Source organism: Nasonia vitripennis (assembly GCF_009193385.2).
Source record: "Nasonia vitripennis strain AsymCx chromosome 1 unlocalized genomic scaffold, Nvit_psr_1.1 chr1_random0014, whole genome shotgun sequence".
Lineage (NCBI taxonomy): Eukaryota > Metazoa > Arthropoda > Insecta > Hymenoptera > Pteromalidae > Nasonia > Nasonia vitripennis.
In genome coordinates, this window is record NW_022279602.1 from 89,179 (window position 1) to 377,536 (window position 288,358).

Sequence of the window (288,358 nt, forward strand, 5' to 3'; positions counted from 1 at the left end):
ATTTAAAAACTTTTGGTACGAAGGTTAGGTGGGTTAATGCATTTTTTTAGCAAGAATGCGCGCCTCGCTTCGATGTGCCATCATACTATATAAATGAATCTTTTTATTTAAAAACTTCTGGCACGAAGCGCTGGTGGGGTAGGTTATAGCGTTCTTGTTTTTGCTTTAATACTCGACTACGCTTGTTTTGGCAAGAATGTTCGCTCTCGCTTGCCTCCCTTCGATGTGCCGTCGTACTATATAAATGAATCTTTTTATTTATAAACTTCTGGTACGAAGGGTAGTTATGTTAAAGCGTTTTTGTGTTTGCTGTAATACTCTCCTACGCTCGCCTCCGTTCGATGTGCCATCGTAACATTTAAATGAATCTTTTTTTTTGAACATTTTTGGCACGTCGAGTAGGTAGGTTAAGGCGTTTTTGTTTTTGCTGTTAAGTCGCCTACGCTTCTTTTTGCATGAATGTTCGCTCTCACTCGCCTCCCTTCAATGTAAGGTCGTAATATTTAATGAATCATTTTTTTGAAAACCTCTTGCACGTAGGGCAGTTAGGTTAAAGCATTTTTGTTTTTGCTTTAATACTAGCCTACGCTCGCTTCCCTTCAAAGTACCGTCGTACTATTTAAATGAATCTTTATTTTGAAAACTTCTGGCACGTAGGGTAGGTAGGTTGAAGTATTTTTTTTTCTTTAATACTCGCCTACGCTCGCCGCCGTCCAATGTACCGTCGTACCATTTAAATGAATCTTTATTTTGAAAATTTTTGGCACGTCGGGTAGGTAGGTTAGGGCGTTTTTGTTTTTGCTGTTAAGTCGCCTACGCTTGTTTTAGCATGAATGTTCACTCTCGCTCGCCTCCCTTCGATGAGCCGTCGTACTATTTAATGAATCTTTTTTATTGAAAACCTCTGGCACGAGGGGTAGGTAGGTTGAAGCATTTTTGTTTTTGCTTTAATACTCGCCTACGTTCGCTTCCCTTCAAAGTACCGTCGTACTATTTAAATGAATCTTTATTTTGAAAACTTCTGGCACGTGGGGTAGATAGGTCGACTACGCTTGTTTTGGCAAGAATGTTCGCTCTCGCTTGCCTCCCTTCGATGTGCCGTCGTACTATATAAATGAATCTTTTTGTTTAAAAACTTCTGGCACGAAGGGCTGGTAGGGTAGGTTATAGCGTTCTTGTTTTTGCTTTAATACTCGCCTATGCTTGTTTTGGCAAGAATGTTCGCTCTCGCTCGCCTCCATTCGATGTGCCATCATACTATTTAAATGAATCTTTTCATTTAAAAACTTCTGGCACGATGGTTAGGTGGATTAGAGCGTTTTTGTTTTTGCTGTAATACTCGCCTACGCTTGCCTCCCATCGATGTGCCATCGTACTATATAAATGAATCTTTTTGTTTAAAAACTTCTGGCACGAAGGGCTGGTAGGGTAGGTTATAGCGTTCTTGTTTTTGGTGTAATACTCGCCTACGCTTGTTTCGGCAAGAATGTTCACACTCGCTCGCCTCCCTTCGATGTGCCGTCGTACTATATAAATGAAGCTTTTTATTTATAAACTTCTGGTACGAAGGGTAGATAGGTTAAAGCGTTTTTGTTTTTGCTGTAATACTCTCCTACGCTCGCTTCCGTTCGATGTGCCGTCGTACTATTTAAATGAATCTTTTTATTTTTTAATATTTTTGGACGTGGGGTAGGTAGGTTGAAGAATTTTTGTTTTTGCTTTAATACTCGCCTACGCTCACTTCCTCTCGATGTGCCGTCGTTCTATCTAAATGAATATTTTTATTTAAAAACTTTTGGTACGAAGGTTAGGTGGGTTAATGCATTTTTTTAGCAAGAATGCGCGCCTCGCTTCGATGTGCCATCATACTATATAAATGAATCTTTTTATTTAAAAACTTCTGGCACGAAGCGCTGGTGGGGTAGGTTATAGCGTTCTTGTTTTTGCTTTAATACTCGACTACGCTTGTTTTGGCAAGAATGTTCGCTCTCGCTTGCCTCCCTTCGATGTGCCGTCGTACTATATAAATGAATCTTTTTATTTATAAACTTCTGGTACGAAGGGTAGTTATGTTAAAGCGTTTTTGTGTTTGCTGTAATACTCTCCTACGCTCGCCTCCGTTCGATGTGCCATCGTACTATTTAAATGAATCTTTTTATTTTTTAATATTTTTGGACGTGGGGTAGGTAGGTTGAAGAATTTTTGTTTTTGCTTTAATACTCGCTTACGCTCACTTCCTCTCGATGTGCCGTCGTTCTATCTAAATGAATATTTTTATTTAAAAACTTTTGGTACGAAGGTTAGGTGGGTTAATGCATTTTTTTAGCAAGAATGCGCGCCTCGCTTCGATCTGCCATCATACTATATAAATGAATCTTTTTATTTAAAAACTTCTGGCACGAAGCGCTGGTGGGGTAGGTTATAGCGTTCTTGTTTTTGGTTTAATACTCGCCTACGCTTGTTTCGGCAAGAATGTTCACACTCGCTCGCCTCCCTTCGATGTGCCGTCGTACTATATAAATGAATCTTTTTATTTATAAACTTCTGGTACGAAGGGTAGATAGGTTAAAGCGTTTTTGTTTTTGCTGTAATACTCTCCTACGCTCGCTTCCGTTCGATGTGCCGTCGTACTATTTAAATGAATCTTTTTATTTTTTAATATTTTTGGACGTGGGGTAGGTAGGTTGAAGAATTTTTGTTTTTGCTTTAATACTCGCCTACGCTCACTTCCTCTCGATGTGCCGTCGTTCTATCTAAATGAATATTTTTATTTAAAAACTTTTGGTACGAAGGTTAGGTGGGTTAATGCATTTTTTTAGCAAGAATGCGCGCCTCGCTTCGATGTGCCATCATACTATATAAATGAATCTTTTTATTTAAAAACTTCTGGCACGAAGCGCTGGTGGGGTAGGTTATAGCGTTCTTGTTTTTGCTTTAATACTCGACTACGCTTGTTTTGGCAAGAATGTTCGCTCTCGCTTGCCTCCCTTCGATGTGCCGTCGTACTATATAAATGAATCTTTTTATTTATAAACTTCTGGTACGAAGGGTAGGTATGTTAAAGCGTTTTTGTGTTTGCTGTAATACTCTCCTACGCTCGCCTCCGTTCGATGTGCCATCGTACTATTTAAATGAATCTTTTTATTTTTTAATATTTTTGGACGTGGGGTAGGTAGGTTGAAGCATTTTTTTTTGCTGTATTAATGCTAATCTTTATTTTGAAAATTTTTGGCACCTGGGGTAGGTAGGTTGAAGTATTTTTTTTTCTTTAATACTCGCCTACGCTCGCCGCCCTCCAATGTACCGTCGTAACATTTAAATGAATCTTTTTTTTTGAAAATTTTTGGCACGTCGGATAGGTAGGTTAAGGCGTTTTTGTTTTTGCTGTTAAGTCGGCTACGCTTGTTTTAGCAAGAATATTCGCTCTCGCTCGCCTCCTTTCGATGTAAGGTCGTACTATTTAATGAATCATTTTTTTGAAAACCTCTTGCACGTAGGGCAGTTAGGTTGAAGCATTTTTGTTTTTGCTTTAATAATCGCCTACGCTCGCTTTCCTTCGATGTGCCGTCGTTATATCTAAATGAATATTTTTATTTAAAAACTTCTGGCATGAAGATTAGGTGGGTTAATGCATTTTTTTAGCAAGAATGCGCGCCTACGCTCGCCTCCCTTCGATGTAAGGTCGTACTATTTAATGAATCATTTTTTTTGAAAACTTCTGGCACGAAGGGTAGGCAGGTTAAAGCGTTTTTGTTTTTGCATTAATACTTGCCAACGCTCGCCGCCGTCCAATGTACCGTCGTAACATTTAAACGAATCTTTTTTTTTGAAAACTTCTGGCACGAAGGGTAGGTAGGTTAAAGTATTTTTTTTTCTTTAATACTCGCCTACGCTCGCCGCCCTCCAATGTACCGTAGTAACATTTAAATGAATCTTTTTTTTTGAAAACTTCTGGCACGAAGGGTAGGTAGGTTAAAGCGTTTTTGTTTTTGCATTAATACTTTCCAACGCTCGCCGCCGTCCAATGTACCGTCGTACCATTTAAATGAATCTTTTTTTTTGAAAATTTTTGGCACGTCGGGTAGGTAGGTTAAGGCGTTTTTGTTTTTGCTGTTAAGTCGGCTACGCTTGTTTTAGCAAGAATGTTCGCTCTCGCTCTCCTCCCTTCGATGTAAGGTCGTACTATTTAATGACTCTTTTTTATTGAAAACCTCTGGCACGTAGGGCAGTTAGGTTGAAGCATTTTTGTTTTTGCTTTAATACTCGCCTACGCTCGCTTCCCATCAAAGTACCGTCGTACTATTTAAATGAATCTTTATTTTGAAAACTTCTGGCACGTGGGGTAGGTAGGTTGAAGTATTTTTTTTTCTTTAATACTCGCCTACGCTCGCCGCCCTCCAATGTACCGTCGTAACATTTAAATGAATCTTTTTTTTTGAAAATTTTTGGCACGTCCGATAGGTAGTTTAAGGCGTTTTTGTTTTTGCTGTTAAGTCGGCTACGCTTGTTTTAGCAAGAATGTTCGCTCTCGCTCGCCTCCCTTCGATGTAAGGTCGTACTATTTAATGAATCTTTTTTATTGAAAACCTCTGGCACGAGTAGGTAGGTTGAAGCATTTTTGTTTTTGCTTTAATACTCGCCTACGTTCGCTTCCCTTCAAAGCACCGTCGTACTATTTAAATGAATCTTTATTTTGATAACTTCTGGCACGTGGGGTAGATAGGTTGAAGTATTTTTTTTTCTTTAATACTCGCCTACGCTCGCCGCCGTCCAATGTACCGTCGTAACATTTAAATGAATCTTTTTTTTTGAAAATTTTTGGCACGTCGAGTAGGTAGGTTAAGGCGTTTTTGTTTTTGCTGTTAAGTCGCCTACGCTTCTTTTTGCATGAATGTTCGCTCTCACTAGACTCCCTTCAATGTAAGGTCGTACTATTTAATGAATCATTTTTTTGAAAACCTCTTGCACGTAGGGCAGTTAGGTTAAAGCATTTTTGTTTTTGCTTTAATACTAGCCTACGCTCGCTTCCCTTCAAAGTACCGTCGTACTATTTAAATGAATCTTTATTTTGAAAACTTCTGGCACGTGGGGTAGGTAGGTTGAAGTATTTTTTTTTCTTTAATACTCGCCTACGCTCGCCGCCCTCCAATGTACCGTCGTAACATTTAAATGAATCTTTTTTTTGAACATTTTTGGCACGTCGAGTAGGTAGGTTAAGGCGTTTTTGTTTTTGCTGTTAAGTCGCCTACGCTTCTTTTTGCATGAATGTTCGCTCTCACTCGCCTCCCTTCAATGTAAGGTCGTACTATTTAATGAATCATTTTTTTGAAAACCTCTTGCACGTAGGGCAGTTAGGTTAAAGCATTTTTGTTTTTGCTTTAATACTAGCCTACGCTCGCTTTCCTTCGATGTGCCGTCGTTATATCTAAATGAATATTTTTATTTAAAAACTTCTGGCATGAAGATTAGGTGGGTTAATGCATTTTTTTAGCAAGAATGCGCGCCTACGCTCGCCTCCCTTCGATGTAAGGTCGTACTATTTAATGAATCATTTTTTTGAAAACCTCTTGCACGTAGGGCAGTTAGGTTGAAGCATTTTGTTTTTGCTTTAATACTAGCCTACGTTCGCTTCCCTTCAAAGTACCGTCGTACTATTTAAATGAATCTTTATTTTGATAACTTCTGGCACGTGGGGTAGGTAGGTTGAAGTATTTTTTTTTCTTTAATACTCGCCTACGCTCGCTGCCCTCCAATGTACCGTCGTAACATTTAAATGAATCTTTTTTTTTGAAAACTTCTGGCACGAAGGGTAGGTAGGTTACAGCGTTTTTGTTTTTGCATTAATACTTGCCAACGCTCGCCGCCGTCCAATGTACCGTCGTACCATTTAAATGAATCTTTATTTTGAAAACTTCTGGCACGTGGGGTAGGTAGGTTGAAGTATTTTTTTTTCTTTAATACTCGCCTACGCTCGCCGCCCTCCAATGTACCGTCGTAACATTTAAATGAATCTTTTTTTTGAAAATTTTTGGCACGTCGGATAGGTAGGTTAAGGCGTTTTTGTTTTTACTGTTAAGTCGGCTACGCTTGTTTTAGCAAGAATGTTCGCTCTCGCTCGCCTCCTTTCGATGTAAGGTCGTACTATTTAATGAATCATTTTTTTGAAAACCTCTTGCACGTAGGGCAGTTAGGTTGAAGCATTTTTGTTTTTGCTTTAATACTCGCCTACGCTCGCTTTCCTTCGATGTGCCGTCGTTATATCTAAATGAATATTTTTATTTAAAAACTTCTGGCATGAAGATTAGGTGGGTTAATGCATTTTTTTAGCAAGAATGCGCGCCTACGCTCGCCTCCCTTCGATGTAAGGTCGTACTATTTAATGAATCATTTTTTTTGAAAACTTCTGGCACGAAGGGTAGGTAGGTTAAAGTGTTTTTGTTTTTGCATTAATACTTGCCAACGCTCGCCGCCGTCCAATGTACCGTCGTAACATTTAAACGAATCTTTTTTTTTGAAAACTTCTGGCACGAAGGGTAGGTAGGTTAAAGCGTTTTTGTTTTTGCTGTTAAGTCGCCTACGCTTGTTTTAGCATGAATGTTCACTCTCGCTCGCCTCCCTTCGATGTAAGGTCGTACTATTTAATGAATCTTTTTTTTTGAAAACCTCTAGCACGTAGGGCAGTTAGGTTGAAGCATTTTTGTTTTTGCTTTAATACTAGCCTACGCTCGCTTCCTTTCAAAGTACCGTCGTACTATTTAAATGAATCTTTATTTTGAAAACTTCTGGCACGTGGGGTAGGTAGGTTGAAGTATTTTTTTTTCTTTAATACTCGCCTACGCTCGCCGCCCTCCAATGTACCGTAGTAACATTTAAATGAATCTTTTTTTTTGAAAACTTCTGGCACGAAGGGTAGGTAGGTTAAAGCGTTTTTGTTTTTGCATTAATACTTTCCAACGCTCGCCGCCGTCCAATGTACCGTCGTACCATTTAAATAAATCTTTATTTTGAAAATTTTTGGCACGTCGGGTAGGTAGGTTAGGGCGTTTTTGTTTTTGCTGTTAAGTCGCCTACGCTTGTTTTAGCATGAATGTTCACTCTCGCTCGCCTCCCTTCGATGTAAGGTCGTACTATTTAATGAATCTTTTTTATTGAAAACCTCTGGCACGAGTAGGTAGGTTGAAGCATTTTTGTTTTTGCTTTAATACTCGCCTACGTTCGCTTCCCTTCAAAGCACCGTCGTACTATTTAAATGAATCTTTATTTTGATAACTTCTGGCACGTGGGGTAGATAGGTTGAAGTATTTTTTTTTCTTTAATACTCGCCTACGCTCGCCGCCGTCCAATGTACCGTCGTAACATTTAAATGAATCTTTTTTTTTGAAAATTTTTGGCACGTCGAGTAGGTAGGTTAAGGCGTTTTTGTTTTTGCTGTTAAGTCGCCTACGCTTCTTTTTGCATGAATGTTCGCTCTCACTAGACTCCCTTCAATGTAAGGTCGTACTATTTAATGAATCATTTTTTTGAAAACCTCTTGCACGTAGGGCAGTTAGGTTAAAGCATTTTTGTTTTTGCTTTAATACTAGCCTACGCTCGCTTCCCTTCAAAGTACCGTCGTACTATTTAAATGAATCTTTATTTTGAAAACTTCTGGCACGTGGGGTAGGTAGGTTGAAGTATTTTTTTTTCTTTAATACTCGCCTACGCTCGCCGCCCTCCAATGTACCGTCGTAACATTTAAATGAATCTTTTTTTTTGAACATTTTTGGCACGTCGAGTAGGTAGGTTAAGGCGTTTTTGTTTTTGCTGTTAAGTCGCCTACGCTTCTTTTTGCATGAATGTTCGCTCTCACTCGCCTCCCTTCAATGTAAGGTCGTACTATTTAATGAATCATTTTTTTGAAAACCTCTTGCACGTAGGGCAGTTAGGTTAAAGCATTTTTGTTTTTGCTTTAATACTAGCCTACGCTCGCTTCCCTTCAAAGTACCGTCGTACTATTTAAATGAATCTTTATTTTGAAAACTTCTGGCACGTAGGGTAGGTAGGTTGAAGTATTTTTTTTTTCTTTAATACTCGCCTACGCTCGCCGCCGTCCAATGTACCGTCGTACCATTTAAATGAATCTTTATTTTGAAAATTTTTGGCACGTCGGGTAGGTAGGTTAGGGCGTTTTTGTTTTTGCTGTTAAGTCGCCTACGCTTGTTTTAGCATGAATGTTCACTCTCGCTCGCCTCCCTTCGATGAGCCGTCGTACTATTTAATGAATCTTTTTTATTGAAAACCTCTGGCACGAGGGGTAGGTAGGTTGAAGCATTTTTGTTTTTGCTTTAATACTCGCCTACGTTCGCTTCCCTTCAAAGTACCGTCGTACTATTTAAATGAATCTTTATTTTGAAAACTTCTGGCACGTGGGGTAGGTAGGTTGAAGTATTTTTTTTCTTTAATACTCGCCTACGCTCGCCGCCCTCCAATGTACCGTCGTAACATTTAAATGAATCTTTTTTTTTGAAAACTTCTGGCACGAAGGGTAGGTAGGTTAAAGCGTTTTTGTTTTTGCATTAATACTTGCCAACGCTCGCCGCCGTCCAATGTACCGTCGTACCATTTAAATGAATCGTTATTTTGAAAATTTTTGGCACATCGGGTAGGTAGGTTAAGGCGTTTTTGTTTTCGCTGTTAAGTCGCCTACGCTTGTTTTAGCATGAATGTTCACTCTCGCTCGCCTCCCTTCGATGTAAGGTCGTACTATTTAATGAATCTTTTTTATTGAAAACCTCTGGCACGTAGGGTAGTTACGTTAAAGCAATTTTGTTTTTGCTTTAATACTCGCCTACGTTCGCTTCCCTTCAAAGTACCGTCGTACTATTTAAATGAATCTTTTTTTTTGAAAACTTCTGGCACGAAGGGTAGGTAGGTTAAAGCGTTTTTGTTTTTGCATTAATACTTGCCAACGCTCGCCGCCGTCCCATGTACCGTCGTACCATTTAAATGAATCTTTATTTTGAAAACTTCTGGCACGTGGGGTAGGTAGGTTGAAGTATTTTTTTTTCTTTAATACTCGCCTACTCTCGCCACCCTCCAATGTACCGTCGTAACATTTAAATGAATCTTTTTTTTTTGAAAACTTCTGGCACGAAGGGTAGGTAGGTTAAAGCGTTTTTGTTTTTGCATTAATACTTGCCAACGCTCGCCGCCGTCCCATGTACCGTCGTACCATTTAAATGAATCTTTATTTTGAAAACTTCTGGCACGTGGGGTAGGTAGGTTGAAGTATTTTTTTTTTCTTTAATACTCGCCTACTCTTGCCGCCCTCCAATGTACCGTCGTAACATTTAAATGAATCTTTTTTTTTGAAAATTTTTGGCACGTCGGATAGGTAGGTTAAGGCGTTTTTGTTTTTGCTGTTAAGTCGGCTACGCTTGTTTTAGCAAGAATGTTCGCTCTCGCTCTCCTCCCTTCGATGTAAGGTCGTACTATTTAATGAATCTTTTTTATTGAAAACCTCTGGCACGTAGGGTAGTTACGTTAAAGCATTTTTGTTTTTGCTTTAATACTCGCCTACGCTCGCTTCCCATCAAAGTACCATCGTACTATTTAAATGAATCTTTATTTTGAAAACTTCTGGCACGTGGGGTAGGTAGGTTGAAGTATTTTTTTTTCTTTAATACTCGCCTACGCTCGCCGCCCTCCAATGTACCGTCGTAACATTTAAATGAATCTTTATTTTGAAAATTTTTGGCACGTCGGGTAGGTAGGTTAGGGCGTTTTTGTTTTTGCATTAATACTCGCCTACGCTCGAAGGTTAGGTGGGTTAAAGCATTTTTGTTTTAGCAAGAATGCGCGCCTAGGATCGCACCCCTCGAATGTACCGTCGTACTATATAAATGAATATTTTTTTTTAAATCTCTTGCACTTAGGGTAGGTGGATTAAAGCGTTTTTGTTTTTGCTGTAATACTCGCCTACACTCCCACCCTCCGATGTGCCGACGTACTATATAAATGAATCTTTTTTTTAACTTCTGGCACGTAGGGTAGATAGGTTAAAGCAATTTTGTTTTTGCATTAATACTCGCCTCCCTTCGATGTACCGTCGTACTATTTGAATGAATCATTTTTTTGAAAACCTCTGGCACGTAGGGTAGGTAGGTTAAAGCAATTTTGTTTTTGCAAGAATGTTCGCTCTCGCTCTCCTCCGTTCGATGTGCCGTAGAACTATTTAAATGAATCATTTTTTTGAAAACCTCTGGCACGAAGGTTATGTAGGTTATAGCGTTCTTGTTTTTGCTTTAATACTCGCCTACGCTTGTTTTAGCAAGAATATTCGCTCTCGCCCCCCTCCGTTCGATGTGCCGTAGAACTATTTAAATGAATCTTTATTTTTAAGTACTTCTGGCACGTATGGTAGGAGGGTTAAAGCATTTTTGTTTTTGCTTGAATACTCGCCTACGCTCGCCTCCCTTCGTTGTGCCGTCGTTCTATCTAAATGAATCTTTTTATTTTAAAACTTCTGGCACGAAGGTTAGGTGGGTTAAAGCATTTTTCTTTAGCAAGAATGCGCGCCTACACATGCCACCCTCCGATGTGCCGTCGTACTATTTAAATGAATCTTTTTATTTAAAAACTTCTGGCACGAAGGGTAGGCGGGTTAAAGCGTTTTTGTTTTTGCATTTATACTCCCCTAGGATCGCCTCCCTCGAATGGACCGTCGTACCATTTAAATTAATCTTTTTTTTTTAAAACCTCTGGCACGTAGGGTAGTTACGTTAAAGCAATTTTGTTTTTGCAAGAATGCGCGCCCTCGATCGCCTCCCTTCGATGTGCCGTCGTACTATTTAAATGAATCATTTTTTTGAAAACCTCTGGCACGAAGGTTAGGTAGGTTATAGCGTTCTTGTTTTTGCTTTAATACTCGCCTACGCTTGTTTTAGCAAGAATATTCGCTCTCGCTCTCCTCCGTTCGATGTGCCGTAGAACTATTTAAATGAATCTTTATTTTTAAGTACTTCTGGCATGTATGGTAGGAGGGTTAAAGCATTTTTGTTTTTGCTTGAATACTCGCCTCCCTTCGTTGTGCCGTCGTTCTATCTAAATGAATCTTTTTATTTTAAAACTTCTGGCACGAAGGTTAGTTGGGTTAAAGCATTTTTGCTTTAGCAAGAATGCGCGCCTACTCATGCCACCCTCCGATGTGCCGTCGTACTATTTAAATGAATCTTTATTTTTAATACTTCTGGCACGTGGGGTAGATGGGTTAAAGCAATTTTATTTTGCATTAATACTCGCCTACGCTCGCCTTCCTCCAATGTACCGTCGTACCGTTTATATGATTCTTTTTTTTGAAAACTACTGGCACGAAAGTTAGGTGGGTTACAGCATTTTTGCTTTAGCAAGAATGCGCGCCTACGCTCGCCTCCCCTCGATGTGCCGACGTACTATTTAAATGAATCTTTTTATTTAAAAACTTCTGGCACGAAGGGTAGGCAGGTTAAAGCGTTTTTGTTTTTGCATTTATACTCCCCTAGGATCGCCTCCCTCGAATGTACCGTCGTACCATTTAAATGAATCTTTTTTTTTGAAAACCTCTGGCACGTAGGGTAGGTAGGTTAAAGCATTTTTGTTTTTGCAATAATGCGCGCCTACGCTCGCCTCCCTTCGATGTGCCATCGTACTATATAAATGAATATTTTTTTTTAAATCTCTTGCACGTAGGGTAGCTGGATTAAAGCGTTTTTGATTTTGCTGTAATACTCGCCTACGCTCGCCGCCCTCCAATGTACCGTCGTAACATTTAAATGAATCTTTATTTTGAAAATTTTTGGCACGTCGGGTAGGTAGGTTAGGGCGTTTTTGTTTTTGCATTAATACTCGCCTACGCTCGAAGGTTAGGTGGGTTAAAGCATTTTTGTTTTAGCAAGAATGCGCGCCTAGGATCGCACCCCTCGAATGTACCGTCGTACTATATAAATGAATATTTTTTTTTAAATCTCTTGCACTTAGGGTAGGTGGATTAAAGCGTTTTTGTTTTTGCTGTAATACTCGCCTACACTCCCACCCTCCGATGTGCCGACGTACTATATAAATGAATCTTTTTTTTAACTTCTGGCACGTAGGGTAGATAGGTTAAAGCAATTTTGTTTTTGCATTTATACTCGCCTCCCTTCGATGTACCGTCGTACTATTTGAATGAATCATTTTTTTGAAAACCTCTGGCACGTAGGGTAGGTAGGTTAAAGCAATTTTGTTTTTGCAAGAATGTTCGCTCTCGCTCTCCTCCGTTCGATGTGCCGTAGAACTATTTAAATGAATCATTTTTTTGAAAACCTCTGGCACGAAGGTTAGGTAGGTTATAGCGTTCTTGTTTTTGCTTTAATACTCGCCTACGCTTGTTTTAGCAAGAATATTCGCTCTCGCCCCCCTCCGTTCGATGTGCTGTAGAACTATTTAAATGAATCTTTATTTTTAAGTACTTCTGGCACGTATGGTAGGAGGGTTAAAGCATTTTTGTTTTTGCTTGAATACTCGCCTACGCTCGCCTCCCTTCGTTGTGCCGTCGTTCTATCTAAATGAATCTTTTTATTTTAAAACTTCTGGCACGAAGGTTAGGTGGGTTAAAGCATTTTTCTTTAGCAAGAATGCGCGCCTACACATGCCACCCTCCGATGTGCCGTCGTACTATTTAAATGAATCTTTTTATTTAAAAACTTCTGGCACGAAGGGTAGGCGGGTTAAAGCGTTTTTGTTTTTGCATTTATACTCCCCTAGGATCGCCTCCCTCGAATGGACCGTCGTACCATTTAAATTAATCTTTTTTTTTTAAAACCTCTGGCACGTAGGGTAGTTACGTTAAAGCAATTTTGTTTTTGCAAGAATGCGCGCCCTCGATCGCCTCCCTTCGATGTGCCGTCGTACTATTTAAATGAATCATTTTTTTGAAAACCTCTGGCACGAAGGTTAGGTAGGTTATAGCGTTCTTGTTTTTGCTTTAATACTCGCCTACGCTTGTTTTAGCAAGAATATTCGCTCTCGCTCTCCTCCGTTCGATGTGCCGTAGAACTATTTAAATGAATCTTTATTTTTAAGTACTTCTGGCATGTATGGTAGGAGGGTTAAAGCATTTTTGTTTTTGCTTGAATACTCGCCTCCCTTCGTTGTGCCGTCGTTCTATCTAAATGAATCTTTTTATTTTAAAACTTCTGGCACGAAGGTTAGTTGGGTTAAAGCATTTTTGCTTTAGCAAGAATGCGCGCCTACTCATGCCACCCTCCGATGTGCCGTCGTACTATTTAAATGAATCTTTATTTTTAATACTTCTGGCACGTGGGGTAGATGGGTTAAAGCAATTTTATTTTGCATTAATACTCGCCTACGCTCGCCTTCCTCCAATGTACCGTCGTACCGTTTATATGATTCTTTTTTTTGAAAACTACTGGCACGAAAGTTAGGTGGGTTACAGCATTTTTGCTTTAGCAAGAATGCGCGCCTACGCTCGCCTCCCCTCGATGTGCCGACGTACTATTTAAATGAATCTTTTTATTTAAAAACTTCTGGCACGAAGGGTAGGCAGGTTAAAGCGTTTTTGTTTTTGCATTTATACTCCCCTAGGATCGCCTCCCTCGAATGTACCGTCGTACCATTTAAATGAATCTTTTTTTTTGAAAACCTCTGGCACGTAGGGTAGGTAGGTTAAAGCATTTTTGTTTTTGCAATAATGCGCGCCTACGCTCGCCTCCCTTCGATGTGCCATCGTACTATATAAATGAATATTTTTTTTTAAATCTCTTGCACGTAGGGTAGCTGGATTAAAGCGTTTTTGATTTTGCTGTAATACTCGCCTACACTCCCACCCTGCGATGTGCCGACGTACTATATAAATGAATCTTTTTTTTTTATCTTCTGGCACGTAGGGTAGGTAGGTTAAAGCAATTTTGTTTTTGCATTAATACTCGCCTACGCTCGCCTCCCTTCGATGTACCGTCGTACTATTTAAATGAATAATTTTTTGGAAAACCTTTGGCACGTGGGGTAGGTAGGTTGAACAATATTTGTGTTTTCTTTAATACTCGCCTACGCTTGTTTTAGCAAGAATGTTCGCTCTCGCTCGCCTCCCTCCGATGTGCCGTCGTACTGTTTAAATGAATCTTTTTTTTTTAACGTCTTGCACGTGGTGTCGGTAGGTTAAAGCATTTTTGTTTTTGCTTTAATATCCGCCTACGCTCGCTTCCCTCCAATGTGCCGCCGTACCATTTAAATGAATCTTTTTTTTAAACCTCGGGCACGCTGGTTAGGTAGGGTAACGTGTTTTTGTTTTTGTTGTTAACTCGCCTATGCTCGTCTTCCTCCAACGTGCCGAGATATTATTTAAAAAAAGCTTCTTTTATAAAACCTTGCTGCGGGTCAGGTAGGTGGGTTAAAGCATTTTTGTTTTTGCAAGAATGCGCGCCTTCGCTCGCCTCCCTTCGATGTGCCATCGTACTATATAAATGAACGGTATGGCACAGCATGGCACACTTTATTACACTTTGGCACACTATGGCACATTTTGGCACACTATGGCACACTTTGGCACACAATCCATTTCCACTAAGGAACATTTTATTTTACGACTCTGACATCAGATTCGTGTTTAGCGACCTTAAAAACCATGTATACCCTGCTAAAAATAGTCAATAGGAATCGATCGGGATCGATTAAATTATCAACAGATTCTATGCTAATTCTAAATACCTTTTTTTGTACAAGGACTCTCTTAAAATCGATTAGAATCAACTGGAGTCAATAGATTTTAATACGCAAAACAACAATTGAAGTACATAGTTAATACCAAACGTTGGTATCTATTAACTTTACTAGCCCTTTTTTGTATAGAATTTTATCGATTCCTATTGATTCCTATCGATTCTATCTATTTTAATCGATTTCTTATGCAATAAACGGGATTCAGATATAGCTTAGAATTCAATTAATAATTTAATTGATCTCTATAGACTATTTTTAACAGGGTACTATACAGTTCCGGGATGAAATTTTCAAAATGGCTAATTTCACAATAATTTATTCAAACAAATTTTTTAAATGAGTTTATTATACGATTCTGATGTCAGATTCGTGTTCAGCAACCCCTAAAACCCTATATTTCATATAGTTTCGGGATTTAAATTTTAAAAATGTTAATTTTACAATAATTTATTTAAATAAATCCGTTCAAACATTTTATTCTACGAATGTGATGTCTGATTTGTGACCAGCGACCTTTAAAATTCCCAGAATAACACTAGTGTTTGTTAAATCTTCAATTTTTCAATTTTTTTCATAAACAGTATTGTTTAAATAATTAATTTTGCACATCTGACATCAGATTCGTGTTCAGCGATCCCAAAAACCTTAGGACTGATGTCCTTTGTCGTTTATTTATGCGTTAACTTTCCCATTTGCTAATCCTTGAAGATAGCGTAAAAGGTGCGACCTTGTGATTAATTAATAAAAAATTATTCTACTACAGTAACTTTTCATCTTTTGATTTATAGTGAATTACTCAATAGCGAAAAACAATTTTCCGAACATTTTTTGGAATCAATATTTAAATTTCCCGCACGGTGGGTGCCACATCTGGCATCCCTGGCCTACGCCGGAACGCGAAATCAGAGATTAGAAGAGAGATTGCCGATGCCGTGTTAAAAATGCGTGGCGAATTCGATTATGACGCCACTTGCGGCCTGCGATCTAACTATACGCATCTAGAAAAGGAGCGTAGGGGAAATATACGCATCCAGCAGCAGCGGAGGAGAAGGGAGAGGCGCTATATATTCTTAGGTTCTCCACGCCTGACGCGGCGGAAAAAAACGGCGACTATCGAATTTGTGCATCCACACCTCGCGGTAGTTTCAACCAACACCAAATTCGGGCATATTATTGGACTAAAAAGAATGTTTAAACAACAACATAAGTGTAAAAAAATTAGAATCTAAAACTTTTGAAAACTCATGATTAAAAACTTTAATTTTTTAGAGGGATTATGGTTAAACCGACACAAACAAGTTAAGCTTAAGCTTAATCAAAGCTAAATTAAACTAATAAGCCACCCCAGCCTCCCGATAAACATATGCTACTTTCAGTTTTCATATGCCAACGACGATCGTGGCGACGCGGTCTACGTTGTAGCTGGGTATTCTTATGCACTCGGGTTCGAGTCCAAGTCTCAGCAAATTTGTTTTTTCTACTTGCTGATAAAATATATAGTATATAATAATAACGCAATATGCCATTCTACTTCTGCAATTATATTTCAATTTAGGTAAGTATACGGTACAGAGGGGACCTGCAATGTATAACTACCATTATTTATAGTTTTTTACGTAAAGAAAAAATACAATTTTAAATAAATTTAAATTATCTTATTAGTACGATAACGTTTTATTAATTACATTGATATTAAAAAATAAAAATATTAATTTGTATTCCTAAAATTCAATAAGTTTCATTGTATACTTTTTTTTCATAAACGATTAAGAAGTAAATTATACCTATATTTATTGCAGGCCCACCGTATACTTACCTAAATTGAAATATAATTGCAGAAGCAGAATGGCATATTGCGTTATTATTGTATACTGTATATTTTATCAGCAAGTAGAAAAAAAAAGATTTGCTGAGACTCGGACTCGAACCCGAGTGCATAAGAATACCAAGCAACAACGTAGACCGCGCCGCCACAATCATCGTTGATGGAGAAAAACTGAATGTAGCATATGTTTATCGGGATGCTGGGGTGGCTTGTTAGTTTAATTTAGCTTTGTTTAAGCTTAAGCTTAACGTGTTTATGTCGGTTTAACCATAATCCGTCTAAAAAATTAAAGTTTTTAATTATGAGGGTTGATTTCATAAAGACGATTATGGCCACTGACATTAAGGGCTTAGAGTTTAGTCTGTAATAGAGTTTTTCGGTGATTGTTTATAAATATATCATTGTTTATGAATCATATTCACCGCGTAAGCCCGAATCCTTGACAGTTACCGCCGCTTATGTTATTTCTCCTCTATGCTCTGCCGCGCCGTGATGTGATTGTGTACTCTCTACTTCCTTAATCGCCCTGCGGTAGAAATGGCTGCATTTTGAATATTTGGTAAATCGGAAAAGCCGATTCTGAAATTTGCAGCTTCCTAGAACGAGGGGTTCTATGCGAAAACAGCGTACGAAAGTTATTTTTGCTTATATCTCGAGATCGGCTTGACCTATGAAAAAATAGCTGGCATCAATGGAAAGAGCGTTAAATTTTGCATTGGAAACGATTTTTACTCGATTCCGATGAGCGCAAAGTTCCGAGATAATTAATGAAAAAGAAATTTGCTTGGTGTAGAGGCAGGGGAGGGGAGCGCGCAGACGACATGGCCACCACCGCTCTCTCCGCGCGCAGCGGCGGGACGGCAGGAACCGATCCGCGCTTGAATGCGTCCTGCAAAAATATCATTTTTGATTTCGCGGCGACATCCGGAAAACTTATTGTATGAACTTTTTATTAATATTATCGAAATTAGCTATATAATTATTAAGTATGTATAGTTAATTATGAATTAAATAAGTAATAAATGTTCTCAACAATATAGCTATCCAATGAGCGGAAAAATGGCATTACCTTGCATCACAAATTTGATTTAACCGGTGCACCAATGACGCTGAAAAAATGAAATAGTCATATTTCATATACTTTTGTATGCGCGGAAGCGATTTCTTTAGTTTCAGTGACCATTACGATACAAGTGTCGTATGAGGCACATTCTGGCACGGCGAGGTTAAGCGCCCGAGCGTAGCGAGTGCACGTTACGCCGTGCTGGAAAGTGAACATACGACTCGAGTATCGTACAATATTTTATAGCACTGCTTGATTAAATCCGCCAAGTCACGCAAATCCGTGTCGTAAGTAGCCCTTTCTGGCAGCGTGAGGTTAGCGCACGAGCGTAGCGATAGCATTTTTTAATGTTATTATGAAGCAACATCAATAATACAAGGATAAAACTGTCAAAATATAAATAAATATGATTATTGTAAAAATTTAATATATAATAAAATGGTTATATTATTCTAGTAAATAGAATTAACAGAATTTTTCAGCAAAATTTTTTAATTTCCGTTTGTGATTCATCAACTTCTTCTTCTTGTAAATCATTTATTTCATCATTCCACAGATTTTCATTATCTTCTATATCATCTATGTCATCTTGTCGCTCTTCTGTATCACTCTCAAGTATGACCTTATGCGAATTTGAAGCATTTTCACAGCTTTGGCCATTGCAATTTTTACAACTGTAACTACATTTTATTCCAGCCTTTTTGCATGAACATCGGGACGTGTTACAGTTTGTTTTACATCCACAGAATATCTGAAAATCAAGTTAATTATTTTTTCTTATCACAGTAAATATTACAATAGAAAATATCGAATAGTTCACTAAAATAAATATTAAATACGTCATTTGGAAATTATTTTCAAAGAAAAATTAGATAATTTCATATAATATATTTTAGGATAACATATACCCACACAGCATGAAAGATTTCAATGAAATATTTCGAAATATTTCAGTGAAATATATCCACGGAATATTTCTGAAACCTTCCAGTAATATTCCATAGAAGAGCTATCAACCGACTCAATGGAAATATTCCATAAATATTTTGTTGGAATCTATGAAATTCCTTTTTAAATATTTCAATATGTTGTGACGGTCGAGTGCACGTCAAATGTCTAACGGCTAATCATGTACTAATTGTAATAAGATTATTGTTTCAGCAAGCTGCCAACGAGCGCCGAAACGAGTGAGAACGAGAGACGAGGCAAGATAGAGACAGATTAACAGTATTAACCGAGTGTTATAATGTTCTTTAGAAAATCTTACATAAATATTTCATAAAATATTGCTCAGAATTATTTACTTAATAATACACTGAAATATTTTGCGGAAGATTTTTGGAATCTTTTTTAAACATTTCTTTGGAACTTATGTAACGAATTTTTAAACATTTATCAAAAAATTTATGAAATATTCCATACACATGTCTCGCAATCTTTTATATGATTATTTCTGCAATATTCCAATAGAATATTTCTTGAAATATTTATGAAATAATTCTTTAATATTTTATTGGAACTTTTCAAATAAATTTTGGATATTTCTTGAAATATTTCAGAATTATTCCATACACATGTCTCGGAATCTTTTATATGATTATTTCTACAATATTCCAATGGAATATTTCTTGAAATATTTATGAAATAATTCCTTAATATTTTATTGGAACTTTTAAATCAAAGTTTGAATATTTCTTGAAATATTTCAGAATTATTCCATACATATGTCTCGGAAATAAAAAGAAGAAGAAGAAGAAGGTTAGGACGGTCATGACGTCAGATATCGCTTTCCTGACAGTCATGAACGATCTAAGGAGTCCAATTAACAAGAGACCCGCCGCCAAGTTGTGGCGCGTAAAGCAAAGTTATTGTGTCCGGCGACTGTACCTTCAAGCAATTCGGGAACATTTGAAGAATATTTCACGGAAGATATGTGGAATATTTCTGAATTATTTCAGGTGAAATATTTTATTAAATTTTCAGAAATATTTCTGAATCATCATTTCACTAGTAACTTATAGTGATTATTAAACTTAGAAACATTTCAGAAGTGTTTCTCAAATCTAGGAAAGAAATATTTTATGAAAGCTTTCTTGAATGTTCCGGAATTATTTTACTGCAAATTTTCCAGTAAATATTAAACACAGAAATAATTCTGAAAGAAATCAGAATTATTTTAAAGAAATATATTTTGGAAGCTTGCTTAAATATTCCAGAATTATTTCAAATACAAATCCCAGGAGACTGCGCGCCACAAAATAATTTAGAAACATTTCAGAAATATTTCCTTGAAATATTTCATGAGAGATTTGCAAGGCGGGGCATTTTATGAAATGATATTGCAGTAATATTTCTGAAATAATTCGTGAAAAATTTCAGAAATATTTCTGAATTCTTTCAAAAAATATTTCAATATAGGAATTCGAGGGACATAACATTATTTCAGAAATATTTCGTCGAAAGATTCCTGGAAGATTTCAAATATTTCTTTCCAATATTTCCGAAATATTTCGGAAATATTTCATGCTGTGTGGGTAATAACTCACCATCTATAGTAATTCGATAGGTGCAACTGGTTTAGGATTCATAATAGGTAGTAGCATATTACTCGTAGGGTGAATTTTCATCTCCACGTAAATGTAATAGAAAAGCTAGTGCAAATATCAAGCGAAACATCTGAAACAATGAAATTTCAAGTTTTTTACAGATTTTCATTCGTCGCAAATTTTTACTTGTTTTGCAAATATAAAATTTTTAACATATCCTACATTAAAAACATTTGAGAATGTTCTACGGTTTTTACACATTTTAATTCAAATTTATATACGAATTTTCTTTTACACATAAGCTTTTTTATTGAACATAAATAGATAATTAGTACTGAACATTTAATACAATAATATTGTACATAATGTTATTGTGTAGAAAATGTAATATTAATCATTTCTTTGTGTTCAATGTAAAAACATACGTGTAAAAAGAATTCATATAAAAATTCGTGTTAAATTTTTGTGTATAAAACGAACCCTACCAACGAATGTTAAGAGTATGCAATGTGAAACTTTGAAGATATATTCGTCTAGTGTATACAAAATTCTCGTTTTTCCCAATATTGGTTACCGAACATATTTCCGTAATTTTCGATTTCAAAGTTGGCAGGTTAATATGAAGCGAGGTCAAAAATAGTCGATGAACATGTAAGATACTGCCATGTTTTTAAAGTTTAGAGAATAAAATAAAAAACTAGAATATACTCGTTATAATATTAAGAAGACCCTGGTAAAAATAACTTATTAAATCCGATTCGAAAGATAATAGGGTTTAATTGGATTTCTTAATCGGAAATTATCGAATTAAAACCTATTTAATTGATTAAAATCTATTTAATCTGATTATAAGTTTTAGTCGGTCTTAATCCGATTTAAACAGTTGTGTTTTTAAATAAAATGTTATATTTGTTGAAAAATACAACTGATTGAATCCGATTAAAACCGACTAAAAGTTATAATCAGATTAAATAGATTTTAATCGATTAAATTGGTTTTAATTGAATAATTTCCGATTAAGAAATCCAATTACAACCTATTACCTTTTGAATCGGATTTAATAAGTTATTTTTACCAGGGGACCTACGCAAAATTTCAGCTTTCACGTAAAAATTTCTAAGAAAACAAGCGTAATATAAATATAATCCAAATCGCGTAGGCTGCTATAAATAAAAGTATTACAAATCAAAATAAAAAGAATCAAGTACTTGTACGTGGTGCAATTGAACTCGCTAACCATGCATTAATATAAAGTATAAAATGTACTACATTTTGCCGCGGGAGTGCGAAATGTATGTACACTCGACGCGTAAAATATCTGATTCGAGCTATTTAAATTTAACATCGTGTAATATGGACATTTTTAAAAATGAGCTTGATTTTACCTCTTATCACTCAATCTCGACTTTGATTTCGGCAAAGCCCATATTACACGATGCAAAATTCAAATAGTTCGAATCAGATATCTTGCGCAAAAGAGCGTAATAATGTACTAGTTTTCGTTGCGAAAATGCAAATAATATTTTCATATCTAACGCATACACTAACTTAACACTTTTACTTGTACTATTTAAAAAGAAAAAGTATTTGACATAAATCTACTGCAGTGCATTATTTGAATAATGTCATTATGTAGCGCGGACACTATTTTATTGCATTACAAACCTAGCATGTTTTTTCAATAAATATTTATTTTCATTGCTATAAAGTTTTTAAATGTCAATCGTATTCAAATATTTAATCTAAATTTCTAGCATTTATATGAATAAATAAAATATGTGTACATACCGTAATTCTGAATAAATTCTTCGAAAATAATAAAATATTCTTCTAGGATTCAGAAACCAATCAATAAGCTGGTATCACAAATTTAAAAAACTGTCAAGGCACACACTCAAAAAACAATAATTTTGTGATTTCCAATAGATTTTTAGTTAAAAATGACTCTGGAATACACTCTTTAGAGCACGATGTTACTTCGATGAGATACCAAGTGTTCTGACGTATGATTAACCAGCTCGAGTAATGAATTGAGAATGTGGCGTTGACTTTCATAATTTATAAACATTTAGTATGTGGTGACAGGATGTTGGGATGAGTTCAGTTATATGATATGTCGCGAATGATTTTTTCCAGAGTGCATTTGAGACACTGGTATTTATATATCGCACTAAATAATCTGAATTAAAAAATTTTTCTCGAAATTCTATTTCGAGATTACCAAAAATTGAGTAGTAATTACGTTTCATATTTTTCATACTTTCATAAAATAAAGAACATCAAATAGTATAGTATATATAGAAAAATCAAGAACCATAAAAGGAGTTATAAAAATAATTATATTTCAAAACGGAGTTGTTAATAAATACAGAGAAAAAAATTAAATAAGTTGCGATAGTCAGGATCATTTATAACTTTGTATAAAAAGGTCAACTTTAAATTAACATTTTTATCTTTCTATTATTTACCCGTTGTGTTGTGTAATAGCCACATTTAAAAATGGTATCTCAATATTTTCATAAATTATTCACAAGATTAATTTTAATAAGAAGAATTGTATGTACATACTACTTGTGATTACCTTTACTTCCTTAAAAAATAGGTCTAACAAAAAAATTTTATTCAAGTAATTTACAAAGTTTTCCGGGTGTCGCCACGAAGTCAAAAATGATATTTTTGCAGGACGCATTCAAGCGCGGATCGGTTCCTGCCGTCCCGCCGCTGCGCGCGGAGAGAGCGGTGGTGGCCATGTCGTCTGCGCGCTCCCCTCCCCTGCCTCTACACCAAGCAAATTTCTTTTTCATTAATTATCTCGGAACTTTGCGCTTATCGGAATGGAGTAAAACATCGTTTCCAATGCAAAATTTAACGCTATTTCCATTGATGCCAGCCATTTTTTCATAGGTCAAGCCGATCTCGAGATATAAGCAAAAATAAATTTCGCACGCTGTTTTCGCATAGAACCCCTCGTTCTAGGAAGCTGCAAATTTCAGAATCGGCTTTTCCGACCCCGATTTACCAAATATCTAAAATGCAGCCATTTCTACCGCAGGGCGATTTCACAGCTAATTTTACTGGACTACCTACTTCTCCTCCGCTGCTTCTAGATGCGTATAGTTCGGAACGAAAACCGCAGGGCGGCGCTAGCTTACGACTGCATATGGCACGGCACGCTTTCGCCCATGCTCATCGGCAATCTCTCCTCTAATCTCTGGCGAAATAATAAAAAAGATAATGGATGCTCACTTTAGGTTACTATTTATTATCAGTAGTTACTAATATCAACGAATATAGACTTCATATAGAAGAACGGTTCGTATAGCGGCGAGGGGACGGAAAGCGATAGTTCGGTACGCTCCGCGAGATGGCGGCAGCCATCAATTTCTATCGTGCTGTCTCTCTCACTCTCACGGCGCCATTCAAATTTTAAGCTTGCAGTCGTCAAGTCAGCCGAATGTCAATCTCCTTGCTACATGAATGTTATAAAATTAAATAATAGCAGCGTAGATGTAAATAATAAATAAATATTATATGTGACGCACTATGAAAATTGTAATAGTGTATAATAGTTTAATTATTACGTGATACTTAAAATTTAATTTTCGCTACAGTGTGCGTAAAAACAATAAATCGGGATACTTGCTCTTAGTTAATATTAGTTTGTTTATAATTAAAAACAGCCATCAAAATAAAAACAATCAAACTAATATTATTCGATGGAAACCAATCGGGAAGGTGGCTAAGTTTTCTTCCATCAGGAAAAGGATAGGATAAAAGGAAAGCATAGGTGTAGGAATGGCGATGATGATACACATAAATTATTTACATTTCATGCAACTATCGATCAACACTCATGCAACTGCTGTTAATGAAGGTATTTACAAATATTTAATTAATTAAAGAAAAGAAAAGAATATGAAAAATCAAAACAAACTATGATTTAATTAATGAGTTAAAATATTTATTATGCGCATGCAATTAAATACAAATGATTTTATATTGATGAGTGATTAAAAGTTGTAAACAAAAATAATTTTAAATAAAAAGCAGTGCTTATTCTATTTAAAAAAATTAATACCGTTTATCGACAATTTATAAGAATTCCTCTGTGAACAAAATAAAATATAAAGTATGAAGTAATAATTGGCTGAGACGACACAATAAGCAAATAAGCACTTTGATTATCTTCGAGACATAAAATTTGTTGCTAAAAATGACTTTAGAATTTGTTTGAAAAAATTATTTTTATATACTCGAACTGTGCCTATCGATGACTTAATTTCTGTAATTTGGCATTCGGTTTCTCACCAGCAACAGCACGTTTTTGACATTTATTTGCATCACGTGCGCGATGATTAATCCATTTTAATTTATAAAAAATGTGCACTCTCACAAAAAAAGCTACTATACGTTGTCGATGCGATTTACATGGCCCATCAATATTAAAGTACTCTGGATAAAGTTCATTAATTTTTAGTGTAATTTCGTATATTAATCTCTTAGCAACATTTTTTTCATGGCAAATATGTTCAAAATGACATTGAAAAGAAGTATAAGCTGTGTCAATAACATTATTAAAAAAATCGGAAGGAATACAAAGATTACCTAATTGATTCGAACTATTAAAAACTTTATATGCTTTAAAAAATATCAAAAGATCATTATTTTTTTCAAAATTTCTATTTTCTCTTGTAAAGGCAGTTACACAATCTGAGCATTTGAATTTTGCAAAACATTTTGTAGCTATATAACCTGCAACATATTTTACTGAGCAATTATATAAAGATGCTGATTCATTGTCATTATTTAAAATACTATTGGCTTTATCTGAATGATTCTCTAAACTGGATGTAGTACTAAGATTACTAAGATTACTGACACTTTCTACTAAGTTATGCATATCTGCAGACACTATTTCATCGGCAGGCAAGTCAATACGATCCTCAATTACTGTACATGATTCATAATCAGCCTCAGATTCATCACCTTTACTGATAAATTCATCATGTTCAATAATTTCAGATGAATTGATCGTCTGTTCATATGAAATATCATTACTAGTAGAAAGGTTATTGTCGACATCACTAATTGTTGCAGGGTTATTATTTTCAATGCTATTAACAATGTTATCTACGGACTCTGTGGACTCTGTAAATCGATCTTTATTTTCGATATTGTCTGTTGCTAGTAATGGTACTGTTCCATCTGGCTCACAATTCGTTGACTTCGAGGCTGATCTTATGTTCGCGGCTATAGTATACTGTAAGTTATGTCTTAATTGCATCGCTGTCGGATTTTGATTATGACCGGCCCGAGCTCTTAAAACCGCGAACAAGTTTTCGAGTGGATCTTGATTTAATCGCGATGTTAAGAGATAACAACCACCGCTTGCTTTCATGTCCTCCCATTGCAAAAGTATGCTGTTTACTGTTAAATAAAAACCATCAAAGCAAGCTGGGTTTGTTTTTAGATCTTCGCAGTTCCATGTTTTGATCCACTCTAAACTATTTTTTAAATAATCTACAACCTGTGGATTGTGATCGGATAAAGGTCGACGCAAAGGATTTTTGTCTTTAGGGCTTCTACTATTTAAGCAATCGAAAAGATCGTTAACTTTTTTAATAAAATCACCCGTGGCTATACTGTGTGGATTATTTAATTTGTCCGTAGTTACAAAAGAAGCAGTTAATATAGCAGATGAAACTGCGTTACTGAAAATTTGAGCCGCTAAGCTTACATCCATTACTTCAAAAGGATTAGGTTCGAGATGTTTCAAAGTTAATTTAGGTGCCGATTTAGAAATGCAGTTTTCTTCTTTAGCGTACAATTCTTTTAAAACGTCCCAAGATACTTTGTTACCCTCAACGATCATTTGATGAAGCCTAAAATTATTACGGAGGCATTTAAGTAGGTGAGGAGCATCGTAGTTAAAGAAAATTTTACGTTCATATCGCTCAATGTAAGGTTTATCTTTCTTAATTTTTAAAGTATTAACTGCAGTTCGATTTGGAGAACCCCCATCGCAAACCATGGATTTTACTTTAAAACCGGTTTCTTCTACATAATCTAAAATATCCAAAATAATTTTACTGAGTTGAGTACCACAAACAGCGTTATGTGAAACATAGTAAGCGACAGGTTGTCTCCAATTATACTGTCTACCCCTTAACATGAAAACTAAAACATGATTACCCGCCTGCGCGCTTCGACCGTGTTCAGCTAAATCTGTAAATCCCTCAACATAATCTTTTTTAGAATTGTAATCTAACCATTTTTTTATGCTCATCTCATCCCACATTAGTACACATTCCCGTTCTTTTGAAGACATCGCGTCAGCTTTAGCTTTTAACAATTTAGACAAATTTTCAGATTTTCCCGGAGCTAAATCTATTTCATTAACCCACTTCCTAATATTTGTTACGCAAGGGAGAGCAAAATTCTGTTTATTACGTAAAAAACAATAAGCTTTAGGAGATGTATAAAATAACTGTAAAGCAAATTGTTTTTCCTCATCTGTCCATTTACGTTTTTTAATATGATTAGTCTGCATTTTGAAGAAGTTTAATTGTTTTTCATTTAATTTTTCAAATTGTTTAATAAAATCTAAAACTTCATCATTTTTTTCGATCTTTTTACTCAAATTAACGATTTTTTTGTTTTTACTCTTCAAAACTTTTTGGTAATTTATGATTTTACATTTCTGTTTTTTTAGTTGAGCTTTAGCGGCTATTTGTACTAATTTTATAGATTTCTTGCAGTTTTCATCTTTTTGAAGTAATTGTTTTTTTAATTTAGCGACTTCTTCTTCTAATTTTTGTTTTGAATTCATATACGCATCAGTTGAAGTTTGATTTTGGAAAAGTTGACTGGTGTTAAGTATACTTGAATTTACTTCGCGTGCATTTGTCGAAGAAGAAGCGCGTACAGTTGAACATGTTGGCTCGTTTAAATCGATCAATCTTGGCTCTACATTAACTAATTGTGGCAAATCTGAATTTAATAAAGTATCATCAAGTAAACTATCATCAATTGGTTCATCGATTTCATGAGTAACATGTTCATTTACGTCTTGAGAGCCTTCTGGAACTGTACATAACACAAATGCTTTTGGGATTGCGGAACTCTTAAGTTTTCTCGTACCTGCTTTATCAATATTCATCACATCATCATCTGTGAAATGCAATGAACAGATACGCTTGTTGTCTAACTGCTGCTTAGTCATATCTACCAAAGTTGAGTTGCCTATTCGTAGAACCCATTCGGAACGTCTATAAAATTCGGATTTTATTGAAATAGCTTCTTATTGACGGAAAAATTATTTATTTAGTAATTGAAATAGGGCAGATTAAAAAGATTGCGATAAAATGACGATTTCGGCGTTTAAAATATCATATTTTATAAAATGAGCTGATTAAAAACAAGATATACAGAGCTACAAGCTAAAAATACGTGGCAATCCATGCTGTACGGCAATTCACGTTGGGTACATAATCTTTACGTTATTTTACGTTCGATTATAAAACAATCGCGATTGTAGAAAAATATAATAGAAGTCGTTTCATTGACCATTTATTTAAATACTTTTACATACAAAAATTAAAATATGATATATTTTAAAAATGAAAAAAAAACGTGTACGATAAAAACATGCACCGTTTGCTTCCCAGATTTTATTTTAAGTTAATATTCAAATTACCCTAAAGTTAAACCATATATATTGGATCAAATCAATTCCTTGGTAGAATGCTCCTCATCAGTTGGGCAATAAATGGGGAATTTTCAAAATTGAAACGTTGGACTGCTTATTTAATTATTATTGACCACATTAAATTTACTAAATATGTAAGCATCTATACTTTGCACAAGTTAATATTATTATCTTAAATTAAATTAGATTATTCGTATTCAGTAAAAATAACCCCATTTTATTAAAACATTCGCCAACAAAAATTGTAAAATTACTACTAAAGTTGAAAAATAGTAGTGAAATTTATTTAGTTTAAATATACAAAAGGGTTGTATGGGGCATACAATAATTTTTGTTTGTACTTGAATATTTTTCAAAAAGTATTAATATAATAAGAGAATACATGAACATATAGATATTTGTATCAATAAACAATTGCACGTACAACTTTGTGTATGCCCAGTTGTAGAATAAGATTATAAATATACAATGTTGCTCAATATTTGCAAAGATCAAGATTAATTAAAACGAGCCGACTGTGCAATTGTTTAATGATTAGAAATTATAAATGATTATTATGATAAAAATACAATAAATAATTCAGTAAAACGTGAAAAGACAAACGAGTATTAACTACTGATAAAAAAACAAAATATTGTTACAAGTCATCGTCACATGCATCATACTTAACGTAAAACTAAATGGTGTATAATAAAAAAACGACGAATGATAATAAAAATTTTCCGCGGTAAAAAGATAGGTAATTTTATTTTCTTTCAGGTACATATTAAGCAATTTACTTTTCTTAACTTTTTCAATGACTTTATCGTAAAAAACTCAAATCACAAAACTGAAAAATCACTATAAAAAAAAACGAGTAGACAAAAGGTAAAAACGGACACACACACGCATCCGTACGGACATTTTCCAAAAAGACCATTTCTCGACTCAGAATGCATCAAAACACACTTCCCACACGTTTTTAGACAAACTCAAAAAATCACTATTACAAGGCTTCCTAGGAAGGAATAAATTATATCTAAATAAAATATCACTTGCTCATCAAAACCAAAAACCAATAAATGCAAAATTGAAATCCAAAACCATCACTATTTTTGGTACAAAAAAACCAAATTTCTCGTTAAAAATGTTTTGTATAGACTTTTTACCTTGATAATCATCAAATTATTTGTTTATTTCTGCAATTTTCCTTTAATTTATCTACATCTGAAACTTTTACTAATGTATAAAGATTTTCATGAATTTCGGACGTTATTATAACCTCTGATTACTGAATTTTCACATTTATTTACTCTAATAACACTCGTGATAAACAGATTTACCGTATCTCATCACTGGGAAATCTGTGAAAGGTCAAATCAGGATTTTTTGCCTTCGATGTTCCACAATCGGTGTAGACACAAAGTGCACGTGGAGGCGACATGCTGACCACGAAATCTTCTTCGCTAAACACGATAAACCTATCCAAAAAAATCTCACGAAACTAGAACGATGTACTTCCCTATTCACTACTATTATTTATCGCTATTTGTTGCAAAAAAAATCTGTAAACTGTCGACTACAATGACCAACAAACACAGAGACTGCGGTAAAGCTCTCTTCGCGCTGTTTACACAGCAGGATCGAGCGGGAAACTGACAGGAGCTGCGTTTTCGCGGTTTTTTCCTAGTCAGAAAAATATGGTTGTCGCAACCAATACTTTTGTAAAACCTCCTTACACACTCATTATTCATTTTCTTGTCATTTATTTACTTTCATTATTGTTAAAAAGTATATTTTACATAATATACTGCATGAATGATGAATCGTCTGCTTGTGCGTGCTCATATGCGCGCCAAGCTGTAGGAAACTCATAGGTGGCGCCGCCGAGCGGTTGGGTAACAGAACTAACGGCCTGTTACCCAAGCTTTCGTCCCCCCATTTTAACCCAGAACCGTTCTTCTATAGGAAGTCTATATTCGTTGCTAATATTATGCAAAGAAAAAATACTTGCAGATGTAAAGTATCTTTCAACTACAACATAAATTATAAGAATAAAAATAAAATAGTGGGTCATAGGTTGGTAACAGTTGTAATTACTTTTTTTAATCACTTTTAAATATCTGGGATGTGCACATGCATTATCCTATATATTTATTTATAATCCATTATAACAAAATAGTTATTATTCTTAAATAAATACAGTAATATGTTTCAAAGTTAGTTATGATTATGTTTTATGTAATCTGTCAAATCAATAATTTTGTAAATTATGCTCAAAAGCTGACACATTGCCAAGAAGGTTATACAGCATCATGCAATTCTAATCCTTTGGCTATAGTTATTTAATAGTTAATATTTTAATGTTTTTCTAAAATGATGGTATTAATTGTTACAGTTAGCACATGGTATTAGGTTATTTTCACTGTTAATATTTGAAAAATATTTCAAATATGCGGAAAATGGTGTTATATTCACTGAATAAATGAAATATAAGTTTTTATTCAGATGATAAATTAGATACGATGCATAATAGTTTTTGATCTTTATGCAGAAAAATTGATTTCTCTACACTCAAAGAAATGTACAGTTGGATTAACTGAAAACTCTGGCAGTTTTTACCGGAGCGCTCAAACAAATGGTTTAAGGTTGAATCTGCCTTAGCACTACTGCTGGTTTTACCTGGCAGTAAGCATAAGTATAAAAATTGAATATTTAATAAGTGATTCATTGTTTTGGCATGAAAATTGGTAACCTAGATGATTCTGATTTAACTGTTTTTGTTCATATTTTCACATCCAGGCTAATGCGAATTTTTAAATTGAGCAGGTCAAATTTTACTTATAGCCAGTTACGCAGTAAATACTATCTCTAGCACATTGTATTTTTGGTTTTCAGTGTATTTTTACATGAAGAAAGTGATAAATATTTTGCCTTTCTTGTCAAGACATTAATAAGAATTTTAACTCTTAACAGTCGTGAGAGATTTTGAGATCGATGCCTATTTCTCTATTTTTGCATTTGCTCTCATTCGAAAACTAACGGGTCTAGAGAGCGCATTTTTTACATATAGATTTATTTTGTGTCAATGAAACAATATACAAAGTTCAATTAACCTTAACTGAAATACTTTTTATTTCGATTCCGACACTGATGTGAATAACTTATACGACTAAATAATTATCATGGGTGTTGAAGTCGAAATCAAAAGTATTTCAGTTAAGGTCAATTCAACTTTAAATATTTTCACAACCAAAACAGAAATATATATGCAAAAAATGAGCTCTCTAGAAATTAGTTTTTAAATGAGAGCAAATGCAATGCAATGGAAAAATCTCTCACAACTATTAAAAGTAAATATTCTCATTAATGCCTTAACAAAAAAGCCAAAATATTTATCATTTTCTCCAGGTAAAAATACACTGGAAACCGGAAATACAATGTGCTAGAGATAGTAGTTACTGCGTGACTGTCTATAACCAAAATGTGAGCCGCTAAATTAAAAAATTCACATTGCCGTTGGTGTGAAAATATGAATGAAAACAGTTCAATTATCTAGATTACATATTTTAAAATTTAAAGGGCATTGTAGTGATAAACTCAAATTCACTGACTCGGATACTGAACTTTTCTTTAAATTCACTTCTTAAACCTCACCGTGGGCGACTTTGGGCACGGAGACACAATATATCTTTATACTTTTTATTCTTTTAATTGCACTTCTCACTTATATTTAAAAAAAAACTAAATAACATACACACACACACACATTATTACCTACTTCAAATAGGGTTAGGGTGACACTTTTCAATGCACATGTTTCAATACTACACTTTTGGTAATGATTAATTTATCAAGATTTCTTGTTGGTAATATTGCATATATTTTTTTTTCTGAATCCGCTATTCAGATTTCATACTATTTAACCTCATTTCATTTTATTTTAAACACCTGAAAAATTTCTACCAGGGTTATGACTGTTATGAGGGTTATGAATTTAAAGCGTGCGGGTTCTCATCTGTTACCTAGGCAACCGACCATAGCAACCAATCAGAATCACGTATTAAAGGCTTCACAACCAAGTCCATCATTTTTTTAAGAGAGGAATATTTCTGAAATGTTTCTAAATTATTTTGTGGCACGCAGTCTATTTATATGCAAAATCGCAAAATATTTCTGATTTATTTCTGAATTATTTCAGTGTTTAATATTTACTGGCAAATTTGCAGTAAAATAATTCCGGAACATTCCAGAAAACTTCCATAAAATTTCTTTAAAATATTTCGAAATTATTTCCTAATTATTTCAGTGTTTAATCTTCACCGGAAAATTTTCAGTATAACAATTCTGGAATATTCCAGAAAACTTTCATAAAATATTTCTTTCCTAGATTTAAGCAACATTTCAAAATTATTTCTTAGCCCGTAGTCTCCTGGAATTTGTATTTGAAATAATTCTGGAATATTTAAGCAAGCTTCCAAAATATATTTCTTTAAAATAATTCTGATTTCTTTCAGAATTATTTCTGTGTTTCATATTTACTGGAAAATTTGCAGTAAAATAATTTCGGAACATTCAAGAAAGCTTTCATAAAATATTTCTTTCCTAGATTTGAGAAACACTTCTGAAATGTTTCTAAGTTTAATAATCACTATAAGTTACTAGTGAAATGATGATTCAGAAATATTTCTGAAAAATTTAATAAAATATTTCACCTGAAATAATTCAGAAATATTCCACATATCTTCCGTGAAATATTTGCTTTACGCACCACAACATGGCGGCAAGTCTCTTGTTAATTGGACTCCTTAGATCGGTCATGACTGTCAGGAAAGCGATATCTGACGTCATGACCGTCCTAACCTTCTTCTTTTTATGGCCGTGGGTGTGTTCCAGAGGGAACGCCAGCAGCGGTACAGCAGTCCGGTCCGCGTTCGAAATTCCGGTGCTGTGCTGTTACTGTGAAATCGTTCCGCGTCAGCTGATTCTGTTTGTACTGTTTGCAGTTGTAACCTCTTGAACATTACAAAGTTCTTATTATAAGTTCAGTTATTATAGTATGTAATACATTGAAAGAGTTGTACAATTTTAATCACGAAATGGAAGATCTAATCTTGCTAGATAACTTTTTATCATCTTCTAGTAGTGAAAACAGTGATGATGAAAATGACGCAATCATGTTTTTCATTCCGCGTCGTGAACGTCGAAGAATTCCTCAAATCAATAATTAGATAGAAACTGTAATTGTAAGATACAATAATAATGATTTTAAAGAAAAAAAGATACCATGCAAACAGCTGACGCGGAACGATTTCACAGTAACAGTACAGCAGCGGAATTTCGATCGCGGACCGGACTGCTGTACCGCTGCTGGCGTTCCTTCTGGAACACACCCCGTGGTTCGCTGTCTATGCGACTGCGAAGCCGATGCGCCATCTTGTTCTGAAAGCCCAATCAACAAGAGACCCGCCGCCATGTTATGGCGCGTAAAGCAAAGTTATTGTGTCCGGCGACTGTACCACGACACCGCGAATATATCTTATTATATATATATATAATTATAGTAAATACACAAACAGTTTGTATCTTTGCTTTTACGCCATCGGCTTTCGTAAACTAATTAATGTTAGTAATATTAAACTTTTGGATCAAATTATACGAAAAATAATTGAAATCATGTAAGCGGATAAACTGTTAATTCGTTAATTCGAACCCCTTTTGTTTTTGAATATAAAGAATAACTCCATAGTTTGACAGCAGGTACAAACACATAATTGATCCAGTGTGAATTCATGCGCAGGCAGCTAGAGTTAAAATTTATTTTAAGAGTTCCAATAAAATATTAAAGAATTATTTCATAAGTATTTCAAGAAATGTTCCATTGGAATATTTCCGAAATAATTACATGATAGTTTGCGAGACATATGTATGGAATAATCCTGAAATATTTCAAGAAATATTCTATTGGAATATTGCAGAAATAATCATATAAAAGATTGCGAGACATGTGTATGGAATAATTCTGAAATCTTTCAAGAAATATCCAAAATTTATTTGAAAAGTTTCAATAAAATATTAAAGAATTATTTCATAAATATTTTAAGAAATATTCCATTGTAATAATGAAGAAATAATTATGTAAAAGTTTACAAGATATATCTATGGAATATTTCATAAATTTTTTGATAAATGTTTAAAAATTCGTTACAAAAGTTCCAAAGAAATGTTTAAAAAAGATTCCAAAAATCTTCCGCAAAATATTTCAGTGTATTATTAAGTAAATAATTCTGAGCAATATTTTATGAAATATTTATGTAAGATTTCCTAAAGAACATATTGAAATATTTAAAAAGGAATTTTATAGATTCCAACAAAATATTTATGGAATATTTTTGAAATATTTCACGAAATATTTCCATTGAGTCGGTTGATAGCTCTTCTATGGAATATTACTGGAAGGTTTCAGAAATATTCCGTGGATATATTTCACTGAAATATTTCGAAATATTTCATTGAAATCTTGCATGCTGTGTGGGACTGAAATTTAAAAAAAAACTATATAATATTCACACACTTTATTACTACTTCAAATAGGGTTAGGGTGCCACTTTTCAATACACATGTTGTAATACTACACACTCTTAGTAATGATTAATTTTTACTAAAATTTCTTGCTAGTTATATTACATATATTTTATCTGTTATCAAGGTTTCCACATTTCATTTTAAACACCTCAAACATTTCTACCAGGGTTATGAGTTATGACTATAGGGGAGGGTTATGAGTTTAATGCGCGGTTCTGATCTCGTTGCCTAGGCAACCAACCAGCAACCAATCAGAATCACATATTAAATGCTTCACAACAAAGGCCATCATTTTTTTAAGAGAGGAATGTACACTGCGCGTGAATTGATCCACGGTATTATTACTGCCGCTATGACTGTTGCTATGACAGCTACATGAAAACTCCTCCTTTGTTGACTATGGCCTTGTGATTTTTTTGTGATGGTCAGATTTGGTAGCAATACCGTGGATCAATTCACGCGCAGTGTACACTATTAAAAATCAGTGATTGAAAATGCAACAAAATGTTATTGAAGTTTTTTCCAATCACGTAATTGAAATTTTCAACCACACCCAATACTTAAAAATTCATTAACAATTGTTCAAAATTTAAGTACTTTTTAATATAATCCTTGAGCGCTTTTAAAAATTATATTGTTGCTTTAACTTCTGTTGGAAACGTGTTTAAAAATACTAATTTTATAAGAGTAATATTTATGTATTGCAGAAAAAGAAAACATATAGTTTAATAAATAAATAAACAGCTTTAGGCTGTTACTTACAATTTAATATCAATGATCTCAAAAAAGTCAAAATAGTTGCTGATTATTATCGGTAGTTCGAACATTTTTATACATTACCCCGCATGCTTGAATTAAAATCTCACTAATTATCTGATGTATTAGTTTATATTTTAAAACAATCTGACGATTTTAATTATTATGATGATCCGTTAGAAACAACTCTCAAGATACTTACTACGTAACTTGCCATGCCCTTTTTATTGTACTTATATTGTTTGTATCACGTTCTAATACATAAAAAGAAAATCTTAGTTGTTCAACAGAAAACAAAATGAAACGGGCATGGCAAGTTATGTAGTATAAGTATCTTGAGAGTTTTTTCTAATGGATCATCATATAACTTAACTTTAAGTTAAGTAAGCCCTTGATTGAACCAAACAATTTTTTTGCTTTATTATGATTAAATATAATAAACTTGACTTTGTTTGATTGATCTCAGTTCTTTTTTATATGTAATTTCGTTGCGGAATATATCAAACTCGTCTAACCTTTTACTTTTTTAAAAGTCTTTTTTTTAGAGATTATTATCTACATCTACATCTACATCTACATCTACATCTACATCTACATAATATTAATTTGCTTAAATTTCTGTCCAAAACGTCATTTCTAGTTGAATATATTCCAATTCCTTCAATTCTAATTGAAATTTTTTTAACTGCCACATGAGTCCTAACATCTAAGAATATTCCTACCGTTTTATTTTTTTCTTTAGTGCACCAATATTGCAATATTTTAATGTAAAGATGAAATATCGCACTTTCCGGATTTTTCAGGAAATTTTTCTGGACTTCTTGGAATTTTGGTCTTCCTGGAATTTTAACACTGACAATATACTTATGATTATAAACGAGGTTTCTTGGTGGTTAATCTAGGTGTAATTTTAAAGGTAGCACTATATATCATTTACCATAACTATAATGGGTTAACCTCAGGATCATCCTGACACCTGGACATCATCTTCAGAAAGTGATTTTTTTAGTATATTAGTTGTATATCTTTAAAGCATTGTATGGTAACCCTGCTAAAAATACCCAATTAGACCCGATAAAAAAAACTAATCGGTTTGAATACGTTTTTGTGATCCGGGATTTCCGAATATAAACCGATTAACACAATTATAACCGATTTGCACCGATTGGGCAAAATATTTGACGATGTTTTAATCGATTAAAATCGGTTATATTACCCTGGTAGAAAAAGTCCGATTAAAACTGGGTAAAAACCTAAGAACTAAGTAGTTAAAATGTATTAAACTGTTCACATTTTGCATGGCTGAAAATTGCCGGTAACTACCCATTTTTAATGATATAGAAATATGCTTTGTATAAGTATTGATAATTTAACAAATTTGAGTGGGATACAATAAATAATTGTCAGTATTTAGGCGTTACGTAAATAATGCTCTTAATTTCAACAAATAACGCAGTCTGTGCACATCGTATTACAACGTTCGCGTGGCTCAAATGGCTAAGGCGCGTGTCATACGAGTTTCGCCTCCTGGGAGGCGTGAGAGCGAGTTTCCGATCAGACTCAATTTTTCGCAAACAAGTTTTCGCATAAAAATCGTTATTCAATACCTTACTTCAACGGAAACTCCCACAAAGCGTGTTAATACCGAGCTTTTCATATCTAACCTCGAATTGCAATATCCCACGTGTAACTGGATTCCAGTTTTTTCCTAACTATTATGGGAAGTTACTATTAAGCATACTCAATCTAAGAAAAAGCGTTACATTTTGTAACACAAACTGGCAAGTAAAACTACCAATTTCTTAGATTGAGACCCTAAGAACTTGCTAGTTACTAGGATTCCGTTTCTACCAGGGTAGTGTTAATCGGATTATATTCGGAAATCCCGGATCACAAAAACGTATTAAATCCGATTTTTATTTCTTTTAATCTGTCTAAATCGTTTGTAATTGTGCAAATGTTGCGGTCTAGTATGCTATAGTTCATTAATCGGTTTCAATGGGTTATAGTCACACGTATATCTTATGATAATTGGTTAGTGTAGTAACTTGAATGACCTTATATACTAACAATCATAGAATCTTTGCGCTTGCGAGTGAGAAAAACCGGACGTCACCTGGCGGCGCGTCCGTAACAGTTTAATCAATTTTTTTTTTAATCGGTCTAAATCGTCTGTAATTGTATAAATGTTACGGTCTAGATTGTTATGGTTCTTTAATCGGTTGAAATAGGTTTTCATTGTAGTAATTGGTATTAATCGATCGAAATTTGTACAAATTGATTTTAATCGGTTTTAATGGATTATATTCGCACGTATCTTATATGATTAATTGGTTAGTATTATAACTTAAACGGCCTCATATACCGACCATCATACAGTTTTTGTGCTTGCGAGTGAGAAATACCGGACGACCCCTGGCGGCGTGTCCGCAACAGTCACTTTGTTCGCCTTATACATATCTATTTTGGATAGAAATAAAATAAGGAGCACCCGTCACAATATCAAATCATATAATTTTCATAAAAATATATATTTAAACCTTAATATTTTAATTACCATAGGGTCCTCATAACATCATAAAATCATGAATTGTCTTAAACCATTCTGAACTTTAGTTAGCGAGTTGTAAGGTTTAACAGAAATAGTAATTAATGATTTATAAGCTGCAGAAAGAACCTAGCCGAGGTGATCAAAAGATCGATATTTTCCCGAAATGTCAACTTAATTAAAGCCTTTTTACTCCCGTAATCGTACGACATAGAAAACCCTGTTTTTTTAGTTTTCGATTTTTAGCTTGAAAACTAGTCATCAGAATAATTAAAAATTTTTACAGTAAATAGATATTATTGTCTTTTATTGCCAAGAATTTTTTAAATACGTTTGACGATTTAGTTTTAGAGATATTAAATTTTATTTTAAAATCACCTTTTTTATCATAAAAATTGAACGGAACAGCCAATCTGGAAAATCTTGCGGGAAAAAGGCAATTTTATGCTCTTTTAGATACACTATTGTTGAATATATTGTATAGATCATATTATAAAAAAAGCAAATATATTTTTCAAAAATCAAAAAATGGCTACAATATGGCCAGAAAATGGTCAGAATCATAAAAAAATGTCCGAATTAAGAATCAGAAAACATACATGCATGCCAAATTTTATTACGATCGATCGCGTGGTTCCACAATTTTTACGGTATACGTACATACACACACACAGCCATCCGCACGGACATTTTCTAAAAACGCATGATTCATACTCCAAACACCTCTAAATGCGTTTCTACAAAGTTACAGCGAAACTGAAAATTTTACTATTACAAAGCTTCCTCTTAGGAGGAAGCAAAACCAATAACTGATAAACCGAAGTAATGTTTCCCAAGGTACTTCGTCTGTCCTTTAAATGAAGTGGTGAATTATTAGTCAACACTAATTTCTTAAACACGTTTAAGTTTAGAACAACAATATTAGAACCGATCAATTCTGATCATACAATATTGGTTGAGTACTGATTTTGAACCAATTACGATTACAACCGATTATCATAGACACAAACGCTAATCCTTTAAAACACGATAACATTTGCACCATTTTAAGAACCGATTAATCACGATCTCACAGTATTGGTTGAATACTGATTGGGACCGATTACGATTACAGCCGATTATTACCAACCTTAACTCTAATCCTTCAAACGCGATTACATTTGCACCACTATAACAACCGATTAATCCCGATCACACAGTATTGGTTGAATACTGATTAGGACCGATTCCGATTACAACCGATGATTACCGTATAAGTGTACGTTCACAGTAAGGGCAATACCGTGGCTTGTGTCGGGATATCAATCGAAACGACAAAGCACCATGATAAGATGCTTTGAAAGTTATCGATACAAAGATGCAAGTATGGATGTTTCGAGGGAATGATTTACAGATTCGATTTATATAACTATTGGTGTAATAGTCAGGATAGTTGAATTAATAGTTGAGTGAGGCGATAACCTTCGATCGAAAATCGATACTTTATATTATGATAATATACGGTGGGTTCTTAGTTCGCTGTGCGGATTTCTTCGTGTTGGAACTCCTCACTGTACACTGTATTCTCCAGGGTAAATATTGCAATAGATAGATATCAAAACCATTCGTTTCTTAATAATCACTCTCTATGTCTAAAAAATTTGAATTCAAGCGGGAGCCCGGAATGATTTCGAAATGTCCCTAGACCATGCGCGGCTAACTTCAATCCACTTTTTACCATGGCAGAGCCACAGTAGGAGCCATGGTGCTTACCGTGGTAAAGCCACGGTGAGTGCCATGGTGAAGCCGCGTTAGAGGTTCGAGACAGGCCCCGGGTTTTTTCAATGGTCACCCCAAGACTCGTCCGCGCGAATTCCGAGATGTTAACTTGAAACTTGGAACGTGGAAACGGACTACTGAACGATCAGCTTCGGCCGTTGGCGATGCATTCGCCAACAGATGGCGTCAATGCTTCGTGCTTCCGCATAATTGCCGGCTCAAGTGTATAGGTACAGCTGAGCAGACGGCTTAACTTAACCTGCTGGAAGTGACGGTGAAAGAAAGCTGGATATATCTGTACAACAACTTTTTTTTTACTAAATCAAAATTTCCTTTAATTTATCAATTATATTTTCATTTGTATTTGCAAAATCTGCAAACGATTCCGCAATTAATACTATTTTTTTATATCAATATTTAAAAATCAATCGCTGAGTTCATAAAGCCGCTGAATACTTCCAATGTCTTTTTTGCGCGCTCCTGCGTATGTACCTGCGTTTGACTTGTCTCGCGGCGATGATTAGTTAGTCGCTGTAGGTTGGCAACCACGGAAGAGCGGCCATGTTCCCGAGAGAGAGAGAGAGAGAGAGAGAGAGAGAGAGAGAGAGAGAGAGAGAGAGAGAGAGAGAGAGAATTGCCGGAATTCGGTGCTTGCGCAAGTCGACCTAGGTCGCGATCGCGCGCATGGAATCTGTTGGCCCGTTGTAGAGCTAATGCGTGTGTATGCGCCTCTACTCGCGTGCCGCATTTGCGCAAGTTGACGATCAAGGATCACGCTCACGCAGAGGAGAATGAACTTGGAACTTTTCGTCGACTGCGTCGTCAGGAGTTCGGATTTGCACCAAATACTCATCCTTGTAAGCCCGCCGCTCCGCAACACCTGCAAAAAGTAAGTGCTTAATTCTCTTTAATTTTTTTCCCTAAAATCGTAACCTCCGAAACAGCGAATTGCATCGTACTTCTAATGTACCCGTGGCTATATGTATCGGCGTGGCGTTCAAAGGACGGGCATATATTTTGTTGTAATCAAGCTTGAACAATTTGTATACAGGATTTTCACTCGAACATAGAGGTTATGGGCATCAGTTGATACCTGTAATTTGTGTTTGTAACTTGACGAATCGAATTCTTGAAGTACATCAAACATCAGAATGAAGTAGACCCTCCGCTCTCTCAATGCTTATCAAACTATTTTGACACGATCAAATGCACACAAAGGGCTTACTTATTAAGTTTCCAGTCTGAACGGTGTATTACTTTTCAGCTATCAGAATATATGCTCATTTTTAAATAGCTCAATATTGGAAAATCAAGCTGTTATATTAGGAAATATAGTAGAATTACAACTTTTTATTTATGAAGCATAGGAATCAATGAATGTGAATTTGGAGTAGCTTACAAAAATTTCCTTTTAGTCGGCAATTTGGTCAAAATTTCAACTTTTATGTTTAAAGGCATAAGTGAATAAAAAAAAAATACTGGCTTATTCTGCATGTGACAAGGATAAAAAAAAGGTATCTATGATCTTTTCTGTAAACCCAATACTTTTTGAATTAAAAATCACTCAATGTTGAAAAAATCAAGTTTACTTATATTTTTAATTCAAAAAGTATTGGGTTTACAGAAAAGATCATAGATACCTTTTTTTTATCCTTGTCACATGCAGAATAAGCCAGTATTTTTTTTATTCACTTATGCCTTTAAACATAAAAGTTGAAATTTTGACCAAATTGCCGACTCAAAGGAAATTTTTGTAAGCTACTCCAAATTCACATTCATTGATTCCTATGCTTCATAAAATATTAAAAAGTTGTAATTCTACTATATTTCCTAATATAACAGCTTGATTTTCCAATATTTAGCTATTTAAAAATGTCGGGATGACATTTTCTACTTTTCTAAGAGTGTGTTTGATGTTTGTAGGTACATTATTTCTAGTGCTTTAAAGCTGTGAAGTTTGTGCTGTGGTCGGTATGTTATTCACATTGGGCAATATCCTAATATTTTTCATGGGTGTATAAGGAACAGTTTCTGCTGGCTTGATGATATAAACTGAGACGACAGCAATATCACAGGAAACCTTTGTAATATTTGCTGAATTGCTTTGTTTTGTAATTCGTTTCCGTTGCACTGTGTCTCAATACTCATTGGAACCTTCTGCTCTTGCATCAGTCCATTACTTTAATTAGAATGTACCACGTACAGAACATTATTCGTCTGCTTTCAAACGTCACTTTTCTGTTCCTGCTGTAGGCCATCTAGTTTCATAGTTTCCAACGTTATATTAAAATCCAACACATCTTGACAATAATTCTTGCAATCCCTATTTTGGTCTTGATTAGAAATTGATATACACCTTTTCCTACTATTATACCCTTTGTCTAATTGTCTTAAATATGGAAGTTTCTTATTTTCAGTGGCCCATAGATGGACTACGCGCGAGGAGAACACTCTAATCTCTCTTGTGGCTACAAACACAGGGCTATGGAAAATAGCAGAAGAGATAAAGTTAAGTTCTCAGCAAAAGAGAGTTTTATGGAGTAAGATCGCTGATGAAATAGGAGTAAAAAGTAATAGAATATACACTTATGTGTTTTATAAATGTTATATAAAACAATTGGTTATCGTATATCTATACTACATTATCTGATTTGACCTTTTTCAGAGGATCAAGCTCGCTACAAATGGCAAAATCTTAAAACCCAGTATTTCAAAGAAAGGGATTCCTTCAGACACTTTGTTGCGATGTCCATTTTAGACAAGTAGGATAATTGGGCCGATGATGAATTTGACGAATCACCTGATACCAGTCAAGATGATTCAAATACTCAACGTGAAAAGCCAGAAACATGGTCGGTGTGCAGAATTCTGAATGGAAAGCAAAGTGGGAATTCCTGCTGAGCATTTTACCATACATGGATGAAATAGAAGACGATGACCATAAAATGAATTTTAAGCTCCAAGATTTCGCTATGCTTTTTAATTTTAAAACTAACAACAATGTAGCACGACTATTTCAAGAACAGCAACAAAGCAATGCTGTAAAAATCGAAAAAGTAGAAGTTCAGCAAAATAAACCAGCACTATCATCGCACAGACATCAGCCAATCGGTGCTGCAAAAGTTGAATCTGTACAAGTTGTAGAAGTGAAAGATGAGGAGGAAATCGTGAAAGATAGTGAACATTCAATTTTTTGTACGCTCGTTATTCATTAAATATGTCTAATATACAATTTTAACATTTTTTTTTCTTTCAGATGTTATAACTCTTAGTGACGGCGAAGATAGCCCAACTGACAACACGGATAGCAAACCCCCCGTAGATCTAAGAGTTTTGCTCACGAATCCGTTTGTTTTGAAAAAGGAACCTCTATTCGAAAACTGATTAGCATGATAATTTATAGGATCCGTTCGTGCATCATTGGCAGCTGCATTGCAGCGCGCGCGTGAAAATCTCTCTGTCACTCTAAAATTACTTATTTACTCTTATTTTTGTTTGTTTCCTTCTTAATTAACTTAACAAACTACGTATTTTTATCGCTAAAGTATAATAGAATGTACCTAATTTGTAAAAGCTTTCATCTTGTTTACGTGATGAGATAAACGATGAGGCTACAAATGATTAATCTGTGTTACAAAGAAAAGATATGACGTATCTCAATGCAAGATCCGCTTGATTTTTTTTATTTCCGTTTTACTTTTTGTGTTACCAGGCGCTTCGGATCAGGGTTCAGAAAGCTAAATTAAACTTATATAGAACATACTTTTATTGCTACGCTGTATTTCTTACATTAGTAATGATACATTTAGGGATTACATTCAGGAAAAAGACAAGTAACGTAAATACGTTAATTTTTTCGTTAAAAATTATAATGAAGAGTTAAAAAGTTTTATCGAACACGTGCATTGTCACTTTCGCTTCGATTTCTTCATTATTTTGCATAAAAAAAGAATATATATTATAATTTACAGTCGAAGTAGTGAAATTGGTAAACAGAGAAGAAACACAGTATAAAATTTTATTTATAGTCTCTCGAACTAATGTTAGAGACTTGTGGATCTCGAAGGACGAGTTGGCAATAAACAAAAACACTCTCAACCGTTAATTTGAATTAATATGCCGTAAGAAAAGAGCTTTGATATTTATTGAAAGATAGAGTGTATTTACAAGTGTTTAAACTATGGAAAAGAAATGAAGGCTACAGTATTAAAGTACTGACGCGTTAACAAACGATATTGTTTAACGATCGACACTGTGAGGCGAGTCCTCACAGCGCTTCGGCAATACGTACTGAATAACACAAATCAGCGAAAGCGGCAGAAGACCGCTCGCGAAACAGGCGGAGAGAGAAAGAGTAGGAGCGAGCGAGCGCGCGTTGCCATGGGAACCTCATTGGTGCCGTGCGTGCTAGCGAAAACCGTCGAATTTGAAATTAAGATGACAAGCTTCTCGAACCTTCTCGCTCTCTCTTCGCATATTAAACTAATTTTTGAACACATTTTTTTTTAATCACTCAACTAATCAGAATAGAAATTGCATGTTAGCAGTCTAGCTTGAATATGGCTCATCGAGATTGGCTCATTGCGATGACTCTCGGAAACTTCTCGGAGGCAGCTGATTCAACCGCTTTCTTGGCCGCATCGTCTTCTCAGCAGTTTCGAGCCCCTTGGCCTCGAGTAGAGGTAGCCTCCGTTCTAGTCTTCGCGGCTGATCGCCTGTGGCGTGAGGAAGTATAGAAGTGTCCGCCGTCCCCGGGCAGCCTGTAGGCGAAGTACGAGTTGACCTTGTCCGCGTTGCCGTTACCTCTGATGGGAATGAACTCGGCGGCCTAGGGGCTAGGGTTCTTATAGTTGACCGCGACGTCGCCCTCAAGGGAGATCGGTCTCTGCGGCGCGTACCCGCGGATCGCCTCCATCGAGTCACTGATAGGCACCAAGGCGTCTCTCTGCGGCAGCTGCTGCTGCTGATGCTGCTGATCCGTCCTCTGAGTGTTGTAGCCGCGCAGCTGGTCGAAGCGCTGGCGAGTGTTGCTCATCAGCGGCTGCAGCGAGTGGTCTCACAGCTGACTCGCCACCTGTACCTGACCACGGGTATGAACTTGCTGTCGGGGTTGATGGGCGGCAGCGGGTTCTTGTAGTTGACGAGCCCGTCGTTCTTGAGCGAGTAGGGCCCGGGCATTTGGTCGTCGTAGTGCACCTTGATATTCGGCGAGCGGAACTGGCGCGAGCCGCCGTAGTCGGGCTGCGCGTTGTAGATGTTCACGCTGGTGTACTGCAGTCTCTCGGTGACGCTAGACTTGCCGTAGATGGATAGCTTGCCCGAGGACAGCTTCTTGCCGAACATGGCGAAGTACTCCTTGATGGTCAGGACGTCGAGGAGCTGCTCGTCCTGCTTGTTGAAGTACTGCTGATGCGCGGCCAGGGTGGTGTCGCGGATGGGCAAGACGGTCGTCAACTGGTGCTGGCGCGGCTGGTGTTAGCCCCTCCTTGTGCTTGACACCGAGGTAAGGCATCTTCTCGTTCTACAGCTTCTGGTAGGCCACGGCCTCGCTGCCCTCGTAGTCGTACTGCTCGCTCACCGTCTGGATGTCCTGGTACTCCTGGTAAAGCGGCAGCTCCTTCTGCCGACGAGACCGCTGCTGCTGCTGCTGCGACTGCAGCTGTCGCAGCTCCTCGACGATCTCCGGCTTGGCGGAGCGCGCGTGGCCATCGCGCTTCGAGTAGTTGGTCGCCTCGAAGCTGTACTGGTAGATGGTCTTGGACGTGGGTTTGCTGTACTCGGTCTCCAACTGGCGGTAGTAGCTCTTGGGCTGGACCATGGTACTGCAGTAGCTGAGCTTGAGTGGGGACCGGCTTGGCGCGGGCTGGTAGTACAGCGGCTCTGAGTGCAGCATTCTGAGGCTCTGGCTCCTAGCTGGCTGCGTCTCATATACTTGTCGTGGCTGCTGGTTGCGCCCGAGTCCGGGTAGCGGAAAATCTACGGACTCTTCACGATCGAGTCGAGCAGCTTGACGCTGTATAGTCCTATAGGACGTCTGCTGCAAGTGGATCATCTCCACCAAATCGAAAGAAAATTTCTAGAAGCATCACAGAGAAGATCGTCTATCAATTATTGGAAAAATCGTTAACACGAAGACATCGCAACATATGTCAAGAGAGTTTCCATTCTTATGTGTTTGTTTTTTTATCACTAGTACGAAATCCAGAGGTTGCCCTCTTCGTCAATAAACAATTAGAAAAGTTCGTTATAAGCGCTTCTGTTCTGTGTGTATAACAATTAATGGACATATCCGAAGAAATTTATTTACTCTTATCCTCAAAAGAGTGAAAAACAACACCTTAGCTTTCGCTTTTTATCTTAACTTATTTTTTATAATATATCTACTTTTCCTCGCGAAATTGACGGATCGCAGTAATCGTTAAATATATTCTTATTTCTACAGTCTAGAATTCATACGATATACAGAGTATGATTGAACGAAGGAAAAATAAAGCTCTCCTTACTCTTATCTGTCGAGATATATCTCTTTATGCTAATATAATATTACAGCGAAGGATCAAACATGGGCTGATAGGTGATATAGCTCTCAGTTCTCACACGCAAACAATATAAATCACAATATTTACTTGTGTACCACTTGTCTGAGTGAATATGTACGTGTGTCAGTGTTCTCGTGTACATCACCGGAGACGGAGAAAATAACGCGATTTCATCATGCCCTCTTTTCGCCAAAGCTCCTTCCTTGATCGTTGACGTTATAAATTGCACTGAATAAACACTTTCAAGGATTTTAAAATTTTTCTTTATTAAATAACATTTGTTTATTATTTTATAAACTCGATATTTATAATAATTGTTGTTGTGTTTTACACTCAATTATTTTATGTATTAAATTATATTTAAACAAAAGAAATTATATCTCTAAAAGCAAGACTCGATATTTCTCGATAGCAGCTGCGCGTATGTATATGAATCATCATCGAGGCAGCGGTAGCTCTTCGCCGACGACAATGCAGCAAGGAGTGTCCAGTCGCCGGTAGAGCTTTACGGCGCGAATAGGACGATGGCTCCGTGATCGACGAGATCTTTGCACATATGGTTTTGATGAACGATAATTATGCGGACGGGTTTTCAAAGGTGAAATGCGTTTTTCGTGAGATGCGGCTTCTTGACTCCTCTGGTCGAGCGTGCGCTCTTATGCGCTGTCTTGGCAACCACCTAAACCACCTTCAAACATCAAAATAATATATTCAAACTATTAGTACATTACGATAAGTGTGACTTAAATAGTTCTTTATTACACGGCGCGGTGTAAAACTGAAACATTTAAGTAAGAGTATCGTATAAAAATTTTTATGTATACACTAAAATATTTCCTTTCATTACTATTAAAATTACAAACCTTGTATTTTATAGAATAATGTTAATTATACTGTCACTGCACCCTATGGAATGGGATTTTGCCTAAAAAATTGCATCAGTTGGCTTCTTACGATTTCTCCATTGCCGGTTAATACGTTATCTGTTTCCTCTTCATCAGCTACAAGAACTTGATGATTCAGTAATTAATTCATCAGATACAACAGTTTTCGGCTTCTCAATGTCTATTATTATATTGTGAAGAATGCAGGCCGATTTCGTTATCAACTCAGCTATTTTGGGTTCATGCTGAATAGTCCCATAAAAAATACGCCACTTCTGGCACAATCGCCCAAACGCGCATTCCACAGTAACTCTTGCTCTGGAAATTCTTTTATTAAATAAACTTTTGTGCTGTGACAGGTTTTTACCAGGATACGGTTTGATTAAATTCTTGCTCAAAGGGTAGGCGCCATCACCAATAAAAAAGTATGGCAAAATAGTGTGACTGTTGTACAGTTCATCTTCTTCTGGTATTCTTAACCTATTTGCTTTTAATTTTTTATACGTAGTACTATGCTTGAACGTTGTGGCACCGTGTTGATGTCCATATCCGCCAACATCAATAAGTATGAATCTGTAGCAAGCATCAACAACAGCCTGGAGCGTGATGGAAAAGAATTTTTTATAATTGAAGTATCGTGATCCTGAATGTTGTGGTTTTCTTATTCGTATATGATGAACATCGATGGATACGATACAACGTGACACATCCCATAACAAGAAATATTCTTGTGCAACATTCATAAAAATATCCTGTGTTGGAACTGGCATATGTAGAGGAGCCAATTCTCTCCATATAGCTGCAAGTACGTCTTTGATCAAATAACTAAGTGTCGATTTGCCCATCAAAAATGAAAAAGAGAGGTCGCTATACGCTATCGTCTGCACCAGTCGCTAAAAATCTAAAACAAAATTTAGAACATGAACAATCATTTTTATGTATTTTACGTATGTACGAAGTCACCCAAGCCAAAAAAATATTATGTATCTATTCATACCTAATCGTAATAAATAGTTTTTCTTCTGGTTTGATAGGTGTGATGTTGCGCTTTTTATAACCGATTCGGTGACGCATACCATCAATTACACTGGTTTCTGACTCGAACTTCGTACCGCGGACTCTTACATCTACAGAGGGGGACAACGTGTAGGTTTTGGAAACAGGTACGCCTGGCGTGGCAGAGGTGCAGAAATAAAGCTTAATACACACTGTTTATGCTGAATAACAAAAGTCGTATATTCTCCAACCCCTAGTAGGGAAAAAACTTCGTCCGAATACAATTTTACCCGTGATTATGGACCTCGGAATCAAACGCGTGATGCTACTTAATGCAAAACGACGTCATGAAAATACCACTTGTTACAATCGATATTGACATAAGTTGATAAACAACGAGCTTCGACTATCGTAGAACGAGACTAACTGTTTCGTCGGGACATTACAACCCGTATTCAAATCACCCAATATGGCGTCGGTGTCGCTTCAAAGGATGCGGTGTCCGTCAAGATGGCGTCTGACCGTTGGATTTTCCCTCTGGCCTCGTTGATAATGTCTTTCTCGCTGTCGGCTTACTGCTGTTGGCTACGTGCTGAAAAGCGCGTAAATCTCCGATAAGGTCGTGACAATCGTCCGCTATAGAACAATTTCGCCGCGAATATAATCGCGATCATTCATATTACGGAACCGCTATTAACGTCGGCGGAGAATGAACGCGGAACTCGCTCGATCAGCGTCGACGCCACACCAACGCGTTATGGGAAAATCGGGTTGCCGGATTTATGGTTTCAACGACGTCTCGACCTACGTACTGGTGGTATGCTGGATCGGTTGATCGACAGCGGCTCGATATTTCCTCCTTAGAGGAGCTGGATCGCTTGTAGATCAACAGCGGCGAGCCGCACTTATGTCGCGGTATCTGGATCGCTGAACGATCAACAAACGGCTCACTAAATCACTCGAACGAACTAGCTGGATTGCTGAGCAATCGACAGCAGCTTGGTCTTATTATTAATATGGCGGATCTATTTGATCAACCGCGTCTCTACGCATACGAAGCGGCTATTCGTTCGCTTCCGATACGCACCGTTTCTCGCTTCGCATAAACCCCAAACCCAACACTCACCGAACAAATAATTATAGGCTGCGTGCCGAGTGTGCAACAACTTACTACAACGTCTACTTCTTCACTCGAACGTCACTCAATGGCTTCCTACTCTCTCTCTCTCTCTCTCTCTCTCTCTCTCTCTCTCTCTCTCTCTCTCTCTCTCTCTCTCTCTCTCTCTCACTGTCGGCGTTAGTGAAAAAACTGGCGGAAAAATGGAGCGTCCTGTCGGTTCAACGGTTGAGACAATTCTGCTCGAGAAGGAAGTCTCCTTCTTTTCACTCACCCTGCGCGTTCCTGGAAAAGACGCATTCGAAACGCCCCCATATATTATTCCTCCAGCGCAAAGGAGTGCGAATCATCGTGAATAATAATGGCGTCCTGCGGCGCCAATTACGAATTGTCTCCTCCTGACGCCATCTAAGGCGGTCATTCGCGACGATAACGAATAATATGGAAACAGCTATGGGCAACGCGCCATATTTTGCAACGACGCTCGCGAGTGTCGACGCGCCTTTACGCCTGCTGTACTCGAGTCAGCCGCGCAGCTCTCTCTCCCGCCGAGACTCACGCGCGCGTTCCCTCTCTCCGCGGCTATACCTTCTCTCGGCTCGCGGCCGACGCTCACCTATTCGCACGAATCCCCATCTTCAAACTCTTGGATAAGTACCGCGCCAATTGCAAAGTCGGACGCGTCGCACTGAATCGTGAACCTCTTTGTAAAATCGGGGCGCGCGAGAACGGGAGCGCGAGTTAAGGCTAACTTTAATGCCTCGAACACCTCTTGTTGCTCCTCTTCCCATATCCACGGTTGCGTATTCCGCAAAAGCTTCAACAGAGGGACTTTAATTTCCGAGTCATTCGGGATGAACCGGCTATACCACCCCACCATTCCTAAGAATTGGCGCAACTGTGTCTTCGTTTTGGGTGGAGAATACTCTCACACCGGCGCTATTCGCTCTGGATCGGGCCTTAACCCCTCTCGGTCTAACAAGTACCCCAGATACCTCACTTGTGAACAACCGAACTCAGACTTCTTTCGGTTAACGGTCAAACCCGCTTCAGTAATCCGCTTTAGTACGATTTCCACCCATTTCAGGTGGTCTTCGAAATTCTCCGTTACGATTATAATGTCATCTAAATAACCGAACACGTAGGGCTCAAATTCGGGTCCAAATAGGCTACCCACCAGACTTTGAAAAGTAACTGGTGCGTTAGCTAACCCAAATGGCATTCGCGTGAATTGCCATAAACCCGATCCAGGCATGGAAAAGGCGGTATACTTTTTACTATCTTCGTCCAGCGGTACTTGAAAGTAGGCATTCCGCAAGTCTATCTTCGTAATGTACCTCACATTCCGTAATTTATCCAATATGCTATCTATTGGCGGTAGTGGGTACGCGTCTTTAACGGTCCCTTCATTTACGTCACGATAGTCTATCGCTATTTGAACGTTCTATTACTCCCATTCGGCGCATCTCTTCAATTTCCCGCATCGCGATAGCCCAACGGACCGGCGACCAACGACGATGCTTATGCTTGACGACTTTATTTCCCACGTACACGATTTTATGTTTTATCAGCCAAGTGGGCTTCAAATCTGCGGGCGGGTTTTCCGGCAAAAATCTCTTTACCACATCTAGTAATCTATCGTGCTCCGACTGGGTGAGTTCTGACAACCCTGCACATTCGGCGTAGAGTTATTTCCCGTTCACTGAGGACTTCCCGCTAAAATCATGCCACGCCCCATCTGGCAGGCGCCGGCGATTATCCCACGAGGCTAATTCCACGCGCCATTTTTCTAGGAAATCTATCCCCAAAATAATATCTTGGTAGCTTTGTTCCACAACCCTAATTTTCAATCAATTGAGTACTCCATCTACATCTAGTTTAAGCGATACCGCGCCCGTCACCGTGGCGCTATAACCGTTAAACACCCTGATGACCGTATCACAAGGTTCTAGGCGTGAGCTGAAACGTTCGGCGACATCCGCTTTCATTAACGAAACCGACGCCCTGGAATCCAGCAGCGCCGTATACCAACGTCCCCCTAGACATAATCGCATGAATTTCCGATTGTTATCGACTATCTCATTGATGTCACGCACCAGGGGCACGTTATCGGTCGCTACAGGGTCGTTTTGTACTGATTTTTCATCAGTCTCACCCCCCTCCGAAACCACACTTAGCGGGGTTTTGGACTCCCCTAAACGCACTGAGCACCTCACGGCCGGAACACGTCGAGGCACTTTCCCCCAACGTCGCCCGCCCACCGATGGAGATCGCGAACTTCTCTCCGCCTGATTCGGGGTCACACGCAACGTTCAACTTCGTGGGAGGTGTACACGAGAACACTGACACACGTACATATTCACTCAGACAAGTGGTACACAAGTAAATATTGTGATTTATATTGTTTGCGTGTGAGAACTGAGAGCTATATCACCTATCAGCCCATGTTTGATCCTTCGCTGTAATATTATATTAGCATAAAGAGATATATCTCGACAGATAAGAGTAAGGAGAGCTTTATTTTTCCTTCGTTCAATCATACTCTGTATATCGTATGAATTCTAGACTGTAGAAATAAGAATATATTTAACGATTACTGCGATCCGTCAATTTCGCGAGGAAAAGTAGATATATTATAAAAAATAAGTTAAGATAAAAAGCGAAAGCTAAGGTGTTGTTTTTCACTCTTTTGAGGATAAGAGTAAATAAATTTCTTCGGATATGTCCATTAATTGTTATACACACAGAACAGAAGCGCTTATAACGAACTTTTCTAATTGTTTATTGACGAAGAGGGCAACCTCTGGATTTCGTACTAGTGATAAAAAAACAAACACATAAGAATGGAAACTCTCTTGACATATGTTGCGATGTCTTCGTGTTAACGATTTTTCCAATAATTGATAGACGATCTTCTCTGTGATGCTTCTAGAAATTTTCTTTCGATTTGGTGGAGATGATCCACTTGCAGCAGACGTCCTATAGGACTATACAGCGTCAAGCTGCTCGACTCGATCGTGAAGAGTCCGTAGATTTTCCGCTACCCGGACTCGGGCGCGACCAGCAGCCACGACAAGTATATGAGACGCAGCCAGCTAGGAGCCAGAGCCTCAGAATGCTGCACTCAGAGCCGCTGTACTACCAGCCCGCGCCAAGCCGGTCCCCACTCAAGCTCAGCTACTGCAGTACCATGGTCCAGCCCAAGAGCTACTACCGCCAGTTGGAGACCGAGTACAGCAAACCCACGTCCAAGACCATCTACCAGTACAGCTTCGAGGCGACCAACTACTCGAAGCGCGATGGCCACGCGCGCTCCGCCAAGCCGGAGATCGTCGAGGAGCTGCGACAGCTGCAGTCACAGCAGCAGCAGCAGCGGTCTCGTCGGCAGAAGGAGCTGCCGCTTTACCAGGAGTACCAGGACATCCAGACGGTGAGCGAGCAGTACGACTACGAGGGCAGCGAGGCCGTGGCCTACCAGAAGCTGTAGAACGAGAAGATGCCTTACCTCGGTGTCAAGCACAAGGAGGGGCTAACACCAGCCGCGCCAGCACCAGTTGACGACCGTCTTGCCCATCCGCGACACCACCCTGGCCGCGCATCAGCAGTACTTCAACAAGCAGGACGAGCAGCTCCTCGACGTCCTGGCCATCAAGGAGTACTTCACCATGTTCGGCAAGAAGCTGTCCTCGGGCAAGCTATCCATCTACGGCAAGTCTAGCGTCACCGAGAGACTGCAGTACACTAGCGTGAACATCTACAACGCGCAGCCCGACTACGGCGGCTCGCGCCAGTTCCGCTCGCCGAATATCAAGGTGCACTACGACGACCAAATGCCCGGGCCCTACTCGCTCAAGAACGACGGGCTCGTCAACTACAAGAACCCGCTGCCGCCCATCAACCCCGACAGCAAGTTCATACCCGTGGTCAGGTACAGGTGGCGAGTCAGCTGTGAGACCACTCGCTGCAGCCGCTGATGAGCAACACTCGCCAGCGCTTCAACCAGCTGCGCGGCTACAACACTCAGAGGACGGATCAGCAGCAGCAGCTGCCGCAGAGAGACGCCTCCCCGCGCCGCAGAGGCCGATCTCCCTTGAGGGTGACGTCGCGCTCAACTATAAGAACCCTAGCCCCTAGGCCGCCGAGTTCATTCCCACCAGAGGCAACGGCAACGCGGACAAGGCCAACTCATACTTTGCCTACAGGCTGCCCGGGGACGGCGGACACTTCTATACTTCCTCACGCCACAGGCGATCAGCCGCGAAGACTAGAACGGAAGCTACCTCTACTCGAGGCCAAGGGTCTCGAAACTGCTGAGAAGAGGATGCGGCCAAGAAAGCGGTTGAATCAGCTGCTGCCGAGAAGTTTCCGAGAGTCATCGCGATGAGCCAATCTCGATGAGCCAAATTCAAGCTAGACTGCAAACATGCAATTTCTATTCTGATTAGTTGAGTGATTAAAAAAAATGTTATACTGTGTTTCTTCCCTGTTTACCAATTTCACTTTTTTGACTGTAAATTATAATATATATTCTTTTTTTTTTATGCAAAATAATGAAGAAATCGAAGCGAAAGTGACAATGTACGTGCTCGATAAAACTTTTTAACTCTTCATTATAATTTTTAACGAAAAAATTAACGTATTTACGTTACTTGTCGTTACTTGTCTTTTTTTCTGAATGTAATCCCTAAATGTATCATTACTAATGTAAGAAATACAGCGTAGCAATAAAAGTATGTTCTATATAAGTTTAATTTAGCTTTCTGAACCCTGATCCGAAGCGCCTGGTAACACAAAAAGTAAAACGGAAATAAAAAAAATCAAGCGGATCTTGCATTGAGATACGTCATATCTTTTCTTTATAACACAGATTAATCATTTGTAGCCTCATCGTTTGAAAGCGATTTTCACGTAAACAAGATGAAAGCTTTTACAAATTAGGTACATTCTATTATACTTTAGCGATAAAAATAGGTAGTTTGTTAAGTTAATGAAGAAGGAAACAAACAAAAATAAGAGTAAATAAGTAATTTTAGAGTGACAGAGAGATTTTCGCGCGCGCGCTGCGATGCAGCTGCCAATGATGCACGAACGGATCCTATAAATTATCATGCTAATCAGTTTTCGAATAGAGGTTCCTTTTTCAAAACAAACGGATTCGTGAGCAAAACTCTTAGATCTACGGGGGGTTTGCTATCCGTGTTGTCAGTTGGGCTATCTTCGCCGTCACTAAGAATTATAACATCTGAAAGAAAAAAAAAATTTTAAAATTGTATATTAGACTGCGACGCTGTGCCTCCCAACACAGGTGCGCAACACTTGACGCCTCGTACGCGCCAAGATTTTTCGTTAATCTCGGGATTTAATGTAATCGCCGACGTTTGGGAGAACGTGGGGGAAAGAAGGAGGAAGTAATCACACAATTTATTAACTTGTATTGCACGTATATTTATCCCAGCCCTTCCTTACAACGTGGTGGCCGTAGCCGCCCACACACAATAGCCACGCAGGGCTCGCCGTCACACCTCTACTCTCATATACACGCGCGCGCCTCGAGTCTCTCGCCTGTGACGTCGCGCAGTCTGACCCGTCTGCTCTCTCTCTCTCTCACACACCCGAATTTCGGCTCGGCGCGACCCGCTCGAGTAGCGATACGGCCGGCGCGCTCTCTCTCTCTCTCTCGCTCTCTCTCTCTCCCGCACGTATACTCGCGAGCACAGCGCGCGCTCACGGCAGCGTTGTCGGCCGAACCAACGCGGCCCCCCCTCTCTACTCTCGAGTACGCATACACGTATCTGCGCGCTCTCTAACAGCTCGCGCCAGCGGTCCCGGCCTGGCGATGCCTGAACCGACGCCGGCGTAGCTATCTGCTTTCCCCTCCCTTCTCTACTCTCTCCCGCTCTTCTCGATGCTCGCGCGCACCGACTTCGCCTCGCGTTGGCAGCAAGCCCGACCTGCTGCTACCGAGCAGCGAGGATTTCTCGGACGCCCCGATGCTTCTCTCTCTCTCTCTCTCGCTCTCGCACACACACACTCTCCCGCGATCCTTCTACGCTACGCTGTTCTCTTCTTTTCCCGCTCTCGTGCACGCTGGCCCGATGCCCCGCGTAGATGACGTCGAGGTGTACGCCCGCACCGTACACCGCTCTCTCGTCTCGCTCACTCTTTCTCGTACACACTTGCGGCTTTCTCTCTCTCTCTCTCTCTCTCTCTCTCTCTCTCTCTCTCTCTCTCTCTCTCTCTCTCTCTCTCTCTCTCTCTCTCTCTCTCTCTCTCTCTCTCTCTCTCTCTCTCTTCTCTCGGCGGCCTAATGGCTCGCACCGAGAGTATCCCGAGCAACCTAAGAATTCTTACCTGGTGTAGGAGAGACGAACACCAGTCTCTCGTCCCCCAGTGGAAGCCTCGCTTCCTGATAAACCAAAGCCCAGGAGTTGCTGGCTTCCCGTACTCTCTCTCTCTCTCTCTCTCTCTCTCTCTCTCTCTCGCTGAGAAGCTGAGAGACTTTCTTAGCGACTGTGACTGGTCATCTCTCACCACCTCATCACTTGACGACTGCATATCTTTACTCAACGCTAACCTCACTAACGCCATCAACCACCTCGCTCCATTGCGGACTGTGACTCCAGGACGACAACGTCACCCGTGGTACACTGCGGCTCTTCGTGGCCTTGTATCCGAGAGCAATAGACTTTACAGGCGTTTCAGGGACTCCAGGCTCGAATCAGATCGACGCGTTTACAGACTAGCTAGAGACTATGCTCACAAACAAGTCGAGGAGGCCAGGCTGAATTATTACTATTCACGCCTGTCCACCTTGACCGATATTGCTGAGATCTGGAAAGAGCTGGAGAAACTTGGAATTTCTGCCACCAAGGCCCCCTTACCATCTAGATACACCACAGATGAACTCAACACGCATTTCAGCGCGATCTCAAATGATCCGCTGGCTCCTGCTGTTGAGGATTATCTTGCTACCCTGGAAAGTCTTGACCTCCCGGAACATTTCGAATTCAAACCTATAACGGAATCGGACGTGTTGGCTGCGGTATCGCACTTTGACACTCAGGCCAGGGGGAGTGACGGCATCCCACAGGTTGTCATCTCAAAAGCTTTGCCGGTTCTTGCTCCCTTACTAAGTCATATTTTCAACCTGTCTCTTAGCGAACCCTGCTTCCCATCTGCCTGGAAAATGTCACTTGTGCGCGCACTCAACAAAGTCAGCTCACCAACAGCCCTGACTGATTACCGTCCGATTTCACTTCTCTGCTTTCTCTCCAAGGCTCTGGAGTGGCTAGTGCATAGGCAAGTCTCAGAATACCTTGAATCAAGGCTATTACTAGATAATCTTCAAACAGGCTTCCGCACTGGTCACAGCACTCAGTCTGGCCTAATTAAGCTAACTGATGATGCCAGAGCTGGGATAAACAAAAAGAAAGTAACACTACTCCTTCTCTTTGACTTTAGCAAGGCGTTTGACACTGTGTGTCACGTCAGGCTCCTGAGAAAGCTATCCACCTTCGGCTTCTCAAAGCAAGTCATCCGCTGGTTTGCCTCCTACCTCTCTGGTAGAGAGCAGGCCGTCGTTGGTGACAATAACGAACGTTCTTCTCCTCGGCGTCTTAACATCGGCGTTCCGCAGGGGTCCGTTCTGGGTCCACTGCTGTTCGCATTGTACATCAATGACATCGGTTTCTGCCTTGATACCGATGTTTTCCATCTCATCTACGCGGATGACTTGCAAATTTACAGTCAATGCCACCTCGAAGAGCTCAATTCTCTATCAAACAAGATGAGTGCCAATGCTGAGAGGATTACTGGTTGGGCTGAACAGAATAAGCTAAAACTTAATGTTGCTAAAACTAAAGCAATTGTCCTGGGCTCTCCCTACTACATAAACGCATTACCCTCAACAGCTAACACTTTCATTAACATAGGGGGTGCCCAGGTCAGCTTTGAATCTTCCGTGCGTAATCTGGGATTGGTGCTCGACTCTAAGCTCGCGTGGAGGGAGCATATTACACAAGTGTGTAAGCGTGCTCACACACTAATGTACAGGCTTTACTTTTTCAGGAAAAGCACCAATCTCAGGTTGCGCAAGCACTTAGTGCAGGCCCTCCTGTTTCCTCTTATAGACTACTGTTCCCTCGTATACTGTGACCTGACGCAGGAACTCGATCTAAAACTTCAGAGGCTCGTGAATACAGGAATTCGGTACATCTATGGTGTAAGAAGAGATGAGCACATTTCCCCATACAGGCGGGAGTTGCAGTGGCTAACCACTGCCGGACGCAGGAAGTATTTCACTGTTTGTTTCCTAAGAAAAATGTTTAACACAGCCGTACCATCATACGTACTGGCATACTTTGACTTCCGCGTCACACTTCGGCCTGTTAGGGGGGAGGTGATACCTCTGGATATTCCGACATTCGCGACGGAGACGCTGAGGAACTCGTTTCATATCAGCGCCTCATACCTATGGAACAACCTACCATCTCACATTCGTAACACTACATCTGTCTCAGGTTTCAAGAGACTAGCTAAAGAGCACTTTCTTGAGCTTGAAAACACAAACACTTGAATTCGCTTGTACACATTCACTCATGCGCACACACACACGCCTGTACACACTCACGCAAACGCACACACTCACACACTCTCGCTTGACCCATCTTCACACTATCATACTTTCACAATACACATTTTTACTGTACTACTATTGCTGCTGTATACTTTTTATCGTACAACATACTGTACGTCAAATAAATCTAATCTAATCTAATCTAATCTCTCTCTCTCTCTCTCTCTCTCTCTCTCTCTGCAGACAGTGGAATGAAGGCCTGGCTCCCGTTCCGGCTTCCTTCCTCTGGCTGAACGGCTGGACGGTCGTCTCCGGGGAGGGATCTCTTCCTCGGGGCGATGGTCCAGGTCGTGGCGCTGCTGCTCTCTCTCTCTCACTCTCACTCTTTTCGTGATTCCCTCTCGCGCGCTCTCGTCACTTCGAAGTGTTATCGACAAGGCTCGGAAAGGAACTGCCGAGCCACTCTGCCGCGCGCGCTCGGCGTCTCGCCGTCGTCCGTCGGGCCCGGCTGATAACGTAGCCCGATTGGCTGCGCGAGGCGCGAGACGTGCTAATTGGCTGCTCGTTTCGCGCCAGCTCGAACCGGCGAGCTCCCCCTTGGGTACGTCGGCCAGCGAATTCCACGAATTCCCGGGACGTAGCTCGCGTCCGAGAAAACGCGGGCCTCGCTGGAACCGATCGCCTTTTCTTCCTCGCATCGAGTGAGGTTGCCGCGCAAACAACAACGCGCGATTTGCTCGGCTGCGACGTACAACGTCGCAAGACATATTTAATGAATGACGAGCGTACAAAAAATTGAATGTTCACCATCTTTCACGATTTCCGCCTCATCTTCCACTTCTACAACTTGTACAGATTCAACTTTTGCAGCACCGATTGGCTGATGTCTGTGCGATGATAGTGCTGGTTTATTTTGCTGAACTTCTACTTTTTCGATTTTTACAGCATTGCTTTGTTGCTGTTCTTGAAATACTCGTGCTACATTGTTGTTAGTTTTAAAATTAAAAAGCATAGCGAAAGCTTGGAGCTTAAAATTCATTTTATGGTCATCGTCTTCTATTTCATCCATGTATGGCAAAATGCTCAGCAGGAATTCCCACTCTGCTTTCCATTCAGAATTCTGCGGCACCGACCATGTTTTTGGCTTTTCACGTTGAGTATTTGAATCATCTTGACTGGTATCAGGTGATTCGTCAAATTCATCATCGGCCCAATTATCTTTCTTGTCTAAAAAGGACATCGCAACAAAGTGTCTGAAGGAATCCCTTTCTTTGAAATACTGGGTTTTAAGATTTTGCCATTTGTAGCGAGCTTGATCCTCTGAAAAAGGTCAAGTCAGATAATGTAGTATAGTTATACCATAACCAATTGTTTTATATAACATTTATAAAACACATAAAAGTATATTATATTACTTTTTACTCCGATTTCATCAGCGATCTTACTCCATAAAACTCTCTTTTGCTGAGAACTTAACTTTATCTCTTCTGCTATTTTCCATAGCCCTGTGTTTGTAGCCACAAGAGAGATTAGAGTGTTCTCCTCGCGCGTAGTCCATCTATGGGCCACTGAAAATAAGAAAATTCCATATTTAAGACAATTAGACAAAGGGTATAATAGTAGGAAAAGGTGTATATCAATTTCTAATCAAGACCAAAATAGGGATTGCAAGAATTATTGTCAAGATGTGTTGGATTTTAATATAACGTTGGAAACTATGAAACTAGATGGCCTACAGCAGGAACAGAAAAGTGACGTTTGAAAGCAGACGAATAATGTTCTGCACGTGGTACATTCTAATTAAAGTAATGGACTGATGCAGGAGCAGAAGGTTCCAATGAGTATTGAGACACAGTGCAATGGAAATGAATTACAAAACAATACAATTCAGCAAATATTACAAAGGTTTCCTGTGATATTGCTGTCGTCTCAGTTTATATCATCAAGCCAGCAGAAACTGTTCCTTATACACCCATGAAAAATATTATGATATTGCCCAATGTGAATAACATACCGACCACAGCACAAACTTCACAGCTTTAAAGTACTACAAATAATGTACCTACACACATCAAACACACTCTTAGAAAAGTAGAAAATGTAACCCCGACATTTTTAAATAGTTAAATATTGGAAAATCAAGCTGTTATATTAGGAAATATAGTAGAATTACAACTTTTTAATTTTTATGAAGCATAGGAATCAATGAATGTGAATTTGGAGTAGCTTACAAAAATTTCCTTTTAGTCGGCAATTTAGTCAAAATTTCAACTTTTTTGTTTAAAGACATAAGTGAATAAAAAAAATACTGTCTTATTCTGCATGTGACAAGGATAAAAAAAGGTATCTATGATTTTTTCTGTAAACCCAATACTTTTTGAATTAAAAATATAAGTAAACTTAATTTTTTCAACATTGAGTGATTTTTGATGACATTCATTGAATCCTGTGCTTCATAAAACATTAAAAAGTTGTAATTCTACTATATTTCCTAATATGACAGCTTGATTTTCCAATATTGAGCTATTTAAAAATGTGCATATCTTTTGATAGCTGAAAGCTGATACACTGTTCAGACTTAAAACTTGATAAGTAAGCCCTCTGTGTGCATTTGATCATGTAAGTATAGTTTGATAAGCATTGAGAGAGCAGAGGGTTTACTTCAGTCTGATGTATTCATAAAACGCCTTCTTCTCATTCATAAGAAGAATTTTTTGAACATAGAACACAAAACAACATATTTAGAGGGGAAAACATCTACAGGCCTACTTTACAGTGGATAATAAAATCCGCGATATCCAGGCCCAACAATTGGTGCCCTTCGTTAACTAATTTACATATGTCGGTTCCAACCTCAACCGAGTTGCTAGAGCACCACTCGATGAACCCAGGTCTCTCGTCAGCCAGCAATGGACAGTCCCAGATAAGGTGGTCTACACTCTGAAACGTTTCAGCGCAGTCACAGAGATCCTGGATAATGATGTTTTTTTGCCAGAGATGATGTTTAGACTTAACATGGAAAGATTTAAGTCTATTTAATAAGCATATATATTTCCTATTCTTCTTAATTTTGTCGAACCATGGGGTAAGAGAGAAGACAGGATTGATGTCAATGTATCTTCTGCCTACATTTGAATTTTTGTAATTTTGAATATACAGAGTCATATCAGAAACAATGCTTTTTTTAATGCCATGAATACAGTCTTGGTAGGGTATCCTACCAAAGCTGATGTTATCTAAGTTGGTTGCATATTTAGCAAACCTGTCCGCTTCGTCGTTACCATGGATACCTCTGTGACTGGGGATCCAGACCAGCTTAATTTCATATCCCGAATGAGAGAGTCTATACAAAAGTATCCTAGTTAGAAAAATAAAGATGTGCATAGTAGAGTTGAGGCCGCATTGTGCCAAAGCTGATAGAGAGCTAAGCGAGTCAGAAAAGATAATAAAATCTCCAGGCGCTGACCCAGCAATAATCAGCAGTGCCCGCCAGATAGCATAAGCCTCGCAGCTGAATATTGTAGGTCAGGTGGAAGTCTGAATGGAAATTCACGCTGCCCCGAGGTGGTGTCGAAAAAAATACCCGCTCCACTGTCCCCGGCTGAGGTTTTGGACCCGTCTGTAAATAGAAATTAATGGTTAGGGAATGTTTCATCCGTATATTTCTTGAAGTCGAAAGCAACATTTTTTGAGTAGGATTTCAGATATCTTCCAAACTCCGTGTCAATTCTGTCTCTCAAAAAATGAGCAAAGTATGGAGTGTTAAATGTTGTGAGTTTACGGGTATTAAATTTCTCAGTAATAGGAAGGGTTGAGGTCCAGATGTGATAAATAAATCCTAATTTCTTACTATATCCCTCTTTGAGAGGGCGATTGTAATAGTATTCTCTAATGAGTTTAAGTCTTGGGATGAGTTGGTTATTGGCGTAACTGCATGATTTATGGATGAATTTGGTGGTTAAAGCCTTTCTCCGGATTTCCAAGATGGGGATTCCGGCTAAGTGATGTAGGACGTTGATAGGGGTGGTGATGAGGCAACCGAGGCATTTTCTAATGGCACTGTTTTGGATTTTGTTTAACTTGGATAGCTGGGATGCGCTTGCGTTGCACTCCGAGCTTAAGGTTACGTAATTTCGCAATCCGAATATCCAAGTCCAATATGCTAAGGCAATCGTGGCATGATCTATTACGCCTAAAACCGTAGAACGAATTTGGAAGAATGTTTTTGTTTTCTGTAAACCATTGCATTCTGTCATTGCTAACTCTTTCAAGTATTTTCAATAGACAGTTGGCGAGAGCAATATGTCTGAAATCCTTATTGTTACCTTTTGATATAAAGCAAATATTAAACGATTTCCAATTATCGGGAAATTTACCCGAATCCCGAAACAAGTTGAATAATTTCGTAATCAAGCAAATCGTAGTGCTAGGGAGGTGTTTAAGAATGGTATACAAGATTGCGTCTGGACCTGGAGCAGAGCGATTTTTGGCCTTCTGAATTGCCCATTCTATTTCAGCAAGTTGGATAGATTTGTTCAGTACTTCATCAGGACTGAAATCATAGTTCTCGGGAACATCCAAGTTTTGGTACGTAAAAGATGAAGCGATCTTTTTAAAAGCTAATTCGAGAAGTTCATTTTTATTAACAGTGAACGAGTTAGAAGATTTGGAGTTTTCGTTTTAGAATCTCTTTTTACATCTTTTGATAAATTGGAAGTTTTTAATCATAGTGTTAGAAGGGTTTAAAGAACCCAAGAAAGATTTGAATTTCATATGTTTAATCTTATTGAGGCTTCTAGAAGAACTTCTATTTATTTTATAGTAATTTGCTATATTTTCTGGACTGGGGTCCGATTTGAATTTACTAAGGGCTTCTCTTCTCTCATTAATCAGAGCAGGACAACTCTTATCCCACCAGATGTAACTATTGGGTCTCTTTTTAGTTTTTCGAGGAGGATTTTCGCAATCATCCACTCTGCCACCCGCTTTAGCTATTGACTTATAGATAATTTTTATTAATGTAGCGTATACCTCCAAGCAATTGATATCGTTCACTGATTCAATGGCTGGAGTCCAAACATCCACCTCGTCGGCAAACGCCTCCCAGTCAATTCTGGTGAGACTCATTCTGTATAGATCTTGAGAAAGAAAAATGTCACCCGCTTCTATTGTGTGACAGATGGGAAAGTGGTCGCTCCCCATGGAGTCCTCTCCCAGCTTCCAGTTAATGCAGCTGTATAAATCTGGAGATGTTAACTAAATGTCTGGACAGCTTGTCTTGGAATGGATTCTGGTTACTGACTTGTCGTTGAGAATGTAGAAGTGGGGAGAGGACTCCAATGCCGACCTCAGGGTCCTACCCAAGCCGTTTTCAATTTCGCTACCCCACATATTATGTTGTGCGTTGAAGTCGCCCGAGATCAGCAAGTTGGGGAGCTCCGCACATTCCTCCAGCCAATTTACCATGTCCTGAAACTTAATATTGTTGTTAGGAGGGTTGTATAAAAAGATGAGATGAAGATTTGGTAATAACTTTAATTGCAATGTATTCTAAGTGTTTGGGAGAACGCAGGATGGTGATTCTCTCATACTGGATCTTATGTAGAGTATCTCTCATTATCTCTTATGTAGATTAGAAGTCCACCACCATACACCCTGATGCCGTCAATCCTATCAGCTTTTATTTGATTAAAACCCCTAGCCGGAAAACTATAATCATTTTCATCGAGGGAGGTTTCACAGAGAAAGATTATATCGTATGAGTTGATGTATTGGGAAATGTTAGACCATTTGCCCCTAACTCCCCTGACATTCCATGAAACTACTTTCATATTATTCATTTATTCCCAACAATGTGGATTCTTCGATGTTTAAATCACTTATTGTGACCTCGGAACCAAGGTCTTGTAAGGCTTTAAGAATTTCACGGTTTTTTCTTTGTTTTTATCGCTAAGGCCTGGCCTCTCTGAGAGGATGACAGAGTTCTTTGAAGATGAAACTTTGGATGGATGACGACCACTTTCAGATGGCGGTTTATTTGCATTATTATTTTTCTCTGAATTATTTGCGACTTTGTTTGGTTTGAACGGGGTAAAGAGATTTGCCAGCGTCATTCTATTTTCATCAAGCTCTAACTTAAATGAAACTGATGGTTTATTACTTTTTTGTTTTTTCTTTATTACTAAGCTGGGTTTCTCTAAGAATCGGTCTGGGATTTTGTGGTGAACTAGGAGAGCCTGACTTCGTCTTAACCTTACTACCAAATGTGACTTGACTTTTGTTACCTGGAGTTCCCGGAGGAACCCCCCGGGGAGATCCACCATGTCCGCCTCCGTCCTATTGAAGTGTCCCGTAGAGGCCACTCCCCCTCGGCGAGGTGAATTAACCTCATCTTGGGACAGGAGAGACGAAGAACCATCACCGAGAGAACAACCCCTAGAGGAGGGTGCCCCAGGACCGCAGGACTGTCACCTATGGGACCCAAAGGCACCTCCCTGTCATCGATTTCGGTGCTATTTAGAAATTCTATGTTATTATTGTGTGAGGTATCAGCATATTGCAACTCAAATAGTTCTCGTCTATCTAAAAATGGATTGTTTTCATCCAAGAAGATTTTTGTTTGTGGATTATCTAATGAAGCTTTGATCTTATCTGCGAACCTTTGTTGAACTAAAAATGAAGCCTTTTGTTTACTAATTTTCTGCACTAACATCATAGAGTTAACCTCCCTGTAAAATTCAAACCAAATGCACGACCTATCTGATGCCTTATGTGGGCCACTGCAGTTAGGGCACTTGGGATCGTTGGGACAAGGTGACGTGGAATCCAAATGCTCACCCTCGCCACAATTAACACACCTTGGATTGCTTCTACAGGAGCCAGAGCCGTGTCCAAATCTTTGGCAATTATAGCATCTGAGAACCGCGGGGACAAAGTAAAATACTCGGTGGAAAACTCCAAACATGGAGATGTATTTTGGTAATTTACCCTTAGCAAACATTTTTACCTTGTCTGTAGGGGAGAGGAGGGGGACATTGTCCTTAGTCTTAGTTACTTTGTAGATTCTTTCCACCTTATCGATGACATTTTGTTAGATAGGGTCAAGACCTGCGAGAATATCATCCCCAGTGGCTTCGCCACCAACCCCAAATATAATTCCTGTAATATACATCCCATTGTTGGGAATGAAAGCCCTCCAGTTAGAGTCCACCTCATGTATTCCCGTCTCGACAAAGTGATTTTGCTTGCTCAAATGATTCGAAAGTTAATGAAAACTTCCTTGACCCAGCTCTAGCAAGATGAGCAACGCGAATTCTTGCCTTAAAAATTCTCAAGCCCACCGAGGTAATATGCAAGCTACCTAAGTTATGGTCAAGTCTGGAGTCAAAGATAAAGACTACAAAATGGCCTGTTGATTCTTCATAGTATCTGTTATTGGATTGTTGTTCGAAAATAGCCAGGATGTTTTCCTCACTAGGTCCCGAGCGTGCATCATCAGAGTGCACGTTTGGAAGAATTGAAGAGTCACTAATCGAATTTCTCTTTTTCGTAACCGGGGAGGGAAGGTCTCCGTGAGACTCTTCCTCGGCCTGTTCGCCATCACGCATCCTCTTCTGTGTAGAGGGTGCCATGGCGAAGGCAGTATAGATATGAAAGTTCTAAAAAATTTCCCACCTCAGGCCCACGTGGATGTTAAAGAATAAGTATTATAACCAGGAATTGTGATTATTATAGTGAAGATTAAATCTGATTGAAAATTAGACAAAGATGATTAATTTGGCAGTATTAATATGTGGTGACTCTTTATGAAAAGGTCAATCAACTCTCAAAGCTTCTCCATCGAGATAAATTAAAAAAAAATCAAAATAAATTCGAAATAAATTCAAATTCAATTTACTAATGGCAGAGGGCTGAACTAGGAGTGTTTACATTGTATTGTCCTATGGTACTAAGGTGCTTATACTATGTGTGAAGGTGTCGAGACATAAACAGAGCAGCTTAGCGTCGAGTCTCTATAAGATCACTTAAGTTTCCAAGAATAGATATACATATAATCTTTGAGTATGAAATTATAATACTACATGTCTCTTTTCACTCGTTTATAATATTTATTCTATGTTCTTATCCGCGAATATGACTAAACCAATAAAAGATTAAATTTTCTAGACGCTTAGGAGATATTGGAACTCCAATCAATTTGATAAAATTAGTTTATAAATTAAAAATACAAAAATTTAGTAGAGCTGTAGATGTATATTACGAATTTAACGCTAGAAATAAACGTTTTTTTTTTAAATAAGCTATAGGCTAGTAATGCCCCCATGAAGGTAAAGTCGTATCTAGTTATATATATATATATATATATATATATATATATATATAACTAGATACGACTTTACCTTCATGGGGGCATTACTAGCCTATAGCTTATTTTAAAAAAAAACGTAAACATATATATATATATATATATATATATATATATATATATATATATATATATATATATATATGGTTATACGTACTTTAAGATCTCTATTATATATACCGAGATCAGTCAAATAATTAAGAGCGAAAAGTTAATAGAACAAGTACCCTCTAAATATTAACAGAAAGTTTAAACTTTCGTGATGGAGAGAGATTCAGCCGCATGGAGGTCAGATTTAGAGAGAAGGATGTAGCGTCGATAAAGTCCGAAGGAATGATTTCGAGAACCTCTGGCGCTTGGCGGGCTGAGAGTGATGATTATCCACCTTTTAGGATGCTCCAAACAGTCCTTGGAGTAGATATCAGTGGTGCTTGACGGCAGAATCTCGTGGGCCGACTCCGTCGAAATTCGGTTCCGGTGTGGGTTCTCCGGCGGTCCAATTTAAAGTTGAAAAGCGGTTTAGTAGGAACCACCTCCCTCGGAGTTTATCAGTTGGAGTATGGCCAGTTTTCCAGATTTGAGTGTCAGTCCCTTAAAAGTGAAATAGGTAATGTATTATCACAGCCAAGAGTAGAAGGTAAAGGGTATCTGTAGAGAGCTCCGCGAGAGAACGTCCGCACTGCTCGAGAGTCGAAAGCCGAATCCTGCTCAGCTGTACCTATACACTTGAGCCGGCAATTATGCGGAAGCACGAAGCATTGGCGCCATCTGCTGGCGAATGCATCGCCAACAGCCGAAGCTGATAGTTCAGTAGTCCGTTTCCACGTTCCAAGTTTCAAGTTAACCTCTCGGAATTCGCGCGGACGAGTCTCGGGGTGACCATTTAATAAACCCCGGGGCCTGTCTCGAACCTCTAACGCGGCTTCACCATGGCTGTACCACGGCTCTACCATGGCCCTACCATGGCTCTACCATGGCTATACCACTGTCTTCACCATGGCACTCGCCGTGGCTTTACCACGGTAAGCACCATGGCTCCTACCGTGGCTCTGCCATGGTAAAAAGTGGACTGAAGTTAGCCACACATGGTCTAGGGACATTTCGAAATCATTCCGGGCTCCCGCTTGAATTCAAGTTCTTTAAACATAGAGAGTGATTATTAAGAAACGAATGGTTTTGATATCTATCTATTGCAATCTTTACCCTGGAGAATACAGTGAGGAGTTCCAACACGAAGAAATCCGCACAGCGAACGAAGAACCCACCGTATATTATCATAATATAAAGTATCGATTTTCGATCGAAGGTTATCGCCTCACTTAACTATAGTTAAGTGAGGCGACTGCTATTAATTCAACTATCCTGAGTATTACACCAATAGTTATATAAATCGAATCTGTAAATCATTCCCTTGAAACATCCATACTTGCATCGCTGTATCGATAACATTCAAAGCATCTTATCATGGTGCTTTGTCGTTTCGATTGATATCCCGACAGAAGCCACGATATTGCCCTTACTGTGAACGTACTCTAGGGTTCGAATTACAAAAAAAAATCAACGGTAAAGACCGATTTTTTCCAATTACAAAAAATCGGGGTTTTACGTATTCGGACCAACTTCTGATTAAAACCAATTAACTAGTAATCGTACTGCTCGATTATCTTAATTAAAACCGATTAGAACCGATTAAATTGGAATCGGAATTAATCAGCTCTAATTGGTCATTTTTAGCAGGAAGACCACGTTTCGCCATTCGAAAGTTGATTTTGATACTGGGCATTGTCTACTGTAGTTAAACATTTTTTTCGGTACATCCTGCTAAAAAATTCGGATTAAAATCGATAAAAGAAAAATGAATCGATTCTGAGACTATATCTTAATCCCAATTATTACAATTAAAAGGAATTAAAGGTATTTAAATCGATTAAGGGGAGGTGGGAGCTATAGCTTCGCAAATCCGCCACGGGGTATTTAGTATTTCAAATGCCAAACAAAAACTAAAAGCCGTATTGACATTTTTTCGGTAGAATGATTCACTTATCTCAAACCTAAGGCGCTCTGCTCATTATATTGATGAAATTTCAAATTAAAAAAAGTTAAATAGTAAAATGTTTGAGGTTGGCGCTGTAATCGCTTAAACGCGCGTAAACACCCGCTCGTATTTCACAACTTTTACTAAAACCAAAAGTCCGATTGGTATTTTTTTTCGGTAGAATGATTCACTAAACTCAACACTATGGCGCTCTGGTCTTGGTTTTTCATTGCAAGCTTTATTCAAAAAGTTATATGGAACAGAAAAACAGTGTTTTCAACTCCAACATCCCCTTAAAGCGTAAAATGTATGATATCGAAGTCGATTGAAAATGATTAAAAAATGTCAATTAAAATGAATTGAATTAGATAAGTATCATTATTTTATAAATTGAATCAATTTGAAATGTTCAAAAAGAAATTAAGATATAGATTCGGAATTGATTCAATGCTTTTATGAATTAAACATCATTGTTTAAATGGTTTTTATATCAATTAATTTACGAATTTGTTACTTAGGTCGCGCTAATTTACAAATTTGCCTCAAACGCATTTTGCAGCTAACGTTAATTAATTGAACAAAACCTAGCCGTCGTGGGGGATCGAACCGGAAACCTTTAGATTGAAAAGCAGACATGTTACCACTACGCTATCACAACTTCATAATGCGTGATAATTCGAATCGTCCTTATTAATTACACGAAACTTTTTTTAAACAAGTGTTAATTGAAATTATAATTTATAACCATGTACGTGAAGGTGTAAGTTCTGCTCGAAAATGATGATCGAGTGACCCGGTATTCTTGTAGACAATGTCCAGGAGTTCATTGGAGGAACAAACATGAAAACTATGTATGGTGCAGTCGATTAGTTGTATTGAAAAAGTTTGAAATCGATTAAATTTCAATCGAATTTAATAGATTTTAATGCGTGATTTTCAGCAGGGATGTTGTATACTGCATAAATTCATTTGTTGTATACTTATAGTGCATTGTATCATAGACTCTGTTTCGCTATTCGCTATAATAATGTGTCGAAAGGTTATGTATCAGTAACAAATGTGTAATCTAAATTAGGAGCCAATTTTACCCAGTTGCATTGTCTAAAATATACGAAGAGAATTTGTTATTGTTTAACAACCTTCAATCAAAATCACCTTCAAAATTACGTCAGAAATCATTCACACAATTAAAGTATTTGTTTTAATTTAAATCCATAAAAATTATTTTATTTTTACTAAACAATTATGAAAAATAGATTTGTTGCTAATTCAAATAAATTGACCACAAAAAAAGAAAAAAAACTTTGTCCTAACCGAGGATTGAACCTCGGTCCTCAAATTCATAATCCAATATCTTACTACCTGAGCTATTTGTGCTGTAGTAAGCCTTGAAATTCTATGCTACTTTTACCGAAAAATATGTTAGATTTATAACTTTAAATTGGAGCTCCTAGCGGAGCACCACGACGTGGCGAGCGCGAGAGGAGCTTAGAAGCTTAGTTACTTTCGTAAATCAGTCACGGCCTGGTCGCCGGTGCGAACAGACCTAGTCATCTTGTACATAGTTTAATACAATCTAGTCACAATCAGCACTCAGTATTATCTTTATTCTTTGTATCATGTCTGTTCGTCCTTGTCTACCTTATCTCCTATTAGGGAGCGTAGAACAAGAGATGCAATCATCAAATCTCTAAATAAATGGTTCAGTGAGTAAGATATGGATTGTAAAGTTGAGGACCAGGTTCAAGTCTCGGTTAGGGCAAAGTTTTTTTCACTTTTTTGCGGTCAATTTGTTTGGATTAGTCCAAACTTCACTTTGTATGCTGTGCTTCATTGGACGGTGCAATACCTAAAACCGTTAGACAGTAATAATTAACTGCATCAGCATATGATTCAAAAATTAAAAAAAATTCTTTCTTTGTCCTTCGTATTATTGTTAGTATTATGAGATTCATCCAGTCCAAATTTAGTACATACTTTGATTATATGATTTCATTACATGATTTCTTAGTCTCAAATCACCATATGCTAAAATCATATACTACTTTTCTATCATTATATTTCGGTATATCGCAAACTAATAATTATCTCATGATATTACTCACCATCCAATAAATGTTATCCACGGACTTCAATTTATATGTTATGACTTAGTAATGTTCTTCGAGACATACATTGATTGATCTTGGACAATTTCGTCGACGTTGTAATCTGAATAATTTTTCCTCTTATTGTAAATATTTTATTATTTCTTCCTAATTAAGCCACATTTCGTTCAAATTGTCAAGCAAAGTAAATGGATGCAATTCAATAAATAAAGTGAAATAAAGGCTTCATGCCACAATTATTCAATATTACTATAAATATGCGAATTTTTTATTTTCCCGATGCCATCAATCCTCACTCTGTACCATAGGTACCCAAATAAGTTATTATAATTTAACTATTCAAAATCAACCCTGGTAGAATCGGTAACCCATTTAATGGACAGTTCTTGGAATGGAATCTAAGAACTAGGCAGTTTTATTTGCCATTTCTTAGGCAGAATGTAACGCTTTTTCTCCAACTTAATGGGCAGTTCTTGGATTCAATCTGCTTACCTTGTTCTTAAGTACAAACTGCCCATTATAGTTAGTCGAGTAACACAGCTGGGTTACACGTGTTTATCACAGTTTGAGGTTAGTATTGGAAAATGGTATTTAGTAGGCTTGGATTCGAGCTTTTAGTTTAAAGGAAAGTATAAAATAATTTTTTGCACCAGGAAAAATTCTGTGTGACCAGAGACTTGAACCCACACCCTGCACGAGGCCAAATAAGTACGGCCGTGCGCCTTAGCCGACTGAGCTACGCAGACGTTGTTCCACACAAGCCCTACGAGCTTCGCCATATGTTTCAAATATTCAAATTATTCAGCTTACGCTTAAATATTAATAATTTTGTATTTTACATCCGATAAATTAATTGATTTATTGATATTTTCATGAAATATAATTCTCAGACATAAAAAATGCCCAAGATATCGCTACTTTTAGGAAATTTAAAATGTCCAGTTTTTTCACATTTTACTTGGCCAGTTTTTGCCTTTAAGGCCATTTTAAATGGATGATTTTCTACCAAGGAATTATAAATTTTAGTGTATTTTTTTCGTTTTGCTCGACTAAACTCAATATTCAATTATTACAAATATATATATAAATTTTCATAATGTGTTTGCTTGTATGATCAAGAATTTTATTTAACTTCGAAATTTCAAATCGAGCCACAAATAAGAACCAAAAGTGGACAATGATTCACATATATTGGCATGTAGAAAACACATTAAAATAGGTATACTGTAATATCAAGTGCAATTCTACCATTATCGTGCCTTCCACCAAAGCCTATCATTAATAGACCGAGTGAAACAAACTATTTAATTTGGAGCCTCTATCGACAACAACATATTATTTATTTCAGAAAGTTATCGTTTGACAAGGAGTTCTGCATATAAAATGCGTTTAACGAATACCCTAAAAATTCGTCTGCAATACCTAGGCAAACGCAATGCATGCTGTTTGGCACTAAACCTAAAATTGAATTAAATTTATCTAATGTTATTAAAACTGATGGTTTTTAACACCATATACTGGGTCACTTGATCCTATACATTCTTCCCAGTTTATTCGTATGAAAAATGTAAGATTTAATAAAAATATCTATATAAGGTTTGTCTTTGTCAAACAATATACCGCATGTCATAGGCTTAGCTGTTTTAACTTCAAAGGAAATTTCGTTAATAATCATTTGTATTGTATAGGCGACATACAAAATTTCAAACTTTTGCTTACTGATGAACCATCATTATTGAACATTGCAGTTATAACGTTATTTCTTTCATGCGGCGGCATCGACTGTATAAACTTTTTGTATAAAATTCCGTTCATAAAATCTTTAACATCCATATAATAATTTATGGTATCATAGCTTGGGGTAAAGCGTATCAAAACAAATTAAATATTCTACAGAACTTACGAAAAAAAAAGTAAAAATAGTAAATAAAAATAATTTTGTAGTTCAGGACAATCTCCTAAATATAGAACAACTTTTTTGTTTGGAGGTGTTGAGACTACTATGATGACCTTGAATCTCTATTTTTTACGTCAGATAGTATAACAAGGAACAAAAGTATTATTATTATATCCAAAAACAATCCAAACAATTTGCCAACATGGCGGCCACGAGTGCGGGCCACATGTTAAGGCCAGGAAATAAATCTTTCGCGTGTCATACTAAAAAGACAAGTGGAATTGTTGTGTGTATTTTTTGTGATAATATATACCACGCGAGTTGTTTTGAGAGAATTGATAAAGTAAAAACCCTAAGTGATGTGTTTATTATCTGCCCAAACCACGAGGATGTCAACATAACCTCAAACGTAACTCAAGATCTGCTAAGCAAAGAAGTGAAAACCGTATTAGCTCAACTTAAGAAAACTACAATAAGTGAAATTAAGAATCAAATACTAAATGAACTCAATGATAGTAAAGATGGGGATGAATCTGAAAGTGAGGATGAAAAACTAAGAATGGAAAATGCATTACTAAAATAACTAATCAGCGAATTGAAAGAGAAGAACCAACTCTTAAGAGAAAAGATTAATATGGAGAAGTCTATCATTCCAACGCTAAGAACAAAATGTTTTTCTGAAATAACAGCAGCTAATGAAAAAAGAGTTCAAAAATGTGTACCAAAAATTATTGTCAAAAAAATGAATAAAGAGGACAAATTAGAAAAAATTACGGATAGAGTAAATCATTATTTAATTAAAGGCAAAACAATTCAAACAAAAAGAGTAATAAAAAAAATGAAGAGGAATTAATAATTAGCTGCAAAGACGAAGAAAGTGCTGACAATGCGATAAAAGCACTAAACAGCAGCAGCTAAATAGCATATGCAACGTAAAGAAAGAAGAAATGCTGAATCCGAAAGTAAGAGTTGATGGCATAAATAATTTTGAAAATCTAGGAAACGACGCCTTAGAATCTGATATCAATACTAGAAATTTCAACGAAATGAAGAAAAAGAGTTCAGTCCTATACACATACAAAAATCTTAGAACTAACCTCCAAACGCTCATCCTGGAGGTAACCGATGAAATCTACAAGAACATCAGAGAAAACAATAACAGAGTTTTCATAGGGCATCAAAGCTGCAGAGTCTTTGATCACATTAGTGTAAAACCTTGTTTTAAGTGTGGCAGATACAGTCATAAAGGAACAAAGTGCCGGAATGAAGTAACAAGCCTAAAATGTTCTGGAAACTACCAATCAAATGAGTGTCAAACAAATAACTATAAATGCCCAAACTGTCTACATAGTAATAATAACTATAATACAAAATACAATACAGAACACTTGGCATTTGACAGTCACGAATGCGAAGTGTTAAAATCTAAAATAAGGAAAATGATTAAAACAACTGACTACAGTGTATTCCCTATCATTCCAAGATATCTCGGTAAAATAGAACAACAACATTACCAAACGACGACAACACTATCAGCTAGATTATCGACTACAAGTCTGCATAGCATAAACTCAGGAATAGTGAGCAAAAGGAACAACAAAGCGCATAATGGAAGACATTGACTTTATTGAAATAAGTAATAGTGAATTAGAATATAATAACATACGGACCCTCAATAAAAGTCTTAATGATGATAACACTAAAAACTTAATATTATGTATAAATGTAAGAAGTCTAAATGCAAATTTTGAGAAATTTGAGACTTATTGAGCGACTAGCTAGGAAGCCAGTGATTGTAGTGTGCGCGGAGACATGGAAGCTAAAACATCCAGAGTACTTTCACCTAGGTGGTTATAAGAGTTATTACAATAATAGTGTAATCAATAAATCTGACGGGGTAATGCTTTATATAAAAAATAACATATTTGAAAGTACTAGTATAGATAAGATAGATATACTAAAAATAATAAGCACAAATATAAAATTAATAACTAGTGAAGCCTTTAAAGTCTCCGCGATCTACAGATCACATGACTTACCAAAAACAGAATTTATCCATAGCATTAAAAATTTCATGTTATCACAGAGAAAGATAAAAAACCATTGTATAGTGGGTGATTTCGATGTGGATATACTGGACGGTAATTTTAGTACAAAAGACATATGCAAAAAAACATTTAGCCAGGAATATATAAATAATTTTTTGGAATTCAAATATAGTCCTTGTTTCACAACGATAACTAGCCCCTCCACCAACAATGATGGGGGTACATGCATAGATAACTTCTTTGTTAAGTCAAATAATATTTTAATAGATTCATACAAGTTAACAAATCCTTTCAATGATCACTACCCTCTGATGATAAATATTAAACAAGAAACTGCTCAGATAAATGACCATACAGTTTCGAAACGTATATGTAACAAAAAACTAAGGAGAGAGGCTAGTATAATTGATTGGAACTCTATCTTGAGCATAGATAACCCAGATTGTGCTATAGAATCTTTAATCGAAATAATACAACACTGCGTTGATAAAGCTACTATTACAAATAAAGCAAACAAAAACAAAAAGAAAGATTCTGTACCACGCAAAAACTGGATAACAAGTGCGATATTAATCTCTTGCAAAACAAAAGAAAACTTGTATAATTTAATGAAGAGCAAACCAACGTGTCAAATTTTGAAACAGGACTATATTAATTATTCAAAAATATTAAATAAAGTCATCAAAGATGCTAAGATAAAATACGATCGCGAAACCATAGAGCGAAACAGTGATAATCCAAAGAAACTGTGGAATACAATTAAATCTGTACATAGTAAAAGTGAGAGGCTAGGAGACTCACTCTAATCAAGCACCCCAAAGGGAACACAATCCTATTACGTCCACGTCGTTGTTCCTGGGCAACACTAAAGTTAGGATATAAATATGGACTCCACATAACATTTGATATTGCATTTTTGCACTTTTGACCTTACAAAATGGCTTTGAAGTCAGCAAAGCATAATCACATTTTAAGTCAATTATTCTCTTAATGTTTATTACAATAACAAAATGATAATTCTACGAAAAAATTGAAAGGAAAACAATCTTAGGCTGATGCTTCTTATTTGACCTTGAATTGACCTTCTCAAGGTCACTAAGGCAAACTTGAAATGTCATTTCCGACGTAATTTTTTCCGCTGCTCCGTATTCCGAGGTCAAAAATAGGGGTTCCCGTTAAAAAAATACAGTGACCTTCAAATGACCTTGAAAATCGAGTTCAAGGTCAAAGGTGTTGGTATCATTAGATGGCCCCCTTTACCCCCTTCAACTTTTGTTAAGGCCATTTTTTGTTAAAATTAGTTTTTCCATGGTTTTTTGTCGTGGTCGGATTACAATGAAACACCCTGTATATGACAATAACGTAAAGCTTGAAAATAAGGCGGAAATAGCAAACACTTTGAATGAGTATTTCTGTAAAATAGGAGTAACATTAAGTAATCATATTGTCGCACCGGGCGAAAATGAGGTAAAACTTCCAATCAGTAATAATCAATCAATGTTCATCAGAGCTACACATGCGATAGAGATACATGAAGTAATATGCTCCATGAAAAAAAAGCAGGTGGAGTGGATGATATAAGTGTAGCTACCCTTCAAACTATAGCAGATTACATTCTTTCACCATTGGAATACATCTATAACTTATGCATTGAGAAATCAGTATGGCCTTCAGCCCTCAAGAGGGCTGAAGTTATACCTATTTATAAAGCTGGGGTTAAGACTCTGATGTCTAACTACCGGCCGATATCCCTCATTTCAAACATTGCGAAAATCCTTGAAAGAATAATTTTTATTAGGCTCTACAATTTTATGGAAATACATAATATAATATCAGACAAACAATTTGGTTTTGTTAGTAATAAAGGCACCACAGATTGTCTAAATTATATAACAAACTTAATTTACAACAATTTGGATAAAAGCAAACCTCTGATAACTGCTTTTTTAGACCTATCCAAGGTTTTTGATACGGTAAACCACAAAATTCTGCTTAAAAAAATTAGAACGATATGGTGTAAGAGGGACTGCTTTAGATTTGTTTATCAGCTATCTCGACAGTAGGAAAGGTTTTTATATTATAAAAAAAAACAAATATTTGATCTTTATTTTTGCTAAAATTAAGAACATCATGGACACTAAAACACTACTTACTGTTTACTACGCTTTCTTTCATAGCATAATTAATTATGGAATAATTGCATGGGGCGGAGCTTATGGTACTTGCATTAAACTAATTCAAGGAGTACAAAATAAAATCATGTAAATTATTTGTAAAAGCAAATTTATAAAAGAAAAATACCCGCTAAACATAAACCAATTATTCCTTTATCAATCAATCTTGTACCATCATAAAAATCTAAGACAAAAATATATTAACTCGACGAGCAAAACAAGAAACAAAGATATTCAAATACCTAAAATATCTAAGACAATAGCTACAAAGAATAGTTACTATGTAGCAATTAAAATTTTTAACAACTTAACAAGTGATCTGAAAGAATTATGTTGTAGTAAGCTAAAAGTTAAAACAAAACTCAAAGAATATATCAAAGAAAATGAATGTAATATATTATGGTAAAACTCTTAAATTTTAAGTACTAGTTGTTTACAATTAAACAACGCAATGTAAGAGATCTCAAATAGACATTTTATGTAAATAAGTACTTTTGAAAGTTATAGTATAAACTATATAGACATGTATTATTAATAAGTATTTTGTTAAACATTAAAAAGTTTTATCATCGTTATTTGATAAAACTTTTTAATGTTTAACAAAATACTTAATAATACATCGGGTATTCAAATTCAAAACTTTATTCAATTGCGTGTTATTTTTGCAATGAATATTAGTAGCTAGAAAAGACAAATAAACACAATCATGAGTAACAATTTTTACAACAACAGTATGAAAGGGCTGGAAAGGTGGGGAGCACAACGAGTATGCAAAGTACATACTTGTTTTGTTTTTCTACTTTTCTTGTTTAGTTTTAGGTTAGTTTTTAAGCTTTTCTTTATACCATTTCCTATGTACAGGTAATTTTATTTACCTCTATAGGATGCCTTCTAAAGGCATTGTAAGTGGTTTGATAAATAAATAAATAAATAATAAAAAAATTAGTGATAAGAAAGCCATAGTGATATTTAATGCGCTTCCAAATGAATTAGAAACTGTAAATACAGAAAAGCATGCGTAAATTAATAAAATTAATAGTTATATTTAACTCAACTGTTAGTAGTAATAGCTTAGTAGTAAAGTGATCTTGCAAACATACAGTTGTAAATTGTACTGTTATTACTTGTTAAGGGGACACAACACCTTTGAACTTTGAAAAAATCGATTTTTTATTGCTTATTTAGAAAGGAAATTTTCCGTAGAACATGCTCCTGAAACCCGTTTATCAAAAAAAAAAAATATTTATCGTTTTTTCGTAAAATTGCGTATTTTTCATTTTTTGTCTAATACAACTAATAATTTTTATTTTTAGTTTTATAAATTCAATCTGAATAAAATTTTTATTGTAAATGTTGAAAATACTATTTTTCTACCGTAGTATACACGTATATTATGCTCCGCATACATATTTTAGTAAATAAATTAGAGCGTATTGATAAGATTTTTTTGTGTTATTTTCGAGATGAATTTCTAGTTTCGCTTCTTATATAAGGCTCCGATCGAAACGTAGGGACATTTATTTGAATTCAAATATCGCGCGCCCACGCTACCTGTGGGTACGTAAGAATCAATGTGTCGGAGAAGGACAGAGCGACCGTTCCTGCTGTTCTGCTAGCAGACAGCAAATATTTCAAAACACAGCTGATATAGTCCTGGGATGTGTTTTACACTGAGTAAACACAGCTGATCTTTTAATACAAAAAAAAGCTGATATTCTTTAAAAGCGTTTTTAAATTAATCTAAGTAGTGTTTGCAGTGTTTTTGGGGTTATAGCTTATAGCATATAACCCCACAAAGAAGAAAAGTGTTTGTCTCAAAGCAGAGTAGTGAAGATTTTAAAAATGTGTAAAGTTCAGTGATTTTGAAAAATGTGTGATTATCAAGATACCAAGGGCAGATATGCGTGTACCCATCCAGACAAAAAGTACTCTCGAGGAAGAGGCAAGAAGAGGCAAAGAAGATTTGTAGGAGTAACGAGTGAGGATGAACCTGCCAACAAGTCAAGACTTCAAGTTCATCAAAGAAGATACAAACTCCAGCAGTGGAAGATACCTCTGAGATCAGGAATAGGTTGATTGATATCAACATTCTATTTCCTGCGCTTGAGGATATTTTGATTTTCAACCAATGCCATGGCAAAGTTCAACTTAGCGAATCCAAACTTAGGATTACGATTCAAGATTGAAGTAATGTGTATTGAGTGTGGTCAGCTGACAGCTTTTAACTCATGCAGAAAAGTTGGCGTCAAGAACCATGCTTGGGTAAACAACAGAAGAGCAGCCCTAGTGAAAATAAAAAATTTAATAAAGTGTAATAAAATATAAGAAAATGTAACAAATCGTACCATTTTGTACGTTTTTGGTGGATTTCGGGCCTTTTTTATATTTTATTACAGTTTGCTACGTTTTATTAAAATTTATTACAAATGCATTGATCCAGGATTTCATGGGGGTCTCTTCTTAGAAACGACTAATGTAACAATACGTAAAAAAGTATAACAAAATGTAAAAAATCGTCTGTAAGCGTAATATTAAATAAGAAAATGGCGACTTTTTTATTTTCTTACTTCTGCTTACATCCTTTTACTTTTTCTTACAATTTTTTATGCATTGTTACATTATATTATAAAATTAATAATTAAAAAAATATATTGACTATATTAGGCGGTAAAATAACATATGTAATAAAGTGTAATAAATTGTAAAAAAAAGTTAATAAATCTGTAAGAGTAGCTTTGTCGATCGCACGCAACGACGAAGTGGCGCTGCGAGCGACGGGACTGTTGCCCTCTCTAGTGCGAGCGACGCCGAGCGCAGCGAGTAAGTCTGTCCCCGACAGTTGACGAGAGCGGACCGCTTTTGCGTGATATACCGCATCGAGTCTTTCAGAGTGTTGTAAAGGTTTTATATTTAATAAAGACGTCCAGAGTATTCAGAGTGAATCGTGTGTGTGTGTGTGCAAAGTTTATTGAACCACCCCTCTGACATATATAATTATATATATGTATATAAAGGAGTGTGTGCGCTAAGAAAGCCAAACTACTCCTACATGGTAGCGGAGAGCTGTGGTTTCGTCCACGGAAAAAGAGGAAGCGGGGTCAGCTCGATTCAGAGGCAACAACTACAAGGAGTGCAGAGACCAGGAAGGTGATCCGGCGGGAGCCGTGAAAGCCGTGAACAACGTGTTCAAACCTGCCGAGCAGCGTGCCTGAGCGGCGTGATTTCTTTCCTGCATCTCCAGAGCGACCGGTAAAGCGGCAAATCTTTCTTCAGAGGTTTAAAACGTAAGTTGGTGTGATTTTTGTCTTAAGAGTGATTCTCCTCCGACGGTATAAAAATTCAGAGTGAACGAAAAACGAGTGCGCGAAAAATTAAGAAGTGTAAAAATTCGTTCATCTCGAGATTACGTCAAAAATTCAGAGGTTAAATTCTGACGTAATTCGAGAAAGTGAAAAACCGCACGGAGGGAGAAAAAGAGTGCTAGAAACATAAAATCGCATCAACGTTGATACACGAAACAAAACGTGTTTGTTTTTGTCGCGAGCCAGAGAGAACGGGAGTTCCGAGAATCGGGCGCGATCGTGTGCAGGGAGCGGCCGAGCAAAGCACGCCGGCGCATGCGTCGCGCGCGTGTTTGACGTTGAGTCGACAGTCGAGCGCTTCTGTTTACATGCAGGCTCGGGACCTGCTCGCGTGTAGATTTTTTCTAGCAACGGAATTTTCGCGAAACGTGGGTTGGGTCGACCCCGAGGGCATAAAGTCGCGAAATTAAGAGTTAGCATAAGTGCGACGCTGTTTGGCTCTATATGTTTTTGCGTGTGCGTGTGCGTGACGGGCGGCTTTGTGACGAGCTCGTGCGCCTTGCGTTTGGGATTCTTCGCGGTCTCTTTCGCGCACGTATCGGCTCCTTGAGTTGATACGTAGCGCAGCACAACGATTGTCGTTCGTCGATCAAGCGGATGGCTTGCAGTCGCACAAAACGGAGGGAGTTTTGACGATTTCTCCGGATATCTCCCTGGCCGGTACGTAGTCTGTGGAACGTCCTTGGTCCCTTGCATGCTGTGTTGTTCTCTCTTACATAGATGTAAAAAGGAGTTCACATTTACTGCCGCGCTAATAAATTTAATTCAAATTCAGAGTAAAAGAGTTAAGAGTGTGTTTATTTGTGGTTGATAAAACTCTCTCATTTCGTGACGATCAAGCTTATGAGGTTAAGCATTAGAGTATATACTGGAAATTTTTTTCAGTGGTTTGAGTTTATTTAAAATAAAATTCAGAGTATATTACATTGTTTTAAATAAAATAAAGTGTTTAAAAAAAAAAAAAAAAAATTGAAGCGTGAGTTAATTTAAATTCAGAGGTATTGAAATGAGAGGAGTATTCGGTTAAAATTTAATATAAAAAATGCTCTGAGTCAACTTAGTATATCTGCTGCTAAAAGTGAATTGGAAATTTTTCTCAAAGTTTGGTGTCTCTCTCTGACTTGCCTTGCGGTTAGACATAGATTGCTGGCTCTTGGGATGTTTTCATTTACTGCAGAGATTAAAATTGATTAAATTTTTTGAGCAAATTCATAAAATTCTGGGGTCAATGTTTAAATGAAAACTTGTGTTCGGTAAGTAGTTTACTCATTGACTAGGGAGATTGGCAGTATTGAAGTCGTGACTCATGCGTGTGCATGCGCAACCCAAAACCGACTGGCTTCCGTGGTAACACTCGGGGTCAAACTTCGGCGAGTGGTGTACATGTGTGATCTGCACGATTAGAGAACCTGATTTCTTGCCTCGGATTAATATAGTTGCAATGCGTTGTGTTGGTTCAGAGGCACGAAACATTAATCTTTTAGTAAAATTCAGAGGTACCTGGTCGAGTTACTAAAAGAGAGAATTCCGAGTAAAATAAAATTTGAAAATCAAATTGAAATCAAAAGTTGAATACAAAATTCAGAGTAGAAAATAAAATAAAAATTGAGTTAAACTCATACTAATTGATAATGTTTCACAATCCTGGAACAGATGACTGACAACCTGAGTCAAGAGTATGCAGAGTACATGAGGTTGAGGGCCGAATTGGATGAGATCAATCCGAGTCAAATCGATAAATGTAAGTATATAATATAGCGTATTAGTCATCTGAGTTTGACCGAGAATTCAGAGTGCTGTGATCAAGAGGGAGTTTCAAAAGTTTGAATTCATAGAGGAAATTTAATAAAAACTTTCAATACTTAAGAGGGAGGGAGGCAGAGGCAATCGTCGAGGTTTCAGAGGCCGAGCAACCGCCAGACGAGCTGAGTATGAAGATGATGGTGATTACTGGGATGAGTATGACGAAAACGAGCAAAATCAAGGTAAGACTGAATATATTAATAATAATTCCAATAATGAAGCGCACATAGAGTTCATAGCAGATTCGGGAGCGACCGAACATATTGTAAATAAAAGCTTTATTTTGAGTGATTTTAAAATTTCTGAAAAGGGAGTTATTAAGAGTGCCAATAAAAATGATTTTGCTGATATCGTGATTGATGGTAAAGGTAATCTTTTGCTTAAAAATAACATTTCCAATGAGAATCCTATTAAATTAACGAACGTAATAGCGGCAAAAGAAATTTCAGAGAATCTATTATCATTCCGAAGATTAGTAGACGCAGGGTTTAGTATAAATCTAGACGACAAGATATTCAGAGTATACAATAAAGAGAACGATAAAACTATATTTGAAGGTATTTATGGAAAACCCAACTGGGTAGTTAGGTTTGAAGTTAAAAAAGTAACGAACAAGAATGATACTATGATAAATGAGTCTGATAACTATAGCTGCGTGTCTAGGGATAGACAATGAGTCTTCAAAGCAATCACAGACAGATTCTAAGGTTAAACTACCGTCAGTCTCGGAGGGAGACAATTCAGAGTATAATACAGAGGCATCAAAAAAAAGAGTCTGTGATTGGGAGGGAGAAGTCTGAAGAACTCATTGAATCGAATGCAGAAAATGTAACTTCAGAGGAAACAACAACTACAGAGTGTGATGCTGGCTTGATGTCCCATAGAACAATTAAAGTGGATGACTTAAGTACTATTGAGAAATTGGAAGGGTTACTCGTGGAAAATCCACCCGATATATTAAATTCTGAAGTTAAACAAAATGAAGCAATGCTATGGCATATCAGACTAGGTCATGCATCTTTGAACTATTTAAAAATGTTACAAAAGAAAGAAAAGAGTTTAAAGCATGTAAAATTCGATGAGTCCATAAGAGATTGTGAAGTATGTATATTGTCAAAAATGGAAAAACTTCCATTCAAGCAAAACAGAAGCAGAGCAAAAAGGCCATTACAGATCATACATTCAGATTTAATGGGTCCGATCAAACCTACATCATGGCCAGGAGGAAAGAAGTACATTATGACGCTTGTAGACGATTATTTTCGGTATGTCAGAATATATTGTCTAAAGTCAAAAGATGAAGCAGGCCAGCGTTTGAGAATTATCTGACAACTGCTCAAAACCTTTTAGGTACAAATGCAAAAGTATGTTATGTTAGGTCAGATAGAGGTGCTGAGTACACCGGCGGTAGATTTGCTGAGATCATGAAAAGAGAGAATATTGAACCAGACTGGGGTCCACCCTATACTCCAAAACTCAACGGAGTAGCCGAGAGGTTCAATAAAACAATTCAGAGAACAATCAGAGCACTCATGTGTGACTCTGGTTTACCACCAAGCATGTGGGAATTAGCAGCAGAGGAAGCTGTTCATTCTTATAATATCACTCCGCACAAATCAATTAACTATGAGGTTCCAAAATTAAAGTTCTCACCAAAAGCATGGTGCCATCTAGAACAGATTAGGAGATACAGATACTGGATATATTTTATGGCATCCTAGCTCAAGAAAGTTCTTAGAGTCGAGACATGTGAGATTCCTTGAGAAACTAGTGTATAAAGATACTTATAAAAAGAGTCAAACTGAAAGTACAGAGGCAATGAGACAAGAGCATGAAAATACATCCGATATGCAGATTGAATTTTCAGAGATTCAGTCAACAAAAGAATCGCAAGATGCGACTGAAAACAATCAAAAACTTGTATCAGAAAATTCAGAGTTGAAAGAAACTGTACAAAGAAAAAGAGGGAGACCAAAGAAAACAAATGTGAATGAGCATAAACAAGATTCAGAGTTAAATAAAAAGAAATCAGATGATCTAATTGATCAAAATACTGGTCCAATTACAAGAAGCAAATCTAAGAAAATTAATGATATCAGTTTTGCTCGCTATACAAAAACTTCAGAGATTGAAGAGGTAAGTGAAGATGAGCTTGGACATATACTCCTAGCATCAATTCAAGAAGATCCTATTTCGTATAAAGAGGTAGTGAATTCAAAGGATAAAGATCTGTGGATACATGCTATGAAGGAAGAGTTAGAATCCATGAAAGAGATTGAAGTATGGGAATTAGTAGACAGACCCAAGGTACAACTAAACGGTAAAAGGCCCAATATAGTTGATTCAAAATGGGTATTCAAAAAGAAAGTAGAGAGTGATGGCACAATTAAATATAAAGCCCGACTAGTAACAAAAGGTTTTAAAGACAAAAATATTTATGATCTTAAAGAGACATATGCACCAGTTTCAAGACTGTCGCTTATAAGAGCAACCATTTCCATAAGTAATAAACATGACTTAGAAATATGTCAAATGGATGTAAAGACGGCATTCTTGAATGGTGAATTGGAAGAAGAAGTGTTTATGGAAATACCAGGTGGAGTGAATAATTCAGAGGATATGAGACTAACTAAAGTTTGCAAATTAAAGAAATCGTTGTATGGGTTAAAAGTTAGTCCAAAGAAATGGAATAAGAAATTTTCAGATGAAGCACGTAAACTAGGTCTTGAGAATGATCTACACGATCCGTGCTTATTCACTTGGAGACAAAAAGGTAAACTGGCAATGGTCATACTATATGTAGATGACATGTTAATTGCTAGTAATGATACAGAGAAGCTCAAGCAAATTAAAAGTAATTTGAGTAGTGTCTTTCAAATGAAAGATCTAGGAGAACCAAGAAACTTTCTTGGAAAGAGAGAAACATTGTAATACACCAGGCTGCTTATACAGAGAAAATTCTAGAAAAATTTAACATGAAAGAGTGCAAGCCTCAGAGTACCCCTATGGTAACTCGACAAGTGAAAAATAGAAACAATAAGGTCAAACTTCATACAGAACATTCAGAGTCAATTGATGAAATTAAAAGAGTACCGTATAGAGAAGCTATTGGAAGCCTGATGTACCTAGCAAATGCTACACGTCCAGATATAGCGTATGCAGTCAATTATCTAGCAAGAAAACAGTTAGAACCCACTGAGGACGATTGGAATGATGTGAAAAGGATATTTAGATATCTAAGAAGATCAACTGATCTGGGTATAAAATTCACATCTAATTCAGAGCAGCTAGAAGCATTGACTGACTCGAGTTTCAGAGATTGCGAAAACTTAACATCCACTGGTGGATACGTCATAAGACTATTTGGTGACACCATCGCCTGGAGAAGCCACTAGCAATCCTGTACAACACTATCTACTTGTCAGGCAGAGTATTTGGCCATGCGCGATGTGTCAAGAGTTGATATCGCTGGACAAATCAATCAGGTATATACTAGGGCGAACCATGTTTCCTGTAACCATATGGTGCGATAATAGGTCTGCGAGAGACTGCACTGAAATGGACGGGAGTCACAAACTTAAAACGTTTGACCAAAGTTTAGAAAATATTCAAAGGGAGCTAACATTCAGAGAAGAAACGGGAACTAGAAAACCCATGGCAGAATCTCATGGTGACTTTATAAAACAGTGCGTTGATGAGAAAAAGGTTAAAGTCCTGTGGATACCCACCAAAGAGAATCTAGCCGATATTATGACAAATCCCTTAGCCGAGAAAGAGTTTACTTGTCTAAGAGATCTAATCAGTAATATGAGACTGAAAGTCATGAGTTGAAATCATTCAGAGGTTCACGCAAATTTCTACATGAAACTAATAGTTATATGATTTTATGTTTACAGAATACTAATGAGCGGACTCTATGCATGGAAAAGAAGATCGAATCAATCAACCAAGAAAAATCAAAATAGACATCTTATTTAACTAAATTCTAGATTTACTTTTGTACTTAATAGTTAAATGCTTTTCTTTGCTAATGTAATGTTGTTCCTTAGTTTTTAAATTAGTTTATAGTTTATATGCATATAACGTTTGTTCAAGTAGAATTACAATCGACAAAGGGAGGGAGTGTAAGAGAAGCTTTGTCGATCGCACGCAACGACGAAGTGGCGCTGCGAGCGACGGGACTGTTCCCCTCTCTAGCGCGAGCGACGCCGAGCGCGGCGAGTAAGTCTGTCCCCGACAGTTGACGAGAGCGGACCGCTTTTGCGTGATATACCGCATCGAGTCTTTCAGAGTGTTGTAAAGGTTTTATATTTAATAAAGACGTCCAGAGTATTCAGAGTGAATCGTGTGTGTGTGTGTGCAAAGTTTATTGAACCACCCCTCTGACATATATGTATATATGTATATATGTATATAAAGGAGTGTGTGCGCTAAGAAAGCCAAACTACTCCTACAAAATCTGAAAATGTAAGAAAGTGTACAAAAACGTATAAGAGAAAAGGTCCGAAATCCAACAAATAGGTACAGTTTCTTACATTTTCTTACATTTTTTTACGTTTTATTACAATTTATTACATTTTTTTCCACTAGGGAGTAGTTACATTTCGTGTTCTTGGACTTGGACACGCTGGTCATCATCTATTTTGTAGGTTGATGGACTACTTAATACCCATGGCTCAGTGTGCATGTGATGCAATTAGCGAACAATTCAGTGAAGTGTGTAAAAAAGTGGCCAAGGACTCCGTGAAAACTGCAGTGATGGAAGAAAAAGCCGCTACAGAGATTGGAGCTCCTGGACTAAACATTTTGCCATTTGAAGGTTAGACTGGTAATTTTCTGCAGTTTTAACTTGAAGATTCTACACAGTGACCAAAAGAAAAGATAAGTATAAAGTGTTATTATTATCAAGGATAAAATAACATTTTTATCACATGTTTATAAAAATTCATAAAATGCCCTTTTTTAGTTGCAGGTAAGAAAAGCCGTACAGAACCCAGAGGTATAAGTGAATATACCTCATAATTGCTGAGAGTCAAGGTCTATGTGTGTGGAACATAGAAAACTTGGTCCTAAAGGATTTGGTAAGTACTAATTTAAGTTATACTTTCAACAATTTTCATAAACTTTAAAGTTGATTTTCTCTAAATGTTGTTTTTACTGATTTCAGCTCATTGTCCGTAGGATTCCAAGTGAACGCATGGTTCTTTTGGGCTCAAACTCAAGTAGGATACTTTGTACACCTGTAGTTCTAGTATGAATGCAGGGATTTTGGTTTGAATGTTTAGAAATAATTTGGCGATGAAAAAACTGCATTTTTTTCTTTTTTTTGCTTATTCTGGCACCTTTTTGTGTATAAAACATATTCTAGTACGAAGTATCCTCCTTGAGTTTAAGCCCAAAAAATCCATTCATTCACTTGGAATCCTACGGACAGTGAAAAAGTTAACAAATTCTTGCACCGAGTACCACAATGGGCCAGCAGGAATAATGAAGGTTTTAGCATGATAAAATTAAAGGTATTTATACTAAATATATCTATAAAAAATGTTCAATGATGTACTTAAAATTTATGAATTTTTCTCAGAGTTCTTTTTTTCAGGGTTTAAAGGTGTTGTGTCCCCTTAAAAAAGATATATTGATACAAATTGTTTTTTAGTTTGTAAGAATTTAGTATATAAGTATTTTTATTTTTTATTTTTTTACCATCTGTATACACTCCAGTCCTGCGATCAGGTAACAATGTTTACCTCTGCGGGTATTCGGGTATTAGTTATACTAATACTCTGTAAAATTTCTAGTCTCAATAAATAAATAAATAAATAAATTCTATTCCTTTTTTCAAAAACAGAATTTATGTGTTCAGAGTTTTTTTCACCGGTAATGCAATTTCATTGCCAACATTAAGGAGGCTTGGGCGTTTATGAGAAAAACGACAGAATGCTCTAAAACTTGAGGATTATCTGAATAAAGTATGCTAATTTTGATTGAAAAAAAGAAATACCATGGTTGGCGACCTTATTTTCGAAATAATCACTACTGAAAAATTACCACTTTAACGCGTATTCTTATGGAAGCAAAATCAAAATTAACTAATACTACAGAAGTAATCGACAACTCGCCATAAATCAAATATAGACTAATACTTTTAATTCTGAGGAATCAATTAGCTTCATTAAAACATTAGGTTGACGACTTAAATCAAAAGAAAAGTGTGAAAATGTATGAAATGTGAGGTTATGTTGTCACAGCTACCGCTAATACGTGTACCTTTTGCTATTTTTTGGCAACTTTTTTGTAACTTTTTAGCGTTTTGTTACTTCTCTACTTGGATATGACTTAAATACATACAATTTTTTAAAAAATTAGCAGCAATGAGCATTTGTAAAATACGTGCACCCCGGGGCCCCTCGCCTGGTACGGCACTGAACGCCGAAGCCTCCTTAAATATCGCAAAGTAATCATTATAGGTTAGACTTTTCAATAAAACTCTTTTCTTGCAAAAAGTATATCTATCTCGTGCTCATCGCGATCAAACTGTTTAATACTTTTTGTAATTGATATAAATTTTGTAATTTGAGGGCAGACAGCATGAAAATCTATTCCAGAATTTGATATGCTAAAAGTGTATATGTGATTTTACTATATAATTTTATTATATGACGATTTGAGACTTTAAAATAATATAATAAAATCATGTGATGAAATCATAGAATAAAATCATATAATAAATTTATATAAATATTTTTAATCGGGGTCCCTGTTATAATATCATCCAATGAGTCAACTTTGATGAAACAGCTTTCAGAACTATTCGTAAATTCGATTGTGAAAAAAGGCATGTTGAAATCTAGAATGTAATTAAGATTGTTAATAAATAATGAAAAATTATATATTTATACAGAACGAAATAAAATTCGTTAGATAAATTCAATAAAATGATTTGTTATTGTAGCGCCACCGTAATGAATGAACAAATATTATAACAGCACATCTGAATTTGTGACCCTTTTTTTCAAGCGATAAACCCCATGTATAAACGTGAGCTAAATGTGAAAAATGCACCATGGAAATCACAAGATTTATAAGAGACAATGACTGCGATGAGTTTTATAAATAATCAAGTAATTGAACAATGAATTAAATAACGACCAAGTATATAAAATTAGGATTTCAAATTTATAATAAACGTACTATGCTTTTGTCTGTTGACCAAAAGTCAAAGTCAAAAGCTTCAAGAATCCAAACTGTGATTTGATACATAGCATATTACCGCAGTTATATCCCTTCCGAAAATAATGTGCAAATATCTGTGCATAGATCTCTGTTACGTCGTAACCCATCAATATTTATATATTTGAGTTCCTACCTTTTTATATAAAATTATCTTGAGGAAATTTTGGCTACCGCAAGCGCGGTCACTGCCTTCCGGTAAAGGGAGCCAGAGAAGAAATCACTTTAGGCGCGGGTTAGTTTCCATGGTTCAGTTTTTATTAAAAAGAAAATGAAGAGAAAAGTACCTTGTGTGTATGTGTATGTCTGTGTATATTTTTCTTCCTTGATGCGGCTCGCCGAAGATACAGCTGTTGGCCTCGTCCTTCTAGCAGCCTTGCGTCGCACTATGGAGTATTTCGACTTTTCGTGTTTCAAAATCAAATAGCTCCGTATCCAGTCGGTCGATCAATCTAAAATGTTTAGAGGATGATGTCTAAACTATCAGAAATCACAGAAAAATAAGTAGAGTTTGATGTTGACTGTATAGCTCAGGAAAATTCGTTAAAGTTGACGGTTTTCGCAAAAAAATTACAAAAGTCACTGTAGAACAATGGATTTTTTTTATTTAATGCCTGTAAACACTATTTTTATGTATTTTTTCACGCTGAATTCAAATCTGTCCCTTAAATTTTGTAGGTTTTTTTCGTTTAGAAAATGGAAAAAACTCATAAATTCGACAAAATTTGGTCTTTTATGACTCCGTAGGATTTGGTCTCATTCTATACAGCTATAAAACTATAAAAATACTTGTTTGATTATATAAACTATATAGTAAATACATCATATGACCCACATTTACGCACAAACGAGCATGTTTTAGCGCAAAAAAGGAAACAAGTTTTTATTTGCAGGGTTGTAGGATTGTATACATCGCGATTCTCATGTTTGTGTATGCATACATATGAATGTGTGTGTATGTTGTACCTTATTCCCAAAAAAAAATTCAGCGCGATTCTTTCACTTGGCTTCGAGTTATAGTTGGTCAAAGTTGGGATTTCAAGCAATTTTTGCATTTTCTGCATATTTTTAATGATTTGTAGCTCATAAGGGATGCATTTTTTACTAAAACTACCTGAATACTTTTTTTGCATAATTTTCTGAATTTTTTATTAAAAATACTTTTAAAGTCTTATATATGTGTTAAGGCTACCTTATTTGCATTTTAAACCTTAAAATATGAAAATCTGAATGTTTGATCCGGACACCGACAACTTCAATACAGTAAAAAGATACCTTTTTATAGTAAAAACAGTAGCTGTAAAGTTCCAGAATGGGTCTGACCTTCTACTAGAAGTTATGTAGAAAACAAACATGATATAATGGCTAATAAGTGGTTTTACATTCAAATTTGACACTTCTAACCTAGTAAATTTCATGTCTACCGATACGTATTAGTTAAACATGCATCCCTTATGAGCTACAAATCATTAAAAAAGACAAAAAATGCAAAAGTTGCTTGAAACCTTAACTTTGACCAGCTAAAACTCGAAGCCAAATTAAGGAATCGCGCTGAAATTTTGTTTGGGAGTCAGGTACAACATATAGAATATATATATATATATATATATATATATATATATATATATATATATGGGACGTTTCACGTCAACCGGACCATCAGTGCACCCAAAATTTGGGTTAACCTAACAAGACGTTTAAGGGCTCAAAATGATCGTCTGGTCAAGGGCTTTTGAAAAAGTTCTGGCCTTTTCAAAAATCCAATGTGGCGCATAAAATATGGAGCCTGAAACCCACGTTTTCATAGCACATGCAACAAAAACAATAGTAAAAATGTTCTAATTTGTGAAATATCCCACCAAAAAGCATGTATAACTCATGATAGGACATATTATTGACAATGCTGACGGAATTCCAAAATCAAAAATGGCGGATCCAAAATGACGGACATTATACCACCACCAAACCAATTTTACCGCAACAAATGATTTTAGATCACTTTAAAGTATCGATATGTGGGTTTTTGGGGCCACTGCACCTTATTTTAACCTCGAAATTTTAAAATCCAAAATGGCCGATCCAAAATGGCGGACATTATACAACCACCAAAACTATTTTACCGCAATGAACGATTTTAAATCAGTTTAAAGTATCGGTATGGGAGTTTAAGGGGCCGCTGAATCTTATTTTAACCACGAAATTTCAAAATTCAATATGACCAATATAAACTGGCGGATATTTGTCATAACCCACCCGCAGGCTCTCTCGCGTAAAGCCCCTGCTAACGCGCAACCCGCCGAACACGCCACGCACGCTGCAGCGCTTATCACCGCGGCGCTAGTACCATGGCGCACCGCTAGGCGGCTGCGCATTACCCACAAGTGAAGTAGCGTCACGGAGGGCACATAAGGAGGCCGGGTCCAGCGCTGTACCTCGCCAATGACAACTTGTGCAAAGACTTCAGCAAATAAAACTGTTTTGTGGCAAAGGAATTTATTGTTTTCAAGTGATTTATTTCATCCCTCTTTTTTACCTACACCCTCAACCCCTTCCCACGTTTAGCAACCCATAGAAAGGAATATTTTCTTCAAGGAATGCTTTCTTCATCGGCGACTTTTTCTCCAACAGTCTTTTTCAGGATAGTTGGTGAGCAAGTCCATCAGCGGCTTTATTCATAGGCGACTTTTTCTCCAACAGTCCTTTTTAGGATAGTTAATAGGTACATTAATAGATACATTGGCGATTTCTTCTTCAACATCCTTTTTAAGGCAGTTGTTGAGTAAGTCTTACTTTATCGGCAACTCCTTGTTCAACTGTACTAGCCGTAATTTTGTTATTTCTAACATTTTTTTTGTTTTGGTTGTGCTTTCTCATATTCTACAACAATGTCTTCTCCTGCGAAAAAATATCGTATCGATAGATGCGTTAATCCATTTTATATTAATACAGGACACAGCAAATCTCTTAGGAAGATCTCCAAAGAATTTGAAGATGTCTATCCTGATTATCCAACATCTTCACTGATTTGTGATACATGTAGAAAATCCTTTTACAAACTACATGATTTGTCATCTCCAAACGTCAGTATGAGTGTTGATTTTAAATCAGAGACTGACTCACCTTCGGTTTCAAACACGGATGCACCTATGCAAGATGATCTTACAGATATTTTAACTGGACTTAAAAACAAATTCCAATCCCTGCCGGAGAACGATCCATTATGTGTCAGTATTCTTACTATTTTGCCCGAACACTGGGCAATACGTAAATTTATGAACCAATGTGGCGTGTCTCACAGAATGGCTCGTAAAGCAAAACAGTTAAGAGAATCAGATGGAGTTTTGGCTTCTCCTGTTGCAAAACGTGGAAAAACATAACCTGCAGAAACTACTCAGAAAGTTGAAGATTTTTACGAAAATGATCTTAACAGCAGAATTATGCCAAATAAAAAAGATACCGTCAGTATTTATTTATATGGTGAAAAAATAAAAGTGCAGAAAATATTATTACTTACTGATATTAAGAACCTTCATAATCAATTTAAAGAACAGTTTCCTGAACATCCGATTGGGCTTACCAAGTTTGCGGAACTGAGATCAAAATGTTGTGTCTTTGCAGGATCCTCTGGTACACACAATGTATGTGTATGTACGATACACCAAAATTTCAAGGCGACGATTGACGCAGTAAATATTGAAAAAATCTCAAACAATATTCTGAAGAATTATAAAGATTGTTTGAATTTCGTTCTATGTGAGGATCCCAAACCAAGTTGTTATTTGAATGAATGCAAATTTTGTCCGGACATTCAAAAGTTTTCTAATTACGTTGAGAACATTATGGATTTGCACAATATTGATCAAGTCATCTTCAGCACGTGGCAATCAACCGATAGATACACTTTGATAAAACAATGCCTAACATCGCAAGAATTTATTGAAAATTTATGTTCTAGCCTAGAAAAGTTGATACCTCATCACTTCATCGCTAAGGAACAATCAAAGTTTATTTCTGGGAAGAAAAATAATCTTTCAGATGAAGAGGTTATTGCTCAATTGGATTTTGCTGAGAACTATGCTTTTACAGCCCAAGATGCTGCACAGGCATTTCATTTTAATAATGATCAAAGTACGCTTTTTCCTGCTGTTGTTTATTATAAATCTGAAGGCAAGCTAAAGCATTTCAGTACAGTATCTATGTCCGACTGTACTACTCATGATGCCACTGCAGTATACATAATGCAGCAAAAGCTTATACCTGAAATTCGCAAGGTTTGTCCCACAGTAGAAAAGGTAATATATGCTACTGATGGTGCTAAACAGCATTTTAAAAATTGTTATCAAATGAGTAGTTTAATGAGTCATAAGAGAGATTTTGGCGTTGATGCTGAATGGCACTGTTTTGCAACAGCACACGGAAAAGGTGGTTGCGATGGAGTTGGAGCGATAGTAAAGAGAGAAGCTACAAGAGCGAGCTTACAAGCTGCAAAAAATAAAGCAATTCTAGATGTTAAAGTTCTTTATTCATGGGCTAATGGGCGATCATTCAATATAAAATTTTTCTTATACACCAAAAAAGATTACGAACAAACTCGTCAATTCCTAACAAAGAGATTTAAAAACTGTCCACCTGTCACAAACATACAAATGGGGCATAGATTTATCCCAGAAAATAATGAAACGTTGAAAGTCATGCATTACTCAAATGCCAATGAACCTAGGAACAGAGTAATTTATGATATCGGCGAAAGCCATTTATCACCAGTAAAAACTCTACGAACGAGGAGCCAGAATTGATAAGAGTGCACAAAATGTCATTAAAGATTGATTCATTTGGCTAAATTATATATTTTTTTCATCCACGCAGGCATATACATATACACAGAACAATAGAAAAATGTAAGTGCAAAAACCGCAGACAGATAATTCTAAATCTAATAGACCGGAAAAATATAAGATTCATATGCACAAATACTGATTCCTATAATACATTTATAACCATTTACCTCACAAACCTCCATATCGATACTTTAAATTGATCTAAAATCATTTGTTGCGGTAAAATTGGTTTAGTGGCGGTATAATGTCCGCCATTTTGGATCCACCATTTTAAATTTTGAAATTTCGAGGTCAAGCTAAGATTCAATAACCCCGAAAACCCCCATATCGATACTTTAAACTGATCTAAAATCATTTGTTGCGGTAAAATTGGTTTGGTGGTCGTATAATGTCCGCCATTTTGGATCCACCATTTCGAATTTTGAAATGTCGAGGTTAAAATAAAATTCAGTGACCCTGAAAACCCCCATATCGATACTTTAAACTGATCAAAAATCATTTGTTGCGGTAAAATGGGTTTGGTGGTGGTATAATGTCCACCATTTTGATTCCGCCATTTTTGATTTTGGAATTCCGTCAGCATTGTCAATAATATGTCCTATCATGAGTTGTACATGCTTTTTGGTGGGATATTTCACAAATTAGAACATTTTTACTATTGTTTTTGTTGAATGTGCTATGAAAACGAGGGTTTCAGGCTCCATATTTTATGCGCCACATTGGATTTTTGAAAAGGCCAGAACTTTTTCAAAACCCCTTGACCAGACGATCATTTTGAGACCTCAAACGTCTTGTTAGGTTAACCCAAATTTTGGGTGCACTGATGGTCCGGTTGACGTGAAAAGTCCCATATATATATATATATATATATATATATATATATATATATATATATATACGGTTTGGGCAAAAATTAAAATTTTCATTTCCGATTTCCAACCCTGCAAATAAAAAATTGTTTCCTTTTTTGCGCTAAAACATGCTCGTTTGTGCGTAAATGTGGGTCATATGATGTATTTACTATATAGTTTATATAATCAAACAAATATTTTTATAGTTTTATAGCTGTATAGAATGAGACCAAATCCTACGGAGTCATAAAAGACCAAATTTTGTCAAATTTATGAGTTTTTTTTCCATTTTCTAAACGAAAAAAAAACCTACAAAATTTAAGGGACAGATTTGAATTCAGCGTGAAAAAATACATAAAAATAGTGTTTACAGTCATTAAATAAAAAAAATCCATTGTTCTACAGTGACTTTTGTAATTTTTTTGTGAAAACCGTCAACTTTAACGAATTTTCCTGGGCTATACAGTCAACATCAAACTCTACTTATTTTTCTGTGATTTCTGATAGTTTAGACATCATCCTCTAAACATTTTAGATTGATCGACCGACTGGATACGGAGCTATTTGATTTTGAAACACGAAAAGTCGAATCACCCCACAGTGCCTCGGTGGTTCAGTATGGCTGTAGATGGGCTGTGGCTCGCGGCACTTGTCCCCCAAATGTGGTACAGGTGCAGTCATAAAGGCGCCTCTTAGTGCCTTGCCTGTGGCTTAGAGTCTTGTTACAATTCCAGAGATGGTTTGTAGGTTTGTCGGGGTAAGTATTTTCCAACTTTTGTTTTGTACGGCGCACTATTACTCTTGAACTTTTTACTGATAGGTCTGGCGACTAGCACAGTAACGAGCTGTTCACGTTCTTTTGGAAAACTGGCGAACAGAGTAACGATCTGTATGGTGACTCCGGGAAAACTGGCGAGGCAGAGTGACTGGCTGTTTACGTTCTGTCGGAAAACTGGATGCTCGCCCCTTTGATCCCGATCTTTATATACTGGAACTTCATTCTTCTTCTTCTTCCATATTAGGAGTGCCTAATATAAGATTTTCCCACGACTTTCTTTTCAATAGCACGTGACGTAAAATTTTATTACCGCTAGTTTTTCATTCTTTCGGATGATCGACGCCCATGCGCTGTTGCCGCTGCTTTTCTATTTTCTATTTTAGTATAATTATGCTGTGGTGGGGAAGTACTGCTTCTTGTGGCTGCTGCAATGGCGCACAGTGGGAGAAAATGGACAAAATTCGAGCAACGTGTCATTTTTAATCTTAGAGCCATGATTTTTTTTAAACTCTTTAAAAAAGCATCAAGTTTAAGCTACAGGTGCGGAAATTATTGTATCACCTTCCCCTAAACCCATGCGACCCCTAGAAGCCACCCCTACCAAACCACAAGCAGTCTAACTCATCTATCCCAGGGAACAGCGAGTTCAATGGCTTTATTTTTTCTTAAAATAATTAAGCCACACACCATAAGCCAGCTAACCACCTAACCACTCACGCCCCTACCCCTAGAAACCACCCCTACCAAACCACAAGCAGGCTATCTAACATAACCCTGGGAACAGAAAGTTAAATCGCTTTATTTTTTCTAAAAATAATAAAAACCCACTCCACAGGCCAGACCGGAAACACGCAGAATCGTATAACCACGTAATTCAAGATATTATTACAAGTAAATTAGTCACATTATTTGTTAGCTGTAGTTGTTGAATGAACTGCTATTAGTCATCTGCATTGAAACAGATTTAAGCCCCTTTACCACGTGAAGGTGGCAGTCCTCAAAGAGGTTTTTTTGTTGTTTTTAATTTTTTTTTAGATTTTATATCTGTAATGATTTATAATTTTTACATAGCAAAGTTGAGACATTTATTGAGGATTAGAATTACTGAATTATTATTTCAAAATTTTACTGAAGAGAAATATTCTTAGATATGACGGAAGAAAACTTAATTTAAATTTAAACTAATTTTTTTTTTCAATATGATAAAATAAACATTTGTACGTATTATACTATAATCTAATAAATTCCAAAAGTAAACATTTAGCCATCGAAAAATCGTATGATCAATAGATTTAATTATATTTGTATGTATTATACTATAATCTAATAAATTCAAAAATAAACATTTAACCATCCAACACTCGTATGATCAATAGATTTAATTATATTAAAATTATACTATAAAATTAAAAAAGTAAAAAGTTAGGCAAGTTTGATATATTTCGCAACATAATTACAGATTGAAAAGTCCTAAGATCAATCAAACAAAGTCAATTATATTTAATTGTGATGAAGCAAGGAACAACTCTCAAGATAATTACTACGTAACTTGCCATGCCCGTTTAATTTTGTTTATTGGTGAACAACTAAAATTTCCTTTTATGTATTAGAACGTCATACAAACACCATAAGTACAATGAAACGGGCATGGCAAGTTACGTAGTAATTATCTTGAGAGTTGTTCCTTGCTTCATCACAATTAAATATAATTGACTTTGTTTGATTGATCTTAGGACTTTTCAATCTGTAATTTTGTTGCGAAATATATCAAACTTGCCTAACTTTTTACTTTTTTAAAAGTTAATTTTTTTTAGAGATTTCAATCCGTTTTAGTAAATTTTTTTGAGTATTTCATATTCGACGTCGTAGAAATAAAATATAAGCATATTTAGCACCTTTAGATCAAAGCTTTTTTGTAACATTTTTATCACTAACATGAGATCACTGATTGTTCTGATATACACCATCCTCGAATAATTTCTACGCCTAGACACCAAAAACCATGGCGCGAACTACCCAGACCTCGTTATCGGCCACCCTGTACACATAGACGCCGTCATCGTATGATTTATTTACCTAGACACCAAAAACCACGAAGCGCACCACCTAGACCTCGTCATCGGCCATCCTGTACATCTGGACACCGTCTTCAAATGATTTTTACACCTAGACACCAAAAACCACGGAGCAAACTACCTAGACCTCGTCATCGGCCGCCCTGTACACCTAGACACCGCCCTCGAATTATTTCAACATCTAGGCACCAAAAACCATGAAGCGCACCACCTAGACCTCGTCATCGGCCACCCTGTACACCTGAACACCGTCTTCAAATGATTTTTACACCTAGACACCAAAAACCACGGAGCAAACTACCTAGACCTCGTCATCGGCCACCCTGTACACCTAGACACCGCCCTCGATTTATTTCAACATCTAGACACCAAAAACCACGAATCGCACCACCTAGACCTCGTCATCGGCCACCCTGTACACCTGGACACCGCGTTCAAATGATTTTTACACCTAGACACCAAAAACCACGGAGCGAACTAACTAGACCTCGTCATCGGCCTCCCTGTACATCTGGACACCGCGTTCAAATGATTTTTACACCTAGACACCAAAAACCACGGTGCGAACTACTTAGACCGCGCCATCGGCCGCCCTGTACACCTAGATGCCGTCCTCGTATGATTTATTTACCTAAACACCAAAAACCACGGAGCGCACCACCTATACGTCGTCATCAGCCACCCTATTTATCTAGACACCTTCCTTGAAAGATTTTGACACCAAAACACCGAATACTACGGAGCACACATTTATAATTCAAGCCGAGTAGCAGACAATGTAGGCTCAATAGCTTGTGCGGCCTACGTCACAGTCTAACCAGTCGGTCAAACTGCATGCAGCTATCTTAACGGTCTTACCACTTTTTGGGCTGAAGAAAAATTAAGCAAGTGATTTCATCATTTTTGTTCACCTGCATACTTGTTTATTATGTTAAAGCTGGTTTATTGCTGATATTTTGGTTTAAAATCATAGTTTGGCATACCAGTATAAACATTTATCAAAATTAGCTGGGTACATAAATGATAAATAATTAATTTCCTTATTTGAAAATTCGAGAGACCAATATAGAAGTAAATAGTGTCACGGGCGCCGCGGCGTCGTCTGCTTCTCAAACTCGCCTTCGTGGTGCTCCCGCGCCACTTGATAAATTCGAGAAATCTTCAAAAAATTCTGATAGAATTTCAACGTATTTTTTTATTTAATTTAAGATCTTTATCTTCAGTAAATTTTTTTCTAAAGTCTTTCATTCTCAAGTAAAAAATTCTGGAAATTTTTCACGATTTTCCCGTGTTAGCCGCCATTTTATGTGCTTTTATCTTTTATTTTCAAAATTTAAACTGTGACACTGAAGTTTAAGTCTCGAGGACACGATTTCTTCGCTCTAAACATTAAATCTTAAATGATTTCAATGTGAAAAATCGACATGAATAAAGATTTTTATTTTAAACCATGTTTTATTGCTTTTGGTTTGGTAGGGGTGGTTTCTAGGGGTAGGGGGTGAGTGGTTAGGTGGTTAGCTGGCTTATGGTGTGTGGCTTTATTATTTTAAGAAAAAATTAAGCGATTTAACTCGCTGTTCCCTGGGATAAATTAGTTAGACTGCTTGTGGTTTGGTAAGGGTGGTTTCTAGGGGTAGGGGGTGAGTGGTTAGGTGGTTAGCTGGCTTATGGTGTGTGGCTTTATTATTTTAAGAAAAAATTAAGCGATTTAACTCGCTGTTCCCTGGGATAAATTAGTTAGACTGCTTGTGGTTTGGTAAGGGTGGTTTCTAGGGGTAGGGGGTGAGTGGTTAGGTGGTTAGCTGGCTTATGGTGTGTGGCTTTATTATTTTAAGAAAAAATTAAGCGATTTAACTCCCTGTTCCCAGGGTTAGGCTAGTTAGCCTGCTTGTGGTTTGGTAGGGGTGGCTTCTAGGGGTCGCATGGGTTTAGGGGAAGGTGATACAATAATTTCCGCACCTGTAGCTTAAATTTGATGCTTTTTTAAAGAGTTAAAAAAAATCATGGCTCTACGATTAAAAATGACGCGTGGCTCGAATTTTGTCGATTTTCTCCCACTGTGTGGCGGTGCTCGTGAGTGTGTATATGTGTATGTGTATCTGTTTTGTGTGTAAAAATATTTGTGTGTCTTTATTTTAATTGGCGCCGTAGGCGCGTAATGGAATCGGGGATTCCATTATACTCTGCAGAGATTTCTGCACAGATCTCTGCACAGATCTCTGAAAAAAATTGGACCGTATCCTCTTAATTTCCAGAATATTCTTAAAAACAAAAAATTAATATAATGAGTACCCTTATGGGTGTTACCATCTGGATGATAACAGAAAATCTCTGGTTGTGAACTCAAAAGATTAAATTTTTTAATTATTTTATTTAAACAAAACCTTTTGTTCTATGTGTTAATTGGCGCCGTAGGCGCGTAATGGAATCGGGGATTCCATTACACTCTGCAGAGATTTCTGCACAGATCTCTGAAAAAAATTTGGACCGTATCTCTTAATTTCCAGAATATTCTTAAAAACAAAAAATTAATATAATGAGTACCCTTATGGGTGTTACCATCTGGATGATAACAGAAAATCTCTGGTTGTGAACTTAAAAGATTAAATTTTTTAATTATTTTATTTAAACAAACTTTTAGGAGCGTCAGTGGCTCAGTTGGTTAAGGCGCACGCCTTAGCCGTCCGAAACACGTTCGCTCAAGGGGTCGTGGGTTCGATTCCCGGTGAAGTCACTCGGATTTTTTCTGAGTTACTTTCAACGGCAAAAGTATCCAAGACTCCGGCTGTTTCGCGGCAGGTTTTTTCCTCGGAATTTTCCTTTAGTGTGATTCCGAGGTTTTCCCTATCTCACAGGCGTAAGCCTGGGCGAATGCGAAAACAGTGGTAGGGACCGAAGGTAAGGTAGGAATTAAGGTAGCCAACTCGATGCATTAGGCAGAGAGCGCCGGCCTTACGGGTGTGGAGCTGGTCTAATACGGGACCTTCTCCGAGGAAAGCTACACTGAGAGACGGACCCGATGCCCTCTAGGGGGCAGAGAGTGCTGGCTTAACCAGCATGGTGTGTGTCCGAAAATATGGACCTAATCGGAGTCGAAATCTCTCAGGGTGGAAAAATATAGGCATGGGAGATAGTGACGTAGGAAAGCGATAGAATGGGGCACTAACTTCCACACAGAGGTGGTGGAAGGCCCCTGGCAGCTAGGCCGAAAGGCTGCGCCGGTAATGGAAAATAAAAAAAAAAAATTAAAACAAAATTTTTTAATATCTTACAAAATAATAATTTTGGAGTTCACAATCAAATTTTTTTGTTATCATTCGGATGGTAACATCCACATAGGCACTCATTATATTATTTTTCTGCTTTTAAGAATATTCTGTAAATCAAAAGGATACGGTCCAAATTTTGTGCAGAATTTTCTGTAGAGATCTATGCACAATCTTTGCACATTATTTTCGTAAGGGATTCGTGCATCGGTTTAAAATGCAAAACTGTCTATAAGGAACAGCATTCATACGAAATAGTTTTACTGACTCTGTAGGCTCTAAGATGCGGTATAAATTCGGTTTCTAAAATTTCAAATAAGATCAACGTTTCTGATTCGTTGCAGTAAAGAAGCTAACATATTTTACCAACCAATTTTATCACATTATTTAGTTATTCATATTGCTTAAGTGCTAGAATATTTCCTTTTTTACATTCTTATATGTCAGAAGGTAAATCAGCTTTTCGAATGGCATTTATAATATCTGCACTGTAAACATATATTTGAAAATCGTTTAAGGGGATTTCGTCGCTAAAAACACTTTTTATATCACATATAACTTCTTAAATGAAGCTTGTAATGAAAAACCAAGCTTGTAGCGTTCTAGTGTTAGATTTAATAAATCATTCTACGAAGGGAAATTTCGATCGGACGTTTAGTTTTTCTAAAATCTTGGAAATACGAACAGATGTTTATGCGTACTCATGCGATTGCAGCGCCAACCTTAAAATCTAATTTTACATAAAACTTTTTAATGTCACATACGCACACTAGCGTGCATACGTGTAGCGCAGCATGGCAACAACGAAAGGGCATTGCGAGCTCGGACAAACCGAGCGGATGACACCTTACACCCGCCTTATCACTGCATGCCGATGTGCAGTGGCAGGCTTAATTAGCCGTGCGCGACCAGCTCGCGGTTCAGTTCTACGGGAATCACACTATCAAACACGCATCTCTCTCACTGTCCTTTAATAAAGACCATTCAATACATTCAGTGAAATCTTTCTTGCACTTTTCATTAAGTTCCTAAACCCATCCTATGAACGCTACGACCATCCTAATTCCCGACAATCCCACGTAACATTAAATAAAGCTTGCAAATGAAAAACCGAGTCTGCAGTGCCGTAATGTTAAGTTTAATGAATCGTTTGAAACGGTCACGACTCTTCTCGGTCTTGTGCGCATATATGATTTTAGTTTTTAGAGAAGAGCAGTAATCATTTACTGATCTGGGTCGTAATTCTGACGACAGATCATAAATAGAAATTTGATTCTATGTTATAATATATTGTGATAATAAGAGAGGTCCGGGATACAAGGTAGTGGAAGGATATTACAATAATAAAAGTTTCGTTATTTCGTTTCAATAACCAAAATAAATATATTCTATAAATAGCGCGCCACACGCGGCCTTACGGCCACGGTGACTTGCCGCCTTGCATCGCGAAGCTTCGTGCGAGCGTCGGGCGATCAATTAAAGCTTTTAGGCCAGATAGGGCGTGTCATACCGAAATTGTTATTGAAGTATATGCACCAAAAATCGTTTCTAGGGTTGTTTTTTATGTATAAGCGTTTTGAAAAAATGTTTGTCACGGTAAAAAGTTGTGTTTTTAAAATATCTACAACTTTTAAATTTAAGGTTTTCATGAATAATGTATAGCCTCAAAGTTTTATGATGAATACTGGTTTATTACTATAAAAAAATCGATTTTGTCCTATTAACTCGAATTAAAGGCATTTTCACGCTTAAGTGTAGATAGGAAAAAGTTGTATTTCTTCGAAATCTACAACTTTTCTCTATAATTTTTTTTTGTAGAATGCATATAATTCGAGTTAGAGTCAAAAAACCGTTTTTAGCGATTTTTGGATGTGACCGCATTCTGCGTATACATGCAGGATCGAGCCCAAAATAAATTTGGCACCTTACTATTACGAGGGGAGTTCGCACACAAATTTTTAGCCCGATTGATAAAGGTCTCTTAGAGATAATCGTGTAACACCAAAATTATTATTCAAAAAACACGCAAAAATTGAACAAATTGTGCCCGCATTTTAAAAAACGTAGATAATCAGGATAAAAAAAATTAGTTCTTAGGTTTATGCAAGAGGAGACTCCTCCCAAAATTTCAGCCCGATCGGTCGAAAATTGCGTGAGATATCGCATCTCACACGTTTTTCGATGACAAAACTATAAGGCACTTCCGTGTCGCGATCGTGCCTAAATAGTGTTTTTAGATAGAATATTGCGTGAATCGCAGATATTCTTTATAACAGAGAATTTTATGTCTTCGCTTTGATTCTACAGTATATTTGTAAGATAATACGCTTAAATTCCGCGTTATTGACTCTAAATCACGATTGCATAAGTATAGTAAATACTTGAAATTCTCGACTGATACGCGTTAGTTGCGTTATCAGTTTCGACTCAACAAATTTATAAGAATTTTGAGATACAGAAATTTTATAAGTTTGAGAAATATTCGAAAATATTCTAAGTGTTTTACCTGCTCAAGGTGAAAGTTGCTCAAGAGCAGGGACTAGGCGCTTGAGTTACGCTAGCACTTAAGATGCGCTTCGGCTAGTGAGCTCAGATAGCCCGTACAAGTCCTTATAAAGGCAGCGGAGAGAGCGGGTATCGCGCCGTCGAAAAAACGATCACATTCATACTTGCACACCTACATTCACACCTAAATACAAATATCATTCACACAAACATATTCTAATGCGCGCACCGCGCCGCAGCTGCGTCGCTACTCCTCTCGCGCCGCTGCGCTCGCCGCTCAATATATATATGTATATATATATATATGTATATATATATATATATATATATATATATATATATATATATATATATATATATATATATATATATATATATACGCAGGTGTTACGCGCTCTCCCCGCTCTATCGCTGCTTCTGCTGCCACCGCTCGCTTGCTCGTAGCGCTGCTGGTATTATGCTGCTGCTGTGGGCTCAGCTGTAGTCTGCAGCATTGAAATGAAAAGTGGGGGAGCGCGAAACACTCGCGTAAAATCTAAAATTTCGTTTAAGGAATTTTTGTTTTAAATATTTTTTATATTTTTTCAGAGCTTGTGCGAGGTGTTACACGTCCTACCGAAGGAAATTTTGATCGGACTTTTTGTTTTTCTAAAAGTTTTGAAATACAAAACACCCCGTGGCGGATTTGCGAAGCTTTAACGCCAACATCCCCTTAAATCGAATGTTTCCACTTTAAGTCGGATATCTGCACCCAAGCGTACCAAACTTTGATGAAGCTCGTGCTTTTCACTTAGCGATTTAACAACGTTAATGAAATTAAGTTTAAAAAAACGATGCTTACTTGCAAATCTCATTGTCCATACTTTGATCAACGGACCAAATGCAAAAATCAACTTGGCATAATGCCTTACATAATGATGCTTAGGGCGCATTTTTGTATCAGGAAATAAATTTTCTCTCATACAAAGATATTCACATATCAGACTATCGAGATAAGGTAGATAGGTTACGTGTATCGTAGAAGAAAAAAACAATTTCAACAATTTCCGTACGAATTATCAGCAATTGCCAAACATCATTTTTAGCGTCTTTAATTTTATCTTCGATAAGAAGAGGTTAAATATATAAAAAATTCCAGATCTGAACAACTCCGCCAGTAATTATTTCGCTACCCGTGGTGGAAATGGAAATTGTGCTATAGTATGTCACATTGTGCCAAAATTTGCCACACTGTGCCAAACTGTGCCATGTTGTGCTACACTCATGCCATTTCGGACATATCGCACGAATTGGCACAGTTTGGCACAGTCTGGCACAGTTTGGCACAGCGTGGCACAGTTTGGCCTCAATGTACCAAATTTTTGAAATAATGAAAATATTTTTTACGAGTTATGCAGGAATTCTGGCACAGTCTGGCATACATTGGCACAGTTTGGAATAGTATGGCACGACCTGACATAATATAGCATAGTTTCACACATTTAGGCACAGTTTGGCACAGCTTGACATAGTGTTGCTATGGCACATCCTTACTGGTTTATAATAAGTAGCTATAATAAGAAGTCTTAAACATTATAATACAAATAATTTTAAATTTATGAGACTTGAGAATCGTTTATTCAGTTAGACAGTTATATTAACTACTCTTTATAAATTAATGGTCATATTAGCTCCAAAAAGTAGAAATTGATATACTAACACTATGAGAAAATAGCTCAGGCAGTTGGACGTTCAACTGGTACGTCGGCGACCAGGGTTCGATTCCACCTCGGGTCACTTTTTTTTATTAAATTGTATAAGGGAGGCTCTGCCGTATTATGACAGTTTGAGCCATACTATGCCATACCATACCAAACCATGCTCAAAATTTGAAAAAAAAAACTCGAGAAAAATGTTTTTAATTCTAAAAATATAATACTGTGCCTAATTGTGCCATACTGTGCCATACTATGCCACACTGTACCAAACAGTACCAAATCGTGCGAAATGTCCGAATTGGCATGAGTATAGCACAATGTGGCACAGTTTGGCATAGTGTGGTACAGTTTGACACGATTTGGCATAGTGTGGTACAGTTTGGCACGATTTGGCATAGTTTGGCATGATCTGGCCCAGCTGATTATTTCCACCAGGGTATTAAGAGATAATGTACAAGGTGTATCTTATCTATCTTCAATGAAATAAGGGAATTTATCGATCCTACTATTCAGTTGTTGTAAAGTAAACCATTTTTGTTGTATAAAATAATCAATAAACAATCGCAAATCATAAGTGATAATTTCTTCAAACATACATGATAATATTGGAGTTGATAGAAAACTGAATCAAATTTAAATCCTTCGAAGTCATTGCTGTTTCCTTTCTATTCCAGAGCATTCGCATATTAAGCAACTGTTTTCCAATCAGATGTTTTAGTTACACTATGTACCATTTCTCTTTCTGCGCTTTCTAGGTTACAAAATCAGCATATATATTTTGCACGACTAAAATTTGCTGTAAAACCGCCCAAGCTATGACTTCCTAAGTTATCGCCACAAATATACACAAGTGATCCTTTTAAGAGCTTTTCACCAACTTCAATTCTAGTAGTTTCAATAATTTCTAGATCTTCTACGATTTTTCCATTGACTTTTTGGTGATCGAAATCAGTTTCTTTGCATAGTGCAATAAGTTTAGTAATAATGACATGAGATCGTAGATTTTTTTTATTTAGCTTACCCAAGTCCCTTGCGGGACTTATACAGCAATACGAAGGTTTTTATATAGTAAATTACATATATAATAATAAATAATTACATTCTTTCCTTAGGACTATTATTTAGAGTACATTTTGTGTGTTAAATTTTTAATTCGCAGTTTTTTAAGAATTCACATATAATGCGCAATATACTTGGATCGATTGAGGACTGGAAAGATTTTATAGTGAATGGTGGAAACTGTTTTCGTTTTCTTAATTGCCGTATTAAACATTCTCTTTGTGTTTCGTATTTAAGACAATTCCACAAGATGTGGTTGAGGTCTTGTTTCTCATACCAACATTCACATTTTGGATCCGCAATTATATAGACACGGTGTAGAGAAGACGCAAGATTATAGTGGTTCGCTCTACATCTGTTAATCGTGACAATGTTTTCTCTGGACAGATTTAATTTACAGAACCACGGTTTAGCTTTTTCTGTTTTGTATATTTCGAAGTATTCTTTCCCTTTATTCTGTCCTTGCTCCTTAATGATGCTGTCGGTATTACAAAAAAACTGTCTTTTTGGCTGTTTCTACAAGATCAGTATGCGGTACTCGGGCGTAGTTTGGGTAGTTTTTTTCGGTAGCTCTTTTTGCCGCTTTGTCGGCCCATTCATTCCCCTCGATTCCTAAGTGCGCCGGGATAAAAATTTAGATTTTTTTGCAGATTATTTTTATTAAATAAATTATAATTTGATTTGATTTTTAAGATATATGCATTAGTATGTACATCGAGTTTTGAGCTTTTCAGACTTAGAAGCGCACTTAGTGAATCTGAGCAAATCATGACATCACGATCGCTATAGCGCAATGCAAATTCGGTAGCTTGGTAGGGATCGTAGATATTCTCGTAAATTTCCAATACTTATGTATACCGCAAAAATTTTATGCTTCTTTTTTGCAGCTCCGATGCACGTCCGGATTATCGTTGAAAAGCGTATTACATTTATATACAGTGCCATCCATGAAGTCGAAAAGAACTTCTTAATCCCTTGGTTTAGATTTTTTCAATATTTCATGTTGTATTGACTTATCTTGGAACGTATATTTTAGGGTTTCTATAATGAGCACGTATGAAAAATAAGTTTGGTTCTCTTCGTTGATTACTAGTAATTTTAACGATGTCATTACAATATTTTGTGATTCTCGCAGCATACTGGTTATTTCAGTAACAATAGTTTTCACAGTAAAAGCGGGAAGCAAAAGCTGAGTTTTTAATTTCAAATAGAATTGAGCTAAGTTATGTAAATACAAATCAAACGATTCTTCTAGTGAAGGGTTTTTTGTTCTACTGTAGATTCCGATTGTGCATCACCATCGACTTTAAAACGGTCACATTGATTTTCATTGTCGACAACAATTTCAAGCAACTGAGTTTCAACAGAATATGAATTTCTTTGCGATTCCTCGATTACTGACTGTATGTATATTTCTGAATCTTGTACTTTTTTATAATTGTTTCTATGCTGTTTAGTTAAATGACTAGTGAAAGAAGATAACACCTTGTACTTCTTGCCACAATCTTGCATTGGGTGATTTGATCATTTTTTAAAATGTGTACTCTTAAATGTTTTACAAGGTGAGAAACAATCTCACTCTTTTTCGCAAGTACTAATGCTACACACAAATTTACCTCTTTGGTCGGAATTTAATACTGTTTTCGGATTTTTTTTTTGATTCAAAAGATTATGTGACCAAAATAAATGTTTCTTAAAGTGAGCTTCCTTTTTAAAAAATTTTAGACACTTTTCAAATCCACAATGTACATAATTAGTTATATTTTTATGAAATTTATGGTGTTGCAAATGTCAAAGCAAGAATAATGAAATTACAATTTTGAAATTACAAAGACGACAGTAGAACATGATTTTCTTTAAAGTAACGCGAAAGTTGATATAATCTTTTGATTCAGATATGCCCCCATTAATATTCAATATTCAAATTAATATAACCTATAGTTCACGATTCAAACAAATTAACTTAGCTTATAGCTCATTTTTGCACAGAAATGGTTCAGGATACGCAGAGGCACTGAGAAAAATCGAAGATCTTCTACTATATTTTTAAGAACCATTTATCTTTTTCGCAAATCAATTTTCAACTATACTTAAACACTTACTTTTAGCTTATGTATAAAGATGTAAAACTTTATATATTATATAACTTTACTACATTAACTGGTTTCTAATAATTCAAAAAGCTTTTATGGTAAATTTTACTTGAAATCGTTGTTATTCTGGAGCTTATGAGTTGACTACAAAAAAGATAACTTAGGCTACGTTTATCTTCAGGATATCAATACGTAAATTATCAGCCATACCTATAAAAGAATTTCTCAACAAGTTTGCCTACATTTGTCTTACCAATTATTTTAAACAATCATTTATCGATGCCTCGATGCCTGTAAATAATTATTTAATAAGTTTTCATGAAACAGTAGTTTGAGTAATTTTTAATTTCTTATCAACATCATTTACACATGTTTTTTCTTGGCTCAGTTAATTTATTTTAATCAGTTGTACTCGACTTTATCTATTATATCAGTTTATTTTTTTTTTACTAATTGAAAACAATGTATCTATATAAGTATGCTGGCTATCTATTTACATACTAAGAAAAAGAGGAAACGAAAATGAACGAAAAAATTAAAATGAACATACAAACCAAATCATGGACACTAGTAGGTAGGCTTAACAACGCTTACTGTTTCAATGCATTCGTGTAAACACAGAGCTTGAAGATATGCTGACTGTAGGGTATCTCGTACGGAAGAAGTGCACACAAATATAACAATAAAATCCTTTATTTAAAAATGCTTAAGATACACTGGAGATAGAGACGTCCGATTCCGTAGACGCTCTGATTTCATCAGACGCCGCAAGCGTTCGCGTTGCCTATGTACGCTCGGTCTACCGGTAACACAGTTACCTAGATTTAGGCTGCGTCCAGAATTGAGCGTATACGTTAGGGTTTACGTAGAACATAACGTTTTGGGCAGTACTGCCAATCCACTGTAGCAGACTGCAGTTGAAACGAAGGAACACACCTGCTCAAAATTTAACCTATAAAAATGTTTAAATTTGAATTGTATGGTAATAAATTGTAAAATTCTTTTTTCAAATAAAATTATAAAATTTTGTAAGAGAATATGTTATAATCAATTAGTTTCTGATTAAAAAAAAAGGTCTACCACTGTCTCAAAAAAGGAAAGGAGAATAAAAAATAACGCACATTTCCAAATGAAAATTTTATTATTATAATTAGTTAAATAGCATAGGCAATGATTGAATGATTATGTTCTTCATTGTATAAGTAAGCGATTAATAGCTTCAAACTGAAAGACGAATCATACGTATTTTATTTTAAAATAACTTGAAATTTTGCTCATGCTAAAATTTTGTCCAGCATATAGTTTATAATTAATTGAACATAGTTTTGACATTAAATTTGGTTTACAATATATTGTTTCAATCTTCAGAAAAGCCATTTTGAATTGATGTCTTGCAAATAAGTATCGATGGCCAGTTTTGTTTAATTGTTCTCTATGACTCTTTACTATTCGATATTCTTGATGATAAAAACTTTGGGCTAAGTTGTATAAAATATGCTCTAATCTAAAATAATAAACACAAATATTTTATTTACTGACTTAAAAAACTACTGCTGCTATAATAAAAATTATCTACCTAAATGTGTAGCCTAATAAATGATCTGCATAAGGTAAAAAATAAAGAGTTTTTGCTGGTAACTCGCATACAGCACAAAGTGCAGTTGCTCGCTCTGTAGCTACCATATCTTCAGTACCAGGAGGTGGAGGGGCTTCCTTTGTTATCAATACTATAGCTATTTTTGTATTCCTCCCTTCTAAGGTAGCTCTGAGGAAAAAAATATTATTGATTTTTTATAATCATGCCAAAATCTCAAGCGATTCTCAAGTGATTCTGAAGTGATTTTCAAGTGATTCTCAAGTTACTATGAAGTTGAATTGTAAGTATAAATGTATTTTACGAATCCTCATTATCGTGAATCCTACGTTTCAAAAATGGATGCCTAATTTTTATCTCGTGATTAGCTGTTCCTTTCCGTACGCGATCTGTATATAATATGGGAATAAATTTTATATTTAAACTAATTTTCAGAATCTCTTACTCTTTTTTAAGAACATTCTCAGATTAGTTACATGTTTTCACATGCGTTGTTTATACAAATAAATTTCGAATTTCGAAAAGTGAAAATTTAAGAGTAAATAATACAAGAATGCGTGTAACTCATCATCTGAAGACTGTACTTATGTAGAAAAACGGGAATATAGATATTAAACTAAATGAACTGCATTAGGAAAAATCAGGTTAAGTAGAAAAATATTTATTTTCATTAAAGAAAGTTTTTCATAAAATGTAATTTGAACATAAAGGTTTGTTTTAGTTTTCAAAACTAAGTTTTACATAATATGCAATAACAACATAACAATTTTTTATTATTATTTAGTTATAAATTTATAAACTTAGTTTTACGCTAAATGTAATCTTGACATTAAAGTTTTTGGTTATTGATTTGGTTCATTTTGATTTTTCCGCTTATCTCTTGAATGAAAACTTAAACGTCACTTTCTTTATAAGAATGTCTTTTGTTTCTTGAGTTACTTGTCTATACCTATTAGACGTGTCTAAGAAATCGCTATACAAACCTACATATATAATTCTTACTTACTTATAGATTTAGTTTTTTAGGTGAATATAGGTTTATGGGCTTTGTTCCAAAAGTTTTTTGTTTCAATTTACTCAAATCTAAGCTTCTTAGAACTATCACTTTTTTGTTCCATAAAACAGTTCCCGAGTCTCTTATGAATGCAGTCTTTCGTTTAGATCTAATGATCCGCCATAATTTCTGTCCTACTGTCCTGTTGTCACCTAGGTATACCTTGAAAATAAAAGATATTTAATGAATGATAAAATACTTCACATTTCACAGTATTGCCTTTTTATATCGTCGGTTCCTACGAAGAGTAGTACGGTTCAGATTTGCCGCGAAGACTAGTACATTTCAGATCATTCCCACATGAAAAAATCTAATTGTTTTGGAGAAAAACAAATAGTTATTTTGGTTAAAACTAATAGAAGTGCAATATTTTAAAGTTGCCAAAAAAATTTTAAAAAATTTGTATTGAAAACTTGAATTAAAAGAAAAACAGTAATTTTAAATCTCATAACAACTTTTTAAATTTCGAAATTTTTAAAAAAATTTTTTGGCAACTTTAAAATATTGCACTTCTATTAGTTTTAACCAAAATAACTATTTGTTTTTCTCCAAAACAATTAGATTTTTTCATGTGGGAAAGATCTGAAATGTACTAGTCTTCGCGGCAAATCTGAACTGTACATTTTCGTAGCATATCTGAACCATACTACTCTTCGTAGGGACCGACGATACATACTAGGAAATCTAAGTGCGTTTCGCGCACTTCTTATCATGTCATAAATAGAATTTAAATTTTGCCGTCTACTGAGCACCAACAGTTTACTGCGTTTGTAGGTTATGTAATAAAATTCGCGTTCCTAAATTCTTGTACCAGGCAACCGATTATCAATTAAATGCTTTACAACAAAGCCCATAACTTTTTTAAGAGAGGACCTTATTCCTAACAATGTCGTATCGTTTGTGTGATTCTGGAATATCAGAGTCTAAATCCTATCCTACTTTTCTATACTTTCTGTATAGCTTAGGTTTATATTATTGAAGCATCGGAACAGCAGAATCAGATTCTTCTCCTAAAAATTATATATTTTTTTATAGCATAAATGTTTTATACAAAATAATGTGATATCTAGAATCAGCAATCCTACTCTAAAAAAAATATTCTCTAATTGGCTCTTCGTTTTCGCGCGCGATCTTTGGATACGTTTCAATCCCAACCTCAAAAAGTGAACATTGAGAAAATATAGCTCGTCTAAAGTAGCTAGTGAAAAATTCACACTTGCATTACCTGCAGAAACTTCGAGACTTTCATTTTCTTGTTGGTTATCTTCAAAATCTCTTCCTGACGAATTTTTCTCTTCTCTTCCTCAGGATCTCGTAACGAACACGTGGCGTAGAACGTCTTCTTGTCTCACAAGATCGATGCGTAGGCTGTTGAGAATGAATAGTAACTGGCAACTGCGGCGCGAGGCTCGAGCATGCTGAAAAAGACGCGCTCGACAAGATAAACTCAGTAACGCGTTTGCATATACGTAACGCTATTACTGAGATTGTTTGCACGCAGACGCGCCCGAAGAAACTCGAGCGGGGCGAGTCTATATTAGGTGGAGAGGGAGAGCCAAAAAAAGTCTCTGAATTTATTAAGCCTGGTTTTTTCTCAGGTGATTATAATCATAATATACAATAAAATGCTGCGATCAGTCAAGTGGATATTATAACAGGTGCCTCAGGTGCGCGGTCAAACATGTCATGATCACCGACATAATAAAATCAATTTCTTAAGGCTGAAACTTTATAAACTTTTGTTTTTTGTTATGTAAACCAAAATTATGATAGTCAATCAACGTCCAATGGGCACATAGCTGGTCAGTCAGCTTTAATGTACGTAGCGACGATTTTTTAGATATTAATAATGACTCCAATAATGAAGCGCACATAGAGTTCATAGCAGATTCGGGAGCAACTAAACATATCGTAAATAAAAGTTTTATTCTGAGCGATTTTAAAATATCTGATAAGAGAGTTATTAAAAGTTCCAATGAAAATGATTTCGCTGATATCGTGATTGATGGTAGAGGTAATCTTTTGCTTAAAAACAATGTTTCTGATGAAAACCCTATTAAATTAACAACTGTAATCGCAGCAAAAGAAATTTCAGAAAATCTATTATTATTGCGAAGATCAATAGATGCAGGGTTATATATAAATCTATACGATAAGATATTCAGAGTATATAATAAAGAAAACGATAAAACTATATTTAAAGGTATTTATGAAAAACCGAATTGGGTAGTTAGGTTTGAAGTTAAAAAAGTAACGAACAAAAATGATGCTATAATAAATGAGTCTGATAACTATAGCTGCATAGCGTGTCTAGCGATAGACAATGAGTCTTCAAAGCAATCACAGACGGATCCTAAGATTAAACAACCGTCAGTCTCGGAGGGAGACAATTCAGAGTATAATACAGAGACATCAAAAGAAAACGAAATGTGATTGAAAGGGAGAAGTCTGAAGAACTCATTGAATCGAATGCAGAATATGTAAATTCATAGGAAAAAACAACTACAGAGTGTGTTGCTAGCCTGATGTCCCATAGAACAATCAAAGTGGATGACTTAAGTACTATTGAGAAGTTGAAAGGGTTACTCGTGGAAAATCCACCTGATATATTAAATTCAGAAGTTAAACAAAATGAAGCAATGCTATGGCACATCAGACTAGGTCATGCATCTTTGAACTATTTAAAAATGTTACAAAAGAAAGAAAAGAGTTAGATCATGTAAAATTAGATGAGTCAATAAGAGATTTTGAAGTATGTATATTGTCAAAAATGGAAAAAACTCTATTCAAACAGAATAGATGCAGAGCAGAAAGGCCATTGCAGATTATTCATTCAGATTTAATGGGTCCAATTAATCCGACTTCACGACCTGGGGAAAAGAGGTACATTATGACATTTGTAGACGATTATTCTTGGAATGCCAGAATATATTGTCTAAAGTCAAAAGATAAAGCAGGCCAAGCGTTTGAAAATTATCTGATATCTGCTCAAAATTTTTTAGGTGTAAATGCAAGAGTATGTTACGTTAGATCAGATAGAGGTACTAAGTACACCGGCGGTAGATTTACCGGGTTGGGGTCCACCCTATACTCCAGGACTCAATGGAGTAGCCGAAAGGTTCAATAAAACAATTTAGAGAACAATCAGAGCACATGTGTGATTCTGGTTTACCACCAAGTATGTGAGAATTAGCAGCAGTAGAAGCTGTTCATTCTTATAATATCACTCCGCACAAATCAATTAACTATGAGGTTCCAATATTATAGTTCTCAACAAAAGCAAGGTGCCATCTAGAACATATTAGGAGATTTGGGTGCATCGCTTACATCAAGTTGCCCAAAACAGAGACCAAATTCAGTATTGTATTTGTAAAAGCAGTCTTAGTAGTGCATACAGATACTGAATATATTTTATGGCATCCTAGCTCAAGAAAGTTCTTAGAGTCGAGATATGTGAGATTTCTTGAGAAACTAGTGTATAAAGATACTTATAAAAAAATTCAAACTGAAAGTACATAGGTAATGAGACAAGAGCATGAAAATACATCCGATATGCAGATTTAATTTTCAGAGAATAAGTCAACAAAAGAATCGCAAGATGCGACTAAAGACAATAAAAAATTTGTCTCAGAGAATTCAGAGTCCAACGAAACTGAACAAAGAAAAAGAGAGAGACCAAAGAAAACAAGTGCGAATAAGCACAAACAAGATTCAGAGTTAAATAAAAGGAAGTCGGCTGATCTAATCGGTCAAAATACTGGTCCTATTACAAGGAGCAAATCTAAGAAAAACGGAAGTCACGAACTTAAAACGTTTGACCAGAATTTAGAAAATATTCATAGGGAATTAACATTCAGAGAAGAAACGAGAACTAGAAATCCCATGGCAGAATCTCATGGCGATTTCATAAAACAGTGCGTTGATGAGAAAAAGGTTAAAGTCCTGTGGATACCCACTAAAGAGAATCCAGCCGATATTATGACGAGAAAGAGTTACCCTTAGCCGAGAAAGAGTTTACTTGTCTTCAAATCATTCAGAGGTTAATGTAAATTACTACATGAACTAATAGTTATATGATTTTATGTTCACAGAATACTAATGAATGGACTCTATGCGAGGAAAAGAAGATCCAATCAATCAAACCAAGAAAAATCAAAATAGATATCTTATCTAACTAAATTCTAGATTTACTTTTGTACTCAATAGTTAAATTTTTTTCTATGCTAATGTAAATTTGGTTCTTAGTTTTAAAATTAGTTGATATGCATATAACATTCGTTTTAGTAGAATTACAATCGACTAAGGGAGGGAGTGTGAGAGCAGCTTTGTCGTTCGTACGTAACGAGTGGCGCTGCGAGCGACGGGACTTTTCTCCTCTCTAGCGCGAGAACAGCGAGTGCAGTTAGTCTGTCCTCGACAGTTCACGAGAGCGGACCGTGTTTGTGTGTGATACCGTGTCAAGTCTTTCAGAGTGTTCAGAGTGAATTGTATGTTTGTGTCAAGTTTATTGAACCACCCCTCTGATATAAATAAATAAATAAATATATATATATATATATATATATAAAGGAGTGTGTGCGCAAAGGAAGCCACACTACTCCTACACATTTGTACAATTATAGGACAAAAGATTTGTACAAATTGATAGTTTTATTGCTGATGATGTAACAAACCAAAAATTTAGTGCCTGCAACGTTGTTACAAGACATCAATTCAGCAAGCATTCCAATAACATATTAGCACAGAATCTATAATTGTTCAAACCAATGAGATCATGACTTTGTATTTCCATGCAAATACTTGGTGTTCAGGTCATTTTTAATCAGTTAAGTAGTGTAGATGCGGGTTTGGGTATTTTAATTTCGCGCCGCTGCGCGCTCTTCGTTGCGACGTTGAGCAGCGTGCGCGCATGCGTCGAGGCGCGCGCCGCCGACCCCGCTCGCGAGCGCACGAAGGGCCCGCGCGCGCTCACTGCTGATAAGACCGCCAAACGACTCGTACGTTTGGCTTCCTTGCGGTTTTCTACGTTTGCTTTGTAAAGTGAATTTGAGATCTGCTCTTCTAAGAGCAATCACTGTTCACTTCGTCGTGCTTTAGTGTTCTTGCGTTTTGCGGAAATTTGACGTGGTTCCTTCCAGGGCGAGTGAGCTGCGGCAACACCTTGTTGTCCTCGTGCCAAGCGTCTGGCTCCCCGAGACGTCGGGGCGCGCTTGGTACACGGTTGAGGACCATCTTCTCGCTCCCCAGGCCCGGCTTCCAGACCTCAGGAATCAGGACGGAAGCAGCGGCAGACTACGACGAGGCCAGCTTACCGTCTTCTTCAACTGCAGCTTATTTCTTTGCGATATTGCGGTAAGAGAGCTCTCTGCGTGCGTCAAAGGTACCTCGCGTCTTTGCGTTTCTGCGTGCGTCTTTTTAGATAAGTTTTTTTTCTCTAGAGTCACTTTTCTTGTCTTTTATTTGTATAATTTCCTTTTCTTATTTTCAATAAAGCTTACACTTGCTGAGGCTTTTCCCTCTGATCCGTGAGGGTTTTTACGCTGCAGCAAGGGCGCTTTTCTTTTACCGCAAAATAATGTGTTTTTAATTAAAGAACCCTTCACTCACTCAATCACTTATTCACATGGAATTATGTATATTAGCTCTCTACCTAATCTACCTATTTGGCTTAAATTTTTACCACTTATTATGCTTTACAAAAAACGTTTTTAGACGTATTTGCAACCAAAAGTACATTTATTATAATTAATTAAAGAAACTGTCAATATTTGTGGTTTTATAAGTCTTGCGTGTAAACAAATTATCCGAATTTGATGAGACCTAGCCGATTTTGAAGGTTATTTACATAAAATTAAGAATCACATTTTTACGACAAATGGTTATTTGTACAAATTTTTCCAACTATTATTAGTTAAATTTGTGTTAGTAACACTATTAACATTCAATGATCTATATTAAATCTTATCATTTAGGGGATGTAGGAGCTAAAAAACACTGTTTTTCTGGTTCATGAAACTTTTTAAATAAAGCGTGCAATGAAAAATTAAGACCAGAGCGCAATAGTGTTTCATTCAAAGAATCATTTTATCGAAAGAAATTGTCAATTGGACTTTTAGTTTTTTAACAAGTTTTGAAATACGAATGGGTGTTTACACAATCTTAGCGTGATCTTAGCGCTAACTTTAAAACTAAGTAGTACCAATAAACTTTTTATTATTTTATATATCTATCAATATAAATAGCACAGCGCTATTCTATCAAGTTTAGTTAATAATTTTACCGAAAGAAAAAGTTAATTAGACTTTTAGTTTTTTTTGGCATTTGAAATACGAAATACCTCGTGGCGTATTTTGGAAGCTTTACAACACAATTTTGCTTCCTCCTAAGAGGAAACTTTGTAATAGCAAAATTTTTAGTTTTGCTAAAACTTCGTAGAAACGCATTTGGAGGTGTTTGGACTACGAATCAATTGTTTTTAGAAAATGTCTGTGCGGATGGCTGTGTATGTGTGTATGTACGTATACTGTCATAATTCTGGAACTACGCGATCGATCGTAATAAAATTTGGCATGCATATTATTTATAGTCTGTCGAACTAATGCTAGATACTTGCGGATCTCGAAGGACAAGTTAGCAATAAACAAAAACACTCTCAACCGTTAATTTGAGTTTAATATGCCGTAAGAAAAGGCTTTCATATTTATTGAAGGATAGAGTGTATTTACAAGTGTTTAAACTACGAAAAAGAAATGAAGGCTATAGTATTAAATTGCCGACGCGTGAACAAACGATATTGTTACGGACGATACTGTGAGGCGAGTACGTGCGCTCACAGTGTTTCGGCAATACGTACTGACTATACAATCAGCGAGAGCGACAGAAGGCCGCTCGCGCAACAGGCGGAGAGAGAAAGATAGAGAGAGTAGGAGCGAGCGAGCGCGCGTTACCATGGCAACGCCCTTTTCGGTGCCGCGCGAGCAGGCTAATAAGTTCGAATTCGAGCGATAACTGCTCGCCTCTCGAACCTTCTTGCTTCTCTCTCTCTCTCGGCGTAACCATCTAATCTTTCGAACACATATATATTTTCTGATTCCGAATTCGGGATTTTTTTATGATTCTGACCATTTCATGGCCATCTTATAGACATTTTTCGTTTTGAAAAAATATTTTCGCTTTTTTTTAATGATATGATTTATATAATGTATTCAACAATAGTGTATCTAAAAGAGTGTAAAATTGCCTATTTTTTCCGCAAGATTTTCCAGATCGACCGTTCCGTTAAATTATTATGATAAAGAAGATGATTTCTTGAAAAAATTTAATATCTCGAAAACTAAATTGTCAAACGTTTTGAAAAAATGTATGACAATGAAAAACGACAATATCTATTTGATGTTAAAAAAAATTAAAAAAAATAGGTTTTCGATGTCGTACGATTACGGGAGTAAAAAGGATTTAATTAAGTTTCAATTCTGGGCAAAGATAGATCTTTTGCTTACCCCGGATAAGTTTTTTTTGCAGCTTATGAAACCAAGTAGTTTAAAGGGTATTAAAATTCAAATTTTTTGTTTCTCACCATGTATACCCTGTATAACTGAAAATTACTATTTTTATTAAACCTTATAACTAAAGTTCAGAATGTTTTAAGAAAATTTATGATTTTATGAGGTTATTTGGACCCTATGGTATTTATGATATTGAGATTCAAAATTTTTCATGAAAATTATGATTTGATATAGTGACAGGTGCTCCTTCAGTAAAATAATTAAGATTAAAATTATTTTAAAAATCATTAATATACTGTATATTTCAACAATATTTTATCTATTGAAACTATACAGTTTTTGGAGGAAGCTAAGTGCCAAAGAATTGGCAGCGGTTTTTTCAAAATTCAAGTTCTAAATTATGTCTGCATGCACTTAGTTTTTATTCAAATTTTTTAGATTTTATATTTAGCAAGAATAGTAATAAAAGGTTTCAGAGCTGAACTTAACTTACCACAACTATATAAATTTCTAATTAGTTATGTCCATTTCTCATTCATTTTTGAAGTTTTGCAAATGAATCTACTTTTTTAAAGATTATATAAATTGAAAATTTATAATAATGATATTGAAAATCACACTGTTTATGTAAAAAAACTACGCATGCAGTTTTGTCTTAAAATTTTAGTTATATTAGTTATTTTTTCAAAAAATTTGATTAAGGTTTCATAAATGAAGGTTTTTTTGTTTTAGATCTGTATAAATGTGCCATACTATTCTCTCGTTAAATTACATTTTTTTATCAGTTTCATGGATATAAAAACATATAATGTATTAACATAAAATAAATTTGCAGATTTGAATGATGGATGACGGAGAACGTATGCCAAAAATCAACGTTGAAAAAGAAAGTCATAAGCTCACAAATATACAAAAAGAATACATGCAACGGATACACCATCAAAATTTGACCAGAGTTCAAAAGTGGAACCAAATCCGTCGCAGAAATCGATTTTTAGGAGCAACCTTAAGTGTTTTCGTTGTTTCAATTTATTCTTATACTATGTGGGCTATAAAACAAGAAAGTTTTTTAGATGATTTTAATGAACCAGAAAAAGTAATTGATATATAGATAGTGAAACTTTTATTCATTGTGTTTTATTTGTTACTAATAGTAGCTGAAAGCACAGAAATAACGTAAGATTTTAAAAGAATGGTTTCATTAAGATTACCTCCAACACCAACTATTCGAGATATTATAAAACTTTATCGACTTTCCGCTATCAAGCAATTATCACAAAATTTTTTAATGAATGAAGCACTAACAGATAAAATAGTCAAGTCAGTTGGAAAAATATACAATTCACAAGTTTTAGAAGTTGGACCTGGGCCAGGCGGAATTACCAGATCAATTTTAAAAAAGAATCCGAAGAAACTTATTGTTGTAGAAAAAGACCAACGGTTTAGACCTATTTTAGATCTTATGGAAAGTATTGTTTCTGCAAGCGATGTTGATATGACACTTATATATAACGATATAATGAGTATTAACACAAAAGACGTATTTTCATTCAAAGATAAAAAAGAATGGAATGATGAATGTCCTAACATTTTTATAGTAGGTAATCTACCATTTAGTATTTCAACAGCACTTATTATTAAATGGCTACATGCTATTTCAAAGCAAAAGGAGGCGTGGTCTCATGGTAGAGTACGAATGACTTTGACTTTTCAAAAGGAAGTTGCTGAACGCTTAGTAGCAGATGTGATGGGAAATCAGAGATGTAGATTATCGGTTATGGCGCAGACATGGACATTACCTAAGTTACAATTCATTATTCCTGGTAAGTTATTTTTTTCACTACTCTAGTGAAAATGGCTTGTGTGCCAAAGTGTTCAAATTCGGAAAAATGGCACACTTTGGCACACGTTTGCACACCTTGGCATACATAGATTTTTCAGCAAATTTTTCCTTTTTTGGAACACTGTGACACAGTTTGGCATTTTTATGACAAGTAACTGATATAAGTCCTCGTATAAGTCTTAAACATTATACAGGGTGGACCATTTTAATCTATTATGGGAAATATCTCAGATTTATGGTTGGATACTACAAAAGTTGTAGAGGTCAAAGAGGTTCAACTTTTGGCACCAACAACTTTGACCTTGAACTTGTTTTTGAAGGTCATTTCAAGGTCAAGATCATTTTTTTAAATAGGAAGACCTGCTTTTGACTCCGGATTTGAAAAGTGCAGAAAATTTTACGTTCAAAATGATATTTTGAACAAGGTCACGGAAGGTCATATGATGGTCAAATTTACGAAAATTGTTAAATAATGTGTGTTAGCTCGGAATAACGGTTGGAAACATCAAAATGTTTTTAAAAAACGTTACCAAGGGTGGAGAGTTTCACTTTCTGGTTGCAATAACCTTGACCTTGAATTTGGTTCTCAAGGTTATGTCAAGGTCAAAGTGATTTTTCAAGCGAGAACCCCTGCTTTTGATCTCCGATTTGGTAAAAATGAGAGAATGCCCGTTGGAAATGCTAATCAAGGTCATGGTCAGCTCGCGTCAAGGCCTATTTACTGTGCACTTCAAAAGTTAAAAATAAATATTTGAAGGTCAAAAGACATCAAAGACCTTGAACATATGTCTAATTCTGAGGTAAAATTTGCCTAAAATATAAAAAAATTACATGAAATCCATTTATTTTTATTGGAAATGGGTGAAATAATTTATATTAAACTCAGTATATTCTCTTTTAAATAAGACTTTTATTCTAAGTAGCAGAGAGAAGGAGTACGGAGCACATCTAGACTCTATGAGATTCTGTCGCAGACTAAACTCCTAGCGCATATCGGCGGTGCATAGCGATGCAGGAAAACTGCCTAAAACAATGGTCCTATTCTAGCCCTACAGACAGACTCCAGATGGCTAGACCCTCCAAGAAGTCCGCGTCGCACTACGTGCCGCTGCACCCCGCGTCGTAATCCGAGCGAGCCATAAAATATAAAAAACGCATGAATGGACCTTTCTTAAGTTCGAGTATGGTCCGAGATTTAGTTTTGTAACCGGAATATTTCAACAATTTTTTTAAGACAAATCTTTCTCACTTGGTATTTTACATTTTTTTAAAGATAGAAAATCAGCCAAGTACCTATGACTTTCTCAAAGATTTTTACTTCCTATTTTTAGCGTTACTCAGAAACAACGACGTAGACGTAATAGGATTATGTTTCCTTTGGGGTGCTTTATTACAGTGAGTCCCCTTGCCTCTCACTGGGGTGCTTGTTTAACGTGAGTCCCCTTGCCTCTCACTTCTAACCATTGAGTATGTGCTCAAACTGACGTCCGTTTGCGTCGATACAAAGTTGAATTCTTCTAAAAAAATGTCTTACCGTCGAAAGCAAGACATTTCTTGGAATTTCTGCACAACCTGTTCGTATGCGTTCCATCATGTCTTCTCGTGTCGTTGGTTGCTGTTCGTAACAAGTGTTTTTCAAATATCCCCAAAGGTAAAAGTCAGGTGAAGCGAGTTAGGAGGCCATACAACTGGACCTCCACGTCCAATCCATTGCTTTGGGTATCGTTCGTTAAGAAAGGTTCTTACAATCCGTGCAAAATGTGGTGGTGCACCATCGAATTGCACCCACATGCTTTGCCTGGTCTCTAAATCGACATCTTCAAGCAAGCCAGATAAATGGTCTCTCAAAAATTCCAAAAAATTGTGTTGGTTGACATTACCGTTAAAAAAATAAGTACCAATTACATATCCATTTACAATTCCACACCAAACGTTTAAACTCCAACGATGTTGATTATCAACTGTTCTGTGCCAAAGTGGATTCACATCTGCCCAGTAATGACAGTTATGTCTGTTTAGTTCCCCAGTGTTTTTAAAAGTTGCTTCATCTGAAAACTTAACAAATGTGAACAACTCTGGATGCTGTAATGCCGATTAACAAAACTGAAGACGTTGTGCAAAATGCCGAAGCGTTAGTTCTTGAATTAATGTGATGTGGTAAGCATGATACCTTTGGGCTTTGAGGATCCTAAGAACTGTTGATTTTGGTATTCCATGTTGTCTTTCAATTTCTCGAGAACTAATGTGAGGATGAAGGTGAACGACTGCGAGAACTGTTAAAACACGATTGTCATTTTCTCCATACTCGTGGTGACGACGTTCACGATGTAATCGTCCTTTTCGAGCTCTATTGGTTAGATCTCGAATGGTAACGTAAGTTGGATGTCGCCTATTTGGATAACGTTCAGCGTAAAGTGCGGCTGCACTAACATAAACACCTCGGTACTCTCCTAAAATCATAATCATGTCCACAATGTCATTTGGGGGGTAATCAGCCATTTTATATTTTTACAAAATTAACTACTGTATAAAGATAAATGAACCGTCACCGTTCAAGTACGGGTTGCACGTCGAGAGAAAATATTCGAATATTTTTTGAATAATCTTAGCGAGCCGTCTTCGTAGTTGGATCTTGCGAGTAAAAATCACCGTGAAGTCTTATCGGACGGTGACGGTTCGATAAGGGTATTGCTATATTCGTAGTTGTGCATCTAAGTACCACCTGTGCAAATATTACTATCCGTGTTAGAGATCGTGCTTGAGCGGCGGGCTAACGGATAAGTATCCAAAATCGCGAGAAAACCATTTATAAAGATATTTTTACCTCAAAATTAGACATATGTTCAAGGTCTTTGATGTCTTTTGACCTTCAAATATTTATTTTTAACTTTTGAAGTGCACAGTAAATAGGCCTTGACACGACCTTACCATGACCTTGATTAGCATTTCCAACGAGCATTCTCTTATTTTTACCAAATCTGAATTCAAAAGCAGGGGTTCTGGCTTGAAAAATCACTTTGACCTTGACATAACCTTGAGAACCAAATTGAAGGTCAAGGTCAATTGCAACCAAAAAGTGAAACTCTCCACCCTTGACAACGTGTTTTAAAAACATTTTGATGTTTCAAACCGTTATTCCGAACTAACACACATTATTTAACAATTTTCATAAATTTGACCTTCATATGACCTTCCGTGAGCTTCTTCAAAATATCATTTGGAACGTAAAATTTTCTGCACTATTCAAATCCGGAGTCAAAAGTAGGTCTTCCTATTTAAAAAAAATGATCTTGACCTTGAAATGACCTTCAAAAACAAGATCAAGGTCAAAGTTATTGGTACCAAAAGTTGACCCCCTTTGACCTCTACAACTTTTGTCTAAAACATTTTTCTGTATCCAACCATAAATCTGAGATATTCCGCATAATAGATTAAAATGCTCCACCCTCTCTCTCTCTCTCTCTCTCTCTATATATATATATTTTTTTTACGACGTTGTACGTCGCAGCCGAGCAAATCGCGCGTTATGGTTTGCGCGGCAACCTCACTCGATGCGAGGAAGAAAAGGCGATCGGTTCCAGCGAGGCCCGCGTTTTCTCGGACGCGAGCTACGTCCCGTGAATTCGTGGAATTCGCTGGCCGACGTACCCAAGGGGGGAGCTCGCCGGTTCGAGCTGGCGCGAGACGAGCAGCCAATTAGCGCGTCTCGCGCTTCGCGCGGCCAATCGGGCTACGTTATCAGCCGGGCCCGACGGCGAGACGCCGAGCGCGCGCGCGGCAGAGCGGCTCGGCAGTTCCATTCCGAGCCCTGTCGATAACACTTCGACGTGACGAGAGCGCGCGAAAGTGAATTACGAGAAAAGATCGAGAGTGAGAGAGCAGCAGCGGCACGACCTGGACCACCGCCCCGAGGAAGAGATCCCTCCCCGGGGACGACAGTCCAGCCGTTCAGCCAGAGGAAGGAAGCCGGAACGGGAGCCAGGCCTTCATTCCCCAGTCTGCAGAGAGAGAGAGAGAGAGAGAGAGAGAGAGAGAGAGAGAGAGAGAGAGAGAGAGAGAGAGAGAGTGAGAGAGAGAGAGAGAGAGAGAGGAAGAGAGGAAGAGAGAGAGAGAGAAAGAGTACGGGAAGCCAGCACCTCCTGGGCTAGCGAGGCTTCCACTGGGGGACGGGTGACTAGTGTTCGTCTCTCCTACACCAGGTAAGAACCTTTTGGTTTCTTGGGATACTCTCGGTGCGAGCCATTAGGCCGCCGAGAGAAGAGAGAGAGAGAGAGAGAGAGAGAGAGAGAGAGAGCCGCGGGTGTGTGCGAGAAAGAGTGAGCGAGACGAGAGAGCGGTGTGCGGTGCGGGCGCACACCTCGAAGTCATCCACGCGAGGCATCGGGCCAGCGTGCGCGAGAGCGAGAAAGAGAGAGAGAAGCGCAGCGCAGAAGAAACGCGGGAGAGTGTGTGAGTGAGAGAGCGAGAGAGAGAGAGAGGCATCGAGGCGTCCGAGAAATCCTCGCTGCTCGGTAGCAGCAGGTCGAGCTTGCTGCCAACGCGAGGCAAAGCCTGTGCGCGCGAGCTCCGAGAAGAGGGAGAGAGAGAGAGTAGAGAGGGGGGAAAGCAGATAGCTACGCCGGCGTCGGTTCAGGCATCGCCGGGCCGGGACCGCTGGCGCGAGCTGTTGGTGAGCGCGCAGCTACGTGTGTGCGTGCCCGAGAGTAGAGAGAGGGGACCGCGTTGGTTTGGCCGACGATGCCGCGGTGAGCGTGCGCGGTGCTCGCGCTTATACATACGGGAGAGAGAGAGCGCGCCGGCCGCGTAGCTACTCGAGCGGGTTGCGCCGATCCGAAATTCGGGTGTGTGTGTGTGAGAGAGAGAGAGAGAGAGAGAGAGAGAGAGAGAGAGAGAGAGAGAGAGAGAGAGAGAGAGAGAGCAGACGGGTCAGACTGCGCGACGTCAGAGGCGAGAGCTTCGAGGCGCGCGCGTGTATATGAGAGTAGAGGTGTGAAGGCGAGCCCTGCGTGGCTTCTGTGCGTGGGCGGCTACGGCCACCACGTTGTAGGGAAGGGCTGGGCCAAATATTCGTGCAATACAACTTAATAACGTGTGTGATTACTTCTTCCTTCTTTCCCCACGTTCTCCCAAACGTCGGCGATTACGCTAAATCCCGCGATTAATGAAAAATCTTGGCGCGTACAAGGCGTCAAGTGTTGCGCACCTGTACTGGGAGGCACAGCGTTACAATATATATATATATATATATATATATATATATATATATATATATATATATATATATATATATATAGTAGGTATAGGGTATTTCACTGTAAGCAAGCGTTCCTTGCTAGTATTATATTATTACAGTTCGATTTTTGTTTTGCCTCCTTCAATTAATGACCATTATAAAATTATGTATTAAATATGCTTGACTATTTACAATTTTGTAAGTTTAAATATTAATTAGAAAATAATAACAAGTAACAAGCAATCCGAATATTACAATGTTTATTTATTTATATATATATATATATATATATATATATATATATATATATATATATATATATATACATGCGGGGATAGCGCCCGTAAGAGCTAGTCGGCGCGAGTGCAGGGTAGTGTGTCGTTGGCTCAGTGGTTAGAGCACGCGCCTTGAGATCTCGGGGGCGTGGGGTCGAATCCTCCTCGTCGCTTTACTTTTGTGCGAATTAGTTCCTGGAAACCCCGTTACATGCATGTTTATGTTTCACAATATGGTCCAGAAATTCCGGGCTTTCAGCATAGGAAATATAACCTCCATTTTTCTTATTCATCACAAGTTGGTATAGTTACCTCCAGGGATCTATTTCAATCTTGTCCTGTCACTCTTTAAGGCACCGTCGTTTATTCTCTCGGATTTTTATTTTGAGTATCCTTTCAGCATTCTACATTTCTTTGTTTCGGGCGTCGAATACTTCTTTACCTCTACCAGTCTTACAGTATTTCTTCCTGGCCCGCTGTTTCTGTCTTCTAGTTTGATGACACTCGCTGCGGACCCCGTCAATTTCTTTATCCCACCAGTATACTGGCGGTCGTCTATTGTTGGGGGCCCTCCTTGGCATCGTTGCGTCGCAGGCTCGGGTAATATTTCCCATTACCTGCTCGACCTTATCATTTGCAGATCCAAACAGCTGTATTTCTTTTAGAGCCACCAGAAATGTCTTCGTATTATAATCCTTCGTTTACCAACCGACTCTTTTCCTCGTTGCTCTCCCATTGGATCTCTGCTTTGATATTCTTATCTCCATAATTACCGCTTGGTGGTCACTATTTGTGTAATGATCGCTCACCATCTACGATCTAATTAAGCCAATCAGGCAACTGCTGACAAACGTGAGATCTATGATGGACCCTTCGTCTCCTCTTTTAAATGTTTAAGAACATCCCTGTGAGCATTCTAATAGCACTCGTCCTCTTTCGTTTGTCCTTTGGCTGCCCCACTTTACTGCCTGGGTGTTGAAATCGCCTGCTATCAGTAAAGGTTTTCTTCCTACAGCATCCTGTACTATCCGGTCCAACAGTTGTTTGAATTGTTCTATTAACGGGTCAGGAAAAGCATAGCAGCTGTAAATGTGTACGCCTGCGACCTTAGCACGTACGAATCCTTCATTACGTCTTGTCATTTTTTCCTGGAAAGCGGCGCACAGTGGGAGAAAATGGACAAAATTCGAGCGACGCGTCATTTTTAATCGTAGAGCCATGATATTTTTTAAACTCTTTAAAAAAGCATCAAGTTTAAGCTACAGGTGCGGAAATTATTGTATCACCTTCCCCTAAACCCATGCGACCCCTAGAAGCCACCCCTATCAAACCACAAGCAGTCTAACTAGCCTAACCCTGGGAACAGCGAGTTAAATCGCTTTATTTTTTCTCAAAATAATTAAGCCACACACCATACGCCAGCTAATAACCTAAATACCTACCCCTAACCCCTAGAAACTACCCCTATCAAACCTTTCCTCCCCTGTGTTCCCGGGCGCTAGCATGGAAGCCAGCGCCCGGGAGGGGCTGCTGTAAGTTATCTTCTGCTATGCAGAGATTCTTATAGCTCGCTCTTATGGTTCGGGCGAGATCTTTAATTTTGTTTCAACTCTACCCTTTGGCTAGTTGAGGATACCTCGTCGCGCCGATGAGCATTCCCCTATCCGCCACCCAGGGGTCGCGCCACATACGGGGTATCGGCATTCCCGCGCGATGGTGTGTGTGTGGTGCTGATTGTGTAGTGATGAGCTGGCGGTGATTTGCGCCGTATAGCGCGGCGCCTGTCGGCTGCTACTCTCTCTTTCTCGGTCTGGTACAGCCAGGCTATCCGGCTGGTACGTTTCTTTCTCTCTTACTTTTATCTAAAACAAGACCCCATGCCATAAGTTTTTGCTTATTATCCGATACAGTCTTGGGAGAGAGAGAGAGAGAGAGAGAGAGAGAGAGAGAGAGAGAGAGAGAGAGAGAGAGAGAGAGAGAGAGAGAGAGAGAGAGAGAGAGGAGAGAGAGAGAGAGAGAGAGAGAGAGAGAGAGAGAGAGAGAGAGAGAGAGAGAGATTAATTAGTTTCATTTTGCGTACATTATATTGTACGATTGTAAGTTTAAAGCATTACAAAGTAAGAAGAGAAATAACAATAGATTGAGGTATGTTTAGAGTATGTATAGTGTGAGAGTGTGGCGATGGTGAAGGTGGAATGAGCGAGAAAGTAGGTGTTTGCTTGTGCGTGAAGTGTGTACGAATTATGTGTTTTCAAGTTGAAAAAAGTGTTCCTTAGCAAGTTTTATGAAAGTGACGGTGGATGAAGTGTTTCTGATGTGTGATGGCAGTTTATTCCATAAGCATGAAGCGCTGATATAGAACGAGTTCCTCAGCGTCTCCGTAGCGAAAGCAGGTATTTCCAGAGGTGTCACCTCGCCCCTCACAGGCCGGAGTGTGACGCGGAAGTCAAAAAAGGCCACTACGTATGATACGTGGTTAGCCACTGCAGCTCCCGCCTGTACGGAGAGATGTGCTCATCTCTCCTTACACCATAGATGTACCGAATTCCTGTATTCACGAGCCTCTGTAGTTTTAAGTCGAGTTCCTGCGTCAGGCCACAGTATATAAGAGAACAGTAGTCGATGATCGGAAATAGGAGCGCTTGCACAAGATGCTTGCGCAACCTGAGATTGGTACTCTTTCTGAAGAAGTAGAGCCTGTACATTAGCGAGTGAGCACGCTTACACACTTGTATAACGTGTGAACTAACTTTGTTGAGTGCACGCACAAGCGACAATTTCTAGGTAGATGGGAAACAGGGTTCGCTCAGAGACAGGTTGAAAATATGACTTAGTAGGGGAGCGAGAACTGGCAATACTTTTGAGATGACAACCTGAGAGATTCCGTCACTTCCCCTGGCCTGAGTGTCGAAGTGCGATACTGCAGTCAACACATCCGATTCCGTTATAGTGCTGAACTCGAACTGTTCCGGGAGGTCAAGACTTTCCAGGGTTAGAAGATAATCCTCAACAGCAGGAGCTAACGGATCATGGAGATCAAGCTGAAATGCTTGTTGAGTTCATCTGTGCTAAAGCGAGATGGTGAAGGGGCCTTGGTGGCAGAAATTCCAAGTTTCTCCAGCTCTCTCGAGATCTCAGCAACATCAGTCAATGTTAACAGGCGTGAATAGTTATAATTCAGCCTGGCTTCCTCGACTTGTTTGTGAGCATTGCCTCTAGCTAGTTTATATATGCGGAGATCCGAATCGAGCCTAGAACTAGACCTGTTCCGCTTTGCTCATTTTTCATAGCACTCTTACTGCCTCACCCTGCCTTCGGGCCTATTGTTTTGTAGATCGTTGCATGCGCTTTTCTGCAACCTTCAACGTGAGATAATATCACTGGAGGTTGCAATTTCTTTCAACGCTACTTTTCTGCTTAAACATATGTCGCTGTAACCTAACCTGCAGACTCGCACGGCTTTCTCTTCGCTTCGTCTATTCTTCACGGCGTCTATTTTTTCCTCAAAGTAAACCACGTAGAGCCACCTGTTGAAATCAATCGCCCTTAAGGACATTTTCGCGGCGCTGGATGAAATTCGAAAGATCCAGAGTGAGGCCCTGCAGGCGCAAAACACCGTGTCTGAAAGGGTCTCACGAATTGAGAAAAGGCTTGGCCCTCTCGAAAACCGCCTCAAAGCCCTTGACGACTTGACTGCACTCAAGACTCGACTAAACAATGTTGAGTCGTCCATCTCTGAGCTGCAGGCACAATATTTAGAGCTGTCGTCAAGGAGCAGCAGAAACAGAGCAGCAGAACATCAGCACTGCTCCTGCCTCTGAAGAGATCAATAACCTCCGCAGCGAGCTGGCTGAAGTTAAGAGGAGGCAGGAGCGCTTGGCGAATAATGTGGTGATCTCTGGCCTGGCCTATACCCAGGAGACATCACTGCAACTCCTGGCTTACACCGTCCTGGCTACACTGGATCCCACGGTCCTTAGGTGGGATGTGGCAACCGTCAGGATCATTGGGAGACTTAACGCAACCAACATCAATGTGCAAGGTGACAGCAGATTACCACCTCTAGCTATCACTCTCTCCTCCAGTGCGCTGGCCCGCTCTATCATCGTGGCCAAAGCCAGGAAATGCAAACTCCACACTAGCGAACTGGATGCTGCCCTACTGGAGGAAGCGAGAGTTCTCCACCCAAGCCACCAGGTACTTATCAACATAAACGAGCTGCTTCCTCTAGATATTCACAAGCTGCGTATAAATGCCAGGCTAGAGGCAAAGAAGAGGGGGGGATGCCGCTCTTTCGTGAGGGACGGGAGAGTCTACATCCGTTCTGGCTAGGACAGCGAACGGGCCACCATCATCTCTACAGACGCTGATAGTGAGGCTTTTTTAGCCAGTACGCCGCCAACAGCCAGTATGGATACCACACACTAATATACACACATATCATGCCACCAAAACCACCATCTAAATCATCCAACTCATCCACATCTGCCTCTAAAACGTCTCTGTCCGAGGGTCTAAGGGTCTGTCATTTCAATGCGAATTCCCTTACGGGTCACATTGAGATGATCAGGCTCTTCTTGTCCACTCGTTCCCCCTTTCACGTAATAGCTATAACTGAGACCTGACTAAGTGACAAGATATCATCCATCCCTTCACTGGATGGTTACACTTTGCACAGACGGGACAGAAAGAAGAACGGTGGAGGTGTCGCCCTCTACATTCATCTTTCATTGAAGGCTAGCGTTATGTACGACGGCGAATGGTCAGGCAAGCCAGGTAAGCCGGAGTATCTTTTTTGTGAAATCACAGCTAAGGGAGTATCGCCCATCTTCGTGGGGGTTGTGTATCGCCCTCCTCACTCACCCTTTATCCAGGGATCTAATTTCATTGAACAACTAACAACACTTATGCACAACTACTCCACGAAGGTCATCATGGGTGACTTTAATGCCGATCGGCTTTCTTCATCTGAAGACGACAATTTCATCAGGGCCTTCATCGATGAGAACTCCCTCACTTCTGTGCCATATGGTGCAACCCATCACAGACAGGACTCTGACACCTGGCTTGACCTATGCTTAATTGATGAGCAGGATCGCCTGCTCTCATACTGGAAGACAGACACTCCTTTCATCAACGGACCATGACCTTATCACGGCCACACTCGTCGTACAGATTCCACGCCACGTACCTGCTACATACTCTTACAGAAACTACAAAGGAATCTGTGCTGAGAAGCTAAGGGACTTCCTTAGCGCATGTGACAGGTCATCCTTAACCACGCCATCACTTGACGAATGCATTACCATTCTTAACGCTCACATCACGAACGTCATAAATCATCTTGCCCTATTAAAGACTGTGTTACCTGGACGTAAACATCACCCGTGGTTTACCGCGGCTCTTCGTGACCTTTTAACTGAAAGGAACAGACTCTACAGGCGCTATCGCAGAAGTCGTTTACCTTGGGATCTATACTTCTATAGAATTGCAAAGGACAACGCTCATGAACAGGTTGAGGAAGCCAGGCTGAATTACTACTATTCACGCTTGTCTACCTTGACCGACGTTGCAGAGATCTGGAAAGAGCTTGAAAATCTTGGTATTACTACTTCTAAAACTCCTTCACCTGCTCGGTTCTCTCTGGATGCTCTCAACGAACACTTTAGTTCCATCTCAAATGACCCTCAAGCTCCATCTGTTGAGGAGTATCTGCGAACCCTGGAGAGTCTGGACCTCCCTGAACACTTCATCTTCAGGGCTATCACGGAGTCGGATGTGTCGGCTGCAGTATCACACTTTAACACCCAGGCCAGGGGAAGCGATGGCATCCAACAGGTTGTAATCTCCAATGCACTGCCAATACTCGCTCCTTTACTTTGTCAAATTTTTAACCTGTCTCTGAGCGAGGCATGCTTTCCTTCAGCCTGGAAATCATCGATCGTAAGAGCACTAAACAACGTTAACTCTCCAACAGCTGTAACTGACTACCGTCCGATCTCTCTACTCTGTTTCCTGTCCAAGGCCGCTAGAGTGGCTGGTGCACAAGCAAATCTCTGAATATCTTGAAACAAGACTTTACCTTGACAATTTCCAAACTGGCTTTCGCACTGGCCACAGAACGCAGTCTGGCTTAATTAAGCTAACTGATGATGTCAGGCTTGGGATAGACAGGAAGAGGGTCGCTCTGCTACTTCTATTTGATTTTAACAAGGCGTTTGATACTGTGTGTCACGTCAAGCTACTCGGAAAGCTATCCTCTTTCGGCTTTTCCAAGCAGGTCATCTGCTGGCTTGCATCTTACCTCACGGGAAGAGAACAGGCCGTCATTGGTGACAACAACGAGCTCTCAACTTTTCTACCATTAAACACCGGTGTTCCACAGAGGTCAGTTTTAGGCGCCCTGTTGTTCGCGTTGTATATCAATGATATTGGTTTTTGCCTAGATTCAGATGTGTCCCATCTAATCTATGCGGATGACCTGCAGATGCCAATGCCACCTCGAGGAGCTTGATTCCTGCTCTGTCAGGATGAGTGCTAACGCCGAGAGAATAATGGGCTGGGCTGCATCAAATAGTCTTAAACTTAATGTCCTTAAGACTAAGGCAATCGTCCTGGGCTCCCCCTACTATATAAATGCTCTACCTACTACTGCTAACACCTATATAAATATAGGGGGAGCCCGGGTCGACTACGAATCATCGGTGCGCAATCTGGGTTTGGTGCTAGACTCCAAACTCACGTGGAAAGAGCATGTTACACAAGTTTGTAAACGTGCTCACTCTTTAATGTACCGTCTCTATTTTTTTAGGAAGAGCACTAACCTCAGGTTGCGCCAACACTTGGTGCATGCACTCCTATTTCCCATCATCGATTACTGTTCACTGGCTTACTGTGACTTGACTTGAGGCTGCAGAGGCTTGTCAATACGGGGATCCGTTATATCTACGGTGTAAGGAGGGACGAGCACATCTCCCCTTATAGGCGTGAGTTGCAATGGCCTACCACCGCCGGACGTAGGAAATACTTCATGGCCTGTTTTCTAAGGAAAATGTTCAACACCTCCGTACCTATCTACCTATTAGCCTATTTTGATTTCCACGTCACGCTCAAGCCTGTAAAAGGTGAGGTGACCCCCTTGGACATCCCGTCCTTCAGAACGGAGACGTTGAGGAACTCATTTTTCATCAGTGCTTCCTGCCTCTAGAATAGCCTACCATCTCACTTTCGCAACACACTATCCATATCACACTTTAAACAAACAGTTAAATCATATTTCTTTAAATTGGAAAACACGCAAACATGACACAAACATACACACCCATCCATCTCATTTCACCTCATTCCATTTACTCTTCACACTATCACTTCTTACACAACAATTGTTGATCTTATCTGTATTTTTACTAGATTTAAATATGTACAACATAATGTACAAGAATAAAAACATATAAATCTAAATCTAAAAATCTCTCTCTCTCTTGGGCTCGAACTATTGCAGTCCACATGTCACATACGACGATGTATATACATTTCAATAGTTTTAATTATAATACCTACACGCATTTTGAACGATACACCGCATGACATCTAACTCATACTAGTACCCTCTACTATTTACTTAGTCCCACACTCCTTTCGAGGTCCTGGGTGGACGAACGTTGGTGCTGCTGTTGCCGTCTCCCGGGCTGATCCTGGACCTGGTGGCAACTGACTTCTTCGGCGCACCCTAAATGATGTTGCTGAACCAATCAGCGCGTGCAGGTGCGATGATTGTTCTCGCGCTAACGCTGACGGTTAGCTAACTTGTTCCTTAAACTTGAGGACAGGTCAGCACCGTCAAAACCAAGCTTACTCACTTGTTTTTCTGCTCATTCTGGGCTTTGCCGTATCGATAGTGATTCCTCGTATTAACATAGCTGCGACGTTTGCAACACACGTTTGCAGGGCTCTTTTTACCTTATTGTAAAGCTGCGTAATAAGGAATTTTGCAGTGTCCCGCAGGTAAAACCACTTGATTGTCATCACCTATTTTAAGAGTGAAATAGAAAAATAAGGTTAAGTAAATTTTGAAACCGCCGAAAAATATTTGCAGAGGTTTTCAGACCTGTCAATACAATTTCGATAACCATATAATGCAACAAACTTTCATTTGAAAGGTATAAATAGAGTTTCGGGGATAAAATAATGAAAAATTTGATATTTGTAAGTCGTCTGGGATGACTGATTATTAACTCGTGCATAAAGATGACTGGTTTTTAATCTAGCAAAGTGATAGCGGGTTTTTGCTTCTCAAAAATGAATCTGCTTTTTGAAATCATTTTCTGAATTAGCTGCATTTTGAAACAACTTTCTGAACTAGCTACTTTTTTAAGCTTCTGTGACAACGGCTACTTCTCCATTCAAACCATAGATGTGTGGAATAGATTTTTATTTTTAGTATTTCTTTACGACAAAATTTAAAAAATGAGTATTTTTGTTGGATAATAACATAATGTTTGTTATAACATTCAATAATATCAATATTTTATAAGTTCTAAAGCAATGAATATGTGTGCCTTACTTAATTATTTATTTTATAATTTTAATTAATAAACAAAAATCTCATTTTCAGGTAGCGCTTTTGTACCAAAACCAGACGTGGATGTTGGTGTAGTTTCATTTGTTCCTTTAAAAACGCCACGTACAAACCACGATTTTCTTTTTTTTGAAAAAGTGAATCGTCATCTATTTAGTTTTCGTCAAAAATACTGCATCAAATGTGCTGGGTAAATATATTTATTTTTACAACATGATAGTTTTGTTTTCTGTTTAAAAGAATGAGCCGTCACGAAACGCCTGGCAGATGTGAAACATGGAACTTGAATGTTATTGAAAAATAATTAAGTTTTATAAGAAAAGAATGCAATAGGAAGGAGGGATACACAAATCTTACTTAAAATCCTACATAAATAAGTTTCAATCGCTTTATCTTGAAAGAATTTTATTTGTTATCTGATTGATCCGTCAAAAAAGGTCACGTACCTAATTTTTACACCTTCGAATTCTCCTATACGTTGTTCAAGCTCTTTGATTTTTCGTACGCGACTTCTGCACAAATCCTTTATCCGATTTCTTTCTCTCTTCATTTTCTCCAGTATTATATGAACCTACGAAAATTCATAATTATGTGAGTTATGATGTTTATTTTTGAAGAACATAATCTATAGAAATTGAACAGCTTATTCTGTTTTTTGAGAGAGAGAGAGAGAGAGAGAGAGAGAGAGAGAGAGAGAGAGAGAGAGAGAAGAGAGAGAGAGAGAGAGAGAAAGACAGAGAGAGAGAGAGAGAGAGAGAGAGAGAGAGAGAGAGAGAGAAAGACAGAGAGGGAGAGAGAGAGTGAGAGAGAGAGAGAGAGAGAGAGAGCTGAGTTGTCACGGGGCTGCCGGTAGTTTCCGCATCAGGCATCATGCCACCAACAGTCGTTGTTACCTGCCAAGCAAACCAAAAGATGTTTTTCATCAAAAATCAAATACTAGCAGGGAGTCGTAATGCGGTACAGCATCCGGTAATTGGCACGCGCGATCCTTTTTGTGGGTTTTTCTATTATCATCAAGTCTCACCCCCTCACGACTTATAAAATAATAAATATTTTTTGCACTAATTGGTTTAGGGGATGATCTTTTAGGAAGGTTATTATCCTTGTTCACTCATTTTGTCTGTAAAGTCCTATTTATTAAAGTTCGCTCTCTCCAATTTTCGACTCCAATTCAGCTTAATAATTGTTTATATTCGCTGTTTACTAATTTCGAAGCCTATAATAGTTACACTAAATCCTTCGCCCAGGTAAACCTATGAATTAAATTGGTTACAACATAATTTTTTTTATTAAAGAAATAAAAAACTAGAAGGTTAAGTTCAATAGTGTAAAGTTAAGGTGGGGTTCTGATGAATTTTTTAACTTTTTATATCGTAGTCACAATTTCTTACATTCTGTACTCATATCCGGTACAAAAAAAAGATTTGTACATTTTGAGCCATATATATTGTATATTACTTGAATCATTGCCAAAAATAGTGAAAAATTGGGCTTACTTGCAAAGGTCTCTTGCGCACTCATTTTCAACTAAAACCAAAATTTTTACGGCCAATGTTTGCATTTATTTGAGAATAAAATTTCATAGTGACTCGATTTTCAAAAAAGCCAATAGATAAAATTTGGTACGAAAAAATCAGTTTTAGGATTAAAAATAATTAGTAACTTTTTGTCCAATAATTGATTTTTCACGTACCAAATTTTATTAATTGTCTTTTTTGCCTCCTCCTACAGGAAGCTTTGTAATAGTAAAATTTTGAGTTTCGTCAAAACTTCCAGAAAATTCTCTCTGGTGTGTTAGAAGTTCAAATCAAGTGTTTTTAGAAAATGTCCGTATAGATGTATGTGTGTATTTTTTATATGTGACGTACGCAGAGCAAGCTCTGCACAAGTGGCCCTCCGAAACCGGATCCCCACAGGTACTATCATTGAACAATACTTCCGTGGGGCTCGTTAACTAGCCTTTTTCGGCTTCCCCTTAGAACTTTGACATTTCCATAAATCGCCTATCCATCAAGGTGATTAGAGGTGTAAAGACCGTACTTGATAGAAGGACGGGCTGCGCGAGTCTTACAAATAATTATTTATTCGCGAGAACTAGCTTCGGCTTGGAAGCCTGTTCTTTTACTAGAATTATACGCGGACTGTAGAATTGAGTATGTCCCGCACTACTAGTCTGCGCGGGCGCGTATTTGCGAGCGGACGGTGTTCTGTCTGAGACTACGTTTAGCTGACGCGGGAGTATCCGCTGTACTTACGGTCGTTGCAGGTAAGTTGCTTGTGACACTTCTGTGTCCCGCGGACTCCCCGTTATGTCCGCTTAACTCGCCTCGTGTTTGGACACTGATGGTTTGTCCACAAGTAATGTGCTCTTACCTGCACGTCGTGACTGCGAAGTTGATTTGAATTTATTTGTTCTGATTGAGATTTAATTATTATTATCAATTTGGTACACAAGGGTTTTATTTATATTGATTGTTATGTTCTTATTGGCCCAGATTCACAGACGTTTGGTTTACAGAGTTTGACGGAGTTATGATATTGTATTATTAGCTTTGGATGTTGTCGTTTTACAGTAGTATTTTAGCAAGTTTAGTCTTATTTATTTATTAATTGTAATGTACCATAATTTATCTTAACAACTTACAATTATTATAATCCTGCGAACTTCAGATGGTTCTAATCACCCTTTGTGGCAGATGCTGACAGTACGATCTACACGCGTTCACGTGGCCAATTAAAGTAAGGATGGTCAACTGCTCTTGCTAACGCCGGAGATTTCACTCAGCGGTCCTTAGCTTGTACTGATCTCTGTTGCACGTATCTGCATTCAAAGGGCTCTCTGGTGTATGCTATGCCAAGGGTCGGATTTAGCACGCTCCCAAGGTGTTGGACGAATTTAGCACGCTCTAAACACTAACACTAGCAAACACCGCCGCTTCACCTTAGAATCAGTCGCAACCGCCTGGGAGTAAGTCACTACGCAAAAAGACCCTGCGTGGATCGGCTCCGGGGTTTTTAAAGCCTCGGTACCGATTCACGCGGTTATAAAATTGAGACGATAAATATCGCGGTAGTCCAATCTGCATTTGCCACAAAGGATCGACGCGTACGCCTTGCAGTAGTCGTTCACGCTCGAGGAGTGCTGACACAGAGGTTAGAACACTCGCTCTGATTTTCGGCGCTCTACGTGTTTTGCAATCCAGTTTCTTCGTCACGATCGGTTGTACATTAATTGTGTGAGTGAATGGTTGCAGTCACACAGGCGTCATTTGTATACATGCATATATATTCTTATGTACTCTTATATACATACTCATTCGTACATGTACACACGTATAGACATATATTTATGCAGTTTGAACATGACACATTACAGGGGTTCAGAATCAAACTCGTCTTCTTCATTCTGCATCTTTTAGCCGTCTGCTTCCTGCAGCATCGTCCGGTCGTCTACTTCGATCAGCATCGACCGGTCATCCTCTTGACAGACTCAACCCGGACACCTACGTTCCTCTGCATCAAGTGAGGGAGTCTGGGCTCAACTCAGTTATCTACGTTCCTTAGCATCGGTCTCAGGAGCACTTAGAGGTACTCAACCCTAGCTCCTACGTTCCTCTGCATCGGTCAGGGGAGTGAGAGCTCAACTCTGTGACCTACGTTCCTCTGCATCTGTTCGGGTTATGTAAGATCGGGAAGGGGAATTTTGAATTTCGCGCCGTAGCGCGGCGAGAGTTGCAGCGAGACCGGTTGAGCGCATGCGCGCGCTGATGTGGACCTCTCCCGTTTGCGCGGGCTCCGGCGCGCGGGAGCACGTGCAGTTCAGTTCTGACAGCTTCTCTCGAGTAGTCAGTCGACATTGCGCTTTTGTACTTGCGATTGCGAAAGCCTCTTTATAAATTGCGTGCGAATAGAGTCGTCATCATCGTCCTTTTCAGGACGATCGACACTCTTTATTATATTACCGTGCGTTGCGTAGTGTGTGTGCATTTTGCGTGCGGTGTGCGGATTGTGTGAGTTCTTCGAGTGTTGGGACTTCGGTCACGTACGAGCTTCCTCGCCGTGTCGATCTCCACCCGGCGATTGCTACCTACGCGGCAGAGCTGAAAAGGCCTGCCCGTGGTCGAGGATTGGTTCCCTCGAGACATCGAGGCGTCCTGTGACCGAGGAAGGTGCATCCCACCAACGTGCGGCCAGGGCTTTACGTCGCGCCGTCCACGTCTCGTTCTGCGAAGAAGGTACCTCGCGGCGATAGGATTAAATCACTTGCGTTTCTTTCTCTGTTGTTGTCTATATTAGAGTCTCTCTTTTTTTGTATAAGCGTACATTGTAATTGCGTTTCTCTCTTTTAGTTTAGTCTATCCTAGAGTCACTTTTCTTTGTATAATTTCCTTATTTCTAAAATAACTCTACTCCGTGAGAGTTTTTACGCCGAGGCAAGTCGTCTTTTTTCTCCCGCGAAATTCATTGTGTTTTGCGTTGATTTATTCACCCGAACTTCCCTCACTCATTCCACCATTTTAATTTAATATATATATAATTTGAACTCATTAGCTTTTGTTCACAAACAAAAATAAACATTTTTGAACGTTGCACTATTTTTATTTTCTCCGTCTGTCAGTGGCTTTTACTGCAGCTCGGTAAACTGAGCATGCATAGCTACCAGCTGCGTGGTCACTCTTTCCACCTGTGCCTCCTTTGCAGAGTACACAGTTGGGTTGGTTCTTACACTCCTTTGCTTTGTGCCTATCTTTTCCTCATTTAAAGCAAAGCTTACTTCTATCTTCAGTTACTGTGCAGTTTCTACCGATATGGCCAAAACCTAGATATTTATAATACCTAAGCAGCTTGGTTTTGGGGTTAGCCACCCGGATCCTACAGTTTACCCATCCTATTCTGATCTTCTGTAGCTTAGTTATCCTAGCCGCTATCTGAGCTGGTCCCCCTATCACTGCAATCTGCATGTCACTATACGTCTTTCGCCGAGATCTTATCGTAATTTCTTAAAATAATCTTCGCCAATTTCCTTCAGTAGTGCTTCTAGTACCTCTTCTTTTGAGGTAAGCATGTCCAGATTTATTATTTCAATGGTTTTTTCTTCCTGGAGTGCTTTTATTGTGGCGCCTTTCACAAGTACCGCTTTAACTGCTTCTTAGATGTCTGAGGTTTTGACTTCTCTTGTGCGTTTAAGCTCTATCAGAAGATCTCCTGCAACTGTTTCTTCAATTGCAGACTTTCTTGTGATGACTTCCTGTCACGCTGCCTTTTTAGGTTGATTATTATCCTTTCCTTTATTTCCTGCATTTCTATCCTGTGGCGTAGTTAGGTCTTCCTTTTTTGTACTGCCTTCCGAGTTTTAAGACTCGGTGTTGTCTGGGTTTTCCTCCCCCGAGTTCCAGGGCGTTGGCATTGCTGTAAGTTTTCGTCTGCCATGCAGAGATTCTTATAGCTTGCTGTTATGATTAGGGCAAGATCTTTAATTTGTTTGTGCACATTGTACCTGTCCCTAACATAGTCCATAAATTCATCGATTCTGCTGCCAAGGCGATCTAAGTGCGCATTCCTTTGCGTTATGCAAACAGCTCTCTTATCCCTGGGTGCATCATCTGTGTGTGTGTATGTGCGCGCGTGTGGGTATGTGTGTGTGTTTTTTGTTTCTCTGTTGGAGAAAGAGGTATTAGGGAAAATCTTAGAACGACCGTACTATAATCATCCTTCATTTTCTGCGTCACACACACACACACACACAGACACGCAGACACACGTATATACTCTTCGTCTTCTTCTGTCTTCTTCTCCTTTTCTGACTTTTTTGATAATGTCTGCTGCATAGTTGCTGACATCGCACTATCCATCCTCTGAAGTCAGCAAGGCCGTCATAATCGATTTAGGAGTTACTATGATCTGAAGATAACTCTCAAGTTCTTCTCGCTCCTGATGATATCGTGAGCTCTCGGAAAAGACGTACTCAACATCCTCTGTTGCATCCGAACATATTGGGCAGTTCGGACAGTCGTCTAGTTTGAACCGATGCAGGTACGCCCGAAAACATCCGTGCCCGGTCAAAAACTGCGTGAGGTAGTAGTTAACTTTCCCATGTCTTCTTTCAACCCAGTCTTCTATCCTTGGATGATGCAATGAGTCCATCGCCCCTTGTCACTAGCGTCCCGTCTTGTTTGCCATTCAACCATCGTCTTCTTTCTCGCGGCATACCACTTCTTTGCTTCGTTCCTTGCCCTGCTCACAGTGCAGGACTCACTATCCATCCGTAACATCTGGCATCCCTCGCGGGTCTTTGCTGCAGCAAATATAAGCAGCACAGAGTAGTTCTCAATTGAATTGCCGGAAATTTTTATCAAGTTTCGGCAAAACCTCAAAGCTAGCACGTCAGCGATTAGTGCCTCGCAGTCAAGAATATATACGACGCAGCACCGTGACAAAGCTATCTGCGCAGTAAGGAAGGACTTGCCAACACATGTGTCAAGATAAACACACAAGTGCTCGCCGAGGCTCAGGACTAATATCCGAGCTTACAAAAAAATCAAGGCCGTCAATATCTCACTGCAAAGTCCACTTCGTCAATAAAAGTAGAGGAAGTGACGGCCGATAAATCCAGTGAATATTAATCTTGGAACGAGTGAAAGAACTCAGAGTGAGTTCCAACAAAAGGAAAGGGTTGAGTGAGTGAAGGGTTCTTTTTAATTAACACACACGATTTCGCGGTACACAAAAAGCACGGTTTAGAGGGAAAAGCCTCAGCAAGTGTAAGCTTTATTGAAAATAAAGAAAGGGAAACTATACAAATAAAAGAAAGAGAACAGTGACTCTAAAAGAGAAAAAACTCAAGTGAAAGAACGCACGCAAACGCAAAGACGCGAGGTACCTTTTCCGCACGCAGAGAGAGCTCTCTTACCGCAAAGACGAACGCAAAAACCGCCGCTGAAGAGGGCGTTGAGCAGGCCTCGTCGTAGTCCGCCGCTGCTTCCGTCCTGGTCCTGGAGGTCTGGAAGCCGGGCCTGGGGAGCGAAAGAATGGTCCGCAACCGTGCACCAAGCGCGCCCCGACGTCTCGGGGAGCCAGACGCTTGGAACGAGGGCAACAAGGGGTGTTGCCGCTGTTCGCTCGCCCCGAAGGAGTCACGTACAACACGTGGACACCTTCGCCAACAAACCTTAAGACTATCGCCTCGAGGCACACTCACACACTCGCACAAATACACACACGCGAACGACGCGATCGCGAATTTTCAGTGATAGCTCTGAGAAGAACAAGTCACTGGCTCACCGTCAGAAGACAAAAAAAAAATCGAAAAGCATAAGGAAGCCAAACGTGCGAAGCGCTAGGCAGTCCGAACAGGAATCCGCGCGCGCGGGCCCTTCGCGCGCTCGCAAGCGGGGCCGGCGGCGCGCAACTCGACGCATGCGCGCGCGCTCTCAACGTCGCAATGGAAAGCGAGCAGCGGCGCTAAATTCAAAAAGCCTAAATTTACACCTACACTACTTGAACGAATAAAACAAACTGAACATCCAGCAAACGCCAGCGAGTTTCGCGATTTTCACTGAAGCCCGCCTGGACCCTCAAAGCCGACCTTCGGCCCTTAAAGCCTATCTGTGCCAGGGAGCAGCCTCAGTAGAGCCGTCGGTGCGGACCAGCTGCCGACGGGCTCTAGCAAGAATCAACAGTCGCAGCCTCCACACATACTACAGTTGTCGGCGCGGACCAGCCGCCGATACGCGCGAGCAGCTTCACCGCCTCCAGTAGCAGCCACCATGCGGTCAACGATTTTGCTTTCATCGAATCCCTCTAAGTCTTTCTTGCTGTTTTTATATTGAGCAGTTTGGCTTTTCAGAATTGAATTTTTCTTTGAAAATAGGCCTTGCGAGGCAGGATTACGCGCCAAAATTTTTATTTGAAATAGTACGCGCCGCGCCAGCAGCGGCTTCAGTCGGGATGTTCGGTGCAGCTAAATCCGCATTTGGCCTCGGGGCATGCAAGAAAGCTGGAAATCGCGATGTCGAGAGTGATCTGGAACAAATTACGCGAAAGCAAGAAAAAACGCTAGAAGAATATCTACAGCTGATACAGAGTATCCTTACTAAATAAATTATTCGCGTGATCAATCGCGGGAATAATCGCGCGATTTATATAAAATACATTTTTTAGTAAAATAAAATTGTTTAAAATGCAAAATTATTAATCGGGGTGGCCAATTTGGGTGTTACCATCCGAATGCTAAAACCTATACTGGTCACCCGGCTAACTAATTTTGCATCTTAAACAATTTTATTTTATTTGAAAATGTGTTTCAGATAAATTGCTCGATTCGTTTGTTACGTCGTTCAACGTATATTCACATCAAAAATCATTTACAATTAATATATCTAAAAATGATCTAAATTGACGAAAACTACTGAATCTCATATTCATTGCAGCCAGAATGTGTTACAGTGTGTCAGTGCGGTCATGAGTCGAGTTACGTCGTGCAAGCTAAACATTTTTGTTAAACTTGCTCGATGCACCTTGGGAAACTAAAATCGAACATTTGAAAAGATGCGAGGTTTTAAATAAGCCTTACATGGCTTATAACGACAGTTCGTAGTCAGTCGCGGACTCCGTACGCGTCGGTCCGACAATTGACGGCAAATTATATTCGATTACATTCAAACTATATCACGCAAAATCTTTATCATTCGTACCTTTGCGAAGTAATTACTCTTATAAAATCAAACCTAAATAAATTGGCTGCCTCGTATTTCAACTGATATTTAACGTATTTAGAGTTATTTACTAAAACCTTGATTCCGAACGAGCAAACGTGTAGCCGAGTTCGAGATTAGCCAAACGAAGCCAAAGGTAAGATTCTTATTTACATCTACTAACAGTGAGAGTGTTAAGCGGGACTAACATCTTTACAGCCCTTTGCCGATACACATACCTTTACGTTCCTAAATATTTAATAAAGAGTAGTCTGAACGTAACGATTGGTTCCGATACTAAAGAAAAACAAAGTTATTATTAAAAAAAAACAATGTTATTATTAATAAATCTGAAAACCGAATCAAATAAATTTAATTTACTATAAAATCCAATATTTAAAAATAAAATCAAGTAAATGAAAACGTCTAATAAAAAACTTGAAATGTTACCGAAATAAATAATTTTTCTAAAATAATTCAAGTGAAAAAAACTCAAAAATATAAAACAAGTGCAGTGATTTTATATGTGCAACTCCATTCCTTAAATCTGCTTAGTAGCAACTTATCCTTGGATCAGCTTCAAAAAGGCGGTCATCTTAATCATTCACACGGGCTGCTGAAAAGCAACCTTTTCCCTAGACCAACTAAGTACCGGTCACTCAACCCATTAAGCACGCATAAAATCCAATGCATAGTGAAATGTGCCAAAAAAAGGCAACACAAAGTAAAAAGAAGAGAGGCGGAAGAAAGATATTCTTAGAAAAACTACTAAATGAAAGAAGAATATTGATAGAACAAATAAAAAGTGTAAAAATACAAATGTATAACTTTAACGCAATCTCGAAAACAAGGGAAGTAGTACACAAAAATAATCAGCAAGAAATTTCGGAATTACAACGCAAAATTGGAAAAAAATTCGACAATTTACTAAATTTTGCTCAAAACGAAATAAATAAAAATAAAACTAACAAGAATACAGGGACGTCAAGAAATCAAAAACAATAAAAATATAATTATATAACATAATTACAAAATATATAGTCAAAATTCAAATAACTATCTAACATTTGTTCGGATATTTAAATAGTTAAGTATCAAGTACCGGGAAGATAAAAAAGAACAAGTGTAATACATGTGACACGATAATGCACAGCTCACGTCAACTTTCGATAGCTACTCGCGTTGCGGCGAGTAACCTACAGAGAATGCAAAGTCAGCAGAGGTATGGACATTGACTTTCGGCGTGAATAACACCGTAATAACTAGGGCAATAAATAATACGTTTAAAATCAAATTAAATTTTACTATATAAATTTTTATACAAAGGTATCAGGTGAACCCGGCAAAGAATGATTATTTCAAATGAGTAGTAATACAAAAACCAACAGTGAAAAGCCAGATAGCGCAAGACTTACTAGACAGAAAGTTCAGCAAAATCCAAGCTTAAAAAATCAGCTGGCAGGATTACTCGAACAGTTCGCGTTTAAGAAAAGTTCAAAACTACAACGCGCACCCGTAAAATATCAGGAAACAACTAAAGAAGACGATAAGCAAAATGAAGAAGTAAAAAACAAAAATACAGGAACTGTACCAAAAATATAAGCAGCGGAAAAAAATAAAACTAAAAGCAAAGCTGAAGAGAAAATTGATATTCTGGCAGACGAAAATACACAAATAAACTTTAACAATCAACAGGAATTTTTAAAAACAAGCGCTAAACAGGGAGAGAACTTGGAGGATACAGCTGATATAAAACAACACAGAAATCCAACATTTCAATCGACTTTAGCAGTGTTTCAAACGAACGAGTCAATTTTAGACAAAACATTCGACTACGGGAAAGACGAGCGATATTCAGACATAGGAGGATTTTCTGCTGAACAAAGCCTAGTAGTAGAAACGGAGAAAGACCCACATTTTAAAGCAAGTAAGTACAGCATACGGAGAAAAAAAAAGTTGAATCTACCGAAACCACTTCAGTAGGATCTACTTGAGTAAAAAATGTGCGAAAATAGACTCGCACAGCACAAAATTTCCGAGCGAGAAAAGTGGAGGAAGCGCAGCAGTGTCGGTAGGCGGGGCTAGACGAGTTTCGGCCCTTCTGCGCATTCGACGAGTGTCTACCGCGCAGGATTTTCTTTACCTAAGTCGTCAAGTAGATTCTACTGAAGTTTTGAGTAACCTCAACGTTTTTTTTTCTCCGTGCAATCATCCGACAAGTTTTCTGTCAAACACAAGTTTAGACGGAAACTATAGTCTGATAGATTTCGATAAGCCAATTAGCGAGGAAACTCATATATCTCACATACAAAAGATTGCCGATCACAAGCAGAGCAAAAATAATAACGAGAATAATTTTGAGAATAGGACAAATCAAAGCTTAACTCAAGTTGAATTTAGCAGCAGTAATAACAGAATCACACATAATCAACATAATAATCAAGCAACTCAGGATAGTACAAGTCAATCGGGAAATTACGGAAAACATTCATATCCAGGAAGAGAGAACTTCAGAAACAAGGCTCCTCTAGCACCAGAAGCAGCAAAACCAATAAAATTAAATCTGAAAGATGTTGCAAACTATGTTATAGAATACGACGGAAATAATATGACAACAACAGAATATAGTTAGAAGTCTCTTAGACCACATAGACGAAAGAAATCTGACAAGCCTTCTAAAGGTAAAAATGACTGGAGAAGCAGAAGAAGCACTCGGAGGCAACGCTATAAAAAAACTTGGCGACTTAATAACTGGTGTAAGAACTGTATATCCGACAGATGATGACATTCACGAATTATTTTTCAAAATGCGTAGAATCATACAAGGAGAAAACGAAACCGTAGTTCAATATTCAAATAGATTACGGAATATAGTAATTAAAATAAAAGAATTTAAAAAAACGAGAAGGAGTAGATAATGAAGAGCAACAGAAATTTGAGAGAGAATTAGACACAAAAGCAGCAAAAAAATATAAAAAAGGCCTCAATTTCGAAATTAAGTACGAGCTAGGAACAGAAAACACAGTAGAAAATATTTCTAGGGCAGCCATTGAAATTGAGAATGACATAAAAAAAGAAAAGAGATAGGTAGAGGCATAGTAAGCAATATGTACGAAGACCGCGAGGAAAGAATCGAACAAACGAAAAAAGTGCTGACGTTCCAAATATGCAGAGACTTTCAGCACGAAGCTCGTTTTTGTCGTTCAGCAGCATGTGTATACTGTAAAGGAGCAGATCATTTTTCTAATAATTGCAGTAACGTTACAAATAAAATAAAATTGACCGATTTGTAAATTCTGCTATTAACCAGGGCATTCAATAAGTGTCTGCCAATTTAACAAAAAACAGAATAATCACTGCCAATACTGTCAAGAAATGGGACATGATGTGGAGCAATGCCCATACTTAGGAGATTACGAAGTATGCTGGAAATGCAAAGAAACAGGAAACAATCCAAATATATGCTCAAATACAATGATGAATAGCGTAGAAAGATGCGAATATTGTGCCATTAAAGGGCATACGGTACAGAAATGTCCAGAGGTATTGTGCAAAAAATGCAATACGAAAGGCCACACAATTGAATATTGTAAAATAGGCGAAAGCAGGTCACCATTTAAAGTATGTACAATTTGCGAAGCAAGTGGCCATGAAGAGGCAGACTGCGAAACAGCAAAGATTCTTGCGGCAGAATATAAAGCCTAACAACAGTTCAAGTGCAGACTATCTGAAGAAAATGGTCATACAGCTAAATTCTGTGATAAATTTAAAAATAAACAACAAATGCAGAAAACAAATAGCAATAATTACAGTAGAAATTTTCGGAGAAAATTTTGTGAATATTGCAAAATAGGAGGACACGTAGTAAACTAGTGTAAAAAATTGAAAGCCCTAGAAAGTGGAGGAAAAAATAAACAAGTAAACTGTGGCTATTGCAATAAAAAAGGGCACAAACTAGATAGCTGCGAACAAATTTAAATCCTAGAAAGACAGCAAGAGAAATTCTGCTCGATATGCAAAAATAATAATCATACAGCAGAAAGATGCTTCAGAATTACGAACAACCAGAGAAACTACAATGCTCTTCCAGGAGGGAGCGCCTAGGAAAGGAAAACGAGAATATAGCGTTCCCACTACAAGTAACAGATAATACAAATCTAGATACAATGTTTGAAGGAAAACATTTAGAAATCAATGAAAACAAAGTTGACACAATATTACAAACTTACGCATTAAAACTTGAGAATTTACTGCAATACATAGAGGTATAAAATCAACACTCTAATAAAATAAATAGACTACTAGTAGATAGTGGAGCAAAATTAAATATCATTAAGAAACAAAACATATAGATAAATCACATAAATAACGACGAACAAATTCTAATATCAGGAATAATGGAAAACGCCATACGTACCCTTGGATCGATAAAATTACTAATAAACGGAATATATTTTGATTTTTATGTAGCTCCGGAAACCTTTGCCATTCCGTATGACGGAATCATAGAAAAAAAGGTTTTATTACAGCAAAAATTAAGATTAGACAAAGGTTACTTAGAAATAAACCGTAAGAAAAGCGAACTAAAATCTACAACGCAGATAATCACAATAAATACTAGTACAGTAGCGGATGAATGCAGTATAAAAGAAAACACTTAGGAAATGGACAGTTGACTCGCCAGATTTCATAAAAGAAAACTCGGACGAAGCACAACCGAGCAGCTGGAAACAGCGAAGACTTACAGATTTCATTCATGATTCATAGGTGCATATGCAGCAATTTATAGGAAACATTAATGAAACTCTCGAAAGTACAGAAAAAGAAGAAACTCAGGAATATTGCATACAAAATTTTCCAACATTTGTGAAAACACTTAAAGAAAATGTAGATTTCGAAAGTGATGATAAATCACAGTGATGATCATACTACGTCATTAATATGGCGGGAGTGCGGATGCCTCCCGATAAGTGTATCTCGAATTTTGCTTTGAAAATAACACAGACTTATTTACCGTTCGTACACATAAGCGTTGCAGCCACATGAGTAGGAAACCAAAGTTTATGAATTTTTTACTCAAGAACTAAGAGAGATATCGAAAAAACACCAAGAACAGTTTCTATTTGTGTTTTCACGTAGAATAGGAAAAAATTTTTTTCAAAATCTCGATTTTTTGACATTCCCGTCCGACATATTGGATCCGCCATCTTAAATTTTCAAAATCTGACCTCGGATTCGGATTCAGCGCGGCTCGGGACCCTATGAAATATAAACAGTTTCCCCGCACCATAGCTGTAACGCTTATGTGCACGAAAGGGTTAACGCATATTTTCAATTTGTGCATTGAAAAAGCTATATGGCCAGATGCACTAAAAAGGGCCAAGATCGTTCCAATATGTAAAGCAGGGGAAAAACATAACATTACCAATTATAGGCCCATCCCACTCATATCTAATGTTGCTAAAATTTTCGAAAGAATTATCTATAAGAGGCTATATTATTTTATCCAAAATAATGAACTAATCTCCAAACACCAATTTGGTTTTATGAAAAATATTGGTTCAAAAAATACCTTGAACTATATCACGCAAATATTGTACTGGTATTAGAAAACAGGCGTTAGATCTTCTTCGACGTTATTTGAATAACAGTTATCAAACTATTAAAATTGACGGAGTAGAAAGTCATAGTTTACTAATAAGTATGGGTGTTCCACAGGGTACAATGTTCTAAAGGAGATTCCACTAGAATCAATTATATCGTACGAAGATGATACTGCAATAATAGGAACAGTCAATACGTGGATAGAGGCGCGAAAAAATATGAATGATTTTCTTACTGTGATGTACAAATGGTTGGCGGCAAATAAGTTATCTCTAAACGTGGATAATACAGTTTGTATGACATTTGGAAGCTATTGCGACAGTGTACCGAAGCATATTGATGTAAAAATTCAGAATAGAAAGATAGCTAGAGTTGAGAATTACAAATACTTGGGAATTGTCATAGAATTCAATCTAAAATGGGATAAACACATCCAATATATAATAAAAAAAGCAAAGTATCTAGTCTATATTTTCCACAAACTATCACACACTATGTCAACAGAAACTCTAAGAATGATATACTATGCATTCTTCCATAGCATAATCAGCTACGGAATAGTAGCCTGGGGTGGTGCCTATAGAAACAACCAGATAGTCCATTAAACCTAGAGCAACTTTTTAATTTCGAATCCCTTAAAATCCATTATAATGATCTCAAAACTCAATTCCAAATGTCTACAAGTGTTACTAGGAAAAAAGCTTAATTGTACCAAAGAGCAAAAAACGAGTAAGTGATAAAAACAGTTATAATAATGCCATTATAACTTATAATCCACTATCAAATGAGCTCAAGTTATTAGATATAATGAAAATCGCGGCAAAAAATAAACTTAAGATTTGGATTAAAACCAAAACTTAGTTTTTGAAATTGTTTTAAATTTGTTACATTTGTTAAAGTTTAAGAAAAGAAAATGTAAATAGTATTGTTGTAAGAATCTGATAAGGAAATTATCTTTAGTTTTAAGTACAGTTTTCAGTTTCTTTGTTACATACTAAGCTTGTACACAGGTAACTCAGTTTACCTCTACAAGGCTTGCTAGTATGCGTACGGTTAATGTATACTATGTAAGCTATTATTTTGGTTTAATAAATAAAATAAATAAATATTTATGTCATACAAATGAAATAAAGTTTATCACGTTCGACATAGAAGAAATGCCTGATACGTTGACAGGATTTTTAGGATTACCACTGCCAAAAGAGGAGGAAATTTCACACTGTGGTTCTATATGCTTAACGTCAGAAGGCGGAAAAAGGGCAGAGGAAATTGCAAAATTAAGTAAAAATGAGAGAAACAAACTATTAATAAATACAATAAATTTAAATCATTTATCTAGAAGTAAAAGAAAATTTATTGAAGATTTAATGTTATTAAACGAAGAGATATGCTGGCTAGAAGGAGAAAAGTTGGGGATATGCAACGTAGAAGAGCACGAGATAAATTTAATTGATGACACTCCACTTTATGTAAAACAATTACCACTATTCATCTATTCATTCTATACACCCTATTTATTAAAGCAAATAGCTATCAGTGAAACAAAAAAATTAATAATAAACGAATTAATTAGATCTTCAACTAGCGCATTTAATGATCCAGCATGAGTTGTACCAAAAAAAGGTTTGATGAATTTGTATATAACATCCTGAAAAAACCCGGATACATAGCAAGGATTGCAGGAGAAGTGGTACATTTAATAAAATGTATACCAATAACCGTCAAAATTTTACACCTTAATGAATGCTATAATCAACTGCCAGTCTCGTCAGGAAACGAAACATGGTTCTTAACACCGAGAACACAGATTTGATAAAAAAAAAAAGAAGTTCAAGTAAATTGTAACTCGATAGTACCAACATATTACAAAATTTCGGAGGAATGGATAAAATTCGCACCAACACCGACTAAAACAGCATCACCTCATATCTTGAAACCAAACACGAAAATTGGATCGATTTTTAAGTCTGTCGAAACACTGGCAACAAGTGGAGTGTACTCTCAAGATGAGCTGAACCTTAGCAACAGCTTATGTTTCCAATGGAGAAAGCATCACTTTTAAATGTGATTGCAAGGGAAATGGAAGGAGAGAAAACATCTTAAAACATATTTTCTCAAAATACAATAAGACATTTAGCCGAAAGTACATGGCAGATGCTTATTGAAAAACTGATCACATGTGCATCGTTTTCGTCTGTGTTTTTAAACGTCTGGTTTCTTCCCGCGTTCCGCGTCCGGGAATATAAGGTCGGTTCGTTTCGTCTTTAGAACTTATAGTTCGATTTCAAGCGCGCGATTATGATTTGTTAAATGAGGACGATTTTACAATTATTAACAACACTTTCTCTCTGCGTTTTCTTCGGGCTTGAGACCGACAATAGGCCGCATTAAAAGTATGTAAGGGACAAGGTAGATCATTCCGGGTGGAAGCTTAGATGTAGACTGAGATCCAAGCAGCTTCATCCTCGGCTGCACGCCAAGTAGTTTTTGGGAGGGAGAGGGAAAGAGAGAGAGAGAGAGAGAGAGAGAGAGAGAGAGAGAGAGAGAGAGAGAGAGAGAAAGCGGGGGGGGGGGGGGGGTAAGGACCCAGATGTGCTGCAGGCAGAGGGCTCGGGTGCTGAGGTCCTAAGGATTAGTGCGCTTGGGAAAATCCCTGCGCACGTTTTATGACGGGTGGCAAAAAGGATCGTAAAGGAGGTAAAAGTGCGTCTCTCGGATTCGTGCAGAAAAACATCGAGGAAAGATTGTCAGTTATATTAGAAACTAGATTTTATTCTTTTATTTTAAATATTCGCGCTTCTAGTATGGCGGACGGTATATTTACGTAACAGTTTATCATGATACTTATAATCCTGCATATTGGGAAATTGATCATCGATACAATCATTAGATGCTACACTTTACATGCAATTTTCGGATGGTCCATACATTTATTCGGAGCAATTTTCAGTTCAGTGACACATTTATTGACAACACTGCAAAACACAAACAGCATAGAAGAGAAGACTCACACGAATACAATGAAAAATAGTGTTTATGAAGAATCAGAATTACGAGAACTCAAGATTATCCCTCCAATATCTTTTCCAATAATAATCCCATCACCTATTCTAACCAGACCGCCTACGGTTATAAAACACAAACCTAGTCCCTTAATATACGTATTACCATCCGGATGGTAACACCCAAATTGGCCACCCTGCTTAATAATTTTGCATTTTTAATAATTTTATTTTATTAAAAAATTTTATTTTGATGAATCGCGCGATTAGTCACGCTATTAATCGTGCGACTAATCGCGTCGATAAAGGTTTGGTAAATTAACGTGAATAATCACGCGACTAATCGCGCGATTTTTTTCAGTAAGGATTTATGGCAACCGCGAAGGTCTACGCGTGAAACCCTTAGTCAAGCAGCGTTAGATTTGATCAATTTACAATTAACTGAATCAGGAGCGCCGAGGAGCATAGTGACTGGTTACACGGTAAAACGAGAGCATTGTTCGACTTTGCGAAACTTACCGGAAACAAAAGCCGTCAACGTATTCAAGTCTACACGCCGAGTCTGACAGCATCTATCAGGGAAGCGCGAGTTCTGCCCCCTCCGGAAGAAAATCAGCTTCTCCGCTTATAGCGAACTGCTCGAAAAATCAGCAGCACGTGAGGCTGGGCAACGACGCGTTCGACGAGAATTTTCCGGACGGTCCAGCCGCCATACCATTTTTCTCAAAACAGCGTTTGTCGATCAATGACAAAAGCCAAGCAAGCGAAATGAATCCTTTCAGAATTAAAAATATGCTTTGGAAATACGAGTCGGAGGAAAGTGAGCGAAAGAAGCTCGCAAACGAGGACAGACGCGTCGCGGAGAAGCACGCTATCACGGACAGGCGGCAGCGTATATCCGATCCGCAGAGTGCAGCGACTGGCCAGTAGCGTAGATAGTCTAGTGCAGCCCCTCGCCAACGGTGCGGTCGAGAGCATACCCGATCCGACGAATCATTATGCGTATGGGCTCCCGCAGTTCGCGCACACGGACAGCTCGCCGAAATTGCAGCTGCCGAATAACTGGCCAACATGGTCACGCGCTAAACTGGTCCGCCATCTAGCCTACGAAACGCCGGAAAATAAATTCGAAAAAATGCCGCGTACAGTCCAGGGCGAGCGCGAAGAACAGCGAAGAGTAGACGCGATAATGGAAAAGCTGAGGGATAACTTGTGCAGTTAGTATCAGCTGCCGAAGCTGAGCGCAGAAGCCCGCCAGGCCGCGGTAGATGTAAGCATGCGCGAGAAAAATCGGGTGAGAGAAATTCGGGAAAATTCGACACAGAGTATAACTTACGAGTAGCTGCGTTCGTGGAGAGAGAGTGCGCTCGAGCAGAAGAGCAATAATAAGCGCGGTACAGATCGAAAGAGAGGAAACGCGTGAGACTGTCAGAGGTTAAAAAAGCATCGTTTCTCGAAAACTTGAGGGCATCGCGCACGCCGTCTACAAGCAACTCTCGCTGGGGCCACTCGCGACGTACGCACGGCAAATCAACGCGAGCTTTAACTGCACGCACGCGTCGGCGTAGCCGATCAAATTCAAATCACCGCAGTTATCGTCGGGACTCACCTCGGCGTAAGCAAAGATTCTTGACGGATCTGATGTGGCCAGCCATAGATTCCGATTCGGATTCGGAAAACGCGTCTGATCTGGCGTCGCCCACAGTTTTTGATTCTAATACAGAGTTGAGTTCTGAACCAAACACCGAATGCGAAGACGGTTTTAACATCGTATTCGAGAACAAGAGATATTCCTGGTGCGAGAGCGAGCGTAAGCGCGAGGCCAAGCTCGCGAATAACCCGCTGCCATACGAGGAAAAATGCGATAAACGTAAAGGTTCGCACCGCTCTGGCAATCACACACGTAATGCGTGTCAACGCGAACCACCGGACCGAGTACGGCAAGGCAATGAGGTCGACTGCCGGATGACGATCCGGATCCCGATCCATTCGACGACGAGGGCAGACGTAAGCGGGCCGCCGAATTTCGGCGATGCAAATCGAGCGAGGACTATGGTTTTGATATGTCATTCTAATATGCCGCTGCTTTCACTCCGTATTTCGACGGCCGTGTGAAGTGTCATGACTACGTATGGCCCATGCTACGAAAAATTCTTGCTCCTGCACATTGCAAACAAGTTAAAGGGCAAAAAAAGACAGAAGGTTATTGTGCGAGAGTAGCAAATTATGAATCGGTAAAGAAACTTATTTGCGATCTCACATTGCACTTCGCAAATATCGGCATGGCGGATCAAATTTACGCGCAAATCAGATCGATTAAGCAAGACCCGAACGAACTAGTTTGCGAGTATGGGCTTCCCGTAGAGAAGATTTACAATCGCTTTATGACAATTATAAACTCTGCTCCAGATTTAAGTCGCGAGGATAGAGAGGCCAGAATGCGCCAAGCGAAAGGTGACGTGTTGGAACAATTTTTGTTCGGTTCCCAACGAACCTAGGCGATGCGATACCTGCCGCAATCGAGTTCGAAGGAAAGCAGAGCGGCCGTATCGCTAGCAATGCCGCGCCCTCACTCGCGAAACCGCCTGCATGTGTGCGTAGATTCGCCGCGGAGGAGGATGAGTCGAACATGGAGGAGTCGGGCGAGGACGAGCAGCGCGATTCGTAGCAAGGAAAATCCCGAGAGGCTTGGGAAAATAAGCAGCCGAAAGCCAGGCCTCTCTGCTGCTACTGCGACAAGCAGGGCCACAGGGTGCACAGCTGCAACGAGTTTGTCCAGACACGCGGCCCCAAGATTAATCATAAACCCTCAAAGTAAGAACAGCGGGAATTCGCGAAGCAGCAACAGTAAATCGCATATAAAAAATATACTAATAACCGTAATAACTGTAATAAAAATCGTCGGGACAGCATAGACGAGTATAACAGCGATAAAGAGCGCGAAGAGGACCAGTTTGACGATCTAAACTGAATGCACGTTCGTCGCGATCCGCAAGTATCAAGCGTCAAAATCTCAAGTAGAAAAACAATATCAATGTTTCAGTTCGGCAAAAATAAAATTTCGTACTGTGGGTAGTCAGCCGCCGATAATAACAGTAGTAAATATCCGTACAACACGCAACAAATAATCAAAGTGGAGGGAATAACTTCTGGTATTGTGTACACGCTTGGTCAGACAGCGATTCAACTGCAAGGGCTACTGTGCAACGTTCAAGTTGTGCCAAAAGATTTTCCGATTATGAATCATCAATGTCATCAATGCACTTAATGGCTGTGTTGATGCAGCTAGCAATAGCCTTAAGCACGATGACGTTATTTTGTCATTCGATTCTGACGAGCAACTCACGATTTCACCGTAAATTAAAATTATTGCTGGGCGCATGGTGGCTGCTGGTTTGGCTGCTCGCACGCCTCCTCACAACTCCGGGAGCACCTTCCGCTGCTAGGCTCCGGTACTAGGCACTTGGCGCTGGTTTTCGGTATTCGTCCACGGCCCCTCGACATTCACACTCTCCTTCTCCCACAAGCAGCTTGGCTGTGCGGGCCATCACATTCACATGCGGCTCGATAAGCCGTAAACTTTCCCTACTCGCCAACGCCGCCTACCTTTCCCTTTGCTTCGCAGCTTCTAGTGCATCCGTTTGATTGCTTGGGCATGGACTGAGATACGCTTGGATCAACGCAGCCCCCAGGGCTGGGCCCGCTTTCCGCTTCGTCACCCGGGAGCCTACTGATTCGTGCCCGTTATGTGTGGGAACTTACACCCGCTCAGTGGGCCGTGGGACCCATCCAATCCCTGCGCGCTCTGTCAGGCAAGTACCCGAGTCGTCGCATACTATGCAGCTACTCACGACCTCAAGCTCCTCCCAGGCATTACCCTTGGGCCTATGCCTGACTAAGGATCTTAGGTTTTCAGCCCTCCCCTTAGTGCGAAATCTCTTGCTCCTAAAGTGATATGGAACTAATTAAACCAACTGTCACCACGAATCCGTTACTCCGTCGGGACAGGTCCGAAGCCCTGCGGCTCCCCGACCCTGTGGTACTGAGTTTATCCTCCCCAGTAGAGAGTTCACGAAGGTTTCCGCTCGGCGTACTACACAACGCTATCACGTTATAGAACCCCACTTGTTCTAAGCATTCGCCAACTATGACCCACGCCGAAGCGTCACCAGGGCTAGAGACCCCCGCGGTCGATTAGAGCCCGACCAACCACGGAGGCCTGGGAGTACTAGTTTTGTTATTCACCATTACGCGTGGTCCATCCAACACTTGACTAGTCACAGCTCAAGGCATTACTGCCCCTACCTTTATCCTGTCGTGAGAGGCCTTCCTACCGGGCTTACTGAAACGCAGGCTTCAGCCATCTTGACCTGATGGAAACGATCTACCGAGAGGGTCGCACCTCCGTGGGGCTCATCCGTTCGGACGATGCGACGCGTCAACAGCGAGCGATAGCACGTGCAGGGGTGCAAGCATTGCGCCTTTGCTTCTGAGAACTCCAGGTAGCGGCATTTCCTGTTGACGATGCGCCGAGCGCAGCAGCCATCCGAGATGCCACAGGAGAGTCTAGCGCTCGTCCGTGACATGTAGATTAAAATATCCCAGATTTACCGACTTTACTGCTTTAAAGTATGAAAGCCGACTAAACAACCGAGCCGCTTTGCAACCTCCACATTTGTGCGCCACAGCAAGAGCACAGGCCTCCAGAACGCCTAGTTATGACAGTATTCCGTGTCGGGGCCTCAACGTGTCACGCTACACTACTACACTTCTCTCTCTCTCTCTCTCTCTCTCTCTCTCTCTCTCTCTCTCTCTCTCTCTCTCTCTCTCTCTCTCTCTCTCTGGCTCGCACGTTATGGCATACTGCAGTTATTGATCGGTTTTAGCGGCGCCTGTGTACGTTTCCACTCAGTAGCAGCGTTGCGCAAATACAAACGCGCTACTAAGTGTTTTCTCTCTATACGGTCGCGCTGCTTGTAAGTATTTTATTCAACCATTTTTATACTAATTTGAACACTAGGGTATCCCTCTCCCTGAGAATGATTGAGGGAGCCTTACTGCTTTGAAAGTCTACACATGAACCAATTACAAACTCGCCTGTGATGGGACTAAAAGTACATTTTCAAAATTATTTTAAAATTAAATAAACACAAATGTAATCATATAATCGCGGTTTTAAGCATTATTTGCCATGATCTATCGGATGGAAGAGCATAGAACATCCGACCACGTTGTTTTTTATGCATCATTTTATTAAACCTAGGGCCGTAAAAAAAACTTAAGACTTAGGGAAAAAGTCTACAAAAACTTTGTAGGGCATGATTTAACCTTTATTATTCCAAAAAAATGTTATTTTCTCTAACGCTAGTTTTCCCAAAATCGCCAAAAAAGATACTTGTTCGCTTTATCTGCGACATACTGTATACGTATATTATACTCCGCAGTAAATAAATTTGAACGTATTGATAAGATTTTTTTGCGTTATTTTCGAGATAAATTTCTAGTTTCGCTTCTCATATAAGGCTCCGATCGAAATTTAGGGACATTTATTTTAATTCAAATATCGTGCACCCGCGCGCCACCTGTAGAAAGGTTAGAATTAATCTAAGTATATATATGTATAATGGTTTATTTCAGCCTTTTTTTTACATGGCCCAGAAATGGACTTGATTTTTACAAAAATTTTTACAATCTTTTATTAGACTCTCGCAATTACATAACGGTAGCAATACGTAACCATACCCATCTTTGCCCTATTTACAGTACTGCGCTTCCCTTTTTTATATTTCCATGCTCTCCCCTCTTTCTTCCCTCCTATCATTTTGGTTTGCGATTACCTTTATTACCTTTACATTTATTTTATCTTAACTTAATTTCGGCGTTACCTTATACATTTTTACATTTATAAATTTATACATTTATACAATTATACATCTATACATATTTACATTTTTATCTTTTACATTTTACCTTTTACATTTTTTATATTTTACACCTTAGATTTCACCATCTATTTTACAGTTTCTATATTCTATCTACATTTTTACATTTTTTACACAATTACCTTATTACATTTTTGCCTTTTTTACACTTATACCCTTTTCCAATCTTACATTTTTTATTTTTACATTTTCATTCCTCCTATTTATTACAGCATTTTTACATTCTTATCTCTACTTTTGTGCTCTTTCTCTTTTTACAACTTATTTACGTTTTGTTTTTCTGCCCTTTTATAATTTTACCCTCTATCCTTCTTTCCCCATTTTGTATCCTATGTCTGCCTTTGTCTCCGTCTCTCTTTTCCTATTTCTAATTCTAATTCTTTTACCCATTTTCCTACTTCTTCATTTCTTCTTCCCTCGCAGACCTCTTTCAGTTGCTCTAATCCTATTACTATATTTTTGTTTGTATCTGTTTCCCATTTTCTTAATATTTCACAGTTTTCGACTACGTGTTCCAATGTTCCTAGTTCTTTCCTACATAGCTTGCATTTCCTATTCTCTTCTGTTTCCCAGTATCTGTTTGCACTTTCCACGTTCCCACACCTAAGCCTAGCTATTTCCCTGATGTTTCTGTTCTCTTTCTTTAGGTACTCTGGTCTGCCTAGCGTTACTATCTCTTTGTATCTTGTATTATATCTGGACTGTTCTATTTTCTCTCTTTGCCACTGCTTCTGTAAGTCTTTTTTTCTTTTTATAATCTCTTCTCCTATATCTTTTTCTAATCCTTTCAGAATTTCCACCTCCACCGTGCTAAGTCCTATATTGTTTAAATATTTTTTTTTTCATCATGTACTCATCTTCTTTCCTGTTCTTTAATTTTTCTTCCCAGCATATCCTTGTTAGTCTCCCGTTTTCTTGCTTTCTTATCCTATCTTCGTACTTCAGTGCCCTCAGAGCCCATCTTCCCTTTAGCTTTGTTAACTTCGCTTCCTCCTGAATTAAGTACTTGGGCGTGCAAAAATCTAAACCTAAGCTCCATCTCCAATACAATATTAGAATGTTTTCCAATTCTACTTTTTCTTCCCATCCCCATATTTCTACTCCGTATTCCATTACACTTCTCACTAAATAATTGAATAGCATCTTTCTTACTTTTATATCATACTTGCAGGACCTTTCTCCTAATCTCCATACTTCCTTAACTGCCGCTAGGCCTTTCTTTTTCATCTCCTTTATATGATCTTTATAGTTGCCCTCCCTATTAAACGTGAATCCTAGATATTTGAATACTCTTACCTCTTCTATCCTATCTCTCTCCCATCTCCATACTTCTTTCCTTTCATTTGCTTTTTTATTAAAAATCAGTATCTTTGTCTTTTCCGTGCTCAATATTAAGTCTCTCTCTTTTAAAAATCTTCTTAGAGTATCCATCATGTCTAGAATTGCTTCCCTATTCAGTGCTAGAAGTACGATGTCGTCTGCATAGTCTAGGTTCCATATCCTAACTCCATTCGTCTCTACTCCCCCTATATTCCTTTTCCTAAACTCTTTCTCTAACTCTCCTATATATAGGCAGAGCAGAATTGGGCTCAACACGCAGCCTTGTCTTACAATTAGTCCTAGTTCCGTCCAGAAATCTTCTGTAACTCCTCCTTCCGTTCTTACCCTCACCCTGGTTTCCTCATATATTCCCTTCAGTTGCTCTATTATATATTTACTTACTCCTATGTCTCCTAGAATCTTCCATAGTTTTTTTCTGTTTACCGTGTCGAGCGCCGCCTTCAAGTCTATAAATAACGCGTATAGTTTCTTTTTATTTCTTTTACTTTTCTTTATCAAATGGTTCAGTGTGAAAATGTTATCTATTGTCGATCTGTTTTCCCTAAACCCTGCTTGACTTTCTGACAATAACCCTTTTTCTTCTACTTCCTTTACTAGTCTTTTCCTTAGCACTTCTGCATAGATTTTATACGCCGTCGGCAACAATGTTATTCCTCTGTAATTGCTAGGTTCGTTTACGTTTCCTTTTTTATATATCTGTACTATGACCCCCGTTTTCGAGTCCTCTGGGATCTCCCCACCGTCCTATATTTTTCCTATTATTGCTACCAGCTTTTCCTTTATTTCCTGACTACCGTGTATCCATGCTTCATTTGGGATTTCATCCCATCCCGGCGCTTTCCTCCTCTTTATGCCTTTCCACGCTTGCAAAATTTCGTCTACCGTAATACCTTCTCCCTCTTTTTTTTATTGCTATCATTTCCCTTTTTCTCCTACCTTTTTTGTCCCAGATCCCTGTAGTAGTTTTTTAAAGTGTGTTTTCCATTGTTCTTCTGAGATTTCATTTTTAATCCCTTTCTTTGTTTTCTTTTTCCTAAATTTTCCTATGTAATCCCAAACCTGACTTTCCCTTTTTATGTTCTCTAATTTTTTCATTTGTTCTTCTTTCCAAATTTTTTCTCTTTCCCTGCATTTCCTTCTCCATTTTATTCTAGCTAGCCTATACTTTGTATTATTACTCTCCCCTTTTTTCCACTTCTTATACTCTTTCTTTGCTATCCTTTTCATTCTTGAGCAGTCCCTATTCCACCATCTCATGTAGCCTAGTTTTCTTTCTTTTACCCTTCTTTCTTCTACAATCCACGCTTTCTTTATTATTTCCTTTGTGTCTTTCCATCTTGTTTCAATGCTATCTTCCTCCTTTTCTTCTAACTCTCTGCACAGCTCTATTGTTTTTTCCTTGTATTTTTCCACCGCTTCTTCCTCCCATATCAATACTTTCCTTGTTTTTCCTTTTTCTTTTACTTACTCTTTTGACTTTTGACCTTCATTCCTATATTCTAAAACTAGTGGTGCGTGGTCTGAATCTATGCTCTCCTGAATTTCAAACCTTGACTCCTCTTCCCAAACCTCCTCATTTACTATTATGTAGTCGATGACCGTTGCTCCCCTACCTCCTATAAAAGTGTATTCTCCTTCTTCGTCCCCTTCTTTATTTCCATTTAGAATTTTCCAACCTTTTTCTTTGCATAAATCCACTACTTTCTCCCATTCATTGCTACATGGCATGTACTTCTATGTCTATGTAGCCCCCTTTTTCCCCTATTCTGATGTTACAATCTCCTCCTATTATCACTTTCCCCTCTTCCTTTATTTCTATCTCTTCCAATTTTTTTATTATTTTATCCGTGTTCTTCTCCGCTATTACTATCTCCTCCTTGCTCCACTTTCTCTTGATTCCTATAATAAAACCCCCTGCTGCTCTTCCTCTTTTTTGTGTCCTCTTTGCCTCTACTATTTCCCATTCGAACTCCTTTGGTAATAAATCTCTTACTTTATCTATATCTTTTCTTTCCACCCATGTTTCTGACAGACTTACGAAGTCTTTCCCTTTGATGTATCTCCAAAAATCCATGTCCTTATTCCATAACCCTGCAATATTCCAGAACAGTAGCTTCTTTGTGTTTGCCTCTCCTGTCCCTCCCTTACTCTTCTCCTCTTCCCTTTTTTTCCATTTTTCCTTCCCTTTATTTTCTTTCTGCTTACTTGTAAAAACTTTTTCTCTTCTTTCTACCTTCCTTTCCTCCCTCTCCTGTTCCGATCTCCATTTCTGGCCTACTCGAAATTTTCTTCTCCGTCCACTTTTTCTCCTCCTATTTCTCCTTCTGTTACCACCGACCTATTTTCCTTTCTATTTTCCCTCATCCACTCTAATTGCTTTGTTACTTTCTCCTGTCTTTTGTTGTCTTCAGCTTCTATCTCTTTTAAGCTATCTTCTTCCTCCCACCTATTCACTGCCCGTCGATTGCTACCCTACCTATTCCTATTCTTATATTCCATCCCTTCCTTTTCTTTTCCATGCACCATCTCTTAATTTCCTCCTGCTTTCTCCTTTCCTCATAACTTAAATCATGCTCTATATAAATGTTCGTCCCTCTTAGCTTGCTCTTATTCTTCATCACTTTTCTCTTCTCCTCTTCGCTTCTTAATTTAGCAATTACGACTCTATCTACCCTACTTCTCCCTCCTATTCTCGCTGGCTCTACCTTTACTTCTGTTCCTAATTTTTCCTCTATTAATTTTTCTACCCAATCCTTCACCTCATCTTTCTTTCCTATCAACCTTTCTACTTCTACCATGTGCTCGGCCAATCCTTTCACTACGATGTTGCATGCTCTTTCCGCCCTATCCTTATCATATAACATCTTCTTCATCAGACTCACCTCTCTCCCTGAGAACGCATCTGACGCATCGCTGCCCCAGCTGTTGCCGCTTCGTGCTGTGCTTCTGCCGCTGCGCATCGACCGCATGCTCGTCCCGCTCCTTAAGCTCCAAGTGGAGCCTCTCGCGCCCTCTGTTGCTCCGGCGTCGAACCGCTCCTCTCCCGTCTCGGCTGATGTCTCCGCCTGCCTCTCCGTTGCCGCCGTTAGCCTCTCGTTCAGCTCCGCTACCGTGCTCTCCAAACTTTCCACCTTCTCTTCCATGGCCTCCATCTTTTCTTTTCCACTTTTCAATTCTTCTTTCAGCTCTCTCACTGCACTTTCTATTTTCCTCATCTCTATATCTCTTTCCTATCCTTCTTTCGCGATTTTCTCCTTCATTTTCTTGTTCTGTTCTTTCATTGCTCCTAATTCATCCCACACTTTCTTCACTTCCGCCTCGTCTTTGAACGTCACTTTTCTTCCTTTTACTAAGCCTTCTAAAGTTGACTGCCTTGTTAATACTTTTTTCTTCTCCTCCTTATCTTTGCTCGCCGCACTCTTCTCTCCGCTGTTTCCCGCTCCTTTCGGTTTACCGTCCGCCATGACACTCGTCTCTTTCTAACCTTTTGTGCCCTCTTTCCTGTTCTTCCTCTCTTTTTCTTTTCCTATTCACTTTTTCTTCTTGCTTCTTTCACACACTTCTTCTTACACTTTATCTTTCCTCCTTTTTTGCTTGCTTTTTGTTTTTTCTCACCTTCTTCCCGCTCCAAACTATCATAACTGTCGGTCTCGCTCGAGACACGTGTTGTCGCTCTCGCGCCCTTCAACCAAGTCCGAATTAATCTAAGTAGTGTTTGTAGTGTTTTTGGGGTTATAGCTTATTGCTGATAACCATGTAACGGTTTATCTCTCCCCAAGAGACTGGGTAGTCAGTCGGTTCCAGGATCTGGATAGGGGGAAGGAGCAAAAAAGAGTCTGTTTTTATATTCTTAACAATAACAAAATATATTTCCTAGTAAAACAATAGCATTTGGAATCAGTTGTTAAATTCCGGCTGAAACAGAAATCAACTATGCGTCTCATTAAAAATACTTCGCCTTTACAAGTAGAATTGTTTAAACTAACGCGGTTAACAATTTACAAGCATATATATGTGATTTCGTTACAATAATGATTCTGCGGACGGGGCTGCGGTGTATCGGTTCGGTGGCGGTATAACGGGTCGGTGGCGGATTTCGGAATGGCCGGGATAGTGTCACGGTGTTTTGAGGTTATCCCTCGGATTTGTGGGGTCGTGAGCGCACAGCTTCACAAATCTTCGTCGCTCGTCTCGTTCTTCTCTTTATCCTGTGTGCACACAGAGATAAAGCGAGTCGTGAAATGTCGGCGTAAGGCTGGCTTTGGAGGTTAGGAATTAACCTTAGATTCACCAGGACGTGAGCGCACGACCGGGCGAATCGCCGGCGGAACTATTATTACTCCCTCAACCCTGTGGGCTCACAGTGGTAGAGGGAGGCAGCAATATGTCGGAATGTAGGTTAGGATTTTACGGTGGCACCGGGTGTCGCCCACGTGTGCTCACGTAGACGAGCCTCGGTGTAGTTCGGATGTTCCGGGTTGCCTCGTGTGCTCACGATGGCAATTCGGAGTTTCGGGTTTCGGTTCGTATACCAAATCGTCACGTGGGCTCACGAGACGATTTCGTCGGCGTAGGTCTATCTCTCGCTTTTCCTTGTAGTAACGTGTGCGCACGATACTACCCGGAGTGAAGCTCGAGTAGAACTGCCCGTTGCGCCGCGCGATCCGCCTCTTAAAGGCGCGCGGCGCGGATGGGTATAGGTGCGTTCACGGCGCGCCGCCTGGCGCGTCGCTGCTGAGTCGCTCTCTGGCTGCCACGCTCCGCGCTCGTGCGGACTCGCCTTGCGGATATGCGCGCGCGTGCTCAATCCGCGTCGTGCGGACTCGCCTTTTGTTCGTTGCACGCGCGCGTTACGTATTTACATGTGCCAGACTCGTGTCTCGTCACAACCATAAAAAGAAAATAAAAGAAGTGTGTCTAAAAGCAGAGCAGTGAAGTTTTTTAAAAAAGTGTAAAGTTTAGTGATTTTAAAAATATGTGTGATCATCGAGATGCCAAGGGAAGGTTTACGAGTACCTATCCAGACAATAAGTACTCTCGAGAAAGAGGCAAGAAGTGTCCAAGAAGATTTCTAGGAGTAACAAGTGAAGATAAACCTGCCAACAAGTCAAGACTTTCAAGTTCACTCTAGCAGCGAAAGGAACCTCTGAGGTTCAGAAAAGATTGATTGATATCAACATTCTATTTCCTGCGCTCGAGGAACTTTTGATTTGCAACCAATGCTATGGCAAAGTTTAATTTGGCGAATCCGAAGCTCAAGGATTCGGATTCAAGATTGAAGTAGTATCCATTGAGCTGGCAGCTATCAACTCACTCAGAAAAGTTGGCGTCAAGAACCATGCTTGGGAGAACAACAGAAGAGCAGTGGTTACATTTCGTGCTCTTGGACTTGGACACGCTGTTCTATCAACATTTTGTGGGTTGATGGACTGCTGAAACCCATGGCTCAGTCTGCATATGATTTAATCAACGAACAATTCAGTGAAGTGTGTGAAAAAAGTAGCCAAGAACTCCATGAAGACTGCAGTGATAGAAGAAAAAGCCGCTACAGAGACTAATGCACCCGGATTTAACATTTCTGGAGATGGTTCGTGGAGAAAAAAGGGCTTTTCGTCGTTGGAAAGATTTGCAAGCATCGTGGGACATTACACAAGCAAGGTTCTGGATGTTGCTATAAAAAATAGCTTCTGCAAGGCACGCTCAGCGTGGGAGAACCGTTTACAGACTGCAGAATATGAAGAATGGTATGAAAAGCACGAACCAGACTGCACTGCAAACAAAGGTAGTGCACGTAAGATGGAAGTGGATGGCATCTGTGAGATTTTTCAATGCTCAGAAGAGGAGTATGGTGTCAAATACCATCGCTACATTAAAGATGGAGACTGCAAAGTGTACAAGACTGTAAATGAGAGTAAGCCTAATGGCGAAGAATTGTCGATGGAGAAAAAGGAGTGCATCCAACATGTGCAGAAGAGGATGGGTACTCGCCTTCGAAAGCTAGTGAAATCTTTCTCTCGGAAGAAGCTTCCAGACAACAAGCTTATTGGCGGAAGAGGAAGGCACTCTGCAAAAGTGATTGACAAGTTGTCGACTTTCTATGGTAAATATTAGAAGTCATCCAGATACCATTGACGATATGTATAATGCAATCTGAGCAACTTTCAATCACATGCAGTCAACTGACGCCAATGCATCAGTTATGCCCACCAGGACGCGACAGTTGGTACAGGTGGCGAAAGGCGAGCAGCCAAAGCCACAGGAAAGTCCGGGATCAGGAGCGTCGGCGACGAGATCGAGAAGGTTTGTGTGACGCGCAGTGAATGTGATTGTGTGCATGAGAGTGTATATCACCCGCGCGAGGGTGATCTGGCGCGATTATTCTAGCGTCGCGGCGAGTCGCAAAGTTGTTGGCGACTCGCGAATTATTATTATTTTCATATTTGTAAATTCACGGTTTTGACGCGCTAGTGAAATATAACCTAGTCTTATTATTTTACGTGCTTTTTCGTCATTTCTCAACCTCGCTTGTTTACTTCCGATTCCTGTTCCTTCCTGCGAATAACGCCGCCTCCGCGGGCGTTATTTATTAGTATCTAATGCAGTTGAGCAGCCGAGAACGCGTCAGGCGGCGCGTTGACCCAGCAACACAAAAGCAGCTGACACAGCTGTATGCAACGGAGGTGTTTCGCGGGCGTAGAGGAGTCCTCCGCCGCATCGAAGGAATGCGATCCATTCGTTTAGCGCGTTATTCGTTGATCGGATTTACACCCCGTTACACACGGTAAAGTTAAAGGTATTTATATTAAATATCACAATAAAAATTTTAAAATGATTTACTTTAATTTTGTAATTTTTACTGATGATTCTTTTTTCAGAGTTTAAAGATGTTGTGTCCCCTTAAATGTAGAAACATACAACGTGACTTGTGTGGACAGAGAGTGATGATTGCTTTAGCACAATGGTTGTTATGCGGACACTTTTATGTGTCCGCACAACAACAACTACAACAACATGTACGCTTCGCGTACATTGAATTGATTAATTGTTTAATTACATGTATATTCAATAATAATTTTCTACGTTCATTTATTTTACAAGTATCTGAATTCGAACTTATGGATTGAAAATAGTTATCATACAAATATTTTCAGGCACAAAATAAATAACTTATATAGGTTAACCAAAAAAAAAAAAGATGAACACACAAAGCATAACTTCTTGAGATATGCGAGAGTACTAATCTAATATACTTATATGATCTTTTTAGTAAGATGAAAATTTTCTGGTGGTTTGTATAGACTATCAACACTACTGACAGGTTGGAACAGCAAACAAACATATTCACTGTCAACGGCACAGCAGCGGAAGAAATAGCTGCTATAGAAAATTATACTAGATTGATAAAACAGTTATTTTCTGTTTCTACGTCACGGCGTACTTCGGCACGGCGCGTTCGCGCGGCAATATGAATTCGATAGAATTTTTTAACTTTTTTTCAAATTAAATTATAGAACTACTATTTAATTTTAATTTCAAATTTACATTATTTATATTATTTTGATAAATCGATATATAAGAAATTATGATTTTATAAAAAATTGTTATTTTCATACCCACAGTAATTAGTTTATAACTAAACATCAAAAATTGTTTGCAAAGAGTTTCAGAAACGGGAAATTTCTTGTAAATACAAGCTTATAAATTTATTTACTCAATATTTTTAACAGCTGGTAAATTAAAACGCAAAATAGACTATTAATGTATAAATATACTGGATTACAGCTGGTAAATTAAAACGCAAAATAGACTATTAATGTATGAATATTCTGAATTTACTACGGTTTCAGTTATTTGTTTATAATAAAATATTTTTAGACAAAGTGGTTTTTTCTCTATCAGATGTTGTCCCTCGGTGGTGATCAAGAATATTGGTTTGTCTCTATCGGTCTTCCCGAGGCAGGTTGTGTGGTGAAAAAGGAGAGAAAGAACTTTAAAACATTTTCTCTTTTCTTCTCAATGTTTCGACGGACAATGCCGCCCTCGTCAGGAGACTGATCTGAAAAAATGTTATTAAAAACTTGTTGTATAACAATATATGTACAGTGTGAAGAATAGGACTTACAATTATGGAGAAGATCGGTAGAAAGTGTTGTCGAGAAGGCGCTTCCCCGCCGCGCGGCGGGGGTAACGTAGGTGAACAGTGTTGCTCTCTCAGTTGTTCGATTCTAATTCACGCGAGTCGAGATTTTCGTTGTATTTATATAGTGCGGAGCAGTGAGAAGAGAGTCGAGCGGCCGTGTTGACAATTTCTTCCGCTATTGATGTCGGAGCCTGGCTTATGTTTGTTTCGTTTTCAGCTGGTGTATATTTAAAAATCTGCCAGAGACGGTTGGTTTGGTGTACCAATCAGTTACAATTTTATCATTGTCTTTAAACAATAGAACATCTAGAAAACTTAAGGAGTTATCGATCTCAGTCTCGTGGGTAAATTGTAATCTATTGTTGTAAGAATTGAATGTTTTTAAAATTTCGTCGACTTTGTCACTCGGCACACATGTAACAATGTCGTCAACATATCGATAAAAGAATGTTGGTTTGAACGATAGTTTAGATAGGCAATCCGTTTTGTGATCATCCATGACAATTTCAGCGAAGAAACCCGAGATTGGAGAGCCCATTGGTGTGCCGAACAGATGTTTATAAAATTTACCATTAAATTGAAAAAACGTATTCTCCATAAGTAATTCACAAGCTAACAAAATTTCACTGAGAGGTATTTCGGATTTCTGTACAATTTGTATATATCTTTTTTCGATGCTCTTCTTGACTAATGATTGGTCAATGTTGGTATAGAGTGGTTTTACATCGAGGCTGAGTAAGCGCTGGTTCGGTGGGACTACTATGTGTTTTATTTTTTCTATGAAATCATAGCTGTTTTCTACGTATGAGTCAGGTTTTTTAATGCTATTTTGTAATATTCTAAGAAGGCTTTTCGATAAAAAATACGCAGGGAAGCCTATTGTTGAGATTATAGGTCGTAAAGCGAATTTTTTTTTGTGAATTTTAGGTAGTCCACAACATTTTGGCAAGGTGGTGTTTGTTTGTGTCAGTTTAAATTTACTGTATTTTTTTTCAAAAAAGTCGTTAGTGTTCCAATTGTTCATACATTTTTTTACTTTTTTCTGGATTTTTGATAATGGATTTATCGCTATTTCAGTGTATGTATTTTTGTTTGACAATTGTAGTTCCATTTTTTCAATGTAATCGGATCTTAGCATCGCAACGGTCACATTGCCTTTATCGGCTAAAGTGAACATGATGTTTTTGTTGTTTTTAGTAAAATAATTAGTGTCTTGTGATTTTTTCCTTAAAATTGTTTCTTCTATTTTTGTGTATTTAGTTTTGTGATTTTTTTTATCAGTATATTTCGTATGTCATTGGTTGTTTTATCCGGTAAGTTATTGTAAGTAATCAAGTTTTCTATGTTTTTTATATATTCGATTGTTTTTGTGTCATGAAGTTTATTTTTTGGATCCAATTTTCGTCCTACATATCGTCGACATTATTAAATATGTGCTGAATGACAAAGTCGACGAAATTTTAAAAACATTCAATTCTTACAACAATAGAGATCGATAACTCCGTAAGTTTTCTAGATGTTCTGTTGATTAAAGACAATGATAAAATAGTAACTAATTGGTACACCAAATCGACCTTCTCTAGTAGATTTTTAAATTACACATCACAACATCCTATGTCTCAAAAATCGCCATGGTGTACAATCTTGTCGATAGAGCGATAAAATTATCCAACGAGAAATTTCACTAAAAGAACATTCAAAACAATAAAAATTACTGCATGAAAATCATCATCCACTCGCCTTCGTTAACAAATATATACAAAAAAGAACATCAAACACATTGTCAAGGCAACAGATTAGCAGTAATGAAAAACGCAATATTGTAAGCCTACCCTATATTCAAGATTTTTACGAGCAGACCAGTCATGCATTCAATACTCTCAACATCGAAGCTGTACTGAAAATAAATAGCCAAATGAAAAACATCATTATAAAAGGCAAAGACAAGAAAGATAAAGATCTAGAAAACAACGTTTTCTATAAACTTAAATGTAATGATTGCTCTGCCACGTATGTAGGCCAAACAAAAAGGAATGTGTGTATACGTAAAAATAAACACAAAAAATCGAAAAATACTGTAATCTCCGATCACGTTAACAATCTGAATCACATTTTCAATTTTAAAAACTACCACATTAAAGACAGAGAGATCAATTTAAATAAAAGACTAGTTTCCGAAATGCTACAAATACACCTACAAGAAAACGGTATTAATAAGAAGGAAGACACTCAAATTTTAAATACAGCATTAACACACGTTATACACCAGCTGAAAACAAAACAAACATAAGCCATGCAAAAATTTGTACCGATCTTCTCCATAATTTTAAGTCCTATTCTTCACACTGTACATATATTGTTATACAACAAATATTTTATAAAATTTGTTCACATTAATCTCTTGATGAGGGCGGCATTGTCCGTCAAAACGTTGAGAAGAAAAGAGAAAAAATCTTGAAGTTTTTTCTCTCCTTTCTCGCCACACAACCTGCCTCGGGAAGACCGATAGAGACAAACCTATATTCTATTTGTTTATAATTTTGTAACATAATTTTTTGACGCAAAACAGGTTTCTGGAGAATATTTTACAGGCAATATCCTATTGAAAAAGTTGATTGAAAATTGATTTTTTATAAGTTTAAACCCCAGCTTGACCCCTTAGAAATCATTTTACTTGTAACTCTATAACATGAATTTAAATGTGTGTGTGTGTATATATATATATAAATCATGTTAATTGGCCTAATCAGCTTCTGTTTATATGAAGAAGTGCTCCCATTTGGCTATTGTACCTTCCCTATCTCATTTAGCTCACGGCGTGATCTTTCCATACCCGCTCATATACTACTGTTAGAGCATCATTTTTCCCAATACACTTTTTTGCAAGCCAATGAAATTGTTTTTTTCAAACTGCGAACTTTAAGTTTTTTTGACAAATTATGAAAGTTTAAAAAATCTGTAAGTGCTTTAAAATCCTATGGTGTGCACCAAGGGCTAAATGGTCTTTTTGATTGCGTGTTGTTTGCAGTACTCGGCCTCCGCTCTCAGACGAATTCGCCTCGGACTTGTTGGAGAGGTTGGATAAATAATAAACACTGAGGTTAATAATATAATATATTGACCAAGTGATAAGTGGTCGAAAACAGCCTCGTGAAACACATCCGCTCACATTGAAGTACAGAAGGCAAGAGGAAGACGCGAGACCATAACATAGTTTCGGCAGCTCTTGCGGTCAAGTGATATTTACTCACATGCCATAGGAGGGAAGACTTATTTGCGTGCGTTCCCCTCACACACTCGTTAGCTCGCTCACTTATTCTACGCGTTTTATGGTTTGTTATACATTGAACTTGGTTGAACTTGGTTGAACTTGGCGATATATTAATAAAGATTATAATATTTACTATATATTACAAATAGGACTAATACTTAAACTCCACACCAGGTATAAATACCACTTTACGCCTTTGGTCCACAATTAACTATTTTCTTCTGTCTGTTGAAAAATGACTTTAGTTCTTTGTAAATTTAAAAGCGTCAAATCTTTCCTGTGTATTTAAAAAAAGTACTTGATTTGTAATACACAATCAAAATTAAATCTTTTGAATTCACAATGACTGTTATAAAATTTTTTTTTAGGACATTGTTTCCTATGGATCGTCGTAAACAACTTTCAACAACTATGTTCAAGTTAGCTAAAATTAATCCAGGAATTCGATCGTTTCAGTTAACTGTAGAAGAGATAAACAGATTAGTAAGTGCGTACAAATATCTTTGTGAAAAACATCCTGAAATTGTGAGCTATGATTATAGAGCATCAAAAAAAATAGTATCAAAAAAATTAACAAAATCAATAAGTGTTCAAGATTTCACAGAAAACTAAAAGTTGTGTAATCATTAACAACAAATTGTTATATATTTAATGTAAGATCAATAAATAAAAATTTTGTTTATTAGTTTGTTGTTGAATATACTTACATAAAAAATATTAGAAAAATTTGTTGTAATGTTCCTAGTGTATCATTTATATTTCCATTGTACAGTGTTATGTGGTAGATTTTTGAGAGAGAAAACCATAAATAACTGTTCCTAATTTGTTTTCTGGTCTCAAATTTAGACACACTTTTTGCAAAGATTTTGGTCTGGATTCGCGCATTCGTACGCTGCACTCTACTTTCTAAGATCCCGTGTCTCTGGCTGCAATTTAACTGACCCGATACACAACCGAAGGTACCTTTTTTATCTACTGCCTCATTTTCTGTACAGTTTAACTCTTTCGTATTCTCTTTAAAGATGGCAATGTTTTCATCATTCTACATTTCAACCATTTTTTAACATGTATTTTTTCTTGTTTCTCCTCTCGTTATTTGTTTTCTCTTATTACAGCTCGACACATCCCTGGTAGAAATTTTAGTAGATAACGCAGGAAGGCCATCACGCCAGGTCGGTAATGAATCGCTCGCGTCAATCACCTGACCGAAACTTCGCGATTTTAATTTCTTTTCCGCGGCGGTCCCCTTTTTAGATCCTTTCAACGCAACGACGGTTTCTGTCTCTGCCGCCGCCCCGTTTTCCGGAGAAGCTACTCGACTAGTTCGACGGTTTTGTGAAAACAAACATCCCGTTGTCACTACTGTCGCTATTCAAATTAGAATTTTTCCGGGGGATTAAACTTACTTTTCCGATCTCCCGGTCTTCTCGTTTCCCAACCGCGCACGTAATTTTGAAAAAGCCGGCCAACTTAGAAACGTTACGCCCTGATTGCCGAAGTTTTGGCAGTACGTTCGCCGGACGTCTAGTTACCCCGTATCCGCCTTGCCCTGCGCACGATTAGGACAGCTGCGGCTCACGTAGCCTTTCTGATTGCACGCGAAACACCTGACTTATGGGCATTGAGACGCACGATGTCCCACACCTTGACACGTATAGCACGCGCGTACGAATTCGTGCAGTTTATCACCCGTTGAAGCCTCCGCACCTAACGAGAATTTCGTCTGCTGAGGCGGCTGCGCGCTCGCTTGCGCTTGAGGTTCATTCCAACCTCCGATATCGCCCTGCGCCTGGTTATTTGTACGCCATGTCGACGATACCTGCTTTTGCGCGTCTCCGCGATTCCTGGCGGCTGCAGCGGCAGCGTGCGTTTCCCCGGCCGGCGCCTTTGACTGCCCTGTCTCGACTTTAGCCTCGACTATACTATTCGCCTCGTTATTTTACTTCTGCTGTTCCTAACCCTATTTTCCTCCCACGTTACTTTTCGGCGGATTACTGTCAACGGCCGCGACTTCCTCGTCCTTCGTTGTAGCTATCTTCTGCTTTCGCGTCGATCCTGTACAAGCTGCCCCCGGCATATGCATTTTATCCGCATGTGGCGGCGGAGCGTAGCGCGAATTCATTTTCTTCTTGCGCTCGTACAATCGACCGTACTTCACGATATCGTCAAGATTCTCGATAACTTTATCGCCTATCGCGTCTCTTTAGCTCGGGTGCAATTTACGATGCGCGATGCCTACTTGCTCCCGATAAGAAGGCAAATGCCTAAAACGAGAAACTATGTACATAAAGCTGGCTATAGTTTGCAATCTTTTCGCCCTTGCCGTGCGTCCGCTTGTACAAGTCTTCCATTAACACCCCGCGATCGTAATCTTGCATAAAGTGATGCCGAAACGCTCGACTAAACGCCGATCATGAATAGAATTCCTTTCAATTCGTTTGGTACCAGATACGCGCTCGTTTTCCCAAACAACACGGCAACACAGCTAACAAATCTCTCTCGCGTATACCCGATCCTTTGCGACGCTCATCAATCTGCTCGAGAAATTCTTCGGGATATCGTTTTTTATCTTCGCCCGAGAATTGGATATCCCAGCCTTTCAACGTTTAGATCACCTGAATCCTCTCGTTCGTTTTCTTGCGACGTTCGCGCGAAGAATCACGGCTACGTCGATTAGCTCTCTGTTTGCACTCTAGAGACTAATCACCCTCTACACTGATCGCATACTGTTAACGCTAAAAATCTCGAATTCTCGCTCCGAACGCTCGCCACGCGATCGCTTTGGCTCGCGTTTGGCTGCTCGTGGAATACTCTTCTTCCTCAGTTCCTCGCTACGCGTTTCCGTTCGTTTTGCTTTCCTCCATAAGTATTTCTTATTCGCCCCCTCTCCTCTGATCCGTGATCTTCCTCTTCATCGCTCTATTATCGGCGCACCTTCCGTCGAAAACACCGGCGTGCACGAATTACTGGCCATCGTCGTGAGCACCGACGTTGTCGTCACGGTCGCAGATGACATAGTCGTCACTATCTCAGCGCCTGGTGCCCTAGAAAACGCTCTCAGCGACTGATTGTGTACATCGAGTTCTCCAGTTTCAAAGAGACGTCTAGTCGCGCTCCCGACGCTAGAGTCTGACTTGTTTCGTTCCGGACGAATAGGCTCTCGTTGCTGTTGTTGTCGCGCGTTACGCACACCTTCCGGACTCGATGTCAATACGCTAAGGCGATCTAAATCCTCTTTTACGTTTACTCTAGGGCTCGGATTTATCACAATTACGTCCCATTGATACCACGGAATTCCCAGGTTGCCCGGATCGTGTCCCTGCATAAGCACGCGAGACGAGCGGTCTGTTTCTTCCACGAACCCCTCCTCTCGACTATCGAGCCTTCGGCGTCGCATCTCGGAACGCACAACTTTTCTTGTTTTCGCGCGTGTATGCATTTTTCGGGGAAACTTAGAATTACAGTGAATGCACTATATATATACAGGGTGGGCCATTTTAATCAAACCAGTCTAATAACTCCTAAATTAAGCCATGAACAGAAAAATTGTTCAGATGAAAGTTGTCCAGGATCAAGGGGGACATCTTTTTGTGCAATTAGTTTTGACCTTGATCTCAAATTTCAAGGTCATTCGAAGGTAAAATTTTTTTTTAAAATAGGAACCCCTATTTTTGATAGCATATTCGGAAAAAAAACAGGAAATTTTACGTCCGAAACGGTATTTCAAAATTTTATTCATGACCTTCACAAGGTCATTTCAAGGTCAAATGTTAAGAAATACTGTAATTGCTATTTAATCGCATTTTCTGATAGAATGATCGTAGTTAATGTACTTTTATGATGAATATTCAAACCCAATGTGACAATGACCATGAAAATATTTACCTTGAAAACAAAATAATTCCCTAATTTCAGCGCTACCCAGGAACAACGACGTGGACGTATTAGGATTATGTTCCCTTTGGGGTGCTTTTTTAACGTGAGTCCCATTGCCTCTCACTGGGGTGCTTGTTTACTGTGAGTCCCCTTGCCTCTCATTAGGATGCTTGTTTAACATTCGTTAACAAATTTTTAGTGGTCAAAAGTAAATTTTGAAGTAAACATGATAATTTTAAATATCTGAGTTCTTAATGGGAGTGGGAAATGGAACGTTAAAAATCAATGTTGTCAATTCATTCACGGTCGAAGCAGAGTCAAGTAAAAGTTTAACGTTTTAAAAGCGTAAAAAATGGTTAAACAATAAAGGTAGGATATTAAAAAATACATTATTTAAGATAAAATATTAAACAGCATTTTGCTTTTGTAATATTAAAAAAAATTTTAATAATTGTATTTGCCAAAGTGCATCACTTCCAGTTTAGATGTTTTTTTTTAAGTTGAATTTCTTTAATCTAATATGAATTGTAACAATTGTTCTCACGCTGTCTTCAATTTAAATCACAATGTCTTAACGTAAGAAAATAAGAAGTTACAAATTTAATTTAAAAATTATACAGTTTGAAAATTCCTCCTTTTTTGTTGTCACTTTCTTATTTTGGTTTAGTTTCAATTTTAATAAAGAGTGAATGTAAATAAAATAGTTTTTCTTATTATAAACAACATTTTCAACATGGGCAATTATCAATCCAATGAAATTGTTGATATGATAATGATCTTAGGCGAAACCCAAAACAATGCCAGAGCGGCGGTGCGACTTTACGCTGAACGCTTTCCTCTAAGAAGGCGTCCTACTCACGACACATTACTCAGATTACTTCGAAGAGCTCGTGGTGGACATCTTCGTCGTCAACGCAGACACCACGAATACAACGAAAATGATCCTAATGTTATATCCGCCTTAGCAGCTGTTCATCTCAATCCACAAATTAGTAGTCGACAAATTGAAAGAGAAATCGGTATACCACGAAGAACAGCATTGAGAATTCTCAATAATCTCCACTATCACGATTACCACATAAGATTAGTTCATGAGCTGAGGCCACGCCATTTTCTAATGCGTATTAACTTTTGCCAGTGGGCTTTAGGAGTATTACAAAATAATCCAGATTTGTTATGTTTTCTGACGAGGCTATATTTCGCAGTGATGGTCAATTAAATAGGCACAATAGTCACTACTGGTCACCTGTAAATCCCCACTGGTACAGGTCTATTGACCATCAAAACCGATGGAGTTTAATGGTGTGGTGTGGGATCATTACTGGTTACCTGATTGGGCCATATTTTTTCGGTCAAAATGTTAACCAGAATAGCTATTTGGCATTGCTCAGAGATCGACTGCCAGAGCTTTTAGAGGATGTTGACTTTCGGACGTTTCGGACGTAAAATTTCCTGTTCTTTCCGAATCTGCTATCAAAAATAGGGGTCCCTATTTAAAAAAAAAAATTGACCTTCAAATGACCTTGAAATTTGAGTTCAAGGTCAAAACCAATTGCACAAAAAGATGTCCCCCTTGATCCTGGACAACTTTCATCTGAACAATTTTTCTGTTCATGGCTTAATTTAGGAGTTATTAGACTGGTTTGATTAAAATGGCCCACCCTGTGTGTGTGTGTGTGTGTGTGTGTGTGTGTATATGAAAATCGATATTTTAGCAGCTACTTACTATTCTCTTCCAACTCAGATCCGTACACAATTTTTCGAATTGTTACACGACGCGACTTACACTCACAGATGCTCGTAATGATCCAGTTCCTGGTACAAGGACAATATTTGCAAGCTGCCAGGTAGTTGAAAGTTTATGGTCACTAGACGTACTGGGGATTAAAGACCAGATCGGGCGACAACTGCAGTCCATTCGAGAAAAGCAGGTGAAACAGACTTTCGTTGCGGATGTTCGTATAAACGAGATTTTCTACGTTGTATAGCAAGATAAGCAAGGCAATCAGGTTGTTTTTAGACATTGTCGAGTCGCATTTGGTGTGACGAGTAGTCCTTTTATCCTGAGTGCCATGCTTTTCATGCATTTAGAAAAAAATGTTGGCGTCGTTAGATGTAAATGTAAAGACCGTACTAGATAGTAGGACGGGCTGCGCGAGTCTTACAAATAATTATTTATTCGCGAGAACTAGCCTTCGGCTCGAGAGCCTGTTCTGTTACTAAAGTTACACGAGGACTGTGGAATTGAGGATGTCCCGCGCTGCTAGTCTGCGCGGACGCGTATTTTGCGTGCGGACGGTATTCTATCCTAGACTGCGTTTGGCGGACGTGTGAGTGTCCGTTGTATTTACTGTCGTAGCAGGCAAGTCGCTTGTGACACTTCGGTATCCTGCGGACTCTACGTTATGTCCGCTCAACTCGTTTCATGTGTGGATGCTGATGATTAGTCCACAAGTAAAGTACTCTTACCTGCACGACGTGACTGCGAAGCTGATTCGAATTTATTTGTTCTGATTGAGGTTTAGTTATTATTATCAATTTAATACACAAGGGTTTTATTTATATTGATTGTTATGTTTTTATTGGCCCAGAGCACTTCACAGACGTTCGGTTTACAGAGTTGACGGAGATTCGCTATATTTAGCTTACGATGTTGTCGTTTTACAGTTGTATTTAGTAAGTTTAGTCTTATTTATTTATTAATTGTAAAGTACTTATGATTTATCTTAACAACTTACAATTATTAATATCCTGCGCACTCTAGATGGTTCTAATCACCCTTTATGGCAGATGCTGACTGTATTATTATCACTCTTTACGTGCTCACACGGGTGCCGGTTCGCAGGATGTACAAATATATAATTTAAGAGTATAAACGTGGGACATTACACAAATAATGATTTGAATTTTTCCGAACAAAATATTATTAAATTAATCAATAGCTTTAGCGTCGACAATTGTGTGACTAGTGAGTATACCGCGGCTAAAGTTGCTTGCAGCAACTATCGGAGCGTGATTAACACAAGTAGTTTTAGAATCATTTACGCGGAAGATTACGAGCGTATACCTCTGGAGCAACTCGACTACGGTCCTAACCTGGATTCGCCGAGAGAGTAATTGGAGCACGTTTGTTTCTAACCGCGTAAAAGAAATACGCAGTCTGTCAGAACCAGATCAATAGAGGCGAGTACCAGACCATCTCAATCCTGCTGATTTACTATCACACGGGTGTACGGTGAATCAGCTGTTAATTTTCAGATAGTGGGAGGGGCCGCAGTGATTAAGCTTAGAATTTCGAAATTGGCCAGCTAACAATTCAGAGTACGACGAGCAAGAAGTAAATAAAGAACTAAAGAAATCAGCTCAAAAAGTCAGTACGCTTTTAAGTATAGGGAAGAATTCTTGGGTTGAAAGGTTCTCGAGTTATAAAAAAGTTAAACGCATATTAGCATGGGTTTATAGATTTAGTTATAATGTAAAGAGGCCAGAAGAAGATTGCGCTCGAGGGCAATTATCGTGTAGAAAATGAGAAAAAGCCGAAAATTTATTGTTAAAAAGCATACAAGCCGAGGCTTTCAATGCTAGCGCAGACAATGATAGAATCAAACATTTACAACCTTCTAAAGACGATAATGATTTATTACGATTAAAAACCAAAAATCTTATTTCAGGAAGATACGATTCTCGATTTCTAGATTTCGATGTCCTATTTTGTTACTGGGAAACAATAGATTAATTAATTTACTTATTTATGAAAAACATGTAGAATTAAATGATGCTGGGGTTGAAATTTTGATGTCTAGTTTGAGAGAAAATTTGTGGATAATTGGAGGCAGGAAAGTCATTAGATTAGTGATTAAAAAATGTAGTGTTTGCCGTCGTCATGATTCGAAAGCTCTGAATTGTGAAGCTGCGCCATTGCCGTTAAATCGAGTACAAGATGCCGTAATTTTCGAAATAGTAGGCGTAGATTTCGCCAGACCGGTCTACCTTAAGGGTGGGCGACAGGCATGGATATGCTTATTTACGTGCAGAGTATATAGGGCCGTGCACTTAGAACTAGTTACATCATTATCAACGGCGTCATTTTTTATGGCTTTGCGCAGGCACATTGCGCGGCAAGGACGACCGAGTATTATTTATAGTGATAACGGTACGAATTTTGTAGGTTTGAACAACATGTTCAAAAAAGTTAACTTCCAGCAATTAGCTAGTGTAGATGCAACTAAGCAGATCGAATGGAAGTTCAATCCGCTGACTGCAGCTTGATGAGGTGGTTTCTGGGAGGGACGAATCATCGGCTCCTTTGCCGAACACCGTTCTCTCACGCGACGCGCACGACTATTGTAACTAATCAAAGAGATTGATATATGTAACTATTCTATTCACAAGTGTGCGCGTTGTGCTGTTACGAACCCCGTCCTTCCTATCTCCCGTTCGCGGACTTGACAGGATTAGACCGGTATACAGCCGCGGCATCGTCGTCGCCGTTAGCAGTCGAGCAACCCTGTGCGTGGAGAACTTCACTCGACGTGCATTTTGTATACGCGAGTAACCTGGCTGCATTGCATGGAGTCGTCATTGCACCAACGGCTAACATCCATCGGCGACTCTAGCTTCATCGAGGGATAGCCGTGGAGTAGTATTTTAACAGATAGAGAAACCGATCGGTGACATGGCGGCATCTTCGCGGCCGCCGTGCACAACAGGTAACGAGTGAGAGCTTAGGAGTAGGCAGGCATTAAAATAAATTCGTGTATCGAGAAGCACGCATAGCGAACAGCGGTTGTTTACATCGCGCGCAGCTGGAGCAGGCGTCAGTCTGGCGAGAGTGTACAGTGAGTGCGAGTGTATTAGACTTGTAAGTTAGATTCTCTCGGTGGATCGGCAGAAATAATAAGTCTAGTGGCAGGCTGGTCCAATTTTAGATGGAGTAAACTAGCGAATTTCGTTTTCGTTGAGTGACTAGAAAAGTTAGTGAAGTAACGCGATAACGCCGAAAGGTCGTACACTCGAGTCAAGCTCAAAACGCCTGCGGAGAAGCGGTGTAGAGGCGCGCGACGATACAGAGTCGCGCGCGGCTGACAACAGCCGTGCTACCGGCTAGAGGTAAAACTCGTATAATGTCGTAGATGTGCTGGCGCTGGAGGTGATGCTTCGATCGTCGTGCTGTCCGTCGGTGCTTAGTTGAGTCGGTGTTCAGCGCTTTTTTCTCGCCCTCGGTTACGTGGATATACTGGTCGTAGTGGCCCCGCTGCTTTATTTGGATGCTCAGGCTGGCTTCGCTTTGCTACTGCGCCTCGACGGTCGGGCTGACTTCGCCCTGGTTAGTCTCGATGGCCGCAGAACCACGCCGCTGGGCAGGACGTGCCCGTCGGCTTCTAGATTGGCCGATGGCTTCAACCGCCTGCGCTCTCTCTCTCTCTCTCTCTCTCTCTTGTCGCGCTACTTTCTTAATTCTCTCTCTCTCTCTCTCTCTCTCTCTCTCTCTCTCTCTCTCTCTTTCTATGAGCCTAACCTTGCCTTTATGCTTCGCGTGTGGCTCCTGACGCCTCGATCATCGTTTTATCGCGCGTAAGTGTGTGTGTTGTCTGTGCGTATGTGTGAGTAAGTGTGTCGTTACGCGCGTACTGTGCGTAGTATGTATGCATGTGCACTGTCACAATGCCCCCCCCCCTGCTTAAATCCGGAATTTACATGAAGGCGCGAAGCATGTCCGTGCCTCGGGCACCTTTATTTATTATACAAATGTACATATATATTAAAGAGAATGATTAATAGTACATTGTGCACCAATGGCGTTAAGTGGGCTTTTTTAGGCCGAGTGGAAGGAGAAGGCAAGGGCGTTTAGGAGCCGCAGACGAGTACTGCAACCACACGAGGTCAAAAAGCCCGCTTAGCTCTTAGTGCACGCCATATTTTTTGTAACGCATGTATTGATTTTCGCGTTTCAAACTGCACTTGTTGAATTTCTTGCGAGTTTAGAAGATTTGCCAATGAATAGTGTAGCGGGCGCAAAGGTACTTTTTCGCCCGCTGGTCGAAAAACGACTACTTTTTTCGCCAATTTTAGGTCAAAAAAACGCGAAAACCGTGCATGTGTTACAACAAATATTATTTGCTTTATTTGTTGTTGTCTAGGTACCTTGTGGCTTCCTAGTACTCTCTTTCTCTCTTATAGACTTTCGGATTTCTTATCTGGCTATATTTATTTACGCATGGGTTTGGGTTTTATGTCAATACGCTGTGTAATTGCAATTTTTCTGTATCGCATATAACGTAGTTTTTATTCAGATTGCTTAACCTGGTTTACATTTTTGTGTGTGCGCTTATCTCGTATCTTTGGCACATCTCTTCGTATTTGTTTTTGATTTCGTCACATATATAAATGATATCATAACAGTTGTATAAGAATATATGAAAAAATAATTTGTTATCGTGCTGAGCATCTTTCCATGCTTAAGAAAACAAAGTATTTTTGCGCTTCGCGTTTATAAACATAAAAAAGGTTCGGTTTTTTATCAACCGTTGCGTTGTTTTTACGCTTATATTTTGATTAAATTCTCACATTTGTACATACTTATTTTTCGTGCGTATAGCATTCTAAATACATAAAAAAATAATTTTCACTTACTCATTCATACTTAATTGGCTCTTGTTTTGCACTTTCAAAAAAAATCACTTCTCCTAAATCACTACCTAACGCTAATCTAATTTATAATATTCCTTATTCTTTTCTTTGTCTTTGTCGTCTTCTTCGTTTGGGTGTTTTTCCCTAAAATTCAGCCATGCGGCGAGGCGTTGTTGCTCGGACATGTTTGACATGTCGATACCTTTGAGTTCGTTGTGTCGGATGTACTGAGAGTATAATCTTGGCAGCCATCTTTCTGTTCTTAGCATTTCGTCTTTGTATGTTTTCTTGGCGCGACGAATTTTGGCTAAAATGCTTGCCCATAGGGTTGAGGTTGCTTGCAGGTGATCGCACTGTTGCCCTTCGGATGTTGCCTATTTCTTTGTTGCTGCTAGGAGTATCCGTGTTGGATTTTAGCGCGCGTACGGGAGAGCTGCTAATTTTGCTGGCCGTGTCGGTTGAATCGAAGTTCTGATCTGCTATCGGCTTTGGGGAAATCGGCCGCTCCTGAAAGAATCACGCTCCCATTTAGAACCTTCATCCTTGTTGTCTGGGAGTCTATCACTTTCCTCTGTCCATGGACGTTCTCTCCAGTAGATTTTTCTTTGCTTACCGGATTTGTTGTTTTTGAGTGCGCCGGGGGATTCTTCGAATTTTCTTGCATATTCTATTTCTCTCTCGATTATTTGTTTTTCTTCCTCCTCCTCTAGCTGATTGTCGCTTTTTCTCTGGGCTTCTACCCTGCGTTGAATATCGGGTTTCAGTACTTCAAGTGCTTTAGTTATTTCGGCTAATCTTTCGGCTTCTTCTTGAGCTCTTTTCTGTCGGATTATTTGATCCCTACATTCTTTTTCGTATTGTTCTATATGAGCTGCCAGTCGGGTTTCATCTTCTTCAGATTTTCGCTTCTTTTCTTGCAGTCGTTCTTGCGCTGGGGCGGCTGCAGAGTCCAGTTTGCTTCTTTGTCCTTACGCTTCAGAAAGGCGGCTTTGGTTTTCGAAGCTTCTTCTCTTCTCTATTTCTGCTAGGTAACGTTGCTACTTGCCGTTTCACACACGATATATTTTTATATTGTGGGTTACTTTATAACGTGGGTTTTCGTACGGTCTTCGACTGACTAGAGGACACAAAGCCCCGCCTCACCGAATTCTCGCCGTCAAAACCTGGGGCGCCAGGCACTCACCACTGAGCACCAGAGTCTCGCGACTCCTTATCTCGAGATTCGGTGAACGAGGAATAGCTCCGTTAGCTCAGCCACGCATTCTCGGTCTGGGAGAGGGGAAGGTTCGGGGATAAAATACCTCACGTCAGACAAGCCTTGCCTTTGTTTTCCAACACACGTTTATTTATTCGTCTCACAACTTACACTTATTATTTTACAGAGATATCCCGTTTTTCACAATTCGTACGACTACAGACTCGCGCTGCGATTCAACACTCGACCAAACTTAACACTAACTCATCCGCAATAAATAACCTATACTTTCTTAGATAACCGATGTTTTACTAGATAGCCAACAGATAACCTATTTTCTCGTAGATAGCCGATTTTCCCAGATAGCCAACCCGTAAAGATAACCACTTGTATGCTAACCACGACTGTCCTAACACTCAAAACTCCGCCAAGGCAGCCGAAATACAAAGGCAACCACTGATAATACTCTGTATTCGCAACTCTCACGCGTCCCAAGGCTTGGTCGCAACCAGGCGCACTCACGCTACCATATATCCTCAAATACACTTGTCCTACTGACGACTTTCCGTTCACGCTTAACTAATTGCCCACGTGTACTACAAGCGCGGAATAATGTGGCACTCGCTTGCGTCCGACGACTTACAGCGAGGACCCCGTTACACCAATAAATCCGAAATATCCGAAAGACAACCGCGAAGTTTGACTTATTCTTATTAAATTTCAAACGTGATACGCAGCAGTTTGTGTTCCCGACACTCTGCGGAATGCTGCAACGCCGGTCTAGCTGCTTCAAACTCTAGCGTTGACAGACTCCACCAGAGCTCCGCCATCTGTGCGCGACGCCTTATGATGCGCGTGCCGTTTCTTGAGTGCCCTGTCGAGTCGTTGGCCTCTCTGTTGCCGCGCCAACCAGGTCCGTCGTCCTCTCTCGCCCCTCCTTGACCTCTGCGGGAGCTGGCGACGGCAGTAGTGCTTTCGTCCTTTCCCGAACAATTCTCCTACTCTGGCATCATTTGACTCAAAATAAACAGATGCTATTAACCACATACATTCAGACACATTCATTCGACCTTGGGACACTCTGCCTTGGCTTCTCCCGGACGACTTGTCACATGTTGGAATTTCAACATGTTACAACTGTCCTCACTAGCTTTTCGGCTTTTTTATCACTTTTCTTCTTGTCTTTTTTGGTGAGCAGTTTCAGCAGTCGCTTAACTGTTTTCAGATCTACCTCACTGTCACTCGAAGATTCGTTCGAACTGTTATCGGCCATTGTTTGCGCGCACGTGTATCGTCCGTCTCGTTTCGGCAGTCTGTAGGTAATGACGCTGAGCCGGCGCCGACACGTGTTGCTGCGGAGGGCCGCTCGGTGGTGGGAGAGGGAAGCGGAGCTGCTCACGTTGTTACGTGCGGAGCTTGGGCGGTCTGCCTCGCTTATGCTTGGGCTTTTCGGCCTATGCAGCGTTGCCGGTTTTCTCGAGTTTTTTTTTTTTGCTTCCCATCTGGCTTTTCCTCTGTAATATCCTAGTAAATTTAATATAACTTTTAAAATTTTATATCACGCAACATTTACGAAGGCAAATTAGTACGCTTTTCCAGTTGCCTTGGTTTTTAATATCGGTCACTCATTATAAATGATAAAAACAAAATACGCACGCTGACATCATCAAATAGTGCGGCAGCCAATATTCGTACCCGTAGACGATGACGCGACTACATTCGACCTTCTCCCAAATCAAAGACAAAACTATGAAACTAGCACATCCGCATCTCCAAAAATGGAATCATACCCTGTTAATAATAGCACAGAGAACCCTCCTCGGAAGGTCAGTCGTTCCCTGCTGAGATGCAGGTCAGAACCAGTTCGCTTCACGCCGCGTCTAACGCGCCTAAGTACCAAATTTTCGCTTCAGTCGCGACTAGCTGTATATTATTTGCGTGTCTTGCCCTCCGTCGGCCTACGGTGCGCGAACTACTAGAAACAACATAACAATTATACAAACCAGTGTATTAAGATAAATCCTGAATAAATTGATGTCAACCAAAGGATATTTGCTGTCGATTATTCCTGATTTCAACTCATACGCAGACTAAAGGTAAGAGTTTTAAATAAATACACTGAATTATTTTAACTCCTGTATAAGAGGCACCATATCCCTATCCTCAGTTTCCTGCCTCTGCCCTAGCCACGCATCTCTGCTTATACGTGCAAGCCGCTCGGCGTGTGATAAGCAAGCTGAAGAACGTAACCGGTTATTATTTTGTTGGATTAATCCATCAATAATAACTGAATCGTCACACCTCGAATATTCTTTCGGGCTTTTCTTCGCTCATGTACTCTCTGAGTTGTTTTGCGTGACACGAACTTCTGAATTTTTTTCCATCGGTGTCTTGCAGTTTATATACGTCTTCTCCTATCTATTCCCTAATTCTAAATGGACGTATGTATGATTTTGCTAAATTCGCACTAATGTCTTTTTGTGCTGACGACAGAGTTTTGTTTCTCTTTCAGACTAGCTGGCCTATTTTAAAATTATGCTCGCGTTAATTTTTGTTAGAATGGCTTTCTAGCCTGTTTTTCTTTTTTTTCAATTTGGATTTGCGCGTTATCATAGACGTGTTTTAAATTCTGCATTTTCTTGGACCATGTATTAACTTTATTTTCTAAATTTTTGTAGTCGCCAATTGCTTTAATGTTTTCGTTGGTGGATAGACAATCGCTATTTGTTGCTGTTTTCACGTTTTGTACTTTCGGGCTGATCCGTCGGATTGGTCCGAGTCATTATCAATACTCTCATTTGGGAATCGCTTCGGATTGAGCTTCAATTCCCGTCGCCAGAATTTCGATGGGTGTAATTCTCGGTCAAAAACTAGAAATGCGGGTGTCATATACCTGTAGTGCTGTGCACGTTGGTGTTATGAGTGAACTGGAATTGCGGAATGTACTTATCCCACTCTTTATAATTGTATGTAATATACGCGCAAATTCGCGTTTTCAAATCACGGTTGACTCGATCGACTGGATTGCTTTGCAAGTGATATGCCGGTGTCTATTCGTGAAAAATCCAGTTTTCGCTAAGAAATTTTTTCATCGTCTCGTTGATGAATTCGCGGCCGTTATCAGATACAAAAATCTCAGGCGTTCCGTAGACTATAAATCTTGAAACTAGATCCTCAAATACTATTAGATATTCGAAACCCGCTTTACTTCTCGGAAAATCTCCCATTAAATCGGCTGCAATTACTTTCCATGGTCTGTCAATGCCGTGCGTTTCCATTAAGCCTACTTGCGGGCGTTGATCGGTCTTGGTTTGTTGACAGATTTTGCAATTTTTCACGAACCTGACTGAGTCTTTATATGCGCCGAGCCAATAATAAAATTGTGCTATTCTATTGTATGTTTTATCTTTGCCTGAATGGCCTGATGTCGGTGCGAAGTGTGACTCCTCGAGAATATATTTGCTTTTTTCGGCTGGGACAACGAGTTTCCATGTGTCTTAATGTGTCGGTATGTCGTCGACGTCTTTATTCGCTTCGAACCTGTATATTCTCCCATTGACTACTTTCCAGTCTTTATATCGTCGTGGGAATTTGAGTTTTTGGTATAATCGTTTTTTATACCATTTATCCATCGTCGTCTCGCCGATTCTATCGTTTACTTTTACTGTTTTCTCGTCTTCGAACATTCGCGAGAGTGCATCTGGCACTACGTTGTATTTACCCTTGCGGTGTACGATTTTGAAATCGTAACTCATAAGTTCTGGAGCCCAGCGGCCTAATCTTTCTACAGGGTCTTTTTTTTGAAAAGCCACTGTAGTGCGCTGTGTACGGTAAAAGCACTTCCTTCGATATACGGTCAGAATTTTTCTATCTCAAATTTTATCGCTAAGCACTCGCGTTCGGTAGTACTATAATTTAATTCGTTTTTTTCGTAACGCTCTACTTGAGTATGCGATTACTTTTTCTTCACCGTTTAGTATTTGGACATGGACTACTGGGTATGGTGGAGAGCCAGATCATTAATGCTCGCTGCTGGCTCAGGGGCTCCTTATATACCCGTGTCGGTCCCTCTCTCCTGTGATGTATGCTCGCACGTTATCTACCAGCGCGTAGGTAGACTATTTACATTTGGCTACTAGCGCCACTCGGTCGGTAACTTGCCTACGCCAGGCAAGTTATCTGTTGCTGCTCTCTTATCCCCCGGGCGGGGCCTGTCATCTCAGTTTCGTGAGTGCGTCTACTATCGATGCTGAATCTTAAATGAATTTCCTATACCACGAAGCCATTTCAAGGAATCTGCGAAGCTGTCGCCAGGTCCTTGGCTTCATGTAATTTCTAACCGCTTCGGTATACTCGGGATCTATCATAAGCCCTTTTTGATTTACCAAGAAACCTAGAAATTTCACTTGTTTGCGTCAAAATTTACTTTTGTCGCGGTTAATAGTTACCGTAATCGCCGTGATTTCTTTAGACGCTTCCGTCGTTAGGGGAAATTACGTCTATATAGGGCAATGGATACGCGTCTTTCTTTGACAAACTATTAGCAACTTGTATGTTTACGTACATTCTAAATATGCAGTCGCGTTTCTTCACCATAACTATCGGGCTGTTCCATGCGCTATGTGATATTTCGACTATCCCTGTTTCGATTAATTTGTCCAATTAATCTGACATTGTTTTTTGCATTTTATCCAAAACTGGGTGATATCTTTGCTTGACCGGTCTCGCGTTGTCTAATAATTGTATTTCATGTTACACGAGATCGGTTGACTTTAAAATTTTATTGTTTTGTCCGTCGCATGGCAACAGTTTGTATATCAGATTGTTTATCTGATGTTGTTCGTCGTCTGAGTATTCTGACAATCCGCAGCTAGCAATATTTATCGGATTGCCAAGAGTCGACTGACCACACTTCAAATGCGAATTCTTTCTTGTCTTTTCGGTCTAGGAGATTAAATGTATTGCAGCGTGCATCAATTTTTATACCGAATAAACGTACTAAATATAACCCTGGAATGAAATCGGTTAGGATTCCGGGAATTGCGAGGATTCGCTTGCTCACGCCCGCTATTTCCAACAGTACGGTCATTTCTCTGTCGATAGGCTCGGGAGAGCCGTTTGCCATTACGACTTTTTTAAATATCGTCGGTTTAATTTTCGCGCCTAACCTTCGCGCAATTTCTTTTCCGTGTTTTCCTATTATCCTCCTTCGGCGCCCTTGACTCCGACTCGTGCTGAACACCTCACCCACACTTGACATAGCTTATTTTCTCCCCTTGTTGCACAATGCACTATAAAAACTTATGTAATAATGATATTGAATTTGGTGGCAAAGTAATGTTTGTATTAGGAGACTTCCCATAAACACTACCTGTTGTCAAACATGGAAATCGAACAAAAATTATTGAAAATTGTGTGAAAAATAGTAATTTATGGAGTGCATTCCAAATCTCTAAAAAAAAATTAACTTTTCAAAAAGTCAAAGGTTAGGCGAGTTTGATATATTCCGCAACGAGATTACAGATAAAAAAGAACTGAGATCAATCAAACAAAGTCAAGTTCATTATATTTAATCATAATAAAGCAAAAAAATTGTTCTGTTCAATTAAGGGCTTACTTAACTTAGAGTTAAGTTATATGTTGATCCATTAGAAACAACTCTTAAGATACTTACTACGTAACTTAACATGCCCGTTTCATTTTGTTTTCTGGTGAACAACTAAAATTTATTTTTTATGTATTAGAACGTGATACAGACACCATAAGTACAATAAAAAGGGCATGACAAGTTACGTAGTAGGTATCTTGAGAGTTGTTTCTAATAGATCAACATATAACTTAACTCTAAGTTAAGTAAGCCCTTAATTGAACATAACAATTTTTTTGCTTTATTATGATTAAATATAATTAACTTGACCACACTTCTCACCACATAAACCTGCTTCGGGAAGACCGATACAGACATATCAATATTCTTGATTACCACCGAGGGACAACATCAGATAGAGAAAAACCATTTTCTCTAAAAATATTGATGATTAACTTGACTTTGTTTGATTTATCATTGTTCTTTTTTATCTGTAATTTCGTAGCGGAATATATCAAACTCGCCTAACCTTTTACTTTTTTGAAAGTCAATTTTTTTTAAGATTTCAGTCCTTTAAAGTAAATTATTTTGCGTATTTCATACATGTCCTAAAAATAAAACGTAAGCGTCTTAAGCACCTTTTGATCATGGTTTTTTTTGTAACATTTTAATCATTAACATGAAAACACTGATTGTTGTGTCGCAAAATATTAGTATGGACTTCGTCATCGGCCACCCTGTACACCTAGACGCCGTCCTCATATGATTTATTTTCCTGGACACCGAAAACTACGGAGCGCACTACCTAGACCTCGTCATCGGCCACCCTGTACACCTAGACGCCGTCCCCATATGATTTATTTACCTAGACAAAAACCAAGTTACGAACTGCCTATACCTCGTCATCGGCCAGCCTGTACACCTAGAGACCGCCCTTGAATGATTTTTACACCTAGGCACCAAAAACCACGGAGCGCTCCACCTAGACCTCATCATCGGCCACCCTATACACCTAGATTGATTAAGATATGTCACCGCCCTTGAATGATTTTTATACCGAGACACCAAATACCTTGGAGCGCATCACCTAGACGTCGTCATCGGCTACCCTGGCTACCGCTACCGCGCCACTTGATATTAAATAAAAAAAAAATGAAATCCCATCCGTAGTTCCGCTGGTCAGTATATGTGTGATCACATCAGTAATCCCACTGGTCTGTATAAATATGTGCGGCCAACTTCATGGTCTGAACATTTGGGCTGAATAATCCCAAACGGATTTCACCATTTTTGTTGAGACATGCTTGTTTATTGTAAAAAAGCTGCTTTCTTGGCAACATATCAATTGGAAATCATAGTTGACCACACAAATATGATTTTACGCCAAAAAAATTTAGATAAAATAATCTAAATATTTGTATTTATTGAATTGAAAATTTGAAAACCCAATATAGAAGTAAAAAGTGTCACGGTCGCCACAGGCTTTTCAAACTCGCCTTCGTGGTGCTATCGCGCCACTTGATAATGACTTTAAAAGATAATTGTAACAAAAAGTTTAAGCAATGGCTATTAAAAATTGGAGATGGAAAAAATTCCAACAAATTTAAAATGGACAATAATAAAACTGATTCAAATTAAATGTATACGGAAAATATCGTATATCATGAAATATTAAATTAATAATAAACTAATAAAATATGTCAGTTATTAATAAAAGATGTGAATGGATTTACGGCACACAGATATTAAGTATACTTTAATTAATATAATGGTAGAAGCAGATATATATATATATATATATATATATATATATATATATGTATATATATATAAAAATTAATAATAAAGAAATAAAATATCTCCTGATTTAGATAAATATGGGTACCATAGAAATAATTTGCTGTGAATTATAAATAATAATCCTCTATTATATTAAAATGTGTTTGGTAGTCTCCGGCTATAAGTTTACTTCATCCCAAAAACTACCCCTCCTTAGGGGGTTGGAGTAAACCGGGAGTTGACAGGAAGTAGACTGAATGTCGACCGGAAGTAGACCGGAAGTGAACCGGAAGTAAACCGAAAGAGAACTGGAAGTAATTGGAAAAAATATAAAATAACCTAGAAGTGACCGAAAATTACTGGCAATAAACCGGAAATACACCGAAAATGAACAGGAGGGGCCAGAATGATGTATATTTGCTAAAGATCTCCTAAGGAATGAATCGGAAATTAATCAATAAATAATTAATAACAATTTTTAAAAAATTGAAAAGTATTATTCATAAACTATAAATAACGTTAAAGCCTTTCTTATATATAAATATATACATATATACATATTTTAGTGTTGAAATATCAAAATATTTAGAATTATGTACAATTTTAATTGTATCTAATACTCAAAATCACATAACTATAAATCATTTTCAAAAATGTATATTTAAATAAATAGTTAACGCAGTATACAGTTGAAAACCCTTCAGCGTTAATGTGACAGTTAAATTTTAATAATAAGTGTGGGCTATATGAAAAAACAAATCAATTATCTATCGCTCTATTATCTGTGTTGTAACAGTGCACACGCACACGCCGAAGGCGGCATGCGCACAGAACACACAAGCGCGTAAACAACGCTTACGCGCACACATACACCATACGACACGCGCTCTACGAGACGCATGCCGAGGCGACAGGAGTCGCCCGCGAAGCATAGCATAGATGCAGGTAAGCGAAAGGGCGAGAAGAGACAGGGCACAACCAGCTCGGCGGATTCCCGGAGCAGCGTGCAGCCAACATCGAGCGACGCAGAGGAGACCAACGGCGCATCGAATACATTGTAAGTGTCGACGCGCAGCGCACCTGTTACTCTCTCTCTCTCTCTCTCTCTCTCTCTCTCTCCCTCTCTTTCCCTCTCTCTCTCTCTCTCTCTTTCCCTCTCTCTCTCTCTCTCTTTCCCTCTCTCTCTCTCTCTCTCTCTCTCTCTCTCTCTCTCTCTCTCTTTCTCTCTCACGAAAAGCGCATGGCGCAAACAAAGCGATCAGACGCTGTAGCTAGTATAATCTAGAATCGCGCATAGCACCAGTGGCACTAGCAGCACATAACCTCGGCGAGCGTCTCGTAATCACGATACACACGCGAGCATACATTACCCGGACCGAGCGACGGCCGGAAGAAATTTCATTTGTTAATTTCGGTAAATAAAGGTTGTATCGGGCGAAACCAGCCCGAAAGATTGAATACACATATGTATCGGATGAGAATCTTTATTTTGCATGCAAACCCTGCTTCCAACTTCTAATTCAGCCAAGCCAAGCAAAGAAAGATTTCCTCAATATTAATTTTATCAAAATTTAATTTAAATTCAGCAAATTTTATTGCATGAGTAACGTTTTTTATAATTGGAATTTTAGGAATTGTTTCAAAATAAATTTTATTTTTACAATCTTTTGATATAAGAAAAAATGATAAAGTTAATGTATCATACATTCTAATCAATTGTTCTCGTATTTTACTAATAATCAATTGAAAATTGCATGGGCAAATTTGAAATACAATAGCGACTGCAAACGCTATAGCAAAAACACCGCAATCATAATAATTAGTCTGATACTGCACTTGTTCAAAAGATATGAGTAAATTATCTTTATTTGAAAACAGCCTATCAATAAAAATTGTATGATCATCAAGGCATTTTTTATTAATACTAGGGGGGATCCCCCCTGCTCGCTTCGCTCGCCAATCCTCCAAGTGCAAATTTTGAGTGATAATCGAAATTTTCTATGTAATTTGAAAATGAAGCTATAATGTTGATTAAATTATAAATATAATATACAATATTTATGTCAAAATTCAAGCTTACAACTATTATATAAAATTGTTTAAATATTTTAAATTTTATATTTAAATTTTTTTTAATTTATATCATTAACTTCTGTTGGGGTAGATCTCCTATTGATTGGAGAGGGTGACGAAATTAACTAGACACTTTATCTTGAACTAAACTTATTTATTTTATATTATGATGCGAGAGCTGTTGCTGTAGCAGAGAGCGGCAATCAAGTGTGGTGGTCGCTCGGGCGCTTAAGAGAGCGAGCCCCAGTGGCGCAGCAAGCCTCTAGGTGGCGCCACAGTCCGGTACATCTCTCTTGAACAACCCAGCGGCACGAAGACTCGGCAACAACTTCAACTCAATCAGTATTTCCATCTGTAACTTCATATTCGAATTACTTGTACCTTCATTCTGATGTCGGACTCAGACCTAATTCTAATTTTTATTAGCTATTACGCCTTATAATATTTGTATCCGTCTTTATCGCTGTCTTTATCTCTGACTTCACCTTGATGTCTCTTAGTTTAATTTGATTTGAATTTATTTATATTACTATACTTATTCCTGACTTCATATTTTCTATCACTGATCCCATCGCTATCATTATCCGTATCGCCATCTTTCGTTAATTAATCTGAATTTATATTATTTTTATGTCTAACTCTGTCTAGATCATCGATCTCTATCCTAAATTTTATTTATATCTATCCTTCTATTAATCCTCTATCTCTATTTTAAACTTAAACTATGTATCTACCTCTTTATTAGTATTTTACTTCTCCGTTCATCTCTCTGACTATCCATTAACAACACCAAAATCTATCCCATTCTCTTTCTTTATCCATCTCTTGTACTTTATATCTAAATTTCATATTTTACACTTATAATGTACACCAACACTGTTTCTATCTTTATCGCTATCTCTACTTTTATCTCCGAGTCTTTCACGAATGCCATCGTTATCCCGAATTCTTATTGTATTTCTATCTTGAGCTTTTCATTTGATCCTTTCGCTTTATCATCCCTATTTCTTTCTCTATCTGTTTACAGATTGCATCTTCATTCTCGATTTTGTTTTTTGACGTATGTTGATCTCTGTCGCAATTTCTATTTCTGCTTGCTATACATTTTCAAACTAATTTATTGCTCAGGGATAATCTATCGTTACCTTTATCTCTTATTGCGTTTCCAATTGTCTTTCTTTAACTTATTATGTAGATCTACATTTTTATGACTTTTAGCGACTTACATGTATCTCTATCTTCAACTTTGTCTATCTACTTCTGTATCAGTCCTCTATTTCATACGTATTTCTAATGTTATCGTTATTTCTGACTACATCGATATCCCTATATATTTATCTACGACTCTGGATCTATCATGAATTTCATCGTTATCCTGATTTCTGTCTTTATCTCCTTATTCTCAGATTTCCCATCTATCTCCGATCTTCGTCATTACGTTTTTTTTTTAAGTTTTTGTCGGAATCGACATCTCTACCCATATTTGCGTCTTTACCCTGTTAAGTGACGAAGTTTCTGGATGAATATTCAGAAATATTAAATTAAATGAAACAAATTTAATGAACATAATGAAACATTATGTTAATGAACAAATGGACATAAAAACTATAGAAGAGGATATAAATACTAGAAACTTTGAGAAATTTGAAAGTAAATGTACAGTTGTGCACACGTACGTAAATAAAAAAACAAAATTACAAAGTGTCATTTTAGAAGTTACTGCTGAAATATACAAACACATTAGAGAAAGCAAAAACAGGATTTTTGTAGGATACCAGAATTGCAGAGTTTATGATGACTTAAACCTACAACCTTGTTTCAATTGTGGTAGGTTTGGACATAATGGAAATAAATGCTTTAATGAAAAGGTGTGTTTGAAATGTGCTGGATCTCATAATAGTGTATACTGTAACAGGATAAATGAAATGTGCTGCGTAAATTGCCTATACAGTAACAATACGTACAATACACAGTATGATACTAAGCATGTTACAAACGATTGTCAACACTGCCAAGTTCTAATAAACAGAATTAATAAGTATATAGCAATTACTGACTATCCATTGACTCCAGTTATCCAGAGATACATCGGTAAGATAGATATCTACAAAAACACCGGAGCTGAATCAACAAATGCAAGACATAAATCACAATCCATGACGTCACCATCACCACGCAGCAGTATTCTTTCAATCCCAAGGAAAACCGATGCAGCTAAAAAACGGTAATACGATCATGGAGCAGAACATCGAGTTAATTGACAGTGTATAAAAAGATATAATTCAAACAGAAAATACTTTTCATAGTGTTATCACTCTCAATAATTACGTGAAATATAAAAAAGAATATCAAGTGGCGCGGTAGCGCCACGAAGGCGAGTTTGAGCAGCAGACGAAGCCGCGGTGCCCGTGACACTATTTACTTCTATATTGGTGTTCGGATTTTTCATGATACAGAAAAAAATGCTTATTGTTACTGTTCGTAAGATTTTTTGGCTTATTAGTATGTTTTCTGAGCTACACTATGATTTCCAACAAAAATATTAGTGAAAAGGCTGCATATTTTTATAATATGTGAGTATAATCCACAAATGCTAAAATTACGTGTTTCTTCTTCAGCCCGAAATGTGAAAGAACCGTGAATTTGGCCGCAAAGCTACATACAGATGAGAATTGCTTTGTCAAGAAAATATAATAATATATTACGATATTTTGAATTAAAGGGTTGTTTTTGTGTCTAGGTGTAAAAATCATTCGAGGAATGTGTCTAGATGTACAAGGTGACTGATGCCGAGATCTAGGTGGTGCGCTCTGTGGTTTTTGGTGTCTAGGTGTAGCAATAATTCGAGGGTGATGTATATTAGAACAATTAGTGATTTCATCTTAGTAATAAAAATGTTACAAAAAAACTTTGATCGAATGGTGCTAAAGATGCTTATATTTTATTTTCACGACTTTGAATATGAAATAATCTAAACAATTTTAAAAAAAGGATTGAAATCTCTAAAAAAAATTAACTCTTAAAAAAGTAAAAGGTTAGGCGAGTTTGATATATTCCGCAACAAAATTACAGATAGCAAAGGACTGAGATCAATCAAACAAAGTCAAGTTTATTATATTTAATCGTAAAGAATAACTCTCAAGATAATTATACTACGTCACTTACCATGCCCGTTTCATTGTACTTATAGTGTTTGTATGACGTTCTAATATATATAAAAAGCAAATTTAGTTGTTCACCAATAAACAAAATGAAACGGGCATGGCAAGTGACGTAGTATAATTATCTTGAGAGTTATTCTTTACGATTAAATATAATAAACTTGACTTTGTTTGATTGATCTCAGTTCTTTTCTATCTGTAATTTTGTTGCGGAATATATCAAACTCGCCTAACCTTTTACTTTTTTAAGAGTTAATTTTTCTTAGAGATATTTTATACTTAAATATTCGTAGCCTTAATGGTAATTTTTTACAACTGCAAGCACTTATTGAGAGCTTAAATACTAAGCCTAGTATTATAGTTTGCGTCGAAACTTGGATCATAGATTATTGCAACTATTTTAATCTGAACGGATACAAATTATATTACAATAGTAGCAAAATAAACAAATCGGATGGTGTAGTGGTGTATATTGAGAATTCCAATATTGAAAGTACTGAAATTATTGAAATAGGTAAACTTAAAATAATTAATTCAATCATTGAAACTGATAATGGCAATATAGAGATATCAGCACTATACAGATCCCATGACATTCCAAAAATTGAATTTATTACCAATATAAAACAATTACTATATAACAAGAAATATGCTAATAATCACTTAATTATAGGTGATTTTAACATTGACCTACTAAATCTAGGTAATATTAGTCAGGAATTTCTGAACAATTTTTTGGATAATGGTTATCTACCGGGATTTCAAGGTATTACTAGACCGTCCAATAGGAATAATAACACTGGAACATGCATTGATAATATATTTACTAAAGCTAAGACAATACACACTTTACATTTTAAATTATTAAGTACAGTAACAGATCATTATCCATTATTTACAGCATTAAGTAAATTTAAGAAAAAAAAAAATATAGAAGAATCAATAACCCAAATAACTCATGATAAATTAAGTAGCATAGCCAGTAGAGAGAAATAGAGTACAATATTCTCAATGCATGATCCTAATGTAGCTGTGAATACATTGTTAGAAAAAATAAATAATTGTGTACAACGGGCTACTTTCATAAAGAAATTAAACAATAAACACAATAACAAAGTACCCAGAAGTAAATGGATCACTAAGGCAATACTAAATTCTTGCGAAAGAAAAGAAATACTATACAAATTATGGAAAACTGAACCAAATAATGTGAATCTAAAGATAGAATATCGGAATTATATTAAAATTTTAAATAGGGTAATTGAAAAAGCAAAAATAATATATGATAGAGATCAGGTTGTAAAAAATAGTGATAATCCCAGAAACCTGTGGAGAGTAATCAAACAAAAACTAGGTAAAAATGCGAAAAAGATAGAAATATAAACCAGATTTATGATGATAGGAAAAATTTAATAAATAATCATACAGATATTGCTAACCATTTCAACTCTTACTTTAGTAGCATCGGCAAAACATTGAGTGATCAAATAGTGCAACCAATGAATGTAAACGTCAAATTACCAAAGATAAATACTAATTCTATTTTTATTACGCCTGCTAATTACTTTGAAATTACTGGCATAATTCAAAATATTTTATTTATTTTATTTATTTATTTAACCAGAAAATTTACACTAGTGAATTACAATAGTGACTTACACTCCGCAATGCACCAGTAAATCCCGCAGAGGTACTCGCAGGTACCTGTTGGCAGGACTGGCCACTCTTATCTACTAAAACTTAATACTAATTACAATTCCTTTATTATAACACATTTCCCCTTACAAGAGATCCTCTTACAATTTAATTTTTAAATAGAACCTAAATATTCATCCCTAGTATTTTAGCATATCATTCATTATCCTAATCCATTCCTTTATTTTACTTTTCGCTGTTTCATATTTGTTTAAAGTCTTTAGCTCGTTCGGAAGATCATTGAATACACCAACAGCCTTTATATAGCTGTTTTTTTGGCTTACAGTTTTAGTTCTTTGTGGTATCTGTATCAACTTTTTCCTTGTTACGCTATTCGATGTCAAGAACCTGTTTTTCATATGATTATAGTGGAACACTATGGATTCAAACGCAAACAATTGTCTTAAGTTTAGAGGTTTGTTATGAGTCATGAATTTGTTGTTACTTATTATTTTTAGCAATCTACTTTGTAAATTTTGTAATATATTCAAGTTGTTATTATACGCTCCCCCCCATGCTATTATTCCATAATTTATAACACTGTGAAAGAATGCATAGTATATCATTAATAATGTGTTTCCATGAATGTTCTTAGCTTATAAAATACAAACACTAAATATTTAGTTTTATTTATTAAATATTCTATATGTTGTTTCCATTTCATGTTGAAATCGAAGATTATACCTAAGTATTTACAGTGTTCCACCCTTTTCAAGACCTTTCCCTCTATTTGACATGTAAAGTTTCTTGGGACACTATCAATATAATTACCAAAAGTCATATATACCGTTTTGTCAATGTTTAAGGATAATTTATTTTGTGCAAGCCAGACCGATATGTTACTTAAGTAGTCGTTCATCTTGATTTCAACATTACTCCAGTTATCATCAGTTGATATTACAGCTGTGTCATCAGCATAGGATATGATTGTTTCTTTTGTCATATTTATCAAGAGATCATTGACGTATAAAATAAAAAATAGTGGTCCTAATATAGTTCCTTGTGGCACCCCTGTATCAACAGCCTCATAACTGCTTACGACATCTTTCAGTTTAACTCTTTGGCACCTATTAGTTAAGTAACTCCTAATTAATTTATATGCTATTCCCCTAATACCATAATTATAAAGTTTATCCAACAAAATTTTGTGATTTACAGTATCAAATGCTTTTGAGAGATCCAAAAAACTTATAGCTATTGGCTTACTTTTATCTAATTTATTATAAATAATGTTTGTTATATGATATAATGCTTCCTTTGTGCCTTTATTTTTTACAAAACCATACTGATTTTCCGCTATGATCTTACTTTTGTTTATAAATTCAGTAATTCTGCAATATATAACTCTTTCCAATATCTTAGCTAAGTTTGAGATTAAAGAGATAGGTCTGTAGTTTGATACTTGTTTCTTACTTTTCGCTTTATATATTGGTATCACCTCAGCACTTTTTAACGCTTCTGGCCAAATACCCTTTTCAATACATAAGTTAATAATATGCACTAATGGATTTATTATATAATCCGATAGCAGCTTTATTGTTTTTACATTTATCTTATCTACTCCACCGCTTTTCAATTCCATATTCTTTATGATTTTACTTATCTCACTGTTATTAGTTGGGGTCAAGAAAATAGATTTTGGATACTTTATTGGTTGATGTGTCTTAGCACTAGTTGGTTGTTTAATTTTATCACTTAGTTTTTTACCAATATTGCAGAAATAAGAGTTGAACTCATTGGCTATGCCAATGGGTTCATCGATCTTCTGCATATCTTTATTTAAAATTTGTTTTATAGTGTCGTCTTTCTTATTTGTTTTCCCTAGTTTAGTTTTCACTATTTCCCATAAACGTCTAGGATTTCTTAGATTTTTTCCTACTTGTTCACTATCATATTTAAATTTTGCCTCATTGATAACTTTATTTAGAATTTTTGTATAGTCCTTATACTCTTTCTTCAGCCTATTATTACCTGGTTCCAATTGCCAAGTCTTATACAATAACTCTTTTTTATTGCACGATTCTATTATGGCCTTAGTAATCCATATTTTTCTAGGTTTTGTGATGTCTCGTATGTTACGTATTTTTTTGTTTTCCGTAGCTAAATCTATGCTAATCTTTATGTGTTCAATAAGTGTATTGGTAGCTTCAATTGGATCATGCATAGTCAATATCAATTCCCAATTTACATCCTTCGCTATTTTCCTTAGTTTTTTGTAATTTATTGTTGTTTTGTTCTCTTCTACCTTGTTTGCTCTTTGCTTGTTAATCGATACAAATAGTGGATAATGATCAGTTAGCGCATAAATTAATTTGAAAGTCCTGGTTAAAATTGTATTAGTTTTTATAAATACATTGTCTATGCATGTTCCAATATTTTTAGAATCTGACGGTCTAGTTATACCCTGAAATCCTGGGTGGTACCCGGAGTCTAGTAAGTTACATAAAAACTCATTACTATAATTTTCTTGTGTCAGTGTGTCAATATTAAAGTCTCCTATTATTAAATGATTCTTAGTCTTTTTTTTGTTTTTTATTAGTTCTTTTATGTTCATAATAAATTCCGATTTTGGTATGTCATGAGATCGATATATTGCGGATATGTCTACTGTGTTCTCATTGTTTATTTTTATACAAGAATTGAGTATTTTAAGCTTGCCTATATCAATAATCTCCGTGTCTTCCTCTATATCGTTTTCAATATATACAACCACACCGTCAGATCTGTTTATTTTGCTACTGTTATAATATATAATATATAATATATATCCTTCTATCATAAAATAGTCTTTAAAATCTAAGTTCCATGATTCAGCGCATACGATTATGCATGGTTTTATCTTTAGTCTCTCAATAAATACTTGAAGTTTGTTAAAATTTGCATTTAAGCTTCTTATATTTACATACAGTATATTTTCTTTATTCATTTTCAAGTGTTTATTTAGAGAGTTTAGATCTAATATTGTTGTTTCTCGTTGTATCGTCTCGCTCTGTATATCTTCAACTATGTCAATGATATTCTCCATGTTACTTGATTCCTTGATTGCCTCCTCGCTGACTCTGCAGATTGAGAAGGCTGGAACGAGGTGAAGTTGATAGCAGCGTGTCCATGGAATTTGTTCTTCTTGGTCTTGTATCAGTCGGTACAGGGATATCTATTTTACCGATATATCTCTGGATAAATGGGTCCACAGGGTAATCCGTTGATTCAATATGCCTTTTGATTTTTTTCATAAGCACTTGACATTGGTGGCTATCATTTGCCACGTGTGCTGTATTATACTTTGTCTTGTAGATGTTATTAATAAAACAACAGTTAATACAGCATAAATCAGACTGCTTTGTACAGTTGATTGTATTATGAGGGCCTGCACATCTTAAACATACCTTGTCATTTATGCACTTCCTACTGCTGTGTCCGAATCTCCCACAGTTTATACAGGGTTGTAGATTAATGTCGTCATATACTTTGCAGTTCTGGTATCCTACAAAGATTCTGTTATTGTTCTCTTTTATAGTCTTGTATAGTTCTGAGGTTACTTCAATTATTATGCTTTCTTGATTGTTTTTTTTTGTTTACAAATTTATGCACAGCTACACATTTTGTTTCACAGCCTTTAAAGTTTCTTGTATTTATGTCATTTTCTAATTCTTTTAAGTCCATTTGTTCATAATTATCCACACCCACTATTTTCAATCTTGGTTTTTTTACTACTTCTTTTTCAATCGTACATGTATTAGATAATTTCTTACTCATGTATTTAAGGGTTTCAGCAGCACTTGTGTTGTTCATACAACTGATTATCATCTCATTGTCATTTTTGCAATATACCTTTTTGGTTTGAATTGACTTCTCTTTATTTAAATAATTTTTCACACTTGTTCTTATATCTGTTCTGTCCTCATTGTTTTTCTTCCTTATTATGATGTTCGGTACTCTTTCGCTTTTTAGCTTTTCTCCTGATAAAACTTGAGCATATGGTTTCTTAACAATATTGTTTTCTTTTTGTAGTTGCTTAATAAATTCCTTCAATATTTCATTCTTATCGCTCATCTCTGTATTTATTTGTTTTAGTAGACTATTTTCTTTTCTCAAATTACTCACTTCCATACTATCATCCTGACTATTTTGTACGTCCTCCTCGTCCTTGTTTTCCAGTTCTTTCAAAATTTCTTCCCTTAGTTCTTCCTTCAATTGACTTTTCACATGTGCTACTATGATTCTGGCATCCTCATTTAATGCCGATTCATTATATTTTGAGGTTAGATTTATGTGCGCGTGATCAGGACAAATTACCAATGTATTACTGACATATCTTATGTTGTTTAATTTATTAAAGTCACTTCTATGGTACACATTATCACATATTAAACAAATTACTACTCCAACTCTTGCTGAGGGATGACATTTAAACGATTTTTCACGAACCTTGTCAGGCGGTATTCCCCCGCCCGACGCCATGTTCTTACTCCTAATATGAAATTAAAGAATGGAGGAGTAGACAACATAAACTCTAAATCACTAAAAACTCTAACACAGTACATAGTAGACCCACTGGTACATATTATAAATATATGCATAGAAAAATCTATATGGCCGACTGCGTTAAAAAATGCTGATATAATACCGATACATAAAACTGGAAACAAGAGAAATACAGGGTGAGTCATTTTAATCTTTAATCTCAATTATCTCGTTGGCAAAGCATGCCAGCGAAAAAAGTTTCGGATAAAAGTTTTAGGATTTTTCCCTGGCTATCTGATGATGACCTTGACAATGTCATTGAGCATGACCTTCAAGGTCATTTGAAGGTCAAGTCGATTTTTTCATATAGAAACCCCTACTTTTGGCACCAGAAATGAAAGAGCGGGAAATTTTACGTTCGAACATGTGATTTTGGAAATAATCATCTTTTGTGCGGAAATTACCTTTGACATCAGCCGAACCCAGGATGCACTATCGAGGAGGTTGTCAAAAGGATTTAGCATCCCATTTTTTGTTTTTTGTTTTATTTTTTTTGTATTTTTTTTTATTTGTTTTTTCCCTTTTTGTCATTTTTTTGGTATTTTTATGGAATGTTAACTGGAGTTAATCATTGATTAATTGTTCGAAATTACCGCCGTTTTGTTGGATGCAAAGATCAAGTCGAGCTCTGAATTGTCTTATGGTTCTAAGTAGAACATCTCAAGGGATTGCTGCACAAGCTGTACGAATGCGTTCGATCATATTATCTCGCGTTGTTGGCCGTTGAGCATAAACAACATTCTTAAGATATCCCCATAAGTAAAAATCGGGAGGGGTTAAATCAGGTGAACGAGGGGGCCAGGCAACTGGGCCACCTCGCCCAATCCACCTGCCATTGTAGCGGGTGTTTAAATAATCACGAACAATGCGTGCATAATGTGGTGGTGCTCCATCTAATTGGATCCACATTCTTAGCATTGTGGCTAGGTCTACATTTTCTAGTAATTCAGGTAAAATGTCTCGAAGTAATCTCAAAAAGTTTACCCCATTCACGTTCTCTTCAAAGAAATAAGGACCAATCAAATAGCCATTGATGATTCCACACCAGACCATAACACTCCAGCGGTGTTGATTGTCTATGGGCCTGAACCAATGAGGATTTTCATCTGACCAATAACGCAATTATGTCTATTCAATTCTCCAGTGTTTCTGAATGTTGATTCATCTGAAGAAAGAACGTGCCTGAAAAAGTCTTGATCTTGTTGAATCATTCGTATTGCCCATCGACAAAAACGTACTTGCAAAATTATATCATTTGGAGTTAACTGTTGTGCTAATGTTATGTGATAAGGATGATATCTTCTCGCTCTCAATATTCGGGATGCTGTTGATTGAGGTATACTTATTTCTCTTTCTATTTGTCGAGTACTAATGTGAGGATCAAGATGAATAATCGCTAGAATGGTAATAACACGAGGATCGTTTTCGTCGTATTCATGATGACGGCGTTGACGAACAAAAGCTCCATTTCGAGCTCTCTGAGTTAAGGTTTGAATAGTAACATTACTTGGGTGTCTCCTATTGGGATAGCGTTCAGCATAAAGTCTGGCAGCTGCTGCATAATTATTTCGACTTTCTCCCAAAATCATGATCATATCAACGATTTCGTTGGGACCATAATCAGCCATGATCAAAATCAAAATAATTTGTTACAGACCAGTAAACAGGCAAACAGATTTTTTTCAACAATAAGTATCGATTTACAAGAAGTAAAAAACACGATTAAGCTTTTCTGCACTAATTTGCTATCTACATAACTGTTAAGAGTAGTTCACTCTCAAAAATTGACACTAATACAAAATAATGGAATGACTTTGAAAATTTTTGAAAACTGAAAAAATTACGAAAATTTTAGAAAATATTGAAAATTTCTGGAAATATTGAAAATTTTTCATTTTTGAACGCATGTCACTCTTTTTTCATTTATGGGGCTAAAAGTAGGGGTTCCCATTTCAAAAAATCAACTTGACCTTGAAATTCCCTTGAAGATCCTGTTTAACGACAGGGTCAAGATGACCATTCGTCAGCCGGGGAGAAAACTGAAAACTTTTGTGGGTAACATTTTCTCCTTGAATGCATTCGAGTTCAGCTAACCAGTTGTACTGTTATCGGCATGACCAATGACCTTGACCATTGAATTCAAGGTCAAGGCAAGGTCATATTCAAACGTAAAATTTCCCGCTCTTTCCAATTCTGGTGCCAAAAGTAGGGGTTTCTATTTGAAAAAATCGACTTGACCTTCAAATGACCTTGAAGGTCACGCTCAATGACATTGTCAAGGTCATCATCAGATAGCCAGGGAAAAATCCTAAAACTTTTATCCGAAACTTTTTTCGCTGGCATGCTTTGCCAACGAGATAATTGAGATTAAAGATTAAAACGACTCACCCTGTATAACTAATTATAGACCAATATCTTTAATATCCAATGTAGCAAAGATCTTCGAAAAAATCATTTATAATAGAATATTGAGGTTTATTAGTACATTTAATATTTTATCCAGTAATCAATATGGTTTTGTTAAAAATAGAGGTGCGAAAGATGCTCTGGCAGAAATAACCAAGATTATTTATGAGAAATTAGACAATAGTACCCCGATTGCAATCACTTTTCTCGATCTTGCGAAAGCTTTTGATACGGTAGATCATAAGATACTACTTGATAAACTTTACAATTATGGAATCAGAGGCACGGCACACAAACTTATAACAAGTTATCTGGAAGGTAGAAATCAAAGAGTAAAAATTAATGACTGTATAAGCGAATCCAAAACAATTACTACGGGTGTACCACAAGGTACTATCGTAGGTTCACTGTTTTTTATTATATATGTTAATGATCTCTTGCAAAATATGCCTCCAAATTCAATAATATCATATGCGGATGATACAGCAATTATTTCGACGGATAGTTCTTGGACAGGAGTAGAGGAAAAAATGATTAACTACCTGTATAAAGTATCTAACTGGCTTGCACTATATAAGCTATCACTAAACATTGACAAAATAGTTTGTATGACTATCGGGAACTACTCTGATAGCGTACCTAAAGATTTTTTAATACAAATTGATGGCAAAGACATCAAAGGAGTTGAAAATACCAAGTACTTAGGAATTATTTTTGATTATAATATGAAATGGATAAATCATATACAGTATTTAATAAATAAGTTGAAATATATGGTATTTATTTTTAGAAAGATTAATAGATTTATGCAAATTAAAACTTTAAAAATGATATATTATGCATTTTTTCATAGTGTTATAAATTATGGTATAATAGCTTGGGGTGGTGCTTACTCTACTGCTACCAATCTATTACAAAAGCTACAAAACAGAATTTTGAAAATCATAAACAAAAATAATTTTGCCCAGGATAATTCTTTGAGTATTGGGCAACTATTTGCATATCAATCACTAATATACCACTACAACACATTAAAAGTTAAATTTTTAAATTCAGAAAGCAAAACTAGGAATAAAAGCATTCAGATACCTAGGAGACTTAAGACTATAAGTAATAAGAATAGTTATATTAAAGCCGTAGGAGTTTATAATGATCTGCCAAATAACCTAAAAACTTTAAGCTCTAAGAATTATACTTATAAACTAAGAGAATGGGTTAAGTTTCACATGTAAAAAAAAAAAATCTTCTTTTTTATAAAATTAATAAGAAATATTGATAATGTATTTATAAATTGCTATGTATTCTGTATACAAATTTTATTAAAACGTTATTAATCAATCTTTCATATTGTAAAACTGTTAGAGTGTAAGTTAGGTACTACATATCTTGAAATAGATTTTATTTTAGTTATAAGGAACTATAGTTAGTAAGTATATCGGCCTCGCGAACAGGTAACTGCTTTTACCTCTGCGGGAATTTTACTATTATGTAAATAATATGTAATTTTTTGTCTGGTTAATAAATAAAAAAACGACCATTTTTCTCCCATAATCATTGTTTGCGACAAAAGATATACGAACAGAATATAAACATTGGGCAATAAATAAGAATAATAAAGAAGATTCAAAAATATTTTGTATCGAGAGTATCATAGATTATTAAACAGTTTTAAGAATATTTAGAAGTATAGACAATTTATTTAAATTATAGAAGACAAGTGATATATTCAACATAGCACAGAGAACCAGAGCAAGGCGCACGCAAACACAAAGTCCAGTGGGTCAGTACATCAAACAAGGCGCAATACCGAAAGCACCAAAGACGGCTGTATTTGGAAGAAAAACGGAAAAGCCAGCACAAACCGAAACATCAACATCCAAGGCTACTACTGAAAAACAGAGAGAAGTTCCCGAAAGTTCGACCGATGCAGATTCAGATACATCGATGACAATTAACCCATCTAGAAGATCATGGCTATCATCTACAGCCAATGAAGACAGTGATTTGAACAAACCTCCAATACCTGACCCCAGGTATAGCGGATTACGACAAGAAGACTCAGAAACAACAGAAGGAGAAACACAAGACGAAGAGGTGTTTTCCTCAGGCGAGAGCCAAGACAAGACCATAAGCAACATCGCCATAGAAGTAAGTGCAGTAGAAACATCCCAGAACGAAGAAAATACTGACGAAGAGTCCAAAAAGAACCTATCAATCAAAACAACTCTCACGAGAGAAGAAGTAGAAGAAGTAAGTAGAAAGTTTGAAGAAAGCATGAAGAGATATGAGATGGATAGAAGTACCAATACAACCGAATCAGGCACGGAAATAGAAATACAAATGAAGATACCCTCGCATTTCTCAGATGATCATCATGTACCAGATGAAGTGCGCGAAGCAATTTACACATCAGATCCACGATTTTACACGGAAGAAGAGGCGGATGTAGATGATGTATGGAGAAAGAGTGTTCAAAAATTAATAAAGCGAGCACAACAAAAACTACAGGAGACATCAAACAAAGATGATACAGGAAACAAATCGGACGTTGAAAGTGTAACTGACATAATAGTGCCACCACCAAGAAAAAAGTTGTCGGTGACGGCAACAATAAATAGTGATAGTCCTACAGCCAACAGCACGCCGAGAGATAAAATCAGAAATCGCAGAAAATTAGGAGTATTAAGTGAAATAGAAGCAGAGGAAGAATCAATAATAGACATAAGATTTTCAAAACCACCTGAAGTAACAATGCCTTTTCTCTTGGCCACACCACCAGACATGGAGCCATTGAACAAAAACTACACTCCAGCAAGAAATAATCATGAATCGGAAGATCCCGTGACGCACATAACCAAAGAATTCAAGAAAATCCCTCACAACATAATTACCGTAAGAGAATGCCTCACGCACAAAAGAGACAACATTGTTCACTTCCTATCGGCAGACTGTGACAACACGTGGTCTGTGACTAGACTATTAGTAGAAATTGGAGCCATAGATCTAATGAAAATTAAAAGTAAGAAACTAAAGATAGGACAAGTCCTAGTCACACCATTCAAAAAGCACCACATATTCACGGTAATAATAAAAGACAAACACTTCAGCGTAATCAAAATGGAAGATTTAAACAGAGCGCTTCAAAACTTAAAATAAATACTCATCAACAAAGAAATCAAGAGTTTCCGAGTGACAAGAAAAGGAGATGTATTAGACCAATTAGAGTCACCAGCCATTATAGAGATGATTTACAAACATTTTCATCAGAGCGGAATAAAAGTGACAATGTGTTATGGAAAAGCAGAAGTACCAGCAAAAAAACAAAGAAAAGAAATAATTATCCATCTTCACGTCTAACAGGAGGACACAAGGGAATCAATCAAACTTACCAGAAAATAAGAGAACGATATTATTGGCCAGGAATGAGGAATGATGTTCAAGACTACATTCAAAAATGTGCAAACTGCCAAGAACAGAAGAAGTTTCTGGATGAATATTCAGAAATATTAAATTAAATGAAACAAAAACAGCAGGAAAAATTCAGAAACTTCGACGCTTAACGAGCGTAAGAAGTAACCATAAACCAAAACAAACTTCTCCTCCCTCAGCTGAAAGCGCGCGTGCACAGTCGACGCTGCAGTTTAGCCGTTGACCGTACTTAGGCCCATAAGGCCTAATGAGTAAGAAAGAGAGCGCGGCTAAACTGATGTGAGGAGAAGAAGTAAAGACCCTGCGTGGGAGAAAGCTGAAATAATTGAGTCTAACAGATTACTTGATTTGAGAGTTTTGATCATCAACCTTTGGGTCATACCCGTCAACAAACACAAGTAAGTCGTTCTCGTTAATAATTTAATTTTCCTTGGTGTTTTATTATCATGCAAACAGCTCCGCCGCGACAATCAGTGCGAAGTACTGATCTCCCCCGTATGGGAGAGTAAGCTATCATCCGCAGAATCATACAACATTACTTTGTTAGTTCGGTAAACTTATTACTACCCTAACATACCCATATTTCCGTCCTCCCTTTTTCTTTATGATGAATTCTATTCTTATCTTTAATATAATTCTAACATTTCTAGCTTGAACTTCATCTATACTAAAATCTATATCTTTATTATTTTGTTATCTTTTGAGACTTCTTTTCTATTACTATCTCTATGTAAATTCCAATTTTCGTCTTTATTTCTTTATTTTCTATTTGTTTTGACACCCGGTCCATTGCCTCTATGTTTTTCAAAACTTTCTATATGGATCTACACGGAGAATTTCTGATCGCAGCTGTACCTACAACGTCATATGTACGGAAGCGTAATGCTCTTTGTAGAGAGGGACTGTAGTGCTCAGTGCCAGGTACAGCAGTTGCCCCTGTATATGACAGCTACGGACATTGGCAGGGAACCCTGTGGCCCGTAAAGGGATGCTGCGGTCTAATAAAAGTTAATGCGTACAGATCGAGTTACTGGCTGCCACGAAGAAACAGACCAGAGTACCGTTCCCTGAGAGCGTACCCTGTGAAACAGGAACTGCAGCCGTATCTTAAACGTAAGAGGTGCTTTGTCTTTGCTCAAAGAGGGCTGATGTCAGAAATTTTTCTCGTGTATATTTCTACCCTTTTAGAAACCCAGCGATAAAAGTAGCACTACATATGTAGCTCTATCTTAGAAACAAATAAAATATCTCCTATTTTAGATATATATATAAGCAACATGTAAATAATGCGCTATAAATTATAAATAATAATAAACAAATCAAATATGTCAGTTGTTGAGAAAAGATGTAAATAGCACACAAGCAAATTTAAATAACCCACAATTTTTAAGGCCCAACAATTTAAAAGCCCAAAAATATTAAGGTTAAAAATTTTGAGACCCAAAAATGTTAAGGACCAAAAATGTTTAGGCCCAAAATTATAGTCGCCTCATAGATGATGTCCAGGTGTCGGGGTAACTCCTCGATATTAAGTTATTTAGAAAAGATGTGAATGACTTCACGTCACACAGGTACATTAAGCACTTATCATCATGTGATAATACTTAGTTAACTTAATATTTTGTGCGTTATTTGTTGGGGGTAGGTGGGGGGGGGGGGCTTTGAAGATTTTCAAAACTCACATAAAACTGAAAGAATTTTGTTATTTAGTGGTAGTATATAAAATTTAAAATATTTAAACAATTTTATATAATAGTTGTAAGCTTGAATTTTGACATAAATATTATATATTATATTTAAAATTTTACCAACATTATAGCTTCATTTTCAAATTACGTAGAAAATTTCGATTATCACTCAAAATTTGCACTTGGAGGATTGGCGAGCGAAGCGAGCAGGGGGGATACCCCCTACTATTAATAAAAAATGTCTTGATGATCATACAATTTTTATTGATAGGCTGTTTTCAAATAAAAATAATTTACGCATATCTTTTGAACAAGTACAGTATCAGACTAATTATTATGATTGCGGTGTTTTTGCTATAGCGTTTGCAGTCGCTATTGTATTTAATATTTGCCGATGCAATTTTCAATTAAATATTAGTAAAATGCGAGAACAATTGATTATAATGTATGATACATTAACTTTATCATTTTTTCTTATATCAAAAGATTGTAAAAATAAAATTTATTTTGAAACAATTACTAAAATTCCAATTATAAAAAACGTTACTCATGCAATAAAATTTGCTGAATTTAAATTAAATTTTGATAAAATTAATATTGAGGAACTTAAGGTATTATATACAGGAATCATTAATTAACTCTTTCAGAAGCCAATACAAAGAAAAAGTAACTGCTAAAAATCAATCAAAAAATAATGTAGATAATAAAATAATAAGTTTAGCTGATAAAACAACTAATAATTGTATTCATCATTTTGAAAGAATCATACCGCTGGATGTGGATAACAATGGCATTGGATATTTATCAAATTAAAATAGCAATAAAAACTTTATTAAAATGAAAATTAAATTAAAACAGTATAGTATTTTATAATACCTTATTGATAATAGATCAATAAATAAGATATTATAAAATACACTGTGACATGTGTGCTTCTTGCTCGCGCGTGATTCATTTGGGTGAGCCCTGCCAAGCTTCGGGTTAACGCGCAAGGGGCTCACGTGTTGCAAAAATCGTCAATCTGATGACGAGGAGCGGCCTCGGCTAACTCAGCGTCTCCGCTTAAGCGGACTGCGGAAAGTGGCGGAATCCTTCTATGCTTAGATTGGCTGAAGTAGAAGTTTGAAGCAGGGTTTACATGCAGAATAAAGATTCTCATCCGATACATATGTGTATTCAATCTTTCGGGCTGGTTTTACCCGATACAACCATTATTTACCGAAATTAACAACTGAAATTTCTTCCGGCCGTCGCTCGGTCTGGATAATGTATGCTCGCGTGTATCGTGATTACGAGACGCTCGCTAAGGTTATGTACTGTTAGTGCCACTGGTGCTATGCGCGATTCTAAACTATACTAGCTACAGCGTCTGATCGCGCTGTTTGCACCATGCGCTTTTCGCGAGAGAGATTAGATTAGATTAGATTAGATTAAATAAGTTTTATTTCTGTACATTGTGTTGTACAATTCAAAATAACAGTATAAAGTAAAACAAGTTATAATTTGTGTGTGTGAGAGAGATGATTATGTTTTATTATGATATACAGGGTGTCATTTTAATCTTTAATCTCAATTATCTCGTTGGCAAAGCATGCCAGCGAAAAAAGTTTCGGGTAAAAGTTTTAGGATTTTTCCCTGGCTATCTGATGATGACATTGACAATGTCATTGAGCATGACCTTCAAGGTCATTTGAAGGTCAAGTCGATTTTTTCATATAGAAACCCCTACTTTTGGCACCAGAAATGGAAAGAGCGGGAAATTTTACGTTCGAACATGTGATTTTGGAAATAATCATCTTTTGTGCGGAAATTACCTTTGACATCAGCCGAACCCAGGATGCACTATCGAGGAGGTTGTCAAAAGGATTTAGCATCCCATTTTTTGTTTTTTGTTTTATTTTTTTTGTATTTTTTTTATTTGTTTTTTCCCTTTTTGTTATTTTTTTGGTATTTTTATGGAATGTTAACTGGAGTTAATCATTGATTAATTGTTCGAAATTACCGCCGTTTTGTTGGATGCAAAGATCAAGTCGAGCTCTGAATTGTCTTATGGTTCTAAGTAGAACATCTCGAGGGATTGCTGCACAAGCTGTACGAATGCGTTCGATCATATTATCTCGCGTTGTTGGCCGTTGAGCATAAACAACATTCTTAAGATATCCCCATAAGTAAAAATCGGGAGGGGTTAAATCAGGTGAACGAGGGGGCCAGGCAACTGGGCCACCTCGCCCAATCCATTTGCCATTGTAGCGGGTGTTTAAATAATCACGAACAATGCGTGCATAATGTAGTGGTGATCCATCTAATTGGATCCACATTCTTAGCATTGTGGCTAGGTCTACATTTTCTAGTAATTCAGGTAAAATGTCTCGAAGTAATCTCAAAAAGTTTACCCCATTCACGTTCTCTTCAAAGAAATAAGGACCAATCAAATAGCCATTGATGATTCCACAACAGACCATAACACTCCAGCGGTGTTGATTGTCTATGGGCCTGAACCAATGAGGATTTTCATCTGACCAATAATGGCAATTATGTCTATTCAATTCTCCAGTGTTTCTGAATGTTGATTCATCTGAAGAAAGAACGTGCCTGAAAAAGTATTGATCTTGTTGAATCATTCGTATTGCCCATCGACAAAAACGTACTTGCTAAATTATATCATTTGGAGTTAACTGTTGTGTTAATGTTATGTGATAAGGATGATATCTTCTCGCTCTCAATATTCGGGATGCTGTTGATTGAGGTATACCTATTTCTCTTTCTATTTGTCGAGTACTAATGTGAGGATCAAGATGAATAATCGCTAGAATGGTAATAACACGAGGATCGTTTTCGTCGTATTCATGATGACGGCGTTGACGAACAAAAGCTCCATTTCGAGCTCTCTGAGTTAAGGTTTGAATAGTAACATTACTTGGGTGTCTCCTATTGGGATAGCGTTCAGAATAAAGTCTGGCAGCTGCTACATAATTATTTCGACTTTCTCCCAAAATCATGATCATATCAACGATTTCGTTGGGACCATAATCAGCCATGATCAAAATCAAAATAATTTGTTACAGACCAGTAAACAGGCAAACAGATTTTTTTCAACAATAAGTATCGATTTACAAGAAGTAAAAAACACGATTAAGCTTTTCTGCACTAATTTGCTATCTACATAACTGTTAAGAGTAGTTCACTCTCAAAAATTGACACTAATACAAAATAATGGAATGACTTTGAAAATTTTTGAAAACTGAAAAAATTACGAAAATTTTAGAAAATATTGAAAATTTCTGGAAATTTTAGAAAATATTGAAAATTTCTGGAAATTTTAGAAAATATTGAAAATTTCTGGAAATTTTAGAAAATATTGAAAATTTCTGGAAATTTTAGAAAATATTGAAAATTTCTGGAAATATTGAAAATTTTTTCATTTTTGAACGCATGTCACTCTCTTTTCATTTATGGGGCTAAAAGTAGGAGTTTCATTTCAAAAAATCAACTTGACCTTGAAATTCCCTTGAAGATCCTGTTTAACGACAGGGTCAAGATGACCATTCGTCAGCCGGGGAGAAAACTGAAAACTTTTGTGGGTAACATTTTCTCCTTGAATGCATTCGAGTTCAGCTAACCAGTTGTACTGTTATCGGCATGACCAATGACCTTGACCATTGAATTCAAGGTCAAGGCAAGGTCATATTCAAACGTAAAATTTCCCGCTCTTTCCAATTCTGGTGCCAAAAGTAGGGGTTTCTATTTGAAAAAATCGACTTGACCTTCAAATGGCCTTGAAGGTTACGCTCAATGACATTGTCAAGGTCATCATCAGATAGCCAGGGAAAAATCCTAAAACTTTTATCCGAAACTTTTTTCGCTGGCATGCTTTGCCAACGAGATAATTGAGATTAAAGATTAAAATGACTCACCCTGTATATAGAGTGAATGTGAAATGATATATATATATATATATATATATATATCCACTATATACAGGGTGTTTCATTTTAATCCGACCACGACAAAAAACCATGGAAAAACTAATTTTAACGAAAAATGACCTTAACAAAAGTTGAAGGGAGTAAAGGGGGCCATCGATTGACACCTTTGACCTTGAACTCGATTTTCAAGGTCATTTGAGGATAATTGTGATTTTTTTAAATAGGAACCTCTATTTTAGACCTTGGAATCGGATAGAGCGGAAAAAATTACGTCGCAAAGGATATTTTAAGTTTGCTTTGGTGACCTTGAGAAGGTCAATTCAAGGTCAAATAAAAAGTATCAACCTAAGATTGTTTTCCTTTCAATCTTTTCGTAGAATTATCATTTTGTTATTGTAATAAACATTAAGAGAATAATTGACTTAAAATGTGATTATGCTTTGCTAACTTTAAAGCCATTTTGTAAGGTCAAAAGTGCAAAAATGCAATATCAAATGTTATGTGAAGTCCATGTTTATATCCTAACTTTAGCGTTACCCAGGAACAACGACGTAGACGTAATAGGATTGTGTTCCCTTTGGGGTGCTTGATTACAGTGAGTCCCCTTGCCTCTCACTTTTCGGGGTGCTTGATTAGAGTGAGTCCCCTTGCCTCTCACTTTTGCTCAAAATTCAACGCAGGTGCTCAAAGACACCACCATTTTGTTGGATACACAATTCAATTCGCTGCTGAAAATGTTCTACTGTTCTGAGTAATACAGCTCTTGGGATGTTTTCACAAGCGGTTTGAATTCTGTGGATCATATCTTCCCTTGTTGTAGTTTCATGTTCATAAACAACATCTTTCAAATACCCCCACAAATAGAAATCGGGTGATGTCATAACTGGAGATCTCGGTGGCCATCGAACACCCAAATCTCCACGTCCAGTGCGTCCAATCCACCTGTCACGGTAATTTTGATTAAGATATTGTCTAACTATTCGAGCATAGTGCGCAGGAGCTCCATCTAATTGAATCCACATTCTTGCTCTTGTGTATAAATCTACTTCTTCAAGAAGTACTGGAAGACGTTTTCTCAGGAACTGTAAAAAATTATGGCCATTTACATTTTCATCGAAAAAGTATGGGCCTACAAGGTATCCATCCGTTAACAATTCCACACCAAACATCAAGACTCCAAAGATTTTGGTTATCTATCTGCCTGTACCAATGCGGATTAACATTCGACCAATAATGACAGTTGTGTCGGTTAAGCTCTCCATTGCTTTTGAATTTTGCTTCATCAGAAAACATTACGTATTGAAAAAAGTGACGATCATTAGCAATCATTTGTCGTGCCCATTGGCAAAACTGTAGCCTTAACCTCATATCAGCAGGTGTGAGATTCTGAGTCAGAGTAATATGATATGGATGATAACGTTGACTTCTCAGTATTCTCCAAGCAGTAGCCATAGGTATACCACTTTGCCTTTGAATTTCACGGGTATTAACGTGGGGATTCAAATGAACCATTGCTAAAACGATCATTACACGAAGGTCATCTTCGTTGTAATTACGACGTTCTCTAACCCGTGCTAGTTGCCATTGTTGAGCTGAGTAACGCTAAAGATAGGATAAAAATTCGCTTACGAAAACATCCCAAGAACTGGATAGAATCCAAAAAAATGGTGGTGTCTTTGGGCACCAACATTCAAATCTGTACATAATAAAAGTGAGAGGCAAGGAGACTCACTCTAATCAAGCACCCCAAAGGGAACAGAATCCTATTACGACCACGTCGTTGTTCCTGGGTAACGCTAAAGTTAGGATATAAATATGGACTTCACATAACATTTGATTTTGCATTTTTGCACTTTTGACCTTACAAAATGGCTTTAAAGTCAGCAAAGCATAATCACATTTTAAGTCAATTATTCTCTTAATGTTTATTACAATAACAAAATGATAATTCAACGAAAAAATTGAAAGGAAAACAATCTTAGGCTGATACTTCTTATTTGACCTTGAATTGACCTCCTCAAGGTCACTAAGGCAAACTTGAAATTTCCGACGTAATTTTTTCCGCTGCTCCGTATTCCGAGGTCAAAAATAGGGGTTCGCGTTAAAAAAATACAATGTCCTTCAAATGACCTTGAAAATCGAGTTCAAGGTCAAAGGTGGTGGTGTCATTAGATGGCCCCTTTTGCTCCCTTCAACTTTTGTCAAGGTCATCTTTCGACATCAGTAAAATAAAACCAGACAAACAGCTGTTTAGCAGATTTTTTGTTGTTTGACCTTGAATTGACCTTCTCAAGGTCACCAAAGCAAACTTAAAATATCCTTTGCGACGTAATTTTTTCCGCTCTATCCGATTCCAAGGTCTAAAATAGAGGTTCCTATTTTAAAAAATCACAATTACCCTCAAATGACCTTGAAAATCGAGTTCAAGGTCAAAGGTGTCAATCGATGGCCCCCTTTACTCCCTTCAACTTTTGTTAAGGTCATTTTTCGTTAAAATTAGTTTTTCCATGGTTTTTTGTCGTGGTCGGATTAAAATGAAACACCATATAAATATATATATATATATATATATATATATATATATATATATATATATATATATATATATATATATATATATATATATATATATAGTGGAGGAGTGTAAGTGTTTGTGAGATGATTATGAGTTTTCAAGTGCATAAATATATTCTTTAACTAATTGTTTGAAGTGTGACATAGATTTAGTGTTGCGAAGGCGTGATGGTAGCGAGTTCCAGAGGTATGAGGCGCTTATATGGAATGAAGCTATCAGCGTCTCCGTCTTGAAAGTCGGGATGTCCAGAGGCGTCTTCTGCCCCCTCACAGGCCTGTGCGCGACGTGAAAGTCAAAAAAGGCCAAGATGTAAGAAGGCACAGCTGTGTTTAACAGTTTTCGTAGAAAACAGACTGCAAAGTACTCTCTACGGCCGGCTGTTGTAAGTCATTGCAGTTCACGCCTGTAGGGGGAGATGTGCTCGTCCCTCCTTACACCATAGATGTATCGAATTCCCGTGTTTACGAGTCTCTGGAGTTTTGTGTCAAGTTCTTGGGTCAGGTCACAGTATACCAATACGCAGTAGTCGATGATTGTAAATAGGAGTGCTTGCACGAGATGTTTACGCAACCTGAGATTAGTACTTTTCCTGAAAAAATAAAGCCTATACATTAATGAGTGAGCACGTTTGCATAGTTGTGTAACGTGCTCTTTCCACGTTAGTTTGGAGTCAAGCACCAACCCCAGATTGCGCACGGATGATTCATAGTCGACCCGGGCTCCCCCTATGTTGATGTAGGTGTTAGCAACAGTTGGTAAAGCATTAATATAGTAGGGGGAGCCCAGGACGATTGCCTTAGTTTTCAGGACATTAAGTTTAAGGTGATTTTGTGCAGCCCAGCCCATTATCCTTTCGGCATTAGCTCTTATCTTGTCAGAACAAGAATCGAGCTCCTCAAGGTGGTATTGGCTGTATATTTGCAAGTCATCCGCATAGATTAGATGGGACACATCTGAATCCAGGCAAAAACTAATGTCATTGATGTACAACGCGAACAGCAGGGGACCTAGAACCGATCCCTGCGGGACACCGGTGTTCAGGGGCCGGAAGGTGGAGAGCTCGTCGTTATCACCAATAACGGCCTGCTTTCTTCCCGTAAGGTAAGATGCAAGCCAGCGGATGACCTGCTTAGAGAAGCCGAAAGATGATAGCTTTCTCAGGAGCCTGACGTGACACACCGTATCAAACGCCTTGCTGAAATCAAATAGAAACAGAAGCGTGACTTTCTTTTTGTTTATGCCAAGCCTGAAATCATCAGTCAGCTTAATTAAGCCAGACTGTGTGATGTGACCGGTGCGAAAGCCTGTTTGTAGGTTGTCAATGAGTAGTCTTGATTCAAGATATTCCGAGACTTGCCTGTATACCAGCCACTCCAGCGCCTTTGATAAAAAACAGAGGAGAGAAATTGGACGGTAGTCAATCAGGGCTATTGGTGAACTGACCTTGTTCAGTGCTCGCACCAGCGACATCTTCCAGGCAGAGGGGAAGCGTGACTCGCTCAAGGACAGGTTGAAAATCCGACATAGTTAAAGAGCGAGTACGGACAGTGCCTTTGAAATTACAACCTGTGGGATGCCATCGTTGCTTCTGGCCTGGGTGTGGAAGTGCGACACAGCCAAAACGTCCAAGTCTGTAATAACCTTGAAGTTGAAATGCTCAGGGAAGTCTAGACTCTCGAGGGTACGCAGAAAAACCTCAACTGCAGGAGTCAGTGGATCATTGGAGATGGAACTAAAGTGTTTGTTGAGGTCATCTGTAGAGAAGCGAGAAGGTGATGGTGCTTTAGAGGTGGTGATTCCAAGGTTCTCAAACTCTCTCCAGACCTCAGCGACATCAGTTAGGGTTGACAGGCGTGAATAATAATAATTCAGTCTGGCCTCCTCAACCTGTCTGTGAGCGTCGTCCCTTACTACTCTATAAAAATATCGATCACAAGGTAGACGAGTTCTGCGAAACCTTCTGTAAAGTCTATCCCGTTCACGCAAGAGGTCACGAAGAGCCGTGGTAAACCACGGGTGACGTTTACGTCTTGGAGTAACAGTCCGTAATGGGGCGAGATGATTTATGGCGTTCGTTAAGTTAGCGTTAAGAAGGGTGATGCATTCGTCGAGTGATGACGTAGCGAGAGATGACCAGTCACATGTTCCAAGGAAGTCCCTTAGCTTTTCGGCACAGATTCCCTTGTAGTTTCTGTAAAAGTATGCTTTAGGTACGTAGCGTGGGATCTGTACGTCGAGAGTGGCAGTAATTAGGTCATGTCCGTTGATGAAAGGAGTATCAGTCTTGTAGTGTGATAGCAGGCGATCCTGCTCATCAATTAAGCAGAGGTCAAGCCATGTGTCGGAGTCCTGTTAATGGTGCGTGGCACCATAAGGGACCGACAATAAGGAGTTTTCCTCAATATAGGCCATGATGAACTTGGCATCTTCGGATGAGGAGAGTTGGTCAACGTTGAAATCACCCACAATGACCGTTGTGGAATAGTTGTGCATAAAAGTAGTCAGCTATTCAATGAAGTTATTATTCTGAATAAAAGGGGCATGTGGTGGACGATACACGACTCCCACAAAGATGGGTGAAACTCCCTTCGCGGATACCTCACAGAAAAGGTACTCCCGTTTGCTTGGCTTGCCCGACCAAGCTCCATCAGAGGATGATAATACGTTTCCAGTCAGTGAGTGATGGATATAGAGGGACACACCTCCCCCGTTCCTGTTTCTGTCACGTCTGTAAAGCGTATAGTTTTCCAGTGAAGGGATAGAAGTTACCTTCTCGTGAAGTCAGGTTTCCGTCACAGCTACCACGTGAAAGAGGGGACGAGTGGATAAGAAGAACCTGACCATCTCAATGTGACCCGTAAGAGATTTCGAATTGAAATGGCAGACTCTTAGACCCTCAGACAGAGTTACCTTAGGAGTGATTGAAGATATGGTGGACGATTCAGATGATGGTGATCTTCGTGGAATGAGGGGTGTGTACTTCAGTTGGCTGTGATCGAGCCTAAAAAATTCTTCAGATCTTCATCCGACACAATCATCATAAGTACTTTGGTTTTAAATTTCATCCTCGCTTCGCTTGCCTTCCTCCAATGTGCCGCTGATTTGATTAAAAGAATTATTACCTTTAGGAAACATGAGGTAGCTGGGTTTCAGCGCTCTGATTTCGGATTTTATCCTTGCTTTGCTAGCCCTCCTTCGATGTGTCGAGGTGTTGTTTAAATAAATTATTATATTTGGTAAGTATGGGATAGCTTGGTTTAAGCGCTTTAATTTCCGATTTTATTCCTGCATTGCTCGCCTTTCTTCGATTTGCCGAGGTGTTTAAATAAATAATTACTCTCGATTAGCGTGGTGTAGTTTGGCTTAAGCATTTTGGTTTCAGATTTTATCCTCGCTACGCTCGTCATCCTCGAATGTGCCGCGGAATTGTTCGAATAAATCATTACCTTTGGGGAGCATGGGGTAGCTGTGTTTAACAGCTTTGGTTTAAGATTTTATCGTCGCTTTGCTCGCCTTTCTCCGATTTTCCGAAGTGTTGTTCAAAGATCAAAGCACTTAAACCCAGCAACCCCAAACTCACCAAATATAATAATTTATTTAGATTTCAGATTTTATCTTCGCTTCGCTCGCATTTCTTCAATTTGCCGAGGTGTTGGTTTAATAAATAATTACTCTCGAAAAGCGTAGTGTCGTTGGGTTTAAGCACCTTGGTTTTAAATTTCATCCTTGCTTCGCTTGCCTTCCTCCAATGTGCCGCTGATTTGATTAAAAGAATTATTACCTTTAGGAAACATGAGGTAGCTGGGTTTCAGCGCTCTGATTTCGGATTTTATCCTTGCTTTGCTAGCCCTCCTTCGATGTGTCGAGGTGTTGTTTAAATAAATTAATATATTTGGTAAGTATGGGATAGCTTGGTTTAAGCGCTTTAATTTCCGATTTTATTCTTGCATTGCTCGCCTTTCTTCGATTTGCCGAGGTGTTTAAATAAATAATTACTCTCGATTAGCGTGGTGTAGTTTGGCTTAAACATTTTGGTTTCAGATTTTATCCTCGCTACGCTCGTCATCCTCGAATGTGCCGCGGAATTGTTCGAATAAATCATTACCTTTGGGGAACATGGGGTAGCTGTGTTTAACAGCTTTGGTTTAAGATTTTATCGTCGCAGTGCTCGCCTTTCTCCAATTTGCCGAAGTGTTGTTCAAAGATCAAAGCACTTAAACCCAGCAACCCCAAACTAACCAAATATAATAATTTATTTAGATTTCAGATTTTATCTTCGCTTTGCTCGCATTTCTTCAATTTGCCGAGGTGTTGTTTTAATAAATAATTACTCTCGAAAAGCGTAGTGTCGTTGGGTTTAAGCACCTTGGTTTTAAATTTCATCCTTGCTTCACTTGCCTTCCTCCAATGTGCCGCTGATTTGATTAAAAGAATTATTACCTTTAGGAAACATGAGGTAGCTGGGTTTCAGCGCTCTGATTTCGGATTTTATCCTTGCTTTGCTAGCCCTCCTTCGATGTGTCGAGGTGTTGTTTAAATAAATTATTATATTTGGTAAGTATGGGATAGCTTGGTTTAAGCGCTTTAAATTCCGATTTTATTCTTGTATTGCTCGCCTTTCTTCGATTTGCCGAGGTGTTTAAATAAATAATTACTCTCGATTAGCGTGGTGTAGTTTGGTTTAAGCATTTTGGTTTCAGATTTTATCCTCGCTACGCTCGTCTTCCTCGAAAGTGCCGCGGAATTGTTCGAATAAATCATTACCTTTGTTTGGGGAGCATGGGGTAGCTGTGTTTAACAGCTTTGGTTTAATATTTTATCGTCGCTGTGCTCGCCTTTCTCCGATTTGCCGAAGTGTTGTTCAAAGATCAAAGCACTTAAACCCAGAAACCCCTAACTCACCAAATATCATAATTTATTTAGATTTCAGATTTTATCTTCGCTTCGCTCGCATTTCTTCAATTTGCCAAGGTGTTGTTTTAATAAATAATTACTCTCGAAAAGCGTAGTGTCGTTGGGTTTAAGCACCTTGGTTTTAAATTTCATCCTTGCTTCGCATGCCTTCCTCCAATGTGCCGCTGATTTGATTAAAAGAATTATTACCTTTAGGAAACATGAGGTAGCTGGGTTTCAGCGCTCTGATTTCGGATTTTATCCTTGCTTTGCTAGCCCTCCTTCGATGTGTCGAGGTGTTTAAATAAATAATTACTCTCGATTAGCGTGGTGTAGTTTGGTTTAAGCATTTTGGTTTCAGATTTTATCCTCGCTACGCTCGTCTTCCTCGAATGTACCGCGGAATTGTTCGAATAAATCATTACCTTTGTTTGGGGAGCATGGGGTAGCTGTGTTTAACAGCTTTGGTTTAAGATTTTATCGTCGCTGTGCTTGCCTTTCTCCGATTTGCCGAAGTGTTGTTCAAAGATCAAAGCACTTAAACCCAGCAACCCCAAACTCACCAAATATAATAATTTATTTAGATTTCAGATTTTATCTTCGCTTCGCTCGCATTTCTTCAATTTGCCGAGGTGTTGTTTTAATAAATAATTACTCTCGAAAAGCGTAGTGTCGTTGGGTTTAAGCACCTTGGTTTTAAATTTCATCCTTGCTTCGCTTGCCTTCCTCCAATGTGCCGCTGATTTGATTAAAAGAATTATTACCTTTAGGAAACATGAGGTAGCTGGGTTTCAGCGCTCTGATTTCGGATTTTATCCTTGCTTTGCTAGCCCTCCTTCGATGTGTCGAGGTGTTGTTTAAATAAATTATTATATTTGGTAAGTATGGGATAGCTTGGTTTAAGCGCTTTAAATTCCGATTTTATTCTTGCATTGCTCGCCTTTCTTCGATTTGCCGAGGTGTTTAAATAAATAATTACTCTCGATTAGCGTGGTGTAGTTTGGTTTAAGCATTTTGGTTTCAGATTTTATCCTCGCTACGCTCGTCTTCCTCGAATGTGCCGCGGAATTGTTCGAATAAATCATTACCTTTGTTTGGGGAGCATGGGGTAGCTGTGTTTAACAGCATTGGTTTAAGATTTTATCGTCGCTTTGCTCGCCTTTCTCCGATTTGCCGAAGTGTTGTTCAAAGATCAAAGCACTTAGACCCAACAACCCCAAACTCACCAAATATAATAATTTATTTAGATTTCAGATTTTATCTTCGCTTCGCTCGCATTTCTTCAATTTGCCGAGGTGTTGTTTTAATAAATAATTACTCTCGAAAAGCGTAGTGTCGTTGGGTTTAAGCACCTTGGTTTTAAATTTCATCCTTGCTTCGCTTGCCTTCCTCCAATGTGCCGCTGATTTGATTAAAAGAATTATTACCTTTAGGAAACATGAGGTAGCTGGGTTTCAGCGCTCTGATTTCGGATTTTATCCTTGCTTTGCTAGCCCTCCTTCGATGTGCCGAGGTGTTGTTTAAATAAATTATTATATTTGGTAAGTATGGGATAGCTTGGTTTAAGCGCTTTAAATTCCGATTTTATTCTTGCATTGCTCGCCTTTCTTCGATTTGCCGAGGTGTTTAAATAAATAATTACTCCCGATTAGCGTGGTGTAGTTTAGTTTAAGCATTTTGGTTTCAGATTTTATCCTCGCTACGCTCGTCTTCCTCGAATGTGCCGCGGAATTGTTCGAATAAATCATTACCTTTGTTTGGGGAGCATGGGGTAGCTGTGTTTAACAGCTTTGGTTTAAGATTTTATCGTCGCTGTGCTCGCCTTTCTCCGATGTGCCGAAGTGTTGTTCAAAGATCAAAGCACTTAAACCCAGAAACCCCTAACTCACCAAATATGATAATTCATTTAGATTTCAGATTTTATCTTCGCTTCGCTCGCATTTCTTCAATTTGCCGAGGTGTTGTTTTAATAAATAATTACTCTCGAAAAGCGTAGTGTCGTTGGGTTTAAGCACCTTGGTTTTAAATTTCATCCTTGCTTTGCTAGCCCTCCTTCGATGTGCCGAGGTGTTGTTTAAATAAATTATTATATTTGGTAAGTATGGGATAGCTTGGTTTAAGCGCTTTAATTTCCGATTTTATTCTTGCATTGCTCGCCTTTCTTCGATTTGCCGAGGTGTTTAAATAAATAATTACTCTCGATTAGCGTGGTTTAGTTTGGTTTAAGCATTTTGGTTTCAGATTTTATCCTCGCTACGCTCGTCTTCCTCGAATGTGCCGCGGAATTGTTCGAATAAATCATTACCTTTGGGGAGCATGGGGTAGCTGTGTTTAACAGCATTGGTTTAAGATTTTATCGTCGCTTTGCTCGCCTTTCTCCGATTTGCCGAAGAGTTGTTCAAAGATCAAAGCACTTAAACCCAGCAACCCCAAACTCACCAAATATAATAATTTATTTAGATTTCAGATTTTATCTTCGCTTCGCTCGCATTTCTTCAATTTGCCGAGGTGTTGTTTTAATAAATAATTACTGTCGAAAAGCGTAGTGTCGTTGGGTTTAAGCACCTTGGTTTTAAATTTCATCCTTGCTTCGCTTGCCTTCCTCCAATGTGCCGCTGATTTGATTAAAAGAATTATTACCTTTAGGAAACATGAGGTAGCTGGGTTTCAGCGCTCTGATTTCGGATTTTATCCTTGCTTTGCTAGCCCTCCTTCGATGTGTCGAGGTGTTGTTTAAATAAATTATTATATTTGGTAAGTATGGGATAGCTTGGTTTAAGCGCTTTAAATTCCGATTTTATTCTTGCATTGCTCGCCTTTCTTCGATTTGCCGAGGTGTTTAAATAAATAATTACTCTCGATTAGCGTGGTGTAGTTTGGTTTAAGCATTTTGGTTTCAGATTTTATCCTCGCTACGCTCGTCTTCCTCGAATGTGCCGCGGAATTGTTCGAATAAATCATTACCTTTGTTTGGGGAGCATGGGGTAGCTGTGTTTAACAGCTTTGGTTTAAGATTTTATCGTCGCTGTGCTCGCCTTTCTCCGATTTGCCGAAGTGTTGTTCAAAGATCAAAGCACTTAAACCCAGAAACCCCTAACTCACCAAATATCATAATTTATTTAGATTTCAGATTTTATCTTCGCTTCGCTCGCATTTCTTCAATTTGCCGAGGTGTTGTTTTAATAAATAATTACTCTCGAAAAGCGTAGTGTCGTTGGGTTTAAGCACCTTGGTTTTAAATTTCATCCTTGCTTCGCATGCCTTCCTCCAATGTGCCGCTGATTTGATTAAAAGAATTATTACCTTTAGGAAACATGAGGTAGCTGGGTTTCAGCGCTCTGATTTCGGATTTTATCCTTGCTTTGCTAGCCCTCCTTCGATGTGTCGAGTTGTTTAAATAAATAATTACTCTCGATTAGCGTGGTGTAGTTTGGTTTAAGCATTTTGGTTTCAGATTTTATCCTCGCTACGCTCGTCTTCCTCGAATGTGCCGCGGAATTGTTCGAATAAATCATTACCTTTGGGGAGCATGGGGTAGCTGTGTTTAACAGCATTGGTTTAAGATTTTATCGTCGCTTTGCTCGCCTTTCTCCGATTTGCCGAAGTGTTGTTCAAAGATCAAAGCACTTAGACCCAACAACCCCAAACTCACCAAATATAATAATTTATTTAGATTTCAGATTTTATCTTCGCTTCGCTCGCATTTCTTCAATATGCCGAGGTGTTGTTTTAATAAATAATTACTCTCGAAAAGCGTAGTGTCGTTGGGTTTAAGCACCTTGGTTTTAAATTTCATCCTTGCTTCGCTTGCCTTCCTCCAATGTGCCGCTGATTTGATTAAAAGAATTATTACCTTTAGGAAACATGAGGTAGCTGGGTTTCAGCGCTCTGATTTCGGATTTTATCCTTGCTTTGCTAGCCCTCCTTCGATGTGTCGAGGTGTTGTTTAAATAAATTATTATATTTGGTAAGTATGGGATAGCTTGGTTTAAGCGCTTTAAATTCCGATTTTATTCTTGCATTGCTCGCCTTTCTACGATTTGCCGAGGTGTTTAAATAAATAATTACTCTCGATTAGCGTGGTGTAGTTTGGTTTAAGCATTTTGGTTTCAGATTTTATCCTCGCTACGCTCGTCTTCCTCGAATGTGCCGCGGAATTGTTCGAATAAATCATTACCTTTGTTTGGGGAGCATGGGGTAGCTGTGTTTAACAGCTTTGGTTTAAGATTTTCTCGTCGCTGTGCTCGCCTTTCTCCGATTTGCCGAAGTGTTGTTCAAAGATCAACGCACTTAAACCCAGAAACCCCTAACTCACCAAATATCATAATTCATTTAGATTTCAGATTTTATCTTCGCTTCGCTCGCATTTCTTCAATTTGCCGAGGTGTTGTTTTAATAAATAATTACTCTCGAAAAGCGTAGTGTCGTTGGGTTTAAGCACCTTGGTTTTAAATTTCATCCTTGCTTTGCTAGCCCTCCTTCGATGTGCCGAGGTGTTGTTTAAATAAATTATTATATTTGGTAAGTATGGGATAGCTTGGTTAAAGCGCTTTAATTTCCGATTTTATTCTTGCATTGCTCGCCTTTCTTCGATTTGCCGAGGTGTTTAAATAAATAATTACTCTCGATTAGCGTGGTGTAGTTTGGTTTAAGCATTTTGGTTTCAGATTTTATCCTCGCTACGCTCGTCTTCCTCGAATGTGCCGCGGAATTGTTCGAATAAATCATTACCTTTGGGGAGCATGGGGTAGCTGTGTTTAAGAGCATTGGTTTAAGATTTTATCGTCGCTTTGCTCGCCTTTCTCCGATTTGCCGAAGTGTTGTTCAAAGATCAAAGCACTTAAACCCAGCAACCCCAAACTCACCAAATATAATAATTTATTTAGATTTCAGATTTTATCTTCGCTTCGCTCGCATTTCTTCAATTTGCCGAGGTGTTGTTTTAATAAATAATTACTCTCGAAAAGCGTAGTGTCGTTGGGTTTAAGCACCTTGGTTTTAAATTTCATCCTTGCTTCGCTTGCCTTCCTCCAATGTGCCGCTGATTTGATTAAAAGAATTATTACCTTTAGGAAACATGAGGTAGCTGGGTTTCAGCGCTCTGATTTCGGATTTTATCCTTGCTTTGCTAGCCCTCCTTCGATGTGTCGAGGTGTTGTTTAAATAAATTATTATATTTGGTAAGTATGGGATAGCTTGGTTTAAGCGCTTTAAATTCCGATTTTATTCTTGCATTGCTCGCCTTTCTTCGATTTGCCGAGGTGTTTAAATAAATAATTACTCTCGATTAGCGTGGTGTAGTTTGGTTTAAGCATTTTGGTTTCAGATTTTATCCTCGCTACGCTCGTCTTCCTCGAATGTGCCGCGGAATTGTTCGAATAAATCATTACCTTTGTTTGGGGAGCATGGGGTAGCTGTGTTTAACAGCTTTGGTTTAAGATTTTCTCGTCGCTGTGCTCGCCTTTCTCCGATTTGCCGAAGTGTTGTTCAAAGATCAACGCACTTAAACCCAGAAACCCCTAACTCACCAAATATCATAATTCATTTAGATTTCAGATTTTATCTTCGCTTCGCTCGCATTTCTTCAATTTGCCGAGGTGTTGTTTTAATAAATAATTACTCTCGAAAAGCGTAGTGTCGTTGGGTTTAAGCACCTTGGTTTTAAATTTCATCCTTGCTTTGCTAGCCCTCCTTCGATGTGCCGAGGTGTTGTTTAAATAAATTATTATATTTGGTAAGTATGGGATAGCTTGGTTTAAGCGCTTTAATTTCCGATTTTATTCTTGCATTGCTCGCCTTTCTTCGATTTGCCGAGGTGTTTAAATAAATAATTACTCTCGATTAGCGTGGTGTAGTTTGGTTTAAGCATTTTGGTTTCAGATTTTATCCTCGCTACGCTCGTCTTCCTCGAATGTGCCGCGGAATTGTTCGAATAAATCATTACCTTTGGGGAGCATGGGGTAGCTGTGTTTAACAGCATTGGTTTAAGATTTTATCGTCGCTTTGCTCGCCTTTCTCCGATTTGCCGAAGTGTTGTTCAAAGATCAAAGCACTTAAACCCAGCAACCCCAAACTCACCAAATATAATAATTTATTTAGATTTCAGATTTTATCTTCGCTTCGCTCGCATTTCTTCAATTTGCCGAGGTGTTGTTTTAATAAATAATTACTCTCGAAAAGCGTAGTGTCGTTGGGTTTAAGCACCTTGGTTTTAAATTTCATCCTTGCTTCGCTTGCCTTCCTCCAATGTGCCGCTGATTTGATTAAAAGAATTATTACCTTTAGGAAACATGAGGTAGCTGGGTTTCAGCGCTCTGATTTCGGATTTTATCCTTGCTTTGCTAGCCCTCCTTCGATGTGCCGAGATGTTGTTTAAATAAATTATTATATTTGGTAAGTATGGGATAGCTTGGTTTAAGCGCTTTAAATTCCGATTTTATTCTTGCATTGTTCGCTTTCTTCGATTTGCCGAGGTGTTTAAATAAATAATTACTCTCGATTAGCGTGGTGTAGTTTGGTTTAAGCATTTTGGTTTCAGATTTTATCCTCGCTACGCTCGTCTTCCTCGAATGTGCCGCGGAATTGTTCGAATAAATCATTACCTTTGTTTGGGGAGCATGGGGTAGCTGTGTTTAACAGCTTTGGTTTAAGATTTTATCGTCGCTCTGCTCGCCTTTCTCCGATTTGCCGAAGTGTTGTTCAAAGATCAAAGCACTTAAACCCAGCAACCCCAAACTCACCAAATATAATAATTTATTTAGATTTCAGATTTTATCTTCGCTTCGATCGCATTTCTTCAATTTGCCGAGGTGTTGTTTTAATAAATAATTACTCTCGAAAAGCGTAGTGTCGTTGGGTTTAAGCACCTTGGTTTTAAATTTCATCCTTGCTTCGCTTGCCTTCCTCCAATGTGCCGCTGATTTGATTAAAAGAATTATTACCTTTAGGAAACATGAGGTAGCTGGGTTCAGCGCTCTGATTTCGGATTTTATCCTTGCTTTGCTAGCCCTACTTCGATGTGCCGAGGTGTTGTTTAAATAAATTATTATATTTGGTAAGTATGGGATAGCTTGGTTTAAGCGCTTTAATTTACGATTTTATTCTTGCATTGCTCGCCTTTCTTCGATTTGCCGAGTTGTTTAAATAAATAATTACTCTCGATTAGCGTGGTTAGTTTGGTTTAAGCATTTTGGTTTCAGATTTTATCCTCGCTACGCTCGTCTTCCTCGAATGTGCCGCGGAATTGTTCGAATAAATCATTACCTTTGTTTGGGGAGCATGGGGTAGCTGTGTTTAACAGCTTTGGTTTAAGATTTTATCGTCGCTGTGCTCGCCTTTCTACGATTTGCCGAAGTGTTGTTCAAAGATCAAAGCACTTAAACCAGAAACCCCTAACTCACCAAATATCATAATTTATTTAGATTTCAGATTTTATCTTCGCTTCGCTCGCATTTCTTCAATTTGCCGAGGTGTTGTTTTAATAAATAATTACTCTCGAAAAGCGTAGTGTCGTTGGGTTTAAGCACCTTGGTTTTAAATTTCATCCTTGCTTCGCATGCCTTCCTCCAATGTGCCGCTGATTTGATTAAAAGAATTATTACCTTTAGGAAACATGAGGTAGCTGGGTTTCAGCGCTCTGATTTCGGATTTTATCCTTGCTTTGCTAGCCCTCCTTCGATGTGTCGAGGTGTTTAAATAAATAATTACTCTCGATTAGCGTGGTGTAGTTTGGTTTAAGCATTTTGGTTTCAGATTTTATCCTCGCTACGCTCGTCTTCCTCGAATGTGCCGCGGAATTGTTCGAATAAATCATTACCTTTGGGGAGCATGGGGTAGCTGTGTTTAACAGCTTTGGTTTAAGATTTTATCGTCGCTCTGCTCGCCTTTCTCCGATTTGCCGAAGTGTTGTTCAAAGATCAAAGCACTTAAACCCAGCAACCCCAAACTCACCAAATATAATAATTTATTTAGATTTCAGATTTTATCTTCGCTTCGATCTCATTTCTTCAATTTGCCGAGGTGTTGTTTTAATAAATAATTACTCTCGAAAAGCGTAGTGTCGTTGGGTTTAAGCACCTTGGTTTTAAATTTCATCCTTGCTTTGCTAGCCCTCCTTCGATGTGCCGAGGTGTTGTTTAAATAAATTATTATATTTGGTAAGTATGGGATAGCTTGGTTTAAGCGCTTTAATTCCGATTTTATTCTTGCATTGTCGCCTTCTTCGATTTGCCGAGGTGTTTAAATAAATAATTACTCTCGATTAGCGTGGTGTAGTTTGGTTTAAGCATTTTGGTTTCAGATTTTATCCTCGCTACGCTCGTCTTCCTCGAATGTGCCGCGGAATTGTTCGAATAAATCATTACCTTTGGGAGCATGGGTAGCTGTGTTTAACAGCATTGTTTAATTTTGTCGCTTTGCTCGCCTTTTCCGATTTGCCGAAGTGTTGTTCAAAGATCAAAGCACTTAAACCAGCAACCCCAAACTCACCAAATATAATAATTTATTTAGATTTCAGATTTTATCTTCGCTTCGCTCGCATTTCTTCAATTTGCCGAGGTGTTGTTTTAATAAATAATTACTCTCGAAAAGCGTAGTGTCGTTGGGTTTAAGCACCTTGGTTTTAAATTTCATCCTTGCTTCGCTTGCCTTCCTCCAATGTGCCGCTGATTTGATTAAAAGAATTATTACCTTTAGGAAACATGAGGTAGCTGGGTTTCAGCGCTCTGATTTCGGATTTTATCCTTGCTTTGCTAGCCCTCCTTCGATGTGTCGAGGTGTTGTTTAAATAAATTATTATATTTGGTAAGTATGGGATAGCTTGGTTTAAGCGCTTTAAATTCCGATTTTATTCTTGCATTGCTCGCCTTTCTTCGATTTGCCGAGGTGTTTAAATAAATAATTACTCTCGATTAGCGTGGTGTAGTTTGGTTTAAGCATTTTGGTTTCAGATTTTATCCTCGCTACGCTCGTCTTCCTCGAATGTGCCGCGGAATTGTTCGAATAAATCATTACCTTTGTTTGGGGAGCATGGGGTAGCTGTGTTTAACAGCTTTGGTTTAAGATTTTATCGTCGCTGTGCTCGCCTTTCTCCGATTTGCCGAAGTGTTGTTCAAAGATCAAAGCACTTAAACCCAGAAACCCCTAACTCACCAAATATCATAATTTATTTAGATTTCAGATTTTATCTTCGCTTCGCTCGCATTTCTTCAATTTGCCGAGGTGTTGTTTTAATAAATAATTACTCTCGAAAAGCGTAGTGTCGTTGGGTTTAAGCACCTTGGTTTTAAATTTCATCCTTGCTTCGCATGCCTTCCTCCAATGTGCCGCTGATTTGATTAAAAGAATTATTACCTTTAGGAAACATGAGGTAGCTGGGTTTCAGCGCTCTGATTTCGGATTTTATCCTTGCTTTGCTAGCCCTCCTTCGATGTGTCGAGGTGTTTAAATAAATAATTACTCTCGATTAGCGTGGTGTAGTTTGGTTTAAGCATTTTGGTTTCAGATTTTATCCTCGCTACGCTCGTCTTCCTCGAATGTGCCGCGGAATTGTTCGAATAAATCATTACCTTTGGGGAGCATGGGGTAGCTGTGTTTAACAGCTTGGTTTAAGATTTTATCGTCGCTTGCTCGCCTTTCTCCGATTTGCCGAAGTGTTGTTCAAAGATCAAAGCACTTAAACCCAGCAACCCCAAACTCACCAAATATAATAATTTATTTAGATTTCAGATTTTATCTTCGCTTCGCTCGCATTTCTTCAATTTGCCGAGGTGTTGTTTTAATAAATAATTACTCTCGAAAAGCGTAGTGTCGTTGGGTTTAAGCACCTTGGTTTTAAATTTCATCCTTGCTTCGCTTGCCTTCCTCCAATGTGCCGCTGATTTGATTAAAAGAATTATTACCTTTAGGAAACATGAGGTAGCTGGGTTTCAGCGCTCTGATTTCGGATTTTATCCTTGCTTTGCTAGCCCTCCTTCGATGTGTCGAGGTGTTGTTTAAATAAATTATTATATTTGGTAAGTATGGGATAGCTTGGTTTAAGCGCTTTAAATTCCGATTTTATTCTTGCATTGCTCGCCTTTCTTCGATTTGCCGAGGTGTTTAAATAAATAATTACTCTCGATTAGCGTGGTGTAGTTTGGTTTAAGCATTTTGGTTTCAGATTTTATCCTCGCTACGCTCGTCTTCCTCGAATGTGCCGCGGAATTGTTCGAATAAATCATTACCTTTGTTTGGGGAGCATGGGGTAGCTGTGTTTAACAGCTTTGGTTTAAGATTTTATCGTCGCTGTGCTCGCCTTTCTCCGATTTGCCGAAGTGTTGTTCAAAGATCAACGCACTTAAACCCAGAAACCCCTAACTCACCAAATATCATAATTATTTAGATTTCAGATTTTATCTTCGCTTCGCTCGCATTTCTTCAATTTGCCGAGGTGTTGTTTTAATAAATAATTACTCTCGAAAAGCGTAGTGTCGTTGGGTTTAAGCACCTTGGTTTTAAATTTCATCCTTGCTTCGCATGCCTCCTCCATGTGCCGCTGATTTGATTAAAAAATTATTACTTTGGAAACATGGGTAGCTGGGTTTCAGCGCTTTATTTCGATTTTATCCTTGCTTGCTAGCCTCCTTCGATTGCCGAGTGTTTAAATAAATAATTACTCTCGATTAGCGTGGTGTAGTTTGGTTTAAGCATTTTGGTTTCAGATTTTATCCTCGCTACGCTCGTCTTCCTCGAATGTGCCGCGGAATTGTTCGAATAAATCATTACCTTTGGGGAGCATGGGGTAGCTGTGTTTAACAGCATTGGTTTAAGATTTTATCGTCGCTTTGCTCGCCTTTCTCCGATTTGCCGAAGTGTTGTTCAAAGATCAAAGCACTTAAACCCAGCAACCCCAAACTCACCAAATATAATAATTTATTTAGATTTCAGATTTTATCTTCGCTTCGCTCGCATTTCTTCAATTTGCCGAGGTGTTGTTTTAATAAATAATTACTCTCGAAAAGCGTAGTGTCGTTGGGTTTAAGCACCTTGGTTTTAAATTTCATCCTTGCTTCGCTTGCCTTCCTCCAATGTGCCGCTGATTTGATTAAAAGAATTATTACCTTTAGGAAACATGAGGTAGCTGGGTTTCAGCGCTCTGATTTCGGATTTTATCCTTGCTTTGCTAGCCCTCCTTCGATGTGCCGAGGTGTTGTTTAAATAAATTATTATATTTGGTAAGTATGGGATAGCTTGGTTTAAGCGCTTTAAATTCCGATTTTATTCTTGCATTGCTCGCCTTTCTTCGATTTGCCGAGGTGTTTAAATAAATAATTACTCTCGATTAGCGTGGTGTAGTTTGGTTTAAGCATTTTGGTTTCAGATTTTATCCTCGCTACGCTCGTCTTCCTCGAATGTGCCGCGGAATTGTTCGAATAAATCATTACCTTTGTTGGGAGCATGGGGTAGCTGTGTTTAACAGCTTTGGTTTAAGATTTTATCGTCGCTGTGCTCGCCTTTCTCCGATTTGCCGAAGTGTTGTTCAAAGATCAAAGCACTTAAACCCAGAACCCCAACTCACCAAATATAATAATTTATTTAGATTTCAGATTTTATCTTCGCTTCGCTCGCATTTCTTCAATTTGCCGAGGTGTTGTTTTAATAAATAATTACTCTCGAAAAGCGTAGTGTCGTTGGGTTTAAGCACCTTGGTTTTAAATTTCATCCTTGCTTCGCATGCCTTCCTCCAATGTGCCGCTGATTTGATTAAAAGAATTATTACCTTTAGGAAACATGAGGTAGCTGGGTTTCAGCGCTCTGATTTCGGATTTTATCCTTGCTTTGCTAGCCCTCCTTCGATGTGTCGAGTGTTTAAATAAATAATTACTCTCGATTAGCGTGGTGTAGTTTGGTTTAAGCATTTTGGTTTCAGATTTTATCCTCGCTACGCTCGTCTTCCTCGAATGTGCCGCGGAATTGTTCGAATAAATCATTACCTTTGGGGAGCATGGGGTAGCTGTGTTTAACAGCATTGGTTTAAGATTTTATCGTCGCTTTGCTCGCCTTTCTCCGATTTGCCGAAGTGTTGTTCAAAGATCAAAGCACTTAAACCCAGCAACCCCAAACTCACCAAATATAATAATTTATTTAGATTTCAGATTTTATCTTCGCTTCGCTCGCATTTCTTCAATTTGCCGAGGTGTTGTTTTAATAAATAATTACTCTCGAAAAGCGTAGTGTCGTTGGGTTTAAGCACCTTGGTTTTAAATTTCATCCTTGCTTCGCTTGCCTTCCTCCAATGTGCCGCTGATTTGATTAAAAGAATTATTACCTTTAGGAAACATGAGGTAGCTGGGTTTCAGCGCTCTGATTTCGGATTTTATCCTTGCTTTGCTAGCCCTCCTTCGATGTGCCGAGGTGTTGTTTAAATAAATTATTATATTTGGTAAGTATGGGATAGCTTGGTTTAAGCGCTTTAAATTCCGATTTTATTCTTGCATTGTTCGCCTTTCTTCGATTTGCCGAGGTGTTTAAATAAATAATTACTCTCGATTAGCGTGGTGTAGTTTGGTTTAAGCATTTTGGTTTCAGATTTTATCCTCGCTACGCTCGTCTTCCTCGAATGTGCCGCGGAATTGTTCGAATAAATCATTACCTTTGTGGGAGCATGGGGTAGCTGTGTTTAACAGCATTGGTTTAAGATTTTATCGTCGCTTTGCTCGCCTTTCTCCGATTTGCCGAAGTGTTGTTCAAAGATCAAAGCACTTAAACCCAGCAACCCCAAACTCACCAAATATAATAATTTATTTAGATTTCAGATTTTATCTTCGCTTCGCTCGCATTTCTTCAATTTGCCGAGGTGTTGTTTTAATAAATAATTACTCTCGAAAAGCGTATTGTCGTTGGGTTTAAGCACCTTGGTTTTAAATTTCATCCTTGCTTCGCTTGCCTTCCTCCAATGTGCCGCTGATTTGATTAAAAGAATTATTACCTTTAGGAAACATGAGGTAGCTGGGTTTCAGCGCTCTGATTTCGGATTTTATCCTTGCTTTGCTAGCCCTCCTTCGATGTGTCGAGGTGTTGTTTAAATAAATTATTATATTTGGTAAGTATGGGATAGCTTGGTTTAAGCGCTTTAAATTCCGATTTTATTCTTGCATTGCTCGCCTTTCTTCGATTTGCCGAGGTGTTTAAATAAATAATTACTCTCGATTAGCGTGGTGTAGTTTGGTTTAAGCATTTTGGTTTCAGATTTTATCCTCGCTACGCTCGTCTTCCTCGAATGTGCCGCGGAATTGTTCGAATAAATCATTACCTTTGTTTGGGGAGCATGGGGTAGCTGTGTTTAACAGCTTTGGTTTAAGATTTTCTCGTCGCTGTGCTCGCCTTTCTCCGATTTGCCGAAGTGTTGTTCAAAGATCAACGCACTTAAACCCAGAAACCCCTAACTCACCAAATATCATAATTCATTTAGATTTCAGATTTTATCTTCGCTTCGCTCGCATTTCTTCAATTTGCCGAGGTGTTGTTTTAATAAATAATTACTCTCGAAAAGCGTAGTGTCGTTGGGTTTAAGCACCTTGGTTTTAAATTTCATCCTTGCTTTGCTAGCCCTCCTTCGATGTGCCGAGGTGTTGTTTAAATAAATTATTATATTTGGTAAGTATGGGATAGCTTGGTTTAAGCGCTTTAAATTCCGATTTTATTCTTGCATTGTTCGCCTTTCTTCGATTTGCCGAGGTGTTTAAATAAATAATTACTCTCGATTAGCGTGGTGTAGTTTGGTTTAAGCATTTTGGTTTCAGATTTTATCCTCGCTACGCTCGTCTTCCTCGAATGTGCCGCGGAATTGTTCGAATAAATCATTACCTTTGTGGAGCATGGGGTAGCTGTGTTTAACAGCATTGGTTTAAGATTTTATCGTCACTGTGCTCGCCTTTCTCCGATTTGCCGAAGTGTTGTTCAAAGATCAAAGCACTTAAACACAGAAACCCCTAACTCACCAAATATGATAATTCATTTAGATTTCAGATTTTATCTTCGCTTCGCTCGCATTTCTTCAATTTGCCGAGGTGTTGTTTTAATAAATAATTACTCTCGAAAAGCGTAGTGTCGTTGGGTTTAAGCACCTTGGTTTTAAATTTCATCCTTGCTTTGCTAGCCCTCCTTCGATGTGCCGAGGTGTTGTTTAAATAAATTATTATATTTGGTAAGTATGGGATAGCTTGGTTTAAGCGCTTTAATTTCCGATTTTATTCTTGCATTGCTCGCCTTTCTTCGATTTGCCGAAGAGTTGTTCAAAGATCAAAGCACTTAAACCCAGCAACCCCAAACTCACCAAATATAATAATTTATTTAGATTTCAGATTTTATCTTCGCTTCGCTCGCATTTCTTCAATTTGCCGAGGTGTTGTTTTAATAAATAATTACTCTCGAAAAGCGTAGTGTCGTTGGGTTTAAGCACCTTGGTTTTAAATTTCATCCTTGCTTCGCTTGCCTTCCTCCAATGTGCCGCTGATTTGATTAAAAGAATTATTACCTTTAGGAAACATGAGGTAGCTGGGTTTCAGCGCTCTGATTTCGGATTTTATCCTTGCTTTGCTAGCCCTCCTTCGATGTGTCGAGGTGTTGTTTAAATAAATTATTATATTTGGTAAGTATGGGATAGCTTGGTTTAAGCGCTTTAAATTCCGATTTTATTCTTGCATTGCTCGCCTTTCTTCGATTTGCCGAGGTGTTTAAATAAATAATTACTCTCGATTAGCGTGGTGTAGTTTGGTTTAAGCATTTTGGTTTCAGATTTTATCCTCGCTACGCTCGTCTTCCTCGAATGTGCCGCGGAATTGTTCGAATAAATCATTACCTTTGTTTGGGGAGCATGGGGTAGCTGTGTTTAACAGCTTTGGTTTAATATTTTATCGTCGCTGTGCTCGCCTTTCTCCGATTTGCCGAAGTGTTGTTCAAAGATCAAAGCACTTAAACCCAGAAACCCCTAACTCACCAAATATCATAATTTATTTAGATTTCAGATTTTATCTTCGCTTCGCTCGCATTTCTTCAATTTGCCGAGGTGTTGTTTTAATAAATAATTACTCTCGAAAAGCGTAGTGTCGTTGGGTTTAAGCACCTTGGTTTTAAATTTCATCCTTGCTTCGCATGCCTTCCTCCAATGTGCCGCTGATTTGATTAAAAGAATTATTACCTTTAGGAAACATGAGGTAGCTGGGTTTCAGCGCTCTGATTTCGGATTTTATCCTTGCTTTGCTAGCCCTCCTTCGATGTGTCGAGGTGTTTAAATAAATAATTACTCTCGATTAGCGTGGTGTAGTTTGGTTTAAGCATTTTGGTTTCAGATTTTATCCTCGCTACGCTCGTCTTCCTCGAATGTGCCGCGGAATTGTTCGAATAAATCATTACCTTTGTTTGGGGAGCATGGGGTAGCTGTGTTTAACAGCTTTGGTTTAAGATTTTATCGTCGCTGTGCTTGCCTTTCTCCGATTTGCCGAAGTGTTGTTCAAAGATCAAAGCACTTAAACCCAGCAACCCCAAACTCACCAAATATAATAATTTATTTAGATTTCAGATTTTATCTTCGCTTCGCTCGCATTTCTTCAATTTGCCGAGGTGTTGTTTTAATAAATAATTACTCTCGAAAAGCGTATTGTCGTTGGGTTTAAGCACCTTGGTTTTAAATTTCATCCTTGCTTCGCTTGCCTTCCTCCAATGTGCCGCTGATTTGATTAAAAGAATTATTACCTTTAGGAAACATGAGGTAGCTGGGTTTCAGCGCTCTGATTTCGGATTTTATCCTTGCTTTGCTAGCCCTCCTTCGATGTGTCGAGGTGTTGTTTAAATAAATTATTATATTTGGTAAGTATGGGATAGCTTGGTTTAAGCGCTTTAAATTCCGATTTTATTCTTGCATTGCTCGCCTTTCTTCGATTTGCCGAGGTGTTTAAATAAATAATTACTCTCGATTAGCGTGGTGTAGTTTGGTTTAAGCATTTTGGTTTCAGATTTTATCCTCGCTACGCTCGTCTTCCTCGAATGTGCCGCGGAATTGTTCGAATAAATCATTACCTTTGTTTGGGGAGCATGGGGTAGCTGTGTTTAACAGCTTTGGTTTAAGATTTTATCGTCGCTGTGCTCGCCTTTCTCCGATTTGCCGAAGTGTTGTTCAAAGATCAAAGCACTTAAACCCAGAAACCCTTAACTCACCAAATATCATAATTTATTTAGATTTCAGATTTTATCTTCGCTTCGCTCGCATTTCTTCAATTTGCCGAGGTGTTGTTTTAATAAATAATTACTCTCGAAAAGCGTAGTGTCGTTGGGTTTAAGCACCTTGGTTTTAAATTTCATCCTTGCTTCGCATGCCTTCCTCCAATGTGCCGCTGATTTGATTAAAAGAATTATTACCTTTAGGAAACATGAGGTAGCTGGGTTTCAGCGCTCTGATTTCGGATTTTATCCTTGCTTTGCTAGCCCTCCTTCGATGTGTCGAGTTGTTTAAATAAATAATTACTCTCGATTAGCGTGGTGTAGTTTGGTTTAAGCATTTTGGTTTCAGATTTTATCCTCGCTACGCTCGTCTTCCTCGAATGTGCCGCGGAATTGTTCGAATAAATCATTACCTTTGGGGAGCATGGGGTAGCTGTGTTTAACAGCATTGGTTTAAGATTTTATCGTCGCTTTGCTCGCCTTTCTCCGATTTGCCGAAGTGTTGTTCAAAGATCAAAGCACTTAAACCCAGCAACCCCAAACTCACCAAATATAATAATTTATTTAGATTTCAGATTTTATCTTCGCTTCGCTCGCATTTCTTCAATTTGCCGAGGTGTTGTTTTAATAAATAATTACTCTCGAAAAGCGTAGTGTCGTTGGGTTTAAGCACCTTGGTTTTAAATTTCATCCTTGCTTCGCTTGCCTTCCTCCAATGTGCCGCTGATTTGATTAAAAGAATTATTACCTTTAGGAAACATGAGGTAGCTGGGTTTCAGCGCTCTGATTTCGGATTTTATCCTTGCTTTGCTAGCCCTCCTTCGATGTGCCGAGGTGTTGTTTAAATAAATTATTATATTTGGTAAGTATGGGATAGCTTGGTTTAAGCGCTTTAAATTCCGATTTTATTCTTGCATTGTTCGCCTTTCTTCGATTTGCCGAGGTGTTTAAATAAATAATTACTCTCGATTAGCGTGGTGTAGTTTGGTTTAAGCATTTTGGTTTCAGATTTTATCCTCGCTACGCTCGTCTTCCTCGAATGTGCCGCGGAATTGTTCGAATAAATCATTACCTTTGTGGAGCATGGGGTAGCTGTGTTTAACAGCATTGGTTTAAGATTTTATCGTCGCTTTGCTCGCCTTTCTCCGATTTGCCGAAGTGTTGTTCAAAGATCAAAGCACTTAAACCCAGCAACCCCAAACTCACCAAATATAATAATTTATTTAGATTTCAGATTTTATCTTCGCTTCGCTCGCATTTCTTCAATTTGCCGAGGTGTTGTTTTAATAAATAATTACTCTCGAAAAGCGTAGTGTCGTTGGGTTTAAGCACCTTGGTTTTAAATTTCATCCTTGCTTCGCTTGCCTTCCTCCAATGTGCCGCTGATTTGATTAAAAGAATTATTACCTTTAGGAAACATGAGGTAGCTGGGTTTCAGCGCTCTGATTTCGGATTTTATCCTTGCTTTGCTAGCCCTCCTTCGATGTGTCGAGGTGTTGTTTAAATAAATTATTATATTTGGTAAGTATGGGATAGCTTGGTTTAAGCGCTTTAAATTCCGATTTTATTCTTGCATTGCTCGCCTTTCTTCGATTTGCCGAGGTGTTTAAATAAATAATTACTCTCGATTAGCGTGGTGTAGTTTGGTTTAAGCATTTTGGTTTCAGATTTTATCCTCGCTACGCTCGTCTTCCTCGAATGTGCCGCGGAATTGTTCGAATAAATCATTACCTTTGTTTGGGGAGCATGGGGTAGCTGTGTTTAACAGCTTTGGTTTAAGATTTTCTCGTCGCTGTGCTCGCCTTTCTCCGATTTGCCGAAGTGTTGTTCAAAGATCAACGCACTTAAACCCAGAAACCCCTAACTCACCAAATATCATAATTCATTTAGATTTCAGATTTTATCTTCGCTTCGCTCGCATTTCTTCAATTTGCCGAGGTGTTGTTTTAATAAATAATTACTCTCGAAAAGCGTAGTGTCGTTGGGTTTAAGCACCTTGGTTTTAAATTTCATCCTTGCTTTGCTAGCCCTCCTTCGATGTGCCGAGGTGTTGTTTAAATAAATTATTATATTTGGTAAGTATGGGATAGCTTGGTTTAAGCGCTTTAATTTCCGATTTTATTCTTGCATTGCTCGCCTTTCTTCGATTTGCCGAGGTGTTTAAATAAATAATTACTCTCGATTAGCGTGGTGTAGTTTGGTTTAAGCATTTTGGTTTCAGATTTTATCCTCGCTACGCTCGTCTTCCTCGAATGTGCCGCGGAATTGTTCGAATAAATCATTACCTTTGGGGAGCATGGGGTAGCTGTGTTTAACAGCATTGGTTTAAGATTTTATCGTCGCTTTGCTCGCCTTTCTCCGATTTGCCGAAGTGTTGTTCAAAGATCAAAGCACTTAAACCCAGCAACCCCAAACTCACCAAATATAATAATTTATTTAGATTTCAGATTTATCTTCGCTTCGCTCGCATTTCTTCAATTTGCCGAGGTGTTGTTTTAATAAATAATTACTCTCGAAAAGCGTAGTGTCGTTGGGTTTAAGCACCTTGGTTTTAAATTTCATCCTTGCTTCGCTTGCCTTCCTCCAATGTGCCGCTGATTTGATTAAAAGAATTATTACCTTTAGGAAACATGAGGTAGCTGGGTTTCAGCGCTCTGATTTCGGATTTTATCCTTGCTTTGCTAGCCCTCCTTCGATGTGCCGAGGTGTTGTTTAAATAAATTATTATATTTGGTAAGTATGGGATAGCTTGGTTTAAGCGCTTTAAATTCCGATTTTATTCTTGCATTGTTCGCTTTCTTCGATTTGCCGAGGTGTTTAAATAAATAATTACTCTCGATTAGCGTGGTGTAGTTTGGTTTAAGCATTTTGGTTTCAGATTTTATCCTCGCTACGCTCGTCTTCCTCGAATGTGCCGCGGAATTGTTCGAATAAATCATTACCTTTGTTTGGGGAGCATGGGGTAGCTGTGTTTAACAGCTTTGGTTTAAGATTTTCTCGTCGCTGTGCTCGCCTTTCTCCGATTTGCCGAAGTGTTGTTCAAAGATCAACGCACTTAAACCCAGAAACCCCTAACTCACCAAATATCATAATTCATTTAGATTTCAGATTTTATCTTCGCTTCGCTCGCATTTCTTCAATTTGCCGAGGTGTTGTTTTAATAAATAATTACTCTCGAAAAGCGTAGTGTCGTTGGGTTTAAGCACCTTGGTTTTAAATTTCATCCTTGCTTTGCTAGCCCTCCTTCGATGTGCCGAGGTGTTGTTTAAATAAATTATTATATTTGGTAAGTATGGGATAGCTTGGTTTAAGCGCTTTAATTTCCGATTTTATTCTTGCATTGCTCGCCTTTCTTCGATTTGCCGAGGTGTTTAAATAAATAATTACTCTCGATTAGCGTGGTGTAGTTTGGTTTAAGCATTTTGGTTTCAGATTTTATCCTCGCTACGCTCGTCTTCCTCGAATGTGCCGCGGAATTGTTCGAATAAATCATTACCTTTGGGGAGCATGGGGTAGCTGTGTTTAACAGCATTGGTTTAAGATTTTATCGTCGCTTTGCTCGCCTTTCTCCGATTTGCCGAAGTGTTGTTCAAAGATCAAAGCACTTAAACCCAGCAACCCCAAACTCACCAAATATAATAATTTATTTAGATTTCAGATTTTATCTTCGCTTCGCTCGCATTTCTTCAATTTGCCGAGGTGTTGTTTTAATAAATAATTACTCTCGAAAAGCGTAGTGTCGTTGGGTTTAAGCACCTTGGTTTTAAATTTCATCCTTGCTTCGCTTGCCTTCCTCCAATGTGCCGCTGATTTGATTAAAAGAATTATTACCTTTAGGAAACATGAGGTAGCTGGGTTTCAGCGCTCTGATTTCGGATTTTATCCTTGCTTTGCTAGCCCTCCTTCGATGTGCCGAGGTGTTGTTTAAATAAATTATTATATTTGGTAAGTATGGATAGCTTGGTTTAAGCGCTTTAAATTCCGATTTTATTCTTGCATTGTTCGCTTTCTTCGATTTGCCGAGGTGTTTAAATAAATAATTACTCTCGATTAGCGTGGTGTAGTTTGGTTTAAGCATTTTGGTTTCAGATTTTATCCTCGCTACGCTCGTCTTCCTCGAATGTGCCGCGGAATTGTTCGAATAAATCATTACCTTTGTTTGGGGAGCATGGGGTAGCTGTGTTTAACAGCTTTGGTTTAAGATTTTATCGTCGCTCTGCTCGCCTTTCTCCGATTTGCCGAAGTGTTGTTCAAAGATCAAAGCACTTAAACCCAGCAACCCCAAACTCACCAAATATAATAATTTATTTAGATTTCAGATTTTATCTTCGCTTCGATCGCATTTCTTCAATTTGCCGAGGTGTTGTTTTAATAAATAATTACTCTCGAAAAGCGTAGTGTCGTTGGGTTTAAGCACCTTGGTTTTAAATTTCATCCTGCTTCGCTTGCCTTCCTCCAATGTGCCGCTGATTTGATTAAAAGAATTATTACCTTTAGGAAACATGAGGTAGCTGGGTTTCAGCGCTCTGATTTCGGATTTTATCCTTGCTTTGCTAGCCCTCCTTCGATGTGCCGAGGTGTTGTTTAAATAAATTATTATATTTGGTAAGTATGGGATAGCTTGGTTTAAGCGCTTTAATTTCCGATTTTATTCTTGCATTGCTCGCCTTTCTTCGATTTGCCGAGTTGTTTAAATAAATAATTACTCTCGATTAGCGTGGTTTAGTTTGGTTTAAGCATTTTGGTTTCAGATTTTATCCTCGCTACGCTCGTCTTCCTCGAATGTGCCGCGGAATTGTTCGAATAAATCATTACCTTTGTTTGGGGAGCATGGGGTAGCTGTGTTTAACAGCTTTGGTTTAAGATTTTATCGTCGCTGTGCTCGCCTTTCTCCGATTTGCCGAAGTGTTGTTCAAAGATCAAAGCACTTAAACCAGAAACCCCTAACTCACCAAATATATAATTTATTTAGATTTCAGATTTTATCTTCGCTTCGCTCGCATTTCTTCAATTTGCCGAGGTGTTGTTTTAATAAATAATTACTCTCGAAAAGCGTAGTGTCGTTGGGTTTAAGCACCTTGGTTTTAAATTTCATCCTTGCTTCGCTTGCCTTCCTCCAATGTGCCGCTGATTTGATTAAAAGAATTATTACCTTTAGGAAACATGAGGTAGCTGGGTTTCAGCGCTCTGATTTCGGATTTTATCCTTGCTTTGCTAGCCCTCCTTCGATGTGTCGAGGTGTTGTTTAAATAAATTATTATATTTGGTAAGTATGGGATAGCTTGGTTTAAGCGCTTTAAATTCCGATTTTATTCTTGCATTGCTCGCCTTTCTTCGATTTGCCGAGGTGTTTAAATAAATAATTACTCTCGATTAGCGTGGTGTAGTTTGGTTTAAGCATTTTGGTTTCAGATTTTATCCTCGCTACGCTCGTCTTCCTCGAATGTGCCGCGGAATTGTTCGAATAAATCATTACCTTTGTTTGGGGAGCATGGGGTAGCTGTGTTTAACAGCTTTGGTTTAAGATTTTATCGTCGCTGTGCTCGCCTTTCTCCGATTTGCCGAAGTGTTGTTCAAAGATCAAAGCACTTAAACCCAGAAACCCCTAACTCACCAAATATCATAATTTATTTAGATTTCAGATTTTATCTTCGCTTCGCTCGCATTTCTTCAATTTGCCGAGGTGTTGTTTTAATAAATAATTACTCTCGAAAAGCGTAGTGTCGTTGGGTTTAAGCACCTTGGTTTTAAATTTCATCCTTGCTTCGCATGCCTTCCTCCAATGTGCCGCTGATTTGATTAAAAGAATTATTACCTTTAGGAAACATGAGGTAGCTGGGTTTCAGCGCTCTGATTTCGGATTTTATCCTTGCTTTGCTAGCCCTCCTTCGATGTGTCGAGGTGTTTAAATAAATAATTACTCTCGATTAGCGTGGTGTAGTTTGGTTTAAGCATTTTGGTTTCAGATTTTATCCTCGCTACGCTCGTCTTCCTCGAATGTGCCGCGGAATTGTTCGAATAAATCATTACCTTTTTGGGGAGCATGGGGTAGCTGTGTTTAACAGCTTTGGTTTAAGATTTTATCGTCGCTTGCTGCCTTTCTCCGATTTGCCGAAGTGTTGTTCAAAGATCAAAGCACTTAAACCCAGCAACCCCAAACTCACCAAATATAATAATTTATTTAGATTTCAGATTTTATCTTCGCTTCGCTCGCATTTCTTCAATTTGCCGAGGTGTTGTTTTAATAAATAATTACTCTCGAAAAGCGTAGTGTCGTTGGGTTTAAGCACCTTGGTTTTAAATTTCATCCTTGCTTCGCTTGCCTTCCTCCAATGTGCCGCTGATTTGATTAAAAGAATTATTACCTTTAGGAAACATGAGGTAGCTGGGTTTCAGCGCTCTGATTTCGGATTTTATCCTTGCTTTGCTAGCCCTCCTTCGATGTGTCGAGGTGTTGTTTAAATAAATTATTATATTTGGTAAGTATGGGATAGCTTGGTTTAAGCGCTTTAAATTCCGATTTTATTCTTGCATTGCTCGCCTTTCTTCGATTTGCCGAGGTGTTTAAATAAATAATTACTCTCGATTAGCGTGGTGTAGTTTGGTTTAAGCATTTTGGTTTCAGATTTTATCCTCGCTACGCTCGTCTTCCTCGAATGTGCCGCGGAATTGTTCGAATAAATCATTACCTTTGTTTGGGGAGCATGGGGTAGCTGTGTTTAACAGCTTTGGTTTAAGATTTTATCGTCGCTGTGCTCGCCTTTCTCCGATTTGCCGAAGTGTTGTTCAAAGATCAAAGCACTTAAACCCAGAAACCCCTAACTCACCAAATATCATAATTTATTTAGATTTCAGATTTTATCTTCGCTTCGCTCGCATTTCTTCAATTTGCCGAGGTGTTGTTTTAATAAATAATTACTCTCGAAAAGCGTAGTGTCGTTGGGTTTAAGCACCTTGGTTTTAAATTTCATCCTTGCTTCGCATGCCTTCCTCCAATGTGCCGCTGATTTGATTAAAAGAATTATTACCTTTAGGAAACATGAGGTAGCTGGGTTTCAGCGCTCTGATTTCGGATTTTATCCTTGCTTTGCTAGCCCTCCTTCGATGTGTCGAGGTGTTTAAATAAATAATTACTCTCGATTAGCGTGGTGTAGTTTGGTTTAAGCATTTTGGTTTCAGATTTTATCCTCGCTACGCTCGTCTTCCTCGAATGTGCCGCGGAATTGTTCGAATAAATCATTACCTTTGGGGAGCATGGGGTAGCTGTGTTTAACAGCTTGGTTTAAGATTTTATCGTCGCTTGCTCGCCTTTCTCCGATTTGCCGAAGTGTTGTTCAAAGATCAAAGCACTTAAACCCAGCAACCCCAAACTCACCAAATATAATAATTTATTTAGATTTCAGATTTTATCTTCGCTTCGCTCGCATTTCTTCAATTTGCCGAGGTGTTGTTTTAATAAATAATTACTCTCGAAAAGCGTAGTGTCGTTGGGTTTAAGCACCTTGGTTTTAAATTTCATCCTTGCTTCGCTTGCCTTCCTCCAATGTGCCGCTGATTTGATTAAAAGAATTATTACCTTTAGGAAACATGAGGTAGCTGGGTTTCAGCGCTCTGATTTCGGATTTTATCCTTGCTTTGCTAGCCCTCCTTCGATGTGTCGAGGTGTTGTTTAAATAAATTATTATATTTGGTAAGTATGGGATAGCTTGGTTTAAGCGCTTTAAATTCCGATTTTATTCTTGCATTGCTCGCCTTTCTTCGATTTGCCGAGGTGTTTAAATAAATAATTACTCTCGATTAGCGTGGTGTAGTTTGGTTTAAGCATTTTGGTTTCAGATTTTATCCTCGCTACGCTCGTCTTCCTCGAATGTGCCGCGGAATTGTTCGAATAAATCATTACCTTTGTTTGGGGAGCATGGGGTAGCTGTGTTTAACAGCTTTGGTTTAAGATTTTATCGTCGCTGTGCTCGCCTTTCTCCGATTTGCCGAAGTGTTGTTCAAAGATCAAAGCACTTAAACCCAGAAACCCCTAACTCACCAAATATCATAATTTATTTAGATTTCAGATTTTATCTTCGCTTCGCTCGCATTTCTTCAATTTGCCGAGGTGTTGTTTTAATAAATAATTACTCTCGAAAAGCGTAGTGTCGTTGGGTTTAAGCACCTTGGTTTTAAATTTCATCCTTGCTTCGCATGCCTTCCTCCAATGTGCCGCTGATTTGATTAAAAGAATTATTACCTTTAGGAAACATGAGGTAGCTGGGTTTCAGCGCTCTGATTTCGGATTTTATCCTTGCTTTGCTAGCCCTCCTTCGATGTGTCGAGTTGTTTAAATAAATAATTACTCTCGATTAGCGTGGTGTAGTTTGGTTTAAGCATTTTGGTTTCAGATTTTATCCTCGCTACGCTCGTCTTCCTCGAATGTGCCGCGGAATTGTTCGAATAAATCATTACCTTTGGGGAGCATGGGGTAGCTGTGTTTAACAGCATTGGTTTAAGATTTTATCGTCGCTTTGCTCGCCTTTCTCCGATTTGCCGAAGTGTTGTTCAAAGATCAAAGCACTTAAACCCAGCAACCCCAAACTCACCAAATATAATAATTTATTTAGATTTCAGATTTTATCTTCGCTTCGCTCGCATTTCTTCAATTTGCCGAGGTGTTGTTTTAATAAATAATTACTCTCGAAAAGCGTAGTGTCGTTGGGTTTAAGCACCTTGGTTTTAAATTTCATCCTTGCTTCGCTTGCCTTCCTCCAATGTGCCGCTGATTTGATTAAAAATTATTACCTTTAGGAAACATGAGGTAGCTGGTTTCAGCGCTCTGATTTCGGATTTTATCCTTGCTTTGCTAGCCTCCTTCGATGTGCCGAGGTGTTGTTTAAATAAATTATTATATTTGGTAAGTATGGGATAGCTTGGTTTAAGCGCTTTAAATTCCGATTTTATTCTTGCATTGTTCGCCTTTCTTCGATTTGCCGAGGTGTTTAAATAAATAATTACTCTCGATTAGCGTGGTGTAGTTTGGTTTAAGCATTTTGGTTTCAGATTTTATCCTCGCTACGCTCGTCTTCCTCGAATGTGCCGCGGAATTGTTCGAATAAATCATTACCTTTGTGGAGCATGGGGTAGCTGTGTTTAACAGCATTGGTTTAAGATTTTATCGTCGCTTTGCTCGCCTTTCTCCGATTTGCCGAAGTGTTGTTCAAAGATCAAAGCACTTAAACCCAGCAACCCCAAACTCACCAAATATAATAATTTATTTAGATTTCAGATTTTATCTTCGCTTCGCTCGCATTTCTTCAATTTGCCGAGGTGTTGTTTTAATAAATAATTACTCTCGAAAAGCGTAGTGTCGTTGGGTTTAAGCACCTTGGTTTTAAATTTCATCCTTGCTTCGCTTGCCTTCCTCCAATGTGCCGCTGATTTGATTAAAAGAATTATTACCTTTAGGAAACATGAGGTAGCTGGGTTTCAGCGCTCTGATTTCGGATTTTATCCTTGCTTTGCTAGCCCTCCTTCGATGTGTCGAGGTGTTGTTTAAATAAATTATTATATTTGGTAAGTATGGGATAGCTTGGTTTAAGCGCTTTAAATTCCGATTTTATTCTTGCATTGCTCGCCTTTCTTCGATTTGCCGAGGTGTTTAAATAAATAATTACTCTCGATTAGCGTGGTGTAGTTTGGTTTAAGCATTTTGGTTTCAGATTTTATCCTCGCTACGCTCGTCTTCCTCGAATGTGCCGCGGAATTGTTCGAATAAATCATTACCTTTGTTTGGGGAGCATGGGGTAGCTGTGTTTAACAGCTTTGGTTTAAGATTTTCTCGTCGCTGTGCTCGCCTTTCTCCGATTTGCCGAAGTGTTGTTCAAAGATCAACGCACTTAAACCCAGAAACCCCTAACTCACCAAATATCATAATTCATTTAGATTTCAGATTTTATCTTCGCTTCGCTCGCATTTCTTCAATTTGCCGAGGTGTTGTTTTAATAAATAATTACTCTCGAAAAGCGTAGTGTCGTTGGGTTTAAGCACCTTGGTTTTAAATTTCATCCTTGCTTTGCTAGCCCTCCTTCGATGTGCCGAGGTGTTGTTTAAATAAATTATTATATTTGGTAAGTATGGGATAGCTTGGTTTAAGCGCTTTAATTTCCGATTTTATTCTTGCATTGCTCGCCTTTCTTCGATTTGCCGAGGTGTTTAAATAAATAATTACTCTCGATTAGCGTGGTGTAGTTTGGTTTAAGCATTTTGGTTTCAGATTTTATCCTCGCTACGCTCGTCTTCCTCGAATGTGCCGCGGAATTGTTCGAATAAATCATTACCTTTGGGGAGCATGGGGTAGCTGTGTTTAACAGCATTGGTTTAAGATTTTATCGTCGCTTTGCTCGCCTTTCTCCGATTTGCCGAAGTGTTGTTCAAAGATCAAAGCACTTAAACCCAGCAACCCCAAACTCACCAAATATAATAATTTATTTAGATTTCAGGTTTATCTTCGCTTCGCTCGCATTTCTTCAATTTGCCGAGGTGTTGTTTTAATAAATAATTACTCTCGAAAAGCGTAGTGTCGTTGGGTTTAAGCACCTTGGTTTTAAATTTCATCCTTGCTTCGCTTGCCTTCCTCCAATGTGCCGCTGATTTGATTAAAAGAATTATTACCTTTAGGAAACATGAGGTAGCTGGGTTTCAGCGCTCTGATTTCGGATTTTATCCTTGCTTTGCTAGCCCTCCTTCGATGTGCCGAGGTGTTGTTTAAATAAATTATTATATTTGGTAAGTATGTGATAGCTTGGTTTAAGCGCTTTAAATTCCGATTTTATTCTTGCATTGTTCGCTTTCTTCGATTTGCCGAGGTGTTTAAATAAATAATTACTCTCGATTAGCGTGGTGTAGTTTGGTTTAAGCATTTTGGTTTCAGATTTTATCCTCGCTACGCTCGTCTTCCTCGAATGTGCCGCGGAATTGTTCGAATAAATCATTACCTTTGTTTGGGGAGCATGGGGTAGCTGTGTTTAACAGCTTTGGTTTAAGATTTTATCGTCGCTCTGCTCGCCTTTCTCCGATTTGCCGAAGTGTTGTTCAAAGATCAAAGCACTTAAACCCAGCAACCCCAAACTCACCAAATATAATAATTTATTTAGATTTCAGATTTTATCTTCGCTTCGATCGCATTTCTTCAATTTGCCGAGGTGTTGTTTTAATAAATAATTACTCTCGAAAAGCGTAGTGTCGTTGGGTTTAAGCACCTTGGTTTTAAATTTCATCCTCGCTTCGCTTGCCTTCCTCCAATGTGCCGCTGATTTGATTAAAAGAATTATTACCTTTAGGAAACATGAGGTAGCTGGGTTTCAGCGCTCTGATTTCGGATTTTATCCTTGCTTTGCTAGCCCTCCTTCGATGTGCCGAGGTGTTGTTTAAATAAATTATTATATTTGGTAAGTATGGGATAGCTTGGTTTAAGCGCTTTAATTTCCGATTTTATTCTTGCATTGCTCGCCTTTCTTCGATTTGCCGAGTTGTTTAAATAAATAATTACTCTCGATTAGCGTGGTTTAGTTTGGTTTAAGCATTTTGGTTTCAGATTTTATCCTCGCTACGCTCGTCTTCCTCGAATGTGCCGCGGAATTGTTCGAATAAATCATTACCTTTGTTTGGGGAGCATGGGGTAGCTGTGTTTAACAGCTTTGGTTTAAGATTTTATCGTCGCTGTGCTCGCCTTTCTACGATTTGCCGAAGTGTTGTTCAAAGATCAAAGCACTTAAATCCAGAAACCCCTAACTCACCAAATATCATAATTTATTTAGATTTCAGATTTTATCTTCGCTTCGCTCGCATTTCTTCAATTTGCCGAGGTGTTGTTTTAATAAATAATTACTCTCGAAAAGCGTAGTGTCGTTGGGTTTAAGCACCTTGGTTTTAAATTTCATCCTTGCTTCGCATGCCTTCCTCCAATGTGCCGCTGATTTGATTAAAAGAATTATTACCTTTAGGAAACATGAGGTAGCTGGGTTTCAGCGCTCTGATTTCGGATTTTATCCTTGCTTTGCTAGCCCTCCTTCGATGTGTCGAGGTGTTTAAATAAATAATTACTCTCGATTAGCGTGGTGTAGTTTGGTTTAAGCATTTTGGTTTCAGATTTTATCCTCGCTACGCTCGTCTTCCTCGAATGTGCCGCGGAATTGTTCGAATAAATCATTACCTTTGGGGAGCATGGGGTAGCTGTGTTTAACAGCTTTGGTTTAAGATTTTATCGTCGCTCTGCTCGCCTTTCTCCGATTTGCCGAAGTGTTGTTCAAAGATCAAAGCACTTAAACCCAGCAACCCCAAACTCACCAAATATAATAATTTATTTAGATTTCAGATTTTATCTTCGCTTCGATCTCATTTCTTCAATTTGCCGAGGTGTTGTTTTAATAAATAATTACTCTCGAAAAGCGTAGTGTCGTTGGGTTTAAGCACCTTGGTTTTAAATTTCATCCTTGCTTTGCTAGCCCTCCTTCGATGTGCCGAGGTGTTGTTTAAATAAATTATTATATTTGGTAAGTATGGGATAGCTTGGTTTAAGCGCTTTAAATTCCGATTTTATTCTTGCATTGTTCGCCTTTCTTCGATTTGCCGAGGTGTTTAAATAAATAATTACTCTCGATTAGCGTGGTGTAGTTTGGTTTAAGCATTTTGGTTTCAGATTTTATCCTCGCTACGCTCGTCTTCCTCGAATGTGCCGCGGAATTGTTCGAATAAATCATTACCTTTGTGGAGCATGGGGTAGCTGTGTTTAACAGCATTGGTTTAAGATTTTATCGTCGCTTTGCTCGCCTTTCTCCGATTTGCCGAAGTGTTGTTCAAAGATCAAAGCACTTAAACCCAGCAACCCCAAACTCACCAAATATAATAATTTATTTAGATTTCAGATTTTATCTTCGCTTCGCTCGCATTTCTTCAATTTGCCGAGGTGTTGTTTTAATAAATAATTACTCTCGAAAAGCGTAGTGTCGTTGGGTTTAAGCACCTTGGTTTTAAATTTCATCCTTGCTTCGCTTGCCTTCCTCCAATGTGCCGCTGATTTGATTAAAAGAATTATTACCTTTAGGAAACATGAGGTAGCTGGGTTTCAGCGCTCTGATTTCGGATTTTATCCTTGCTTTGCTAGCCCTCCTTCGATGTGTCGAGGTGTTGTTTAAATAAATTATTATATTTGGTAAGTATGGGATAGCTTGGTTTAAGCGCTTTAAATTCCGATTTTATTCTTGCATTGCTCGCCTTTCTTCGATTTGCCGAGGTGTTTAAATAAATAATTACTCTCGATTAGCGTGGTTTAGTTTGGTTTAAGCATTTTGGTTTCAGATTTTATCCTCGCTACGCTCGTCTTCCTCGAATGTGCCGCGGAGTTGTTCGAATAAATCATTACCTTTGGGGAGCATGGGGTATCTGTGTTTAACAGCATTGGTTTAAGATTTTATCGTCGCTTTGCTCGCCTTTCTCCGATTTGCCGAAGTGTTGTTCAAAGATCAAAGCACTTAAACCCAGCAACCCCAAACTCACCAAATATAATAATTTATTTAGATTTCAGATTTTATCTTCGCTTCGCTCGCATTTCTTCAATTTGCCGAGGTGTTGTTTTAATAAATAATTACTCTCGAAAAGCGTAGTGTCGTTGGGTTTAAGCACCTTGGTTTTAAATTTCATCCTTGCTTCGCTTGCCTTCCTCCAATGTGCCGCTGATTTGATTAAAAGAATTATTACCTTTAGGAAACATGAGGTAGCTGGGTTTCAGCGCTCTGATTTCGGATTTTATCCTTGCTTTGCTAGCCCTCCTTCGATGTGTCGAGGTGTTGTTTAAATAAATTATTATATTTGGTAAGTATGGGATAGCTTGGTTTAAGCGCTTTAAATTCCGATTTTATTCTTGCATTGCTCGCCTTTCTTCGATTTGCCGAGGTGTTTAAATAAATAATTACTCTCGATTAGCGTGGTGTAGTTTGGTTTAAGCATTTTGGTTTCAGATTTTATCCTCGCTACGCTCGTCTTCCTCGAATGTGCCGCGGAATTGTTCGAATAAATCATTACCTTTGTTTGGGGAGCATGGGGTAGCTGTGTTTAACAGCTTTGGTTTAAGATTTTATCGTCGCTGTGCTCGCCTTTCTCCGATTTGCCGAAGTGTTGTTCAAAGATCAAAGCACTTAAACCCAGAAACCCCTAACTCACCAAATATCATAATTCATTTAGATTTCAGATTTTATCTTCGCTTCGCTCGCATTTCTTCAATTTGCGGAGGTGTTGTTTTAATAAATAATTACTCTCGAAAAGCGTAGTGTCGTTGGGTTTAAGCACCTTGGTTTTAAATTTCATCCTTGCTTTGCTAGCCCTCCTTCGATGTGTCGAGGTGTTTAAATAAATAATTACTCTCGATTAGCGTGGTGTAGTTTGGTTTAAGCATTTTGGTTTCAGATTTTATCCTCGCTACGCTCGTCTTCCTCGAATGTGCCGCGGAATTGTTCGAAGAAATCATTACCTTTGGGGAGCATGGGGTAGCTGTGTTTAACAACATTGGTTTAAGATTTTATCGTCGCTTTGCTCGCCTTTCTCCGATTTGCCGAAGTGTTGTTCAAAGATCAAAGCACTTAAACCCAGCAACCCCAAACTCACCAAATATAATAATTTATTTAGATTTCAGATTTTATCTTCGCTTCGCTCGCATTTCTTCAATTTGCCGAGGTGTTGTTTTAATAAATAATTACTCTCGAAAAGCGTAGTGTCGTTGGGTTTAAGCACCTTGGTTTTAAATTTCATCCTTGCTTCGCTTGCCTTCCTCCAATGTGCCGCTGATTTGATTAAAAGAATTATTACCTTTAGGAAACATGAGGTAGCTGGGTTTCAGCGCTCTGATTTCGGATTTTATCCTTGCTTTGCTAGCCCTCCTTCGATGTGTCGAGGTGTTGTTTAAATAAATAATTACTCTCGATTAGCGTGGTATAGTTTGGTTTAAGCATTTTGGTTTCAGATTTTATCCTCGCTACGCTCGTCTTCCTCGAATGTGCCGCGGAATTGTTCGAATAAATCATTACCTTTGGGGAGCATGGGGTAGCTGTGTTTAACAGCATTGGTTTAAGATTTTATCGTCGCTTTGCTCACCTTTCTCCGATTTGCCGAAGTGTTGTTCAAAGATCAAAGCACTTAAACCCAGAAACCCCTAACTCACCAAATATAATAATTTATATAGATTTCAGATATTATCTTCGCTTCGCTCGCATTTCTTCAATTTGCTGAGGTGTTGTTTTAATAAATAATTACTCTCGAAAAGCGTAGTGTCGTTGGGTTTAAGCACCTTGGTTTTAAATTTCATCCTTGCTTCGCTTGCCTTCCTCCAATGTGCCGCTGATTTGATTAAAAGAATTATTACCTTTAGGAAACATGAGGTAGCTGGGTTTCAGCGCTCTGATTTCGGATTTTATCCTTGCTTTGCTAGCCCTCCTTCGATGTGTCGAGGTGTTGTTTAAATAAATTATTATATTTGGTAAGTATGGGATAGCTTGGTTTAAGCGCTTTAAATTCCGATTTTATTCTTGCATTGCTCGCCTTTCTTCGATTTGCCGAGGTGTTTAAATAAATAATTACTCTCGATTAGCGTGGTGTCGTTTGGTTTAAGCATTTTGGTTTCAGATTTTATCCTCGCTACGCTCGTCTTCCTCGAATGTGCCGCGGAATTGTTCGAATAAATCATTACCTTTGTTTGGGGAGCATGGGGTAGCTGTGTTTAACAGCTTTGGTTTAAGATTTTATCGTCGCTGTGCTCGCCTTTCTCCGATTTGCCGAAGTGTTGTTCAAAGATCAAAGCACTTAAACCCAGAAACCCCTAACTCACCAAATATCATAATTCATTTAGATTTCAGATTTTATCTTCGCTTCGCTCGCATTTCTTCAATTTGCCGAGGTGTTGTTTTAATAAATAATTACTCTCGAAAAGCGTGGTGTCGTTGGGTTTAAGCACCTTGGTTTTAAATTTCATCCTTGCTTCGCTTGCCTTCCTCCAATGTGCCGCTGATTTGATTAAAAGAATTATTACCTTTAGGAAACATGAGGTAGCTGGGTTTCAGCGCTCTGATTTCGGATTTTATCCTTGCTTTGCTAGCCCTCCTTCGATGTGCCGAGATGTTGTTTAAATAAATTATTATATTTGGTAAGTATGGGATAGCTGGGTTTCAGCGCTCTGATTTCGGATTTTATCCTTGCTTTGCTAGCCCTCCTTCGATGTGTCGAGGTGTTGTTTAAATAAATAATTACTCTCGATTAGCGTGGTATAGTTTGGTTTAAGCATTTTGGTTTCAGATTTTATCCTCGCTACGCTCGTCTTCCTCGAATGTGCCGCGGAATTGTTCGAATAAATCATTACCTTTGGGGAGCATGGGGTAGCTGTGTTTAACAGCATTGGTTTAAGATTTTATCGTCGCTTTGCTCACCTTTCTCCGATTTGCCGAAGTGTTGTTCAAAGATCAAAGCACTTAAACCCAGAAACCCCTAACTCACCAAATATAATAATTTATTTAGATTTCAGATTTTATCTTCGCTTCGCTCGCATTTCTTCAATTTGCCGAGGTGTTTAATAAATAATTACTCTCGAAAAGCGTAGTGTCGTTGGGTTTAAGCACCTTGGTTTTAAATTTCATCCTTGCTTCGCTTGCCTTCCTCCAATGTGCCGCTGATTTGATTAAAAGAATTATTACCTTTAGGAAACATGAGGTAGCTGGGTTTCAGCGCTCTGATTTCGGATTTTATCCTTGCTTTGCTAGCCCTCCTTCGATGTGCCGAGATGTTGTTTAAATAAATTATTATATTTGGTAAGTATGGGATAGCTTGGTTTAAGCGCTTTAATTTCCGATTTTATTCTTGCATTGCTCGCCTTTCTTCGATTTGCCGAGGTGTTTAAATAAATAATTACTCTCGATTAGCGTGGTTTAGTTTGGTTTAAGCATTTTGGTTTCAGATTTTATCCTCGCTACGCTCGTCTTCCTCGAATGTGCCGCGGAGTTGTTCGAATAAATCATTACCTTTGGGGAGCATGGGGTAGCTGTGTTTAACAGCATTGGTTTAAGATTTTATCGTCGCTTTGCTCGCCTTTCTCCGATTTGCCGAAGTGTTGTTCAAAGATCAAAGCACTTAAACCCAGCAACCCCAAACTCACCAAATATAATAATTTATTTAGATTTCAGATTTTATCTTCGCTTCGCTCGCATTTCTTCAATTTGCCGAGGTGTTGTTTTAATAAATAATTACTCTCGAAAAGCGTAGTGTCCTTGGGTTTAAGCACCTTGGTTTTAAATTTCATCCTTGCTTCGCTTGCCTTCCTCCAATGTGCCGCTGATTTGATTAAAAGAATTATTACCTTTAGGAAACATGAGGTAGCTGGGTTTCAGCGCTCTGATTTCGGATTTTATCCTTGCTTTGCTAGCCCTCCTTCGATGTGTCGAGGTGTTGTTTAAATAAATTATTATATTTGGTAAGTATGGGATAGCTTGGTTTAAGCGCTTTAAATTCCGATTTTATTCTTGCATTGCTCGCCTTTCTTCGATTTGCCGAGGTGTTTAAATAAATAATTACTCTCGATTAGCGTGGTGTAGTTTTTTGGTTTCAGATTTTATCCTCGCTACGCTCGTCTTCCTCGAATGTGCCGCGGAATTGTTCGAATAAATCATTACCTTTGTTTGGGGAGCATGGGGTAGCTGTGTTTAACAGCTTTGGTTTAAGATTTTATCGTCGCTGTGCTCGCCTTTCTCCGATTTGCCGAAGTGTTGTTCAAAGATCAAAGCACTTAAACCCAGAAACCCCTAACTCACCAAATATCATAATTCATTTAGATTTCAGATTTTATCTTCGCTTCGCTCGCATTTCTTCAATTTGCCGAGGTGTTGTTTTAATAAATAATTACTCTCGAAAAGCGTAGTGTCGTTGGGTTTAAGCACCTTGGTTTTAAATTTCATCCTTGCTTTGCTAGCCCTCCTTCGATGTGTCGAGGTGTTTAAATAAATAATTACTCTCGATTAGCGTGGTGTAGTTTGGTTTAAGCATTTTGGTTTCAGATTTTATCCTCGCTACGCTCGTCTTCCTCGAATGTGCCGCGGAATTGTTCGAAGAAATCATTACCTTTGGGGAGCATGGGGTAGCTGTGTTTAACAGCATTGGTTTAAGATTTTATCGTCGCTTTGCTCGCCTTTCTCCTATTTGCCGAAGTGTTGTTCAAAGATCAAAGCACTTAAACCCAGCAACCCCAAACTCACCAAATATAATAATTTATTTAGATTTCAGATTTTATCTTCGCTTCGCTCGCATTTCTTCAATTTGCCGAGGTGTTGTTTTAATAAATAATTACTCTCGAAAAGCGTAGTGTCGTTGGGTTTAAGCACCTTGGTTTTAAATTTCATCCTTGCTTCGCTTGCCTTCCTCCAATGTGCCGCTGATTTGATTAAAAGAATTATTACCTTTAGGAAACATGAGGTAGCTGGGTTTCAGCGCTCTGATTTCGGATTTTATCCTTGCTTTGCTAGCCCTCCTTCGATGTGTCGAGGTGTTGTTTAAATAAATAATTACTCTCGATTAGCGTGGTATAGTTTGGTTTAAGCATTTTGGTTTCAGATTTTATCCTCGCTACGCTCGTCTTCCTCGAATGTGCCGCGGAATTGTTCGAATAAATCATTACCTTTGGGGAGCATGGGGTAGCTGTGTTTAACAGCATTGGTTTAAGATTTTATCGTCGCTTTGCTCACCTTTCTCCGATTTGCCGAAGTGTTGTTCAAAGATCAAAGCACTTAAACCCAGAAACCCCTAACTCACCAAATATAATAATTTATTTAGATTTCAGATATTATCTTCGCTTCGCTCGCATTTCTTCAATTTGCTGAGGTGTTGTTTTAATAAATAATTACTCTCGAAAAGCGTAGTGTCGTTGGGTTTAAGCACCTTGGTTTTAAATTTCATCCTTGCTTCGCTTGCCTTCCTCCAATGTGCCGCTGATTTGATTAAAAGAATTATTACCTTTAGGAAACATGAGGTAGCTGGGTTTCAGCGCTCTGATTTCGGATTTTATCCTTGCTTTGCTAGCCCTCCTTCGATGTGTCGAGGTGTTTAAATAAATAATTACTCTCGATTAGCGTGGTGTAGTTTGGTTTAAGCATTTTGGTTTCAGATTTTATCCTCGCTACGCTCGTCTTCCTCGAATGTGCCGCGGAATTGTTCGAAGAAATCATTACCTTTGGGGAGCATGGGGTAGCTGTGTTTAACAGCATTGGTTTAAGATTTTATCGTCGCTTTGCTCGCCTTTCTCCGATTTGCCGAAGTGTTGTTCAAAGATCAAAGCACTTAAACCCAGCAACCCCAAACTCACCAAATATAATAATTTATTTAGATTTCAGATTTTATCTTCGCTTCGCTCGCATTTCTTCAATTTGCCGAGGTGTTGTTTTAATAAATAATTACTCTCGAAAAGCGTAGTGTCGTTGGGTTTAAGCACCTTGGTTTTAAATTTCATCCTTGCTTCGCTTGCCTTCCTCCAATGTGCCGCTGATTTGATTAAAAGAATTATTACCTTTAGGAAACATGAGGTAGCTGGGTTTCAGCGCTCTGATTTCGGATTTTATCCTTGCTTTGCTAGCCCTCCTTCGATGTGTCGAGGTGTTGTTTAAATAAATTATTATATTTGGTAAGTATGGGATAGCTTGGTTTAAGCGCTTTAAATTCCGATTTTATTCTTGCATTGCTCGCCTTTCTTCGATTTGCCGAGGTGTTTAAATAAATAATTACTCTCGATTAGCGTGGTGTCGTTTGGTTTAAGCATTTTGGTTTCAGATTTTATCCTCGCTACGCTCGTCTTCCTCGAATGTGCCGCGGAATTGTTCGAATAAATCATTACCTTTGTTTGGGGAGCATGGGGTAGCTGTGTTTAACAGCTTTGGTTTAAGATTTTATCGTCGCTGTGCTCGCCTTTCTCCGATTTGCCGAAGTGTTGTTCAAAGATCAAAGCACTTAAACCCAGAAACCCCTAACTCACCAAATATCATAATTCATTTAGATTTCAGATTTTATCTTCGCTTCGCTCGCATTTCTTCAATTTGCCGAGGTGTTGTTTTAATAAATAATTACTCTCGAAAAGCGTGGTGTCGTTGGGTTTAAGCACCTTGGTTTTAAATTTCATCCTTGCTTCGCTTGCCTTCCTCCAATGTGCCGCTGATTTGATTAAAAGAATTATTACCTTTAGGAAACATGAGGTAGCTGGGTTTCAGCGCTCTGATTTCGGATTTTATCCTTGCTTTGCTAGCCCTCCTTCGATGTGCCGAGATGTTGTTTAAATAAATTATTATATTTGGTAAGTATGGGATAGCTTGGTTTAAGCGCTTTAATTTCCGATTTTATTCTTGCATTGCTCGCCTTTCTTCGATTTGCCGAGGTGTTTAAATAAATAATTACTCTCGATTAGCGTGGTTTAGTTTGGTTTAAGCATTTTGGTTTCAGATTTTATCCTCGCTACGCTCGTCTTCCTCGAATGTGCCGCGGAGTTGTTCGAATAAATCATTACCTTTGGGGAGCATGGGGTAGCTGTGTTTAACAGCATTGGTTTAAGATTTTATCGTCGCTTTGCTCGCCTTTCTCCGATTTGCCGAAGTGTTGTTCAAAGATCAAAGCACTTAAACCCAGCAACCCCAAACTCACCAAATATAATAATTTATTTAGATTTCAGATTTTATCTTCGCTTCGCTCGCATTTCTTCAATTTGCCGAGGTGTTGTTTTAATAAATAATTACTCTCGAAAAGCGTAGTGTCGTTGGGTTTAAGCACCTTGGTTTTAAATTTCATCCTTGCTTCGCTTGCCTTCCTCCAATGTGCCGCTGATTTGATTAAAAGAATTATTACCTTTAGGAAACATGAGGTAGCTGGGTTTCAGCGCTCTGATTTCGGATTTTATCCTTGCTTTGCTAGCCCTCCTTCGATGTGTCGAGGTGTTGTTTAAATAAATTATTATATTTGGTAAGTATGGGATAGCTTGGTTTAAGCGCTTTAAATTCCGATTTTATTCTTGCATTGCTCGCCTTTCTTCGATTTGCCGAGGTGTTTAAATAAATAATTACTCTCGATTAGCGTGGTTTAGTTTGGTTTAAGCATTTTGGTTTCAGATTTTATCCTCGCTACGCTCGTCTTCCTCGAATGTGCCGCGGAGTTGTTCGAATAAATCATTACCTTTGGGGAGCATGGGGTAGCTGTGTTTAACAGCATTGGTTTAAGATTTTATCGTCGCTTTGCTCGCCTTTCTCCGATTTGCCGAAGTGTTGTTCAAAGATCAAAGCACTTAAACCCAGAAACCCCTAACTCACCAAATATAATAATTTATTTAGATTTCAGATATTATCTTCGCTTCGCTCGCATTTCTTCAATTTGCTGAGGTGTTGTTTTAATAAATAATTACTCTCGAAAAGCGTAGTGTCGTTGGGTTTAAGCACCTTGGTTTTAAATTTCATCCTTGCTTCGCTTGCCTTCCTCCAATGTGCCGCTGATTTGATTAAAAGAATTATTACCTTTAGGAAACATGAGGTAGCTGGGTTTCAGCGCTCTGATTTCGGATTTTATCCTTGCTTTGCTAGCCCTCCTTCGATGTGCCGAGGTGTTGTTTAAATAAATTATTATATTTGGTAAGTATGGGATAGCTTGGTTTAAGCGCTTTAATTTCCGATTTTATTCTTGCATTGCTCGCCTTTCTTCGATTTGCCGAGGTGTTTAAATAAATAATTACTCTCGATTAGCGTGGTTTAGTTTGGTTTAAGCATTTTGGTTTCAGATTTTATCCTCGCTACGCTCGTCTTCCTCGAATGTGCCGCGGAATTGTTCGAATAAATCATTACCTTTGGGGAGCATGGGGTAGCTGTGTTTAACAGCATTGGTTTAAGATTTTATCGTCGCTTTGCTCGCCTTTCTCCGATTTGCCGAAGTGTTGTTCAAAGATCAACGCACTTAAACCCAGAAACCCCTAACTCACCAAATATCATAATTCATTTAGATTTCAGATTTTATCTTCGCTTCGCTCGCATTTCTTCAATTTGCCGAGGTGTTGTTTTAATAAATAATTACTCTCGAAAAGCGTAGTGTCGTTGGGTTTAAGCACCTTGGTTTTAAATTTCATCCTTGCTTTGCTAGCCCTCCTTCGATGTGCCGAGGTGTTGTTTAAATAAATTATTATATTTGGTAAGTATGGGATAGCTTGGTTTAAGCGCTTTAAATTCCGATTTTATTCTTGCATTGTTCGCCTTTCTTCGATTTGCCGAGGTGTTTAAATAAATAATTACTCTCGATTAGCGTGGTGTAGTTTGGTTTAAGCATTTTGGTTTCAGATTTTATCCTCGCTACGCTCGTCTTCCTCGAATGTGCCGCGGAATTGTTCGAATAAATCATTACCTTTGTTTGGGGAGCATGGGGTAGCTGTGTTTAACAGCTTTGGTTTAAGATTTTATCGTCGCTGTGCTCGCGTTTCTCCGATTTGCCGAAGTGTTGTTCAAAGATCAAAGCACTTAAACCCAGAAACCCCTAACTCACCAAATATCATAATTCATTTAGATTTCAGATTTTATCTTCGCTTCGCTCGCATTTCTTCAATTTGCCGAGGTGTTGTTTTAATAAATAATTACTCTCGAAAAGCGTAGTGTCGTTGGGTTTAAGCACCTTGGTTTTAAATTTCATCCTTGCTTTGCTAGCCCTCCTTCGATGTGTCGAGGTGTTTAAATAAATAATTACTCTCGATTAGCGTGGTGTAGTTTGGTTTAAGCATTTTGGTTTCAGATTTTATCCTCGCTACGCTCGTCTTCCTCGAATGTGCCGCGGAATTGTTCGAAGAAATCATTACCTTTGGGGAGCATGGGGTAGCTGTGTTTAACAGCATTGGTTTAAGATTTTATCGTCGCTTTGCTCGCCTTTCTCCGATTTGCCGAAGTGTTGTTCAAAGATCAAAGCACTTAAACCCAGCAACCCCAAACTCACCAAATATAATAATTTATTTAGATTTCAGATTTTATCTTCGCTTCGCTCGCATTTCTTCAATTTGCCGAGGTGTTGTTTTAATAAATAATTACTCTCGAAAAGCGTAGTGTCGTTGGGTTTAAGCACCTTGGTTTTAAATTTCATCCTTGCTTCGCTTGCCTTCCTCCAATGTGCCGCTGATTTGATTAAAAGAATTATTACCTTTAGGAAACATGAGGTAGCTGGGTTTCAGCGCTCTGATTTCGGATTTTATCCTTGCTTTGCTAGCCCTCCTTCGATGTGTCGAGGTGTTGTTTAAATAAATTATTATATTTGGTAAGTATGGGATAGCTTGGTTTAAGCGCTTTAAATTCCGATTTTATTCTTGCATTGCTCGCCTTTCTTCGATTTGCCGAGGTGTTTAAATAAATAATTACTCTCGATTAGCGTGGTGTCGTTTGGTTTAAGCATTTTGGTTTCAGATTTTATCCTCGCTACGCTCGTCTTCCTCGAATGTGCCGCGGAATTGTTCGAATAAATCATTACCTTTGTTTGGGGAGCATGGGGTAGCTGTGTTTAACAGCTTTGGTTTAAGATTTTATCGTCGCTGTGCTCGCCTTTCTCCGATTTGCCGAAGTGTTGTTCAAAGATCAAAGCACTTAAACCCAGAAACCCCTAACTCACCAAATATCATAATTCATTTAGATTTCAGATTTTATCTTCGCTTCGCTCGCATTTCTTCAATTTGCCGAGGTGTTGTTTTAATAAATAATTACTCTCGAAAAGCGTGGTGTCGTTGGGTTTAAGCACCTTGGTTTTAAATTTCATCCTTGCTTCGCTTGCCTTCCTCCAATGTGCCGCTGATTTGATTAAAAGAATTATTACCTTTAGGAAACATGAGGTAGCTGGGTTTCAGCGCTCTGATTTCGGATTTTATCCTTGCTTTGCTAGCCCTCCTTCGATGTGCCGAGATGTTGTTTAAATAAATTATTATATTTGGTAAGTATGGGATAGCTTGGTTTAAGCGCTTTAATTTCCGATTTTATTCTTGCATTGCTCGCCTTTCTTCGATTTGCCGAGGTGTTTAAATAAATAATTACTCTCGATTAGCGTGGTTTAGTTTGGTTTAAGCATTTTGGTTTCAGATTTTATCCTCGCTACGCTCGTCTTCCTCGAATGTGCCGCGGAGTTGTTCGAATAAATCATTACCTTTGGGGAGCATGGGGTAGCTGTGTTTAACAGCATTGGTTTAAGATTTTATCGTCGCTTTGCTCGCCTTTCTCCGATTTGCCGAAGTGTTGTTCAAAGATCAAAGCACTTAAACCCAGCAACCCCAAACTCACCAAATATAATAATTTATTTAGATTTCAGATTTTATCTTCGCTTCGCTCGCATTTCTTCAATTTGCCGAGGTGTTGTTTTAATAAATAATTACTCTCGAAAAGCGTAGTGTCGTTGGGTTTAAGCACCTTGGTTTTAAATTTCATCCTTGCTTCGCTTGCCTTCCTCCAATGTGCCGCTGATTTGATTAAAAGAATTATTACCTTTAGGAAACATGAGGTAGCTGGGTTTCAGCGCTCTGATTTCGGATTTTATCCTTGCTTTGCTAGCCCTCCTTCGATGTGTCGAGGTGTTGTTTAAATAAATTATTATATTTGGTAAGTATGGGATAGCTTGGTTTAAGCGCTTTAAATTCCGATTTTATTCTTGCATTGCTCGCCTTTCTTCGATTTGCCGAGGTGTTTAAATAAATAATTACTCTCGATTAGCGTGGTTTAGTTTGGTTTAAGCATTTTGGTTTCAGATTTTATCCTCGCTACGCTCGTCTTCCTCGAATGTGCCGCGGAGTTGTTCGAATAAATCATTACCTTTGGGGAGCATGGGGTAGCTGTGTTTAACAGCATTGGTTTAAGATTTTATCGTCGCTTTGCTCGCCTTTCTCCGATTTGCCGAAGTGTTGTTCAAAGATCAAAGCACTTAAACCCAGAAACCCCTAACTCACCAAATATAATAATTTATTTAGATTTCAGATATTATCTTCGCTTCGCTCGCATTTCTTCAATTTGCTGAGGTGTTGTTTTAATAAATAATTACTCTCGAAAAGCGTAGTGTCGTTGGGTTTAAGCACCTTGGTTTTAAATTTCATCCTTGCTTCGCTTGCCTTCCTCCAATGTGCCGCTGATTTGATTAAAAGAATTATTACCTTTAGGAAACATGAGGTAGCTGGGTTTCAGCGCTCTGATTTCGGATTTTATCCTTGCTTTGCTAGCCCTCCTTCGATGTGCCGAGGTGTTGTTTAAATAAATTATTATATTTGGTAAGTATGGGATAGCTTGGTTTAAGCGCTTTAATTTCCGATTTTATTCTTGCATTGCTCGCCTTTCTTCGATTTGCCGAGGTGTTTAAATAAATAATTACTCTCGATTAGCGTGGTTTAGTTTGGTTTAAGCATTTTGGTTTCAGATTTTATCCTCGCTACGCTCGTCTTCCTCGAATGTGCCGCGGAATTGTTCGAATAAATCATTACCTTTGGGGAGCATGGGGTAGCTGTGTTTAACAGCATTGGTTTAAGATTTTATCGTCGCTTTGCTCGCCTTTCTCCGATTTGCCGAAGTGTTGTTCAAAGATCAACGCACTTAAACCCAGAAACCCCTAACTCACCAAATATCATAATTCATTTAGATTTCAGATTTTATCTTCGCTTCGCTCGCATTTCTTCAATTTGCCGAGGTGTTGTTTTAATAAATAATTACTCTCGAAAAGCGTAGTGTCGTTGGGTTTAAGCACCTTGGTTTTAAATTTCATCCTTGCTTTGCTAGCCCTCCTTCGATGTGCCGAGGTGTTGTTTAAATAAATTATTATATTTGGTAAGTATGGGATAGCTTGGTTTAAGCGCTTTAAATTCCGATTTTATTCTTGCATTGTTCGCCTTTCTTCGATTTGCCGAGGTGTTTAAATAAATAATTACTCTCGATTAGCGTGGTGTAGTTTGGTTTAAGCATTTTGGTTTCAGATTTTATCCTCGCTACGCTCGTCTTCCTCGAATGTGCCGCGGAATTGTTCGAATAAATCATTACCTTTGTTTGGGGAGCATGGGGTAGCTGTGTTTAACAGCTTTGGTTTAAGATTTTATCGTCGCTGTGCTCGCGTTTCTCCGATTTGCCGAAGTGTTGTTCAAAGATCAAAGCACTTAAACCCAGAAACCCCTAACTCACCAAATATCATAATTCATTTAGATTTCAGATTTTATCTTCGCTTCGCTCGCATTTCTTCAATTTGCCGAGGTGTTGTTTTAATAAATAATTACTCTCGAAAAGCGTAGTGTCGTTGGGTTTAAGCACCTTGGTTTTAAATTTCATCCTTGCTTTGCTAGCCCTCCTTCGATGTGTCGAGGTGTTTAAATAAATAATTACTCTCGATTAGCGTGGTGTAGTTTGGTTTAAGCATTTTGGTTTCAGATTTTATCCTCGCTACGCTCGTCTTCCTCGAATGTGCCGCGGAATTGTTCGAAGAAATCATTACCTTTGGGGAGCATGGGGTAGCTGTGTTTAACAGCATTGGTTTAAGATTTTATCGTCGCTTTGCTCGCCTTTCTCCGATTTGCCGAAGTGTTGTTCAAAGATCAAAGCACTTAAACCCAGCAACCCCAAACTCACCAAATATAATAATTTATTTAGATTTCAGATTTTATCTTCGCTTCGCTCGCATTTCTTCAATTTGCCGAGGTGTTGTTTTAATAAATAATTACTCTCGAAAAGCGTAGTGTCGTTGGGTTTAAGCACCTTGGTTTTAAATTTCATCCTTGCTTCGCTTGCCTTCCTCCAATGTGCCGCTGATTTGATTAAAAGAATTATTACCTTTAGGAAACATGAGGTAGCTGGGTTTCAGCGCTCTGATTTCGGATTTTATCCTTGCTTTGCTAGCCCTCCTTCGATGTGTCGAGGTGTTTAAATAAATAATTACTCTCGATTAGCGTGGTGTAGTTTGGTTTAAGCATTTTGGTTTCAGATTTTATCCTCGCTACGCTCGTCTTCCTCGAATGTGCCGCGGAATTGTTCGAATAAATCATTACCTTTGTTTGGGAGCATGGGGTAGCTGTGTTTAACAGCTTTGGTTTAAGATTTTATCGTCGCTGTGCTCGCCTTTCTCCGATTTGCCGAAGTGTTGTTCAAAGATCAAAGCACTTAAACCCAGAAACCCCTAACTCACCAAATATCATAATTCATTTAGATTTCAGATTTTATCTTCGCTTCGCTCGCATTTCTTCAATTTGCCGAGGTGTTGTTTTAATAAATAATTACTCTCGAAAAGCGTAGTGTCGTTGGGTTTAAGCACCTTGGTTTTAAATTTCATCCTTGCTTTGCTAGCCCTCCTTCGATGTGTCGAGTGTTTTAAATAAATAATTACTCTCGATTAGCGTGGTGTAGTTTGGTTTAAGCATTTTGGTTTCAGATTTTATCCTCGCTACGCTCGTCTTCCTCGAATGTGCCGCGGAATTGTTCGAAGAAATCATTACCTTTGGGGAGCATGGGGTAGCTGTGTTTAACAGCATTGGTTTAAGATTTTATCGTCGCTTTGCTCGCCTTTCTCCGATTTGCCGAAGTGTTGTTCAAAGATCAAAGCACTTAAACCCAGCAACCCCAAACTCACCAAATATAATAATTTATTTAGATTTCAGATTTTATCTTCGCTTCGCTCGCATTTCTTCAATTTGCCGAGGTGTTGTTTTAATAAATAATTACTCTCGAAAAGCGTAGTGTCGTTGGGTTTAAGCACCTTGGTTTTAAATTTCATCCTTGCTTCGCTTGCCTTCCTCCAATGTGCCGCTGATTTGATTAAAAGAATTATTACCTTTAGGAAATATGAGGTAGCTGGGTTTCAGCGCTCTGATTTCGGATTTTATCCTTGCTTTGCTAGCCCTCCTTCGATGTGTCGAGGTGTTGTTTAAATAAATAATTACTCTCGATTAGCGTGGTATAGTTTGGTTTAAGCATTTTGGTTTCAGATTTTATCCTCGCTACGCTCGTCTTCCTCGAATGTGCCGCGGAATTGTTCGAATAAATCATTACCTTTGGGGAGCATGGGGTAGCTGTGTTTAACAGCATTGGTTTAAGATTTTATCGTCGCTTGCTCACCTTTCTCCGATTTGCCAAGTGTTGTTCAAAGATCAAAGCACTTAAACCCAGAAACCCCTAACTCACCAAATATAATAATTTATTTAGATTTCAGATTTATCTTCGCTTCGCTCGCATTTCTTCAATTTGCTGAGGTGTTGTTTTAATAAATAATTACTCTCGAAAAGCGTAGTGTCGTTGGGTTTAAGCACCTTGGTTTTAAATTTCATCCTTGCTTTGCCTTCTCCATTCGCTATTTGATTAAGATTATTCTTTAAAACATATAGCTTTCACCTCTGATTTCGATTTATCCTTGCTTTGCTAGCCCTCCTTCGATGTGTCGAGGTGTTTAAATAAATAATTACTCTCGATTAGCGTGGTGTAGTTTGGTATAAGCATTTTGGTTTCAGATTTTATCCTCGCTACGCTCGTCTTCCTCGAATGTGCCGCGGAATTGTTCGAATAAATCATTACCTTTGGGGAGCATGGGGTAGCTGTGTTTAACAGCATTGGTTTAAGATTTTATCGTCGCTTTGCTCGCCTTTCTCCGATTTGCCGAAGTGTTGTTCAAAGATCAAAGCACTTAAACCCAGCAACCCCAAACTCACCAAATATAATAATTTATTTAGATTTCAGATTTTATCTTCGCTTCGCTCGCATTTCTTCAATTTGCCGAGGTGTTGTTTTAATAAATAATTACTCTCGAAAAGCGTAGTGTCGTTGGGTTTAAGCACCTTGGTTTTAAATTTCATCCTTGCTTCGCTTGCCTTCCTCCAATGTGCCGCTGATTTGATTAAAAGAATTATTACCTTTAGGAAACATGAGGTAGCTGGGTTTCAGCGCTCTGATTTCGGATTTTATCCTTGCTTTGCTAGCCCTCCTTCGATGTGTCGAGGTGTTGTTTAAATAAATTATTATATTTGGTAAGTATGGATAGCTTGGTTTAAGCGCTTTAAATTCCGATTTTATTCTTGCATTGCTCGCCTTTCTTCGATTTGCCAGGTGTTTAAATAAATAATTACTCTCGATTAGCGTGGTTTAGTTTGGTTTAAGCATTTTGGTTTCAGATTTTATCCTCGCTACGCTCGTCTTCCTCGAATGTGCCGCGGAGTTGTTCGAATAAATCATTACCTTTGGGGAGCATGGGGTAGCTGTGTTTAACAGCATTGGTTTAAGATTTTATCGTCGCTTTGCTCGCCTTTCTCCGATTTGCCGAAGTGTTGTTCAAAGATCAAAGCACTTAAACCCAGCAACCCCAAACTCACCAAATATAATAATTTATTTAGATTTCAGATTTTATCTTCGCTTCGCTCGCATTTCTTCAATTTGCCGAGGTGTTGTTTTAATAAATAATTACACTCGAAAAGCGTAGTGTCGTTGGGTTTAAGCACCTTGGTTTTAAATTTCATCCTTGCTTCGCTTGCCTTCCTCCAATGTGCCGCTGATTTGATTAAAAGAATTATTACCTTTAGGAAACATGAGGTAGCTGGGTTTCAGCGCTCTGATTTCGGATTTTATCCTTGCTTTGCTAGCCCTCCTTCGATGTGTCGAGGTGTTGTTTAAATAAATTATTATATTTGGTAAGTATGGATAGCTTGGTTTAAGCGCTTTAATTTCCGATTTTATTCTTGCATTGCTCGCCTTTCTTCGATTTGCCGAGGTGTTTAAATAAATAATTACTCTCGATTAGCGTGGTTTAGTTTGGTTTAAGCATTTTGGTTTCAGATTTTATCCTCGCTACGCTCGTCTTCCTCGAATATGCCGCGGAGTTGTTCGAATAAATCATTACCTTTGGGGAGCATGGGGTAGCTGTGTTTAACAGCATTGGTTTAAGATTTTATCGTCGCTTTGCTCGCCTTTCTCCGATTTGCCGAAGTGTTGTTCAAAGATCAAAGCACTTAAACCCAGCAACCCCAAACTCACCAAATATAATAATTTATTTAGATTTCAGATTTTATCTTCGCTTCGCTCGCATTTCTTCAATTTGCCGAGGTGTTGTTTTAATAAATAATTACTCTCGAAAAGCGTAGTGTCGTTGGGTTTAAGCACCTTGGTTTTAAATTTCATCCTTGCTTCGCTTGCCTTCCTCCAATGTGCCGCTGATTTGATTAAAAGAATTATTACCTTTAGGAAACATGAGGTAGCTGGGTTTCAGCGCTCTGATTTCGGATTTTATCCTTGCTTTGCTAGCCCTCCTTCGATGTGCCGAGGTGTTGTTTAAATAAATTATTATATTTGGTAAGTATGGGATAGCTTGGTTTAAGCGCTTTAATTTCCGATTTTATTCTTGCATTGCTCGCCTTTCTTCGATTTGCCGAGGTGTTTAAATAAATAATTACTCTCGATTAGCGTGGTTTAGTTTGGTTTAAGCATTTTGGTTTCAGATTTTATCCTCGCTACGCTCGTCTTCCTCGAATGTGCCGCGGAATTGTTCGAATAAATCATTACCTTTGGGGAGCATGGGGTAGCTGTGTTTAACAGCATTGGTTTAAGATTTTATCGTCGCTTTGCTCGCCTTTCTCCGATTTGCCGAAGTGTTGTTCAAAGATCAAAGCACTTAAACCCAGCAACCCCAAACTCACCAAATATAATAATTTATTTAGATTTCAGATTTTATCTTCGCTTCGCTCGCATTTCTTCAATTTGCCGAGGTGTTGTTTTAATAAATAATTACTCTCGAAAAGCGTAGTGTCGTTGGGTTTAAGCACCTTGGTTTTAAATTTCATCGTTGCTTCGCTTGCCTTCCTCCAATGTGCCGCTGATTTGATTAAAAGAATTATTACCTTTAGGAAACATGAGGTAGCTGGGTTTCAGCGCTCTGATTTCGGATTTTATCCTTGCTTTGCTAGCCCTCCTTCGATGTGTCGAGGTGTTGTTTAAATAAATTATTATATTTGGTAAGTATGGGATAGCTTGGCTTAAGCGCTTTAAATTCCGATTTTATTCTTGCATTGCTCGCCTTTCTTCGATTTGCCGAGGTGTTTAAATAAATAATTACTCTCGATTAGCGTGGTGTAGTTTGGTTTAAGCATTTTGGTTTCAGATTTTATCCTCGCTACGCTCGTCTTCCTCGAATGTGCCGCGGAATTGTTCGAATAAATCATTACCTTTGTTTGGTGAGCATGGGGTAGCTGTGTTTAACAGCTTTGGTTTAAGATTTTATCGTCGCTCTGCTCGCCTTTCTCCGATTTGCCGAAGTGTTGTTCAAAGATCAAAGCACTTAAACCCAGCAACCCCAAACTCACCAAATATAATAATTTATTTAGATTTCAGATTTTATCTTCGCTTCGCTCGCATTTCTTCAATTTGCCGAGGTGTTGTTTTAATAAATAATTACTCTCGAAAAGCGTAGTGTCGTTGGGTTTAAGCACCTTGGTTTTAAATTTCATCCTTGCTTCGCTTGCCTTCCTCCAATGTGCCGCTGATTTGATTAAAAGAATTATTACCTTTAGGAAACATGAGGTAGCTGGGTTTCAGCGCTCTGATTTCGGATTTTATCCTTGCTTTGCTAGCCCTCCTTCGATGTGTCGAGGTGTTTAAATAAATAATTACTCTCGATTAGCGTGGTGTAGTTTGGTTTAAGCATTTTGGTTTCAGATTTAATCCTCGCTACGCTCGTCTTCCTCGAATGTGCCGCGGAATTGTTCGAATAAATCATTACCTTTGGGGAGCATGGGGTAGCTGTGTTTAACAGCATTGGTTTAAGATTTTATCGTCGCTTTGCTCACCTTTCTCCGATTTGCCGAAGTGTTGTTCAAAGATCAAAGCACTTAAACCCAGCAACCCCAAACTCACCAAATATAATAATTTATTTAGATTTCAGATTTTATCTTCGCTTCGATCGCATTTCTTCAATTTGCCGAGGTGTTGTTTTAATAAATAATTACTCTCGAAAAGCGTAGTGTCGTTGGGTTTAAGCACCTTGGTTTTAAATTTCATCCTTGCTTCGCTTGCCTTCCTCCAATGTGCCGCTGATTTGATTAAAAGATTTATTACCTTTAGGAAACATGAGGTAGCTGGGTTTCAGCGCTCTGATTTCGGATTTTATCCTTGCTTTGCTAGCCCTCCTTCGATGTGCCGAGGTGTTGTTTAAATAAATTATTATATTTGGTAAGTATGGGATAGCTTGGTTTAAGCGCTTTAATTTCCGATTTTATTCTTGCATTGCTCGCTTTTCTTCGATTTGCCGAGTTGTTTAAATAAATAATTACTCTCGATTAGCGTGGTTTAGTTTGGTTTAAGCATTTTGGTTTCAGATTTTATCCTCGCTACGCTCGTCTTCCTCGAATGTGCCGCGGAATTGTTCGAATAAATCATTACCTTTGTTTGGGGAGCATGGGGTAGCTGTGTTTAACAGCTTTGGTTTAAGATTTTATCGTCGCTCTGCTCGCCTTTCTCCGATTTGCCGAAGTGTTGTTCAAAGATCAAAGCACTTAAACCCAGAAACCCCTAACTCACCAAATATAATAATTCATTTAGATTTCAGATTTTATCTTCGCTTCGCTCGCATTTCTTCAATTTGCCGAGGTGTTGTTTTAATAAATAATTACTCTCGAAAAGCGTAGTGTCGTTGGGTTTAAGCACCTTGGTTTTAAATTTCATCCTTGCTTCGCATGCCTTCCTCCAATGTGCCGCTGATTTGATTAAAAGAATTATTACCTTTAGGAAACATGAGGTAGCTGGGTTTCAGCGCTCTGATTTCGGATTTTATTCTTGCATTGCTCGCCTTTCTTCGATTTGCCGAGGTGTTTAAATAAATAATTACTCTCGATTAGCGTGGTGTAGTTTGGCTTAAGCATTTTGGTTTCAGATTTTATCCTCGCTACGCGCGTCATCCTCGAATGTGCCGCGGAATTGTTCGAATAAATCATTACCTTTGGGGAGCATGGGGTAGCTGTGTTTAACAGCATTGGTTTAAGATTTTATCGTCGCTTTGCTCGCCTTTCTCCGATTTGCCGAAGTGTTGTTCAAAGATCAAAGCACTTAAACCCAGCAACCCCAAACTCACCAAATATAATAATTTATTTAGATTTCAGATTTTATCTTCGCTTCGCTCGCATTTCTTCAATTTGCCGAGGTGTTGTTTTAATAAATAATTACTCTCGAAAATCGTAGTGTCGTTGGGTATAAGCACTTTGGTTTCAGATTTTACCCTCGCTTCGCATGCTTTCCGCTGATGCGACGAGGTGTTGTTTAAATAAATTATTATATTTGGGGAGTTTGGGATAGCTGGGTTTAAGCGCTGTGATTTCAGACTTTATCCTCGCATTGCTCGCATTCCTCCAATGTGCCGAAGTGTTCATTTAATAAATAATTACTCTCGAAAATCGTAGTGACTTTGGGTATAAGCACTTTGGTTTCAGATTTTACCCGTTCTTCGCTTGCTTTCCGCCGATGCGACAAGGTGTAGTTTAAATAAATTATTATATTTGGTGAGTTTGGGGTTGCCGGGTTTAAGCGCTTTGATTTCAGATTTTATCTTTGCATTGCTCGCCGTCCTGCAATGTACCGAAGTGTTGTTTTAATAAATAATTACTCTCGACAAGCCTAGTGTCGTTTGGTATAAGCACTTTGGTTTCAGATTTTACCCTCGCTTCGCTTGCTTTCCGCCGATGCGACAAGGTGTTGTTTAAGTAAATTATTATATTTGGTGAGTTTGGGGTTGCGAGGTTTAAGCGCTTTGATTACAGATTTTATCTTCGGATTGCTCGCCTTTCTTCGATTTGCCGAAGTGTTGTTCTAATAAATAATTACTCTCGACAAGCCTAGTGTCGTTTGGTATAAGCACTTTGGTTTCAGATTTTACCCTCGCTTCGCTTGCTTTCCGCCGATGCGACAAGGTGTTGTTTAAGTAAATTATTATATTTGGTGAGTTTGGGGTTGCCAGGTTTAAGCGCTTTGATTTCAGATTTTATCTTCGCATTGCTGGCCATTCTTCGATTTGCCGAAGTGTTGTTTAAATAAATTATTATATTTGGATAGTTTGGGGTTGCTGGGTTTAAGCGCTTTAATTTCAGATTTTATTCTCGCATTGCTCGCCTTCCTTCGATTTGGCGAAGTGTTGTTCTAGTAAATAATTACTCTCGAAAAGCGTAGTGTCGTTTGGTATAAGCACTTTGGTTTCAGATTTTACCCGTTCTTAGCTTTCTTTCCGCCGATGCGACAAGGTGTAGTTTAAATAAATTATTAAATTGGTGAGTTTGGGGTTGCCGGGTTTAAGCGCTTTGATTTCAGATTTTATCTTCGCGTCGCTCGCATATCCCCAATTTGCCGCGGTGTTGTTAAAATAAATAATTACTCCCGAAAAGCGTAGTGTCGTTGGATTTAAGCATTTTGGTTTCAGATTTTACCCTCGCTTCGCATGCTTTCCGCCGATGCGACAAGGTGTTGTTTAAATACATTATTATATTTGGGGAGTTTGGGATAGCTGGGTTTAAGCGCTTTGATTTCAGACTTTATCTTCGCATTGCTCGCCGTCCTCCGATGTGCCGAAGTGTTGTTTTAATAAATAAGTACTCTCGAAAAGCGTAGTGTCGTTGGGTTTAAGCACCTTGGTTTTAAATTTCATCCTTGCTTCGCATGCCTTCCTCCAATGTGCCGCTGATTTGATTAAAAGAATTATTACCTTTAGGAAACATGAGGTAGCTGGGTTTCAGCGATCTGATTTCGGATTTTATTCTTGCATTGCTCGCCTTCCTTCGATTTGCCGAAGTGTTGTTTTAATAAATAATTACTCTCGAAAAGCGTAGTGTCGTTTGGTATAAGCACTTTGGTTTCAGATTTTACCCTCGCTTCGCTTGCTCTCCGCCGATGCGACAAGGTGTTGTTTAAATAAATTATTATATTTGGATAGTTTGGGGTTGCTGGGTTTAAGCGCTTTAATTTCAGATTTTACCCTCGCATTGCTCGCCTTCCTTCGATTTGCCGAAGTGTTGTTTTAATAAATAATTACTCTCGAAAAGCATAGTGTCGTTTGGTATAAGCGCTTTGATTTCAGATTTTATCTTCGCATTGCTCGCCTTTCTTCGATTTGCCGAAGTGTTGTTGAAATAAATTATTATATTTGGGGAGTCTGGGGTAGCTGGGTTTAAGCGCTTTAATTTCAGATTTTTTTCTCGCATTGCTCGCCTTCCTTCGATTTGCCGAAGTGTTGTTTTAATAAATAATTACTCTCGAAAAGCGTAGTGTCGTTTGGTATAAGCACTTTGGTTTCAGATTTTACCCTCGCTTCGCTTGCTCTCCGCCGATGCGACAAGGTGTTGTTTAAATAAATTATTATATTTGGATAGTTTGGGGTTGCTGGGTTTAAGCGCTTTAATTTCAGATTAAACCCTCGCATTGCTCGCCTTCCTTCGATTTGCCGAAGTGTTGTTCTAATAAATAATTACTCTCGAAAAGCATAGTGTCGTTTGGTATAAGCACTTTGGTTTCAGATTTTACCCTCGCTTCGCTTGCTTTCCGCCGATGAGACAAGGTGTTGTTTAAATAAATTATTATATTTGGTTATTTTGGGGTTGCTGGGTTTAAGCCCTTTGAATCAGATTTTATTCTCGCATTTCTCGCCTTCCTTCGATTTGCCGAAGTGTTGTTTAAATAAATTATTATATTTGGATAGTTTGGGGTTGCTGGGTTTAAGCGCTTTAATTTCAGATCTTATTCTCGCATTGCTTGCCTTCCTTTGATTTGCCGGAGTGTTGTTTTAATAAATAATTACTCTCGAAAAGCGTAGTGTCGTTGGGTTTACGTAGTTTGGTTTTAAATTTCATACTTGCTTCGCTTACCCTCCTCCAATGTGCCGCGGATTTGATTAAAAGAATTATTACCTTCAGGAAACATGAGGTTGCTGGGTTACAGCCCTCCGATTTCAGATTTTATCCTCGCTTTGCTTGTCTTCCTCCGATGCGCCGAAGTGTTGTTTAAATAAATTATTATATTTGGATAGTTTAGGGTTGCTGGGTTTAAGCGCTTTAATTTTAGATTTTATTCTCGCATTGTTCGCCTTCCTTCGATTTGCCGAAGTGTTGTATTAATAAATAATTACTCTCGAAAAGCGTAGTGTCGTTTGGTATAAGCACTTTGGTTTCAGATTTTACCCTCGCATTGCTCGCCGTCCTCCGATGTGCCGAAGTGTTGTTAAAATAAATAATTACTCTCGAAAATCGTAGTGTCGTTGGGTATAAGCACTTTGGTTTCAGATTTTACCCTCGCTTCGCATGCTTTCCGCCGATGCGACAAGGTGTTTAAGTAAATTATTATATTTGGTGAGTTTGGGATAGCTGGGTTTAAGCGCTTTAATTTCAGACTTTATCTTCGCATTGCTCGCATTACTCCAATGTGCCGAAGTGTTGATTTAATAAATAATTACTCTCGAAAACCGTAGTGACTTTGGGTATAAGCACTTTGGTTTCAGATTTTACCCGTTCTTCGCTTGCTTTCCGCCGATGCGACAAGGTGTAGTTTAAATAAATTATTATATTTGGTGAGTTTGGGGTTGCCGGGTTTAAGCTCTTTGATTTCAGATTTTATCTTTGCATTGCTCGCCGTCCTGCAATGTACCGAAGTGTTGTTTTAATAAATAATTACTCTCGAAAAGCGTAGTGTCGTTTGGTATAAGCACTTTGGTTTCAGATTTTACCCTCGCATTGCTCGCCGTCCTCCGATGTGCCGAAGTGTTGTTAAAATAAATAATTACTCTCGAAAATCGTAGTGTCGTTGGGTATAAGCACTTTGGTTTCAGATTTTACCCTCGCTTCGCATGCTTTCCGCCGATGCGACAAGGTGTTGTTTAAGTAAATTATTATATTTGGTGAGTTTGGGATAGCTGGGTTTAAGCGCTTTAATTTCAGACTTTATCTTCGCATTGCTCGCATTACTCCAATGTGCCGAAGTGTTGATTTAATAAATAATTACTCTCGAAAACCGTAGTGACTTTGGGTATAAGCACTTTGGTTTCAGATTTTACCCGTTCTTCGCTTGCTTTCCGCCGATGCGACAAGGTGTAGTTTAAATAAATTATTATATTTGGTGAGTTTGGGGTTGCCGGGTTTAAGCTCTTTGATTTCAGATTTTATCTTTGCATTGCTCGCCGTCCTGCAATGTACCGAAGTGTTGTTTTAATAAATAATTACTCTCGACAAGCCTAGTGTCGTTTGGTATAAGCACTTTGGTTTCAGATTTTACCCGTTCTTAGCTTTCTTTCCGCCGATGCGACAAGGTGTAGTTTAAATAAATTATTAAATTGGTGAGTTTGGGGTTGCCGGGTTTAAGCGCTTTGATTTCAGATTTTATCTTCGCGTCGCTCGCATATCCCCAATTTGCCGCGGTGTTGTTAAAATAAATAATTACTCCCGAAAAGCGTAGTGTCGTTGGATTTAAGCATTTTGGTTTCAGATTTTACCCTCGCTTCGCATGCTTTCCGCCGATGCGACAAGGTGTTGTTTAAATACATTATTATATTTGGGGAGTTTGGGATAGCTGGGTTTAAGCGCTTTGATTTCAGACTTTATCTTCGCATTGCTCGCCGTCCTCCGATGTGCCGAAGTGTTGTTTTAATAAATAAGTACTCTCGAAAAGCGTAGTGTCGTTGGGTTTAAGCACCTTGGTTTTAAATTTCATCCTTGCTTCGCATGCCTTCCTCCAATGTGCCGCTGATTTGATTAAAAGAATTATTACCTTTAGGAAACATGAGGTAGCTGGGTTTCAGCGATCTGATTTCGGATTTTATTCTTGCATTGCTCGCCTTCCTTCGATTTGCCGAAGTGTTGTTTTAATAAATAATTACTCTCGAAAAGCGTAGTGTCGTTTGGTATAAGCACTTTGGTTTCAGATTTTACCCTCGCTTCGCTTGCTCTCCGCCGATGCGACAAGGTGTTGTTTAAATAAATTATTATATTTGGATAGTTTGGGGTTGCTGGGTTTAAGCGCTTTAATTTCAGATTTTACCCTCGCATTGCTCGCCTTCCTTCGATTTGCCGAAGTGTTGTTTTAATAAATAATTACTCTCGAAAAGCATAGTGTCGTTTGGTATAAGCGCTTTGATTTCAGATTTTATCTTCGCATTGCTCGCCTTTCTTCGATTTGCCGAAGTGTTGTTGAAATAAATTATTATATTTGGGGAGTCTGGGGTAGCTGGGTTTAAGCGCTTTAATTTCAGATTTTTTTCTCGCATTGCTCGCCTTCCTTCGATTTGCCGAAGTGTTGTTTTAATAAATAATTACTCTCGAAAAGCGTAGTGTCGTTTGGTATAAGCACTTTGGTTTCAGATTTTACCCTCGCTTCGCTTGCTCTCCGCCGATGCGACAAGGTGTTGTTTAAATAAATTATTATATTTGGATAGTTTGGGGTTGCTGGGTTTAAGCGCTTTAATTTCAGATTAAACCCTCGCATTGCTCGCCTTCCTTCGATTTGCCGAAGTGTTGTTCTAATAAATAATTACTCTCGAAAAGCATAGTGTCGTTTGGTATAAGCACTTTGGTTTCAGATTTTACCCTCGCTTCGCTTGCTTTCCGCCGATGAGACAAGGTGTTGTTTAAATAAATTATTATATTTGGTTATTTTGGGGTTGCTGGGTTTAAGCCCTTTGAATCAGATTTTATTCTCGCATTTCTCGCCTTCCTTCGATTTGCCGAAGTGTTGTTTAAATAAATTATTATATTTGGATAGTTTGGGGTTGCTGGGTTTAAGCGCTTTAATTTCAGATCTTATTCTCGCATTGCTTGCCTTCCTTTGATTTGCCGGAGTGTTGTTTTAATAAATAATTACTCTCGAAAAGCGTAGTGTCGTTGGGTTTACGTAGTTTGGTTTTAAATTTCATACTTGCTTCGCTTACCCTCCTCCAATGTGCCGCGGATTTGATTAAAAGAATTATTACCTTCAGGAAACATGAGGTTGCTGGGTTACAGCCCTCCGATTTCAGATTTTATCCTCGCTTTGCTTGTCTTCCTCCGATGCGCCGAAGTGTTGTTTAAATAAATTATTATATTTGGATAGTTTAGGGTTGCTGGGTTTAAGCGCTTTAATTTTAGATTTTATTCTCGCATTGTTCGCCTTCCTTCGATTTGCCGAAGTGTTGTATTAATAAATAATTACTCTCGAAAAGCGTAGTGTCGTTTGGTATAAGCACTTTGGTTTCAGATTTTACCCTCGCATTGCTCGCCGTCCTCCGATGTGCCGAAGTGTTGTTAAAATAAATAATTACTCTCGAAAATCGTAGTGTCGTTGGGTATAAGCACTTTGGTTTCAGATTTTACCCTCGCTTCGCATGCTTTCCGCCGATGCGACAAGGTGTTTAAGTAAATTATTATATTTGGTGAGTTTGGGATAGCTGGGTTTAAGCGCTTTAATTTCAGACTTTATCTTCGCATTGCTCGCATTACTCCAATGTGCCGAAGTGTTGATTTAATAAATAATTACTCTCGAAAACCGTAGTGACTTTGGGTATAAGCACTTTGGTTTCAGATTTTACCCGTTCTTCGCTTGCTTTCCGCCGATGCGACAAGGTGTAGTTTAAATAAATTATTATATTTGGTGAGTTTGGGGTTGCCGGGTTTAAGCTCTTTGATTTCAGATTTTATCTTTGCATTGCTCGCCGTCCTGCAATGTACCGAAGTGTTGTTTTAATAAATAATTACTCTCGAAAAGCGTAGTGTCGTTTGGTATAAGCACTTTGGTTTCAGATTTTACCCTCGCATTGCTCGCCGTCCTCCGATGTGCCGAAGTGTTGTTAAAATAAATAATTACTCTCGAAAATCGTAGTGTCGTTGGGTATAAGCACTTTGGTTTCAGATTTTACCCTCGCTTCGCATGCTTTCCGCCGATGCGACAAGGTGTTGTTTAAGTAAATTATTATATTTGGTGAGTTTGGGATAGCTGGGTTTAAGCGCTTTAATTTCAGACTTTATCTTCGCATTGCTCGCATTACTCCAATGTGCCGAAGTGTTGATTTAATAAATAATTACTCTCGAAAACCGTAGTGACTTTGGGTATAAGCACTTTGGTTTCAGATTTTACCCGTTCTTCGCTTGCTTTCCGCCGATGCGACAAGGTGTAGTTTAAATAAATTATTATATTTGGTGAGTTTGGGGTTGCCGGGTTTAAGCTCTTTGATTTCAGATTTTATCTTTGCATTGCTCGCCGTCCTGCAATGTACCGAAGTGTTGTTTTAATAAATAATTACTCTCGACAAGCCTAGTGTCGTTTGGTATAAGCACTTTGGTTTCAGATTTTACCCGTTCTTCGCTTTCTTTCCGCCGATGCGACAAGGTGTAGTTTAAATAAATTATTATATTTGGTGAGTTTGGGGTTGCCGGGTTTAAGCGCTTTGATTTCAGATTTTATCTTCGCGTCGCTCGCATATCCCCAATTTGCCGCGGTGTTGTTAAAATAAATAATTACTCCCGAAAAGCGTAGTGTCGTTGGATTTAAGCATTTTGGTTTCAGATTTTACCCTCGCTTCGCATGCTTTCCGCCGATGCGACAAGGTGTTGTTTAAATACATTATTATATTTGGGGAGTTTGGGATAGCTGGGTTTAAGCGCTTTGATTTCAGACTTTATCTTCGCATTGCTCGCCGTCCTCCGATGTGCCGAAGTGTTGTTTTAATAAATAAGTACTCTCGAAAAGCGTAGTGTCGTTGGGTTTAAGCACCTTGGTTTTAAATTTCATCCTTGCTTCGCATGCCTTCCTCCAATGTGCCGCTGATTTGATTAAAAGAATTATTACCTTTAGGAAACATGAGGTAGCTGGGTTTCAGCGATCTGATTTCGGATTTTATTCTTGCATTGCTCGCCTTCCTTCGATTTGCCGAAGTGTTGTTTTAATAAATAATTACTCTCGAAAAGCGTAGTGTCGTTTGGTATAAGCACTTTGGTTTCAGATTTTACCCTCGCTTCGCTTGCTCTCCGCCGATGCGACAAGGTGTTGTTTAAATAAATTATTATATTTGGATAGTTTGGGGTTGCTGGGTTTAAGCGCTTTAATTTCAGATTTTACCCTCGCATTGCTCGCCTTCCTTCGATTTGCCGAAGTGTTGTTTTAATAAATAATTACTCTCGAAAAGCATAGTGTCGTTTGGTATAAGCGCTTTGATTTCAGATTTTATCTTCGCATTGCTCGCCTTTCTTCGATTTGCCGAAGTGTTGTTGAAATAAATTATTATATTTGGGGAGTCTGGGGTAGCTGGGTTTAAGCGCTTTAATTTCAGATTTTTTTCTCGCATTGCTCGCCTTCCTTCGATTTGCCGAAGTGTTGTTTTAATAAATAATTACTCTCGAAAAGCGTAGTGTCGTTTGGTATAAGCACTTTGGTTTCAGATTTTACCCTCGCTTCGCTTGCTCTCCGCCGATGCGACAAGGTGTTGTTTAAATAAATTATTATATTTGGATAGTTTGGGGTTGCTGGGTTTAAGCGCTTTAATTTCAGATCTTATTCTCGCATTGCTTGCCTTCCTTTGATTTGCCGGAGTGTTGTTTTAATAAATAATTACTCTCGAAAAGCGTAGTGTCGTTGGGTTTACGTAGTTTGGTTTTAAATTTCATACTTGCTTCGCTTACCCTCCTCCAATGTGCCGCGGATTTGATTAAAAGAATTATTACCTTCAGGAAACATGAGGTTGCTGGGTTACAGCCCTCCGATTTCAGATTTTATCCTCGCTTTGCTTGTCTTCCTCCGATGCGCCGAAGTGTTGTTTAAATAAATTATTATATTTGGATAGTTTAGGGTTGCTGGGTTTAAGCGCTTTAATTTTAGATTTTATTCTCGCATTGTTCGCCTTCCTTCGATTTGCCGAAGTGTTGTATTAATAAATAATTACTCTCGAAAAGCGTAGTGTCGTTTGGTATAAGCACTTTGGTTTCAGATTTTACCCTCGCATTGCTCGCCGTCCTCCGATGTGCCGAAGTGTTGTTAAAATAAATAATTACTCTCGAAAATCGTAGTGTCGTTGGGTATAAGCACTTTGGTTTCAGATTTTACCCTCGCTTCGCATGCTTTCCGCCGATGCGACAAGGTGTTTAAGTAAATTATTATATTTGGTGAGTTTGGGATAGCTGGGTTTAAGCGCTTTAATTTCAGACTTTATCTTCGCATTGCTCGCATTACTCCAATGTGCCGAAGTGTTGATTTAATAAATAATTACTCTCGAAAACCGTAGTGACTTTGGGTATAAGCACTTTGGTTTCAGATTTTACCCGTTCTTCGCTTGCTTTCCGCCGATGCGACAAGGTGTAGTTTAAATAAATTATTATATTTGGTGAGTTTGGGGTTGCCGGGTTTAAGCTCTTTGATTTCAGATTTTATCTTTGCATTGCTCGCCGTCCTGCAATGTACCGAAGTGTTGTTTTAATAAATAATTACTCTCGAAAAGCGTAGTGTCGTTTGGTATAAGCACTTTGGTTTCAGATTTTACCCTCGCATTGCTCGCCGTCCTCCGATGTGCCGAAGTGTTGTTAAAATAAATAATTACTCTCGAAAATCGTAGTGTCGTTGGGTATAAGCACTTTGGTTTCAGATTTTACCCTCGCTTCGCATGCTTTCCGCCGATGCGACAAGGTGTTGTTTAAGTAAATTATTATATTTGGTGAGTTTGGGATAGCTGGGTTTAAGCGCTTTAATTTCAGACTTTATCTTCGCATTGCTCGCATTACTCCAATGTGCCGAAGTGTTGATTTAATAAATAATTACTCTCGAAAACCGTAGTGACTTTGGGTATAAGCACTTTGGTTTCAGATTTTACCCGTTCTTCGCTTGCTTTCCGCCGATGCGACAAGGTGTAGTTTAAATAAATTATTATATTTGGTGAGTTTGGGGTTGCCGGGTTTAAGCTCTTTGATTTCAGATTTTATCTTTGCATTGCTCGCCGTCCTGCAATGTACCGAAGTGTTGTTTTAATAAATAATTACTCTCGACAAGCCTAGTGTCGTTTGGTATAAGCACTTTGGTTTCAGATTTTACCCGTTCTTCGCTTTCTTTCCGCCGATGCGACAAGGTGTAGTTTAAATAAATTATTATATTTGGTGAGTTTGGGGTTGCCGGGTTTAAGCGCTTTGATTTCAGATTTTATCTTCGCGTCGCTCGCATATCCCCAATTTGCCGCGGTGTTGTTAAAATAAATAATTACTCCCGAAAAGCGTAGTGTCGTTGGATTTAAGCATTTTGGTTTCAGATTTTACCCTCGCTTCGCATGCTTTCCGCCGATGCGACAAGGTGTTGTTTAAATACATTATTATATTTGGGGAGTTTGGGATAGCTGGGTTTAAGCGCTTTGATTTCAGACTTTATCTTCGCATTGCTCGCCGTCCTCCGATGTGCCGAAGTGTTGTTTTAATAAATAAGTACTCTCGAAAAGCGTAGTGTCGTTGGGTTTAAGCACCTTGGTTTTAAATTTCATCCTTGCTTCGCATGCCTTCCTCCAATGTGCCGCTGATTTGATTAAAAGAATTATTACCTTTAGGAAACATGAGGTAGCTGGGTTTCAGCGATCTGATTTCGGATTTTATTCTTGCATTGCTCGCCTTCCTTCGATTTGCCGAAGTGTTGTTTTAATAAATAATTACTCTCGAAAAGCGTAGTGTCGTTTGGTATAAGCACTTTGGTTTCAGATTTTACCCTCGCTTCGCTTGCTCTCCGCCGATGCGACAAGGTGTTGTTTAAATAAATTATTATATTTGGATAGTTTGGGGTTGCTGGGTTTAAGCGCTTTAATTTCAGATTTTACCCTCGCATTGCTCGCCTTCCTTCGATTTGCCGAAGTGTTGTTTTAATAAATAATTACTCTCGAAAAGCATAGTGTCGTTTGGTATAAGCGCTTTGATTTCAGATTTTATCTTCGCATTGCTCGCCTTTCTTCGATTTGCCGAAGTGTTGTTGAAATAAATTATTATATTTGGGGAGTCTGGGGTAGCTGGGTTTAAGCGCTTTAATTTCAGATTTTTTTCTCGCATTGCTCGCCTTCCTTCGATTTGCCGAAGTGTTGTTTTAATAAATAATTACTCTCGAAAAGCGTAGTGTCGTTTGGTATAAGCACTTTGGTTTCAGATTTTACCCTCGCTTCGCTTGCTCTCCGCCGATGCGACAAGGTGTTGTTTAAATAAATTATTATATTTGGATAGTTTGGGGTTGCTGGGTTTAAGCGCTTTAATTTCAGATTTTACCCTCGCATTGCTCGCCTTCCTTCGATTTGCCGAAGTGTTGTTCTAATAAATAATTACTCTCGAAAAGCATAGTGTCGTTTGGTATAAGCACTTTGGTTTCAGATTTTACCCTCGCTTCGCTTGCTTTCCGCCGATGAGACAAGGTGTTGTTTAAATAAATTATTATATTTGGTTATTTTGGGGTTGCTGGGTTTAAGCCCTTTGAATCAGATTTTATTCTCGCATTGCTCGCCTTCCTTCGATTTGCCGAAGTGTTGTTTTAATAAATAATTACTCTCGAAAAGCGTAGTGTCGTTTGGTATAAGCACTTTGGTTTCAGATTTTACCCTCGCTTCGCTTGCTTTCCGCCGATGAGACAAGGTGTTGTTTAAATAAATTATTATATTTGGTTATTTTGGGGTTGCTGGGTTTAAGCCCTTTGAATCAGATTTTATTCTCGCATTGCTCGCCTTCCTTCGATTTGCCGAAGTGTTGTTCTAATAAATAATTGCTCCCGAAAAGCATAGTGTCGTTTGGTATAAGCACTTTGGTTTCAGATTTTACCCTCGCTTCGCTTGCTTTCCGCCGATGCGACAAGGTGTTGTTTAAATAAATTATTATATTTGGTGAGTTTGGGGTTTCCAGGTTTAAGCGCTTTGATTTCAGATTTTATCTTCGCATTGCTCGCCTTTCTTCGATTTGCCGAAGTGTTGTTGAAATAAATTATTATATTTGGGGAGTCTGGGGTAGCTGGGTTTAAGCGCTTTAATTTCAGATTTTTTTCTCGCATTGCTCGCCTTCCTTCGATTTGCCGAAGTGTTGTTTTAATAAATAATTACTCTCGAAAAGCGTAGTGTCGTTTAGTATAAGCACTTTGGTTTCAGATTTTACCCTCGCTTCGCTTGTTTCCGCCGATGCGACAAGGTGTTGTTTAAATAAATTATTATATTTGGTTATTTTGGGGTTGCTGGGTTTAAGCCCTTTGAATCAGATTTTATTCTCGCATTGCTCGCCTTCCTTCGATTTGCCGAAGTGTTGTTTTAATAAATAATTACTCTCGAAAAGCGTAGTGTCGTTTGGTATAAGCACTTTGGTTTAAGATTTTACCCTCGCTTCGCTTGCTTTCCGCCGATGCGACAAGGTGTTGCTTAAATAAATTATTATATTTGGTTAGTTTGGGGTTGCCGGGTTTAAGCGCTTTGATTTCAGATTTTATCTTCGCTTCGCTCGCATTTCTCCAAATTGCCGAAGTGTTGTTTTAATAAATAATTACTCTCGAAAAGCGTAGTTTCGTTGGGTTTAAGCATTTTGATTTCAGATTTTATCCTCGCTTTCCTCCGATGTGTTAAGGTTTTGTTTAAATAAATTATTATATTTGGTGAGCTTGGGGTCGCCGGGTTTAAGCGCATTGATTTCAGATTTTATCTTCGCTTCGCTCGCATTTCTCCAATTTGCCGAAGTGTTGTTTTAATAAATAATTACTCTCGAAAAGCGTAGTGTCGTTGGGTTTAAGCATTTTGGTTTCAGTTTTTATCCTCGCATTGCTCGCCTTCCTCCAATGTACCGAAGTTTTATTTAAATAAATTATTATATTTGGTTATTTTGGGGTTGCTGGGTTAAAGCCCTTTGAATCAGATTTTATTCTCGCATTGCTCGCCTTCCTTCAATTTGCCGATGTGTTGTTCTAATAAATAATTACTCTCGAAAAGCGTAGTGTCGTTTGGTATAAGTACTTTGGTTTCAGATTTTACCCTCGCTTCGCTTGCTTTCCGCCGATGCGACAAGGTGTTGTTTAAATAAATTATTATATTTGGTGAGTTTGGGGTTGCCAGGTTTAAGCGCTTTGATTTCAGATTTTATCTTCGCATTGCTCGCCTTTCTTCGATTTGCCGAAGTGTTGTTTAAATAAATTATTATATTTGTGGAGTCTGGGGTAGCTGGGTTTAAGTGCTTTAATTTCAGATTTTTTTCTCGCATTGCTCGCCTTCCTTCGATTTGCCGAAGTGTTGTTTTAATAAATAATTACTCTCGAAAAGCGTAGTGTCGTTTGGTATAAGCACTTTTGTTTCAGATTTTACCCTCGCTTCGCTTGCTTTCCGCCGATGCGACAAGGTGTTGTTGAAATAAATTATTATATTTGGGGGGTCTGGGGTAGCTGGGTTTAAGCGCTTTAATTTCAGATTTTATCTTCGCATTGCTCGCCTTTCTTCGATTTGCCGAAGACTTGTTTAAATAAATTATTATATTTGGTTAGTTTGGGGTTGCCGGGTTTAAGCGCTTTGGTTTCAGATTTTATCCTCGCTTCGCTCGCATTTCTCCAATTTGCCGAAGTGTTGTTTTAATAAATAATTACTCTCGAAAAGCGTAGTTTCGTTGGGTTTAAGCATTTTGATTTCAGATTTTATCCTCGCTTTCCTCCGATGTGCTAAGGTTTTGTTTAAATAAATTATTATATTTGGTGAGCTTGGGGTTGCCGGGTTTAAGCAAATTGATTTCAGATTTTATCTTCGCTTCGCTCGCATTTCTCCAATTTGCCGAAGTGTTGTTTTAATAAATAATTATATTTGGTATGGTTGGGATTGCTTGGTTTAAGCGCTTTAATTTCAGATTTTATCTTCGCATTGCTCGCCTTTCTTCGATTTGCCGAAGTGTTGTTTAAATAAATTATTATATTTGGTTAGTTTGGGGTTGCCGGGTTTAAGCGCTTTGATTTCAGATTTTATCTTCGCTTCGCTCGCATTTCTCCAATTTGCCGAAGTGTTGTTTTAATAAATAATTACTCTCGAAAAGCGTAGTGTCGTTTGGTATAAGCACTTTGGTTTCAGATTTTACCCTCGCTTCGCTTGCTTTCCGCCGATGAGACAAGGTGTTGTTTAAATAAATTATTATATTTGGTTATTTTGGGGTTGCTGGGTTTAAGCCCTTTGAATCAGATTTTATTCTCGCATTGCTCGCCTTCCTTCGATTTGCCGAAGTGTTGTTCTAATAAATAATTGCTCCCGAAAAGCATAGTGTCGTTTGGTATAAGCACTTTGGTTTCAGATTTTACCCTCGCTTCGCTTGCTTTCCGCCGATGCGACAAGGTGTTGTTTAAATAAATTATTATATTTGGTGAGTTTGGGGTTTCCAGGTTTAAGCGCTTTGATTTCAGATTTTATCTTCGCATTGCTCGCCTTTCTTCGATTTGCCGAAGTGTTGTTGAAATAAATTATTATATTTGGGGAGTCTGGGGTAGCTGGGTTTAAGCGCTTTAATTTCAGATTTTTTTCTCGCATTGCTCGCCTTCCTTCGATTTGCCGAAGTGTTGTTTTAATAAATAATTACTCTCGAAAAGCGTAGTGTCGTTTAGTATAAGCACTTTGGTTTCAGATTTTACCCTCGCTTCGCTTGTTTCCGCCGATGCGACAAGGTGTTGTTTAAATAAATTATTATATTTGGTTATTTTGGGGTTGCTGGGTTTAAGCCCTTTGAATCAGATTTTATTCTCGCATTGCTCGCCTTCCTTCGATTTGCCGAAGTGTTGTTTTAATAAATAATTACTCTCGAAAAGCGTAGTGTCGTTTGGTATAAGCACTTTGGTTTAAGATTTTACCCTCGCTTCGCTTGCTTTCCGCCGATGCGACAAGGTGTTGCTTAAATAAATTATTATATTTGGTTAGTTTGGGGTTGCCGGGTTTAAGCGCTTTGATTTCAGATTTTATCTTCGCTTCGCTCGCATTTCTCCAAATTGCCGAAGTGTTGTTTTAATAAATAATTACTCTCGAAAAGCGTAGTTTCGTTGGGTTTAAGCATTTTGATTTCAGATTTTATCCTCGCTTTCCTCCGATGTGTTAAGGTTTTGTTTAAATAAATTATTATATTTGGTGAGCTTGGGGTCGCCGGGTTTAAGCGCATTGATTTCAGATTTTATCTTCGCTTCGCTCGCATTTCTCCAATTTGCCGAAGTGTTGTTTTAATAAATAATTACTCTCGAAAAGCGTAGTGTCGTTGGGTTTAAGCATTTTGGTTTCAGTTTTTATCCTCGCATTGCTCGCCTTCCTCCAATGTACCGAAGTTTTATTTAAATAAATTATTATATTTGGTTATTTTGGGGTTGCTGGGTTAAAGCCCTTTGAATCAGATTTTATTCTCGCATTGCTCGCCTTCCTTCAATTTGCCGATGTGTTGTTCTAATAAATAATTACTCTCGAAAAGCGTAGTGTCGTTTGGTATAAGTACTTTGGTTTCAGATTTTACCCTCGCTTCGCTTGCTTTCCGCCGATGCGACAAGGTGTTGTTTAAATAAATTATTATATTTGGTGAGTTTGGGGTTGCCAGGTTTAAGCGCTTTGATTTCAGATTTTATCTTCGCATTGCTCGCCTTTCTTCGATTTGCCGAAGTGTTGTTTAAATAAATTATTATATTTGTGGAGTCTGGGGTAGCTGGGTTTAAGTGCTTTAATTTCAGATTTTTTTCTCGCATTGCTCGCCTTCCTTCGATTTGCCGAAGTGTTGTTTTAATAAATAATTACTCTCGAAAAGCGTAGTGTCGTTTGGTATAAGCACTTTTGTTTCAGATTTTACCCTCGCTTCGCTTGCTTTCCGCCGATGCGACAAGGTGTTGTTGAAATAAATTATTATATTTGGGGGGTCTGGGGTAGCTGGGTTTAAGCGCTTTAATTTCAGATTTTATCTTCGCATTGCTCGCCTTTCTTCGATTTGCCGAAGACTTGTTTAAATAAATTATTATATTTGGTTAGTTTGGGGTTGCCGGGTTTAAGCGCTTTGGTTTCAGATTTTATCCTCGCTTCGCTCGCATTTCTCCAATTTGCCGAAGTGTTGTTTTAATAAATAATTACTCTCGAAAAGCGTAGTTTCGTTGGGTTTAAGCATTTTGATTTCAGATTTTATCCTCGCTTTCCTCCGATGTGCTAAGGTTTTGTTTAAATAAATTATTATATTTGGTGAGCTTGGGGTTGCCGGGTTTAAGCAAATTGATTTCAGATTTTATCTTCGCTTCGCTCGCATTTCTCCAATTTGCCGAAGTGTTGTTTTAATAAATAATTATATTTGGTATGGTTGGGATTGCTTGGTTTAAGCGCTTTAATTTCAGATTTTATCTTCGCATTGCTCGCCTTTCTTCGATTTGCCGAAGTGTTGTTTAAATAAATTATTATATTTGGTTAGTTTGGGGTTGCCGGGTTTAAGCGCTTTGATTTCAGATTTTATCTTCGCTTCGCTCGCATTTCTCCAATTTGCCGAAGTGTTGTTTTAATAAATAATTACTCTCGAAAAGCGTAGTTTCGTTGGGTTTAAGCATTTTGATTTCAGATTTTATCCTCGCTTTCCTCCGATGTGTTAAGGTTTTGTTTAAATAAATTATTATATTTGGTGAGCTTGGGGTTGCCGGGTTTAAGCGCATTGATTTCAGATTTTATCTTCGCTTCGTTCGCATTTCTCCAATTTGCCGAAGTGTTGTTAAAATAAATTATTATATTTGGTAAGTTTGGGATTGCTTGGTTTAAGCGCTTTAATTTCCGATTTTATTCTCGCATTGCACGCCTTCCTTCGATTTGCCGAAGTGTTGTTTTAATAATTAATTACTCTCGAAAAGCGTAGTGTCGTTTGGTATAAGCACTTTGGTTTCAGATTTTACCCTCGCTTCGCTTGCTTTCCGCCGATGCGACAAGGTGTTGTTGAAATAAATTATTATATTTCGGGAGTCTGGGGTAGCTGGGTTTAAGCGCTTTAATTTCAGATTTTATCTTCGCATTGCTCGCCTTTCTTCGATTTGCCGAAGTCTTGTTTAAATAAATTATTATATTTGGTTAGTTTGGGGTTGCCGGGTTTAAGCACTTTGATTTCAGATTTTATCTTCGCTTCGCTCGCATTTCTCCAATTTGCCGAAGTGTTGTTTTAATAAATAATTACTCTCGAAAAGCGTAGTTTCGTTGGGTTTAAGCATTTTGATTTCAGATTTTATCCTCGCTTTCCTCCGATGTGTTAAGGTTTTGTTTAAATAAATTATTATATTTGGTGAGCTTGGGGTTGCCGGGTTTAAGCGCATTGATTTCAGATTTTATCTTCGCTTTGCTCGCATTTCTCCAATTTGCCGAAGTGTTGTTTTTATAAATAATTACTCTCGAAAAGCGTAGTGTCATTGGGTTTAAGCATTTTGGTTTCAGTTTTTATCCTCGCATTGCTCGCCTTCCTCCAATGTACCGAAGTTTTATTTAAATAAATTATTATATTTGGGTAGTTTGGGGTTGCCGGGTTTAAGCGCTTTGATTTCAGATTTTATCTTGGCTTCGCTCGCATTTCTCCAATTTGCCGAAGTCTTGTTTAAATAAATTATTATATTTGGTTAGTTTGGGGTTGCCGGGTTTAAGCGCTTTGATTTCAGATTTTATCTTCGCTTCGCTCGCATTTCTCCAATTTGCCGAAGTGTTGTTTTAATAAATAATTACTCTCGAAAAGCGTAGTTTCGTTGGGTTTAAGCATTTTGATTTCAGATTTTATCCTCGCTTTCCTCCGATGTGTTAAGGTTTTGTTTAAATAAATTATTATATTTGGTGAGCTTGGGGTTGCCGGGTTTAAGCGCATTGATTTCAGATTTTATCTTCGCATTGCTCGCCTTTCTTCGATTTGCCGAAGTCTTGTTTAAATAAATTATTATATTTGGTTAGTTTGGGGTTGCCGGGTTTAAGCAAATTGATTTCAGATTTTATCTTCGCTTCGCTCGCATTTCTCCAATTTGCCGAAGTGTTGTTTTAATAAATAATTACTCTCGAAAAGCGTAGTGTCGTTGGGTTTAAGCATTTTGGTTTCAGATTTTATCTTCGCATTGCTCGCCTTTCTTCGATTTGCCGAAGTCTTGTTTAAATAAATTATTATATTTGGTTAGTTTGGGGTTGCCGGGTTCAAGCGCTTTGATTTCAGATTTTATCTTCGCTTCGCTCGCATTTCTCCAATTTGCCGAAGTGTTGTTTTAATAAATAATTACTCTCGAAAAGCGTAGTTTCGTTGGGTTTAAGCATTTTGATTTCAGATTTTATCCTCGCTTTCCTCCGATGTGTTAAGGTTTTGTTTAAATAAATTATTATATTTGGTGAGCTTGGGGTTGCCGGGTTTAAGCGCATTGATTTCAGATTTTATCTTCGCTTCGTTCGCATTTCTCCAATTTGGCGAAGTGTTGTTAAAATAAATTATTATATTTGGTAAGTTTGGGATTGCTTGGTTTAAGCGCTTTAATTTCAGATTTTATCTTCGCATTGCTCGCCTTCCTTCAATTTGCCGAAGTCTTGTTTAAATAAATTATTATATTTGGTTAGTTTGGGGTTGCCGGGTTTAAGCGCTTTGATTCCAGATTTTATCTTCGCTTCGCTCGCATTTCTCCAATTTGCCGAAGTGTTGTTTTAATAAATAATTACTCTCGAAAAGCGTAGTTTCGTTGGGTTTAAGCATTTTGATTTCAGATTTTATCCTCGCTTTCCTCCGATGTGTTAAGGTTTTGTTTAAATAAATTATTATATTTGGTGAGCTTGGGGTTGCCGGGTTTAAGCGCATTGATTTCAGATTTTATCTTCGCTTCGTTCGCATTTCTCCAATTTGCCGAAGTGTTGTTAAAATAAATTATTATATTTGGTATGGTTGGGATTGCTTGGTTTAAGCGCTTTAATTTCAGATTTTATCTTCGCATTGCTCGCCTTTCTTCAATTTGCCGAAGTCTTGTTTAAATAAATTATTATATTTGGTTAGTTTGGGGTTGCCGGGTTTAAGCGCTTTGATTTCAGATTTTATCTTCGCTTCGCTCGCATTTCTCCAATTTGCCGAAGTGTTGTTTTAATAAATAATTACTCTCGAAAAGCGTAGTGTCGTTTGGTATAAGCACTTTGGTTTCAGATTTTACCCTCGCTTCGCTTGCTTTCCGCCGATGCGACAAGGTGTTGTTTAAATAAATTATTATATTTGGTGAGCTTGGGGTTGCCGGGTTTAAGCGCATTGATTTCAGATTTTATCTTCGCTTCGTTCGCATTTCTCCAATTTGCCGAAGTGTTGTTAAAATAAATTATTATATTTGGTAAGTTTGGGATTGCTTGGTTTAAGCGCTTTAATTTCCGATTTTATTCTCGCATTGCACGCCTTCCTTCGATTTGCCGAAGTGTTGTTTTAATAAATAATTACTCTCGAAAAGCGTAGTGTCGTTTGGTATAAGCACTTTGGTTTCAGATTTTACCCTCGCTTCGCTTGCTTTCCGCCGATGCGACAAGGTGTTGTTTAAATAAATTATTATATTTGGATAGTTTGGGGTTGCTGGGTTTAAGCGCTTTAATTTCAGATTTTACCCTCGCATTGCTCGCCTTCCTTCAATTTGCCGAAGTGTTGTTCTAATAAATAATTACTCTCGAAAAGCGTAGTGTCGTTTGGTATAAGCACTTTTGTTTCAGATTTTACCCTCGATTCGCTTGCTTTCCGCCGATGCGACAAGGTGTTGTTGAAATAAATTATTATATTTCGGGAGTCTGGGATTGCTTGGTTTAAGCCCTTTAATTTCCGATTTTATTCTCGCATTGCTCGCCTTCCTTCGATTTGCCGAAGTGTTGTTTTAATAAATAATTACTCTCGAAAAGCGTAGTGTCGTTTGGTA

The 288,358-nt window shown here is 38.1% G+C and overlaps 4 protein-coding genes across 19 annotated transcripts; 3 read left to right on the forward strand and 1 right to left on the reverse strand.

The window, feature by feature from the left end:
- The first annotated feature begins 29,047 nt into the window (after nt 1-29,047).
- Nucleotides 29,048-170,556, forward strand: LOC100116230 (dimethyladenosine transferase 1, mitochondrial). Of its 13 annotated transcripts, none has more exons than XM_032601439.1 (6): nt 29,048-29,933; nt 81,255-81,342; nt 81,437-81,586; nt 118,785-119,772; nt 133,915-134,068; nt 170,240-170,556. In XM_032601439.1, the coding sequence occupies exons 4-6, from the start codon at nt 119,142-119,144 to the stop codon at nt 170,481-170,483; spliced, it is 1,029 nt and encodes a 342-aa protein (XP_032457330.1). In that variant the 5' UTR covers nt 29,048-29,933; nt 81,255-81,342; nt 81,437-81,586; nt 118,785-119,141; the 3' UTR covers nt 170,484-170,556. The 13 variants fall into 13 exon arrangements, with proteins under 13 accessions (XP_032457330.1, XP_031777482.1, XP_031777485.1 ...); XM_031921622.2 differs by having other exon boundaries at nt 81,469-81,586; XM_032601438.1 differs by having other exon boundaries at nt 29,842-30,156; nt 81,469-81,586.
- On the forward strand, nt 41,181-43,866 carry LOC116415942. The gene is made up of 2 exons (XM_031921629.2): nt 41,181-42,071; nt 42,167-43,866. The coding sequence occupies exon 2, from the start codon at nt 42,351-42,353 to the stop codon at nt 42,714-42,716; it is 366 nt and encodes a 121-aa protein (XP_031777489.1). The 5' UTR covers nt 41,181-42,071; nt 42,167-42,350; the 3' UTR covers nt 42,717-43,866.
- Nucleotides 84,380-84,799, forward strand: LOC116415945 (secreted RxLR effector protein 161-like). Its single transcript, XM_031921637.1, has one exon. It carries the CDS (start codon nt 84,380-84,382, stop codon nt 84,797-84,799), a length of 420 nt encoding a protein of 139 aa, XP_031777497.1.
- LOC116415941 (trafficking protein particle complex subunit 11-like) lies at nt 85,737-134,472 on the reverse strand. Of its 4 annotated transcripts, none has more exons than XR_004226471.1 (4): nt 134,325-134,472; nt 110,397-110,606; nt 109,373-109,561; nt 108,992-109,300 (listed from the first exon to the last, which is right to left on the reverse strand). XR_004226471.1 is itself a non-coding variant. In XM_031921628.1 (2 exons), the coding sequence occupies exons 1-2, from the start codon at nt 109,477-109,479 to the stop codon at nt 109,033-109,035; spliced, it is 375 nt and encodes a 124-aa protein (XP_031777488.1). In that variant the 5' UTR covers nt 109,480-109,759; the 3' UTR covers nt 108,992-109,032. The 4 variants fall into 4 exon arrangements, 1 of the variants encoding a protein (XP_031777488.1); XR_004226470.2 differs by lacking the exon at nt 134,325-134,472 and adding an exon at nt 111,670-113,910; XR_004226472.1 differs by lacking the exons at nt 108,992-109,300; nt 109,373-109,561; nt 110,397-110,606 and adding an exon at nt 85,737-86,262 and having other exon boundaries at nt 134,325-134,471.
- Nucleotides 170,557-288,358: the final 117,802 nt, after the last annotated feature.

Bases quoted from the DNA above. Each gene is read 5' to 3' on its own strand.
- LOC116415945 (XM_031921637.1), top strand. From the start codon at position 84,380: ATGAAAGAGTGCAAGCCTCAGAGTACCCCTATGGTAACTCGACAAGTG.
- LOC116415941 (XM_031921628.1), bottom strand. From the start codon at position 109,479: ATGGTAGCTACAGAGCGAGCAACTGCACTTTGTGCTGTATGCGAGTTA. The intron at 109,301-109,372 runs GTAGATAATTTT...TTATTATTTTAG, and splicing joins TTATTAGGCTACACATTTAG to ATTAGAGCATATTTTATACA.
- LOC116415942 (XM_031921629.2), top strand. From the start codon at position 42,351: ATGGTCGGTGTGCAGAATTCTGAATGGAAAGCAAAGTGGGAATTCCTG.
- LOC100116230 (XM_032601439.1), top strand. From the start codon at position 119,142: ATGGTTTCATTAAGATTACCTCCAACACCAACTATTCGAGATATTATA. The intron at 119,773-133,914 runs GTAAGTTATTTT...TCTCATTTTCAG, and splicing joins GTTACAATTCATTATTCCTG to GTAGCGCTTTTGTACCAAAA. The intron at 134,069-170,239 runs GTAAATATATTT...ATTTTTTTTTAG, and splicing joins TACTGCATCAAATGTGCTGG to GACATTGTTTCCTATGGATC.